Source organism: Lepus europaeus, chromosome 3 (genome assembly GCF_033115175.1).
Source record: "Lepus europaeus isolate LE1 chromosome 3, mLepTim1.pri, whole genome shotgun sequence".
Lineage (NCBI taxonomy): Eukaryota > Metazoa > Chordata > Mammalia > Lagomorpha > Leporidae > Lepus > Lepus europaeus.
This window is the reverse complement of record NC_084829.1, coordinates 24,645,642-24,925,456: the sequence shown is the minus strand read 5'-3', so window position 1 is coordinate 24,925,456 and position 279,815 is coordinate 24,645,642. Positions and strand designations below refer to the sequence as shown.

The 279,815-nt window shown below is 43.0% G+C and overlaps 1 protein-coding gene and 1 pseudogene across 5 annotated transcripts; both read left to right on the top strand.

Moving 5' to 3' along the window:
* Positions 1-26,211: 26,211 nt before the first annotated feature.
* LOC133756439 (RNA transcription, translation and transport factor protein-like) lies at positions 26,212-26,835 on the top strand (annotated as a pseudogene).
* A 33,940-nt stretch (positions 26,836-60,775) lies between these two features.
* On the top strand, positions 60,776-210,625 carry RNF144B (ring finger protein 144B). 5 transcript variants are annotated; one of them, XM_062185380.1, is made up of 8 exons: positions 60,776-60,910; positions 129,094-129,294; positions 168,997-169,101; positions 184,512-184,572; positions 199,190-199,394; positions 201,325-201,469; positions 205,545-205,634; positions 206,761-210,625. In XM_062185380.1, the coding sequence occupies exons 2-8, from the start codon at positions 129,130-129,132 to the stop codon at positions 206,899-206,901; spliced, it is 912 nt and encodes a 303-aa protein (XP_062041364.1). In that variant the 5' UTR covers positions 60,776-60,910; positions 129,094-129,129; the 3' UTR covers positions 206,902-210,625. The 5 variants fall into 5 exon arrangements, with proteins under 5 accessions (XP_062041364.1, XP_062041366.1, XP_062041362.1 ...); XM_062185382.1 differs by lacking the exon at positions 60,776-60,910 and adding an exon at positions 93,675-93,771; XM_062185378.1 differs by lacking the exon at positions 60,776-60,910 and adding an exon at positions 115,122-115,253.
* The last annotated feature ends 69,190 nt before the right edge of the window (positions 210,626-279,815 follow it).

Here is a 279,815-nt window from a genome sequence, read left to right as displayed (position 1 = left end):
TGGCCATTTGGGGTGTGAACCAGTGGATGGAAGATAATCTCTCTCTCTCTCTGTCTCCCTCTCTCTCTGCCTCTCTGTCATTCTTTCAAATAAATAAATAAAGCTTAAAAAAAAAAAAAAAGTGAAACAGCCAGGACTCAAACCAGTGACCATATGGGATACAGGCACTTGCAGGCCAAGGCATTAACCTGCTGCACCACAGCACCAGCTCTTTCTCCTCTTTCTTCTTTTGTTTGCTTCTGGGGCCTGCTGCCCCTCCACTCCCACACAGCAGCCAAGGTGATCTTTTAAAAAAGAGAACTGTCCCGGTTGCCCCTCTTCCAGGCCAGCTCTCTGCTGTGGCCTGGGAGTGCAGTGGAGGATGGCCCAAGTGCTTGGGCCCTGCACCCCATGGGAGACCAGGATAATAAGTACCTGGCTCCTGCCTTCGGATCAGCGCGGTGCGCCGGCCGCGGCAGCCATTGGAGGGTGAACCAACGGCAAAAGGAAAACCTTTCTCTCTGTCTGTCTCTCTCACTATCCACTCTGCCTGTCAAAAAAAAAAAAAAAGAGAGAGAGAGAGAGAGAGAGAACAGATTGGGCACTCTCTTGTTTAAAACTCTCTAATGGCTGTTCTTCATACTCAGAATCAAATCGAAAATCCTTCTGACAATCTGACAGTTTGTTTCAGCCACACAAGCCTCCCTGGTTGTTCCTCCATGAGGCCAAGTTCATTCCCACATTGGGGCTTTGTACTTTACCTTTCTGCTAGGACTGCTCTTCCCTTCCTCTTTAGCTCTCTGCTCAAGAGCTTCTCCCCCAGCTCCATTACTATTTCCATACCATTTTTCCTTCTTTCATTCAAAAACATTAATTAAGCCCTTGGCCTCTACCCATCACTAAGAGCTAGGGCAGGACCAATGGCCTGCCCTCTTGAGGCTTATACTTTAGTTGATATTAGTAAAGCAGGTTAAAGGAGATAGAAAGTACCCACAGGGTGGATGGGACTTTATTTTATATATTCAGTGATTAAGGAAGGTTTTCTTAATAATATTTGGAAAGAGATCTTAAGGAAATGAGCAGTGGAGACGGAGTAGATATAAAGAATTCAGTATAGACTGCGAGATATCAGAGTCAGTGAGAAGCATGAGGACTTGGGGTTTGGAATTCAAGGGTTGCAGGAACAGAGTTAGCTACCTGCTGAGATGAGAAAGTCTTCAGGGGGTGGGGATGGGTACCTCCCCCACCCCAGAATGGTAGGTGTTAGAGACCAAAGCCAGTTCTATTTAGACATGTAAGGTTTGAGATTCCTGTTCACATCTAAATGGAGATTCAGAATAGGCAGTTGAATGAGTCTGACATTCAAGGAGAGAAGCTGTAGCTTGAAATATAAATCAACACATAGATGGTATTTAAAGTCCTGAGACTGGGTGAGACCACTAGCAGTGAATATAGATAGTGATGGGGAGTGGACGTTTCCAGTTGATGTTTAGAAGTTCAGGAGAGGAAGGGGAGCAGCAAAGGAGATGAGAGATGACTAGACAATCCAATGTCCTAGAAGCCAAGTAACAGAGTATCTTCTGAGGGGAGAGGGATGAATTGCTAAAATGCCCTGTGACAGGAGAACTAAGAATTCTTCCTCTGTCTGTAACTCTGCCTCTTATAAATGAATAAATCTTAGGGGAAAGAAAAAAAAAAGAATTGGCCACTGGGTATAACAATGCTGTGTCATCAGTACCACTGAAGAGCCATTTCTGTGTGGTGCTAAGTATAAAGGTGCTAGGAGTGTGGATATGGAGACAGATAGGCAAGGAGTGGATTCAGACACTTTCCAGGAAATTTCTCTGAACAGAAGAGCAAAGCGAGAAGTAGCTCAAAGTGAATGTGGTTTTTAAGAGGGGTTTGTTATTGTGTGTTTGATGAAGGGAGTGAATCCATAGATAAGGGAAGGCTGATGATGCAAGATGGGAGGGGACAGTACCTAGAGCCGACCTAAGGTAGGTATGCCTGGTTGTGTTTTCCATAAGCAAGTGTTGGGACAATTTGGGGCCCCAGATGTTTATTAGGAGTCAAAACCTGTGGAAGGAAAGGAGAGGAAGCAAGACTGAATAGAAGTCGGACTACTGCCTGATGGTTTTATTTTGGCAATTATTAAAATCTTGTCCTTACATTTTCTCTTATTTTGCCTTTCAGAACTAACTTTCTTTCTTTCTCTTCCTTTCTTCCTTCCTTCCTCTTTCTTTTTCTTCCTTCCTTTCTTCCTTCCTTCCTCCCTTCCTTCCTTCCTTCCTTCCTTCCTTCCTTCCTTTCTTCCTCCCTCCCTCCCTTCCTTCCTTCCTTCCTTCCTTCCTTCCTTCCTTCCTTCCTTCCTTCCTTCCTTTCTTCCTTTCTTTCGATTTATTTATTGGAAAGGCAGAGTTAGAGAGAGGCAGAGGCAAACAGAGAGGTCTTCTATTGCCTGGTTCACTCCCCCCATGGCCACAACAGTTGTAGCTGACCTGATCCAAAACCAGGACTCAGGAGTTTGTTCCAGGTCTTCCCACGTAGGTGCAGGGGCCCAAGGACTTGGGCATTCTTCCACTGCTTTCCCAGGCCATTACAGAGAGCTGGATTGGAAGTGGAGCAGCTGGGACTCAAACCGGTGCCCATAAGGGAGATTGGCACTGCAGGTGGCGGCTTTACCCGCTAGGCCACAGCTCCATCCCCTTTGAGAAATTTTTAACATCTGTAGCACATGTGCATTGCTCTTTCTCTTGCAAGGACACTTCAAAAAGTTCATGGAAAATGGAATTAAAGTATAAGTTTATTTTGGTGCCAAAAATGTGAGGGATCTTAAGAAATTTCATGGAAAAAAATTATGCTTGGATTTAAAAAACTTGGACACCAAATAAACATATCAGGGCTGGCACTGTGGCATAGTGGGTGGGGCCACTACCTGTGTCAGCATCCCACATGGGCGTCAATTGGAGTCTCGGCTGCTCCTCTTCTGATCTAGCTCTCTGCTACGGCCTGGGAAAGCAGTGGAGGATAGCCCAAGTCCTTGGGCCCCTGCACCTGCGTGGAAGATCCAAAAGAGGCTCCTGGCTCCTGGCTGCGGATCAGTGCAGCTCCGGCTATTGTGGCCACCTGGGGAGTGAACTAGTGGATGGAAGACTCTCTCTCTGCCTCTGTCTCTCTGTAACTATGCCTTTCAAATAAATAAATACATCTTTAAAAAAATAAATAAAATTATCTTGAAATCCCATTTTCCATTAACTTTTTGAAGTAACCTTGTCTGTAGAGCCCTTTATGTACTCATATCTTTCCCAGACTATAAGTTTCATGAGCATAGACCAGGTCTGTGTTTTTATTATTCTCTCTCTCTCAGTGCTTGGCATGGTGTCTGACACATAGTAAATATTTTTAAAAAATATTTGTTTAATTGAAATGTATCTCCTTTGGGTTCTTAGACAGTGACATGAGTCTGTCGTCTGGATGCTATTTAGAGACAGTCCAGTAATATCAACTCAGTAAATTAACATGGCTTGAATAAGCTGATGGTCAGATTCTTTTTAAAACCTTGTCATAAATATAAATATAGTGGTGCATTTGGTTCTTCTAAAAACAAAGTCTCATGTTCTATTTTTGGCAGAGTTAGCCAGTGTACTTAGTTTGGTAATTTGAGATTAGGTTTGAGAATATCTGAATGTAGCAATATCTAGTTGTTTGATAATAAACTGGGTAGTCCAACTTGACAATGGCAAGGGAGAATTACTTGAGCTAAGCAGAGAAGGGGAGGGGGGAGAATGTTGGTGAGACTTGGAGAATAAAGAAACTATATGGTTACAAACTTCTGCTCCTGGTAACTAATTTTGCTCTAATTTTTTTTAAAGATTTATTTTGAAAGTCAGAATTACAGAGAGAGGGAGAAAGAAAGAGATTGTCCATCTGCTGATTCATGCCCCAGACGACTGCAACAGCCAATGCTGGGCCAGGCCAAAGCTAGGAGCCAGGAGCTTCTTCCATGTTTCCCATGTTTGGGCAGGTACCCAAACACTTGGGCCATCTTCTGGGGCTTTTTTCCGGCCACTAGCAGGGAGCTAGATCAGAAGTGGGGCAGCCAGGACTTGAATCAGCGCCATGTGGGATGCTGGTATTGAAGCTGACAGCTTTACCTGCTACACCACAATGCCATCCCCATTGCTCTAAATTGCAAAGGTTTAATGTGTAACATATTTCAGTAATATATCTTATCAACTATACCATGGAATGAAACCAAAGAAATAGGGAGGCATAGAGGTTTGGTTTTATTTCTTTTGTTTGCTGTAAAATAAGGTGCTCATCTCTGTAGGAGGGAATTTTTCTGCTTGTGGGCCAACAATCAGTGCCTAGGGTATATGCAGTGTCATCAGTATTGGTCACATTTTCATATCAGAGTCAGAAAAATGTTTTCCACTGCAGGTTGGTTAGATACCCTCAACGTCATCACAGGACAGTCAAGTGGAATGGTGTCCTAAAAAATAGATATGTCTGACTCCAAGATACTCCTATAAATCATATTTTGCATCTAAGGTTATACAGATTTTTTTTATTATAATTTATTCTTTATTTAAGTAAACTTGCCCCACAGGTTTTAAAAATTAATTTTAAAATAAACATGTTTTTACATTAGAAAAAGAAGAAAGATTCAAAGTGGATGCTACCTTCTAATAACTTTTTTTTGAAAAATCATTAGTTATGAAAACAGCATGTGAAAGCGATACCTGTACCCCCATGTTGACTGCAGCTCAATTCACAATAGCTAAAATATAGTATCAACCCAGATGTCCATCAGCTGATGACTGAATAAAGAAAATGTGGCAAATGTACATGATGGAATACTACTCAGCCATAAAAAAGAATGAAAACCTGTCTTTTGCAACAAAATGGATGTAATTGGGTACCATTATGAGACCATTATGCTTATGAAATAACCCAGCCCCATAAAGACAAATATCAAATGTTTTTCTGATTTGAGATAACTTATGATTATAAAGCAAATTGAAAGTGTGTCATTGCAGAAATTAAAAGAAAAATAAGAAAGGAAGGAAAGGGGAGGATGAGAGGGAGAGAAGGAGGAAAATATCATTATGTTCTTAAAACTGTGGAGCTGGCTCTGTGGTGCAGGCTCTGTGGTGCAGCTGGTTAACACCCATATGGGCATCTGTTCAAGTCCTGGCTGCTCCACTTCCAATCCAGCTCTCTGCTGTGGCCTGGGAAAGCAGTAGAAGATGGCCCAAGTCCTTGGGCCTCTGCACCTGTGTGGGAGACCCAGAGGAAGCTCTTGGCTCCTGGCTCCTGGCTTTGGATCAGCGTAGCTCTCGCTGTTGCGGCCACCAGGGAAGTGAACCAGTGGATGGAAGACTCTCTCTCTCTCTGCCTCTGCCTCTCTATAACTCTGCCTTTCAAATAAATAACTAAATAAATCTTAAAAAAAAAAAAAAAACAACCCATTCATCTCTCTAGCAAATCTCAGCCTTTGAGGCCATGCAGAGTTTAGTTCCCAAAGTGTTACATTAATAAGAGGGTGTAAACTTAACCCAATTATGGTGTTTAGAGGTAGAACTCTTAGGGAGTGATTACACTGGGTTATGTTAAAGTGGAACCCCCATGAGTGGATCCTGATAGATTTAAAAGGAGAGAGACTTTACAGATATAGACAGACATGAGTGCCCCCTGTCTGTTGCCTTGTGATAACCTGCACCACCTTGGGACTCTGCCAACAAAAACACTTTTACCAAAGATCCAAGCAATGGGACCTACCAGATCACGGACGGTAAACCTCCAAAACTCTGAGCCCAAATCAACCTCTTTTCTTTTTAGAGTAGCCTGCCTCAGGTATTTCATTGCAGAAGTGAAAAGCTGACTAATATCTGATTTGTTTCATGTCTCTGGTGTCCGCTGTGTGCTTCTGAATATTTGAAGCCATTTTTGGCCTCTCCCTATTTTCAGTTCATTACATCAAACATTCTGGGTTCTAAACCTCTAAATGGCTCTCAGACCCACCCCTTTTCCTTTCAGCCATATCTGCTCTCAACTAAACTGTACTTGATCTGAAGCCTCTTTCTTTTCTTACCGAAAAAAAGAGTCCATCAAACAAGAAATAATTTGCAAGTCTTATAGTCTGACTAGTATCTTTGGTAAACACAGACTAATCTATTAAGACTCAAACATTATCTTCTCAATAATGCATTTCTCATGCACCTGAAGACTCCTTCCCATCACCCCTATATTGTGCTCCCTTAGTACTTTGTTCATATCTTTGTTACAGTACTTATGAAATTGTGTTGTAATTACTTATTCATACGTCTGCCCTTAGGGTTTTGTGTCTTCAACGTCCTTTCTGGAGAATCATTTCCCCTCACCTTCCTCAAACACCCTTCTACCCTCATTCCCAACCCTGTTGCCACCATCCATAGTTAAATGAAGAATTATTTATTATTTATGTGTTTATTTATTTTGAAAATGTTAGAGGGGGAGAGAGATCTCCCATCTGTAATGCTGGGCCAGGCCAAAGCCAGGAGCTTCCTCTGGGTCTCCTGCATGGGTGGTAGGGACCCAAACACTTGGGCTATCTTTTGCTGCTTTTCCCAGGCCATTAGCAGGGAGTTGGATTGGAAGTGGAGCAGCTGGAGTCAAATAAGTACCCATATGGCATGCCAGTGTTGCAAGCAAGTTCTGTTATGCTACAATGCTCTTTTTTTTGTTTGTTTTTAAGACTTATTTATTTACTTGAAAGGCAGAGTTACTGAGAGAGAGGGAGAGACAGAGAATTTCCATCTACTGGTTCACACTGCAATGGCCAGGGCTGAGCCAGGCCAAAACCAGGAACCAGGTGAAGCTCTCACATGGGTGCAGGGGCCCAAACATTTGGACCATCCTCCACTGCTTTCCCAGATGTAGGAAGAGCCTTTACGCACTATGCCGCAACACTGGTCCTGTTGAAGGACTCCTATAGGCAGGTTTTCCATGCTAACTCTGGCCCAAGTGAAGCCAGTTAGTCCCTCTCTGGGAAAATGGAATACAGAGACAGAAAACTTGATTGGTAAAATGGGATCTGCAACATATAGTTAGAAACTATAGGGACACATTTCCTGCTGTGTGGACTAGAAAACCTATGGTGTAGAAAGAGAGACAAAAGAGTGAAGATGAAAGAGAATGGATCAAAATAAGGTAATGTAGGTGTTAATGGTTAAGATGATTGCATCCTACACTGGAATTCCTGGGTTTGCCTCCCAGCTTCTGCTCCTGATCCGAGCTTCCTTCTTATGTGTACCCTGGGAAGGAGTAGTGATGGCTCCAATATGTAGGTTCCTGCCCCTAATGTGGCAGATCTGGATCACATTCCTGGTTCCTAGCTTTAGCTCCCAGGGCCTGGGGCTGTTGTGGTCACTTGGGGAGTGAACCAGGGGGAGAGAGCTTTCTCTCTCTCTTAATTAAAAAATAAAATAAGCTAATATGATGGCTAGTTTTATCTGTCAACTTGACTAGGCCATGGGATGCCCAGATAGCTAGTTAAACATTGTTTCTGGGTGTGTCTGTGAGAGTGTTTCTCATGAGATTAGCATTTGAATTGTGGTCCTTTCCGTGGTGGACATACATTACCCATATGTATCTTGAGGACCAGAATAGAGCAAAAATGTCCTTTGCCTGACTGCTTGAATGAGGGCACTGGGCCTCTCCTGTCATCAGTGTTCCTGCTTCTTAGGACTTCAGAAATCCATAGCATCAGCTCTCTGGCTCTCAGGACTTTACATTATACCAAGCTCTCCTGGGTCTTCCACACGTAGAGGACAGGTTGTGGGACTTGTCCAGCTCCATAATCACACTGCCAATACCTTATAGTAGACCTTTGTCTCTCTCTACCTATCTATCTATCTTTTTATATATGTATATATGCACACATATGCACATATACATATGTATATATGTCTACATATGAATCTATGATGTATATCTATGTGTATATATACAAAGTTGGCCCTCTTGTGCCTGCAGGTTACATATCCATGGATAAAAACCAACGAATGAAAATGCAGCCAGGCCTAAGTGGTTGTGTTTGTACTGAACATGGACAGGCTTTTTTCCTTGTCCTTCCCTAAACAATACAGTATAACAGCTATTTAAAAATATTTTATTTGTTTTTTTAAAAGGCAGAGTTATAGAGAGAGGGGGAGAGACAGACAGAAGGAGGGAGAGGGAGATCTTCCATCTACTGGTTCGCTCCCCAAATGGCTGCAATGGTTGGGGCTGAGCCAGGCCAAAGCCAGGAGCCAGGAGCTTCCTCCAGGTTTCCCACATAGGTGCAGGAGCCTAAGTACTTGGTTCATCCTCTGCTACTTTCACAGGCACATTAGCAGGGAGCTGGATCAGAAGTGGAAGAGCCTGGACTCAAAGTGGTACTCATGTAGGATGCTGGAGTTGCAGGCTACACCCCATTGCCAGCCCCTCTTAGTTTTTCAATCCCAGTACCCAGCAGTTTCCCTCTAGCAATAATTCAGTATATCAAGACAGAATGAATAACAAAGCCACTGGGTTCCTGGCCCTGACCGCCTCCTCTCTGCCCCTTCACTTCTTCCTACATTAGCTAAACTGGTCCTCTCAGCTGTGATAACTGTTTGGCCCAACAGAGAAACCTGACAGTTTAGGAAGTGCCCATTGTTTGTTTACTTGAGAGTTACAGAAAGAGAGGGAACAATAGAGAGACAGAGAGAGACCTTCCATCCACTGGTTCACTCCCCAAATGTCCACATCAGCAGGAGCTGGGCTGATCTGAGGACAGGAGCCAGGAGCTTCTTCAGGTTCTCCCACATGAGTTCAGGGGCCCAAGCACTTGGGCCATCTTCCACTGCTTTCTCAGGTCATTGGCAGGGAGCTGGATTGGAAGTGGAGCACCTGGGACTCCAACCGGCACCCATATGGGATGCCAGGCATGGAGGCAGAGGCTTAACTTACTAAGCCACAGTGTTGGCCCCATGGAAGTGTCCATTGCTACTCAACCTCCAAATCAGAAATTTATTTGATAAATTTAGAAAAGATCAGGGATTATTGCAAAGTCTCTCTAATGGACATTTGCATTTTCCAAGGCCCTGTTATTAAACTGGTTGAGAATTTAATTCTTCGAAGCCTTGAAACTATAACATGACTGTCTCTGAATGATGCTCTGCTGCCTTGTTCATGGAATAAGCAAAAGTTAATGTGCATTTTTCTTTTCTTTTCTTTTCTTTTTTAAGATTTATCTATTTATTTGAAAGTCAGAGTTACACAGAGGGGAGAGGCAGAGAGAGAGAGAGAGAGAGAGAGAGAGAGAGAGAGGTCTTCCATCCACTGGTTCACTCCCCAATTGGCTGCAACAGCCAGAGCTGCTCTGATTCGAAGCCAGGAGGCAGGAGCCAGGCGCTTCTTCTGGACCTCCCACGCGGGTGCAGAGGCCCAAGGACTTGGGTCATCTTCTACTGCTTTCCCAGGCCATAGCAGAGAGCTGAATTGGAAGAGGAGCAGCTGGGACTAGAACGTGCACCCATATGGGATGCTGGCGCTTCAGGCTAGGGCGTTAACCCGCTGAGCCACAGCGCCGGGCCCCCAATGTTTTTCCATGTCCTTTTGGAAACTCCTTCACATTCTATTGACAGGTGAATGAACGAATAAATGGAATCCCATTTAACAATCCATGATCTACACTGAAGTAGGGATTATGTCACTCCCCGCTAACGTGTGTTAGTGATACTGGGATGTTGCACGGATCCCTTCCCGTGGATCTTCTCTTCTGTTATTCAGTGAGCTCTGTCCATTGCAAGTGGTTCTCCGTGAGAATTCCCTTTGGATACATCCACCTGCTCCTCCCCAGAACCGGAGCCTGGGTCTCTGCTAGGTGGGCACGAAGGCTCCGGGCATGCTCACCAGTGAGCTGTGCTTGCCCTCGTGCAGGCCCTAGCAGGTGGCAAGCATCCCCCAGGCTGGCGAAGGCGACTTCGTCCTGTCTTGTGCGGCTGAACTTCTGCTTTCCGAGGCCAATCGAACGTCCTGGAAAATGAGGTTTAGACAGGGAGGACGTCTACGTTTTAAAAGCCATACAACGGAAGGCGTTATTTTGGAAAAATGCAAATGTCTGGCAGGAGCTTCTCGGAGCGCAATCTTGGCGTGACTATCAAGGGTTCAGGGACTGGTGTTTATGACCAAAGAGGATGTTCATGGTGCCTTGAACCTCACCGGGCCGATCAAAGCTTTTAAACGTTTTTTTTCGGAAGCTGTCCAGAGCCAGAATTCCAAGGACCACCTTCGCCGCCGGCTTCCTAAACAGAGCGCGAATCTGGGGGCGGTGCGCGCGCCGCGGAGGGCCGGCGGCCGAGCCGGGCCACCGCTCTCCAGAGTCAACAGCAGGGGGAGAGGCTCGGCCGGCGCCGGGCGAGCGGCGAGCGGCGAGCGGCGAGCGGGGCGCACCGCGGCCGGGGGTGGGGAGGCAGGACCGAGGGAGGAGACCTGAGGCGCGCCAGGGGCGGGAGCTGAGAGATCGGACGCCTGTGGTACCCGAGGCCTCAGCCTGAAGCATTGGAGAGCGGAACCGGCAGGCACGAGCCCGGCGCGAGTGCGCCTCGCGGTCTCCGGGCTCCTTTCCCCGCCTCCCTCTCCAGGTAAGGAAAGGCGCGCTCGCGACCCGGACCGACCTGCACGGGGTGCGCGGGAGGCCTCCCCGGCTGTCACCTCCTCCCCTCCTCCTCTCTTCCTTTGCCAGTTCCCGGGGACCCCTCGGTGGCGCGCTGACCCCCCGGTCGGGGTCCCGCGCAGGCTCCCACCTTCCGCGCCCCCCGAATTCCACCCCGCCGCCAGCGGGACCCCCACCTCCTCTTCACGCACCACCCCGCACTTTCTCCCTTTCCCCATGGGCGGCTCCCAAAACCTCGCGCGCGCGATGGGGTAGGGGCGCGGGAGGTCCCCAAGCTCTCCAAGTGCGGAGCGCAAACGCGGACGCGCCGAGCGCCCTTGGGGGCTGTAAGAATTCCCAGGCTGAAATATCGCCACGGTCGCCTTCCTGAACTCACCTTATTTTTCTCTAACGCATCTATCCTAACTTTGGGAAGATTATTGATTCTTGATCAAGGTGAATGTGCCACCTTATCTTTTATATTTGCACAAACCATGGACTGGGGTCCTTCCCTTTACATACTGTGATAAGTTTACAAGGTTTTCCGGAAGACTGCGGTGGTAAAACTTTATCGCGGCTTAAACACTGCTTGAAGCAAAAACCCTGCTCAGGCGCTGGGGGAGAGAAACAGGGGCCCTATCCGGCCCTTGCAGACATTTGGTTAGGGAACCAGTAGATGAAAGATGTCTCTCTCTCTCTATCTCTATCTCTATCTCTCTATCTCTATCTCTCTTCTTTCTCCTTCTCTACCTCTGTAACTTTGTGCCTTTCAAATAAATAAAATAAATAAAATAAATCTTTAGAAAAATGAGAGCACTTGCTCACCAGCTTGTGTATACTTAAAAAAGCAACTTAGGTGGTTGTGGTGGGTCTTGTTGAAGGTATCGGTTTGTTAGGTTTGTTTGGTTTGTTTGGGAGAGGAATAAACATCACTTGGAGATAGCGTGAGATGGAGTGAAATCCGGTTCTGCTCAAGTGGATGAATTTGGCATTGTTGGTTCCGAGAGGCTGTTGTGGGGAACAAGGGCTGCCGTTCATTTGTGACTCAGATATAAGTGGGGAGAAACACCATACTTCTAAGAGACCTGAGTGAAGAGCTAGCATGGTTTTGTTTGTTGTTTTGTTTTTAGATTTATTTATTTATTTATTTAAAAGGGTTACAGCGAGAGAGGAGAGACAGTGAAAGAAACCTTCCATCCGATGGTCCATTCTCCAAATGGCAGCAATGGCTGGGGCTGGACCAGGCAGAATCCAATAGCCTAGAACTCCATCCAGGTCTCCACGTGGGTGGCAGGGGCCCAAGCACTTGGACCATCTTCTGCTGTTTTCCCAGGTGCATTAGCAGGGACTGGATTGGAAGTGGAATCTCTGGCACTCCAACTGGCACTCATATGTGCCTGCAAACTCAGTGCTGGCCCCAAGTGTTAACTTTTAACTTTCAATGTCTACAATATAAGGATTCCTTCAAAAGAACTCTGTGAAAAAGGTCTGAAGCCCATTCTCCTGGGAATCAGAAAGTCTTCTCTTGCTGACTCTGACAAGGACTTAATGCAGGCTACTGGCATTTTTACATGATGTTGCTGTTAAGGCTCCTGACTCAAATGGATGGATTATTATCTGTAGGAACCAGGAGGAGGAGCGATCATGGAAACTGGTGAAGATCCAGTTTATCCTCCTAATCCTTTGAACCAGGCTCAATTGGTTACGGTGTCTGTAAATCATGTTGTATTTGCACAAACACAAAATGTTTCTTCATCGTGCACTTTGTGATAGGTGTACATTGCCAGCTTTTCTTCTTTGTCCACATAAGTACCTGAATCACTCTATGTATGCATTAAACTATTAGGGCGTAATTACCAGGGAAAATAATGTTTTTTGCTTGTTTATGGTTTGCAAAGTTAAGGTGAAGGACTCATTTTCAAAAAACATACTGTAAGGTTGATATCTAGATGTACATTTGTTTTTATGAAATGAGAGGCTGTTAGGAAATAGGTATGAATTTTGATATTCACTTTCAAGGATTTTAAGGACAAGCTGTTGACTGTTTGCAAAGCATTTTCAACTTGTAAGAAAAGAGTCACTGTCCAGTTATTGAGCCAATTGTGATTGTTTTCCTGGCAAACTTTTTCTTCCTTTCTAAAATTAGCATTCCCCCAGGAAAAGTAGTGCAGATGCACATGATTCAGTCAACCACGTCCAAAAAATACTGTTTGAATTTTAAAAGTGACCTTAATTCATCCCTATAGATCTACTGTTCGCAACCTATGCCACAAAATATGCAGAAATATTCATCACTTGCTGATCTTTGCAGAGCATTTGCTTAGGGAGGGTAGTTATGGAAAGACTACAATATTAAGTTACAAATTTTATTGGTTTGGGCAAAACTATTATGGTTATTTTCCTATGGTTTTTGTGTATATGTGTATACACTGGTACTGGAAGTTACATAATATTGTGTGTGTGTGTGTGTGTTTAACACATGTTTTTAATAGGAACAGAAACCCACAATATTTTTCTCTGTGGCAAAACATTGTAAGCATTAGGTTTTCATTACTTTTTCATGGAAACTTTAATATGACAGAACTGAGAGCTTCAAGGAAATAATTCCATAAAAATCTATTTGGAACCAGAAGTCCTTTTCGGAAAAAGATGTTGGAAGCCCCGAGTCGGCTACGTGCCTGGCCTCCGACGCGCAATCCTTTGTGAGTGAGTAAGGGTGGTAGATCCAGTTCTGGCAACCTCAGGCGTGGATGATTAGACCCTGCCATGCTTCTGCAGACCTTTAATTTAGTCTGTAACCTGATGCTTCACTGACCCCACACTCTCTCTGCCACGCTAGCACACAGTGGAATTGCTGGCACTCTGGATTGAATTTTTTTCCCCTCCCATCAATTAGAACGTGTTTGCATAGGTTGCAGGGTACAGTTATATTTTTAGCTCAGTATTCTAAGAAATACCTCTGACCACAGGGAGAGTAGCCTTAGTGAGCCTGCCTCATAAATTGCCTTATTTCATTGTGCTGTGTTAATTTCCCAGTGAGTCAACTGTCTAGAAATAATTGTCACAGAGTATTAAGATTGGAAGGCACTTTAGAAGTCATCCAGATTTTAATCATTTCTTTCTACAGATGAATATCTTAGCACTCATTGCCACAATCCAAACTTTGAGAGCAGAATTTAAACTTTATATTCTTTCCAGTTCTTCTAATAATGAGGATTTCATTCATTGGAAATGAACTTATATATGAGTTCAACAATGTAGCAATGGCAATGAAGTAGAGTGCAAATCTCAGCTCGATTTCCAAGAAAATTCCAAGTCGTGGCACTAGAGGCGACGGAGGTCATTTACGAAGGCAGTGAACTACCCTAGCATGGCATCCTTGGTGTTTCATTGTGTTGGGTGGGTCTGATTCAGCTGGCTGCCAGGAGGGAAAGCGGATTGCAATGAGACAGATGAGATGAGAGGGAGAGTAAGGGGAAGGGCGAGTGAAGGGCATGAATTACGTCGCTCAGGGATGGCTAGTAGACCTTTCCCCAAATAATGGCAATAATCGTTGGAGCTTCTAGCCCCACCAAGGCCCACTGAATTTAAGTCTTGCCCTTTGGAAATCCTGCTTCTTGAGACTTCCATCTTTTAAGATCTTCTGTCTTGAAGATCCACTTTGCCAAGACCCTAGTGCTGAATGTTTTTCTTCTCTCACTAGTTTTAGAAGAATTCGTCCTGATCTATAGACCATGAGAGGATTGAATTCGCTCTCAAGAGACTGTATAGAATAGAGAAGTATTCTTGCTAATACCACAATTTGCATAGTCATGATTTACATTAGCTGGAAGCTGGATTGCAAGCAGAGTTGCTGGGACTTGATTGGTGCTTGGATATGGACTGAGGATGTCCCAAGTGGTGGCTTATCCCACTGCACCACAATGCCTGCCCCAGCAGGGAATTTGTAAGTAGGAGTACATTCTAAAATAATGATAAAAACCTGATATGGTAAATACATAAGCTGGTCATAGTCATTCATCATCATTATCAGGTATTATTGACTCACATAATTGTGTGCTGTATTTTATATGCTGGCAGCACAGTAGATGTGCTTACACCAACATCGCCACACACAAGGTCATGCATTGTGCTGCAACCTTGGTGACAGGAATTTTTCAGCTCCATTGTAATTTCATGGGACCATCATCATTCATGCTTATGGTGACCAAAATGTCATAAGGCAGTGCACGGCTATTCTTTTCACACATTAAGGAAATATCTTCACAGCCCTATGAGATAGCCATTGCTACCCCTTTGTGATTCAGAGAAGTTAGCATCTTGACCAGGGATGTACATGGCTTCTTACACCCACAGTACTTTCTTAACAAGTGCGCCCTGTTGACTCTCCAGTAGGTGGTGTGCTCATTTTGGGATGTCGGAGGTGTTTTCTAATTCTGAAGACTTTATAAAGTCTTTATGTGTTTCTGTATTTCTTTTAGGTGTTTTCAATGTGTGGAACTCAACAATGTCACATAGATTCAATGATTAAAGACAACTATTGAGATTAAAACATGTTTTCCAAGTGGAGTTAATCCTCAACAATCAAAATGTCTTTAAAACTAATGTTCTTTATTATTTTGTGAAATTGTGATGATTCATATTCATAAGATGACTAATTTGTACACATTCCATTGTTCTCAACAACTGATTCTCTGTTGTGTGCTAAAATTTCCTTCAAAGCTTTTAAAATTCTGGCTCTTAGTGTAGATCATCTACTTTAGTGTCATCCTGCTTGTGCAGATATAAATTAGACTGTTAATGAAATTTTAAAATTTATCTATTATTTATTTTTAAATTGACTCACTTTTAAAAGCATTTATTTGAAAGGAAGAGTGACAGAGAGAGGGTTTCCATCCACAGGTTTATTCCTCAAGCGCCTGCAACAACTAGGGCTTGGCCAGACTGTAGTCAAGAGATCAGAAACTCAGTCTGGATCTTCAACATGGCTGGCAGGGGCCAAGTACTTGAGCTCTCACCTTCCTTCTAGGGTGCACATTAGCAGGAAGCTAGAATCAAAAGCAGACCTGGCATTCAAATCTTGGATATGAAATGTGGGCATCCAAGTAACATCTTAACTACTGCACCAAATGCCCACTCCCTAAAATGTTACTTATTACTTTATTAGGATATACTTTGTTTGATGTTTCCTTAATGTCACAGTTGGGAAGGGATAGAATTTGTTTTGTTTTGAAAGTGTGTAAATATTTGGCTATATTTTCTTTTCTTTTTCTTTTGACAGGCCATCATTTCAGGATGGTAGAGAGGTGACTTAGAAAATTATTTTTTGTGAAAATAAGCATTAGTCTGATGAGGTTGAGAGCTATAGCCCTATACAAAATGTTTCTAACTGAATCTGACACAAGTATAACAAGTGTAGCCGTAGTGGAGTTTTTCCTTTAGTTTCAGGAATTTATACATTTTAACGTGCTGCTTTCAGCTTTTGTTTATTCTGCATGATCAGCATGGAGTGCATTTTCTGCTGCCATCACTGAATACCTGAGATGAGATAATTTGTAAAGAGAAAAATTTATTTGGCTCAGCGTTCTAGAAGTTCAAGCGCTTGCCACCACCATCAGCTAGGCTTCTGGTGAGGGCTTGGGGCTGTTTCAGACATGGCACAAGAGCAGAGTGCCAGCAAACATGTGAGGAAGTGAGAAAGCATGAGCGTGAACTTGCTGGGCCTGACTCTCCCTGCTCTCCTGGTCAGTCATCCAGTCCTGAGAGAGTGGGAGAAAGGCTTTCATTCATTCATAATGTCTGTTAAACATCCCAACACCTCGGGACTAAGCTACAACATAAGTTTTGGTAGAAACAAACCATAGCAAGCATTAAGTCTTTTTACATGAATAGCTGTTGTATTGGAATTGAATCTTGAAGCCTCTACCTTGGGGGAAGAGAAATTCTCTTTCTCTTTACCACCATTCTTCCATTGTGCTTATCTTCATATTCCCAAAGGCAGAGTTTATCTCTGATTTAGGAGGCTCATTGAAAACCTTTGAAAGGCACCACTGCCAGGTCCAGAGGGTACAACTGGTCTGGGGTCACACCCTTGGCATGGCCCAGCTCCCAGGCTGCCACTGGGAATGGGGGGGGGCACTGCATCTTGGAGAATATATTATAATTGCCTCATTTTACTTTAACTTTCCAAGTAAGTTCTTGTTACTTAATACTTTTCCCATAATGCTTAATTAGTTCAGTTTTTTTTTCCTGTCAAAAGCCATACTCTGCATTAGCATACTTTAATACTTTATCACTGTTTAAATACTTTATTGCTATTTACGTACTTTATCAGTGTTGGACACTGTTTTCTGGGAAACCACCTGGGCAGAAAGAGGTAAGCGTATTGGAGTATAATATTTAACTTTATTTAGAAACATTATGTTTATAAATAGGCTTATGAAAGGGGTAAAGGAGTATGTCAGGCAATTGCTTTCTTGTATTTTTGCATTGGAAAAATACAGCAGAGTATACATATGAATATCAAAGCGACTTCCAAGCCCATCACTCAGAGACGACCACATCTAACATTTTGGTAGAACTTCTACAGTTTTTAAATATATGTGTAAGTATGTATTTATATGAGTTTTGTTGTTACAGAGCTGAGTTTTTCTATACATTCTGTTTTTTTTTTTTTGAGCCTACTTTTAAAAATTTTACAATGTATCTGGGGCTGGTGCTGTGGTGTAGCAAGTTAATCCTCCACCTTGTTATGCCAGCATTCTGTATGGGCGTCAGCTTGAGTCCTAGCTGTTTCACTTCCCATCCAACTCCCTGCTGATGTGCCTGGGAAGGCAGCAGAGGATGACCCAGGTGCTTGGGCCCCTGGAAGAAGCTCCTGGCTCCTGGTTGCCTGGCCCAACCTTGGCCGTTGCAGGCCATTTGTGGAGTGAACTATTGGATGAAAGATCTCTCTCTCTCTCTTTCTCTCCCTGTCTCCCCCCCCCCCCCAACCTTTCTCTGTAGCTCTGCCTTCAAATAAATTATTTTTTTATTTTTTTAATTTTTGACAGGCAGAGTGGACAGTGAGAGAGAGAGAGAGACAGAGAGAAAGGTCTTCCTTTTTCTGTTGGTTCACCCTCCAATAGCCGCCACGGCCAGCGCACTGCGGCCGGCGCACCACTGTCATCCGAAGGCAGGAGCCAGGTGCTTCTCCTGGTCTCCCATGCGGGTGCAGGGCCCAAGCATTTGGGCCATCCTCCACTGCACTCCCGGGCCATAGCAGAGAGCTGGCCTGGAAGAGGGGCAACCGGGACAGAATCCGGTACCCCAACCGGGACTAGAACCCGGTGTGCCTGCGCCGCAAGGTGGAGGATTAGCCTATTGAGCCACAGCGCCGGCCTCAAATAAAAATTTACCAATGTATCATAAGAATTGCCTGTGCTATTGAGAATTTTTCTTTCACTATCTGAATTATATTTCATGTGTTCACTTTTTTTCTGTGTATACGTTAGTTTATCTTTATTATGATAAAATATCCAAGACAAAGTACTTATGAAGGAAGGAGGTTTATAATGCCTTACAATTTTGGAGGTTCACAGTCCAAGATCAGGTAGGCCCCATTGCTTTGGCCATCTGGTGAGGCTGACAAATGGCAGTGGTGGAGGTGTGCAACTGAGGGATCACTTAGTGAGTCAGGAAGCAGAGAGAGTGGCTGCATCTGACCTTCGGGCTTTAAAAACCAACCCTCTCCTGAGCACTACCTCCTGAGGGCACTCCCTGCCATGACCTAAGGCCCTCTCACTACATCCACCCCCTAAAATCCATAACTGGGCTATGTTTCCCCCTGTCTTAGTACCGTGAACTTACGATTTTGTGGTTTAAATGTTTACATGAGTTCAGGAGACATATTCTATTCAAATCATAGCATTCGGACACATACCATATTAAAAATCAAATGTATCATTACAATCCATTATTGCTATCTTTAGCATTCTTGTTTATTCATTTATATGCTTGTTTTTCCTAATCAGTGGCAGGAGGAAATTTTTTTTTTTTTTTTTTTACCAATCTTCCTCCTGTAAAATGGGAAATTTGGCACATTTATGACCTCACTTTTCTCCAGCTCTCACATTTCCAAGTTTTTGGTTGATATAATCAAGGATTATTAAAAGCAAATTTATCATCACTATTTATAAATTTTTTAAAGTAGGTCATGTATTTTCTAATTATATAATAACTTTTGACATTCTCTTTAAGGCTTCGAGACAAGATTTGGCTAAGTTTCTTTAGACTTAGCTCTGTTTAAATTGCTCCCTGTGGACATCAATTCAGTTATATTTCCTCCTTCCTTAAGCTCAAATCATAACTAACTTTTTAAAGATTTAGTTACTTATTTGAAAGGTAGAGTTTCAGAGAAAAAGAGAGGAGAGAGAGGTAGAGAGTGGGATAGTCTATCTGCTGGTTCATTCCCTAAAGGACCACAACGGCCAAGGCTGGACCAAGCTGAAGCCTGGAAATTCATCTAGGACTCCCACATGGATGGGAGGGGCCCAAGCACCTCCCACTGCCTTTCCAGAGGCATTAGCAGGGAGCTGGATTGAAAGAGGGGCACCGGGGACTTGAAGCAGCGCTCATAGGGAATGTTGGCATGACACTGATCTACCCCATACCTAATTTAAATATTCAAGTAACTGTTAAGCCATGAGTACCTGAGAATTTCATCAAGAATTTTTTCATCTATGCCAATGCATAGATAAGAATGTTTTTTATTTCATGAAAAATGTTTGGGCCACAGTCTTTACCCTCCATGTTCTCTAGGTAGTGCTCCATAGAATTCTAGCATTAGAGCTGAAGAACAGGAGACTGACTGAGGTCTATCTGTTTACTGTTTTTTTGTAGGTGATCTGGCTTCCAGTATGGACATTTAAATCATTGTTTTTTTTTTCTTAAATACTAAGATTTTTATTTTTTAAAAAGATTTTATTTATTTATTTTAGAGGTAGAGTTACAGACAGTGAGAGGGAGAGACAGAGAAAGGTCTTCCTTCCGCTGGTTCATTCCCCAAATACCGCAATGGCTGGAGCTGCGCCGATCCGAAGCCAGGAGACAGGTGCTTCTCCCTGGTCTCCCATGCAGGTGCAGGGGCCCAAGCACTTGGGCCAACTTCTATTGCTTTTCCAGGCCACAGCAGAGAGATGGATTGGAAGAGGAGCAGCCAGGACTAGAACTGGCACCCATATGGGATGCTGGCGCCGCAGGCAGAGGATTAATCTACTGTGCCATGGCACTGGCCCCCAAATACTAAACATTTTAACCTGACCATGCCATTGTGATAGTTTATATTATTAATATATTTTTAGAGGTTTATTTATTTATTTGAAAGGCAGAGTTACAGAGAGGCACAGAGAGAGAGAGAGAGGGAGAGGTCTTCCATCCGATGGTTCACTCCCCAGATGGCCCCAATGGCCAGAGCTGGGCCGATCTAAAGCCAGGAGCCAGGAGATTCTTCCAGGTCTCCCACATGGGTGCAGGGGCCCAAGGACTTGGGTCATCTTCTACTGCTTTCCCAGGCCATAGCAGAGAGCTGGATCAGAAGTGGAGCAGCTGGGACTTGAACTGGCACCCATTCTGGATGCTGTCACTGCAGGTGGTGGTTTTTCCTGCAATGCCACAGTGCTGGCCCCATGTTTTATTAATTTTTGCTGCTACTCTAGGGGCAGTATAGCTTTGAAGACTTAAATCTTTTTTTTTTTCTATTTTCAAAATCTTTTAAAAATTTTTGAGAGGCAGAGAGAGAGAAACAGAGACAGATAGTGATCTTACATCTGCTGGCTCACTCCCCAAATTTCAGTAACAGCCAAGGTTGGGCCAGGCTGAAGCCAGGAGCCTAAAACTCCATCTGGGTCTCCTATGTGAGTGGCAGAGACCCACATGCTGAGTCATCACCTGCTGCCTCCCAGCGAGAAGCCAGAATGCAAAGCAGAGCTGGGACCTTAGCAGAACTCAGGCACCTTAATATGGGATATAGACATTCCAACGGGGCTTAACTGCTGTGCCAAACTCTTACCCTGTAGTGGAATGAGAAGGCCATGCCAAGGTGGCCACTGGCAAGCGAGCGTCAGTTAGTCAGGAATGGCTTTGAAACCCACCTGGCTTTGGAAACTGCCTGGCGACAGGCTGTGATTGGATGGATTTGAAACTGCCTGGCGACAGGCTGTGATTGGATGGCTCTGGAAACTGCCTGGCAACAGGCTGTGATTGGTTGGGGTATAGACCGCCCCTTGACCAGATTGGCTGGTCTTGGCTATATAAGCTGTTGTACCAACTGTAATAAACGAGTCTGCAGGCTGCTCGCCTCAAGCCTGCTCTCACCGGACTCCCGGGGTCTGTGTGTTGACTCCGCGCCTCTTGCCCCCACCACGCTGCTCTTCTCAGAAACGAACCCACTGCTACATTGTAGAGAATTCAACGGCTACATTACCCCAAATCTTTTTTTTTTTTAATTTGTTTGAAAGGCAGAGTTAGAGAGAGAGAGAGAGAGAGAGAGAGAGAGAGACTTTCCATCTACTTATTCACGTCTCAAATGGTTGTAATGATGGGGCCAGGCCAGGCTGTAGCCTGGAACTCCATCCAGATCTCCACTGCTCCACTTCTGATCCAGTTCCCTGCTAATGCACCTGGGAAAACAGTAGAACACAAGGCCCAAGAACCTGGGTCTCTGCCACTCATGTAGGAGACCCAGATGGAGTTCCTGGGTCTTGACTTCAGCCTGGCCCAGCACTGGCCATTGTGTCCAATTGGGGAATGAAACAGTGGATAGAATATCTCTTTCTCTCTCTCTTCCAGTCTATGTACCTGTGCCTTTCAAATAAATAAGTCTTTAAAAAAAGAAAGAAAGATCTCCTTATTTGGAATACAGTTAGCCCTCCACATTCATGCATTGCTCCAACTGAGAATCAAAAATATTAAAAAAAAAAAACAACAAAGGTGCATCTGTACTGAACATTTAAAGAATATTTTTTCTTTTCTTTATTTCCTAAGCTTTACAAAAGTCATCTAGAGATGATTTAAAGTTTATGGATTGGAGCAGGCGTTTGGTCTAACATGCAAGATGCCTGTGTGTCAAATCAGAGTGCCTGGGTTCAATTCCTGGTTCCAGCTTCTCACTCCAGCTTCCTATTTGTGTGGACCTTGGGAGGCAGCGGTGATGGCTCTAGTGACTGGGTTCCTGCTTCCATGTGGGAGACCACATTGAATTCCCAGGTACTGGCCCTGGCAGCCCTGGCCATTCTGGGCATTTGTGAAGTGAACCTGGTAGATGAGAGCTCTCTGTCTCTCAGATAAAAATAAAGAAGTGAGAGGCTGTGTGAGGTTATATGCAAATACTGTGCCATTCTGTATAAGGGATGTGAGCATCCACGTAATTTGTAGCTCTGAGGGGTCCTGGGGTCCCAAGGACAGCTGTTTTTCACATGCCTGGTGCTTGTTGTCTGTTCACATTGCCCTACCGAGGAACTCTCAGCCCAGAACTAGGGGATAAGATGGGTCCCGTCACATAAGGTGTGGGCCCCTGGCTGACTCCATGGTCAGAGGAAAGGAAAAGGAAAAAATTTAAATGTGCTGTGGTTTGCTTTACCTTTTCAGAGAAAAGGGAGGGAGAGAGAGAGAAGAGAGGGAGAGAGAGAGAGAGAGAGAGAGCAAGAGGTAGATGATAATCAGGGAAGGGAAGCTTGACTACAAAATTTTTTTAAAAGATTTATTTATTTTATTTGAGAGGCAGAGTTACAGAGAGAGAGAGAGAGAGAGAGGAGACAGAGCGAAAGGTCTTCCATCCACTGGTTTACTTCCCAAATGGCCACAATGGCTGGAGCTGTGCCAATCTGAAGCCAGGATCCTGGAGCTTCTTCTGGGTCACCTGTGTGGGTGCAGGGACCCAAGCACTTGGGCCATCTTTGGGTGCTTTCCTAGGTGCATTAGCAGGGAGCAGAATTGGAAGTGGAGCAGCCAGAACTCAAACTGGCACCCATATGGGATGCCGGTGCTTAAGGTAGAGGTTTAACCTACTACTACACAGTGCCGGCCTGTCACTAGCACCACTTGTCACGCAGCTTGACAAGGCTAATGCAACATGTGGGAGCACCGGAAAGAATTGCACAGAATCATGATAGTCTTTTCAGTATAATTTATTATTCAATACTCAATACCACTCAATATATATATTCAGTGCACACATCTAAAGGTCAATACCACTCAATATGTCATTAGTCCACAAGTCATAACACGCATCTAGGAGTAAGGCAATTTCCAGAAATATCCAGCCATAGTATAACACATAAAAAGCATAACCAATCTATACTCATGGCTAGGGATGTAATATGAATGCTGCGTTCTCAAGGTTCATATCACGGTCACGAAAAATCAAAGTCCTTGGCCGGTGCCGTGGCTCAACAGGCTAATCCTCCGCCTAGTGGCGCTGGCACATCGGGTTCTAGTCCTGGTTATGGCACCAGATTCTGTCCCAGTTGCCCCTTTTCCAGGCCAGCTCTCTGCTATGGCCCTAGAGTGCAGTGGAGGATGGCCCAAGTGCTTGGGTCCCTGCACCCACATGGGAGACCAGGAGAAGTACCTGGCTCCTGCCTTCGGATCAGTGCGGTGTGCCGGCCACAGCGCGCGGCCGAGGCGGCCATTGGAGGGTGAACCAACGGCAAAGGAAGACCTTTCTCTCTGCCTCTCTCTCTCACTGTCCACTCTGCCTGTCAAAAAAAAAAAAAAAAAAAAAAAAAAAAGAAAGAAAAATCAAAGTCCAAAGTCCAGAGTCCAAAGTCTCCGTTACCGCTCAGAGAGACGGATCTCAATACAGTCACTTACAGGCAGGAGTTGTGGCACTCTGGGCAGTAGGCTTGAAGTTCCAAGATGGACAGCAAGGTGAAGGGTTGGAGAGGTCACCTGATGAGAGGTCCGGTCTGGCTCTGATGTCATCTCGGGCAGCAGCTGGGAGAGGTCACCTGATGAGAGGTCGGCTCCAGCAGGGTGGTGAGCAGAGCTTCAGTCAGTGGAGACTCGGGCAGAGTTTCACTTGCACTGAGCCATGGTCCCCCAGGGGATGCAGAGCAGTTGTGAGGCTTCCTTTTTATCCCCCCTCTGGGGTAGGTGGGCGGTGCATGTGCCCTGGTGTGTCACCAGTCACAAGCTCATCTTTTTAGGTGTCACCAACCAGATGTTGGTGTCTGGGTATGACCAATGGTGTCTTCTGGGTGTGGCCAATTGTGGTGCGGTAGTGAAGGTGAAGTAATGCCGTGGCCAGCTGGTTAGCTTCTTCTTGTGATGTAATGTCCCCCAGTCCTTACCAGGCTCACCACCTGTGTCTGCCCTGGCAGATGGTCTGGGCAGTTCCTGGTGCTTAGTGGCCTTAGCTTAAGTAACTCCATTTTGGTTTTTCTTTTTCTTTTTGGGTTAGGGGTGCCCTGTAACTCTTTTGGGACTCCTGTGGGATTCCCCACATGGCCCCCCACATTTTTTTTATAAAATGCTGAAGCTTCATTAAAATAGAAACTTGTCCCAATGTTCAAACACTTTTATTCATGATCTTATTTTGTTCTTAAAACTAATACAATTTCTGTGATCATTTATTCAGAAGGTTGTGGATGAAATACTTTCCTAACACTAATTCTTTTCTTTCTTTCGTCTTTCTTCTTCTTCTTTTTTTTTTTTTTACTTTAGTTTTCTTAGCCTCCTTTCCTTCACCTAGAAAGCAGGGTTTGAATTTCTGGAATAAGATAGTATTTACCTCATAGAGCTGTAAGGATGACATGAGATAAGTGTAAAGGAATTGTCAGAACACAGATCGATGATAGTGGCCATGCAAAACATGGCCCAGACAGAGTGTGGCTCTAGAATAGGCCTTCAGCAGTGAAACCCTGGGGACACAAAGAAGTCCGTGCCAGGAGTCTGAGGAGGAGTGGCCAGAGTGTCAGAGACAGGCCAGGGGAGGCAGGGGAGTGAAGTCAGGCAATCAGAGGGAATGGAGCAATTTAAGATGAAAAGCACCGTCCTTAGCGTTGTGGTCAGGAGCCTGAAGAAATTACCACTGGGTGTACTGGTCAGGAGCTGAGTGGTCTCAGCTTCAGGCAGGTTCAGGAGAGAGCAGGCAGGAGGCAGGCTGCAGTGGATGATTAGATAGCGAAGTGCAAGCTGCTAGTAAAAAATGTTCTCCCTTGGGATAAAGGGAAAAGGTGTGGGGAGGAGAGATGATAGGCCAGTGGCTAAACAGATACCCAGGATACTTCAGATTGGGAAATAGCATGTGAATTTCACAGGATAATAACGTAATGTTTAAATTGTGCCTCTGTATTTATTTGAGAGGGAGAGACAGCGCTCTCATCTGCTAGTTCACCCCCTAAATGTGTGCAGTGGCTGGGGCTGGGCTAGGGCCAAAGCTTGTGATCTGCCAGCTCCAAGTTGGAGAACCAGGAAAGCTGGCGGTGGACTTCACTGAGTTCAGTTCTGCAGGCCCAAGCACCAGGAATTCTGACGCCTGAGGACAGGAGGAGATGGATGTCTCCACTGAAGCAGAGAGAGTCTGTGCTTCCTCTGCCTATTGGTTCTATCCAAGCCCTCAGCAGGTTGGTTGATGCCCGTCCGTTGGTGAGGATGATCTTCTGCACTCAGTTTACTGATTCAAATGCTAGGCGCACCCACATAGAAATGCCCACAAATGATGTGTTACCTGCTATCTGGATTTCTCTTAGCTCAAGCTGGCACATTAGATTTACCATCAGAAGCAAACAATAAAGAAAATAAAGTGACTTTCTGATTATACGCCATGAGTCCCGCTTGTGCATGGTAAGAGTCACATGTGTAAAACTGTCTATGATTTTTTAGTGATACACAACTGACAGAAGAATTGAAGGAAAGGGCAGAGGTAGTTATTGTGGGAATTGAACTTTTTTCAGAAACGTCACAATAACTATTTTCATTTCTTAAAATGATGCTAGAAGCATTTTAATTAATCAATTTAAATATGCATTAGGTAATTTTAAAACGAAGTTTGCAATCTGTTCCACAGCTGGGGAAATGAGCTGAGATATTGCCTGTGTGTAATAAGCTCAGAAGACAGTTTACTCCTTCTGTTTCCAGAGAATCACAGAAGCAATAAACGGCTAAGATTAATTGTTCACCATTTGTATTCTGTCACTGATCAATTAAAAAAATATGTGTTCCTGTAAAATAGCAAAGATGATGCCCATAAGCCAATAACTCTAGAATAAACAAAAATGCTAATGGATTTCTCCTTTTAGCATTTGGGAATCTTAAAAGGGCTTTAAACTATTAGCTTCCAGATTATCTCCCCAGAATTTGCAGTGTTATTCAATCAGTCTTTTAATGGTGAAGGAGTGACAAGAGGACAATCCAAATAGTGTTTCTATTAATGTGCCCATAAGAGCTGAAAAACAACTTGGAAAACACATGCGTTCCTACTTCTGCTCTGCCAGCCAAGGCCTGGGGGACCAGAGTAAGAAGCGGGGACCATGTTCTTTATGTAATCTGATGGCTCTCGGCTACCACAAACTGTGCTGGCTTCCACTGTAAAGATGAAAGAGATTAGAAACTTTATTGTTTGGCTTGAGGGTCAGAAGATCAGACACTACAAGACTGAAGACAGAGTTAATTTAAGAATCATCCACAGCAGTGACTGACCCAGGTTCTTTGAAAAGAGATGTTAACTGTCCTTTCAAGATTTATCATTGGCAGAAAGCAATGGGCTGGCTTCTTGGTGTAGCTGTTAGACTTAAGTATGGAAATAATGTTGAAAAACACAAGAACTTAGTACCTGATAATGCAAAAAATGCTGACAATGCAACAAAAAATGCAGAGCCTCTGATCAAGTAGGGCGTAAATAATCCTGATTTGAAGGCTGGTGTAATGGCGTTGGCTAACCTTCAGGTTCAATGTCATGATGATTACCTGGTAATGTTTAAGGCAATTCATGTTTTTGATTGAGGAGTGCCTGACACAGGACACAGCTGCTAAAGCAAATCAAACAGAAGAGGGCTCCCTCGTTGCTTAGACAGACATGTCTTTGGTTTTGACACCGCAGATGCAGCTCTTAATGAAGCTGCTCAAATTCTGCGATTGCGGAGTATAGAATTAAGGAAGCCATAGTAGCTGTTCAGGCTATTATTGCCGATCCAAAGACAGACCACAGACTGGGCTAAGTGTGAAGATGAACACTAGAGGCTATCAGCTTCTCTCTGCCTTAGCACATTTGGGAACCACTTCTGGCGTCTGTTTGAAAAATGTTGGGGCTGGCGCTGTGGTGTAGCAGGTAAAGCCACCGCCTGCAGTGCCCACATCCCATATGTGTGCCGGTTTGAGTCCTAGCTGCTCCAATTCCAATCCAGCTTTCTGCTCTGGCCTGGGAAAGCAGTAGAAGATGGCCCAAGTTCTTGGGCCCCTGCACCTGCATGGGAGACCTGTAAGAAGCTCCTGGCTCCTGGCTTCAGATCAGTCCAGCTCCAGCCATAGTGGCCAATTGGGTAGTGAACCAGCGGATGGAAGACCTCTCTCTCTCTCTCTCTCTGTATAATTTTTTCAAGTAAAATAAATAAATCTTTAAAAAAAAGAAAGTAAAATGTTACATTTTCATGGAAGGAATCCCAAGAAATTGACTGTGTTCTGAAGATTTATCACCATTGCTTTTTTTTCTTAAACAAAGTTTGGGAAAGTGGGAGTGGAAAAAGAAAACACTTATGAATCACACCCAAAGTATTTACACTGACAGAGAACAAGTGCAATCTGTTCCATTACAATGGGACTTTGGATTCATAGGTAGGATTTTAGACTGGCCTGAAAGATGGCAGAAAAGCGATGTCTAGGTGTAGAACCAGTCTTCTAGAACCAGTCTTCAGTGGTTCTAGAAGAAGCCCTTGCTGGCTGGCGCTGTGGCATAGTGGGTAAAGCTGCCACCTGTAGTGCCAGCATCCCATGTGGACGCCAGTTTGAGTCCTGGCTGCTCTTCTTCCGATCCAGCTCTCTGCTATGGCCTGGAAAAGCAGTAGAAGATGGCCCAAGTCCTTGGGCCCCTGTACCCATGCGGGAGACTTGGAAGAAGCTCCTGGCTCCTGGCTTTGGGTTGGCACAGCTTCAGCCATTGTGGCCATCTGGGGAGTGAACCAGTGGATGGAAGGCTTCTCTCTCTCTCTCTCTCTCTCTCTCTCTGCTCTCTGTAACTCCGCTTTTCAAATAAATAAATAAATCTTAAAAAAAGAAGCCCTTGCTGTACCCTTTGGATCTGCAGGGCAACGCTGTATTGCTCCAGAGCTGTGTTCAATGCTTTGTGCAATTCCTTTAGTGCTGTGTGAAGAGCAAGAGGGAGTAGAAGTGGGCTATTTCAATAGGTAGTTAGACAACTTAGTAGTTGTGTGGCCTTGGCACATTCTGTGTCCTTCTATTGCGTTTTCCTAGTGGTAAGCAAAATTCTAAGATCTTTCCCAAGATTCCCACCTCTCAGTCAAGTTCCCAACTCCTGGCTTCAGCCTGGCCTAGCTGTGGCCATCATGGACATCTGGGGAGTGATTCCATGTCTCCCACGTGGGTGACAGGAGCTCAAGTACTTGGGCCATTTCACGCTGCTTTTCCAGGTGCATTAGCAGGGAGCTAGATCAGAATTGGAGCAGCCCCTTCTATCAGGTTCTATTTGCCTCTCAATCAGAAAACTTAATTGTAGCTTAGACAGCACCTTTCTTAGCTCCTCTAATAATGACTCTGTCCTTTGTTCTAGGCCCTGTCTAGTGCACTTGGGCCTCATTCCTTTGTAATCATAACCTCTACTCTACCACCAATGGCTCTACTCCCAACCTGTGTGTACTGATGGTCCTCTTCCCCACTTAATGCTGTATAATTGTTCAAACCTGGTAAATGCCACTCTTAGGATCATTGGTTACTATCCTCACTCTGTCTTTTATGACCTTGTCTAAATATGATCAGAGTCGGCAAACTTGGAAGGCTTCCATAGCCTTGGCAACTCATGACGACAGCCTAGGATGGTTACTGGCGCCATAAACTAGAGTGTCAATTTGTTGGGTCAACAACAGGAGCCACTGTGCACTTGCTCCTCATGTGGGATCTCTGTCCTTAATGTGCTGTACATTGTGATTTAATGCTATAACTAGTACTCAAACAGTATGTTTCACTTTGTGTTTCTATGTGGGTGCAAACTGTTGAAATCTTTATACTAAATTGATCTTCTGTATATAAAGAGAATTGAAAATGAATCTTGATGCAAATGGAAGGGGAGAGGGAGCGGGAGAGGGGAGGGTTGCGGGTGGGAGGGAAGTTATGGGGGGGGGAAGCCATTGTAATCCATAAACTGTACACTGGAAATTTATATTCATTAAATAAAAGTTTAAAAAAAAAAAAAAAAGAATTGGAGCAGCCAGGATTTGAACCAGTGCTCATATGAGATGTTGGCATCGCAGGCAGCTTAACCTGCTGTGCCACAACGCCAGCTCCTACGCTTATCTTTGAATTCCATTTTTCCGTGCACTTTTTGAAGTCTCTTTGTATTTATTCAGGGCTTACTTGTGTTACAGTGGAAATGAGGTGAGCTTTCCTAATCAGTTCAGTGTTCTTAATTGACTAGAAGTCCTTAAATTCATTTTGTGATCTTTCTCCCAATAATTCTTAAAATTTTTTTATTGGAATTACATTGAATCTATAGATTAATTTGGAAGAAATTTACATTTTAAAGATTTATTTATTTATTTGAAAATCAGTGTTATACAGAGAGAGAAGGAGAGGCAGAGAGAGAGAGAGAGGTCTTCCATTCGCTGGTTCACTCCCCAGTTGGCTGCCAACGGGCCAGAGCTTTGCCGATCTGAAGCCAGGAGCTAGGAGCTTCTTCTGGGTTTCCCATGTGGGTGCAGGGGCCCAAGGACTAGGGCCATCTTCTATTGCTTTCCCAGGCCATAGCAGAGAGCTGGATTGGAAGTGGAGCAGCCAGGTCTCGAACCGGTGCCCATATGGGATGCGGGCACTGCAGGCGGCGGCCCTACCTGCTACGCCACAGGGCCAGTCCCAGAAATTTACATATTTAAAATGTTGAATTCTATCTATGAGGCTGTTGTATATCTCACTATTCATTATAGACCCCTTTTAATGTCCTACTGAAATTGTGTAATGAAAAGATAGATGTTGTATAATGATTGTTAAATTTAGTGCTATATTTTATACTTTCTTTATTCCTCAGTATCATTCTTGGCTTGTTGAATAACTGTGAGTAAATTCCCTAATCATTCTGTTGAACTGCTTAAGTATTTTTTTTTTTTTTAGATTTCTTTATTGGGGGCTGGCGCCATGGCTCAGCAGGTTAATCCTCCGCCTGCAGTGCTGGCATCTAATATGGGCGCTGGTTCTAGTCTTGGTTGTTCCACTTCCAATCCAGCTCTCTGCTAAGTCCTGGGAAAGCAGTATTAGACGGCCCAAGTCCTTGGGCCCCTGCACCCATGTGAGGGACCAGGAAGAAGCTCCTAGCTCCTGGCTTCGGATCGGCGTAGCTCCGGCCGTTGCAGCCATTTGGGGAGTGATCCAGTGGAAGGAAGAACTTTGTCTCTCCCTCTCACTGTCTGTAACTCTATTTCTCAAATCTTTTTTTAAAGATTTATTTATTTATTTGCAAGGCATAGTTACAGACAGGCAGAAGCAGAGAGAGAGAGGTCTTCCATCCACTGGTTCACTCCCTAGATGGCCGCAACGGTTGGAGGTGCGCTGATCGGAAGCCAGGAGCCAGGAGCTTCTCCCAGGTTTCCCACGTGGGTGCAGGGGCCCAAGGACTTGGGCCATTTTCTTGCTTTCCTAGGCCACAGCAGATCACTGGACTGGAAGTGGAGCAGCCAGGACTCAAACTGGTGTCCATAAGGGATGCTGACACTGCAGGTGCCACAGCACCAGCCCCTAAGTACTATTTTTATATCAGGAAGTCAATTGCTTAGTATAAAGCAACAAACATACTAAATAGTTCAGTTACCATTTTCATTTATAAGTCTAGTTGTAACCTATTGTTCAAGAAGTTTAAAACGTACATATATAAAAATCATTCAAAATACACATAAATCAAACTTTTGAAATATAAGAAAACTGCTAAAATTGCAACTGGTTACACAGTGGTAAACTAAAATTAATATGTAAGGGTAGTTTAAAATGGAATTCAAAGATAAGCCTATTTTGGTGCAAAACAATTTTCAAATCCATGCATAGCTCTTTTCACAATAGACATTTTTCATGAATATTTGAAGATCTCTTATGCCTGAATATCAAAATTTTTTACCAGAATACACATACCTTTTAATTCAATTTTCTATATAATTTTTGAATTACCCTCATGTATGATTTTGTTACTTGATGCAGGCTAGATCAGGATTTGTTTTTTTTTTTAATTTTATTTATTTATTTGACAGGTAGAATTAACAGACAGTGAGAGACAGAGAGAAAGGTCTTCCTTTCATTGGTTCACTTCCCAAATGGCCACCACAGCTGGAGCTACGCCAATTCGAAGCCAGGAACCAGGCGCTTCTTTCTGGTCTCCCATGTGGGTGCAGGGCCCAAGCACTTGGGCCATCCTCCACTGCCTTCCTGGGCCATAGCAAAGAGCTGGACTGGAAGAGGAGCAACTGGGACTAGAACCGGTGTCCATATGGGATGCCAATGCCACAGGTGGAGGATGCCACGATGCTGGCTCCCTAGATCAGGATTTGTAAAACTGTTGGTTGAAAGTAACCTGTAGAATTTTGAGCAGACCGAGATCTCTCTAGCTAGACTCAGAGCTCAGCCTTAGGTAAAGACATTGAGCGAACTGGGTGATCTTCATCTCTAGGCTATGTGGACAGTTGGCTCAGGCATAACAGAGATGCAAATTCCCAAAGAGTCCTCATAGAGGCATCAATGGCCACTCTGAGTTGAAGGCTCCTTTCCACACAGACTGTGAATACAAATCTAAAATAAAGCCTTTTGGCAGCTGTCCAGCAGGATGGAGACTATGTGTGGTTCTTTTTTCACAAGCGCCACGATGTAATCAGTGCATTGCTACTGCATGTAGTGACTTATTGATTCAATGCTGCACCGTTTATATATATATATGTATATATATGTGTATATATGTATGTATATATGTGTATATATATGTATATATATACATATACACACACACATATATATGTATATATATATATATATATATATACACACACACACACACACTTAGGGCTGGAAGGGACCTCAGAGATTCAGGGTTTGTAAACTAAAGGTGTGTATCAGAATCCTTTCGTGGAACATTTGCAAAAATACCCGTGAAACATTCTGATTTAGCAGGTCTGGAATGTGGCTAAGTAGGGGTGTTGGGCAAAGTTTCCTGGATAATCTGATGCATGCTTCTGGTTAAGACTCATTTTTCTGGTCTAACTCTTTACTAGTGTGGATGAGAGAGCTTTCTTGGAAGGAGGAAAATGGCTTTTAATTTAAGATTGCCTTGGTTAGCAGAGGTGGTTAGAAAACTTAAGCCTCAATGATTCCATTTCTCCTGTTCTTTCTGAGCTCATATTTCAGCACCGTTAAGTTGTAATTTAGTTTCTGACTTAATGACTTGGACCTTTATTTTCCAAACAAATCTCTGTTTTTCTATAACGTAGATGAATGAACAATGCTCCACACTGTGTTTTGGGTTCAGAAATTGTGAGAAGCAGTTTAATGATGATAATCCAAGTCAGTTATTAGCAGCTGCAACAGAGAGACAGCATACAGAGCTGCTGGGTCCGATGCTGGAAACCACAGTGAAGTTTATGTTGTCCATGGGACAAAGTAATTTTTCGAAACTCACAAATTTATTTTTCATGCATGTGTATCTGAATTAATGAACAGCATATACAATTTACAAGCTGGGCTCATCTCCCAGTGTGGATATGATTAATACCTTTTCTCATTAGATTTTTGAAACGTAGTTCATATGTCTTCAGGTTTGTACAAATATAAAAGTTTACTTTTTCAGATGGGTGAAGCAGGCTTCTGTAGTTAACTGGAACTCAAAGCATCCTTTCCTTACCTTGAATAGTGGGGAGAAATCCCACAGAAGTGGAGTGGCATTCGGTGCAGTGATTAAAACCCTGCTCCCCATATCAGAGCACCTCAGTTAGAGTCTGGGTTCTGCTCTTGATAATGCACACACTTTTGGAGGTGATGATGAAGGACAAGTAATTGGGTCTCTGCCACTTGTGAGAGGTCTGGATTGAGTTCCTGGCTCCCAGTTGTGGGCTGGCCCAGCCCTGGCTGCTATGGGCACTGGGAAGTGAACCACTGTCTCTCTGTCTTTTAAATAAATAAAAATTTGAAGAAAAAAAAAAAAAGAAACTCCACAGAGAAATCTATCATTTGGGAGAGAGAAAGAGTATAGTTCAGATCATCCACCTTACTTAATTGGTAGCTAACCAGGGCTGCCTTGTCATTCATTGGGTCCCACATTCAGCTTCCCTAGTAGCAGAGAACAAGATGTTAAATAATATAGGATCTGAATAAGTATTTTCGATTTAAGTGACTTGCTTTATAATCTACCTTTTTTAAAAAAGATTTATTTATTTATTTGAAAGTTGGAGTTTCACAGAAAGAGGAGAGGCAGAGGCAGAGGCAGAGAGAGAGAGAGAGAGAGAGAGAGAGAGAGAGGTCTTCCATCCGCTGGTTCATTTCCTAGTTGGCCGCAATGGAGCTGCGCCGATCCGAAGCTAGGAGCCAGGAGCTTCTTCCAGGTCTCCCACACAGGTGCAGGGGTCCAAGGGCTCGGTCCATCGTCTACTGCTTTCCCAGGCCACAGCAGAGAGCTGGATTGGAGGTGAAGTAGCCAGGACTCAAACTGGCACCTATATGGGATGCCGGCACTGCAGGTGGTGGCTTTACTGGCTACGCCACAGTGCCGGCCCCTATAATCTGCTTTTATTAGAACCAATTCACTTTTTAAAGGAAATTATAGCTTTAATTTCACATTTTCCTTTCTCAAAAAGGAACTTAGACTGTTCATTTTTTTTTTTTTAATTTTTGACAGGCAGAGTGGACAGTGAGAGAGAGACAGAGAGAAAGGTCTTCCTTTTGCCGTTGGTTCACCCTCCAATGGCCGCCGTGGTAGCGCGCTGCGGCCCGCGCACCGCACTTCCTCCGATGGCAGGAGCCAGGTGCTTATCCTGGTCTCCCATGGGGTGCAGGGCCCAAGGACTTGGGCCATCCTCCACTGCACTCCCTGGCCACAGCAGAGAGCTGGCCTGGAAGAGGGGCAACCGGGACAGGATCGGTGCCCCGACCGGGACTAGAACCCGGTGTGCCGGCGCCGCAAGGCAGAGGATTAGCCTAGTGAGCCGCGGCGCCGGCCAGACTGTTCACTTTTTAAAATGGTTTATTTATTTTAAAGGAAGAGTAACAGAGAGAGAGATAGAGAAAGAGAGAAAGAGAGAAAGAGAAAGCATGTGTGTGGGAGGGGCCAGCGCTGTGGTGTAGTGGGTAAAGCCGCCGTCTGTAGTGCCAGCATCCCATATGGGCAGCAGTCTGTGTCCTGGCTGCTCCAGTTATCTGCTATGGCCTGAGACAGCAGTGGAGGATGGCCCAAGTCCTTGGGCCCCTGCACCCACATGGAAGACCCAGGAGAAACTTCTGGCTCCTGGCTTTGGATCAGTGCAGCTCCGGCCGTTGTGGCCAACTGGGGAGTGTACCAGCAGATGGAAGATTCTCTCTCTCTCTCTCTCCCCCTCTCCTCTTTCTGTGTAACTCTGACTTTCAAATCAATAAATAGATCTTAAAAAAAAAAAAAAAAAAAAAGAATGGCTGGCCCCGTGGCTTAACAGGCTAATCCTCCGCCTTGCGGCGCCGGCACACCGGGTTCTAGTCCCAGTTGGGGTGCCGGATTCTATCCCGGTTGCCCCTCTTCCAGGCCAGCTCTCTGCTATGGCCCGGGAAGGCAGTGGAGGATGGTCCAAGTGCTTGGGCCCTGCACCCGCATGGGAGACCAGGAGAAGCACCTGGCTCTTGGCTTCGGATCAGCGCGATGCGCTGGCCGCAGTGGCCATTGGAGGGTGAACCAACGGCAAAGGAAGACCTTTCTCTCTGTCTCTCTCTGTCACTATCCACTCCGCCTGTCAAAAAAAAAAAAAAAAAAGAATAAATTTAAAAAAAAAAAGAAAAAACATGTGAGAGAGGCAGGGTGTTGATGGGGGAGGTAAGGAGATATCTTTTTTTTGTTTGTTTTTTGTTTTTTTTTCATTTATTAAACTTTTATTTAATGAATATAAATTTCCAAAGTACAGCTTATGGGTTACAATGGCTTCCCCCCTCCCATAACTTCCCTCCCGCCCGCAACCCTCCCCTTTCCCGCTCCCTCTCCCCTTCCATTCACATCAAGATTCATTTTCAATTCTCTTTATATACAGAAGATCAGTTTAGTATATATTAGGTAAAGATTTCAACAGTTTGCTCCATATAGCAACACAAAGTGAAAAAACTACCGTTGGAGTACTAGTTATAGCATTAAATAACAGTGTACAGCACATTAAAGACAGAGATCCTACATAATATTTTTTTAAAATTAATTAATTTTCTATGCCATTTCCAATTTAACACCAGGTTGTTTTTTTTTTAATTTCCAATTATCTTTATATACAGAAGATCAATTCAGTATATAATTAGTAAAGACCTCATCAGTTTCTACCCACACAGAAACACAAAGTATAAAAATACTGTTTCAGTACTAGTTATAGCATCACTGCACATTAGACAACACATTAAGGACAGATCCCACATGGGGTGTAAGTACACAGTGACTCCTGTTGCTGACTTAACAATTTGACACTCCTGTTCATGGCGTCAGTAATCTCCCTAGTCATGAGTTGTCAGGGCTATGGAAGCCTTTAGAGTTCGCTGACTTTGATCTTATTCAGACAAGGTCATAGTCAAAGTGGAAGTTCTCTCCTCCCTTAGGAGAAAGGTACCTCCTTCTTTGATGGCCCCATTCTTTCCACTGGGATCTCACTCACAGAGATCTTTCATTTAGGTCTTTTTTTTTATTTATTTATTTTTTATTTTTTTTTTATTTTTTATTTTTTTAGACAGGCAGAGTGGACAGTGAGAGAGAGACAGAGAGAAAGGTCTTCCTTTTGCCGTTGGTTCACCCTCCAATGGCCGCCGCGGTTGGCACGCTGCGGCCAGCGCACCGCGCTGATCCGATGGCAGGAGCCAGGTGCTTCTCCTGGTCTCCCATGGGGTGCAGGACCCAAGCACTTGGGCCATCCTCCACTGCACTCCCTAGCCACAGCAGAGAGCTGGCCTGGAAGAGGGGCAACCGGGACAGGATCGGTGCCCCGACCGGGACTAGAACCCGGTGTGCCGGCGCTGCAAGGCGGAGGATTAGCCTAGTGAGCCACAGCGCCGGCCTTAGGTCTTTTTTTTTTTTCCATGGTATCTTGGCTTTCCATGCCTGGAATACTCTCATGGGCTCTTCAGCCAGATCCGAATGCCTTAAGGGCTGATTCTGAGGCCAGAGTGTTGTTTAGGACATCTGCCATTATATGAGTCTGCTGTGTATCCCGCTTCCCATGTTGGATCCTTCTCTCCCTTTTAGATTCTATCAGTTAGTATTAGCAGACACTTGTCTTGTTTGTGTGATCCCTTTGACTCTTAGACCTATCAGAGCCATCAATTGTGAGCTGAAATTGATCACTTGGACTAGTGAGATGGCATTGGTACATGCCACCTTGATGGGATTGTGTTGGAATCCCCTGGCACATTTCTAACTCCACCATTTGCGGCAAGTCCAATTGAACATGTCCCAAATTGTACATCTCCTCCCTCTCTTTTTCCACTCTTAAATTTAACAGGGATCACTTTTCAGTTAAAATTTAAACACCTGAGAATAATTGTGTGTTAATTACAGAGTTCAACCACTAGTACTAGAACAACAACAACAACAACAAATACTAAAAAGGATAAAGTATTACATTGTACATCTAGAGTCAGGACAAGAGCTGATCAGGTCATTGTTTCAGAAATCTACCAACAGCAGATGCTGGAGAGGATGTGGGGAAAAAGGGACACTAACCCACTGTTGGTGGGAATGCAAACTGGTTAAGCCACTATGGAAGTCTGTCTGGAGATTCCTCAGAAACCTGAGCATAACCCTACCATACAACCCAGCCATCCCACTCCTTGGAATTTACCCAAAGGAAATTAATTTGGCAAATAAAAAAGCCATCTGCACATTAATGTTTATTGCAGCTCAATTCACAATAGCTAAGACCTGGAACCAAACCAAATGCCCATCAACAGTAAACTGGATAAAGAAATTATGGGACATGTACTCCATAGAATACTATACAGCAGTCAAAAACAACGAAACTCGGTCATTTGCAACAAGATGGAGCAATCTGGAAAACATCATGCTGAGTGAATTAAGCCAGTCCCAAAGAGACAAATATCACTTGTTTTCCCTGATTGGTGACAACTGAGCACCAAAGGGGAAACCTGTTAAGGAGATATCTTTCATCTGCTGGTTCACTCCGCAGATGGCTGCAATGACTGGGGCTGGACCAGAGTGAAGCCAGGAGCCAGAAATTCCATCTGGGTCTCCCACCTGGGTGGCAGGGGTCCAAGCACTTTGGCTGTCATCCACTGCCTTCCTTGGCATATAAGTAGAGAGTTGGATTGGAAGTGGAGCATCCAAGACTCACACTGGCACTATGGGATGCTGGCATTGCAGGCAGTGGCTTAGCCCACTGTGCCACAATGCTAACCCATCATCCACTGTTTTACAAAGGAGGAAACTTGCTAGGGTTGATTCTTGATTTTTAGTGACATTCCCTTTAGCATTTTTTTAGCTTATGATTAAAAGCATAGATACTTAATAAACTGTTGTGTATTCAACGAGAGAGTCAGTATGGGATTTTGATGTTTCAGAAACACTTGGTTAGGGTTTAGGAGCTTTTTGTGCTGTTCTCCAGTGTTTCTGGCCTTTTTACCTCTGATATTACATTTCCTGAACAACATGTAGTTGGGCATCTTGTGAGCAGAATTATGTCACTGCTGGGGTGGGCACTGTGGTGCAGCGGGTTAAGCTGCTGCTTGGGATACCCGAATCCCGAATCAGATTGAATTGCATCTCTGCTTCAGATCCAGCTTCCTGCTCTTGCTCCTGGGAAGTAGCGGATGACTGCCTAAGTACCTGGATCCCTGTCATCCGTGTGGGAGATCTGGATGGAGTTCCTGACTCCTGGCTTTGTCCTGGTAGCCCTGGCTGTTGCAGCCATTTGGGGAGTGAATCAGCAGATGGAAGATCTCTCTCTCTCTCTCTCTCTCTCTCTCTCATCTCCCTGTCTCTCCCTTTCCCTCTGTCACTCTACCTTTCAAATAAATAAATGTGCTTTAAAAGAAGTGTGTCGCTGCTGAATAGGAGGTTTCAAAAATTCTCAAATGACAAATAACAATCGTATGTATTTATGGTGAAGAATATGATGTTCTCTTATGAATCTGCAGTGTGGAATGGTTAAATCAAGATGGTTAACAAATCCAGAGTAGGGGTTTTTAATCCATGATATGAGACTCTCTGGCATCTCTGTTGGCTGCCTCCTTGGCCCATGTTCCTGAATGGTGATATGTAATAGTTCCTGTTGAACCAGAATGGATGTTTACTATAAGTGAGAAAACCTTTTTGTTTTAAGTCACCCAGATTTTGGAGTTACTGGTAACTTCAGGTTACAGATCTGCTAACTAATGGGTGTTTTCTTGAAAGAAAAATAATGCTTTCAATTTAGTCTATTACATTAAAGGGAAATGAAGAATTTAGTAACACATGTGGCACTTTAGGGTAAAGTGTGATACAGAAAGTTTGCTTACTGAGAATATATTTTTTGGGAAGGGGTTATGTTTCTGTATTGTTATCCAGATTCCCTGTTTTAAAATTGGGCCATGCTGAAGCCAGGAGCCCAGAAGTCCACCCAAGGCTCCCATGTGGGTGACATGGGACCCAGGTACTTGCGCCTCATCTTCCTCCCAAGGTACATATTAGCAAGAAGTTTGATGGGAAGTGGACCTGGGACTTGAACCCAGAGCACTCACACTTTGGGTGTCCCAAAGCAGGATCTTAACCACAGTGCCAAGTGCCCACCCAAGAGCCCTTTTTAATTACGGTCAGGATTCAGCGAAATAAGAGTCAACAGCTTTGGGTCCTGGTCCTTATGTTGCCACTGCACGACCTTCACCTGTCTGGGTCTCAGGACACTCACTCTTCTATAAATAGGCGCTGAGACAAGCTGTCTTGTATGCTTTCTGAGCTCTGCTAATCTGTAATTCCAGGAACCAGGGTAATGTGCTGCTGGCTGTTTTGGGTCAGGGCTCTCAAACACAATTTTAAAGTAGTGTAGGAACCACGTCTATACATATTTTGGTATAATAATTCAAGGAAAAATTGGTGCTGAAGTCACCCAAAGCCTGAATGTCCCAGAATGCCCTATATTGAACTTTCAGAGCCCCGTTTTTTGGTGAGTACAAGCCAGGATTTTAAAAAATGTACTTTCCAGGTTTTTCTAATATTTAAATGGATTATCCTTGTATTTAAGAACTTTTTCTTCTCTAACATTCAGAAAACGTTTCCCAAGGGTGTAGTGGAATTGTACCTTTAAAAAAATTTTTTTTGAACATTTGAAATTCAGAGACAGAGAGAGATCCATAGAGAAATAGACACAAACAGAGAAAGAAACACACACAGAGAGGTAGGGCTCCCATTAACTGGTTCACCCCATAAATGCCCACAAGGGCTGGGCCTGGGCTGGAGCTGAAGATAGGAGCTGTGAATGCAATCCAGGTCTCCCACATAGGTTGCAGGAACCCAATTGCTTGAGCGATCCCTGCAGCTCTCTGGGACCCATGTTGGTGGGAAGCTGGAACTGGGAGCTGGAATTTGGAGCTGGAGCTAGGAACCGAACCCAGACACTCTGATGTGAGGGATGCAAGCATCTTAAATGCTAGGCCAGGGGCCAGCAATGTGGCACAGTGGGTTAAGCCACTGCCTGCAGTGTAGGCATCCCATACAGGCACTGGTTTGGGTCCTGGCTGCTCCACTTCTGATCCAGCTCCCTGCTAATGCACCTGGGAAAGCAGTGGAAGATGGCCCAAGTCCTTGGGCCTCTGCACCCATATGGGAGACCTGAATGAAGTTCCTGACTCCCGGCTTTGGCTTGGCCCAGCCTCAGCTATGGTTGACATTTGGGGAGTAAACCAGCAGATGGAAGATTCTCTCTCTCTCTCTCTCTCTCTCTCTCTCTCTCTCCTTCTCTCTTTCCCTCTCTGTCTGTAACGCTGCCCTTCAAATAAGAAAAAAAATCTTTAAAAAAATCGCTAGGCCACCCGTCTATCCTTTTGCCTGCTTTAAATTTCTTTTTTTAAATTTAATTCTATTTATCTGAATGACACACACTCTCTCTCACAACACAGATGGCTCATATCTGCTGATTCACTCTCAGATGCTTGAATCTGCCAGAACTGGACCAGATTGAAGCCAGAAGATAGGAACTCAATGCAGGTCTCCCACTGAGTGTCAGGAACCCACCTACTTGAGCCATCCCTTGCTGCCTCCTAGGATGCACAGTAGGAAGCTGGACTCTAGAACAGAGCAGGGACTCAAACCCAGTTACCCCAGTGTGGACATTGGTGTCTCAACTGCTGTGCCTAATACCTGTCCTGTGCCTCTGCTTTAGTTTGCTTTTTAAGTGTCTGACATTTCTTGTAGAGATGTGCATGCCAAGGTCTACTGTTTTTCATGAGATTTGTCACTTTCTCTAAATTTTCCTTACTCTTCCTGAGTTCCAAGACCTTGGAAACATATTGCTGGGCTCAGCATGAATTGCCTTCCCCTTCATTTTAAAAAAATATTTATTTATTTATTTCTATTTATTAGAAAAGCAGAATCACACACACACACACACACAGAGAGAGAGAGAGAGAGAGAGAGAGAGAGAATCTTCCATCTGTTGGTTCACTCCCCAAATGGCCACAACAGCTGTGGTTGGGCCAGGTCAAAGCCAGGAGCCAGGAACTCCATCTTGGTCTTCCATATGGGCAGCAGGACCTCAAGCACTTGGGCCATCATCCACTGCTTCCCAGGCTCGTTAGCAGAGAGCAGGATCTGAAGCAGACTAACTGGGACTTCAACTGCCACTCTGGTATGGGATGAAAGTGGCCCAGATGGCAGCTTAACCAACTGTGCCCCTTGCTCTGGCTTTGTGACTTCTGTCTTCTCAGAGCCAGAATAAGCTGCCACAGATCCACAACGATGTAGGCCTTACAGAGTGGTGTCATCTAAGTCACATTAATTTCATTGCTATTCTAGCGTATTGGTGAAGGGACTGAATGAGCCATGAAAGCCTGTCCAGTTGTCTGCTTCTATGTACACACTCTTCAGGATTTTTTTTTTTTTGCTTATTACTTTTCATACTGCAGTTTGCTAATACAGTTAGTATTGTAGCATGATGTTCTATCTTAGGAAGGTTTTAGATGGTGGTGGAAGTTACTGATAATGATTCTTGGTTGTAAAACATACTTTTACAGAATCAGAAACTATCTGAAAATATAAAACCTATTCGATTATACTGAGCTTTCGCGCCTTGTTTTAATTCAATGGCAAATAACATGCTCTTTATGTGAAACTCAATTTTTAAGAAAGCAGAGCTGTGGTATTTTGACTGGTGTTACTTATTTTGCATTCTTAAAATATTATTATCATTTTCTACTTTTGCCTGAATCTTATATATAAAGACAGTTTCAGTTCACTTATCCAAAGAAATAAAAATAACTTCATAAGAGTACAAACAGTTCTCTGTTACAAGAATTCTGATGGAGCTTTTAAAGTTCCATGAACAAAAGAACCATTCAGCGTCATTTTTGGTGATCTTAGAGATAACAATCTTAGCATCTCTGATTAGTCATCCTACCTAATCTTAACTAGTGGCTAGTCCAGTCCAGTCCAGTGCCGTGTTGGACAAGGTGAATCAGTGTCTCCAAATTTCAGTTAACTTTGAGGAATGCACTAGCCCAAGCCCAGGCAATGCACTGTAAGCCTTGTCTGTATTTGTGAACCACAATCTCAGGGTGTCTGGGTAGGTATGACAGGCATGTGGGCTGAGGTATTTACTGATTCCTCTATGCCAGCAGGCTCACAGCGCTCCACTGAGTTAAGCCACATGTCACTACTTGGGTGGCTTCATTGCTGAGGAGTGCGAATGGGGTGGAATGTGGTAATAAAGTGGTCCTGAAAATGTTCAGATTTGGCGGTATGGGGGATAGGGGCATTTTGCATGATTACTTTCAGTAGAATACTTACAATTCTAGACCTTTCTGAGCATTGCAGAAACAAATAGACTTGTTTGCTTGATTTGTTTTCACAGTCATTTCTGCAAGTACAATGGGTAATATTAAGAAAATTCTAATAACTACACTGGGTGCTCTGTTAATGCACCCATAAGATTTCTCTTAGCTCAGTAAAATACTCACAAACGGAATGAGCTGGATTTTTACAGCACTTAGCATTTGAGGTAAGTGCGGTTCTGTTTCATTCACACTTGGAAGGTTTTATAACTCACTGAAGGAAATGTACCCCAGGTTCCCAAAGGAAATGTTGACAACAATAGATCTGATGCTTGGGGAAAATAAAGTCCGAGCTCATCAAAGTAAAAGCAAGTAAAAGAGCGAAGCAACAACAATCCTTGCAGAAGTGTTCTGTGAACCTGCCTCTGTTGGGCTCTGAGGGCACGAGTGAGCCCATTCTCCTGGCTGCGGCTTGGGTGTCAGTTCCTATCAGCTGCTGCCGCTAAGTGCCAGTTATGTGGGGGCCCTGACCCCTTTCCATTTGCAGAACAAGAATAGAACTAATTGTAGCGTTAGGATGCAATGCATTCCAAAATATATTTATTCTGAAGCAGGAATCTCTTCTATATCCCGCAAAGCAACTAGCTGGATGTACTTTTTGTCACTTAGAATATTTTTGACATTGGATTTGAAACTCTAAACCTCAAATGTGCTGAAAAAATATACTTCAAATAATTCAACTTATATATAGTTCAAATATTTTAATAATGAACTGTGTGAGACCATCCGTTGTGAGACCATGGTGGAATTGTGCTGTGTTAAGTTGTGCTTAAAATAAAAACACCAGTTTAGGGAGGATGTTCCAAAAATGACATTTGCCATCATGGCATTGAGTCTGCACCCACATCAGAGCCTCCGCCAAATTATAAACTTGGTGAAGTTTGCATCTCTCTTCTTTGTTCTTCACGTTTCTGCTCTTGCTCAGAAGCCCTTGCCCTCATTCTGATGAATTCCCAGTATTGGACAAAGTCTCCTTAACCACATTTAAAAACAAAATCTGATGTTCAGAAGCACATAAAAAGAACACACAAAGGCATACTTAATCACTAATAGCAGAAATAGGAAACCTCTCAGTTTAGTGCCCCTGGACTGATTTCATGTGATGACAGGGAAGTTGGCATGGTTTCTGCAGGATGGGGAACCACAAGTCCTGCGTCCAAGCCCTCTCAGAGCCTCCTCTGTCTCAGCCTCAGTTTGTGTGTTCCTTGGGAGCAGTGGTGATTCTGTGAGATGCTTTGTTTAGTACTGTCATAAACACTCTTGTTCTATGTTTGTAAAAAAGTGCTTTCAAGCCATGCAGGGCTCTGTAATTGGGAATTCAGAAGCCCTGAGCATCGTCCTGCTTTGCTGCTTCCTACCCTCTGAGACTCAGGGAAATATAACCATGCCAGGCCTGTTGGTACATCATAAAAACCTGCAGTTTGAACCAGAATATCTCTAAGGTACTATTTAATGCAAAGCATTTTACATGAATGAAAATCATTTGCAAAGACAACACCGTGACACCCAGTACTGAGAACATGGAAGGTGACATGTGTTTGAGTTAGGATGTAAGTAGAAGGATAAAGGGGGTGGTGATTATGGGGGAACCAGCATTTATCCTTCCCAGGAAGTGCTGAGGGAAGCTGTAAACCATGAGGTGAATGGGTATGGGTTCAGTGTGGCAGACCCCTAGAGAGTAGGGGCATTACTTTGGATGGGTTCACAGCTTTGGGGTGAAGGTTGAGGGATATTGGTGACTGAAGAACAGGGAGTATTAGAATTGGAGGGGTGCAGTGTTGTTAGGGGACAGGATCTAAGACTGCAGGGGATTTCGGTGGTCAGCAGCTGCAGGGGAGAAGGTGGCAGGAGGAGGAGCAGAAGGAAATGCAAGGACAATGAAGACAATGACTGACAAGGACAGGGGAGTCAATTATGAGTCCTCTGGGCAGTGAGAGTGATCAATTTAACATATAGATGACTTCCCTATGGTTCATGGCTTTCCTTGTGTTGAGGAAATACAAATGCCTTATCTTAAGCTTTCAGGTCCCTGAAAGAATTGGTGCTTGCTTTTAGCCCTTCCCTTCTGTTCCACTCTGGCTTTTTCCCTCTGGATTCCAGCCACTAAATTGCACCTGCACTGGGGCCTTAGCTCACAGCATTTCCCTACCCTTCTTCGTAGGGCGAGCATGGAGTTTAGCTCAAGTATTTCTTCAGACAGGCTAGCTCTTTTTTTTTTTTCCTTTGTCTTTTTAAAGTTTCATTTTATTTATTTGGAAGGTAGAGTTAAAGGGGGGGGGCAGTTCATTCCCCAAATGGCTGCAATGGCTAGGGCAGTGCCAGGCTGAAGCCATGACCCTGGAACTGCATCAAAGTCTGCTACATGGGTGGCAGGGGCCCAAGCACCAGGGCCATCCTCTGTGGTTTTCCCAGGTGTTGGGAAGGCACTGGATCAGAAGTGGGGCAACCAGGACTCATATGGGGTGCTGACATCATAGGCGCAGCTTAAACCGCTTAACCTATTGTGCCACAACCCATGCGAGTCAGGCTTTCTCTGATCACCCTATGTCTAATATTCTCCATCCCTTGTCTAAATTCTTTGTCTTTTCTTAATAACCACCACAATCTATAGTTTTGTGCTTCCATACAGTATCTGATCAAAAGACTCTTTTGTCAAGTGATTGAATAAACGAATGAGCTGACATTCTTTTTATTCCTTTTCTCTGTTCCCATATCTTTCTCTACTTATTTTGTATTTCCTTCTTTTTTTCCAGAGTCATTATAGCTTATGTAATCTTTTTTTCTGATTATAAAGGTAGTACGGAGTGGATGTTGTGGCGCAGCAAGCTGAGCCATTGCTCGGGCACCCACATCCCGTATTGTAGTGCTGGTGTGAGTCCCAGCTGCGCTGCTTCCTGTCCAGCTGCCTGCTGATGGGCCGCAGAAAGGGTTCCTGCCAGGCACGTGGCATACCCAGATGGGCTGCAGGCTACAGGCTTCAGCCTGGCCCAGCTCTGGCTGTTTTGGGCATCTGGGGAGTGAACCAGCAGATAGAAGATCTCTCTCTCTTTCTCTCCCCTCTCTGTCACTCTGCCTTTCAAATAAATAAATAAATAAATAATAAGTCTTTTCTTAAAAAATACATATCAAGGCTAAAAAATTAGATAAGGAAGAAAGGAAGAGAATGAAAATCATGGAAATTTCATCACCCAAAGAAAATCATTTGCAGATAAGAAAAACATGTACAATCTAGATGTGCTTACGATACACATGCTTTTTTTTTTTTTTAAGATTTATTTATTTGCTTGAATGGCAGAGTTACAGAGAGGCAGAGGTAGAGAGAGAGAGAGAGGTCTTCCAGCTGCTGGTTCACTCTCAAATTGGCCACAACAGCCAGAGCTGAGTTGATCCAAAGCCAGGAGCCAGGAGCTTCTTCTGGGTCTGCCACTTGGGTGCGGGGGCCCCCAGGACTTGGGCCATCTTCCACTGCTAAAAGGCCATAGCAGAGAGCTGGATGGGAAGTGGAGCAGTCGGGACTCAAACCAGTGCCCACATGGCATGCTGGCACTGCAGGCGGCGCACTACACCACAGCGCCGGCCCCTACACAGGCTCTTTCATAACTTCCCATGTTGTTAATACGTATGGATCACGATGCTTTCATTCTTTTACCAAAGTCATTCCTTTCCCATAGCAGCTCACAGCATGGAAACAAAGTATGTTTTATTATTCATTGTATCTACTGAAGAATTTTAAAATCCAGTCCTTAATTTTAAAAAGCAGTTGAGATCAGTATTTCTCATTCCAAAATTTAACAAAACCAAGTTGCTTTCCCTTAAAAGGGCTTCAGCCAGTCACCTGTGCCTCCTTCCAGAGGTCTTTGCCGGGGAGTTAGGCTGGCCCCGCCTTCTTTAGGCGAAATCCAGCAGTTCTCTTCGGTATGAAGAGTGGCGGTTATTCTCGTCTTTCACTGCCGGCGTTGCAGATTGTGTATTTGGAGAAGCTAACAGCTGCGTGTGCTATTTCCAATACTCTTTAAGATCCACTCAGGATGTGACCATGGGAATGCTTGCCGTTTGGTTTCTGGGGATGGCAGGGGGTGGGGGTGGGGTAGGAGGGCAAGGAGGGTGAGGCGGGGATATTTGTAAGATTGGTGAGTGTTATGCAGAGGTGAAAACTAGGTGAGAAATTCTTCAATAGACCATAGACTTGCCATCCTGTATCTAGAGAGAACTTATACTCCTTTGAACAGCTCTACCTTGAACCTGGGGCGGCCAGAGAATGACCCTCAAACGACATCGGTAGGCTTCCACAGCAAACAAGCAGATAAACACCCCTATTTGTATATATGATGAGTATCACACCATTGCATAGTATGCTTATTAGTAACCACCAACAGACCAATCAGACGAAAAGCCTTGTTTTTTCTCTTTTGAAAAACAATTAGGGGGCAATAGGCAACCCTTCCCTGCATTGAAGCATTAAGACACACAGCTGAGTTGGGTTTCTGGTTGTTTATGTGCCCCTGGAGGGCAACCAAAAGACCATCCGTTGACATGGTTTGCTGATTGGATTAGGCTGAGAAATCCTTGTTATATTTTACTTGGGTCAATTTAATGGATTTTTCTCAAAATAATTAGCAGCCCAAACCAAATAGAAAATGAAATCTTTATTCCTGTCCTTTTCATATACTAATACTAAATCATTTTATGTTCTGGGGATTTTTGTTTGGAAAGGATGCTTAAAATTACAGCTATTTTTCTTAGCTGTAATTACTGAAAAGCCCTTCGTGGCTAGGCTTTAGCCCTTTCCATGAGGGTTGGGGGGCTTGCAGTTAGCATGTTAGCATTTGTGTAATCACTTGATAACAGATATATTTTAGGCTTGGAAGGATGTGGGAGAAACTGTCTGTGCCCTGCCCACTTCCTTTTAAGACCTTTCCAGGGGCTGGCGCTGTGGCATAGTGGGTAAAGCTGAGGCCTGCAATGCCGGCATCCCGTATGGGCGTCGGTTCAAGTCCTGGCTGCTCTACTTCCCATCCAGCTCTCTGCTATGGCCTGGGAAAGCAGCAGAAGATGTGCTTGAGTCCCTGCACTGGTGTGGGAGACCTGGAAGAAGCTCCTGGCTCCTTGCTTTGGATCGGCCTACCTCTGGTTGTTCTCAGTCATTTGGGTAGTGAACCAGCGGATGGAAGACTTCTGCTTCTCTGTAACTCTTTCAAATAAAAAAATAAAACTTAAAAAAAAAGACCTTTTCATTTCCTTACTCTTCAGATTTCCAACTGCTAGAGTCTGGAGAAACTGAGGAGCACACACCAACTCCCAGGAGCCTCCGTCCCTGGCCGCTGGGAGTTGAGGTGTATTTACTGCACCTCCCTCACCTTTGTCTGCAGAGTTTCCTGCTGGAGTTAAGTTCCAATCATGAGTTGAACAACCCACCCTTAATTAGCAATCTTCCCTTTTCTGCTCCCCTCCAATGCCTTCCTGATAAACTCTTTGCAATCAAATCTTGGTCTCAAATCAAACCACAACCCTGCTTTGGGGTGTTAAATAAAAATTGTAGGTGGCTGTGGGTTTGGATTGGGCACCCATACCAACAACCAAACCAGTATGGAGTTTAATCACATTACCTGAGCTTTGATTGGTTGCAGAAAGCCCTGGAACCAATTAACTAATGAAGCTGTAAAGTTAATTAGTTGAACTGTAACCAATTGGTTGACTAGATTGTAGCCACTTACATTGTTTTCCAATTCTCATCTTCGTTTTTGTATAAATTCTGTCTGATCACATTGTTGGCTGGAGTTCTCAGAACCTTCTAGGATTCTGGATTCTTTAAAAAAATTTTTATTTCTTTGAGGCAGCATTGAGGTATAGCAGGTTAAGCCTCTGCCTGCACCATTGGCATCCCATATGGGTGCCTCTTTGAGTCCTGGCTACTCTACTTCCAAGCCAGCTCCCTGCTAATGGCCTGAGAAAAGCACTGGGAGATGGTCCAAGTGCTTGGGTCCCTGAACCCACATAGGAAACCCAGAAGAAGCTCCTGGCTTTTGGCTTCTGGCTTCAGCCTAGCCTGAAGACGGAAGATCTCTGTCTCTCCTCCTCTCTCTGTAACTCTGCCTTTCAAATAAATAGAAAATAAATCCTAAATAAAAATTTAAAATATTTATTTATTTTCATTTTATTTGAAAGTCAGAGAGAAAGATGGGGCAAGAGAGCTATATCTTCATCCACTGGTTAACTCCCCAAATGCCCAAAACAGCCAAGGCTGGGTCAGGCTGCAGCAATGAACTTGGAACTCAGTCTGGTTCTCCCACATTGGGTGTCAGCGACCCAAGCATTTGAGCCATTAGCTGCTCTCTCCTACATTAGTAGGGAGCTGGATGGGACGTGGAGCAGCCAGGACTTGAACCAGCTACTCTGACGTAGTAATGTGGGTGTCCCAAGTAGTGACTTAACCACTGGGCTACATGCTTGTCCTAGATTCTTGAATCGTGTTTTGTTTCACTTTATTTTGTTCTTTGCTCCAATAAACTCTATTAGATTTAATTGATCTAAGGAATTTTCCTTTTAGGATACCAAATCTAAAACAAACCTCTTGCCATTAGGCAACATGTTACTCTATTATCCTAAGAAAGTAATAATAATAATAAAAAAAACCTCTTGGCTTAATCTACTTAACAGGCACTTTCTACGTTTTCACCATCTGGTAGCCTCTTTTGCTAATTATCTACTAAAAATGTCTTTGTTGTTATTCTTTTTAAAGGGAACACTTTTATACATCTAAAACATGATTGAAGCAATTACAATTCAGAGAAATCATCAGAAAAATAAGTACTCAGGTCAAACAGTCATATTTTAAGAGATCCTGTTAGATAGGAAATTAGAAGTTAGCCTATGTGTGTGTGAGAGCCCTAAGGAAACAAAGCAGAGAGAAAGGCCTGGGAGCACACCTTGAAGCAGCCCAGTATTTTTCAGTGCGGAGTCCTGTCTGTCCCCTGATAACTTCACAGGTGGACCCAGCTTTCCCCTCTAGGAAATCTCCCCAGGAAAATCCTCCCTGCTCAGTGCTGAGGGGTTACCCTGGCCAATAACTTTGTGTAATAAAACCTTCCCAGCCTTCCCCCTTGGAAGGCACCCTAGGGGAAAACTCTGCCAGGTGCCAGGTGGGCTACTCAGCTTGTAGTAAAACGTTGGGAGGAGTTTTACCCAGTTAACACCCAGCAATCCCTCTTCCAGGAGAAGAGGGAGGGGGAATGGGGAAATGGCAGGAAGACCTGGACTCCATTCCGAGTCTGTCCTCTCGTCCGATGCCTGAGATGCCCGGCTGGCCTATCTGGTGTACTCTGTTCATCTGCTGCCTCGCTTACCACGGCTCTCCGTCTTACGTCTGAGCTCTTTCTTTCGTGAAGACAAGAACTCCTGAGCTGCCCATCTCCAGGAACAATCCCAGTCACAGTAGTGATACTTAAAGACATAGAATAGGTGCCAAGTCGGAATTTAGTGGCTAAACTTATACTTTTGTTGTTGCTTTCATGGCATCTTCTGTATTATAGACTAGCCAGAGGCTTATAAAGAATTTGTAATTTTAGTGATACTTAGGTCTGCAAAAGCCATTTAATTCACATCAGTGCAAGAGCTGTACATTGCAGTTTGCTTCTTACATTGGGTGTACATTTTGTAGGCCTGGAGATCACTCCTGCAAAAGTCGCAGGCACTTTGAAAGACACAAGGGCTGATTTGAGTCCCAGCTGCTCCCTTTCCATATGGATCCCAGCTAATGCACCTGGGAAAGCAGCAGAAGATGGCTCAGGCTCCTGGCTTCAGCCTAGCCCAGAGCTGGCCGTTGCAGCCATCTGGGGACTGAGCCAGCTGATGGAAGATCTCTCTCTCTCTCTAACTCTGCTTTTCAAATTAAATTAGTAAATATTAAAAAAGAAAAAGAATTGTGTAAAATGAAGAGTATCTTCTGTTTCATTCATTGTGTAAATAATTGACTTAAATATAATCTTTTTTTTTTTTTTTTTTTTTTTGGCTCCATTCTGGGTACTTTCTTGTATTGATAGTAGAGTAGCCAGGACTTGAACCAGCACTCATATGGGATGTTAGCATTGCAGGCAACAGCTTTACCCATTACACCACAGATCTGGGCTTCCCAATTTTTATTTATGTTATCACTGTGAGAACATGTACTTTATTTTAAATGTTGAACTTCTAAATTAAGTAAACAGTAAGATTCACAATTATGTCAGATATTTCATCCTAAACAGACTAAATTTTGAAAAGCTTTACTTTTATCCTGTGAATTAGACTGAAAAAAATCAAACCCTTATTGGGTTTAGTAGATGAGGCTCTGATGACACTGATGTAAAATTAGCAACAATGAGCTGTCTCAAATCCTCCTGTTGTCAGTATCAACACATTATGGCTTTACTTTACTTTTTGTACATGAACACAAAACTTGAAATAAAAAATTGGCAAAGTCAGTTGAGAAGACTGGATCGAAATGTTATGTAAGCACCTTCTACAGCTGTGATAAATCATAAACTATGGAACAGGCTTCTCCAAATAGCTATGGATGTTTTATGTAGACGATAATACTTCTTCAGCAGATTTTTGTTTGAGGGTTTTCACTTGGTGCTTGATATCAAGATATCTTGATATCTTGCCACAGGGGAGGTGACAAATGATGACATTTTGTTAGTTTCGCATTCATCATCAACTTACTTGAGAATCAGAAGTGCAGTATTTGGGGCTGACATTGTGGTGCAGCAGTTTAATCCAGTGGATGGAAGATTCTCTCTCTCTCTGTCTCTCCCTCTCTCTGGAACTCTGCCTTTCAAATATATAAATAAATCTTTAACAATAAAAAGAAATTCAGTACTTAATATCTTACTAAGTGTACATTTCCATTTTCTGTAAATTTATTTATTTATTTTTGACAGGCAGAGTGGACAGTGAGAGAGAGAAAGACAGAGAGAACGGTCTTCCTTTTTGCCATTGGTTCACCCTCCAATGGCTGCCGCGGCCGGCGCATCGCACTGATCAGGAGCCAGGTGCTTCTCCTGGTCTCCCATGCGGATGACTTGGGCCATCCTCCACTGCACTCCCTGGCCACAGCAGAGAGCTGGCCTGGAAGAGGGGCAACCGGGATAGAATCCGGCGCCCCGACTAGGACTAGAACCCGGGGTGCCGGCGCCACAGGTGGAGGATTAGCCTATTGAGCCACGGTGCCTGCCTGTAAATTTATTTGAAAGGCAGAGTTACAGGAAGAGAGAGGGAGAGAGATCTTCCTTTTCTTTTTTAAAAATATGTATTTATTTATTTGAAAGTCAGGTATGGAAAGAGAGAGAGAGAGAGAGAGAAAACGAGCGAGCGCAAACAAGTGAGCTTCCATCTGCTGGTTCACTCCTCAAATAGCAGTAATGGCCAGGACTGGGAAAGGCTGAAGCCAGGAGTCAGGAGCTCCAGGAGCTTCTTCCGGGTCTTCCATGTGAGTGCAGGGGCCCAAGCACTTGGGACTTGAGCCTGCATCCGTATGGGATGCCGATGTCGCAGGTGGCAGCTTTACTCACTATGCCACAATGCTGTACATGTGCATTTTTGAGCTCATTGCTGTTGAGAGGATTTCTTGCAAAATAAAAAAGCATCACCTAACAATCCGATGCACGTCACAAAAGAGCTAGCTTATTCTGGGAAAGGGGTCAGACTGGCACCTCTGTGTTCTAAGGTAGCACTCTCAGTGGCTTTCCCCCACCAATATGTCAAACATCCCAACTCACAATTTGTCATATTTCCTGCTGACCCCACCAGCTGTGCCTTGGAGCTTCTTGAATGTGCAGGCCTGAACCTGGGCCATGACACACCTGGTTGGTGAATGCTTAGGTCACAGGGCAGCAGCTGTTGGGAGTTCTCTCGCCAATAACAAAGGTACCATGGCACACAGAGCTGTCCTTGAGAAGGAGGTGTGTTGGTTCCCTGCGTGTGGAGAGGCCTGGGGAGAGTCTTCCAGATTTGCTGTGTGCTAAAGCAATGCCTGTGTTCACTGCTCATGTGAATTATGCAGTACAAGACAGGCCATGGTGGAAGCTGACAAAGACTACTGCAAGTTCAAAGTGTGGGGTGGGTGTTTGGCTCAGCCGTTCAGATGCTGTTTGGGACACCGACACCCCACATCAGAGGGCTACCTCTTGCCAATTCCAGTTTCCTGCTGATGGATGATGTGCACTCTGGGAGGCAGCAGGTGGTGACTCAGATATTTCAGACCCTGCTCCCATGTGAGAGACCTGGACTGAGGTCCCAGTTCCAGGCTTTGGCCTGGTTGTGTTGGGCATTTGGGGAATAAACCAGAGGATGGAAGATCGCTCTGTGCATTGGTCGCCTGCATCTCTATCTCCTTGCCTTTTAAATAGATAAATAAATAAAATTTAAAAATTAATAAATATTTAACAAATTAAAAATAGAACTGCTGTGCTCTGGCTCAGGCACACACTCAATGTTTTTTCTTTCTTTCTTTCTTTTTTTTTTTTTTTTGGACAGGCAGAGTGGACAGTGAGAGAGAGAGAGACAGAGAGAAAGGTCTTCCTTTGCTGTTGGTTCACCCTCCAATGGCTGCTGCGGCTGGTGTGTTGCGGCCGGCGCACTGCGCTGATCCGAAGCCAGGAGCCAGGTGCTTCTCCTGGTCTCCCATGGGGTGCAGGGCCCAAGCACTTGGGCCATCCTCCACTGCACTCCCTGGCCACAGCAGAGAGCTGGCCTGGAAGAGGGGCAACCGGGACAGAATCCGGTGCCCCGACCGGGACTAGAACCTGGTGTACCGGCACCGCAAGGCAGAGGATTAGCCTATTGAGCCGCGGCGCCGGCCACTCCATGGTTCTTAAGGTGGGGTTCTGGCCAGGCCTCCCAGGATGTCAGTGGCCTTTGTACCTGCTGAGGGGCAAGAGGCAATGCAGCATCTCTTGGGAGAGAGTGTCCAGCTCATCCACTTTGTCTTGGAGGATCAGAACAAGGGCCAGGCGAAAGAGTATGTCTAGTAGCAGCATATGTTATATAGCAATCTCACTTATCTAGCTACCATAGCACACGCCAGCCAAGCCACTACTTCAAAAGCAGCAGAATGATCTTCCACTTGGCCGTTGTGAAGAGAAATTATAATTAAAAGAGAGTATAGGGGCTGGCACTGTGGAGTAGGGGTAAAGCCACTCTCTGCAGTGCTGGCATCCCCTATGGGTGCCGGTTCTAGTCCCAGCTGCCCCACTTCCAATCCAGCCCTCTGCTATGGCCTGGGAAAGCAGTAGAATTTGGCCCAAGTCCTTGGGCCCCTGCACCCCTGTGGGGACCTGGAAGAAGCTCCTGGCTCCTGGTTTGGGTTTGGCACAGCTCTGGAAGTTGCGGCCATTAGGGGAGTGAACTAGCGGATGTAAAACCTCTCTCTCTCTCTCTCTGCCTCTCTGTAACTTTGAAAGGCAGAGTTATACAGAGAGGAGGAGAGGCAGAGAGAGATAGAGAAGACTTCCATCCGCTGGTGCACTCCCCAGTTGGCCACAATAGCCAGAACTGGACCGATCTCAAGCCAGGAGCCAGGAGCCTCTTCTGAGTCTCCCATGTGGGTGCAGGGGCCCAAGGACTTGTCTCATTTTCTACTGCTTTCCCAGGCTATAGCAGAGAGCTGGATTGGAAATGGAGCAGCTGGGACTTGAACTGGTGCCTATATGGGATGCCGGCACTGCAGGTGGCAGCTTTACCTGCTATGCCACAGAGCCAGAACCAATAAATAAATCTTTAAAAAATTAAATTATAAAGTAATATAATAAATAACATAATAAAATACAATTCATTTCCTACACAGTGGAGACAGGATCTTCACCAATTCAACTGTTCAAAATGTGAATTTGAAAAATGTGAAGAAAGCTACTAACTTAACTGAGCTCTCAGTGTATTTATTTTAATAAAAAAGCCGATCCTTCAACAGATTGGCCCAGTTGTCCTGTTTTCTGTAATGAGAGTGTTTGGACAACAAAGACAGTGGGCATCCTGAAGCTGACATTTTTGTTTCAGTCTGAGAAGTTTCAGCTAAATGTTGGGTGATCTGCAGAAACTGGTAGACTCCTAACTTTGATCTTGCCAAATGGACCTGTGATTGTGTGCCGCCTCCTACTGGTCCAACTGCTTTTTGGGTTGCTCTGAGATAAAACTTGCTTTCCAAAGAAAAGAAAAAAAGAACTGTCTTGATCCAACAATGCCACTACTGGGGCTATATATCCAATGGAAATAATGTCAGTCTGTCAAAGAGACAATTGTGCTCCTATTGCAGTGCTATTCACAGCGGCCAAGAAATGGAAGCCACCCAAGAGTTCATCAACTGATAAAAATGGCTATAGACAATTAAGCACACACACACACACACACGGACTGGAATATTATTCAGCCATGCAAAGGATGAAATCTTGTCAGTTGCAACACTGTGGATGGAACTGGAGGTCGTTATGGCAAGTGAAATAAACAGGCACAAAAGGCAAGTACCAAGTGATTTCACTCAGATGTAGACTGAAAAATTGACCTCAAAAATGTTGAGAGTGGGAATTGTGGTTACAAAGGCTGGGGAGAGTTGTGGGGTAGGGAAAGGTTGATTAATGAGTACCGAGTTATAGCTAGATAGGGATAAGAATTTCTGGAGCTCTATTGCACAAGAAGATGACTATAGATGATGATGCATTGCATATATATACATATATAAATATAAGATTTATTTTATTTATTTGAAAGGCAGAATTACAGAGAGAGAGAGAGAGAGCAAGAGAAAGAGAGAGATCTTCCATCCACTGGTTCAGTCCCCAAATGGCCTCAATGGGCAGGGCTGGGCCAGGCTGAAGCCAGGAACCAGGAGCCAGGATCTTCTTTTGGGTCTCCCACATGGGTGCAAGGGCCCAAGCCCTTGCACCATCCTCTGCTGCTTTCCCAGGTGCATTAGCAGAGAACTGGATCAAAAGTGGAGCAGCTGGGTCTTGAACCAACGCCCATATGGGATGCCAGCACTTCAGGCCAGGGCATTAGCCCACTGTGCCACAGCACCGGCCCCTCAAATCCTTTCTTTCTTTTCAAAAAATATATACAAAAAAAAAACCATTTATATGTATACACACACACAGGGCACACACACACACACACTCAGGGGCCATTGCTGTGGCGTAGCGGGTATAAGCCATGTCTACTATGGCCTGGGAAAGCAGTAGAAGATGGCCCAAGTCGTTGGGCCCCTGTACCCACGTGGGAGACCCAGAAGTAGCTCCTGGCTCCTGGCTTGGGATCGGCACAGCTCTGGCCGTTGTGGCCAACTGGGAAGTGAGAGTGAGAGTGTAACTCTGACTTTCAAAGTAAATAAACAAATCTTTAAAAAAAGAGAAAGTATTTGAATGTCTTACCATTAAAAAATTATAAGTTTTAGGCAATAGATATATTTATGCAGATTGGGACATTATATAATATATACAAGTACTGAAACATCATGTGGTACCCCATCAATAAATGTATCAATTTAAAATAAAAACAGTAGAGGGCGATGAAGCCAATTCTAGCTTATTTTAATGCGAAAATTAATGTTAATCATCCATTACATTAAAAAATCTAGGAAAATGTTAAACCAGATGGGGTGGCAGGGCAATAGGTTAAACCAGGACTGTACAGAGCAAGAATATGGCACATTTCCTTTTTTTGTTTTGGCACATTTTCTTTTTTTTTTTTTTTTAAAGATTTATTTATTTATTTGAAAGGCAGAGTTACAGAGAGAGAGAGAGAGAAGTCTTCCATCCATTGGTTCACTCCCCAAATGGCTGCAATGGCTGGAGCTGAGTCGATCCAAAGCCAAGAACCTGGAGCTTCTTCCGGGTCTCCCACGCAGGTGTAGGGGCCCAAGGACTTGGGCCATCTTCTACTGCTGTCTCAGGCCACAGCAGAGAGCTAGATAAAAAATGAGGCAGCCAGGACTCAAACTGGCGCCCTATGGGATGCTGGCACTGCAGGCCGCAGCTTTACCTGCTACGCCACAGCGCGTGCCCCTTGGCATATTTTCTTAAAAGAAGATTTTACTTGGGAACGCTAGAGGGCGCTTTAGACTATAATAAAAATCCTTTGCTTTATAGGAGCACATGCTCTGTCAGATTAATATAAACTTCAATAATGATAGTTTATAAAAAGTTAGGTAAATCCACATCAAGTTGTTTTGATATTTCTATGATATGTACAAATTCAATACAAATGTTTTGATGCCTCCTGCCCCCCATGCTGGTGTGGAGGTTATAATCCTATTTTTGCTTTAGTTATTATTTTTATTTTTAGAAAAAGATTAATCCATTTATTTGAAAGGCAGAGTGACACACAGAGGGAATAACTCTCTCTCTCTCTCTCTCTCTCTCTCTCTCTCTCACACACACACACACACACACACACAGGTATTTTCCATCCCCTGGTATACTCCCTAAATGGCCACAACAGCTGAGACTGGGTCAGGCTGAAGCCAGGATCCAGGAAGTCCTTCTGGTTTTCCCACATGAGCAGCAGGGGCCTATGTACTAGCGCCATCATCTTCTACTTCCCAGGGCCATTAGCAGGGAGCTGGATGGGAAGTGGAGTAGTAGGGACTCCAGCTGGCGCTCATATGTGATGCCGGCACCCTAATCAGCAGCTGATGCCTGACTCATGGTAGGCTTCTTATTTTAAAAAAATTTTAATAAGCATCTGGAAGTGGGAGACAGGGTTGCAATCTCACTAATTGAGGTTTTGTTGTGTGTGTGCTTAATGCAGAGATTTTAAAAAACTGCAGCATTATTCTTGTTTACAGATGAGCTCAATGATATTGTTGCAGGTACATGTAGCACCTGTTTTTCTTGTTGGGCGCGTTGATAAGTAAGGGCTGGTACATCAGTTTCCAGGGCAGCAGTAGATCCTGTGGGGAACAGTGGTGCTCGACCTGGCTGGGTGCATGCCTCGGTGACGTGGGCGGATCTTACCATCTTGCTGGGGCTTTTCCTAGTAAGGGGGTAGGGCTGAGCCGAGTGATTCCTAAGGACGCTTAGGTGGTTTCCGTGGCTTGGCCATTGTGAATTGTGTGGGGCAGTCAACATGGGAGTGCAGGCGACTCTTCCACAGACTGCTTGTATTGCCTTTGGCTATCTCCCCAGTAGTGGGATTTCACGTTTGGAATTCTCTGATGTGTACACTTTGATTAGTCTTTATTTATATTTGCCTGTGGGTATCATAAGAGCTAGAAATCCTCTCAACTCACATCGTGACGTCTGTGACACTGTGAATATTTGATTCTGGGAAAGTGGGCATGGAGGTGGTTTCCTTCTGGGGGCCCTGGTCAAGTTCTCCATAATGGCTCGTTTTACATTGGAAACATCTCCCTCTCTGCTGCCACACAATGTTAAACAGACCAACTGCCCCACCTCCTTCCCCTGGAGGAAAAATGATGGCCAAGTGTTTGTATTCCGTAGACTTTCTTGATCAGATTCAGACCAGATAAATACTGAGAGGCCAAAATTATTTGTGGTTTCTCAAGTAAGTCTCAATAGTCCATCCAGCCTGCTACCAAAACACGTGAGACAGATGTTTGCCGGATATTATCCTCACCAGCCATGGTATTAATTAAGGTCAGACTTTAGTGGTCTGGTGTTTGATTGGATACTGTTGTTACTCTTCTTCTTGTTGTTGTTCCTGAAGAATGCTCTGGCATTAAAACATTTTTGTTTGTTTACCTTGAAAGGCACAGAGACAGAGAGCTTCCATCTGCCGGTTTACTCCCCAGGTGCCTGCGACAGACTGGGCTGGGCCAGGCTGAAGCTAGGAGCCCAGAACTCAGTCTCAGTCTTCCCTGTGGGTGGCAGGGACCCAAGTACTTGAACTAGCACCTGCTGCCTCCCGAGGTACACAGTAGGAGGAAGCTGGATCAGAAGTGGGAGCAGGAATGGAATGCAGGCACTCCTGCATGGTGTGCAGGCATCCCAAGTGGCATTTCACCACTGCACCGGATGTCTGCCCCACCCTAAACCTTTTAAATTAATTAATTAATTTGAGAGGCAGAGAGATTAAGAAAGAGAGGGCGAGTGAGTTCCCATCCACTGGTTCATTTCCCCACAACAACCAGGGCTGGGCCAGGCTGAAGTTAAGAGCCAGAAACCCAATCCAGGTCTCCCAGGTGAATGGCAGGGACCCACTACTTCAGCCATCACCACCGCCTCCCAGGGTGGGTCTGCTTTAGCAGAAAGCAGGGATTCAGAGCCAGAGGTGGGATCAAACCCAGGTACTGTAATGTGGCCTGCCAGCTTGTTATCTGGTGTCTTAACTGCTGGGCCAGTTGCCCGTCCTGCTTCCCAAGCCTTTTAAGTGTAGCACATTAATTTTTGTCACAGCCTATGAGATAGGCACTCTTATGGTCTCCAGGGTGGATGAGGAGAGACTGTTGAGGTTGTATTTCTGGAGCAAGAAGTTTGTCTTCAGAGCTCTGCCCCTAAGCTTTACGCTGTGCAACACAGTTGTATGGCTTAGCAATTCCTGAATAATATATATATCCACGAGTGAGTAAATGTTGTTACATAGCAGCTAGGCATATGGTAAGCAGGAGAGAAGGGGCCAGCTATGTGGCATCATGGGTTAAGCTGCCTCCTGCAGTGCAGGCATCCCATATGGGTACCAGTTTGAGTCCTGATCCAGCTCCCTGCTAATGCACTTGGGAAAGCAGTGGAAGATGGTTCAAGTACTTGGGCCCCCTGTATCCACATGGGAGACCTAGAAGAAGTTCCTGGCTCCTGGCTTCTGCCTGGCCCAGCTCTGGCTGTTATGGCTATTTGGGGAGTGAACCAGCAGATGGAAGATCTCTCTCTGTCTCTCCATCTCTGTAACTGTGTCTATGTCTTTCAAATAAAATAAAATAAATCTTAAAAAAAAAGGAAGAGAGAAAAGTTTCCATGGTGTTTTTTCCTAGTGGCTGGTTCAGTTACTCCACAAAAGGTGTTAGGTTCCCAGGGACCCATGGAGCCCACTCAGGCTTGGTAATATAAGTACCTGGGTTACATTTAGGCTTGCCTGAAAATAGTGAATAGGGATTCAAGGCCACCCAGTCATCCAACTCTTGGCAGTTTGGCCCTGGGGTTGGAACAGAAAAGCATGGGGAACAAGAATGAGGAATGGGGTCCAATTTTCTAGCAAATAGGAAAAATGCAAGGAGGGGAAATAGCTATAGCTCCCTGGCAGCCCCATCCACTAGCCAAGTCAGGAGCAACGGAGCTTCTCCTGTGTCCCTCTAGAGCTGCTCTGGGAGCCAGGCTCCCCCGGAGTGGCAAGATGTGTCTCCCTGAGTGGACCCAAAGAGGATGGACAGATGCTGAAGTCCCAGGACCACAACTGGTTTCAGTGGGGAATGGGTGAGCTGTGGGCTGGGGACTGTGGTACAGCAGGTTAAGTTGCTGCTGGGAAAACCCACATCCCCTCTCAGAGCACCAGTTTGAACCTGGCTGCTCCACTTCAGATCCCACTTCCTGCTAATGCACCTGGGAGGCAGCAGATGATGGCCCAAGTACTTTGGTCCCTGCCACCCATGTGGGAGACCTGAGTGAAGTTCTAAGTTCCTGGCCTTGACCTGCCCCAGCCCTGGCTATTATGGGCATTTGAAGAGTGAACCAGAGAATGGAAGCTTGCTTTCTCACTCTCTCTTACTCTACATTTCAAGTAAAAGAAATCATAAGCATTTAAAAAGTTCCCTTTGTTGTATTTTTTTATTGTGGTAAAATTTACGTAATGTAAAATTGGCCATTTCCACCATTTTGAAGTGTATCATTTAGTGGCATTAAGGAAAGTTACAATTTTTTTTTTGCAGCTCCACCACCATTTGTTTCCCAGACTTTTTTCATCATTTCAAATAGAAACCCTCCTTTTCCTACTCCCCACAGCAAGCCATAACTGAAACCACCTTTCCACGCCTGTGTCTGAGTCTGATGGCTCCAGGGCCCTCCTAGAAGTGGGAGGGATCAGACAGTATTTGTCCTTTAGTGACTGGCCTATCCCATTTAGCATAACATCTTCAAGATTCATCCTCAAGTCAGCCTGTGTGTCTGAACTTCGTGCCTTCTCGGACTGCAGAAGCCGCCTGGCCTTGCACTTCTTTGGTGGCCATAAGAGAATGTGGAGTAGGAAAGAGCGCCTTTCTCTTGCCTCTCAAGAAATCCTATGTTGTCCCCCAGTGCTAGCAAGTGGTGTGACTGATCAGGCAACAGAAAAACAACCCTTCATACCCCCCAAACCTGATCCCCAGGCACTTTTCCACACTGCCTGGAAGACGGGGACCTGGGGCTGGGTTTGGTCACCCAAGGAGAGAGCGTGGGGGAGTGGAGCTGGGGAGAAGATGCAGTCCATGACCTCACCTTCACGTGGGTTATAGTAATCAAATCGTGTTCCAGCCCTCGCTCCCCCAGCTGTACGGAGTAGGAATTACAAGGCTGGAATGGAGAGTAGAGAAAGGTTGTCCGTCTGGAACACAGGGGGCTTATCTGGGCTCTAGGGGAGCTCCAGGCTTGTGGGGAGAACAGAGGGAAGAGAAGAGGAACCGGACAAGAGAGGGAAGGGCAGAGCAGCCAACTTCGCTCTTGCCAGTCTTAAGCGGGACCAGATGGGATGGGCTCCCTCACCCTCCCAGCACCTGTCATTTAATGCGAGTGACGTCTCTAGGCCACCTGGAGTTCTGAAGGGACTGCGGACGGCTGCCCTGTGCAGCCTCTCTCCTTCCCGTGTAGCTTCTCTGGTGCTGCAGGCGTGGATGAAGTTTCCAATGCCGACGCTGGGCCAAGCAATGCGGACAGGATTTCTTTACGGACAAGCTTTGCGCTCCATTCCGCTGTAAGTGTCTTTGGCCTGGAGTCTGCTTGGGCTGCCGCTCCGTTTGATGTAACTTGACACTCTCATAGTGGGAGGAGCCTCGCTCACCTGAACGTGTGTCTTGCTTAGCTTTTTCTCGTTGGATTGGTTGGAGAAAAAGCAGCTAGCTTATTCTGTGAACTGTGTGTGGAGTCCAGAGACAGGAAGGAGGTTTCTAGGTCTGTGTTGTTGACCTAATTCTGGATTATGTTTTTAGAGTTGCTGACCTAATTCTGCATTATGTTTTCATTGAATGAGTTGATTATTTTTGTATCCTTTTCTGGTAAGTGAATTACCTTCACTACTTTCATATTTTTTCCATGCCCCAACTTCCAGCTCCTCTCCACATTTTGTAAGCACTTGAAAATTCACTCTGTAAGCTATTTTTCATTCTTTAACCCAGTAGGAATAATCTTTGCCTGCTTATCATTTGAATGTCAGCATTGCTTCTGGGCTGGGGCATAAATTGTATGGGGAGTAAGTTGATGTTTGTGGCAAGGCTTTAAAGAGGCTATGTTCTTGGTGTTGCATTTAATATTTAATGTGCCAATGGAATCTTTTTACTTTAATCGCTTCCTTGGGTGATTAAATATGCGTCACCAGACCTGGCTTTCTTTCATCAACCTTGAAAAAAAACCAGTTCCTTGTTAAACAAGTCAGTTACTTGTTCTCTGAAGTTATGTTCGCCGGATACCGTGACTACTGACATTGTTTTTTGTGTTTCCATTTCAGTGCAAGGGATGAAAGCAAATCACTTTAAAGATAAATATTCTCGTATTTTGACACTGTGGTCCATGTGCTATCTTGTGGTTAGCTTGAATATTTGAAATATTCCAAGTTCAAGTTCACAGGCTTCATGGTAGGATTGTTTCTCAAACTTGTGCAATTATGCCCTATTTCCACTGGCATGGTATAATAAAGACTCTTGTCATGTATACATTTGATTTTTTTAAATCACTTCGCTGTTTTTCAGTAAGCTTTAAGATTCTTTTTCAGTCTTAAAAAATTAATTGAAAATAGTAACAAGATTACATGCGCCTTTAAAAATCTTTAGGAAGACAGCATTGCTTGAAGACTCTTTTCTAAAAAGATCAAGACATTCCAAAAGGAATGATTCTGATGGCAATACTGAGGATTGAGACCTTGTTATAGTTTTCTGTGTGGGTGTGAAAACTATTTCAATGTACATAGGTCCATTTGGTAACACGTTAGGGATCGATCATGCTATCTCCCTCAAACACAAATTTATTTTAGAAGATATTATAAAAATATTTTTTAAGAAATATAATTTTAAAGTTATTTGTTGTCACCGTGAACATTAAGTATGCAACTATAGTATTTGTGTTTCCTCTCCCTGTTACTAAACAACTCTAATGGAGAAAGCAGAGAAGCTGTTTCAGTCCCTGTTTCTTTTCCTGTTGTATTCACTTAGGACATTAATCTAATTACATTGTTCAGCTTTGCAGCAGTTTCTACTAATTCAGTTTAAAATCAGATTAAAACAAAACAACTTTCTTCTTCTTGTGTGTTCAAACCCATCATTTGGACTGTTCTGAACTTTTAAAAAGAATGCTTAGGAAGCTGGTGCTGTGGTGTAGTGGGTAAGGCTACCGCCTGCAGTGCCAGCATCCCATGTAGGCACCGGTTCAAGTCCCCGCTGCTTCACTTCTGATCCAGCCCTCTGCTGTGGCCTGGGAGGGCAGTGGAATATGGCCTGGGTCCTTGGGTCCCTGAACCCATATAGGAGACCTGGAGTAAGCTCCTGGCTCCAGCTTCAGATGGGCACAGTTCCGACCATTGCGGCCCGTTGGGGAGTGAACCAGTGGATGGAAGACTTCTCTCTCTCTGCCTCTGCCTCTCTGTAACTCTGCCTTTCAAATAAATAAATAAATTTTAAAAGAAAACAACAACAAAAAAAGAATGCTTAGCCAATTTTTCTCCTCCAACCACAATTTGACGCAATTTCCTAAAACCCAAGAAAACTGTGCCACATTCAAAGATCCTGGAGTTAGTTGTTGAGGTGGTGTTCCTGATGATGGGGAGAAGCTAAGTGGACCACCACGGGGTGTTTTCTTTATGCGTGGTGGAGAGAGCCGGGGCTGGAGAACCAGGGCTAAGTCTTAATTAGTCTTAATTAAGGCTGGGGTTTCCCTCTGATTTCAGCATTTCCATGGGTCCTTGTTTTCATGCGGACTTTGTTCTTCCTCCCCCCGTTGCCTGCCCATTTTTTTCCCTTCATACAGATATTTTTAACAAAATGTGATCATATTTGGATGCCCTCTGAGCTTTGGAAAGATATTTTCTTTGGGTTCAGTCCATTGGGTGCATTTAGTGCTGCTATGAATGCATCAGAGAACTAAGTGGGATAAAGCTTGAAGTATTGAATTATCTGATGTTCCTTCTTGGGTCATATCAGCTGCAAAGTTTTACTTCCTTTTGCTGCTTAGAAAATGTGACCCATTGTCAGCAGGGAATTCCCAAGCCACAGAAGCTCCACCATAGCTCCAAGTCCTGCAAATCAAAGATCTTCCTGCTTCTCCAGGTCACCCCAATGTTTGCTTTATGACTTCATGAATTTGAAAGGAGAGGCTCTGTCTTCAGCAGTTGTGAGAGAATCTCAGCTCCAGATCCATGGCATGGCAAAGCAGAGAGCGTAACCGTGTCAACTTGAAGATTGTGTTAGGTAGAGAAACAAGGCACTGGTTTACTTATTTTTTAAAAATTTTTTAAAAAAGAGTTATTTATTTATTTGAAAGAGTTACAGAGAGAGGGGAGGAGAGGCAGAGAGAGAGGTCTTCTACCTGCTGGTTTACTCACCAGTTGGCCGCAACAACCAGAGCTGTGCCGATCCGAAGCCAGGAGCCAGGAGCTTCCTCTGGGTCTTCCCATGTGGGTGCAGGGGCCTAACGATTTGGGCCATCTTCTACTACTTTCCCAGGCCATAGCAGAGAGCTGGATCGGAAGTGGAGCAGCCGGATCTCAAACTGGCGCCCACATGGGACGCCGGCACTGCAGGCAGTGGCTTTGCCCGCTATGCCACAGTGCCAGCCCCACGGCACTGGTTTAGATGTGAGTAGTTGCCCCTTATCTGTGGTTTTCCTCTCTGTGACTTCAGTGACCTGAGCACTCAACAATGGCCTGAAAAAAGTAGGTGGAAAATTCTAGAAGTTCTTAAATTGTACATCATTGTGTGTGGTGTGGTGAAATTTTTTTTTATTTGACAGGTAGAGTTAGACAGTGAGAGAGAGAGACAGAGAGAAAGGTCTTCCTTCCATTGGTTCACCTCCCAAATGGCTGCTACGGCTGGAACTATGCTGATCCGAAGCCAGGAGCCAGGTGCTTCTCCTGGTCTCCCATGGGGTGCAGGGCCCAAGCACTTGGGCCATCCTCCACTGCACTCCCGGGCCACAGCAGAGAGCTGGACTGGAAGAGGAGCAACTGGGACTAGAACCTGGCGCCAATATGGGATGCCAGTGCCGCAGGCGGAGGATTAACCAAGTGAGCTGTGGCACTGGCCCCTGTGTGGTGAAATCTTACAACATTCTATTCCATCCCATCCAGGATTTGACTCCTCTTTTTGTCCAGAGTAACTTTGCTGTGTGTGCTGCCTGTCCAGTAGTCACTTAATGGCTGTCTTAGAAATCAGACTGGCTGTCCCAGTATCACAGTACTTCTATTCCAGGAGCCCTTATTTTACTTAATATCGGCTCAAAAGCACAAGAGAAGTGATGTTGGCAATTCCAATATGCCGAAGAGAAGCCATAAAATGCTTTAACTGAAAAGGTGAAGGTTTTCCACTCAAGGCAATTTAAAAAACCTGTATGTTGAGGAGCCTAAAATCTAGGGTAAGAATAAATTTTCTTAAGTTGTGAAGAAGGAAAATGAAATTCATGCTAATTTTGCTATTGCACCTCAGACAGCAAAGGTTGTGGCCACAATGTATGATGGCTGCTTAATTAAGATGGGAAAAACATTAAATTTTAGGGCTTGGTACTACCTGTGGTTTTGGGCATTCCTTGGGGGTCTCAGTATATAGCACCCAAAGAGAAGGGGGGATGACTTAGATGATTTATAAAGAAGAGAGTTGGGGTGATGATTTGGGCTAGAACTGATAGCAGAGGTGGCTGGAATAGAGGTTTTTGCCTCCCCCATAGAAAAGAATTTCCGACATGGGGCAGAATAGTAAGCAAGGTAACACAGTTAATGAGGTAGTGCATCCATCAGAACAGACGGCCACCTCTTCGGAGAAATGTGAGTGCACCAGGTTACATTCAGACTGGGGAAGGCAAGGCAGCAGACTTTAATACAGAGACTACATCTGAGACGCATGGGCATCTCAGCACAGATCTGTGAGCCCAGTGTGCATTCAGACTGGGGCTTATTACAGGTAGGGGGCCCAGTTCTTCCCGTGGAGTTTCCTTTTCCTCATCCTCTTCCATCTTCCTACCTAACAGAACCACTGGGCATTAGATAAACCGTTCAAAATCTGTTCAGCCTTTGACTAGACAGGTAAGTCTGATATGTCTAAAAGTTTTTTCATCTGTAAAGATAAAGCATAAGGGGCGGTGTTGTGCCATAGTGGGTTAACCTGCCTCCTGTGGTGCTGGCATCCCATATGGGCAAAAGTTCGAGTCCTGGCTGCTCCACTTCAGATCCAGCTCCCTGCTAATATGCTTGGGAAAGCAGCGGAGGATGGCCTAAGTGGTTGGGCCCCTGCACCCACGTGGGAGATCCAGATGGAGCTCCTGGCTCCTGTCTTCGGATTGGCCCAGCTGTGGCCATTGTGGCCATTTGTGGAGCGAACCAGAAGATGGAAGATCTCTCTGTCTGCCCCCTCCCCCCCCCGCCTTTCAAATAAATAAATCCTAAAACAAAAATGATACTACATAATGTTTAGGGGATATTGTGGGACCAAGATATCTGTTATATCTGGCATAAAATAGGTCCTCAGTAACTGTCTCATTTATTCATAAGTGTATTATCTAATTTTTTCATACAAAGAATAATCATGACACGTTTCTTGGTGACCTTCCTGATGAAATAGAGGTGAGGGATATTGAAGTGCTGACCCCTGCTGGTGAGTTCCTGGTTGCCCTGTGTGGGCCTTTCCCTGAGCCTCTGGAGAGTGAAGCTTTTTCCTCTGTTTTCTTTGTGCTCTGGCCGCCCTTAGGCCGTTACATTTAGCTCAGGGTTCCTGCACTCTCTCCTGGATGGAGAGCATTTCTGTAGACAGGGATCATCTTACACATATTGTCTCCCTCCCTCCAACTGTCTAGTGTAGGGACTGGCATAGACGTCACCATTAGTTGGAATGAAATGGATTGAATTTAATTGGATCAAATACCTGCATAGAAAACAGAACTGGGCTGCCCAAGTCTGTGAGGCACTTCATTTTACAGACTTATTTTTTTAAAAGATTTATTTGAAAGAGTTACACACAGACATACACACACACACACACACAGATCTTCCCTCAGTCCCTAAATGGCCTCATCAGCTGGGGCCAGGCCACACTGAACCAGGAATCAGGAGCTTCATCCGGGTCTCCCATGTGGGTACGGTGGCCTGAGCACTTGGGCCATCTTCTGCTGCTTTCCCGGACACATCAACAGGGCGCTGGATTGGAAGTGGAGCAGCCAGGACTTGAACTGGTGCCCATGTGGGATGCCAGTGCTTCAGGTAGTAGTTTAACCTTCTGTGCCACAGCACAGGCCCCTACAGACTTATCTTTTAAACACATATTTATTTATTTAATTATTTTTATTTATTTAAAAAGCAGAGAGACAGAGATAACACAGGTAGACATGGAGATCTTCCGTCTTCTGCTATACTCCTCAAATGCCAGTGATGGTTGGGGCTGGTCCCAGGGGCTGGTAGCTATCCAGTTTTCCCATGTGGGTGGCACCAAAGCACTTAAATCATCACTTGCTGCCTCCCAAGGTACATATCAGTGAAAGCCAGAGCCAGGATGTGAACACAGGCTCTCCGCTGTGGGATGCAGGTGTCCCAAGTGTATCCAACGCCTACTCATACAGCCCTGTGCTTGATTTCAGGCCCCCAGTCTTGGTTTCACATTGGGCTTCATCTCACCTTTGATGCTGTTCAGAATTCCAGTTGTTGTCGCAGGCAAGCAATGAGCTGATGTCCTGCTGCCAGCAGATGTCAGCTTTTTCGAGGCTTCAGGGTTGGACTTGCCATTCTCCGGGACATGGTTGGGCTGTGATTGGGTCTTCTGGACTACAGGGGTAGGGCAGGTATGAGCTTAGGAATCATGCTTGGATGTCGTGGGTTTCTCTGTGGACTTAGTGACTTTAGCTTGTCAATAGGGGGATGTCTGTAGCTACTGTTGACGCCCAGGTTCACTTTTGTGTCCTCAGGTTTCCTGTTTAAGAAAAAGGGAGTAAGCTATTCCACTTATGGTGGCAGTCAAAAATAACAGTGATATCTTGAAAGACAGAAAAAACCTAGTGCTATTGTTATATATACATTTTTTATATGGTTGCCACATCTGTTACTTAGATTACAGTTGAAGTATAGGCTCCTTTGTAAGACTCTCGTATTCTTGAGGACGAAGCACAATTTAAAAATACATCCTTCTATCTGTTCTAATTCTTTGCTCTCCTTGTAAATTTTTAAGGTGGAGTGAGAGAGAGAGGGAGAGATGGAGAGATGTAGAGAGAGATCTTCCATCCATTGATTCACTCTGCAAATGGCTGCAATGGCCAGGGCTGGGCCAGGCTGAAGCCAGGAGCCAGAAGCTTCATCTGGGTCTCCCATGTGCATGCAGGGTCTCAAGGACTTGGGCCATCTTTCACTGCTTCGCCAGGCACATTAGCAGGAAGCTGGATTGGAACTGGAGCAACCAGGACTTGAATTGGGACCCATATGGGATGCCAGCATTGCAGGCAGCAGCTTAACTCATTCATTGTGGCATAACACCAGCCCTTTTGCTCTCCCTTTATTAAAAAAATATTCATTTGAGAGGCAGGGAGAGAGAGAGAGAGAGAGAGAGAGATTGATTTCATCAGCTGGTTGTCATTCCAAATGTCTGCCACAGCCAGTGCTGGGCTAGGTTGAAGCCCCAAGCAGGAAATTCAATCCAGGTTTCCCACATGCATGGCAGGAACACAATCACTTGAACCAGCACCACTGTCTCCCACGGTCTGCATTGGCAGGAAGCTGGAGCCAAACCCAGGAATTGAACCGGGGCACTTTTGTTGCCAAATGACCCCCCAAGCCTATTGGAGATGTTGCTCTAGAACCCTCAGATCTGGGTCTACTTGCCTGAGGCACCGAAAGCCAATCAGTGACATTGTGGTGGTAGAAGAAAGTAAGAGTTTATTGCAAAGGTTGCAAAGGCAAAGCAAGAAGCTGGACAGCTATTGCTTAATTCTTGGGCTCCCCAAGAATTCTCACAGATTGAAACTGGAGCTGAGAGGTTGTGTTCAGCTCGTTTGGAAGTTCTTGCTTGCTCAGTCATACGCACCACCTTCCTTTGATTTGTCAGTGATACTGTGTTCTTTATGGAATTTTTGTAATGGCCTTGTGGGCTTCAGTTGGCCTGGGGATTATATAAATGGTAGCTAGCTTTTGCCCCAGATCTGGAATATGCTTGCCTGGAGACCTGGAATTCTCCTACACAAACCCTACCAGACAGGACTGCTTACCAAGATTTTATCTGTTGGAGAAGCAAATGACTTCTTGAGTCCAGTAATTAGCACCTTGTAGGGCTAGATACACAGGTCTCTCAGTTCAGTGACTTCCTTTTGGTAAAGGACAGGCATAGATACCTTGGGCTAAGGGAGGCAGGGGAAAGGCTGGGTCCTGCCTTTGCAAGATAGGGGTTTGGTCTCACTTTGATATGGGCATGGGTGTCTTTTCTACTAGGCTAGATGCTTTCCCCACTCTTTTTTTTTTTTTAAATGAGACTATACTTCTTATCTTATTCAAGAATTGACTTAGTTGGATGAAGGAGTGCAGTGTGTGGATCCAATAAGGGTTGTATGATCTGAGGCTGACACTGTGGCATAGCGGGTAAAGCTGCTGCCTGCAGTGCCGGCATCCCATGTGGGCACTGCTTTGAATACTGGCTGCTCCACTTCTGATCTAGCTCTCTTCTATGGCCTGGGAAAGTAGTAGAAGATGGTCCAAGTCCTTGGACCCTTGTATCTGTGAGGGAGACCTTTAAGAAGCTCCTGGCTCCTGTCTCTTGGCTTTGGATCGGCCCAGCTCCATAGCAGCCATTTGGGGAGGGAACCAGTGGATGGAGGACTTTCTCTCTCTCTCTCTCTGCCTTTCAAATAAATAAATAAAAAAAAACTTTAAAAAGTGGTTGTATTGTCTGTATAATTTTATTTATTTAGTTATTTTAAAGATTTATTTATTTGAAAGGTGGAATGACAGAGACAGAGATGGTTCAGCTCTGGTTTATTCTCCAAATGGCTGTAACAGTGAGGTCTGGGCTAGGCTGAAGTCAGAAGCCTAGAACTCCATCTGGGTCTCCCATGCGGGTGGCAGGAGTCCAAGCACTTGGGCCATCTTCCGCTGCGTTCTTGAGTGCATTAGCAGGGAGCTGGATCAGAAATGGAGCAGCCGGGACTCAAATAGGCACTCCAGTATAGGTTGCTGGTGTTTTTTTTTTGGACAGGCAGAGTTAGACAGTGAGAGAGAGAGACAGAGAGAAAGCTCTTCCTTCCGTTGGTTTACCCCCCAAATGGCCACAATGGCCAGTGCGCTGCGCCGATCTGAAGCCAGGAGCCAGGTGCTTCCTTCTGGTTTCCCATGAGGGTGCAGGGCCCAAGCACTTGGGCCATCCTCCACTGCCTTCCCGGGCCTCAGCAGAGGACCGGAAAAGGAGCAACCGGGACAGAATCCAGCGCCCCAACCGAGACTAGAACCTGGGGTGGCGGCGCTGCAGGTGGAGGATTAGCCTGGTGAGCCGTGGCGCCGGCCACGTTGCTGGTGGTTTAAACAGCAGCTTACCCTATTGCCCCACAACACCTGCCCCCATCTGTATAATTTCAAAAAAATAGTAAACCCACCTGAAAGGCAGTTTGCTTTTGATATCGTTATAGGTTAACCATTCTAAACAAATGTTAGTGATAAAATACTCTTCCCTGTGTTTACTGTTGAATTTTAATAATGTAATCATATATGTGATCTGCAAATAAGTCCATGTGCATTTTTTTATAAACTATTTCTATGTGGTTGTTAATTCTGAGAACGCATAATAATTGGCTCATGATCTACGTAAGTGAAGTACTCACATTCACTCTTTGTTTCCATTTTATTTTTTAAGTAATTAACTAAACTGCATTTGAAAAGTAGAGACAAGAGCAGAGACAAATGGACACAGAGGGATATCCCATCAGCTGGTTCACTTCCCAATGCCCACAGCAGCCAGGGCTGAGGCAGTCCAAAGCCAGGAGCTGGGAACTCGGCCTGGGTCTCCCACGTGGGAGGCAAGGATCCCAGCACTTGAGCCATCACTTGCTGCCTCACAGGAGGCACCTGGGCAGGAACCTGGACTCAGCAGCAGAGTCCAGGACTGTGATGTGGGATGCATGGAACAAAGTGGTGCCTTAACTGTTGTGCCAAATGGCTGTCCCTGCTGTTCCCCCCTTGCTAAAAAAATGGATAAGCCTTCATTATTTCACAGTTTCTGGGTCTCTGGTCATCAGTTGCAGTGAAGGTGTGGCTGGGCGTCACCTGGAGGCTGGGCTGCGTGGAGGCTGGAGGCTGGGCAGGAAGATCCGCTTTCCAGGGCAGCCTTGGGTTTCTCGGTTCCTCCCCAGCTGAGCCTCTCCCAGGACAGCTGACTTCCCCTGAAGGGAGGGACCCACATGCATTCATCTCAATAACTTCCTAAGATGTCTGGATTGTTTGAATTCTCTTCAATGGTAGTTGGAGCTCCTGGTCACTGTGCTACTGCGCATGTCTGTGTTTAGACAAATAGATGGGAAATAAGCAGTAATGGCTGTGATCGGACAGATGGGACAGTAATGAGGTCACCTTTCCTTTGCTTCTGTCACTCCTGTGACATTTTGAATTTAAAGTTTGTGTTTACAATTTGGAACAGCATAAAGGGTAATGGGTAAAATTTTAAGATTGCTTTTAGAGGCAGAGGGAGATTTTATTGAATTTGAGTAACATCTTTAAAATGAAAATTTATTTTACTTTTAAGATTCTTGCTGGTCTAATTGATTTTATTAAAATTCTTTAGTTGTTTGAGAGGCGGGGAGAGAGAGCGAGCCAGCCAGCGAGCTACCGTCCGCTGAGTCATTCCCCAAATGCCTGCATTCTCTGGGGTTAGGCCTGGGTCTGGCTGAAGCTAGAAGCAGGGAACTCAATCCAGGTCTCCCCCTTGGGTGGTAGGAATCCAACGACTTGAGCCCCACCGCTGCCACTTGGCATGAGGCTGAAGTCATGAGCTGGAGGCCGGTAGGAAGCCCAGCCAGTCTGACATGGGATGCAGGTGTCTCTACAGCTAAGCCAAACGCCTGCCCCTCTTGCTCGTTTTAAAAGCAAAAGAAGCCCCACCCCCCACCCCACTGTGGCATAGCAGGTAAAGCCATTCCCTGAGGTGCTGCCATCCCATATAGGCATGGGCTCAAAACCCGGCTTCTCCTCTTCTGATCCAGCTCTCTGCCTATGGCCTGGGAAAGCAGTAGAAAATAGCCCAAGCCCTTGGGCTCCTATACCCATGTGTGAGACCCAGAGGAGGCTCCTGGCTCCTGGCTTCGGATCAGAGCAGCTCTGGCCGTTGCGGCCAACTGGAGAGTGAACCAGTAGGTGGAAGACCTCTCTCTCTCTCTCTCTCTGCCTCTCCTTCTCTCTCTGTGTAACTCTTGACTTTCAAATAAATAAGTAAATCTTAAAAAAAAAAGAAGGAATAAGAAAATATATTACATCAGTATGATTTACTAGTTACCAAATTGTAAGTTTCCCAGGCATATCATTTTTATTAAAATTCACTTATTCAGTGATTATAATGTTACTTCTTATATATGGATAAATTCATATTCACCATTATATATATAGATAAGCTAGTAAATATGTGCACATTCTTCCCTCTCTATTCCAAATATACATGAAAGTGGGACCAGTGCTATTGCGCAGCAGGTTAATGCCCTGGCCTGAAGCACTGGCATCCCATGTGGGTACTGGTTCGAGACCCGGCTGCTCCACTTCCAATCCAGCTCTCTGCTTTGGCCTGGGAAAGCAGTAGAGGATGGCCCAAGTGCTTGGGCCTCTGCACCCACATAGGAGACCAAGAAGAAGCACCTGGCTCCTGGCTTCAGATCAGTGCAGCTCTGGCCATTGCAGCCATTCGGGGAGTGAACCAACGGAAGGAAGACCTTTCTCCCTGTCTCCTTCTCTCACTGTCTGTTACTCTACCTCTCAAATAAGTAAATAAATCTTTAAAAAAAAAACCCATGAAAGTGGCTGGCACCGTAGCTCACTAGGCTAATCCTCTGCCTGCGGCACTGGCACCCTGGGTTCTAATCCCTGTTGGGGCGCCAGTTCTGTTCCGGTTGCTCCTCTTCCAGACCAGCTCTCTGCTGTGGCCTGGGAAGGCAGTGGAGGATGGCCCAGGTCCTTGGGCCCTGCACTGCATGGGAGACCAAGAGGAAGCACCTGGCTCCTGGCTTCGGATCGGTGCAGTGCGCTGGCCATTGTGGTCATTTGGGGGGTGAACCAACGGAAGGAAGAGCTTTCTCTCTGTCTTTTTCTCTCTCACTGTCTAACTCTGCCTGTCAAAAAAATTTAAAAAAAAAACATGAAAGTAATAAAGGTATTGTCTTGTTACCTTTTTCCTTTTTGAATGATAGCATTTCTTTTTTATTCTTTATATTTTTTTTTTACATGATCGTATCTTCTAAGTTCTGTGAAAATAAAAGAGCTCCTATTTATGCTGCTTTTCTGGCCATTCTCACCAGGGTATTTGCTTCCTTTTACAAGTATAACTAAAAATAACTTTGTCATTTAGAGAAGGGCGGTGTTAAAAATTGGTTTACTCCAGGTCAAATTTGCTGAGTATGTTACTGCTTCAGGAATAGTTTTCCATGTAAACTTTACCATCTGTAATAACTTTCCTTGTCCTCCTATACATAGTCAAGTAAACACATTCTGCTTTTATCTAGTGACAAGTTCCTGAAAAATTCTATGTCATCTAAGTCTCCTGAAAGCCGAGATTTTAGGGGCCGGCACTGTAGCACAGCAGGTTAATCCTCTGCCTGTGGCGCCAGCATCCCATATAGGTGCTGGTTCTGGTCCTGGCTGCTCCTCTTCCAATCCAGCTCTCTGCTGTGGCCTGGGAAAGCAGCAGAAAATGGCCCAAGTGCTTGGGCCCCTGCACTCTTGTGGGAGACTGGGGAGAAGCACCTGGCTCCTGGCTTTGGATTGGCACAGCTCTGGCAGTTGCAACCATTTAGGGAGTGAACCAATGGAAGGAAGACCTTTCTCTCTGTCTCTCCCTCTCATTGTCTGTAACCCTACCTATCAAATAAATAAATAAAATCTTTAAAAAATAAAAAAATAAAAAACATTCTCTTAAAAAAAAGAAAGCCGAGATTTTAAAATGTATTTTTCTGAGCACACGAGTTATTAATTCTCTTTTCAACATTTTCACACCCATTTACCTTCTATTACCTTTTTATTTTTAAGATTTATTTATTTGAAAGGCAGAGTTACAGAAAGACTGGAAGAGGGAGAGACAGAAATCTTCCATCTGCTGATTCAACTAATGGCTGCAAAGGCCAAGGCTGGGCCAAGCTGAAGCTGGGAGCCAGTAGTTCTCCCACAGGGATGCAGGGACCCAAGAACTTGGGCCATCTTCTGCTGCTTTCCTAGGTACTTCGGCGAGAAGCTGGATTGGAAGTGGAGCAGCTGAGACTGGAACCGGTGCCCAAGTGGGATGCCAGCCCTGCAGGTGGCGACTTAACCCACTATGCCACTGTGCAGGTCCTGCCTTCTATTACCTTTTATCCTTAAAGGAAAATCAGGGAGCATCCACAAGGCCTGTTCGAGTTCCGAGCATTGAATGCTAGGTATTTCTCATGCTCGCATGTTCCTGCACTGATCAGAAAGGCATAGCCCCTTTCAATCCCAAAACTACTTCGTTCCTGCCTTGTGGGTCCTCCCTGGATGGCTTTGGGATGGCAGGCTAGTATGGTTTCCAGGTCATCTGCTTCCTGCAGATTTGAACTCACGAGCTACCTTCTTTCCAGATAGTACCAAAGTAGCAGAGCATTCTCTGCCAAAGACAGAATGGGAACCACTCATTTCAAAGATGAGGACACGGTCACTCTGATGTAGTGTGGAATTCCTGGTCATATTTAGGAACAGGCATGTAGTGCATACTTGAATATGTTGGTTAAATGAATGAGGTCCTGACATTACTGTTAAAAATCAATCAAGAATTTCTGAATGTCCCTTAGACTGTTCTTAAGAAGTAGCATCATGGGAGTGGTGTTGTGCAGCTACTTGCAACACTACTGTCCCATATTGGAGTGTGAGTTCAAGGACTGAGAAAGCAGTGGAAGGTGACCCAAATGTTTGTGCCCCTGCCACCCATGTGGGAGACCAGGAGACAATTCCAGGCTGCTGCTTTTGGCCTGGTCCAGCTTGGCTCTTGCAGTAATTTGGGTGAGTGAATCAGCAGGTGGAAAATTCAATCTCTCTCTCTTTCCCCCCACCTCCGCTTCTTCCCTTCCTCCCTACCTCTTTCTCTGTAACTCTGCCTTTTAAATAACAAATAAATAAATCTAAAAAAAAATTTCTGGCTTTAGCCTTAAAAAGATCAGGGCATAAATCTTGCCCCCTTAAATATGTTATCTGGGTGATCATGGGCAAAGGGCTGATCTCGATGGGACTTTCTTCATCTTTCCAGTTACCAGGGTTGCATGGATTAAGTGGAATAACAGATGGTAGAATGGCCAGAATATCACAGGCTCTGTTGACTGGCAGGTGTAACTGTGGCTTATAGAACCATTTTAGGTTTGTCTTGGCTACGTCTGTAAGAGTGGGCTTCAAACAGTTCATGGAAAATGTGTATTATGAAAAAGCATGTTTGGATTTCCAGTTGGTTTTGTATCAGATTATATTTATGTTTCAATTCCTTTTTCCATGAACTTCGAGAAGCATCCTCATATGTGAGCTTTTGCCTGCAGAATTGATACAAAGCACTGGTTTTCCCTGGAGTTCATAGGAGAACTCCTTCATGTGGAAATAGTACACAAGCACCTGGGGAGTGTGATCTGGGTGCTGCTTTTATTATTTGCTTCATGTAAGTTGTTTTATTGTTCTTAACTCATCTCCCTTTGGATTTATTGGCGTCTGTCCTAGTATATGTGATGCTGATCACAGAGTAATTTGGAGGTTAAAGGGATGATGTATTCCATTGACTGCAGGAGCTTTTCCAGAAAGAGGGTCAATGTTTACCTCTTAAATATGGGATGGCGGGGCTGGCATTGTGGCATAGCATAGCAGGTGAAACCTCCACCTGTGCCATGTGGGTGCCAGTTCCAATCCAGCTCCCTGCTAATATGCCTGGGAAAGCAGCAAAGGGTGGCCCAAGTTCTTTGGCTTCTGCACCCACATGGTAGACCTGGACAAAACTCTTGGCTCCTGGCTTTAGCCTAGGCCAACTCTGGTTGTTATAGCCTTTTGGAGAGTGAACCAGCAGATGGAAAATTTTTCTCTCTTTCTCTGTCCTCTTCTCTCTGTAACTCTTTCAAATAAATGAAAAATAAATCTTTAAAAAAATATGAGGATGTCTTTATATATGGTTACAATAAAGGTTTGGAAATATTTTGGATGAGTCTCTTATATATACAGGGTCTAGAGACTCCCCAGGTGAGGCACACAAGCATAACCTGAATATATGTTAGAATGATAATAGATGACGAAAAAGGCACCTATTGCTTTTTACATGAAAAATCCCAATTGAACTCATAAGGAGCTTTTGGAAACCTCTGATACAGTTTCTGAGAAAGTGATCAGGGCTATTTATTTAAACCATCAACTCAGTGTATGTAATCCCTTTGGGCTAAGAAGGAAAATTATTTTTTTTCTTCAAAAAGTAATTTCCACATCCAATGAAACTCTTAGACTGGTGTCTATTTTTAATGAACAAATATGAGAGCTGGGAAAGTCATTTAATTTGTCTGTGTCAGTTTCTTTTTCCATAAAATGAGGGAGCTGAAGCAGGTGCTCAGACTTCTTGTGCCCTTGCATTCTTGGGTTTGTAATGCAAATCAGAAGGATTGAACGGCTGTTGACATCTGCCAATCATTTTGTGTCCTTCCAGGGAATGTAGTCTGACCTCTAGATTGTACACTCCTAACAAAGGGAAAGAGTCCTTTACATTTGTATAAGTGGCAAAACATGCAGGAGGAGAACTTTGGTTTTTCACTGTTTTTTACCCCCTTTTCACCTAGCAAGGCCTGGCTCTTTCATCTGAAGTTAAGCAGATGCTGGTTTCTGTTGAGTTTTTCCTGGTGGCTTCTCAGGGTTATTGTGCTTTGCTCTGATAGAATGTGCCATGTTAAAACCTTTCTCCCTTTTAAGAAAACTTCTTAACTGTGTCACACCACACTGTTTTTCGTGCACCTTGTTGTAAATTTGCTTCATAAATCTTAAAAATGCAAAGCTCATGTAGCCTGGCATTAATTTTTAAGTGACATTGATGTTCATACTTTGCATCAAATTTGACTTTCTCTTCGGCCCTTTCTCTGTTTCTTTCTTTTCTTTCCTTCCTTCTGTTATGGGGGAGCCTAAGTCAAAATCAATATTTTGGGGTCCTTGCCATTTATATAGAGAAGACTTCTAAATACCAGCTCAAATGAAGCAGACAACATGGTAAGGTTTGAGATTTATTTAGAGAGTGAGAGAAATACACAGGAACGTGAGGGCTTTGTTAAGGGAGAGTGAGTCAGAAAGTTTAAACAGGAAGCTCCAATCCAAAATCTTGGGGGGCAGGTCCGTGGCCACGTGCAGGGCTCTGCAGGCCAGAGGCAAGCAGTTGGGGGGCAGGGGAAGGGCCAAGAGCAGGGGCAAAAAGGACCTCACATGGGTGACAGGGGTCCAAGCAGCTGAGCCCTCACCTGCTGCCTCCCACGATGTGCATCAGCAGGGAGCTGGAGTCAGGAGCCAGAGCCAGGCATTCCAGTATGAGATGTGGGCACCTTGAGTGGAATCTGAAACACGAGGTCAAATACCCACCCTGATCCACTTTACAGCAAAATTTCAAAATGTTCCCCTTAGGGGGATTCAGCTACAGTCGATTTATTTACTGAACAATTAAATGAGTGTTCACTCTTCTGGGTGCTGTGGAAATGGCAGTGAACCAAAGAATAAAAATTCCAGCCCTCACAGAGCTGGAATTCTAAGGAACTGGGCATCAATAAGCACTACCACGTGTAGTGTCATCTGATGGTGGTGCGTGCCATGGAGAAAAATAAAGGGGTTATATTGTCAAGGAACGTGGCTGTAGAGGGTGGCCTTGATGACATTTACCCCTGAGGAGATAGGTGAGGGGAGGGGTCTGGATAAACGAGAGAGGGATACTGGACGGTGCTTTCCTGGCAACTTCATGAAACCCTTATAGGAGGAGCAAAGGCAGCAGCAGGAGGAACCATGCAGTGTGTTAGGGACTTTTGTGTGTATTAACCAGGGACCTGGCTGGCCCTTGGTGTGGCTATAGTTCTTATCCTGCCAGGTGCAGCTTTGGGCTAGAGGTTCAGATGCAGCGTCTCACACTGAAAGGCCTGGCCTGTTCCTGGGTCCAGCTGCGGACTCCAGCTTCCTGCTATTGCAGACCCTGGGTGGCAGCTGTGATGGCTCAAATGATCGGGTTCCTACCATTCATGGGGGAGACCTGGATTGAGTTCCTCCTTCCTGGCTTTGGCCACAGTCCAATCTGGGCTGCTGAGGGCATTTGGAGAGTGAACCAGCAGATGGGAGCTCGTCTCTCTCTTTTTCTCTCTCATATAAAATTTTTTTCCCAGAGGTTTTAATGTTAAATAGAAGTGATATCCCTCACTCAACTCTATTTAAAGGATAGAATTACTGTTAATTTTTGTTGATTCTTATGGCAGTTTCTTTTTCATAAACCCTTTTTTGGTATATTGTTCTTCTGAACATGAATACATTAATCAAATTCTAGGAGGGGCCAGTGTTGTGTAGCAGGTAAAGCCACTGCCAGCGATGCTGGCATCACAGAGGGGCGTGGGTTTGAGTCTGGTGGCCACTGTCAATCCAGCTCTCTGCTAATGACCTAGGCAAAGCAGTGGAAGATAGTCTGAGTGTTTGGGCCCCTGCACCTACATGGGAGACCTGGATAAAGCTCTGGCTCCTGGCTTTGGCCTGACCCAGCCCTGGCTGTTGTGGCCATTTGCAGAGTGACCCAGTGGATGGCGGATCGATACACTCTGTCTCTGTCTCTCTCTCTCTGTAATTCTGCCTTTCCAATAAATAAATCTTTGAAAATAACAAAGTTCAGGGAATATAAGAGGGTGAATGAGTTCAAAGTATTCCTTGTGTAGTGGAGACAGCGAGGGGACTCTTGGGGGGCAAGGATATCATCCCTTTCCCCAGGATCTAGAGATGATCTAGACCCATTGTCATGCACACAGGGTAAAGCTTGGGGCAACATCTTTGGAGTCAGACTGCTTGCATTTTATTTTTATTTATTTATTTATTTATTTTTTGACAGGCAGAGTGGACAGTGAGAGAGAGACAGAGAGAAAGGTCTTCCTTTTGCCGTTGGTTCACCCTCCAATGGCCGCCGCGGTAGCGCGCTGCGGCCGGCGCACCGCGCTGTTCCGATGGCAGGAGCCAGGTGCTTCTCCTGGTCTCCCATGCGGGTGCAGGGCCCAAGCACTTGGGCCATCCTCCACTGCACTCCCTGGCCACAGCAGAGAGCTGGCCTGGAAGAGGGGCAACCGGGACAGGATCGGTGCCCCGACCGGGACTAGAACCCGGTGTGCCAGCGCCGCAAGGCGGAGGATTAGCCTAGTGAGCCGCGGCGCCGGCCCGACTGCTTGCATTTTAGACCCCACTAGTACTCACCCCACTGTGACCTTGGGCAAGAAACTGAAAGTGTAAATGCTTCCATTTCCCCATCTGTAGAATGAAGGAAATACTCATTGTATTGTTCTGAGGCTTAAGTGAGATTCTATGTAATATATGTATAAAAATACAATGGATTTAGCATAATAGTTAGCAAATAAAAAACAGCCAATAAGGGTTAGCTTTTATCAGCATATTTCATTCCCATGGAAAGCTTTTATAAGATTTATTTTATTTATTTGAAAGAGAGTTACATAAAGAGGTAGTGCCAGGGAGAGAGGTCTTCCATCCATCCTCTGGTTCAATCTCCAAAGGGCTGCAATGGCTGAAGCTGAGCCAATCTGAAGCCAGGAGCCAGGAGCTTCTTCTGGGTCTCTCACATTGGTGCAGGGGCCCAAGGACAACGGGCATCCTCTGCTGCTTTCCCAGGCACATTAGCAGGGAGCTGGATCGGAAGTGGAAGAGCCAGGACTCAAACCGGCGCCCATATGGAATGCTGGTGCTGCAGGCTGGGGTTTTAACCTGCTGTGCCACAGCGCTGGTGCCCTGTGGAGAGCTTTTATGGTCATCCCACTCTACAAGTGAGGACAACGAGTCTCAGCAAGGCCAAGCAGGACTGGCATGTGATGCTTGGGAGTCCCTGCAATACGGCACCCCTGGGTTCCCAGGGTAAGAGTAGTAAGGGTAATGGCTCTCTGTCTGCCCATCTTAGATGCATAAATGCCAGATGAATGCCACTGTACAAGGTATGTGGATGTTTGCTGGAGAGCCTAATCGAATTCCTATATTTTCTTTTCTATGGCTTCAGCCAAGGATATTTTACAAATGCCTATAAGTTTTATTGCTTTCTTAGACAACTTCCATTCTTTTCACAGCTGTTTCTTGAGCATTTATTATGTTCCATGCAGTGTATTAGACACTGTGGTGAACACACTAGACCAAGTCCCCCCTCCTGTGATGGCTACAGTGAAGTGAGAGACACAGACAAATCAATCTTTAAGATACTGTGTGCTATTTGCTCTGATAGCGATTTGGCCAATTTAGGGGAGAGGTGGATTTCCTTAAGACAATACGTGTTTTCTAAACATTTAAAAAATTGCCTTTTGGGAGCATTCACCAGGTTTATTGATCATGGACGTACAACAAATAATTCTTAGAAACAATAGGCTTGTTTTTTGTTTGCTTTGCCTGATAATATGCAGAACACTGGGTGTTGCTGCTGTCTTTGAAGGCTCGGGGGTTGCAAGCAGGTACTCTGTTTGCCAACAGAGAACTCATTATCAATGTAACACATGAAGGAGATTGTGACAAAATGGACAGAGGAAAAACAGTAGGTATGGATATTCAGTGGGTTGCATTATGGGTGGGAAATGAGTGTAGTCTGCCTGGAAGCCATGTTAAATTATAAATGCTGTCAGTTATTATTTCTTGGATGGAAGGAGTAAAATAAAACTTGAAGCCATTAATTCTGCTTTGTCTGGTCTACATGGTCTACTCAGCTCTACATGCCTCGGGAAGTAGGAAGTTTGAAAACTAATAAGCTTCAATCAGACTTTTTTTGGGGTAATGCTTGTTTTGTAAATTTGCAGATAAATCGCTGCAGAAATGCAATCAAAAATTATGTATAGAATAATGTTCAATATTTACTGATTATTTATTGCCATCCATGAAAATTGCTGGCTATTTCTTTTAATCCCACCTCCATATTGCCTTTGTGTCTGCCCTCCTCATTCTGTGATGCTGTCACTCACACTTAGCTAACTCATTTGCTCGTGGCCTTGTAAGGGAATGAATGTATGCCTTGGAGAAATTCCAGCATTCTGTCTCTCCTTTGGTTGAGGGTGGGAATCACCTGCAGAATTTTACTCATTCTGCAGTTCCAGTCTCATGCCTTTGGGCCCAGAACTGTCCACAGGTCCACACGGAGAGACTCAATGACCCCTAACTCCAGCATCAGAGCTGTGAGATCCTGACTGCTCATCCTACTACAAGGTCTTTGCCAGTCCACCTGGACTTCCCCATTGTGGTCTCAATGGTTGTTCCCCAGTGTTGGGGAGGGGGCAAATGGTTAGATCACAAGGACAAAACATTCCTGAACAGGATTGGTGCCCACATAACAGAGGCTCAAGAGAGACTCATTCTTTCTACCGAGTGAGTACGCAGTGAGAAGATGCCATCTAAGAACCAGGAAGTCAGCCCCAGTCAGTTCCCGGCTCCCAGAACACTGAGAACTAAGTGTCTGTTGTTGATAAGCCACCCAGGGCATGGAATTGTGTTACAGCAGCCCAAATGGACTAAGACTCCTTATTCTCACCCTCTCTGAACTCATCTTTGTGCCTCCAGTCCTGGCGTCTTTTAGGCCCTTTCTGATTAGCTGTTGGACAGAGTGTTCCGGTACTGCTAATGCCTCACTTTGTGTCCCATGGCAAATAGCACTGCACTTCTGGAACCCTGGAGGCCAGGCCAACTTCCTTGGTGCTGGTTTATAGTGTAGTTCACCTTAGAAGTATTGTTTGGGGTTGGCATTTTGTGATGTCCCTAAGCAGAGACAGAAACAGGTGACATTTAGCAGCCTCTCACCATTGTTTTCCTGAAGACACAGGCAGGCCTCTGGCTAAACACTTAAAGTCCTTGGCATAAAAGCATCGGGCTTGCAACCTGCTTCTCCCTGCTGCATGCTACTCAGGAGAAACCTAAGGCGGGGTGAAAGAATTGTCATTGCGTTCCTCTGCCCCGGTTGGAGCCCCCAGACTTGCTTCAAGGCCGCATCACATCTTGCCATTCCTCATACGGGGTGGACGTCAACCATTTTCCTGATGTGCTAAGATTTGTCCCCAGAAGCTCTGTGTCTGAAGGAAACACCTGCTCTGCTTCCAAGACCTCAGGAAGCCCCATCCTGTCTCTGAGTCAGCCATCTGCACGGCTCCACCTTCTTCAAGAAGCCATCACGGCCGCCCAGCCCAGTCTGTCTCTGCCCAGCCTTGTCTCGCCCTAACTTGCACCCCCCAGCTGGCTGTTTCCTCAGTGCTTGGCCTGCCAAGTCCACCTGGAAGGCTTCTTTGGCTGCGTTCTTTGTTTTTACATAGTGCTCTGCCATGATTTGATTTAATTCTTTCCCTCACTGAGAAAGGCAGCATAGTGTGTCCGTGACAATAGGGATTATATCTGACTCCCAGATGAAGTGAAAGAATACACAGACTCCAAGATCAACACTTGGTACATGTGGTAAGGGTTCTTTAAACACCAGCTGACTGTGTTTTCTTCTGGCAGCAGGTGCTGTGTGGCGTGATCTTCAGCTTTGGCTTGGTGAATAGCACTGTAGCTCTGTGGGTATGAGAATGGACCTAGGTCCTCCACTGTTGGGGTTCAAATTCATTCCCTAGGTGATGCTGGGTGATTTATGCATTTTGCTTCATCTCTGTCCCTCAGTTTCCTTATCTATAGAGACAGCAATAATTATAGTTCGGTTCATAACATTGTTGTGAACATTAAATTAATTAACCTGTTAAGTGCTTAGTAGACCATGTTTCTGGTATAAAGTGTTAGGTATTTTTTTTTTTTTTGTTTTGTTTCATTTTAAATTTTTTTAACTTTTATTTAGTAAATATAAATTTCCAAAGTACAGTTTATGGATTACAGTGTCTTTTCCCCCCCATAACCTCCCTCCCACCTGCAACCCTCCCATCTCCTGCTCCCTCTCCCATTCCATTCGCATGAAGATTCATTTTCAATTATCTTTATATACAGAAGGTCAATTTAGTATATATTAAGTAAAGACTTCAACAGTTTGCACCTACACAGGAACACAAAGTGTGAAGTACTGTTTGAGTACTAGTTATAGCATTAATTCACATTGGACAACACATTAAGGACAGAGATCCTACTTGAGGAATAAATGCATAATGACTCCTGTTGTTGATTTAACAAATCGACACTCTTGTTTATGGCGTCAGTAATCACCCTAGGCTCTTGTCATGAGCTGCCAAGGCTATGGAAATATTTTGAGTTCACTGACTCTAATCTTTTTTAGACAAGGTCCTAGAAAAAGTGGAAGTTCTCTCCTCCCTTCAGAGAAAGGTACCTCCTTTGATGGCCCATTCTTTCCACTGGGATCTCATTCACAGAGATCTTTCATTTAGTTTTTTTTTTTTTTTTGCCAGTGTCTTGGCTTTCCATGCCTAAAATACTCTCATGGACTCTTCAGCCAGATTCGAATGCCTTAAGGGCTGATTCTGAGGCCAGAGTACTGTTTAGGACATCTGCCATTCTATGAGTCTGCTGTGTATCCCGCATCCCATGTTGGATTGTTCTCTCCCTTTTTAATTCTATCAGTATTAGCAGACACTAGTCTTGTTTATGTGATCTCTTTGACTCTTAGACCTATCATTATGGTCAATCGTGAACTGAAATTGATCACTTGGACTAGTGAGATGGCATTGGTACATGCCACCTTGATGGGATTGAATTGGAATCCCCTGTAAAGTGCTAGGTATTAACGACTCCCAGTGTTTAAGTCTGGAAGAGATACCCTGTGACATTAGTCTTGAAAGTGAGCTTTCATTACTAGGCAGCATTAGGTAAGGCAGGTCCCTTCTCTGCTTCTTTGCAAAACTCCAGGTCAGATTGGAACTGAATGTGGAACAGTGGCTGCAAAATAGAGGTCAGAAATCCACTGGAGCAGCCTTGTTGGGCATTGGAGTTTCTGACTCAGCTAAGTAAGGCAGATGTATTTCCCGAACTCATCCTAAGAATCACCTGGGGCACTTGTTAGACACATAGACTCCAGGCCTCTCCCCAGACCAACTGAATCAGAATCTTCAGGGAGGGGCCTTGGAATCTGGTGTCTAACAACCCATACAAATAGTACCACCTAGAAACACTAAACACTCCATCACTGGAGAAGGGTTTAGATGCACTGATGTTGGGTCTCATGCTCTGGGGGTTCTGATTTGATTGTTGTGGGGTTTGGTGTGTGAGCAAACATGTACAATCTGATTTGATTGCCTTTGTGTTTTGGCATATGTTTTAAGCATGTAGGCGTGAAGCCTTTTTTTCTTTTTTAAAAGCAGCTTTTCAGATATTTCTAATGTGAGCAAAGGTTAAAAAACCACTAAAATAGAGAGAATCAGATTTAAGTCAGCACTTTTTTCTGAAGCAGTTGGGATGCATGTTAAAAATACAGTGTTATAAGTCCCAGCCCCAGTCTGCCAAATTGGACTCTGGTCAACTGGGTAGGTAGCGTCAGGTGAGGAGAGAGGACTGAAGCCCTGGAATTTGCATTGCAAACAGACTTTCCCTGTGGTTCTCTTGCGTGCTGTATTTAAAGAGCTACCTACTCAAAGATGATTTCCCTTAGTAGGCATGTGAGAAAGTAGCTGAATGAATGACAATGAATCATTATTTCTTTTCCTTGAAAGGAGTGTGTTAGAAATGTGTTTATTTGTAATTTGTAAATAATGTGTAAATTTGTTACTTGCTCTCCTGTAATTGATGATTAGGGCTTCTGGATAATTGTCCCATTTTTAACCTCCTTTGATTTACCCAGGCAGAAATTTATGGGTGTTCTTTTTTGTGTTTTTGCACAGCCACATGGATATAGCAGGTCAGATGATGAAACAGATAAATATGCTTTGGAACTCAGTTAACTGGTTGAGCAGGTTGAGGCTCAGCATGGGGTGGCTGTGTTCTCCAGGCTGTTAAACCAAGGGTCTGAAACCACTTGGTGCCGGTAATGGATTGATTTCTACAATAGAGGTGAATGCATCAGGCAGCCAAAGCCTGATGGTGTTGAGCACTTACCTGGTCACCTTCTGCTGTGATATAATTCATATTCAGCTCACCAGTGAGCTCTGACACTTCCTCATGTAGCTTACCCACACCTTTGCCATTGAAAATGTGTGCATGGACCAGCAGCATTGGCATCACCTGGGAGCTTTTTAGAGCTGCAGACTCTCTGGCCCCATCCTACCAAGCCCAGTGTGTTGGGTTTGCCTGATAGCGTGTCTGCATCACACGCAGTAATTTCTGTTGGTATGAGTCAGCATCCATGAGTTTGATTAGCTTTAAGATACTAATAAAGTTAATTGCTGGGCCTGTGAGAGCTGCCCCAGAGGTGAATTCATCAAGAAGATGTCACTGAATGAAGGGCTGGTTGGCCTCCTCTCTTGTTCGGTGGTGCCCTTTAATTTCAGCACTGACGCTCTCTTTAAGCTGCTGTAGATAACTGTCTGGGCTCATTTCCATTTTGGCCTGTCGACTCAATGAACTCTCCCATCCAGCCCTTCCCCTGCTTGCCCAGGCTGTTTTTCAGCCAGCCAGGATTTCAGCAGTTTCTGGAGTCTTTGCAGATGGTACAGAAAGGAGATTAAAAAAAAATTCTATGGGATACATCTGTTTATGAATTATTATTAGCCTTTCTTCCATTTTAAAGATTGCTTATTTATAGCAGTTTCAGGTTCATAGCAAAATTGAGAGGAAGTTCAGAGATATCCCATATACCCTCTGCTGCTATACATGCACAGTCTCCCACATGAACAACTCCCACCCAAGTGATATATTTGTCATTATTTTTTTATTTTTTGAGAAGGGGAGGGAGGGAGGGAGAGAGAGAGAAAGCGAGAGCTCATCCTCTAGTCTATACCCCAAACGCCAGAAACAGTTGGGGCCAAAGTTAGAGCTCAATGCAGGTCTCCCAAATGGGTGGCAGGGACCCAAGTACTTGAGCCATCACAGCTGCCTTCCAGAGTCTGCATTGGCAGGAAGCTGGAGTCAGGAGCCAGAGCTGGCCATCAAAGGCAGGCACTCTGACGTGGACCGTGGGTGTCTTCATGTCGAGGCCAAGAGAGTGCTCCTTTATCACTTTTCAATTAACCTAAGTCCCTACCTTATTTAGACGTCCTAAGTTTTTAACCTAATACCCTTTTTCTGTTCCAGGATTCCATCGAGAACACTGCATTCCATTTAGTCATCACGTCTCCTAAGGCTGCTCTTGGCCATGTTTCTTAGACTTTCCTTGCTGTTGATGACCTGGGCAGGTTTGAGGAGTATTTTTGGACTGCTCCTCAATGGGGCCTGGGACAGGTCTGATGGTTTTCTCATGGCTAGGCTGGGGTTGTTAGAGTGCCATTGTCATCACATCCGTCCAGGGGTGCAGATTGTCACCGTGACATTGCTGCAGACAGCAGCCTTGGTCGCCTGGCCGAGGTGGTGCTGGTTGGTTTTTTCCATTGATGTTCCGCTTTCTCCCTTCCCTACAGTAGTCATTAGAAGGAAGTTACTCTGTGTCATCCTCACTCAAGGGGTGGAGACTTAGTCTCTGCTTCCTTGAGGGTAAAGGTCTTTGTACATAAATTATTTGGTATTTTTTTTTTTTGACAGGCAGAGTGGACAGTAAGAGAGAGAGAGACAGAGAGAAAGGTCTTCCTTTTTGCCGTTGGTTCACCCTCCAATGGCTGCCGCGGCCGGCGCACTGCAGTCGGCGCACCGCGCTGATCTGAAGGCAGGAGCCAGGTGCTTCTCCTGGTCTCCCATGCGGGTGCAGGGCCCAAGCACTTGGGCCATCCTCCACTGCACTCCCTGGCCACAGCAGAGAGCTGGCCTGGAAGAGGGGCAACCAGGACAGAATCCGGGGCCCTGACTGGGACTAGAACCCGGTGTGCAGGCGCCACAAGGTGGAGGATTAGCCTATTGAGCCGCGGCACTGGCTTATTTGGTATTTTTAAGATTTATTTATTTACTTGAAAGAGTTACAAAGAGAGGAGAGGCAGAGAGAAAGGTCTTCCATCCTCTGGTTCACTCCCCGACTGACCACAACAGCCAGAGCTGCATCAACTTGAAGCTAGAAGCCAGGAGCTTCTTCCAGGTCTCTCCACATGGGTGCAGGGGCCCAAGGACTTGGGCCATCTTCTACTGCTTTCCCAGGCCATAGCAGATAGCTGGATCAGAAGTGGAGCAGCCGCCTCTCAAACTGTCGCCCCATATAGGATGCTGGCACTGCAGGTGGCAGCTTTACCCGTTATGCCACAGCGCTGGCCCCAATTATTCGATATTTTTCTGCATGAGAGATTGATGGATCCATTCTCTACCATTCAATCAATCTTGTATCAGCGTGGATGCATGAATATTTATTTTATGCTTTGTTCCAGAAGCTAATACTACTTTACTTTGTTGTTCAAATTATAGGTGTATCCTTATTGTTTGTTTTTTGGTGCTCATTAGAAATCTAGGACTTTTGTCACTGACTGGGTATAGACCCACCTGCAGGTAAAGCAGATAATTGCTTACCTGGAATGATTTAGTGGAGGTCTCCCACCAATCTTAAAATTGGTGCTGTTTCAGGGCCGGTGCTGTGGCATAGTGGGTTAAAGCCCTTTAACCTGTCCCTTTATGTGTGTGTCCTAAGTTCCTTGCTTATAAGGACACCACTCAGATTGGGTTAGTGACCACCCATAATGGCCTCATTGTAACCAGTTACCTCTTTTAAAAGTTTATTTAATATATTTGAAAGGCAGAAAGAGAGAGAAAGAGAGATCTCCCATCCACTGGTTCACTCCTCAAATGCCTGCAACACTGGGGGTGGGCCAGGCTGCAGTCAGGAGCCCGGAATGCAGTCTTGGTCTCCCATGTGGGTGGCAGGGACCCAACTACTTGAGCCATGTCTGCCTTTCCTCCCAGGGTCTGCATTAGCAGGAAGCTGGAATCAAGAGCAAGAACTGGGACTCAGTGCCCAGGTGTGGGCATCCCGAGCAGTATCCTAACTGTTATGCCAAATGCCTCTGCTCCATCTCTTCAAAGACTGCATCTTCAAATACAGTCACATTCTAAAGTGCTGGCGGTTGGGACTTCACCTCATGACTTTTGGAGGAACACCATTTAGCCCATAACAATCCTTCAAGAGTCTAGATACAGACACATTTTCCCCACGCATTAACAAAAAGGTGCAATCATTGTTTATGCTCTTTAACTTACCTTACTGACCTGACCCCACGTGGGGCAAGACTGTACTTCCTCTGGGAGAGCCCAAGACACAGTCAATGGGGAAGGGGTTTGGGAATCAACCTCTTTGCAGAGGGACTACTATGACTGGGGAGCCTCAGCTTCGGGCAGGATGAGACCGCTGCCCAAATGCATATGGAGGAAGGGAGAGGAGTTTTAGGACACAGAGCATAATGGATGTATGGGGAATCACATAGGAAGTGTGTAGTAACTTGTACTCTGTGCAAGGTGACTTTGTCTATTATAAAAAATTACCTTTAGCTGCTTGACGGCACACAGACTCCATAAGAATGATCTTGGAGTCAAGTTTATGTAAGATCAGGAGATTTATACTGCAAGGGTGACTACTTTTCTGTATCCTGCCACTCAGCTTGGTGTAGAAAAATCTCTGTCTCTATTCTTAGCTTAAGGTTGTGTTACAAAAGACCTGCAGGCTTGATATGGACCTTGCCCAGAGCAAGGATATTGTGTATAAATGCATATTCTTTGAACCAGAGCCCAATCTTTGAAACCAGCTGAGTTTGTTGTGACCTTAACAAACAACAGATCCTGCTGGTGATTGTGGCTCAGTGCTTTCAACTTTTTCAGCTGTGGAGAAAGTAACGGTGTCGAGTTTTAGTACTTCGTGTTTCAAGTCATACACTTGACTTCTAAGGCCAGTAACAACTGGAGACACCATACAAAAATGAGGTTGATTCAGGGGAGAGAGAGAAAGTTTGAATGGTAAGACCCTGCACTATGTTGCTGGTTTCATCTTCTATGGAAGAGACCAGTCATTGCCTTTTTAATTTTTTTTCTTTTTTTAAAGAATCACTTATTTATTTGAATGGCAGAGTGACAGAGAGAGAGGGAGGGAAAGAGAGATCTTCCATTCATTGGTTCACTCCCCAAACTGCCACAACCGTTGGGTCTGGGTCAGGATTGGGTTGGGTCCTGGCCAAAGCCCATGTACTTGGGCCATCTTCTTCTGCTTTCCCAGGCACATTATCAGGAAGTTGGATTGGAAACCTAGAAGCTGGGACTTGAACTAGCACTCTGATATGGGATACCAGGATCATTAGTGATGGCTTAACCTGCTGTACCACAATGCTGATCCCAGTTGCCTTTTTAAAAATATTTATTGATTTACTTGAAAGGTATGTTAGAAAGAAAAAAACATATCTTAAGACATTACTACTTCTCCTCATCCCTCTTATATTGAGCCAAACCCAATTCTTTTTTTTTTTTTTTTAAGATTTTTATTTATTTATTTGACAGGTAGAGTTACAGACAGTGAGAGAGAGAGACAGAGAGAAAGGTCTTCCTTCCACTGGTTCACTCCCCAAATGGCCGCAATGGCTGGAGCTACGCTGATCCGAAGCCAGGAGCCAGGTGCCTCTTCCTGGTCTCCCATGAGGGTACAGGGGCCCAAGCACTTGGGCCATCCTCCACAGCCTTCCAAAGCCACAGCAGAGAGCTGGACTGGAAGAGGAGTAACCAGGACTAGAACCGGCACCCATGTGGGATGCCGGTGCCGCAGGTGGAGATTAACCTAGTGCACCATGGCGCTGGCCCTGCCAAACCCAATTCTTGATGAACTTTGGCTACATATTAAAATTATCTGGGGACTCTATTTAAAACTACTACTGTTTGGACTCCACCTCCAAAGATTCTGAATTCATTGGTTTGGCATAGGAACCAGGCAAAGGTCGTTCTTTTTTTTTTTTTTTTTTAAGATTTATTTATTTATTTGAAAGTCAGTTACACAGAGAGAGGAGAGGCCTCTCTAGAGAGAGAGAGAGAGAGAGAGGTCTTCCATCTGCTGGTTCACTCCCCAACTGGCTGCAACGGCCGGAGCTGTGCCGGTCTGAAGCCAGGAGCCAGGAGCTTCTTCCGGGTCTCCCATGTGGGTACAGGGCCCAAGGACTTGGACCATCTTCTACTGCTATCCCAGGCCATAGCAGAAAGCTGGATCAGAAGTGGAGCAGCTGGGACTAGAACTGGTGCCCATATGGGATGCCGGCATTGTAGGTGGCAGCTTTACACCCAGTTGCTTTTATCAGAAACCTGGAAGTCCACGTTGAGCCACTGAACGCTCACTTCCAGTACCCAGTGAATTCTGCAGTCCTAGCAACTCTCCTAGGTAATGTATGGAACTGCTCACTTCTCTCTAACTCTGTTGCTGCCACCAGCATTGTCTCTCTCCTGTGCTGCTGTAAACAGTCTCTCACCTAGAAGCACATGCAAGACATTTTGCTTCCCTTCAACCTATTTCAACTCTGCAGCTGGGGTAATTACTTAAAAACATACAGATATGGTAACACCAAGTTGCTTAAAAAGGCTCTATTTGGTCCTTAAATTTAAAGGCAAAGAGAGAGAGAAAGGGTGCCCATCTTCTAATCCATTCCACAAATGCCTGCGATGGCTGGGGCTGGGCCAGGGCCAAGCCAGGAGCCAGGAACTCAATCCAGGTCTCCCATGTGGGTGGCAGGGACCCAGTTACTTGACCCGTCATTGCTGATTTACAGAGTGGACGTTATCAGGAAGCCGAAGTCAAGAGCCAGCGCCAGGAATCAAACCCAAGTATTGTGACGTGGGATGTAGGCTGTGTAACTGGTAGACCAAATGCTCACCCTTAGTTTAATCTTTAAGTTTACAAACCCTATTTCTATCATCTGGCCTTCTTCTACATCTTAATCTCAAAGCAGTTTTCTTCAACCTTCCCACTCCAATGCAGGGCTGTTGAATTCTGTAGATTTCTAAAGCATATTGTGCTTTTCTGTCCTCTGCTCTTTAGGTTTTCTCTGCCTAGCAACTCTTTTTTTTTTTCCCTATGTGTTTTCTGACTCCAGTTCGTGCAGGACTGAGCTGAGCCATCAGTTGCAGAGGGATGCCTTCCTCGCCTTGCGGGTGGGGAGTTCTAAATGTTTGGTTCCACATTACAGTCAGCAGAGGAGGTTTTAAAACAACTCAGTGATCTGATTTCATTCCCTGGGCTGGGGTGTGAATCAGAATCACCTGGTGGGCAGTGCCAGGGCTGCTGGCCTGGGCCCCCGTGCTGTGGAATGATTGTTCTAGATTTGTCTGAGTTCCAGTGAAGTGCTCCTGTCACATATGTGCAGCCCTTCCCATGGCATTTGTCACACTTTGTTACTAATGCTTTTTAAAAATTGTCTTTCCTGAGGGCAGGTGTTTGCCCTAACTGTTAAGACACCTAAATACCACTTCGAAGTACCTGGGTTTGATTCCTGGCTCCACCTCCTGATTCCAGCTTCCTGTGAATGCAGGTTATAGCACAAGTCATTGGGTCCCTATCACCCACATGGGAGAGCTGGATTGAATTCCTGGCTCCTAGCTTCCCAGCCCAGCCCTGGTAATTTGGGGCATTTGCTGAGTGAACCAGCGAATGGGAGCTCACTGCCTGTCTCTTTGCCTCTCACATAAATAGCAATTTTAAAAACCCCTTCATTCCTTCTAGAAAGGAAGAACAATCATTTGTGAGATTGGGTGCTCTGCCTCTTGTCTACCTTTGTATCCCCAGTGTCTAACCCTGTGCCTGGTGCATTATAAGGATTTATTTACTATTTATTGAGTGATTAAATAAAGTACTCCATTTGGGTGAGAAGGAGGTGACCAGACTGTCCTTGCATTAGTTATGGCAGTGATAATTCAGGGGTAGGACTAGGATTTGTCTATGTAGTGATCCTTAACTTGTTTCAAGTGTGTTTGATTTTGGTTTCCCTTGGTTCCAACTCTTGCTGAGGGTAGCATCTGTGCCTCGAGGAACCTCTGCACCTTCATTCTTCTCATATCCAGCACTTCTTCCAACACGCTCATACATAAAGAGCAGCAAGTGAATGTATTTTGGCTGATTGTAGTTCAATACAATCCCATGCAAATCTAGCATTGATTTTTGGTGTGTAGATGTGTGTGCTCATGTGTGTGTGCATCTACGTACATGGCAGCAAATATTTTAACAATATCTTAGAGTTGAAGAGAACGGAAGTGTTTTATAGTGTTCCATTGCCAGAAATGTCATTTTTTATAATTGACCAAGCAGAAACTTCCTTTGGCCCTGTTGGGGTTGTGGTGGATTACATTACATTTTAGGGGGCCTCTCTGAAGCAAATCAGGATGCATTTTTTTTGCATATGCAATATCTTGAATTTTTTATTTGAAAAAAATTGTATATTTATAAACTTCTCTTTGTATAGTTATAAAATCATATTTTATATAAAAATAGTATATACTTATTTATTTACCATTTATACAATGCTTTCTGTATGAAGCATAATCCAAGCAAGAACAGACACATGTTCAGCCTTGCTGCATAGGTCACTGGGAGACAAGCAAGTAAGCTAGCGATTAGAACATAACAGAGTAAGTGCTGTAGTAGAGTACGCAAGAATGACCTTGGGAATATTCCAGTCCCCCTCCCAGACAAATGGGGACCTGCTGCATTGTGTTAGAGCAACACAGGTATTAGCCTGGGTAGGGGTAGAGGTATTAATGCAGGTTGTCTCTTGTGTAGGCGTCGTACTTAAGGGTTCGTTCTTACCCTTAGAGAATGAAAGGGAAGAAATGCCAAGTAAAGGGGTTTATTAGACTGTTCAGTCCTTGGGGACTCATAGATACTTCAGCAGGACTGTGCATGCTGTGGGCATGTGTGAAGCTTCTGCAGCAAGTGCTGGTGGTTTCTTCAGGTTCTTACATGGGCTTGTGATTTTCATAAGGGATGGGATGGCAGCTCATGAAGGAGGAAGATGGATAGATAAGGACTCATTCCTGTGGCTGCAACCGTACTGGGACTTCCCTTGGACTTTCCCCATAAATACAGAAGTAATTTGTGATGTTGCAATACAAATAGTTTAAAGTGAGCTGTACTTTGCATGTCCTGGGATAACGCAGTGTGGAAACTTGGGTTGGGTTATTGTGTGAAGAACTTAAGATAAACATCTTAATGTAGTCATGAGTTCTGGTTTCTGTACATAACCCTTTTGTGAAGATGTTCACAGCAGTATGTTTAAGGGTCCCAAGTACCCAGGTACAGCACCAGAGCAGCTGTCAGCCCAGTCCTAGCAGGGAATGAAGGGAGCTGGATGTGGGTTATTTCATTGTCTTGTTCATGTGTTACTTTTACTTGGCAGACAGCCGGATGCCTAGTTGTCTAACCTGTGACCAGGGGCCCCTCATTCGGGAAACTTGTTTATTCTGGCAGGTGCCCTGTGTCTCTTGTCTGGCCCATGTCCAGTTTGTGCTGCCTGACCATCAGTCTGCCTCTGGGAGGGAGTGAGGGTTTGAACTGGACATTGGCCTATTCAAAAGTCTGCACTCCTTTTGTAGAGTAATCCTAATTTACTTGGAAATGTGGTTTAATCAAGGTGTTTCTAGTTTCAAGCAGCAAATAAGTTTGAACTAATTTTAACAAAAACCATTTTATTGTAAGGATTAGGAGTGTCTTGAGGAAACTAAAAATAGGAATTAGGCAACTTCTAGAAGGAACTGGAACTGAGAACTGGAAAGTCATAATTCTCTTTCTCTGACTCTTACCTCCTCTCTTGCTTATCTGCCTTCCTGTTCTCTTGGCTTTCTGTGCTGCTTGTGTAGATGGTGGACCATGGCTGCTGGAGCTTCAACTGAGCACAGAACTTAGATCTCCCTAAATCCAGGTAGAGAAAACCTGATTGGCTCTGCTTCAGACTGTCATCCTTCCTGGGTCCAATCAGCTTTGTCCAAGGAGATAGAATTGCATCATCAGACATGGCTGCCATGGAATTTGAAGGCAACATCATTTACTGGTAGGAATGTTTGACTCTTTTCTCATGGATCTGGGTTGGCTGCAACTTACTCTGGGGACTCTAACTGTTACATGGGAAAAATCAAAGGGTTTCCTTCTGGGTTTGACCCATGCTTATGTTTCTTTGAAGAGGAAATAAGACCAGAACAGGTTTGGCCAAAATGTTATTGTGTATGATTTTCCTCATTTGATGCACATTCCCACTGTTCCTGCGGTCTCATTCTGTTCAGCCTAGTTGTCTCCATCCACATTCACACAGGAGTACCCTCCCAGTGCAGATGCTCAGAAGATGCAGATGTTCAGAAACAGTCACCCACCTCCTTTGGAGCTTAGCTTTTCCCTTGGTTTTCAGTAGCAACAGCACCCTGGACTCCCTTTGCCTATTTTAAGTGACTAAAACCTAGCCTAACCTATTGTCATTAGTACCTCTTTGTGATAATAGCCGGAGTCTTTTCCCCAATAGACACTACTTATCCGGAGATGATTCCAGTTACCCTCATTGGGCACACTGGAAAGCATAATTCCTTAGGGCTTGTTAGGAACAAATGGTGGTCACCAGGTCCCATCTCAATTGAAGTAGTGCAGTACCCTGTTACTGACGTCCATGCGTACTTTCTGTTTCTTCTGCAGCCGTAAGAAACAAGAAACTCAATAGGGGACCATTTTTGCTGTATGATTTTTGGGAGGTTCCAGAGTTTGATCATAGGTCAGTTGTTTAGAACTTGGAATTTGTTTTACTATGGAAACAAATAGTATAGGTTTCCAGTCAAACTAAATGACCATTGGCCTAGATGGCACCTGAAATGGTAATTGCGACCTTGACATCTTCCTCATCCTTAGAGTCTGAATTCTTGTAGATAGTCCTGAATTCATTAGTTTCCCAAAAACTCCATTACCCTGGCACTGCAACTTTCTGTACTTTGATGGAAGTAGGGAGAATCCACGAGGTAGGTAAGTGGGTGATGAATATAGGCTCTGGGTATTGAAAGAGGCAAGGGTGGTAGGTGCTACAAAAGGAAGGATAAGAAAGAGTAGAGAGTGATGAGTTTTATGTCTCTAGTGGTTCTCATAGGAAAGACAGACGAGGCTGGGGAAGAGGAATAGAGAGCAAAGAACAGCTGGCTGCCACTTTTGATAAATGGAGCTTGTCACTAGTTCATCAATGTGTTTAAAATAATAATTAACTACTTTTTCCTGTATGCAAGTCTTTCAGTTGTTCTTCCCCTCAATTTGCCTTCAGTAAGTGAGGAGTGTCTTTTACAGCAGTCTTCATTTGTTTAGCTAGATCCCTGGACTCACCTCCCTGAGATGAGACCTCATGCCACAGAAGTCCAGCCAGGAAACCGGAAGATGTGAACCAGCCTCTATGGTTATATCATGGCAGCATGACTTTGTGAGGTCCTGCTTATGTGGTGTTAGCTAGTGATTTCATCCCCCTTTCTGACTTGGAACCAGGCAACTTTAGATTCTCAACAGATGGACAACAAGGTTGACACAGGATCTTGTACTGAAATAATCTTTGAGTCATACTCTTTGACTGTTCACTCATGCAGGAAACTTGCTCCATTCTTCGTGCAGAAGGTCAATGCTGAGAATTCAGCATACTCAGAGCTGCTGGGTTCTCTTATCAATGTATGTTTCTATATCCTTCTTCGTGGTCAAGATAGGGATTTTACTAATATAAGAATATTGTCTAGTTTTGGTAAAACACCTGGCGTTTTGCCCTAAGAATATGTTTAAAAATAGAACAAAAAGTTTTACATGAACCTCCTATTTTTGTCCCCTTTCTGAAAAAGAGATTCTGGCATAAGAAAAAGAGGAGTCTGATTTCACCTGTAACTTTATTTCAGGAAAAGTTGCTGTAGAGCTCACCCTACTTGGTTGTTAGGTTCAAGTGCATATGGTGCCAATGACGATCTGAGTAACCCCAGGAACAGCAGTTCATATTTCAGGGTTCAGTTTTCTCCCCTATAAAGTGGGAATGATGAAACCACAACTTGAAGGATCATTGTACTAAATGTGATGATGCTTGTGGAAGTATCCAGATGAGGTAGCATTGCTGTGTTAACGTAGATTTTGATTGATTTTTAGAGATTAAAACTGTCCTTCCTCTATTATAACATCGGTTATAGTGCTCGGGGAGCAATTAGTGCAAGAATAGGGAGAAAAGGACGACTGCCATTTTGATAAGTGGACCTTGTCATTAGTTAGTCAGTGGGTTTAACATAATAATTAACTATTTTTTCCTCACATGTAATTCTTTGAGATTTCCGTATTCTAAACCAAGCATATTGTACTCAATACATTTGACGGAACCTTGCTGGCAAGGGCTATGTAGTAGTAATGCTCGCTCCTTAGCGATTCCTTCCTCTATTTGACTTTTTTTTTAAAATTTTATTTATTTATTTATTTTTTTGACAGACAGAGTGGACAGTGAGAGAGAGAGACAGAGAGAAAGGTCTTCCTTTGCCGTTGGTTCACCCTCCAATGGCCGCCGCGGTAGGCGCGCTGTGGCCGGCGCACCGCGCTGTGGCCAGGGAGTGCAGTGGAGGATGGCCCAAGTGCTTGGGCCCTGCACCCCATGGGAGACCAGGAGAAGCACCTGGCTCCTGCCATCTATTTGACTTTTTAATGCAGTGTACAGTACAGCATAGTCTAATCCAGGGTATGGTGTAGCACAGTTTCTCCTCCTGCTCAGTGGGAGGGTATTTTTGCCACCTTGCTTGCTGGTGAGAGCCGTATGCTGATGTAGCACATCAGGGCATCTGAACTGTTGAACTGCGACAATCAGCATGAGCCGGGCTGGGGCACCCATGTTCACAGCATTCTTTTCAGGCTGAGGGTATCTGATTTCTGCTTCCTTATTTCTCTCCAATTCTGATAGCCGTAAGTATGTAGGTATGTATGTTGTCCAAGGTTCTGTAGAAGTATGTGTAAAGATTGTAAGCTGAAAGATTGCAATTTCTTCCCTTAGGATTAAATAACACTATGTCATACACTGTCCACTTTCAAATATTTGGTCTTTTGGATCACTTCCACGAACAGAAGGTAACATTTTGGAGTGGTGATTGTCATCATCACCACTGAGGAGCAGAGCATCAGCTTGTGTGTGCACCTGTGGAGGTCGTATGAAAGGCAGATATTTGACAAGGGCCCCTAATCTCAGCAGGATAGTCTGGGAGCCTTGTTCCAAAGTCTTTACCATCTGACTTTGTGTATTCTGACCCTTAGGTGGGGAGGTGAATGAGCCTCTCCTCTCACACCTTTTCTCAGTTTGCTGCTTAGATGTCTTACTGGACTGCAGTATTTATTCATCATAAACTACCCCTTGAATCTTTATTTAAAATGTAAGTTTGATGTGCTGTTAATCTATCACTAATGAGCCCCTTTGGGTTTAAGAGACCACTGTATATTCACAAAAAATTTTGGAATAAATTTGAGGGTGATTTTCCATGCTTATCTTTTGCTTTCATTGTAATAGCTTGTCAATGAATAGCTTTAAACTTTAAAAAAATTTTTTTTATTAAAAACTTTTTGTTTAGAGTGGGTGTTGTGGTGCAGTGGGTTAAGTTGCCACTTGGGACACCTGCATCTTATATTGGAGTGCTAGTTTGAGTCCTGGCTTCTCTACTTCCTATCCAACACCCTGCTAACGTGCCTGGGAGGCAGTGGATGATGGCCCAAGTACTTGAGTTCCTGCCACCCATGTGGGAGACTGGGATGGAGTTCCTGGGTCCCAGCTTCAGCTGGGCCTAGAATTGGCTGTTGTAGTCATTTGGGGGAATGAATCAATGAATGAAAGATCTCTCTCTCTCTCTCTTCTTGGCTATGCCTTTCAAATAAATGTCTTAAAACTTTTTAAAAATAACATGTAAGGGGACGGCGCCGTGGCTCACTTGGTTAATCCTCCACTGCAGCGCCGGCATCCCATATGGGCACCGGGTTCTAGTCCCGGTAGCTCCTCTCCCAGTCCAGCTCTCTGCTGTGGCCCGGGAAGGCAGTGGAGGATGGTCCAAGTGCTTGGGCCCTGCACCCACAGGGGAGACCAGGAGGAAGCACCTGGCTCCTGGCTTCGCTTTGGTGTAGCGCCGGCCATAGCGGCCATTTGGGGAGTGAACCAACAGAAGGAAGACCTTTCTCTCTGTCTCTCTCTCTCACTGTCTGTAACTCTACCTGTCAAATAAATAAATAAAATCTTAAAAAAAAACATGTAATACTTGCACTTCATTATGGGGTGTAGTGTGATACCTCAACACATATACATAGTATAAACTTACCAAACCGGACAACTAGACTTGCCATTTTCTTATCAGGAGCTTTAATATCTTCTCTCTCCATTTTTTTTCTTTTTTTTTCTTTTTTTTTTCTTTTTATTTTTTTTGACAGGCAGAGTGGACAGTGGACAGTGAGAGAGAGAGAGAGACAGAGAGAAAGGTCTTCCTTTGCCGTTGGTTCACCCTCCAATGGCCGCAGTGGCCGGCGCACCGCGCTGATCCGAAGCCAGGAGCCAGGTGCTTATCCTGGTCTCCCATAGGGTGCAGGGTCCAAGCACTTGGGCCATCCTCCACTGCACTCCCTGGCCATAGCAGAGAGCTGGCCTGGAAGAGGGGCAACTGGGACAGAATCCGGTACCCCAACCGGGACTAGAACCCGGTGTGCCGGTGCCGTAGGTGGAGGATTAGCCTGTTGAGCCACGGTGCCAGTGTAATTTTTTTTTCTTTTAAGACAGAAAGCTATCCAATCTGCTGATTTGCTCCCCAAATACCTTCAATGACCCTAGCTGGACTGAAACCAGAGCCACAGGAGCTAGGAACACAATCCAGGTATCCCACATGAGAGTCAGGAACCTAATTACTTGAACTGACACCTCTGCCTCCCAGAGTCTGCATTGGCTAGAACCTGGAGCCAGGAGCCAAAACTGAGAATTGAACTTAGGCACTCTGATGTGGAAGACAGACCTGTTAACTGGAAGACTAAATGCCCACTGTCTCTTCTGGTTCTTTATATAGAATATAATTAATTATTGTGAACTAGAGTTGCCCCACTGTGCTGTATTAGAACCTATCACTTAATTTTAAAAACTATTTATTTATTTGAAAGGCATAGTGACAGAGAGAGGGAGAGACAGAGATCTTTGACCTGCTGGTTCACTTTTAAAATGCCTACCATAGCTGAGACTGGGCCAGGCTAACAGCAGGAACCAGGAGCTCCATCTGGGTCCCATACGGGTGGCAGGAGCCCAAGTGTTTGGGCCATAATCTGCTGTCTCCTAGGTACATTAGCAGGCATCTGGATTGAAGGTAGAGGAAGAGGGTACGGTGCTGTGGTGTAGTAGGTAAAGCTACCACTTGCAGTGCTGGCATCCCTTATGGGTGCCGGTTCGAGTTCCAGCTGCTCCACTTCTGATCCAGCTCTCTGCTATGGCCTGGGAAAGCAATAGAAAATGGCCTAAGTCCTTGGACCCCTGCACCTGCATGGGAGACCTGGAAGAAGCTCCTGGCTCCTAGCTTCGGATCAGTGCAGCTCCAGCTGTCGTGGCCATCTGGGGAGTGAACCAGCGGATAGAAGACCTCTCTCTTTGTGCCTCTCTGTAACTCTGTCTTTCAAATAAATAAATAAATAAAATCTTTAAAAAAAGAAAAAGAAAGTAGAGGAAGGACTCAAATCCAAGCAATTTGATATCGGATGCTGGTGTACTGCATGATGGTTTAACCCACTGTGCCACAGTGCCTGCCCCTAGAACCTATGATTTCTATCTGACTATGTTTTGGTACCTATTATTCAACCTTTCTCCCTGCCCTTACACCCTTCCCAACCTCTAGCACTAACTATCCTAAGTTCACATCAACTTTTTTTCTTTTCTTTTTTTTTTTTTTTAAGTTTCTGTTTGCGACAGAACATGTGGTATTTGTCTTGTTGTCTAGCTTAATCCACATAATGATCTTCAATCCCAACCTTTTTAGAAATGTGAATCTGGCCAGCACTGCGGCTCACTTGGTTAATCCTCCGCCTGCGGCGCTGGCACCCCGGGTTCTAGTCCCGGTTGGGACGCCGGATTCTGTCCCGGTTGCTCCTCTTCCAGGCCAGCTCTCTGCTGTGGCCCGGGAAGGCAGTGGACGAGGCCCAAGTGCTTGGGCCCTGCACGCACATGGGAGACCAGGATAAGCACCTGGCTCCTGGCTTCAGATTGGTGTAGTGCGCCGGCCTTAGCGGCCATTTAGGGGGTGAACCAACAGAAGAAAGACCTTTCTCTCTCTCTCTCTCTGTCTAACTCTGCCTGTCAAAAAAAAAAAAAAAAAAAAAAAAAAAGTGAATGCCTTGGTTGGAGAAACTTACCATGTCTAATCTGTCTTTTCTTATACTCCTTGAAATCTTATGCTTTATTTATCTTTGTATTCCCAGTACCTAATAAAGGTTTCTTGAATGCAGCAACAAGGGTAAGAGCATTATATTATGAGAGGAAGCCCAGAAAAGGGTGTCTGACTACACAGGGGAAGGGAAAGTTGCCTGGGGGATACCCAGAAAAGGAGTGACATTTTATGGCACAAAGTAGAAAGAGTAGGAAGAATGACCTTCGTAAATGGAGAACCAGAGGAATGTGACTAAGAAGTTGGGGTACCTAGAAATAGAGTCATATGGCTAGAGCTAAGATGCGAAGTGAAAAACAATGAATCTGAAAGGAAAGCAGGTTATACACAATTTTGAATTTTGTGCCAATTAGAAAGTCTCTTAGGTTCTTAGAATTACCTCTGTGATACACTGATCAGTAGTATAAAAACCAAGTATGGGATTAGATTTCATGAGGTCATTTAAGTAGAAGAGATTAAATATTTATTTAATGTTTACATAATCATTAATTCAAAGTAGATGTATGTATGTAATGGTTTTTGTTTGAAATGAATGGTTGCTAACATCATAAACTGAAATCTTAGCAGCTTAAAGAGCATTATGGCTGATTTAGAGGTAAAAATACTGGAGGCTGATTTCAACACCAAGAGGTTGAATAGTGAATGCTCCACATCGTGGGTTTTATAGCTAAAACTATGTTTTAATGAGGTTTTCCTGCTATATCAGTTACTAACTATTTAAAAGTGTGATACTTATAAAGAGTTTGTAAGCAAGTAAGCTTAGATTATTATGTACGGTGGTTACTTCTGTGAAGATTAAAAAAACATGAGGTATGCAAAATGCTTAGTTCGAACACCATGCCAGGCACACAATGGATAGTCAAATATGACATTTTATCTCCAAACTCCTTACAATGGAGGGAGCACTCACTTTATTATTTTAAACTTCAGAAGACACTTTAAGAAAACAATGCTCTGCCTCCAAGTGTACCCTTGTTAACAAATCTTTTGTAAGAGTTTGGGTTTTCCTTGGTGATGTAAAAACAAGATTTCTTCTCTCACATGTGCTCATTGGTTGAGTTTTAGATCCTCAAGGCTTGTCTAATATGACTGTAGACTCTTCAAGACTCAGTAGGATTGAGTATTTTATCAGCTGCTTGGATTTTAAATAGTTTTGGTCCCTTGCACCTTAAGGTCCCAGGGAATCGTGCTGAGGTCCTCTTGATGCGTGAGGCAAATGCTTTTCTCTTGGATTTGTGGGTGACCAGCAGGCTTGCCTGAGCTACTACTGATGCAAAGGAGTTGACATGTCAAATTTGAAAATGAAAACTTAGACCAGCATTTTCTTGGATACAGTTCAGGAAGGTTGCATGCCTTTGGTTTGTTTTGATTAAATTCCGAGGTGGTAAAATCATCTGACTATTAAAAATGATTAATTGCTTTGTTTTTTACTGAGAAGGTAATGGTTCCAGATTTGCAAGTTTGAATGCATTTTGCAATTGGACAATGAAACATGAGCAATTGTTACTGTGATTTAATCTTTAGGGGAGGAGAGCAGGTTACCTGGTGACATCACTGTGAAATATTTCAGGAAGCATTTCTTTAGAGACGTGCAGTTTTCCAAAACTGAATGACTAGAAAATAGAATTGTTAACCTATATGGCTAAAACAAAGTAAACACTAGAAAATATAAAAAGCAGAGACTTTATACATCCCATTCCTTCATTATAATCCAGTTAAATTAGAAATCAGCACCAAACATGTGACCCAAAGACCCAACTCCTTGGAAATTAAACTTATTATTATAAAATAACCTGAAAGCATGTCATTGTAAAAAATTAAAGAAGGGCCAGTTCTGCGGCGTAGTGGGTAAAGCTGGTGCCTGTGGCACTGGCATCCCATATGGGCGCCAATTTGAGTTCCTGCTGCTCCACTTCTGATCTGGCTCTCTGTTATGACCTGGGAAAGCAGTGGAAGATGGCCCAAGTGCTTGGGCCTCTGCACCTGCATGCGAGAGCTAGAAGAAGCTCAGATCGGCCCAGCTCCGGACGTTGGGGTCATTTGGGGAGTGAACCAGTGGATGGAAGACCTCTTTGTCTCTCTGCTTCTCTGTAACTCTTCCTTTCAAATAAATGTATAAATCTTTAAAAAAAATAAAGAATAAGAAAGGAAGGAGAAAGGAGGATTGGGAGTGTGGGTGGGAAGGAGGGTGGTTTGGGAAGTATCACTATGCTCCTAAATCTGTATATATAAAATACATGAAATTTGATTCACCTTATATAAATAAAAATTATTAAAAAAAACACTCTCCAAGATAAACCTTTGGTTAAACAGAATAATCAAAGATAAATGGTAGATTCTTTGGAGAGCAGTAAGAAAATATACTTCATACGCAAATCTTTGGGGCACAGCATGTATCCAAAACTGTAGACAGAGAAAACTTATGACATAGATATCTCTCTCTCTCTCTCTCTTTTTTTTTTTTTTGGACAGGCAGAGTGGACAGTGGGAGAAAGACAGAGAGAAAGGTCTTCCTTTGCCGTTGGTTCACCCTCCAATGGCCGCTGTGGCTGGTGCGCTGCGGCCGGCGCACCGCGCTGATCCGAGGGCAGGAGCCAGGTGCTTCCTCCTGGTCTCCCATGGGGTGCAGGGCCCAAGCACTTGGGCCATCCTCCACTGCACTCCCTGGCCACAGCAGAGAGCTGGCCTAGAAGAGGAGCGACTGGGACAGAATCCAGCGCCCTTACCGGGACTAGAACCCGGTGTGCTGGTGCTGCAGGCGGAGGATTAGCCTAATGAGCCCCGGCGCTGGCCAACATAAATATCTCTATTCTTCCTGAAGAAAAGACCAAGAAAATGCCCGCTGCCCTCAAATAAAAGACAGACAAAAAAAAAAAAAAAAAAAAGCCAGCTTCCCCACCCACAAACTGATGAAGTTAGAAGTTGGAATTAATACAATAGAAAAAAGTGTCAACAGGCAAAATAAGACAAAATACAGGAAAAAGAGAATAAAAGTATACAATATTAGGAATGAGAAAACAGAAAACCACAGATGAAGGGAAGATGAAAAGAATTACACATGAAGAGCAGATGTAAAATTTCATGAAAATGAATTTTGAAACTTAGAGGAAATAGATAATTAATAATCAAAATAAAAATGACTCAGGAAATTCAAAGAGAAATTATTATAGAAGTCCAATTGGTGACTCTTGTTTTCTTTCTTTCTTTCTTTTTTTAAAGATTTATTTATTTATGTTGCAAGTTGGAGTGATTGAGACAGTGTGTATGTGGGGGGAGAGAGAGAGAGAGAGAGAGAGAGAGAGAGAGAGAGAAAGAGAGAGAGAGGGAGAGAGACAGGGAGAGAGAGAATTTTCCATCTGCTGGTTCACTCTGTAGATTGCTGCAATGGCCAGAGCTGGACCAGGCTGAATTAAGGAGCCAGAGCTTCATCTGGGTCCTTCATGTGGGTGGTAGGAGCCCAAATACTTGGGTCATCTTTCACTGCTTTTTCCAGGTTATTAGCAGGGAGCTGGATGGGAAGTGGAGCAGCTGGAACATGAACCAATACCCATACGGGATGCTGGCATGCCAGGCATCAGCTGTACCTGCTACACCACAAAGCTGGCCTTGGTGCCTCTTCTTTTATTCCATTTGATGTTTACCCTGGGTTTTTTGTTTTGCTTCATTTATTTGTTTACTTTTTTATACTTTTAAAAAAAGATTTAATTATTTGAAAGTCAGAGTTACTCAGAGAGAGAAGGAGAAGCAGACAGAGAGAGGTCTTCCATCCGTTGATGCACTCCCCAGATAGCCACAATAGCCAGAACTGGGCCAATCCAAGCCAGGAACCAGGAATTCTTCCGAGTCTCCCACACGGGTGCAGGGGCTGTAGGACTTGGACCATCTTCCACTGCTTTCCTAGGCCATAGCAGAGAGCTGGATCAGAAGTGGAGCAGCCAGGACTCGATCCACCACCCATATGGGATGACGGCACTGCAGGGGGCGTCTTTACCCATTATGCCACAGTGCTGGCCCCTTGTTTATTTGCTTTTAAGGAAGCAGTATTATTTAACAATGCCTTTACATGAGACAAGGTGGTTTGTATGCCAGATTTTACTGTGGTATTGTCTAATGGTGTGTAAGATGGTATATTGTGAAGAGTGTATTTTACCTGTGTTAAATATGAAAAATGATGAGTATCACCCTGCTTTTGCCCCAGTTCTCTCCAAATGCAAGTAACTTACATCTTCCTTTAAAGAACAGCATGCAACACACTTATTGATAAAATGGACTTTGTTCCTACCTTCTTGGCTAAGGCTAACTCCTCCCAGTCTAGATGATGGTGGGAGAAGTACTTGATGTTGCTATCCTGTTAGCTACCTGGTGTGTCAGTCAGTTGTGCCTTAACCCCCACCTCTGAGACCTGCAAAAAGCTCGCAATTAATTGCGTGGTTGATTGTTGTTGAGGCCAGGTGAATGGGAAATCTGATTGCTATCAGTACAGTTTTTTTTTCTCTATATTTATTTATTTATATTTCATTTAATTTGTTTGTATTGTTTAAGAACTTTAAATTTTAGTTTGTAATCATTCTTTTGGGCAGAAAATGAGCTAAAAGAGAGAAAGGGTAACGAAAAATTAAGCATTAAATTTATTTTTCTCAAGGAAGTTGATGATGCGTGTGTAATATACAGATCTACTAAAATATTATCAGTATCTACTTCAAAGGTTTGTCATTATTTAAGAATACTTTGCCCAAAGACGATGATTTAACACATTCAGCTGCAGTAGGTGTCGTTACATTTTGTTCTGTGAATGTGAGTATTCATTTAGATCAAATGAATCTTCTAAATCTCATTAACCCATTTTCCATTTTGCTTCCTTATGAATATAAGGAAAGTGAAATAATAGTTGTTAATGTGGTGGATTCCATTAGTATAAAAGGAATTTGCATGCAGTTAAATTTTTCTAGTATTATGTCAATATTACCAGATTCTTCAAACAGAAATTCATTTAAATCTATTACCTGATTGTTTTATTTTCACCTAATTTATGGAATAAAAGTAAAACTTTAAGGAAAATTACTCTACCAAAGTTTAAATATTTAATATTCCAGAGATTCTATTATAAATTTGGCTAAAATTTATCATAAAAAATAAAATTGATGTTTTCATTGTGATAAGAGATATAACACAATTTGTGATAAAATTTACATAGCAAAAGATCTCAACCATTTTAAGTGTATAGTTTGATGGCTTTTAGTAGATATATAGGCTTATATAACTATCATTAGCATCCCATTTGAGAATACTTCTATCAGCCAGAAAAATTCTGATGTCCACTTGTAGCCAATCCTCATTTTCACATCTAGCCCTAGGCAACCACTGGAAATGATTTATTTCTCAGTGAAAATGCAAGCAAAGATTTTGGTGGCAAGATGTCAGAATATAAGCATATATATTACATATATATTATGTATGTTAGTATTGTATTAGTGGGTACTTCAACACTTAAAGACACACACACACACACACACACATATATATATGCCTACCAGAAAGAAAATCCATGAAGTGGAAATTTGCACATGCAATTTATTTCTTTTAAACAAATTGTGGTAGAAATAGTCAATGTGGTAGAAATAGTCAATGTTTACAAATATTTTTCTATATACTCCAAGTAATTGAATTGCAATATTTTTGCAATGAAGTTGATATTGAATGTGAAAATCCTCTAACATGCAGAATGTGTTTTTTCTCTTTGCAGACTATTTTTTTTTGTTTATTTATTTGACAGGTAGAGTTATAGACAGTGAGAGAAAGAGACAGAGAGAAAGATCTTCCTTCCATTGATTCACTCCCCAATTGGCCACTACGGCCAGCGCTGCGCGGATCTGAAGCCAGGAGCCAGGTGCTTCCTCCTGGTCTCCCATGCAGGTGCAGGGGCCCAAGCACTTGGGCCATCCTCCACTGCCCTCCCAGGCCACAGCAGAGAGCTGGACTGGAAGAGGAGCAACTGGGACCAGAACCAGCGCCCATATGGGATGCTTGTGCCTCAGGCGGAGGATTAACCAAGTGAGCCATGGTGCCGGCCCCCATCTCTTTGCAGACTATTAACCAATCAGATTTGAGAAATGTTTTGGATCTTTGAACTACTTTGTAAATCAGTGCCCATTGATATTACTAATTTTTTTTTTTTTTTTGCTTTTGAAAAGGAATCCTCTAAATTTTGGTTGTATATTGTTTGAAATAAATTGGAAATTTGTAATCAAGGTAAGCAGGCAGAGTATTCAGCTTTTGAAGAATTATATATTATAGTCATGGAAAGCAAAGTTGGCAAACAAAGCTCTAGAACTTATTCTTACAAATATAAGATAGGACTTTAAATGATAAGCACTTAATAAGCAGGATTTAATGTTAAAATTTTATAGTTGCATTTGGAATATCTATCTGGACTTGCGGAAAGAATCTTTTGATGGACCTACTATTTTAAATATGATATAGCTATCTCTCTCTCTTTTAAGATTTATTTATTAATTTGAAAATAAGTTACAGAGAAAGAGAGAAAGAGACAGAGAAAGATCTTCCATCCACTGGTTCTCTCCCCAAAGGACCATAACAACCAGGACTGGGCCAGGCTGAAGCCAGGACCAGGAACTTCATTTGGGTCTCCCACATAGGTGCTGGGGCTAGCTCTTGGGGCATTTTCTGCTGCTTTTCTAAGGGCATTAGTAGGCAGTTAGATCAGAAGTGGAGCAGCTAGGACTTGAATTTGCACCCATATGGGATGCCAGATCTCTCGAGGCAGCTTAAGCTGCTGTGCCACAATGCCGGTCCTTGCTATCTTCTTCTTCTTTTTTTTAAACCAGATTTCTGTAAGCAAAATATGCTATGTTTTGAAATACTTTGGCTTAAGTATTTATATAGCTCAATACAGAAATAGGAAAATTAGAAATAAACTACATTTAGCCTAGCACTTATGTCGCTGGGTAGGATGTCTGAATCTCACATCAGAGTTTCCGGGTTCAATCCCCAGCTCTAGGTCCTGATTCCCGTTTCCCTCTAATGCAGAACCTGGAAGGCAGTAGTGATGGCTCACATAGCTGGATTCCTGCTCGGGATTGTGTTCCTGGTTCCCATCTTCAGCTGGAGTGTAGTCCTGGCCATACCAGAAATTTTGGAGTGAGCCAGTGAAGGAGAGCTCTGTATGTCTATCTGTTTCTCTCTGTCTCTTTGCCTCTCCAATAAATAAAATTAAAAAAAAAAATTAAAAGATCAATATCAGGTAATCATATCAATAGTTACTGAAAAATCATTTGATCAAGCTCAGTATTATTCCTGATAAAACTCTTAAGGAGTAGCAGAAAGAAATCCTTTAAATGTAATAAAGACCATTTGTTAAAAAATAAACAAGCCCTTCATTATAAATGATGAAATAATATAATCAGCTAAATAAAAATCTAGACCAGAATGCCCATGATCAGAAATTTTGTTCATTTTAATTTATTATCCTTTGTTATTGTTATTTTTCTAGCAGATGCAATAAGACAAGAAGTTATATTGTTGCTATAAATAAAAACATCTTTTCTTGGTTGCTGATATGATTATATACACATCCCCAAACATGAGGCTGAGTCTAAATAAAACCACTCTAGTAAATAATATTTGGGGGAGATGTCTGGATGCAAGATAAATGTAAAAATTGAAATCTTTTATCTATTTTTCCAATAAACACTAAGAAATAGGAGAAAATGTTCCCTTAAGTAATATAATATTCATATGTATAAAAGTGTATGCAATATATACATTTCTTATAGTTCAGAGCTATAGTATCTACTTGGGTTTTCAAAAATTATATTAAATAATCATAAAAATTTATATTAATAAAATATAATATACTGTAATGACAGTATAATAGAGATAGTATTGGTCTAACAATAAACAAATAAATGTTGGAACAGAATAGATTAAAAGATAAATATTTCAGAATGATTACTTCAGAATAGAGATAACTTAATTTTTGATATCTGTTGCAGTCCAATTCAGTGGAAAAATCATGGATTGGTTAATAAATTATTCTAGCATAAGTGGTTCCCTGTTTATAATGCAACTAATTCAGAACTTGATTGACTACTAACAAAATTAAAAACAAAACATTGGACTTTTCAGAAGAAAATCTAGGAAAACATACATATAAAATCTAAAGACTGGGAAAGCTTTCTTAATACCAGAAACCTCAGACAGCCAACTCTCATGAGGAAATTCTGAGGAGGGTGTGGGGGACTTGAAGTCACTGGTGGTAAGGGTAGGAGGTGCTAGACCTTGCCAGTGTAGGGGATTTTTCTCTCTTGTAGGGTACAGGATTGACTTTCTCCCCATGGAGGCACCTGTGTTCCTCCATCCTACATGTCTCTCCTCCACTCCATTTTCTTCATCCAGTCCTGGCTTCTATACTTTATTTTTGGTTCTTCAATATTTTGAAGATGTAGTATCTGTTAGCTCCATCTGGCTCCTGGTTTACTAAGGGACTTGGTGATTGTGCAGGAAGAGGGAGGAGATGGTGGAGAAGGACAAGGCAGGAAAAGAAGGGTATCATCCAGCTACATGGCAGGGAAAACCCAAGTTTTTAGGATACCTTTTAAAAAAAGTCCCACTGGGAAATTACCATCTATACTATACTGTCTCTGAAAGGTGGCTTATTTGCAAGAATAAAATTCCATATCCATCAAGCCAAGAAATGTTTTGCCTTTCAGTGGAAGCCTTGGCATCTATGTTGGATATGGATGCACAGGACTGAGTGTTGGATTTTCTGTAGACCAGTTTGTGTGTTGGTTGGTATGATGACTCTGGGAACACTGGGGATTTTTTTATTTATTGATTGTCTCATGCAGGAATTTGGAGATAAAACATTAGAAGGATTAATAGAAACCTTGCAAACACAAGGATTCTCAAGAGTATTTCATCTGGCTCTCTGGTGCAGAATCTTAATTCAGGGCTAATGCAGAGTCATTTTTTCTGGAATGAGTTAGGTGCTTCTGACCTCCATTTTCTCACTGACCCTACATCCCGGCTTCCTGGAGCTGTCATATGGGATGATAGAGCCTCAGGCACCTGAATCCCCAGGAGACCTGCTCTCTGATCCAGCCCTCTCTCCCAAATCATGTGGGCTTTTCTGTGGCATAATGACAATGGCAACTAGAAGCTCTTTTGGTCAAGGGTTTCTTGTAGGGACCCAACTGGTTTCAACTTGCTCTGAGAAGTGCTGAGATGCCTCTTGTATGTATGAAAGAGAAACAGAATAACATGTCTCCAACTTTGTCAGATTTTGTTATCTGACATAACTGGAGGATGACTTCTGGGTCACACATTGACTTTCCATGCAGTTTGTCTGTTCTTTGCCATGCCACCCAGAATGTATTTTTGACCTAAAATCTATCATATGTTTTATAATATTCATATAAGTCTTATTATTAGTCTTATTTTGAATTGTGTTATACTCTTGGTTGTATGTACAGTGCACTCAATAAATGTTGAAAGGATGAGTAAGATGAACCTCATTAGATGTCACAGAAAACACAAATGAAATTGTAGATGTTTGGAAATGAGAAGTGACCAAACTCTCAGGGTAGAACACTATGACCTTTGCCTTCTATCTTTTCTGGTGCAGCAAGAATTGTACTTTTTGAAGAAGCTGCTTTCCCAATACTTGTGTTCTTCCCTCTGGTTTATCAAAACTGAACAATGCACTTAAAAAGTGCATTTTAAAACCACAGGATGCACTTAAAGTGTCATGTCTATGATATGTGTTACTAACTTACATGCTAAGGGGCCAGCAGTGTAGCATAGTGGGTAAAGCCGCTGCCTGCAGTGTCGGCATCCCATATGGTCACCAGTTCAAGTCCTGGCTGCTCCACTTCTGATCCAGCTCTCTGCTATGGCCTGGGAAAGCAGTAGAAGATGGCCCAAGTCCTTGGGCCCCTGCACCCACGTGGGAGACCCGGAAGAAGCTCTTGGCTCCTGGTTTCGGATCGGTGCAGCTCTGGCTGTTGTGGCCAACTGGGGAGTGATCCAGTGGATAGAAGATCTCTCTCTCTCTGCCTCTCCTCTCCCTCTGTAACTCTGACTTTCAAATAAATAAATAAATCCTTAAAAAAAAAAACTTACATGCTAAGGTAGAACAGAAGAGTAATTTCAAGAATGAATTTTGGCCAGCGCCGCGGCTCGCTAGGCTAATCTTCTGCCTGTGGCACCAGCACCCCAGGTTCTAGTCCCGGTTGGGGAGCTGGATTATGTCCCGGTTGCTCCTCTTCCAGTCCAGCTCTCTGCTGTGGCCCGGAAGGCAGTGGAGGATGGCCCAAGTGCTTCGGCCCTGCACGCACATGGGAGACCAGGAGGAAGCACTTGGCTCCTGGCTTCAGATTGGTGCAGCGCCAGCCGTAGTGGCCATTTGAGGGGTGAACCAACAGAAGGAAGACCTTTGTCTCTCTCGCTCACTGTCTAACTCTGCCTGTCAAAAAAAAAAAAAAAAAAAAAAAGAATGAATTTTGACTTTTCTCTTTATTAAAGAGAATAATTTTCTTTTTTTAAAAAAGATTTTATTTTGAGAAGTAGAGTTACAGACAGTGAGAAAAAGAGAGTCAGAAAGATCTTCTATCCACAGGTTCATTCCCCAAATGGCCACAATGGTTAGAGCTGGGCTGATCCCAAGCCAGTATCCAGGAGCTTCTGCTGGGTCTCCCAAGTGGGTGCAGGGGCCCAAGCACTTGAACCAACTTCCACTGCTTTCCCAGGCCATGGCAGAGTGCTTGCTCAGAAGGGGAGCATCCAGGACATGACTTGGCGCCCACATGGAATGCTGGCGCCACAGGTGGATGCCTAGCCCACCATGCCATAGTGCTGGCCTCAGCAATTCTTTCTGAGGTTTATTTTAGGGTTTCTCTTTTACTTACCCTTTAAATAGTGGTATTCCTTTGGATTCACTTTTCTGACCTTTCCCTTTCTTTTCTCTTCCTTTTCCTTTTGCCCCTTAGTTGAACATTGAGTTCCTACTGTGTGTCAGGCCAGGGTCACAGTGCACAGCTGAGCAGGTTGTACATTGCACAATTCTGAGAGGTGGCATTCACTTCCCCACTTTTAAGACTTGAACAGTGTAGGTATTTCTGTCCAACAGGCATAGCACTAGCTACTTTACAATCTTCTCATGTATGCTCACAACAACCTAAGAGATGAATATCATCATTCCCATTTTTTTAAAAAAAGATTTATTTAATTTATTTGAAAGAGTGATAAAGAGTGGGGGACAGAGAGAGAAAAAAAATCTTTTTTTTTTGACAGGCAGAGTTTAGACAGTGAGAGAGAGAGACAGAGAGAAAGGTCTTCCTTCCATTGGTTCACTCCCCAAATGGCCACTACGGCTTGCATGCTGCGCTGATCCGAAGCCAGGAGCCAGGTGCTTCCTCCTGGTCTTTCATGCAGGTGCAGGGCCCAAGCACTTGGGCCTTCCTCCACTGCCTTCCCAGGCCACAGCAGAGAGCTGGACTGGAAGAGGAGCAACCGGGACAGAACCTGGCGCCCCGGGGTACCGGGCATACCGGCCCCGCAGGTGGAGGATTAGCCAAGTGAGCCATGGTGCTGGCCAAAAAATCTTTCATTTGTTGGTTCACTTCCCAAATGGCTGCAATGGTTGGGTCTGGGCCAAGACAAAGCCAAGAGCCTGAATGCCATCTGGTTCTCCCATGTGGGCAGCAGAGACCCAAGTGCTTGGGCCTCTGTGGCCTTCCCAGTGCATTAGCAGGTAGCTGGCTCAGAAGTGGAGCAGTCAGGACTTGAACTGGAGCTCTGATATGGGATGCCAGTATTGCAAACAGTGGCTTAACTCCCTGCTCCTCAATGCCAGCCCTCATGATTCCCATTTTATGGATGAGAAAGTTGAGTTTTAGTTAAGTACCTTGCTTGAGATTATACAGTCATGAGTGAGTGGTAGCGTTTGTCTGGGTCCAAAGCTCTGGGCTTCCCTCCACAGCACGCTCTCCATTGCGGGTGATCCTGGCTTTCAGTAATTTCATCCATGACCACCCCCTAAATGATGGCCATTCCCAAATGGCCCTCATGTCAGATCTCTCTCTGTTGACTGCCTACTAGACCAGTTTTCCAGTATGCCCCAGAGATACCTCTGTTTCTGCAGGATTTAAATGCAATCACCATCATTTTGCTTGCTTCTGTGTGTCCTTATTTTTCACTCTTAGAGGTGCCAATGGCCTGGGCTTTTCTTTCTCTGTCATCCCTCCCATCCAATTAGATACCAACTCCCATAACTTCTGTTTCTGAAATCTATTTTCATTTGTTCCTTTCCTTTAAAATATTTTATATTATTTACTTTTATTTATTTGAAAGAGAGAGAGAGAGAGAGAGAGAGAGAGAGAGAGAAAGAGAGATCTTTCATCTGCTAGTTCACTCCCAGAAGGTTGAGCTGGGCTGAAGCCAGCAGCCCAGAACACAATCCGTATCTCCCAAGTGAGTGGCAGGGCCCAGACTACTTGAGTCTTTGCTGCTGCCTCCCAGGGTGCACATTAGCAGGAAGCTGGAGCTAGAACTGGAACCCAGGCACTCTGATGTTGGGTGTGGGCATCCCAAGTGGGCCGAATGCCTGCCACTTTATTTGTCTTTAATTTTTTTATCCCTTCCTTTCCATGCCCATGTCACTCAGAGCCTCATTCTTTTATTGTGAACACATCTACTCTGTCTGAATTATGAAAAGCCTCACCTGAACTCTCATATTTGTTTTTGCAGTGATTGTTCTGCCTGTTCACCCTTCTCTACCTTCTCCACTCATTTCCTGGAAAACTCAGATTTATATCACCCTGTAGAGGAAGCCTTCTCTGAATCTGTTCATCAGTTCCCTTCCTTTGGTTAAACTATTTGTCTCTGTGTTCCCATGGCACACCGTGCTTCAGTCTATCCTGTTGCTCATCACAGTACCCTGGTAACTGATGTGCTTGTCTCCCTCCTGCCCTGGACTGGAGGGTCCTTGAGGACAGGGACTGCATGTAAGCTACCTTCACCTTCGTGTTCCAGGGCAGCTTCTATGGAAGGAAATCAATCAATGCTCAAGAGAATGAATATTCATTCACCCCAGGGACAACTTAGGCAGATCAGAAAGATTGTTCCCATAATACTACAGCATTCCCCATGTTGATTTAGTCTTATTAAATTTTGCCTGCAGTTTTTATATGTTTGCATGGTTGGAGATACTCAATGATGCTATTTGCTTATACAAAATATTCGTGACAACAGGTAGCCCGATTGTTGCTTAACTTGTGTTTTCATTCATGTTGGCAGCAGCTTTTTCCCTGTCCTGCTGACAGAGATTATAGCTTAATTGCATGGTAATTTAAAAAGTGGACTCTGTGTTGAACTTTGGTTTAAGGCTCTGAAGATTTACATCCCCACTAATGAATAAACTGACCTCTTCCAAGGTGCTTTATTTATCTTTCCTGGTGCCTGTAGGTCAGCAGTGGCTAGTAGGCCAAGGAAGTTCTTTAAGGTAGGTCATCTCAGAACCTAGGGCATTGCTCAACTTGAAGTTCGGCGTGTTGGGGCGGCGGCTTTCCTTGACATGCACCTTTCTCGAGTTCCGGCTCCTTGTCCAGCTCCTTCGCTCTCTGGTTTGGGCCAATCACTTAAGTCACCCTGGACATCAGTTTCCTCATCTTTAAAATTAGGTGTTTGAACTTAAAAAGCTCAAAGGACTTTTGAAGCTCAAATATCCTTTGATTTTATTACCTTGGGTCCCTGTTGTGTGTTCTCGCTGCCTTCTCTCCCCCACCAGTGGGCTGGTCCTCCAGCGTGCGCTAGCATCACACACATAGTTCCACTCGTGTCTCCCGCCCTTCGCTTTGACCTAGAGGTTTGCCTCCACAAAAGCTGAGAACCAGTTTGCTTGTGTAGTTTGGAAGAGTGCCTGCTGCTACTACTTCACTGGCAGGCACGGATCTCCCCCACAAAGGACTTGTGAATCCTTTCTTTTATAGGAAGCCTGATCCAGACGGTGGACGCAAAAGGAGAGAGAGTGAGTTGCAGGCAGACTCTTTTGTCGGAGAAGGGACATTGGACGTGGCAGCGTTGAACAGATGTGGGCTGTGATTGTGACCTAGGACGGGGTGGGTTGTGAGGAGTGAGTGAGTACGTCATCTGTTAAAAATATCGCGGCGCGTATTAAGTGTTGGAGGTTTTGCAGTGAGGAAGGCATGTGGTAGTATCTCACAGCATCTGGCTTTCTCTTTCTTTAACTGCTGAGCAACCAGTTCAGTTACCGTGCGTTTCCCCACATAATGTGTTGACAAAGCACTCCAGTGGAAATCATTGTTTCCTAAAAAACATGCCCGTGTCTTAGGAGGGAAACAAACACCCTCCCTGACTGGATGGGCTTGCTTTCTAATTTTATCACTAGACGCAAAAGGATGGATCAGGTACCATCTGTTTTTTGCGATGTGCTTGGGAAGTGTTTCTATAATAAACAGTTTTCTGGCGAGGTGGCTAGGCGGGTCTGGAGTGTTATAGAAAGGAGACTTCGGGAGCTGGGAGAAGAAGGTGCCTGGGAAGATGTGTACAGAGAAGCGGCAAGCGCTGGGGACCAAGAGGCTGGGTAGGACGGAGGGCACCAGGGCTGCGGCCCGGGGACCCTGCTCCGGACGCCCCGGGGAGGACTGGATCTCCCGTTGCTGGTGGCGGCTGGGCTCGGACAGGGTTAAGGCCATCACCTGCAGCTGAAGTGCGACCCAGATGGGAAGTAGGAAGTGCGGCGCCCCAGCTTCCTGTATAAATAAACCGCGGCTCCCGGCTCCGGGCTCCCGGCGAGCTGCGCCCCACGCCCGCCCGCTGGCTGTGCCCGGTTCGCGGGCACCGCAGCTGCCCGTCAAGCCGAGGGGGCGGAGAGGGACTCCTCCTCCTCCGACCCGTCGGTCTGGGAGTGGCAGCGCTGGTGCAGCCCCGGCCAAGTGCAGAGCTGTCAGCCCCGAGCCCGGAGCCCCGAAGAGACGGAGACGGCCCCTCCTCCGCGGCGTGCGAGCGGCAGGGGCTGGCGGCGCGCGCGGACCGGGCTGCTGAGCGGCCGCCGGGGACAACGCGGCCCTCCTGCCAGGTAGGCTGCTCGAGCGCTGTGCGCTGCAGGCTGCCAGACCACGACAGGCGGAGGACCCGGGAGACTGGCCCGGCCACCGCCGGGGCCGAGGGCTCTAGCTCTGCCTCCACTGCTCAAGCCATGCAGAACTGAATCCATTCTGAATGCCTCCGACACCTGTTAACTTTTAAAAATAGATGCCTTTGGAAAGGTAAGAAGAAACTCGTTTTGTCTCTAACAAAGCAATAGGTACAGAAGGTATCATGAACTTGAAGATTGGACCAAACCTCCCCGTGTCTTAAGGGGAGACCAGAAGTTGGCATTGTCTAGGATGTCTACCTTCTGTTATTTGGAAATGTATAGCAATATGTTGACACACATGGCTATGAATAAGATGTTATGTTAACCGTGGGATCTGGGCCATACAGTACAGTGATTATTTTATCAGATAATTGCTGATAAAACAGAATGAAACTCTGATCCTATTCTCAAGTTTAAGTTAAAGTGAAACTGACTGGTGTTTCAACAGGGAAAGGGGATCTTTTGCTTAACCCTTCTAGGGTATCCCTTTTGCTTTTCTTACTGGTTTCAGAGATTCTATTGTCAGTCTACTCCTAGTGCGTACAGGGGGGTACCTCCAAAAGTTCATGGAAATGTATATTGTGGAAAATTACATATGAATTTCAAAAACTTTTGCACCAAAATAAAATCTTTTAATTCCATTTTCCACGAGCTTTTTGAAGGACCCTGTACTTCTCACATGTAGATTTTTCAGAAATAAAGTCTGCACTCTGGGAAAATGTTCTCTTTCCTCATGTTTTTCCACTGCAGACTGTCAGTTTCTTATTTCTTTTTTTGTCACATGTATCCTACTCAGACAGTTGCCGGGGCTCCCAATAGAATTTGCAAGTGTTCTTCTGGTTTGATGTATCTGGGTGTTTATTGGAGCATTGAGAGGTATGAGATAAGGGATAATATATCTAACCTTTCTGAAACAGCAAATTAGGGGTGTCCATGCCCAGAAGCAAAATAAGTGAACTTGGGGATGACTCAGTTTTTAGGGTGTGGGTTCAGAGGCAAAAGGAGCCCAGGCAGTCTTAACTGAGTTCCTGACTAATTGAAGTATCTGCTGCTGCGGCTTTCGCCCAGATGAGGCTGCTGGCCTTCCGTCCCTCTCACATCTAATTCCTTTGCAGGTTCCTCTGCCTTCCAGCTCTCTCTCCTTCTCAACTTGAGTCCTTTTCATGGATAGCGGTCTCATAAGTCTCTAAGACTGTCTTGAGGGGAGTGGTGCAGAAAAAGCAAGAAATCCACAGCAGATCCCCAAAACCACTTGGAAATAATTCTCTTATGAAATCCAAGGCTGTGGTTGCACGTAACGCCTGCCCTGCCCTTGCACACCTTTTATTCTTTGTAGTGGGCATAGACCTAGAAAAATGGGATGGAGATTTAAAGAAATCTCTATTTCAAAAGGAGCTTCTGACTAATTGACTGTCTTGATGAGCAAAAAAAAAAGTAAAAATATATAGTGACTGTGAAAAAGATATCAAATGGTAGAATTGGGTTCTTTGGTTTTTGATTCAAATTGAACAAACAAAGCAAAGAAACTCAACCAAAAACTTCCCAAGCTAATCACCCTAGATAACTTGCTCCTCCATTACTGTGCTGGAAGTAGGGTTTGAGTGTGGTCAAACACTGTCCATTTACCCAGGGTTTTACAAATATTTACAGTCACCCATGCCAAATATCTCTGTGCTGAGCCCTGAAGGACATTCTCAGCATTCAAAAGCCCCATTCTCATGAATGGTTTCCGTTCATTGGCAATTTAAAGGCATCTAGGTCTCCAAACTAGGTCAGTTCAAGGCATGGCTTGTTAAAACAATCAGTTTTGGGGTCTCAGATCATGAACCAGGTTTTTGTAGCTAAAATCTACAGTGAAGAGAAAAGTGTGCTCTCTCTAGAAAGAAAAGAAAGCTATCTCTTCCACGGTACAGATGCGTTTAATTTGAGTATATTTAAAATTTCCTTCTTGAAACGTCTTTTCATTATTTTAGATATTTAGAAACATTCCTATGTGAGTCAGAATCGTTTCTGTGCGTTGTTTCTGCTAATCCTGGCTTCTGTGTTTCCCGTGGCCTTGACCTAGGACATTACTTTCTTGTTGAGCCGGGTTGTTAGTGTTTGAAATTTCCAGTTTGAGGTAGAGGTCAGGAATCATGCTGAACCCAGATGTTGAGGGAGGAACAAAGTCCGAACAGTTTTGGGACTAAACCTAACTTTGTGCAACTGATTATTTTGCATGTGTGAAAGGTGCCAAGCTGCTCCACAAGTTTGCTTTCCACTTTGGTCTTTGGGGAGTAAGTTTCTGTAGCCAAAGCTCCTAAGTAATCAGGCATCCCTCTCAGGGATGTCTGCCTCAGCTTATAGAAGCTCCTTTGCTGTACCAGTGTATCAGCATTTTCAGCTTTTGAATCGTTGAAAGTGAACACAGGTGAGAACCTGGCCTTTAACATTTCTCACTTACATGTGTAGTTAGAAAAGTTGGTAGTAGAGAGTAGTTAGAAAATACTATTGAGCATGTATTTGCTAGGCACTGTATTAGATCCTGGGGATATAACATGTGTACGATGTGGTCTCTTTCCTGAAGGAATTTTCCTACTTGTAAGGTTGGAAGTGACTTTGGACTGAAGAGGTAATTTCCTAATTCATGTTGTTTTACCTGAGTATAACAACTACTTTGATGATTGTCATCTCAATCATGTGGGGTTTTTTTTGTGTGTGTAATATTTGGTAATATTTCTCTGATGTCACTTGACCATTAAGTAACTGAAAAGGCATAACAGCATCTAAATTAATTTGTTTTAAATTTCTTAATTTATTTTTTCACCTTTGGGGGAAGCGAGACATCTAGGACAAATGTTTTATTTTTATTAACTTTGACATTTTCTATTTACTTGATTGGTGAGTACTTCTAAACCTGGTGTGTTGTACTGTAGTGGCTATTTCAAAATGGAAAATGTTTGTTAAAGAGAGTAAATTTACTGATGCTTCTGAAATGCAGAATGAGAAACCTCTGTGATTGGATCCCTCTCTTGAAAGCACAGCGAGCTAAGTGAACTACTGTTCTCTAACTCATAGCTGAGTTGATGCTTGTAGTATCCATTAAGAATGTGCTCTGTAGGCTGGCGCCATGGTTCAACATGCTAATCCTCCGCCTAGCGGTGCCGGCACCCCGGGTTCTAGTCCCGGTCGGGGCGCCGGATTCTATCCCAGTTGCCCCTCTTCCAGGCCAGCTCTCTGCTGTGGCCCGGGAGTGCAGTGGAGGATGGCCCAAGTGCTTGGACCCTGCACCGCGTGGGAGACCAGGAGAAGCACCTGGCTCCTGTTTTCGGATCAGCACGGTGCGCTGGCCACAGTGGCCATTGGAGGGTGAACCAACGGCAAAGGAAGACCTTTCTCTCTGTCTCTCTCTCTCTCACTGTCCACTCTGCCTGTCAAAAAAAAAAAAGTGCTTTGAAAGAGATATTCCATTGGTTTCTAATTCCTCCAAAGTCATGTGTTGAGTCCAGGCCCTTGGTTAACTTGATCTTTAGCTTCCTGGGAAGAGATCAAGACAACTCATTTCTCTCTTTGCTATACTCATGGCTGAAGCCATCAATGCACAAATTCTCCTGTGTCGGATTCTATGAAATCAGCTGTTGACTACCTCCTCATCTGGTTTGGCCTTTGTATGTAGCACCTGGATTTAGTCAGCTACATCCCTAGCACTTATTGTGGGATTTGGTTCTTTGTGGGTTGACTTTGTTCCCTGCATTATGGATTCCTGTGATTAGAAAATGATTAAGAAAAGGTGAGCAAAAATACACACCTTGCCTGGCATGGGAGATTCCTCTTCTGAAATGGCTTTAAATTTGATTCTAATTTCAATCTCCATATAAGGCTTTTAGCTTTCATCAGGGGGATAATATTGACACCTGCTTTTATTCATTTGGCGAAAATAATTTTGATGTAGATATTCCTAAACAGTGCCTCTGGTTTCCTGGTCATGTCCTGACCCATGACATCAGTCTGTCTCTTGTGCTATGGGCTTTCTGAAATGCCACTTCTCCGTGATCTGTTAATTGCATCATTGTCTGACCTGCCTTTTAGTGGTGTTCCTTCTTGCTTCTGGGCTTTGTTGTTATGCCAGGCAGGGGGAAGAAAATTATCCAGCAGGGCTGGATGAATAATTGTAGGTGGCAGGGGAACCACTGATTAAAAAAGGAGTGATCAGGGCACAGTGGGGGTATTGAGCAGGGAGCTACCATGATGAATATAAAATTACTGTGCTAGAAGAACCATTGGCTGTTATTCTCATATTCACTCCTGCCTTCTTTGATATGTTTCTATTGTTAGGAAGGCTGGGAACAGATTTCCACCCTTAGGCCTCACCCTGTGGTGTAATGAGAGCATGGAAAGAAGGCAGGAAAGAAAAGAAATGTACTTTTTAGAAAACGGACCAACATTTTGCAAATGCTGAAAGTTGACATCCCAGAAACCCCGTACTCCATAGCATTTAGTTAGGTTATCACAAGGCGCTGTCTCTTCCAAGATGTATTTTGTAGGCAAAAATTACAAAAAAGTAGACCTCATTAAAATCGTTGTATTGGACTTTATTCACAACTTCGTTATAAACAGGAGAGAGGATGGTTAGAAAGCAGTGCTTGCTGATAGTGCAGGTGCTTCTCCTTCTTTATGGGATGTTTGTCTGATTCACTAACAAGCAGGTTAATAGGGATACAGAGTCATGACCGGTTAATGTTTCAGTTAATGTTTCGGTTAGTGACGCACTGCATGTGTGACGGTGGTCCCATTGATGATAATGGAGCTGAAAAATTCCTATTGTATGGTGACACTGTTGCCGTCATATCACAGCATGAAGCATTACTCATGCTTTTGTTTGATGCTGATGTAAACATACCTACTGCGCTACTGGTCATATGAAAGTGTAGCACATAACAATTACATCCAAGTACAATAGATGACTATGTTACTGGTTTATGTATTTACTGTACTTTTTCATCAATATTTTAGAATGACTATTTGTATAAAAAGTGACTGTAAAACAGTCTGTCGTGTGATATGGCAGAGCCTCAGCTCTCTCATGTTTGCTGAGTCTGTTGGTGCAATCACATGGAGTAGTAGCCCCAGACCATCTAGGTTTGTAAAATGCACTCTATGAGGTTCTTACAACAAAATCCTCTAAAATAGCAAAAGCCCCAGATGATACATTTCTCAGGTGTTCTTGTGCTTTAATCCACACATGATTGTCTTTGCTTATCAGTTCCATATTTAGAAGACGATGATCTCCAAGTTACAGAACTTTGATCTTCTTGCCATACTAGAAACTGTTGAGAGAAGATGTCAAAATGAAGGAAGTGGGGCTGGTGCTGTGGTGTAGCGGGTTAAGCTGTCACCTGCAGTACCAACATCACATATGTGAGCTGGTTTGAGATCTGGGTGCTGCACTTCTGATCCAGCTCCCTGCTAATGTGCCTGCGAAAGCAGTGGAGGATGGCTGAAGGCTTGGGCCCCTGCACCGACATGAGGGACCTGGATGAAGCTCCTGGCCCCTGGCTCCTGGGCTGGGCCAGGCCATTGCAGCCATTTGGGGAGTGAACCAGTGGATGGAAGATCTCTCTCTCTTTTTCCTTCCCTCTCTCTGTAATTCTGCCTTTCAAATAAATGAAAAATAATAATAAAACATAAAATGAAGGAAATGTAGACTGAAGTGCTCTTTGTTTCTGATATCCCCTGAATGAAGCTGTGGAGCAACAGATAGAACAGAAGTTCCTTTTTCTAAACCATGTGAGGCTCAGTGAGCAGCAGGCTATGACATTGCCACCTCGCAGAGTGACAGTAGTGAGGAGCAGTGACTGCTTCCATCACTTCTAAGTACCACGTATTTCCTGTGTTTGCTTGTGCTGGAAATTATTTTCTAATTGATTTTGCCTTTAAAACTATGACAAAGTGTGCTGTTTGCAATACCATGAATATACTTCTCGTTTTTAAGCATTATTCTTTTAAGAAGTAATCAAATAGGGGCCGGCACTGTGGCATAGTGGGCTAAGCCTCCATCTGTGGCACCAGCATCCCATATGGGCACTGGTGCATGTCCTGGCTGCTCCACTTCCAATCCAGCTCTCTGCTTGTGGCCTGGGAAAGCAGTGGAAGATGGCCTGAGTTCTTGAGCCCCTGCAATCACATGGGAGACCTGGAAAAGCTCCTGGCTCCTGGCTCCTGGCTTCAGATCAACCCAGCACTGGTGTTGCAGCCATCTGGGTAGTAAAACAGTGTATGGAAAACCTTTCTCTGTCCCTCACTTTCTCTGCCTGTAACTCTACCTCTCAGATAAACAAATAAAACAAATCTTTTAATAAACTAATCAAATAAATACAAAATATACTTGAGTAATTGCAGTTGACTGACTACTATTTGGCCTATGGTCCATTTAGGGTATGTATTTGGACTGTTTTTCCGAGCTTACCAATATGCACTGGTTGATTTTGTCCGTGAATGGCCAGAGACCTTGTCCAAATTGCAGGGATTAGAACCACAAAACTGGACACTGTGGTGCAACCACAAGACCTTGTCTCACTTAACACTAACACTCATTCATTGCTCTTGCTGCTGTTCTTGCTACTGCTACAAGCCAGTGGTTTTAGTTAGCACTTTTCTAGACTCACTCAGTGCCATTTGAGTCACCGTTAGTTTCTATAAAGAACGCAAACCATCAGCTAACTAAAGCACTCTGTTGGGCAGATGGGCCAAGTTCAACAGCATATGGCTTTTCAGATTGTGGTGAATGGTGGAAGCCAACCGCCTGACATGTCATTCTTAGCTGGTCTGGGAGAGCTTTCCTAACAGGCAGAAGTAGGACCTTTGGATGGCTGCCCTGTCGTAGTGTGGGCTTCCTTAGAGAATCTGTCTTTGTTATGCAACACTTCAGCCTTATCCCTCACCTTCCACCCTTCCTGAAAACCCTTTCCTTCGCCAGCTCCCTCCTCTCATCTTGCATTCATGTCCATTATTTCAGCTCTTCACAGCAATGGCTCAATATCTTGCAAGGGTCTATAGACTCTTTAGTCACATCCATTTGTCCTGTCTTCTGTTTTTCCCTTGTTCATGAATAACTGTTATTAGGATTTCATAACACAGACCAGAAGTAAGGTCTCAGCACAGATCAACTAAATTTTTACTTACTTTAATATATTCTGTTTTGTCAGTAATGTCCAGTTGATACATTCTGGTAGCTTTCTGTTTCTCTTAGTTTCTTTAGTTGTACTTTATCAACTTACCTAATTTTAACATTTTTGCAAAATGGTGTAATAATTCTCAAATAACTTGTTGCATATCACAGTAAAACATCATCTTTTCCAATCACGTTATCTTTTTGTGCAAAGGAAAAAATCATTCGACTTTGGATAGTTAAATATGCATTAACTACATCAGTTAAAATACTTTCAAATATTGCCTCTCTCCCTCTCTGCATTTTTGGAGCAGATTGCTTACTCAGACCACAGGCAGAAAATAAAAATTACTTATACATCCAGCTTCTTAAGTATTCCTTTCTTTGTCAATTCTGATGAAAATGCATTAAAGGGAAAGAGACTTTCCTGTCAGATAGTACTTGCTTCTCACGTAACAAGCACTTTTAGAACAAGAAACATGCGGCAGGTAGAACTCCTGGTTCTCCTCTCCTGGTTATTTGGTGCAATCCAATGGTTTAGAATGGCTTCCCTGTGATCTGATTGGGTTTATTGTGGACGTCTGAGACCTGCCACAAGCCTTAGGAAGTTTAAGCGTGAAGACAGCTGTCAGATTTCTCTTTCCAACATGCCCCTTGCATTCCTGGCCAAACTTCTTTCCCTAAGGGGTTCTTGACACCCAATAGCAACTGTAAAAGGAATTAGAATTGTTGCCTTTTATAATCAAGTGATATGGTGGGTGATTCAAGTTACTTTCTTATCTTAGACAAAAATGTGAGGTATGAAGCAGAACAAGTCCAGCGAGCCAGCAAAGAATGAGTTAGCTCTTGGTAGAAGGAAGACTTTGATTGAAACTCCCGGAGATTGCCCATGAACTTGTGAGGGATGAGAGGGACAGGAGGAGGTAGCGAAGGGACTGTTTTCAGCCTTCTTGTGACTACTTCTGAGCTTCCTGCCCTTTACCAGGTAGTTTGGTGGGGTTTGTTGGTGGTTTCATGCTGTGGGACAGAAGAATCTAAGACATAAAGGAAGAAATCCTCAGAAACTTTGGAGCCTTTCATCCACATCTCTAATGTGGGGAAATGGCACCTGAGGACTTCAGGATTCTCTTGTTCACTCCATGAAGGGCTCGATTTCCAGTGAATCAATAGTGAAAGGATTTCTTGTTTGATATTCTTTTTATGAAGTGTTTGCTATGTGTCATTCATTTAAACAGTCATTGTTGATTTTTCCCCAAGTGAAAAATCAAAGATCTGGTTTTCAGCCTGTGCATGGAGAAGCCTTTTTGCTTCTGTGTTGGGGCTTAGTTGGATTCTGAGGGGGTTCCCAGGATTGCTCCTGCATCTGCCACTCTTGAACCTCCAATTGTCTACCTTAATCTCTTTTATAGTATGGCAGTTTGCTTAAGATTGTTGTTTTTTATAAAATTCCATTGCTTAAAAAATGTTTGAAAGCCATCACATTAGGCAACTGGTGTTCTTGTACACAGAAAAATAAATCACTTCCATTTGAAGAGTCATTTTGGATTCTTCACATCTCAAAGAGATAGAATATGTGACTTCTTTCCTCCATCTCCCCAAGCCACAAGTGCTGCCAATTGGGATGCTTGGAATTAAAAGCAAAAAACCCAAAATGAGTCTCTTCTATGTAAAAAGTTTTTATATCATCCAAATATTTTTGTATATAAAACATATTTCTTTGTTTTATACTTATAATTTTGATTTCAAAACCTTATAGGCATGTAATTCATAAACTAATGGATGTAAATACATAGCTGGCAAGTTTCAAGACTGATTGCTGCAGTTTCTAGTTCTGTCTTCATGCAAAGTCTATTTCTTCGAGATTCCTAGTATCTCTTTGATATAACGAATTCATTTCCTTTGGCTGCACACCGAGTAGTGGGATCAGTGCATGAATCTTCTTAAGGAAGTCTTCTGTCCTTTCCTACTCAGGAAACATGTCTTCTTCTTTTTTTTTTTTTTTTTTCACTTGGGATTTCTCTTTCAGAGTGAAAGAGAACTCAAAATATGTTGTATATGCAGTGTTGGGAAAATAGTAATGCGAAGATAGCAGTTGGGAATTAGGTGGGACCATGTGTGCTGTGAACTGGGGAGTCTTGGAGAAGTAAACTGGTGATAGCTGTCTAAGAAAAATCTGGGAGGGAGAAGGGGTAACATCATTCACTTTTACTAGAATGGAGTGATAATTCTCAAATAACTAGTTGAGGGTCATAGTAAAACGTCATACTTTCAAATCACATTATTTTTCTGTGCAAGAGAATAACCTGATTTTTGGATAGGCAAATAGGCATAAACTAAGAGGTTTTCTTCTTCTTTTTTTTAAGTCTCAAAATCTTGAATCTTATGTGCAGGTTTATTTGAATTTAATTTGCTCTTGGTTGATAGCTTGCCAAATAGTAAATTGATGAAGAATATTGTATTTTCTTTCTTATTGGACCTTCGCCAAGGAATATCATGTCTTCCATTTTGGAAGCTAATTGTTAGTTAATTTCTTATTTTATTTATCTTGAATTGAGGCTACTGCTACTACTTAGGGAGTAAGTGGAGAATCTTGAGTTTTCAAGTTACTAGAGTTGGTAACTGTTGACTCTTTCTGCTATGACATTAAGAAAGTTAACAAGGGCAAATGACAAGCAAAAATCTCATTCTACCTTTTTTTTCCATTCACTCCAATCTCTTTCTACCCATGTATTGAGACAGAATCCACTGAGGCCAGGTAGTAAATGCTACACATGTCAAGTAATTTCTTTTGCTCAAACATTGGGAGGAAAAGAGTTTGGTTCTTTTTTTTTTTAAAGATTTATTTTTTTAAATTTATTTGAAAGTCAAAGTTACACAGAGAGAGAAGGAGAGGCAGAGAGAGAGAGAGAGAGAGAGAGAGAGGTGTCTTCCATCCACTGGTTCACTCTCCAATTGGCTGCAACGGCCAGAGCTGCACCAATGCAAAGCCAGGAGCCAGAAGCTTCTTCCGGGTCTCCCACATGGGTGCAGGGGCCCAAGGACTTGGGCCATCTTTTGCTGCTTTCCCAGGCCATAGCAGAGAGCTGGATTGGAAGAGGAGCAGCCGGGACTAGAACCAGCATGCATATGGGATGCTGGCACTGCAGGCCAGGGCATTAACCCACTGAGCCACAGCACCGGCCCCTCTAGAACTTTTTCATCATCTCATGCAGAAACTCTATATCCATTAAATGTTAACATGTCATTTCCTCTTCCCATCAGCCCTTAGTAACCACTGTTGTGTTCTCTGCTGCTACAAATTTGACTATTCTAGCTACTTCATATAAGTACTCACAGAATCATATAACTTCTGCCCTTTTCTGGCTGGCTTGCTTCACTTAGCATAATACCTTCAGGGTTCAGCCACGTTGTGGCATGTGCCAGGATTTCATTCCTTTAGGGCTGTATAAGATTTCATTGTATGGATATACTAGGTTTTGTTTATTCATCTGTTGATGGGTACTTGGGCTATATCTGACCTTTAGTTATTGTGAATACTGATGCTATGATTATGGATGTACAAGCAACTCTTTGAGATCTTGCTTTTAATTCTTTTGCCTATATACCCAGAAGTGGAATTGTTGGATCTTGTGATAATTCTTTAACTTTTGAATGGTACCTTATTATTTTTTTAACTTCACATTTTTTAAAAAACTTAATTAACTTTAAAGAAGCACCCAAGAATGGTACATCTTTTGCAAGCACTTAGATATGACTGTAACTTATGAGACATAAGAATATCCTCCATTTAATACATTAAAAGAAAGTAATCTCTTGAGAAAAAGTTTTATCATTAATTGAGGAAGCACATAAGAAAACAAGCAATGGACTTTGACACTTAGGCATAACTAAAACTTATTAGACTTAAGAATATCCTCCACTTAATACACTAAAATGAAATAAATCTTTGAGAATTGTTAACTCTCATAATACAACTTTTTGTGGACAGAGGTCCTGCATAGGAAATTAGTGCACAGTGACTCTTGTTGTTAATTTACAATTAACACTCTTATGTGTGACGTCAGTGACCACTAAGGCTCTTGACACGAGCTGCCTAGGCTATGGAAGCCTTTTGAATCCACAAACTCCTTCAGTATTTAGACAAGGCCATAAGCAGAATAGAAGTTCTCTTCTCTCTTTAGAAAAAAGTGTACCCTTCTTTCATGACCACTTCTTTTCACTGGGGTCTCACCCACAGAGGTCCTTCATGTAGGACATTTTTTGCTACAGTGTCTTGGCTTTCCATGCCTGAAATGCTCTCATGGGCTTTTCACCTAGACCGGAATACCTTAAGGGCTGATTCTGAGCTCAGAGGTGGCACCTTATTTTTTTAAGAATTTTTTGAAACTGTGTATTGGTGGTAGCAATGAAACTCTTAACTGGTGTGTTTGTTCATAGTGGATGTTTTCCTTCCAGCTTTATTAACTCATAATTGACAAAATTATATATATTTATAGTATACAATGTGATATTTTGCTTTCTGTATACATCCTGAAATGATTAAATGAACCTAATTAACATCATCTCCAATACTTATTATTTTGTGCATGATGAGAACATTTAAAATCTGTCAATACCATCCAAGTATACAATATATTATTTTTTAAAAGATTTATTTTATTTATTTGAAAGACAGAATTACAGAGAGAGGTAGAGCTAGAAAGAGAGAGAGGTCTTTCATCTGCTGGGTCACTCCCCAAATGGCTGCAAAGGCCAGAAATGAGCTGGTCCAAAGCCAAGAGCCAGGAGCTCCTTCTGGGTCTCCCGTGTGGGTGCAGGGGTCCAAAGACTTAGGCCACCTTCTACGACTTTCCCAGGCCATAGCAGAGAGCTGGATCGGAAGTGGAGCAGCCAGGACACAAATCTGTGCCCATATGGGATTCCAGTGCTGCAGGTCAGGGCTTTAACCCACTGTGCCACAGTGCTGGCCCAACATACAGTATATTATTACCAATGATAGCTGTCATGCCGTGCAGCACATCTCCAAACTCACTCATGCGATCTAACTGAAACTCTGCTTTACCAGCATCTTCTCATTGGTTGTTAATCTCCCGTAGTTTATGTGATGCATGTTAGAATAGTGAAGTCAGCTTAAATTTCAAAGTTCCAGGAACACCATGCCAAGAAAGCAAGCTCTACATCATGCTGAGTGAAATAAGCCAGTCCCAGAGGGACAAATATCATATGTTCTCCCCGATTGGTGACAACTAACCGAACACCTAAAAGGAAACCTGTTGAAGTGAAATGACACTATGAGAAACAGTGACTTGATTGGCCCTTGTCCTGACTGTTGATGTACAACTTAATACTTTATCCCTTTTAGTATTTTTTTTTTGTTCTACTTAATACTATTGGTTGAACTCTGTAATTAACACACAATTATTCTCAGGTGTTTAAAGTTAACTGAAAAGTGATCTCTTAAATATAAGAGTGGGAATAAGAAAGGGAGGAGTTGTACAATTTGGGACATGTTCAATCGGACTTGCCCCAAATAGTGGAGTTAGAAATGTGCCAGGGGATTCCAATTCAATCCCATCAAGGTGGCATGTACCAATGCCATCTCACTAGTCCAGGTGATCATCTTCAGTTCACAACTGATCATAGTGATAGGTCTAAGAGTCAAAGAGATCACATAAACAAGACAAGTGTCTGCTAATACTAACTGATAGAATTAAGAAGGAGAGAACTATCCAACATGGGAAGCAGGATACACAGCAGACTCATAGAATGGCAGATGTTCTAAACAGCACTCTGGCCTCAGAATCAGCCCTTAAGGCATTCGGATCTGGCTGAAGAGCCCATGAAAATATTTTAGGCATGGAAAACCAAGACACTGTGGCAAAAACAAACAAACAAACAAACAAACAAACAAAAAACACTTAAATGAAAGATCTCTGTGAGTGAGATCCCAGTGGAAAGAATGGGGCCATCAAAGAATGAGGTACCTTTCTCTGAAGCAAGGAGAGAACTTCCACTTTGACTATGACTTTGCCTAAATAATATCAGAATCGGAAAACTCAAAAGGCTTCCATAGCCTTGGCAACTCATGACAAGAGCCTAGGGAGATTACATAAACAAGAGTGTCAGTTTGTTAAGTCAGCAACAGGAGTCATTGTGCATTTACTCCTCATGTAGGATCTCTGTCCTTCATGTGTAGTTCAATGTAAATTAATGCTATAACTAGTACTCAAACAGTATTTTACACTTTATGTTCTGTGTGGGTGCAAACTGTTGAAATCTTTACATAATATATACTAAATCGATCTTCTGTATATAAAGATAATTGAAAATGAATCTTGATGTGAATGGAATGGGAGAGGGAGTGGGAGATGGGAGGGTTGCGAGTGGGAGGGAAGTTATGGGGGGGAAAAGCCACTGTAATCAATAAGCTGTACTTTGGAAATTTATATTTACTAAATAAAAGTTAAAAAAAAAAGAAAGCAAGTTCTTTGGTCTTTGGTTCCCCGAAATGCATTGGCTATACATTTAGAGATCCCTAAAGGTGAGGATTTGTTCTCTTGGCCCCCAAATGGGGAGGTCAGATGATAATTGAATCAATGGATGTAATATTTTCTGCTTTGGTCCTTTCTGTAGGGATTGAGGAGACTGAAGAAGGCAGAAGAGAGGCTGATGGGCTCAGTCGGCAGACTCCAGTGTCTAACCATGACTGCAGAAAATCCGATGCCTGGAGACCTGGCGTTGGCTCCCCTCGTCACTTGCAAACTCTGCTTGTGCGAACAGTCCCCGGACAAGATGACCACACTCCAGGAATGCCGGTGCATCTTTTGCACAGCTGTAAGTTTTCCTCTGATGCTTTGGTTATGAGAAAATACAAAGGGAAAATTCTTAAAAGTACAGAATGTATTTCTGTGGCTTACTGAGAATCCAAAGTTTGCTGCAAGGAGATCCTGCTTTGGAAGGGAATCCCACATTTGGATCTGAATGCAAGGGCATAGTATATAATTGTTTGACTTTATCAAATCTCCTTGCATTCTATTTTCAAAATATGCTGAAGGCATTTTATTCCACATAATAAAGAGAATGCTTAGATCCCCGGGAGTAGACTTGTCACTAAGTATGATACCTGCTGTCAATGCTCATGAACTTCATTACAAGTGTCATTTAAGGCTAGTTGGATCAGGTATAAGTTGGATCAGGTATAACAATAGGAAATTGACTAATGGGTTCCTGTAAGATTCAGAGATGGAAAAGAAGAATATCATTTACTCATTCATTCATTCATTCAACAAATATCTACTGAGCAGTGACTGTGTTTTGGGAACTATTCTAGGCAACAGAATCCCAACAAATATCATTTTTGTAAAATAAAATAAATTTATTGGGGTGGTTAAGGAGTATCTTTTTCTTTGTCTTTTTAAATTATATATATTTTTGTTTATATAAAGGGAACAGATTTTATGTATTTCATATATATAGTTTTAAAAGCATAATGATACTTCTAACCCTACCCTTCCTATCTTCTTCGACCCAGCAAATATCCTTTTTCTTATGAATTAGGAGTTCTGTCAAAGAGAGTTACCGATGGGGGATGGCATTATGGTACAGTCAATTAAGCTGCCACTTGGGACACTGGCATTGCACATCAGAGTGCTGATTCGAGTCCCAAAAGCTCCACTTATGGCCCAGTTTCCTGCTAATGCACCTGGAAGGCAGTGGATAATGGCCCAAGTATTTGAGTCTCTGCCACCCATTTGAGAGACCCACATGGAGTTCTAGGTTTCTGGCTTTGGCTTGACCTAGCCTTTGCTATTGCAGGCATTTGAAGAATGAACTAGCAGATGGAAGATCTCTGTCTTTCTCTCTCTGTCTCTCTTTTTGTCATTCTGCCTTTCAAACAAATACATCTTTTAATAAAGATGTTAAATGATATAGGAGGGTAACTCAGAAATTCACAGGACAATGGATTTATGATGTTTTTTTTTATGTGCAAAAACTTTTGAAATCCATGCATACAGAGGTCTTCAAAAAAGTTTATGGGAAATGTGTATTATTAAAAAACTATACATGAATTTCAAAAATTTTTGCACCAAATGACCTTATCTTTTACATCCATTGCTCCACGAAGCTTTGACGCACCCTTGTGTGTCCTCAGATAGACCTGAATTGAAGGAGGTTTTATCTATGGCACTTGAGCAGCTGTATCTCTTCTTCATTTCCATAGACTTCCCAGGTATAATCTTTATCCCTATTCTCAAAATGCTGGGTTTTCAGGAATATTTTAGAATTTTCTTTCACAATGGACATTTAGAATCTTAATCCTTTTCCTGTTGCTATAACAAAATACCCAAGACTGGGTTTCTAATAAAGAAAAGAGGTTTATGAAGCTCGTGGTTGAAGGTCGCGAGTCCAAGCAGCATGCCTCTGGCTCCTGTGTGGAAGCCCCTTGCTTTGTTGTCCCCTGGCGAAGGGCATCATCATGGCAGTGTATGAAGGAGGGATAGATCCCCTGGTGACACAGAGTGATTCAGGGGTCGGGTGTGCTAGTTTTTTAGCAGCTGTTTTTGTGGGAACTAACTGGGGTATTGTGACTGCATTAATTCCTTCTAACGGCAGCACCCTACAATAACCTAATTGTCTTGGCCTAAACCCTCACCTCTTTTTGTTTTTAAAAGATTTATTTATTTATTTGAAAGAGTTACACAGAGAGAGGAGAGGCAGATAAGAGAGAGAGAGAGAGAGAGAGAGAGAGAGAGAGGTCTTCCATCCGCTGGTTCACTCCCCAATTGGCTGCAAGGGCTGGAGCTGCTCCCATCTGAAGGCAGGAGCCAGGAACTTCTTCTGGGTCTCCCTTGTGGGTAAAGGGGCCCAAAGTTTTGGGCCATCTTCCACTGCTTTCCCAGGCCAGAGCAGAGAGCTGGATTGGAAGTGGAGCAGCTGGGTATCGAACCGGTATCCACATGGGATGCTGGCGTCCTAGGCCAGGGTGTTAACCCACTGCACCACAGCACCAGCCCCACTCTCACCCCTTAAGTTTCTACCAGCTCCTAGTGTTAGCACACTGAGCCTCCAGGACATGAACTTCCGGGAGACAAGCAATAGCTCATTGTATAGTGTTGGGTGAGGAAGGCTCAGGAAGAGAGTAGGGCCCACTAAGTGGGGGTCAGCATTGCAAGGCCAAGGTCGTGTTGGACAGGAATTGGCTTCCCTGAGGAGCGGCGACTGTGCTGCTGCTGGTTCCCCATCTAATTGGTGTGTGTGCTTCACAGGAAGTGAGGAAATGACCTTGTCATCCCTGAGCAGCTCCTGTTTCCTCAGGTCTTGCTGAATACTGCCCTTCAAAAGTGATTATTTCTCTGACTTTTTCACACATGTTCCAGACCCTTGCTAATCCTTGAAACCAATGAGTCAGAGGCAACATTTAGTAGAAACCAGAATGGAAAATTTTCTCTGAGGGTTACTGATGTTTAAGAGCAGGATCTGGGATTTGTTTTCTGCTGTGAGATTTCATGGTACAGAATTCAAGTTTGTGCGTCAACATACAAGAAAAAGCTGCATGTCATATTCCCAAGGAGCTAACACTTAATAACTGTATTAGCCTTTAGTGTTCCAGTAGTTAGCTGCTAATTAAAAACAGCACCAAGTTTCTGATTTTTCCTTTAGCAATTTGGGGCCTAGGAGTCACTAAATTGCATTGTTCTGTCCTGTAGGATCATACCTCTCTAGGGATGGGGAATACACAAAAGCAGAAAGTCAGATGGCTTTTGCTACTTCTCCAGTTTGGGAATTTGAAGCACCTATCAGCTCCCCTGGTTTTCTTATTTCCCCTTTACCTGTGAATTGCACAAATTGTGAGCTGCACGAGTATGATTACATTAGTGTCTGTAAATTTGCTGTGAGAATCACACTCATTTGAAATATTATAGCTGGTTTTTTTAATTCAAGATTTATTTCTTCTTTTTTAAAAAATGACTTAAACATGTGTCTAATAGCCCCAGACTTTACTTTGCGCTTGAGTTAAAGATATCAATATGTCATGAGGTTTCAAGGCTGACTGAAAAGAAATTTGTAGCATTTTTTGATATGCCACTTACTACTAAATTCCACTTTTAAATAAGATTGGATGACATCTCTGAATTATTGACTGGGAAAGACTTCCTCAGCAATATGCTATTTAATATGATTTTATTGGTTTTGCTAAGACCTCCTCTGCCCCAGGAAATGTCCAAATATAGTGGTTCTCCTGCTATGTTTGGTGCTGTCCTGGTATATTTCCATAGATTTAATAAAGCTTTTTAAACATTCTGCCTGTGTCCTGTCTTCTCCAAGTGACGTCCCTGGCCGCTTTGCTGTGAGCTCCAGTTCTTTTCATTTCCAAGATCAGCGTGCTCCTGTCCTAACTCTACCCCAGCTAACGCCAGTGTGGGACTGGATATCTGATTTCCAATTTTTAGCATGAAGGTGGTAGAGATCTTCACCGTGCTCCAAATGCTGAGCGCGATGTGTCGGGGAATGCGGAATGGGAGGGTGACGAGTGTCTTCCTGGACTACTGCATGTTACCAGATGTTTCCCTCTCTTTAGGGAGGCCTGGCCTTTAAGTGGGTGCTACCTCACCCCAGGTGTGTTCTGTGCTCTCCCCTGCCTCAAGCCCTGAGCGCCACCAATGATTCTTGAATAAAGTATTCCACATTCAAATTAGCTTGACAACGGCCCCATTCTCTGTTCCCATCCTTGGAGGGATGTGAGGCACATTCGCATTTCAGAGGCTCTGAGAAATCTTGTGGCTGAAAAGAAAGCAGAGGGACCCTGTGAACCTCCACTTAGCTGTGCCCCCCCCTTTCAGTGGAACACCTATGACCTTGTCCGTAACTGGTGCTTCGTAGAATGCCGCTTTAAATTATTCCCCAGAGGTAATTCTTGATGTGAATGGCATCCAGAGAAAGGGGTGTGATGGGTGTTCATCCAGTAACCCAGCACTGGGTTACTGATGGAGGGGTTCTGTGTGTGAGAGTGGTTTCCATGAGGCCATTTTCTCAGCTGTCATATGCAGAAGAAAATGTAGTATAAGGCAAGAGAAGCTGCATAGATAAGACACAAATGGGCATGGCTCCCACCAGCACAGCTAAAGTCACAGGTCACTAGGTGTGTCATGCAGACAAAGACGGCGATGTTGGATGGCTACTGAGAGGGGTACTATGTAATCACTTATTCTGTTCTGCAGGTTAAACATCTCAGAGATAGGAGCCTCCCAAGAACATGCGCAGAGTCTGCCTCTCTCTCACTCTCTTTTTTGCCTGCAGATTTAAATAACCCAATTATGAAAATTTGAACTTTCCCTTTCTGGCTTTTGCAATACGCGTAATTTTAATTCAGGTGAAAGGAGAAGGTTTCACAAAAGTCAGTTATCAAAGTAGTGAAAATTTGTGGTTTGCTCCCTGGGTGGGCAATATTTGCTTCTGATTTATTTTGGAGGCTATTTCTGTCAGCCATGAATGCAGGGAGAATGAAAACACAGTTGTTGCTTGTTTTTATAACCTAGATAATTTCACCTAAAAAGAGTTGGTATGTTGGGCCTGGCCTATTTACCTTTCAGATTAAAGTCAGGATGTGCTGAGCAAAAAGAAAATAAAGTCCAGCCATATTCCTGACTCTTTTCCATTACATTTTGTTGGCTGTAGGTAGTTAGAGCTCCTTTTACTATTCATTTCTCTGAGCCAAATGGATTTTCCGATGTTTAAAAAGTGAGAGGAAATAAAAAACTTTTTAGACCAAACCCCTCTTTCCCTTGGGGCCTGTCGGATGACCTTTAAGAAAGCCCACGGCTGGCCTGGGAGACGTTTATAGTTTGGGAAGATTTGCAGTGCGTGTGCTCGTGTGTGTGTTTGTGTGTGCGTGTGCATGCCTGTGTACACGTGGGCTGGTAACTTCCAAATAAGGCAGAGAGCGTGCAAAGCTTCTCTCCTGCGTTCTAACTGATATCTGCATTAGGAGAAAGGAATGTCATTTTCCTACTCCCGCCCCTGTTTCTCCCTTGCAGTCTAGCGTAGTGTCTGAGAAGGCCGTTAGGGAGTCCATGAGAGCCAGACTCAAGCTCAGACTTTTCCATTTAGTGGTGTTTGATTTGGGGTGAGTTCTTTGGCGTCTACAGCACTTAGTGTCCTCACTTGTTTGATGTGAAAGGGAGGAGATGAGATGGTACCACCTATCTTGGAGTGTGGTAGGGGGTGTAATACATGAGCTGTGTACTAAAGCATACGGCACAGTGCCAAGCCTGTTCAGGCTGGCCTTATTAAGATGCCTTTCTTTCCTAAGTTCCATTGGTATTCCGAGCTGCTCAGTTTTTAAAAAAGTGTTTTAGAGGAATGAAGGCCCATAAAAGATATGACTGGCTTCCTCATTAGTCTTTTTGAAAAGGTAGCTATCCAGGTGAGTTCAGCTCCACTACTGTTCTGAGGCATCCAGAGACAAGCAGCAAGGATAGAGAGAGGAATTTCTCTGTTGTACTTTTCCTAAGTGTGGCTTATGGTTCTTGGACTTCTGAAGTTCCAAAAGTAGGACAAGGGAAAAAGCAATATAACTGTGAAAGTTGGGGCTGGTGCTGTGGCATAGTAGGCTAAGCTTCTGCCTGCATCCCCAGCATCCCATATGGACGTCGGTTTGTGTCCCAGCTGCTCCACTTCCAATTCAGCTTCCTGCTAATGGCCTGGGAAAACAGTGGAAGATGATCCAAATACTTAGGCCCTTGCACCCACGTGGGAGATCTGAAAGAAACTCCTGGATCCTGGCTTCATATTGGCCCAACTCCAGTCATTACGTCCAGTTGGGAAGCAAACCAGTGGTTGGAAGACCTCTTGCTCTCTGTCTCTTCTTCCCCCTCCCCCACCCCATAACTCTATCTCTCAAATAAATAAATAAGATTTAAAAGAAAAACAAGTGGGGCCGGCGGCCATGGCACAGTAGGTTAATCCTCCACCTGTGGCGCTGGCATCCCATATGGGTGCTGGTTCTAGTCCCTGCTGCTCCTCTTCTGATCCAGTTCTCTGCCAATGGATGTAAAAAATTCTGATGGATGTACAAGATTCAGATGGAAGAATACCTCATGCTACCATTAAAAAAGTTTTATTTGTTTTCATTTTATTTGAAAAACAGAGAGACAGACATAGGCAGAGAGCCATCTTCCTTCTGCTGGTTCACTACCAAGTACCACAACAGCCATGCTGGACCAGGCCACAGCTGAGCTTGGAACTCAGTTTGAGTCCCTGATATGAGAGTCAGGGACCCAAGCATTTGACGCATCACCTGCTGCCTCCTAGGATGTGCATTAGCAGGAAACTGGATTAGGAAGCAGAGCCAGGACTTGAATCCCAGCACTTCAAAATGGGATGCAGCATCCCAAGCAGCATCTTTAATTCTGCATCAAATACCTGCTCCTTCCATTTGTCTGAGAGCTACTTACCCCTAAGAAGAATATAGTAATATAATTCATTGTTGACTTGCCATATTACTCTAGTATCATTTTAAGGACCTTTCGTTGAAAACTCTCTGGAATTGCAGGAAATAATGAGGCATCTTACAACTGTTGGTCAAATGCCCTTAACAGCACTCTGGCCTCAGAATCAGCCCTTAAGGCATTCGGATCTGGCTAAAAAGCCCATGAGAGTCTCTCAGGCATGGAAAGCCAAGACACTGTGGCAAAAAATGACCTAAATGAAAAATCTCTGTGAGTGAGATCCCAGTGGAAAGAACGGGCCATCAAAGAAGGAGGTACCTTTCTCTGAAGGGAGGAGAGAACTTCCACTTTGATTATGGCCTTGTCTAAATAAGGTCTGAATTTATGAACTCAAGAGGCATCCATAGCCTTGGCAGCTTATGACAAGAGCCTTGGATGATTACTGACATCATAAATAAGAGTGTCAATTGTTAATCAACAACAGGAATCACTGTGCACTTACTCCCCATGTAGGATCTCTGTCCTTAATGTTTTATACTATGTGAATTAATGGTAAAAATAGTCTTCAAACAGTACTTTATGCTTTGTGTGTCTGTGTGGGTGCAAACTGTTGAACTCTTTACTTAGTATATACTAAATTGATCTTATTTATATAAAGATAAATAAAAATGAATCTTAATGAAGAATGGAATGGGAGAGGGAGTAGGAGATGGGATGGTTGTGGATGGGAGGGTGGTTGTGGGGGGAAAAGCCACTATGATCCAAAAGTTGTGCTTTCTAAATTTATATTTATTAAATAAGTTTTCTTAAAAGAAGAAAAAAAAACTGTTAGCCAATGTCACGGAACAATTTTCTTTCACTTCTTCTGGTCACATGACCTGCCAAAACTTTCTAAAGCTTCTGAAGTCTCCATCCCTCGAGATTTCCATGTCTTCTATTGCTGTTAAGTTGACAGGACTAAATTTTAACCATTAAAATCACTCTATTATTCTTTTAGTGTTTGGTATTAAAGTACATTGGATCACAAAGGTAGTTTTATGCTTTCTCTTATTTGCTTGGATGGTCAAGAGTAAGTCAGTGAGTTTATCCTCATCTTTTTAAAAATGTTTTTAAAAGATTTTATTTATGGCCGGTGCCATGGCTCACTAGGCTAATCCTCTACCTGTGGCGCTGGCACCCAGGCTTTAGTCCCAGTTAGGGCGCCGGTTCTGTCCCGGTTGCTCTTCTCCAGGCCAGCTCTCTGCTGTGGCCTGGGAAGGCAGTGGAGGATGGCCCAAGTGCTTGGACCCTGCACCCACATGGGAGACCGGGAGGGAGCACCTGGCTCCTGGCTTCGGATCAGCACAGTGCGCTGGCCGTGGTGGCCATTTGGGGGGTGAACCAATGGAAAAGGAAGACCTTTTTCTCTGTCTCTCTCTTTCTCACTATCCATTCTGCCTGTCAAAAAAAAAAAAGATTTTATTTATATAAGAGGTAGAGTTATAAACAGAGAGAGGTAGAGAGAGAGAGATAGGTGCTCCATTTGCTAGCTCACTCCCCAAATGGCCAGTTTGGCTGATCCAAAGCCAGGAGCCAGGAGCTTCTTCTGGGTCTCCCATGCAGGTGCAAGGGCCATGTACTTGGGCCATACTCCGCCATTTTCCCAGGCCATAGCAGAGAGCTGGGTTGGAAGAAGAACAGCCAGGACTCAAGCTGGTGCCCATATGGGATGCCAGCCCTTTAGGCAGAGGCCCAGCCCACTACACCATAGCGCCAACCCCTATTCTCATCTTTATGAACTGACTTCAACATACTTGCTGCTTATATCTGTTAAGAGTTTTAATGATAGTAATTTTTATTTGTATTGGTTCAGTCACCAGTTTGAAGTGCCAAGTTCAATCTTATATTTTCCACTGACAACAGAGTTGCTGCAGGGTCAGATGGCATCTGCGAATGGGACCAAATAGTAACAGCATGAGAAATGGATTAGAGATGACTCAAGGAGGAGCTGGCTTCCTGGACCTATGATCTCATCCAGGCCTAATGCTTACCACCTACTTATTCAAGGAAAGTAGTAAAATGTGGGCCAGGAGGAAAGAACAGTGAAAGAAATCCATACTACTTAGGCCCTAATGTCTTTGCTATTACATTGTCCTAGAATTGTAATGAATCTTAAGACTTCTAGTACCCCTCATGCTCCTAATGAAAGAAATCCTTTTCCTGGCTGCCAATGCGTTTGGGCATTCCAGAGAAGCATCTGAAGTTTAGTTGCCTGAGCCTCATTTATTGAACAAATATTTACTGTGTCTTGCACAAGTCTGATGATTAGGATATAATGGCAAGCAATTGGGTCAAGGCCTGGTTTTTAAGGAGCTCAACTTCAGTTGCATGACAAACTTGCTAGCAAATAGAAACAGAAGCCAGATGATGATACGTGCTGTCACAAAACAGAGCCAGAGGGTAGAGAGTGTTCTTGGGTAGGGGTTTCTGCTTCATGTTGGATTGTCAGGGAAGTGTAACTGATAAACTGTTATCTGAGCAGAGACCTGAAGGAAATGGGGAGCAAGCCATTTACATCTCTGGGAGATGAGGGTTTTAGACAGAGGGAAGCAGTGTGGAGGCCTCAAGCTGGGAGCATGCTTGGTGTGCCCCTCTGTGTGGTTGGAGAAGGGGTGTGTGTGTGTGTGTGAGTGTGTGTCTAGGGGGAGCCACCAGAAGACAAAGTTAGAGAGGTGATGTTTGTGTGTAGAACGTGTAAGACCTCACAGGCTATGGTAAGGATTTTGACCTCACTCTGATTTAAGAGCAGGGGGTTTTGATTCACAGAGTGGCAAGATCTGATAATGTTTTAAAGATTTGTTTATTTATTCGAAAGGCAGAGTTACAGAGAGGCAGAGCCAGAGAGAGAGAGGTCTTCCATCTACTGGTTCTCTCTGCAAATGGCTGCAAAAGCTAGAGCTGGGCAAACTGATTCATTCTAATTCATTTATTATACATTTCTTTATTTAAAGAAGTCTTCCATGTTTTATAAACATGGCCAATTTCATATATGTATGAAACTGGAAAACAAAACATTAAAATATTCCATTGTAAAAAAAAAAGGCTAGAGCTAGGCCAATCTGAAGCCAGGAGTCAGGAGCTTCTTCCAGGTCTCCCACACAGGTGCTGGGGCCCAAGGACTTGGGCCATGTTCCACTGCTTTCCCAGGCCATCAGCAGAGAGCTGAATCGAAAGAGGAACAGCCAGAACTTGAACCGACGCCCATAAGAGATGCCGGCACTGCAGATGGCAGCTTTACTCGCTACACCACAGTGCCAACCCTCCTGATAGTGTTTTAAATGGATTACTATATTAGTAAGGGTTCTCCAGAGATATATAACTATAGGAAAATATATATATCCCAAAATATATATACAAAATCTTCATGTAAAGTGAATATTATGAAAAAACTATTCATGGATTTCAGATTTCTATGGTGTCAAAAATAAGCTTACTTTTTAATTCCATTTTTCTGTGAACAGTTTGCAGCACCTGCTTGTGTGTGTGTGCGTGCATGTGTAGATATGTATATAGATTTATTACAAGGAATTGGATCTTCCAGCTATGGAGACTGAGTCCTACAGTCTGCCATCTGGAAGACGGAGAACCAGGAGAACTGATGGTGTAGGTTCCAGTCTGAATCCGAAGACCTCCGAACCAAGAAAGCCTGTGTGATAAGGCCTCGTCTGAGAGCAGGAAAAGACTGATGTCCAGCTCAAGCTGTGAGGCACCTTCTTCCTCTTTCCTGTTCTAGCCAAGCCCTCGATGGATTGGATGGTGCCCATCTACAGAAAAAAAGGTCATCTGCTTTACTCAGTCACTGATTCAAATGCTAATCTCATCCAGAAACATCCTCATGAATGTTTGACCAAATATCTGGGCACCCCCTTGGCTCAGTCAAGTTGATGTATAACATCAACTATCCGAATCATTCAGGGCTGCCTTGAGAATCAACTACAGAAGCCAGGATGAAAACACAGCTAGTTAGGAGGCGAATGTAGTAGTCCAGGCCAGAGAGTATACCAGCAGGCGGTAGCTAGTGGTGACTTTGGGCAGTCTAGGACTTCATTTTCTTTTATATAAAATAGGGATAGTAATAAATCCTACCATGAGATTATAGAGAAGATTATAGTAGACTACATAGCACATACTACAGTGCCTGGAATATACTGAGATACAGTATATAAAACCAATGTATATATATATAGCCAATAGAACTAGCATTTGTATCTCTGCTGGTTTTAGTGTGATGTTTAGTTTTTGACTAAAAAGTTACAGGATTGAAACATACTATAACTTTGGCTATTCAGTGGTAGGAAATTCTAATTCTAAACTATCTTTTCTTGCATTAATTTGGAATCTTTTAAAATTTAATTTGTAAGTATTAGTGCTAGTTCTGCTCTTTAAAATATTTTTTTAAAAAATTATTCATGAGAGAGAAACAGATTTTATCCCCTGATTTACTCCTTGAATGCCCACAATAGCTGGAGCTAGGTTGGGCCAGGCCCAAACCAGAAACTGAAAACTTAAACCAGGTTTTCCACTTGGGTGGTAGGCATCCAATCATCTGAGCCATTTTCTGCCATCTCCCACTATCACTGCATTAGCAGGAAGCTAGAGTCAGGAGCAAGAGCTGGAAATCAAAAATAGTTACTGCAATGTGGGATGTGGGTATCCTAACTACTAGGCCACATACTTGCCCTCTAGTTCTGCTCGGTAAGATCAAACTGGATGGAATCCAGTTTTGCTATTATTAGTTGAAATGTGATCCTACTGGCTGACTTTGTATTATTTGAATGAAGTTTATCTTTCTGTTGGAGGACAAGGATGAGGTTACTTATAAAAAAAACTCTGCAGTACTCAGTCCAGCTTGGGAGGGGTGAGCTATGACAGGGAAGTCTTGACAGTTAGTCAAGTCTGGTTCTGGTTCCCATTCTGTCAATGGCTTGTGGCTCTGAGCAAATCATTTCTCTGTTTTGGGATATTTCTATAATAGTTCTTGAGATTCCACCCCCCCCCCCAATAGTGTTTTCTTCTTTCTTTCTTTTTTTTTTTTTTAAAGATTTACTTCATTTATTTGAAAGAGAGAGTTACAGAGAGAGGGGGAGAGAGAAGAAAGAAAAAGAGCTCTCTCCATCCACTGGTTCATTCCCCCTATGGCTGCAACAGCCAGGGCTGGGCCAGACCAAAGCCAGGAGCCAGGAGCTTCTTCTGGGCCTCCCTCAGTGGGTGGAGGGGCCCAAGTACTTGGGCCTTCCTCCATTGCTTTCCCATGTGCATTAGCAGGGAGCTGGATTGGAATTGGAGCAGCCAGGACTTGAGCTATCACCTATATGGGATGCTGGTGCATCAGGCCAGGGCTTTAACCTGCTGAGCTGCAATGCCAGCCCTAACTCATCAGTTATTTTAACCAGCCAGATCATTCATTCTCCTATGGGAGATTTCAGTTTGCTGAGGGAGATACATAATTAAATATATTAATTATTAACATGCATTTAGATCCCATATCAGATTATTACTCTATTTGGCATGGAAATACAACTGGCGCGGACACTGTGTTCTCACCAGATCCCTCCAGAGGGTGATGTATGTCCCGTTCCCCATTCCCCGGGGCTGGCCTGCACATCAGTGGCCACTGCAGGCACGTGAAGGTCTTGGCCCGATGGCCTAGGAAGAGGTCACTTTGTACGGCCATTCCCACCCCTAAACACCTTGTTGGAGGGCACCAACTCAGGCCCCAGTTGCAGCTGCTCTGTTGGGATCTCCTCGTGCCCCATCCTGCCTTACTCAGATATAAGCATTGTGGAAGGGATACCCCGTGAGTCCTTACGGCATTCTCTGTGTTGGAATCCACTTCTAGCAAACACAGTTGAAGACACAAATCCTTCAGTTTTTTTCCTCTATAAGGCCCCTCGCTCCAGAAAAATTTCCCTTTTTTAAGTGAGCGTCTCATAGCCTTTCTGTAGTGTGGGAAAATTCCTTAAAGTGTGTGGTATTCCTGTATTTATTATGTTTGTATATTTACACAACTCTATTGAACCTGAAAACTATGCAGTTTTTGGGTGTATCTTGGAATGTCTCACCTTAGAGAGGGTATGTTCACAAATGGTGCTTTATTTCCTCCTTGGATTGACAGAATTCTTTTGAAACAAGTACCATTTGCACAACACTCTTGATTTTGATCAGAGGTTGAACGAATACTTCAGGCTTTTCTGCACTGAGAAAGCACATGGTAGCAGACTGGGAGTGAGGGTGCTGTACGATGGAACACAATTTTATTGTTTTTGCACAAAGAAATTCTGAGAAGATGGGAAGTTGGTAATCTGCTTGTATGCTGGGTGGTTTCTTTTCTAAAAAGCAGACCTTTGCCAACATTTAATTCTGCAAACCACATATCAGAAGGTGATAGGCTTATTGCCAAACATGCAAACCATGCTACAATGAGAGAACTTTCCCCTAACAAGTCACCACAGTTTATTTATTCTTTTGAAATTGTGCCCTTATTGTAATTTCCTCTAAGTCTCTTCCCATCTTAGTTCAAGCTCTACCCAGCCACCTGATGCCCTGTGTACCAGGCACTGTGCTAATTGTAGAGCAAATGGCAGTGCATCATACCTCACACATAACCCACTCGGCCCTTGTGCGGGAAGCAGAGCCTCTGACTGAGGAAGCAGTGTGTCGTGGGAGCATGCAGAAACTCACTGGTACTCGACTTGAGCTTAGCAAAGACTTCCTGAGGAGCTGAGGCTGAAAAGATGACTAGGAGGTTGCTTGGCAGCTGTATGAATGGGGCCCTGGGAGGGAACAGTGCTCCAGAGAGGAGGGACCAACCAGCACAGAATCAGAGGGTGGCTTGCTGCAGAGCCCTGGCTCTGCTCTTGATTTCAGCTTCCTGCCAGTGTGCATCCTGGGGGAGGCAGTGGTGATGTCACATAGTAGTTGAGTCTCTGCCACCTGTGTAGGAGACCGAGATTAAATTCCTGGCTGCTAGCTTTGGCCCTGGCTGTTACTCGACCAGCTTGATTCCTAATGACATTTCATTGCTGGATCAAGGCACATCTCCATCCATTATTCAATTATTATTGAATAATAATTATTCAATAATAATATTATTGAATAATAATCTCCACCATTATTCAATTACTAGGTGATGGGGAATTTATTGGTGGCATTGAGTAGGGCTAATGTAAAATAGGCTTTTCTGAAGGCATTTAACATTGAACCAAAAAGAAGATTTTCTAGAAATATTTGTATTGCCTTATATTCTAGCTGTTTAACATTGGTTCATTTTATCTTTCCACTTAGATTTGAAGCTCACTAAGGGGAGAAGCTAGGAAAAAACCATCATCATGGTTGGTACAGTAATAGTAGCTAGCGTTTATTGAACACCGTCTCAGTCCAAGGCATTGTTCTAAGTGCTCTGACTCATTACATTTATAAAAGTATCTGAGTTGAGCATTAAAAAGTATCCCTAATTTCAAGATCATGAAGTTGGTATGTAGTAGTGACTTGTTTACTAATGTAATGATATATTGTATTTGTGAATATGTTTTGAGGCCTATTTGGCCATCCCAAGCAAACCATTCATTAGTTGCCACTTTCTAAAAGTATTTGGGTCAGGAGTGGGCTTTTAGCATAGCAGTTAAGGCACCGCATGCGATGCCTGCTTCCCATATCTGAATGCCTGTGTTCACGTCCTGGCTCATCTTCGTCTTCCAGCTTCCTGCTAATGTGTGCTCCTGGGAGGCAGCAGGTAAGGGCTCAAGTGCTTAGGTCTCTGCTACCTATGTGGAAAACCCAGACTGGCTTTGGCCTGTCCCAGCCCTGGCTGTTGTGGACATTTGGAGAGTGAATTAATAGAAGAGTTCTGTCTATCTCCCTGCCTTTCAAGTAAAATGAAATATATATATATGTAAAATACTTGAGTCAGGCACGGGATGTTGTGCCATCACTAGAGATTTACCTCACCCAACTTCAACTATTTCTACAAAGTTTACAGAAGTTTAAGGGTGGGATGCATAGGATTTTAGTTCCTCTGTTTCTGTAGAACTAGGAAGCCAACAGGCAAATCAAGAACCACCCACCCCCTCAATGGAAGAATCTACAGGAAAGACCTTATAGTTGAATTCTCTCTTCCCTTCAATTGCTAACCCACAACAGTTTTCAGTTCTAGATGAAACTTGAGGTAAATGCAAAGCTTTTGGTGGCCAATTTCATGTACCCATGTGGGTAGAGAATTTAACTAGAAATATAGTGAAATCTCAGGTGCTGGTTTCCTCCCTCCTATCCCATTTTTAACTTGTTCACTTCTTTTTAAATTGGAGCTAATTTTAAATTATATATGTAAATACATGCTTATCTTAAAATAAAACAGAAGCTTTGAAAAGTGTTGAACATATGAACAATTCACCTGTACTCCCTCTTCCAGATACTTTCCCTGTGTATAAAGCAACAGACATACATATGGATGGGTGCATATTCATTTGCATCACTTAATGGAGACAAGGGATCATTATGGACACTTTTCTTTAGCTCAAGTTTTACAAATTTAACTCGGTATACTGCAGACACATTTTTATATAAGCTATACAGACTTACTTTTCTTATTAAGAGTTACATAATGTTTTATGGTATGCATGTATCAAAATTTGTTTTACCAGGCCCCTCCTAATACTGGATTTTAAGGTTGTTTCTGGTTTTTGCTTTTATAAATGAAAATTCCTGTATTTATGTAAATGTGAAAATATCTGCCCCATGAGACATTTTCAGAACTAGAATTGCTTCATCAAAAGGTATGCACATTTAAAAGCAATGTCAAATGACCTTTCCACAATGTTCTGCCAATGTAGCAATCCCCTCAGTAGCATAGGAAAGTCCCTTCTTTTGACACCCAGGGTATTTTCAAACTTTTCACCTTCTCTAATCTGATATGTGAGAAGAGCATTTCTCAGTGTTTAATCCATGCTTCCTTCTCAAAGGAGGAAGAAGATTGTATAAAAACAAGCTGATCTCCTAATTTCATCTATCTTTAAAAAAAAAAAAAAGACAATCTGATCAGTGCATGTACAGTTGTGGCTGATTTTATGCTGTGGTATTCCCAGTATTGTCAAGGTAGCAGAAATGGACTATATCTAGAAAAGTCTATTCCACATAGGGGAGATAAATGAATGAAAAAATACTTTTTATAGCAGTGGTCCTAAGGCAACAGGAGAAAGAAAGTCACAAAAAATATTTATGTAGAGTGGCAAGATGTTACTAAGAGATAGAAATTTTACAAACATAAGCAGCTAAGAAACAAAAAAAAAAATCTATTTCTTTCCATCCTTCCTCCCTCCCTCCCTTCCTTCCTTCTTTCTTTTTTAAAGATTTGCTTATTTATTTTGAAAGGCAGGTGATAGAGAGGAAGAGACACACACAGAGAGATCTTTCCTCATCGGTTTACTCAACCACCAGGGCTGGGCCAGACCAAAGCCAGGAGCCAGGAACTCCATCCAAGTCTCCCACAGGGTGGCAGGGACCCAAGCCCTTGTGCCATCTTTTGCTTTAGCAGGTATGTTACTAGGGAGCTGGATCCAAAGCAGAAAAACTGGGACTGGAACTGGCACTCCTTTATGGGATGCTGGCATTGCAGGCAATGGCTTAACCCACTGTGTCATAATACCAATCCCAAGAATCCTGTTTTCTGAACAATTCAGTTCATCCACTATTGGTTAGGTCAGGTTGTGTTGTGGATTCCAGTATACCTCTTGGAATCAGGTGAGTTATAGCCAGCTCTGCTAACAGGAAGCCTCGATGGTTCTGAACCTTTCCATCCTTGAGTAAGGATGTCCTCTTGGTGTGAATTCTGAGACGTGTGTGTGGAGAGAGTGTTTATTCACTCTCTTTGAATTTCCATTTAGTAATCTTGGGTGAAGAAATCAAGGAAGGAGGAAAAACAAGGGCACGTGAGGACTTGCCAGATAATGTGTATTATGCAAGGGTACTTTAAAGAAAAATTTATTTACATTTAGCCTCCAGTTTATAGATGAAGAAACCAACGCAGAATTTAGTAACTTGCCTATGATTCATGCTCTTAATGCTTGGATAACAGCATTGTTTGGCTGGAAGAACTGTGAAAATACATAGTGTGCTGCCTAGCATGCAGTGTGTGCTCCCCCATTTTAGTTTGTTAACATGGTTCATATAAGGTTTTAGTGATCCTACCTGTAGTTTCTAAGGCTTATTGAATCCCAAACTGACAACTGGTTACTGATTTTACATGAAGGTACTTCAGAAAGTTCATGGAAAAATAGAGCTGAAGATAAGCTTATTTTGGTGCAAAAATTTTTTGAAATCCATGCATAGTTTTTTCATGGTATATATTTTCAATGAACTTTTTAAATGAACTCATTTGTATATATTTCAAAATATTTTTCCATCAAGATAAATTTTATCTTTTAATTCCATATTCCATGAACTTTAAAAAAAGATTTATTTATTTATTTGAAAGTCACAGAGAGAGAAGGAGAGGCAGAGAGAGAGAGGTCTTCCATCTGCTGGTTCACTCCCCAATTGGCCACAATGGCCGGAGCTGTGCTGATCCAAAGCCAGGAGCCAGGAGCTTCTTCCAGGTCTCCCACACAGGTGCAGGGGCCCCAAGGACTTGGGCCATCTTGTACTGCTTTCCCAGGCCATAGCAGAGAGCTGGATCGGAAGTGTAGCAGCTGGAACTTGAACCAGTGCTCATATGGGATGCTGGCACTGCAGGTAGAGGCTTTACCTACAATTGCCACAGTGCCAGGCCCATTCCATGAACTTTTTAAAAAGATTTATTTATTTGTTTGAAAGGCAGAGGGAGTGAGTGGGAAAGAGACAGAGAGAGATTGATCTTCCATTTGTTAATTCACTTCCCAAAGGCTGCAACACAGGTGGCTGAGCCAGGCTAGATCCAGGAGCCAAGAACCCTATCTGGTTCTCCCACATGGGTGAGCAGGAACTCAAGTATTTGAGCCATCATCTGCTACTTTCTAAGAGGGGCTGGATCAAAAGTAGAGTAGCGAGGACTCCAAACCAGCGCTTTGGTATGGGATGCAGGTGTCCCAAGTGGCTGCTTAACCTGCTGAACTACACCATCTGGCCTCCAGGAACTTTTTGAAGCATTCTCATCTATATAAAGGTTTAGTTGGTACCAATGGTTGTAGGGCACAACTGATTTAAAAGACCCAAAAGAGCTTTCCAGAGAACAGAAGTGAGTGTATAACTTTTTTTTTTAAAAAAAGTTATTTTATTTATTTGAATGGCAAAGCTGGTCCAGGACAAAGCCAAGAAGAACCCAGAATTCCATCTGGGTTTCTCACGTGGTGACAGGAGCCCAGGGACATGGGCCATCATTCATTTCTTTCCAAGGCGTGTTAGCAGGGAGCTGGACTAGAAGCAGAGCATCTGGGACTGAAATCAGTGCTCTGATATGGGCTGCCAGAGGCACAAGCGGTAACTCAATGATATGTGGTAACAGCAGCCCCTAGAAAGCAACATTGTTGAGCCCCACTTTAGGCTTACTGAATCAGAAACTGTGGGAATGGGGCCCAACTCTGTATTTTGATTCAACCTCCAGGTGATACTGATGCACTGGTTTAGGGTACTTGGAGACCACTTTATTGGTGAAGCCTATTAATTGCTCACTAATAATGTGTTTTGAAATACATATGCGCTTCTGTGACCATGGACACACATTCCTGAAACAAAATCATAAAGTTTTTTTGCCAGGATAGTCTGATTTGCTGGAATATATATCAGCTTCATGTATTTGGAAAGTAGCAGTTCAAGGATAGCAATTGGGTTAGATTTTAACAACAGTCAAAAGTAACCTCATAGGGGCCGGTGCTGTGGCATAGCTAGTAAAGCCGCTGCCTTCAGTGCCAGAATCCCATATGGGTGCTGGTTCGAGTCCCAGCTGTTCTACTTCTGATCCAGCTCTCTGCTGAGGCCTGAGAAGGCAGTAGAAGATGGCCCAAGTCCTCGGACCCTTGCACCCATGTGAGAGATCCAGAGGAAGCTCCTGGCTCCTGGCTTCGGATCGACGCAGTTGTGGCCGTTGTGGCCAGTTGGTGAGTGAACCAGCAGTTGGAAGACCTCTACCTCTCCTTCTCTCTCTGTAACTCTGACTTTCAAATAAATAAATAAAATAACTTTTTTAAAAAACGTAGCCTCATGTCTGTAACATATGGTTTACTAAGAGAAAGAAAAGGAAGACTGGTTCAAATTATGGCAATTACATTGGAAAAAATTGCCAAATATAAAGACCAGTGATTTCTAGAAACTTACTTTTTACAGAATGTAAAAAAAAACTTAGAGTTTTGCAGAATTAAACTTTTTGGGGTATATTATAAGGCAAGGAATAGTTGTAGTTTTGATGCTATTTAAATTATAATTAAGAAGTTACTCTGATTATACCATGGAGTAACCAAATAAAATTATTTCAAATTAATTTTGAATAAAGTAAGTTTCCTAATAGCTAACCTAGTCACGGCCCAACCTTTCAGAGCTCATGTTTCTTGCATCTAGGAGATTGTGTCTTGTAACTAGCCAGGGAGGCAGTTGGTTTAGGGCTTAGGTCTATTCTCAACCAATAGTGCCTACTCCTAATCATCATTCACACAAAGAAACAATGGCCTCTCCAGGCAGCTGTGACAGCATCACTGTCATTCAACTTCTGGGTCATTAATGTGAGCTATTTTACATGTTAACTTTATAAGGTATATACTGTAGGAAAACACAACAGATGGCATATTAGCTCCCATGTATACAATGTAAATATTCTTTTAAAATTTCAAAAATCTAGATAGTCACAAATTAGTATTTGTACCATTAGTTTTAATTCGTAAGATGTTCTTTCACTATAATTTGTTCTAACTCTGGTTTAAGTACTGAAACAGATACTGGTGTTTTATTTAAAATATAGTAGAGATGATGTGTGCTTTAAGGAATGTTGAAATATGAGATTTGATGATTGATGTCAGTTTTTTTTTCTTTTGAATTTAGTTTAAAAAATTGTACAACAGTTTGCTATGAAGGTTTTCAAACATTCAAAGAAGGTGAAAGAATTTTGCAATGAATATGCCTGCTGCCTCTTGGATTCTGTCTTAGTCCATTTGTGTTACTGTAATAAAAAACTCGAGATGAAGTAACTTGTGAGCAATAGAAATTTATTTGGGGGCCAGCTCTGTGGCACAGCGGGATAAGCCTCTGCAGTGCCGACGTCTCATTTGGGTGCCAGTTTGAGTCCTGGTCACTCTGCTGCCAATCCAGCTCGCTGCTGACATGGGAAAAGCAGTCAAAGATGGCCCAAGTGCTTGGGCCCCTGCACCCACGTGGGAGACCCAGAAGTTGCTCCTGGTTCCTGGTTTCAGCCTGGCCCAGTCCCAGCTGTTACAGCCATTTGGGGAGTGAAGCAGCAGATGGAAGATGTCACTCTCTGTCTCTTCTCTCTCTCTCTCTCTCTCTCTCTCTCTCTCTCTCCCTCTCTCTCTCTTTCTGTAACTCTGACTTTCAAATAAATCTTAGAAAGGAGAAAAAAATTACTACTCTCAGTTCTGAAGACTGGGAAGCCCAAGGTGAAGGTGGCAGCAGGATGGAAGTCTGATGAGGGCTGCTGTCTTCCAGGGTGGTGCTTTGTGTCTTCACAGAAAAGCAGGAGAGCTCTCCCTCAACTTCAAGCCCCTATAGAAGGATGTCCTCCCATTCAGAGGATGGTTTAATCATCTCCCACCTCTTAATATGATTGCAATGGGGATCAAGTTTCAACATGAATTCTGGAGGAAACATCTTTATTTATTTAAGATTTATTTGTTTATTTGAGAGGTAAAGTTACAGACAGAGAGATGGAGAGACAGAGAGAGAGGTCTTCCATCCACTGGTTCATTCCCCAAATGGCTGCAACGTCCAGAGCTGAGCCAATCTGAAGCCAGGAGCCAGGATCTTCCCCTGGGCCCCCCATGTGGGTGCAGGGGTCCAAGTACTTGGGCCATCCTCCTCTGCCATTCAAGGTCATTAGCAGGGAGCTGGACCAGATGAGGAGCAGTTGGGACATGCACTGGCACCCATATAGGATGCTGGCACCACAGGTGGAGGCTTAACCTACTACACCACAGTGCCAGCCCCGCAAACATCATCATTCAAACCACAGCAGCTTCTAACACATATTTTCACTTGCTTTATTACATAACTAGCCATTGCATCTTTTTTGTAGGGTATAGTTTTATTACTGACTCTGATTTCTCCAGGAAAATTTTAGTACCTAATATGTTTCTTTAGATTGGGTTACATCGTTGTATTTTTTTTTGACAGGCAGAGTGGACAGTGAGAGAGAGAGACAGAGAGAAAGGTCTTCCTTTGCCGTTGGTTCACCCTCCAATGGCCGCTGTGGCCGGTGCACCGCGCTGATCCGAAGCCAGGAGCCAGGTGCTTCTCCTGGTCTCCCATGCGGGTGCAGGGCCCAAGCACTTGGGCCATCCTCCACTGCCTTCCCGGGCCACAGCAGAGAGCTGGCCTGGAAGAGGAGCAACTGGGATAGAATCCAGCGCCCCGACCGGGACTAGAACCCGGTGTGCCGGCGCCGCTAGGCGGAGGATTAGCCTGTTGAGCCACGGTGCCGGCCCACATCGTTGTATTTTCTTCAGATAACTTGGGTGGCCCTAAGTGGCTAGGGGAGATTTCTTCACCTTGTATTAATTTACGTTTTGTTTCTCTCTGTTGCTCAGACCCTCTGTGCATTCTGAGAGATTAAAAGCACTGCCTAGGAGTTCAAGCAGGGATTCTTATAGGAGGAAGAAGAAGAAGGTGACAAATGAGTTCAATGGAGTCTGCCTGTGCCGAATCCGGGGTGTGCTTATTCTCACTGCTTGTGCTGGGCCTGTTTGCTGGAACCTTGGTGCCAGCTGAGGGATTACAGCTCCGAGAGCTAATGTTTCTTTGGAGGAAATAGAAGGATGTAAACTTGGCAAGCTTTCTTGTTTTCTTTCTCCTGGAGCCATTGGTTGCTTTTCTGGGCATACTGTGTCATAAGATAGCACTTGGCCCAGATTCATCTCTTTGGGAATAGTTTAAGAATTGAGGCCTCCTTCTGCTAAGGAAGGCAATACAGGTGGGCAAAAGAAAAACTTCTGGAAGGTCGTTTGAAGAGTTATGGAATTACTCATATTGGGATGTGTTAGTTTAACAGATTGAATTGGCTTCCTTGTGGGCACTGGACTAGGTTGAAGCATTTGCAGGGGATTTCTCTTCAAAGCTATTTCAATCACTGAGTTTCTTATTTTAGATATTTCATGATCACTTGAGATAAAGATAGAAATGTTTGTTGACTATTGCTTGATGGAAACTGGAGGTACTTTTCACCAAAGCCCATATCGAATGGAAGTTCAATCTCCCATGTTGAATGACTGTTCTCATACTTACAAGGTAGACTGTCATGCACTTTTCAGGAAAAGTAACATCGCTATTAAACCATTTAAGTTAACTATTTAAAGTTTCTCCATCAGAGTTTTATCTTTTACCAATAAAATCGTCTCCTTGAGCCTTCTTTGCTACTTCTTCTGGATCTAGCTGAATACATGCAGTCTCCATGGAGATGCTGGAGAGGAGAGAGTCCTTCCTTCCCTGGAGTCCATGTTGCTCAGCATTATTGAATGACTTGGAAGCAGTGATGACGGATGTAGAAGTATCTTCTCTGATTAGAATTGAGGGCTTGGAGCCGGCGCCGCGGCTCACTAGGCTAATCCTCCGCCTTGCGGCGCCGGCACACCGGGTTCTAGTCCCGGTTGGGGCACCGATCCTGTCCCGGTTGCCCCTCTTCCAGGCCAGCTCTCTGCTGTGGCCAGGGAGTGCAGTGGAGGATGGCCCAAGTGCTTGGGCCCTGCACCCCATGGGAGACCAGGATAAGTACCTGGCTCCTGCCATCGGATCAGCGCGGTGCGCCGGCCGCAGCACGCCTACCACGGCGGCCATTGGAGGGTGAACCAACGGCAAAAGGAAGACCTTTCTCTCTGTCTCTCTCTCACTGTCCACTCTGCCTGTCAAAAATAAAAATTAAAAAAAAAAAAGAATTGAGGGCTTGGATGGTTCTCAGAGTTGGTTGCACATTATAATCTCAAGAGTTTAAAAATACTGTTCCACAAGTAATACAAGGTCAATATACAAAGATCAATTGTGTTTTTGTGTACAAACATGATATTATAATGGCATTAAAAAACAGTTCCACTTACAAAAGCAGCAAAAGGGTTAAAATCCTTAGAAATAATTTAATAAAAAGTACAAAACATAGATTCTACATGCTCTACAACATTATTGAAAGAAATTAAAAACACTGAAGAAATGGAAAGATGTCCATTTTCATGGATTGGAAGCCTTAATATTGTTAAGATGGCAATATTCCCCAAATAGATCTACAGGTTCAACGCAGTCCCTACAAATATACCAATTGTTCTTTGCAGAAATTTACAAACTGATACTAAAATTCAAATGGAAAGATTGGTATTATACCACAGCGAGTTAAACCGCCACTTGCAACTCTGGCATCTCATATCGAGTGCTGATTTGAGTCTTGGCTGCTCAGCTACCAATCCAGCTCCCTGCTAAAATGCCTGGGAAGATGGCAAAAGATTACCCATATACTTGGGTCTTTGCCACCTGGATGGAGTTCCTGGCTCTTGACTTCAGCTTGGCCCAGACCTGGTGTTGTGAACATCTGGGGAGTGAACCAGCAGATGGAAGATTTCTCTGTATGTGTCACTCTGCCTTTCAAATCAATCAGTCTTAAAAAGTGAAATTAAAATGGAAATATGAGGGACCTAGAATAGTCAAAACAACTTTTTTTTTTTTTTTTGACAGGCAGAGTGGACAGTGAGAGAGAGAGCGAGACAGAGAAAGGTCTTCCTTTGCCATTGGTTCATCCCCCAATGGCGCTGATCCGAAGCCAGGAGCCAGGTGCTTCTCCTGGTCTCCCATGCAGGTGCAGAGCCCAAGCACTTGGGCCATCCTCCACTGCACTCCCGGCCACAGCAGAGAGCTGGACTGGAAGAGGAGCAACCGGGACAGAATCTGGCGCCCTGACCGGGGCTAGAACCTGGTGTGCTGAAGCCGCTAGGCAGAGGATTAGCCTACTGAGCCGCGGCGCCGACCAGTCAAAACAATTTTAAAAACAAGAGTTGGAGAACTTCCTTCTTGATTTCAAAACTTACTACAGAGTGATCATAATAAAAACAGTCTGATAACTCTCATGAGGGTAGAAAGATCATTGGAATAGAATTGAGAGTCCAGAAGCAAATCCTCATATTCAATGTCGATTGGTAAAAAATTTTTAATACATTAAAGAAAAAGAAAGAGTGTGTGCTCCTATCTGCTGATTCACTCCTGCGTGCTTGCAATAGTTGAGACTGGGCTGGGCTAAAGTTGGGAGCCAGGAAGGCAATGTACTTTTCACACATGGGTAACAGGAACCCAAATACTCGAGCCATCACTACTACCTCCCAGGTTTGCATTAGCAGGAAGCTGGAATTGGGAGCCGAAGGCGGTCATCAAACTCAGGCCCTCCAATGTGGAATGGGGGCATCTTAACTGGTGGCTTAACCACTAGACCAAACATCATCCTCTTCAATTAGTTTTCAACAAGGGTGCCAAGACAACTCAAGGAAGGAAGAAAAAGAAAAAATTTTCAACAAATGGTATTGGGACAACTGGATATCCATTCATAAAAGAATGAAGTTAGAGCACTTCCTCATACCAAAATAAATCATACACCTAAATAGAAGAGCTAGGAAAATAGAAACATCCTTGTGACCATGGGTTAAATAGAGTATTCTAATATATGGCACCAAAAGTATCAGCACAGAAAGGAAAAACAGATAAATTGGACTTCTATAAAATTTAAAACTTTCATGAACAGTGAATATCATCCAAAAAGTTAAGCAATAACCTACAGAATGGGAGAAAATAGTTGCAAATCATACCTCATAAGGGATATATCTAGAATATATAAGGAGCTCTGGAAACCCAATAATAAAAATACAAATAATCCAGTTAAAAGTGGCCAGAGGAGTAGACAGTTCTGAGTGGACAGCCTCCACATAATGTGTACAAATTATCAATAAGCTAAAAATCTCCAGCCACAGAGAAATGCATATCAAACCCACAATGAGGTACCACTTCTCCATATTAGGAAGGTTATAATTTAAAAAACAAACATAGAAAATAGTAAAATTTTGTGAGGATTTGAAGGAATTGGAACCCCTATACACTGTTGATGGGAAGGCAAAGTGATGAAGGTGCTTTGGGAAATAGCATAGCAGGTCCTCAGAAGGTAAAAATAGAGGTGCCACATGCCATAATCCCTGATATATATATATATATATACACACCCAAAGGAAATGAAAATGTTTGTTTGGGGTGCTGTGGGTAGTGGGTAAAGCCACTGCCTGAAGCGCGAGCATCCCATTTGGGCGCTGGTTCGAGTCCTGGCTGCTCCACTTCTGATCCAGCATCTCTGCTGTGGCCTGGGAAAGCAGGAGAGGACGATCCATGTCCTTGGGCCCCTGCACCCGCGTGGGAGACCCGGAGGGAGCTCCTGGCTTCTGGCTTTGGATCAGCGCAGCTCCAGCCGTTGTGGCCATCTAGGGGAGTGAACAAGCGGATGGACGACACCTCTCTCTCTCTCTGACTCTGCCTCTCTGTAACTCTCCTTTCAAACAAGTAAATCTTCAAGAAAAAAAAAAAAAAGAAAATGTATGTTCATGCAAAAACTTGCTCATAGCTGCATATTTCAGAATAGACGTAAAGTGGTAACTGCCCAAATATTGAATGGATAAATGGATGAATATAAGGGCATCTCACAAAGTTCATGGAAAAAGGGATTTAAGTGTCATTTATTTTGGTGCAAAAAAGCCCCCTTTGGAATCCATGCATACTATTTTCATAATACACATTTTCTACGAACTTGTATGGACTTTGTAAGCATCATGCTAGGTGGATGAAGTCAGTCATAAAGGTCACATTGTATGATTTAAGTTATATGAATTGTGCAGAATAGGCAAATCGATAGAAGTATGTCAGTGTTTGCCCAGGACTGGGACATGGAGGATTTGAGGGAGAAGTGACGAGGAAGTACTAACAGGCATAGAGTTTCTTTGGGAATTATGAAATACTCTAAAATTGAATCTGGTGATAGTTGTACACTGTGAAGATACCAGAAAATACTGTATCATATATTTTAGATGGGTGAATTGCATAGTATGTGAGGTATATCTTAATAAAACTGTATTTAAATTGATGCCAGCATCATTTCCTTAGAGGATCTGGGCATTGGACTTTGAAAATCTCCCCAGTAAGAGCTGGTGCTGTGGTGCAGTGGGTTAAAGCCCCAGCCTGCAGCACCAGCATCCCATATGGGCGCCAGTTCGAGTCCCGGCTGCTCCTCTTCTGATCCAGCTCTCTGCTATGGCCTGGAAAGGCAGTGGAAGACGGCCCAAGTCCTTGGGCTCTTGCACCCGTGTGGGAGACCTCGAAGAAGCGCCTGGCTGCTGGCTTCGCATCAGCTCAGCTCTTGCTGTTGTGGTCCTTTGAGGAGTGAACCAGTGGAATGGAAGACCTCTCTCTCTCTGGCTCTGCCTCTCTCTGTAACTCTGTCTTTCAAATAAATAAAAATAATTCTTCAAAAAGGAAAGAAAATCTCCCCAGTAGTGTGGAGATTTTCAAGACCCACTTGTACACCCAGCCCATTTGAATGTTTGGGTTTGAGTTGGCTTCTGCTGATGCACACACTGGGAAGCAGCAGTGAAGGTTCAAGTACTTGGGTCCCTGCCTCCCATGTGGGAGACCTGGGTTGAGCTCCAGGTCCTGGTTTTGGCTAGCACAGCCCTGGCTATTGTGGGCATTTGGCGAATGAGCCAGTGGGTGGAAGATTTCTGTGTCTTTATATATATCTATCTCTCAGCCTTTCAGATAAATTTAAAAAGAAAAGAAATCTCCTTAGATGATTCTGTTAAACAGCTAAGTAGATCTTGGTACTCAGATGTGATCTGTCTGTCAACAGCATCAACAAGATCTGGGAACTAGAAAAGACACAGAATCTCAGGCCCTGACCTGGAGCTACTGAATCACAACTGTATTTTTAATAAATCCTCAAGTGACTTTCATGGATATTAACATTTGAGCAGCATTGTCTGTAAGATAGTTGAGTAGGAAGGCAGATAAATGCTTCTTTGGAGTTCACTACCCTCCTCTTGATATGCCTCTCTTTGCCTGAGCTTTCCCAATAGTGTCCCATAGTTTCCAGTGTTTCTTGTCTATAAAAACAGGTCTGGCATAAGTCTTTTTCTTGAAGGTATTACTCTCTGCTAGGGAGCCTCTGTTCTATTGGACTAATCTGTAGTAATATTTTCTGCCATCATTAAGAGCGTTCTGGAGGTGAAATTCTAACCAAAAAAAATGTAATCATTGAAATTTCTGCTAATGTCGACAGGTAGAGTGAGAGGTAAGAGTGGATTTTTTGGGAATACATAATTATATATACCTAATTATTTAATCTCAGTTATAGTAAGTATTATAAGGAAGAAAAGAAGAGTGGTCATAGTCGTGGAAGGATCTTAAGCTGCTCAGGGAAAGAATCACACTTAGATTTATTTAAAATTCCTTTTCTCTGCATTGGGGAGAATTAATAGAAAGAAGCAAAAGCAGATGCAGAAGTCCAGTGAGTGGGCTAAAGAGAAGCCAAGGCCCTAGATAACTGCACCTGGGTATGGGTTACTGGCAGAAGAGCCTGAGAAAGGATATTTATGAAATGGACGTTTATGAAAAGAGATACAGGATTGGGGTATTAACAACACGTTCTGCAGTACCTTCTACATATTTTCCAAGGATCCTTCCAAGAACAAGACAAAATGCCTGTTCTTATAACTGACCTTCTAGTGGGGCAGCAAACAGGGCACAAGTTGGGAGGGCTATGAAGAAAAATAAAGCCACGTAGAGGGACCCATCGGGGCAGGGCAGGCTGGCCTTTAGAGTTAGGGGGAAGGCATGTCTTCTGTGGTAACATGGAGTGGAGCTCCTCATGGATAACCACAAGGTGTCTGGAGAAGGCACCTTGCAAGGAGAGGGAATGGCAAGTGCCAGGAAGGACCCAATGGCAGAACAAGTCTGGCTGCTGATGAACTGGCAGGAGGGCCCATTTTCCCAGAGCTAGGTGGAGGTGGAGTGTGGTAGAAATGAGGTGTGGGTAGTAGCCAAGAGCTAAGGCATATGGGAGCTTGAGAGCCATGGTCAGGAGTTAGAGAGATACTCCAACTAAATACAAATTCATTGGAGGGTTTGGGGCAAGAAAATAAAAAATATAAAAATGTCTAAAAATCACTGTGGAGTAGAAGCCCAGAGACTAGTGAGGAAGCTATTGCAGGGACCACAAAAGAGGAGATGGTGACCGGCAGTGGAAGTGGGGATTTGTGATTGGATTTGGGGCACATGAGGGGTCTTTAAAGAGTTGATGGAAAATGAACATTATGAAAAAACTAAAAAAAAAAAAAACTATGCCTGGATTTCAAAAATTTTTTTACACCCAAATTATCTTTTAGTTCAATTTTTTTCATGAACTTTTTGAAGTACTCAGGTATTTTGGTCATGGAGTTTGAGGAAAAGAGGAATCCAGGGTGATGGGTTTTTATCTCTGGTACCATTTACCTAAAAGAGGACGCTGGGAGACAGGAGAACAGTTTCGTTGGTAAGTTGGGAAAGGTGGAATAAAAACCTTCTAAGTTGGATTGGTTTGAGGAGGTGACAGACATGTAGAGCTGTCCAGCAGGCATCTGTTGGGAAGCAGAGTAAGAGAAGGAGGAGCACTGTGAATGACTGCCAGGCTCTGGGTTGTACAACTGCCAAGGATGGAAATGCCAGACACAGAGAGAAAGGAGCAGGATTTAGGAGGAAAGGTCATGCATACAGCCTTGTGTCTGTTGGATTTGGAGTTCCTGTGATCCATCCTGGGGTCACTACAATTCCAGCATTTAAAGCTTGAGTTGAAAAATGTTTCAGAGAGGGAAAGGGGTGCCAGAGGGCAAGACTGTCAATCAGGAGAGAGTGGAGTCCTGGAGGCAGTGAGGAGGAGGTTGCGGAGAGGTGGGAGTGGAGAACCTGAGTCTGCTGAGAGGTCTGGAGGGAGGGAGCGGGCCCTGCATTGAGTGACGTGCAGGTCCCCAGCCACTGCATTTCAAGGTGGCAGGAGGACCGGGGTTGGGGGTTGGTGAGGGAGTGAGGACAGGTCTTTCAGACATGTCACTGTGAAGAGGAGAGGAGTAAAGAAGGCAGTAGACAGCCAAGAGGAAGAGTAAGGGAGGAATGATTTTCTTTGCCTTTTTATTATTATTTTTTTAAAGATTTATTTATTTGAAAGTCAGAGTTATACAGAGAGAGGGAGAGAGAAGATCTGCCATCTGCTTCACTCCCAGATGGCTGCAACAGCCAGGGCTGGGCCAGGCCAAAGCCAGAACTTCTTCCAGGTCTCCCACATGGGTTGCAAGAGCCCCAATACTTGGGCCATCTTCTGCTGCTTTTCTCAGGCCATTAGTAGGGAGCTGGATCAGAAGTGGAGCAGCTAGGACATGAACCGGTGACCATTTGTGCTGCTGGCATTGTATCTGCAGCTTTACCCACTATAGCACAATGCTGGCCCCTGTTATGTTTCTTTGATTAGGATATTTTTGCTCATGCTTAATCACTGAATAAGAATCTGCTACATAGGAAAAAATTTCAAGACATAGGAAAAGGGGTGAGCATTTGGTGTAGCAGTTAAGATACTACTTGGGATACCTGTATCCCCAATCAGAGTGCCTGGCTTCATCCTGGCTCAGCTTCCAATTCCGGCTTCCTGCTAATATGTACCATTGGAAGCAGCGAGTGATGGCTAAAGTACCTGGGCCCCTGGTACCACATGGGAGACCTGGATTGAGTTGTCATATCCTGGCTTTGGCCTGGCCCAGCCCTACCTGTTGTGGGCACCTGGGGGAGATGGAAAATTTATGTCTCTGTCTCTCCTTGTACTCTGCCTTTCAAATTAAAAAAAAAAACCTGAAAATAAAAATTAAGAAAGCAAATATATAAGACAGAAACTGGATCATCAATAGGTTAATTTCCTGATATCAGGAGGGAATAGGAAACAGAAAATAATGGAGTTGACTTCTAGGTGTCCAGGAGGGAGGGGGAAAGGATACATGTGTGGGTGGGTTTGTATTTTAGTGATTAGAACTGAAGTTTTGCCATCAGCTCCCATAAAAGCCTGAGGGGTCTATCATGTGCCAGATCCTGGGGGAGGTGCCCATGGGAACAATAAACAGGTGATCTTGGACCCTCAAGGAAATTCTGGGCTGTTGGAAACAGGCAAGTTCATGGTCATTTTCAAAGCAGGGGACTAAGGGCTGCTTTGTTTGCCTGTACAGTCTTCATTCACTGTTAGTATCTGGGGTTACCTAAGGTGGTGCTAGGTAGTTTGCAAGCAGGGAGGAAAAGTCAAGTCTTCTGAATGATTGAGGAAGCTGGCGGGGGTGGGCGTGGGTAGGAGTTGGGAGGCTGAGTAGTTTATATAATTCCCTTTGGCGTTGTGGTGAAATGGGTTAAGCCCCAACCTGTGATGCTGGCAACCCACATCCAACAAATGGTTCTGGTACCGGCTGCTCTGCTTCGGATTCAGCTCCCTGCTAATGTGCCAGGAAGGCAGCAAGATGCTCGAAGTACCTGAGCTCCTGCCACTCATGTGGGAGACCCAGATGGAGTTCCAGGCTCCTGGCTTTGATCTGGCCCTTCTCAGCTTTTGTGACCATTTAGGGAGTGAACCAGTGGGCTGAAGATTCTCATTCTCTCATTCTCTCTCTCTCTCTCTCTCTCTCTCCCTCTCATCCTCTCATCTCCATCTCCATCTCCATCTCTATCTCTGTCACTCTACCTTTCAAATAAATGACATAAGTCTTTTTTAAAAATTGCCTTTGGATACTCTGCTATTCTGATACATCCCCGAAGGAAAATGTACTACCTCAGACCCTCTGCCAGTGGGAATCATGGTGTTCTCCCACTTTGGATGGGTTTATATGGTTTCCTTTTCAGAGTGAAATAATTAGAACCCCAATATTCAGTTATTTAAAATACTTCTATTGGAGTCTTACTAACACTTATACAAATATGAAATACAAGGTTTAGCACAGTTAGGCATATGTCTCTTAAACAAGAACACCAGAATAAATGGGCAAGCCAAACATGGACTAGAATTACAGACCAATAAAATGTGAGCATACATGTGTGTGATGGGTGATGTTTAGCTCAGCTGAATCACCTTCTGTAGTCAGGCTCTGAGTTTGGAGTGTTCCAGTGAGCATGTGGTAATTCAGTGATCCCACCACTTTCCTCTTCTGGAATCACTAAAAATCCTGATGTGTGCATCTGCTCCTGGCTCTAGATTCTTTCTTTCTCTTTGCATCTGCCTGTGACAATGGAGGCCTTTTTACCTGGCAAAACAGTCCTGCACACACACACACACACAGGTGAGCATTGAGATTTGGTGGAAATAGGGAGTTTCCTGAGATGGAAATGCTTTTATTTAGATGTTTAATTGAGATCGTTGAGTCAACATAAAATGGGAGAAGTCTTGCCTTGAAGAACTCCTGGGCTCCCAAGAATACTTGCTTGCGCCTGGTATAAGAGGGGCAGTGCTAGCTGAGCATCTGGGTACTGTGATAGCACATGGGCTGGGATGCCCGCCACACTTGGGGCAAGGCAGGGAAGGGTTCTGGAGTAAGAGAAGCTTGAGGAGGAGAGCTGTGAAAACTAGGGTTTCTTTTAACTGTCCTCACAGCTTGTACTTTGACTTAGGGCTTCTCCTGTTTAATTACTTGGCGCCAGGTTTTCCCATAGGTTCTCTGATATCCTTTGTGGTTGACAAACACCCATGATGGAGAAGTTGATCTCCATCAGTAGGATCATATTGGTTAACAGCCTAGATCTCTGAAAGAGGTTTTGCCAGAAAACATTTTAAGATCATACCATATTAGGACCCAACATCTTGCCTTGTTGTAAATTGTTGGTTTATCTGATTTTTTTAAACCAAGGTGATTTTGGTGTGTTAATAGGCTTTTGAATTGCAAGAGATACCATCTTGAGCTTTACTAACACTTTAACTCAATTACAATTCAACAAAGAAGGCTTTATTCTCAAATCATGTGGAGAGCTCAGAGTCTAAACTAGAATAAGCCGAATATTGGCCTCAGTGTAAGATGCTGCTTAGAACACACTGGAGATATTATGATGTAATTGTGTATGGAGGCAGAGAAATATTAGTCTATTTTTTATAGACTATTGACTTTAATGTACACATTGTGCCTGGAATAATAAAATTCAGAACAGACACTCAGGAGCCTGTGTGGGTTTTGGCCCTGAGGTATTATCCTCCTCATCACCTTTCTTTCCAGCCAGGGATGAGAGAGAGATGAGAAACCCTAGGTCAGTAGTTCACCAACTCAGCTTCCAGTGGATGACTCTCCTTTATAGACCTCAGGACCACAGCACCTGCATCCCATAGCAGCCAAGATTCTGGGGAAGGGAGGGGGTGTCATCTAAATATTCAACTAATGTAACGATTATTACTTCCTTCCTCCCAACTATACGTATTCTCTTCCTGCATTCCCTCCCCACCCCATGAGGCTTATCTTCACGAATCACATCTGCTTGGGGACCTTGATTTCTCCTTGCCTGCCTACCATTCAGAAACATCTATTCCATTCTCCATTTTTCACTTTTCAGAATATTTTCTTGTATTCTCTAATGGAAGACTCTCTCCATTTCCTGAGAATATGCTAGGCAGGCAGTATTGTCCTATTTTATTTTAGATTTTATTTATTTGAGAGGTAAAGTTACAACAGTGAGAGGGAGGGACAGAGAGAGAGCCATTCACTCCCCGATTGGCTGTAATGGCGGGAACTGGTCAATCCGAAGCTAGGAGCCAGGAGCTTCTTCTGGGTCTCCCACATGGGTGCAGGGGCCCAAATGCTTGGGCCATCTTCCACTGGTTTCCCAGGACATAGCAAAGAGTTGAATTGGAAGAGGAACAGCTGGGACTAGAATCGGCTCTGATATGGGATGCTGGCTCTGCAAGTGGAGGATTAGCCTAGTGCACCACAGAGCTGGCCCCTATTGTCTCATTTTATGTAAATGGTATCTCTCCCCCTGTAGCCTGAGAGGTTAATAACTTGCCCAAGACAGCAGAGGAGACCTTAGGGCTTGTCCTTCAACCTCCATCACTGGAATCCAGTTCCATACACTACTCATTGTAATGTTTTATTTTCCCTAGGAAAAAACCTTGAAGAAAAGTATGATCTAGTGGATAGTCCCTTCCACCCCATAGCTTGTTCTTTCAGTGAGAGGGAACATGGGCCCTTCATCCTGGGGACCCTTTGCGCACTATAACACATGGGAAGAGTGCCTTATCCTTTAATACACTGGAAACCCACACCCTTGAAGGGGATCTTGGAGAAGCCCCTTTCCGGGAAGATCCCATTGGAGATAATTCAAAGATTTTCAGGGCTGGAACAGACAATAGGAGTCCTCGGGTTCACCAGGTATTTGAAGGTTAAATTCTTGGTTAGATCCCCTCTGAATCCTTGAGGGTGGTGGAGGGAGTTTGAGGAGCAGTTCTTGTCATGATATTCATAGATTACCCTTCATGGCCTAAAAATACTAACTCTACCAAATTAAGTAAAATGTTGACTGTTCAAATAAAAAAGTTGTGTGGAAGGTTGCCCTGGGGCACAGGGAAAGTCTCAAAGTGCAGTTTTCCCAACTCTGCCCAGAAATGCAAATCACCGACCTGGGAAAACCTGTTGTGTCATGGGGAAAACTCACCCTATCTCAGCAGGGACTGCTGCTGTAAGTATATACCTCAGCCTGGTCCATGCTGCAGCAGTAGTCAGCGTCTAGCTGTCCTGCCTACCTGCTGCTCACCTGCAGCGTGTTCAATCTATATCTGCTCACTCTCTAACTGCTCTGGTGAATTCCTTTACCACCTGCGACACTGGCCTCAATAGGTCACTTCCAGTGACAAGGGTTTTCTTTCTTCTCTGGGTTTTTGAAATATTCTGTTTGAAGGATTTCTCTTGGAATGTGTTAGCTGTTAAGAAAATTGCATATTCGCCAGGGAAATGCAATTCAAAACCGCAATGAGGTTTCACCTCACCCCAGTAAGAATGGCTTTCATACAGAAATCAACAAATAATAAATGCTGGCGAGGATGTGGGAAAAATGTACTCTAATCCACTGTTGGTGGGAATGTAAACTGGTAAACCCACTATGGAACACAATGTGGAGATACCTCAGAAATCTGAATATAGACTTACCATATGACCCAGCCATTCCACTCCTGGGAATTTACCCAAGGGAAATGAAATCAGTAAATAAAAGAGTTATCTGTACCCCCATGTTTATTGCAGCTCAATTCACAATAGCTAAAACAGAATCAACCTAAATTCCCATCAATCGAAGACTGGATAAAAAAAAATATGGGATATGTACACTATGGAATACCACGCAGTGGTAAAAAAAAAAAAAAAGAAATCCGGTCATTTGCAACAAAATGGGTGGATCTGGAAAACATTATACTTAGTGAAATAAGCCAGTCCCAAAGGGACAAATACCACATGTTCTCCCTGATCTATGAGAACTAATAGAGCACCTAAAAAACAAAAGCTGTACAAGTAAAATTGATACTTCGAGAAGGGATGACTTGAGCTGCCGTGTCTTGACTGTCAAGGAACAGTTTCATGTTTTTTTGTGTCTTTGGTTTTTTTTTTTTCCTTTGTACTATTTGTTGAACTCTTTACTTAACATAGTTAATCATATGTGTATAAAGTCAATTGAGGATGGATCTCAGTAAAAATTAAGAGTGGGAATAAGAGAGGGAGGAGGAAGTTTGTAACTGTAAAGCTGTATAGTTCTGCATACATTCTTACAGACTTACTTCTAAGGGCAAAATATAAAAACTTGTCATGGGACTCCAAATCCCATTAAGCTGGGTGGTAAAAAATGCCATCTTATGTGTTAAAATGAACGTATTAAGTGTTATAGTGAACATATAGATAGGATCAAGTGTCTGGTAATAAATAGAATTAAAAAGGAGATAATATTCCAACATGGGAAGCAGTCCACACAGCAGACTCATAGAATGACAATTGCTTTAAGTAACACTCTGACCTCAGAATCAGCTCTTAAGTCTTCCTGGTCTGGCTGAAAAGCCCATGAGAACATTTCAGGCATGGAAAGCCAAGACACTGTGGCAAAAAATGTCCTACATGAAGGATCTAAGGATCTTTGTGAGTGAGACCCCAGCAGAATTAGTGGCCATCAAAGAAGAATGTACTTTTCTCTAAAGGGAGAAGAGAACTTCCACTTTGCTTATGGCCTTGTCTAGATACTGATGGAGTTTGTGGATTCAAAAAGCTTCCATAGCCTAGGCAGCTCATGTCAAGATTCTCAGGTGGTCACTGATGTCATGCATAAGAGTGTTAATTGTTAAATTGACAACAGGAGTCACTGTACACTAACTCCCCATGCAGGACCTCAGTCCTCAATGAGTTGTATTATGAGAGTTAAATGTAAAACTAATTCTCATTTTTTTTGTCTATGTACATGTGTGTGCAAATTGTTGAAATCTTTACTTAATATAGAGTTGGTCTTCTGTGTACAAAGTTAATTGAAAATGAATCTTAATAGAGAATAGGACTGGGAAGGGGAGAGAGAGGAAGAGAAGAGGTGGGAATGTGGGTAGGAGGGCAGGTAAGGTTGGAAGAATAACTATATTCCTAAAGTTGTACTTATGAAATTTGTATTCCTTAAAAATAAATAAATAAAAAGTAAAATCATGTGTTTGGGTATCTGTTTAATGCTGTTGTTTAATGGAATGTAATTGTTAACATGTGATGAGATAGTGATAGTTTTTTCTATTTCTGCCTTTCTTTATATTTATATACTAGATGCCAGTTTCCCCCCAGAATTGTTAACCATTTACCTATGTTTGCTTTGTGAAACATGTACAGGCAGGGGTTCATGTGAAGGTTTTTTTTTTTTTTTTTTTTTTTTTTTTCCTTTTGTGTCTTATTAGCCAGAGGTAATGAAAAAGAGAGGGAAGGTTTGTGGGTAAATTTCCTAGTCAAGGTGAATCGAAGGCATGTAATGAACCCATGGTACTTGAAAATACAGTAAGAAGGAAAACAACCAAGAGTAGTTATTGTTCTCTGTCTGCCTTTGAATAGAAGTGCATATCTGGAGGGCTGGAGTGTCAGTGTGACACTTTACAACCTGCAGTTACCAATCTCTATCTTGAACCAGTGTTTCTTACACTAAAAACAAAGGGTATTCCAAGTGTGTACTTAAACCCAACGTGTAGAGTGAAGAGCTCTTCCTCCCTCAAAATCATGGGTCATTTGCAGCCAGGAGAGTGCTTATGAAAAGTTTCAGAACTTGCTGTATTGTGGTTTGCAATGTACCTAAGAATATTGCATTAGTGGATGAAACATCTATTATAAACTCTTGGGGAAACTTTTATTTCAATTTTACAGACTTGCAGTGTAAGTTGAAATAAATTTTGATAACGACTCTCATAGCCTCTTTAGTTCCTACTTAACATTAAGGTTTTTATATAGACCCTAGTAGTTCCAAGCAGAGACTTGCCTAGAGCCATGCAAAATGCTGTGTTATAAATAATCTGTTCTGTCTTCCATAGCTTCTCTTTAAGCTGTTTAACTGGTCCCCTTCAGGGAGCAGAGAAAAGATGGCTCAGAAGGAGGCAGGATTAACGTTTTAAACTAGATAAAGTCTAAGACCAGGTGAAGAGGACAGAACCCACGATATTCTGCAGTTTGCAGTTTTACAAAGGAAGGGCTTTTATATACAAATTTCAGGTTTGTGTGTCTGTGATTTTTAAGGCTGTTAGGTCATTGAAATAAGTATCACTACACCCATCTCAAAGATTAAGGGAAGCAAGTCTGGGTCATAGATTAAATCACTTTCCCATTGTCATCTTACAGAGTGGAGCTAGGCTAGATCTCTGATGTTAAGGTCGAAGTTTATAGTGTTGTTTGCTTTGTTTTTCTCTGATGCTGTCCCTCCAATCCTGGAATCTGTGTGACATGGTGGCTGGAGAGATGAAGAGGGTAACACTGGGACAGTGTGTCCCATGGACGCTAGAGAGGTCCTCAGAAGCAAAGTGGGGTGGGCAGGCCTGCCCACCACTGACTCTTTTATTCCCTTGGTGTACGCTTCTTTTATGAGCCACCTTTCTTGTTCCTCCTGGGTTTTGCTGCCCATTGAACTTCTTCTCGTATGTCCTTGCTGCTGCCTCGTCCATGTATCACTGTTCCTGGCGCTGGACAGTGTTTACCACAGTCAGACCCATACCAAGTGATTATCCACTCTCCTCTTGAATAAGAAAGTGGCAGTTAAAGTAAAGTATTTGGGTTGGGATTTACCTACCAGTTAAGCTATCTCTTCAAATGCCTACATCTGATTTCAGAGTGCTTGGGTTCCACTCCTGGCTCCGCTCCTGATTCTGTCTTCCTGCTGATAGACACCCTGGAGGTGGGGGTGATGGCTCAAGTATTTGGATCCCTGCCACCCACATGGAAAATCCTGATTGAGTTCCCAGTTCCTGAATTTGGCCTGGTCCAGTCCTGGCTGCTTGCAGGCATTTGAGAAATAATCCAGCAGATGGGAGCACCCTCCCACACCCTTCCCCGCCCTCTCTCTCTCTTTTTTTCCCCCTCTCTGTCTCTTTCTCTCTGCCTCTCAAAAATAAATAAATAAAAATTTTAATAGTGCATATTGTCTGGATTAGGTAAATCATAATGCAAGAATGATTTAAGAGGTCCTTACTCCTAGATATCTTTTTATTCCTCAGTTTATGTCAGATCATGAGCACTTCTCACATCTTTAAATACTACTGAAAACATTTTCTGTCATTCTGCAGCGTTCCACTGTTTGAATGTAGCGAAATTTATGTATGTGTTCTTCTATTTTGGATATTTAGGTGGTTTTTTAGTTGTGGTTATGACTACTTGAAGAGATACAAGTCTGGTTTACTTGGTGTGCCCTAGTCATCAACTCATTTGTACATTGTAACAGGAGTTTCCATCAGATAAATGCAGGATTATTTTTCTGAATTAATATAGTAATGATATTAATTTGACTTTCAGATGGAGAAATGAAAAATGGTGGTCTGTGAAAGGAATAGATATCACAATATGTCTTTGGTATCTGACCATAGAGTTTTGTTTAATGGTTTGTAGTTTTATAAAACTTGGTGCAATTGCCATATTTTTAGTGTAGCAGATTGATACATAATGTATATATTTGAAAATATCTAAACTGAATACTTAAATAATCACCATTTTGTAAGACTCTATACTTCACTGAGTAGCTTAGGTATTTTTGGTGGAGTATTTTATGTGTATTTTGAGCTTGACTTTTTTGGTTATCCACGGGCTCAACAATTATGAACAAATTAGTAGAGGATCCGATTTCGAGATTTGTTATAGTTATTTGCTGAAACTATATTTGTCCCTCTTTCTATGAGGCAGTTTGTTCTAGGAACTCCATAGACACCAAAATTCACAGATGCTTAAGCCCCTTCTATAAAGTAACATAATATTTGCATAGAACCTACCACATCCTCAGGTATATTTTAAATCATTTCTAGATTACTTACAATATACCTGACAAATGTAAATGCTATATAAATAGTTATTATCTTCTATTTTTTTGGAAATAATGACAAGGAAAAAAGCCTGTACATTTTTTTAAAAAGATTTTATGTGTTTATTTGACAGAGTTACAGAGAGTGAGAGGGAAAGAGAGAGAAAGGTCTTCCATCCACTGGTTCACTCCCTAGATGGCTGCAATGGCCAGAGCTGCACTGATCTGAAGCCAGGAGCCAGGAGCTTCTTCCAGGTCTCCCACGTGGGTGCAGGGGCCTAAGTGCCTGAGCCATCTTCTACTGCTTTGCCCAGCCCATAGCAGCGAGCTGGATGGGAAGTGGAGCAGCCGGGACTAGAACAAAGCCTGTACATTTTAAGTCCATAGTCATTTTTCTTGGGCCAGGCCAGTGACAATATAACTTTTTTTTTTTTTCAAATATTTTGGATCTGTGAAAGTACTTGTTGAATCCACAAGGGCTGTCTTCAGTTTCCTGTGGCTGTGTGAGGTGGGGTGGGAGGGGAAAAGGGAGGGATGACGCTGGTAGTCCCATAATGCTCTCTGTCCTCTGCTGCCTTCTCACCTCTCCACCCACTGCCTAAGGTCCAGGCACAATTGGCAACCATAGGCCAAGATTGTTCTTAGTCTTCTCCTCTTGCATTTCTTCTTCTCTATCCAGTTTCTTACTGTAGGTGAGTAGTGCCTTTTTTCTACCCAAACCTTTCCAACATGGCATCCACCAAGGCATATAGTTTTGGGAAGGTCTCATCCTCTGCAATTGTCTTTGCTATTCTGAGTTAGCAGGAGGTCTTGGACTTTCCCAAACCCTGTCACTGCGTTTTCCAGGTGCACGTACTGATATGAGTGACCCTCGATAAGTCATTGCCTTCATCTTACTTTGTTTTTTTTTGGCTAGTTAAGCACAGGACACAGAGTTCTAGTCTCCCTCTGGGTGTACTTTGAGGGAGGGGATCATCAGAGAAAAATGGAATTGGAATGTCACATAAGTTAAAAAAAAAATTTAAAAAAGGCCCTTGCCCTGAATGCAAAAGGTGTTTTTTCTTTTCCCAATCTGTGGTGAATGAAATGTGTGAGCATACGGGAATTTGACTTGAATAAACTCTTAAGATGAAGTCATACTTAATGAATTGCCTGTCTCTACATTCTTTCCGAAGTGATGGCTCTTAGTACTTGCACTTGTGATAACTTATGTCTCCTGAGTACAGGAGCCCCAGGACGGCCAATTAAGGAAGAAGAGGCAGTGGCTGCTTCATTACGTAACTGTGCTACTGTAATAGGGTGAATAATTGTCTTTTTTCTTTTTAACTTCTAGTGCCTGAAACAGTATATGCAGTTGGCAATCCGAGAAGGATGTGGGTCTCCTATCACTTGTCCTGACGTGGTGTGCCTGAACCAGGGGACCCTGCAGGAAGCTGAGGTATGCATGAGTGCCACAGCCTACCCCTCTTCCTGTTGATGTAACTTTACTAGGATCTTGACTCTACACACCTCGCTGCCAAGGAGTTTAGCAACAGAATACAGAGGGCAACTTGGTAAAGGAGTTCTTTATTGCTACATACCTTTGGATTCTTTATACACACTGTTAACACGGTCCCTGACCTCAGTTCTATTTATATCTGCCAACTTGAGTGCTGAAACAGGTCTAGAATAGGCAAAGGTGCTAGAAATCCAACTGATCCAACTAGAAAGGTGCTAGAAATCCAACTGGAAATGGAATAATGCATGGTCTTTAAAGATAAATAGACCATAGAATAGCCACAGTTCTCAAAAATATAAACTACTGTGATTCTACAGTGGTAGCCTGGGTTGAACCATTTCCCAAGAGCAGAGAGAGAGGCTTTTCATTCAAAACATGTCAGGCTTCAGAACATCAGAAACTTTTTTTTTTTAGTTTTTCTCTCATTTTCTTATGACTGTGATTTATCTCTTTCCTTTGTTTGTTCAGTCCTTGATCATTGGCTTGCCATAAATCTACCTTCTAATCTTTGGACCCTGTTCACTGTTAATCAGAATATAACAAGCTTTTGTCCATTCTTAAGGAGTTTGTAAGCCTCTGAAAGAGGTTCCAAGAAATCAATGGAATAAGTTACCATTCAGCAATCACTGAACACCTGCTTTGTACCAGGAACTCCTACAGTTGCTCTTGTGGCCACTATACTACTATCTAATCCTCTCAACAAAATTCATAATATTGGGTTACTTCCCAATGAAGAAATTGAGGCCATGTAATTATGTGCAGAAATAATTCGGTTAGAATTCTATCTCTTTACTTTCTTGATATGTGGTTTTGTGTAATTTTTTAACCCTTACAGGGTTCAATGATGTTTCAAGTACTTGGATTCCTGCCACCCATGTGGGAGACCCAGATGGAGTTCATAGTTCCTTGCTTCAGCCTGCCTAACTCCTGGCTGTTGCAGGCATTTTGGGAATGAACCACTCGCTCTGTCACTTTTCCTTTCAAATAAGTAAATAAACAAATTATTTTCAAAAGCATGTTGTACCCAGGTTAGAATTTTTTTTTTTTTAAAGTTAGAGTAATTGGGACTGGTGCTGCGGCACGGTGAGTTAAGCTGGTTCAAGTCCCAGCTGCTCCACTTCCGATCCAGCACCCTGCTAATGGCCTGGGAAAAGCAGCAGAAGATGGCCCAAATGTTTGGGCTCTTGACACCCACATGGGAGACCTGGAAGACGTTCTGACTCCTGGCTTTGGTCTGACTAAGCCCCAGCCATTGTGGCCATTTGGGGAGTGAACCAGTGGATGGAAATGTTTCTCTCTGTCTCTCCACCACTCTCTGTAGTTCTGCCTTTCAAATAAATAAGTAAATAAATATTTTTTAAGTTATTGATTAAAATTAAATATAATTTAAAGTTCAGCTTTTAAATTGTGCTTGTCAGTAACTTTTTTGTTTAATTAATTATGTATTTGGAAGGCAGAAAGAGATAGAGAGAGAGAATGAACAGATAGTTCTCTTCCATCTGTGGATTCTCTCCCAGGCTTGCAACAGCCAGGTCCGGGCCAGGTCAAAGCCAGGAGCCCAGAACTCTATTGAAGTCTCCCACATAGGTGGCAGCGACCCAAGCACTTCGAGCCATCACTTGCTGCCTCCCAGGATATGCATTAGCAGGAAGCTGGATTGGAAGCAGAGCTGAGTTTCCACCCCAGGCACTCTGATATGGGATGTGGGTATCTCAAGTGACAACTTAAGTACTGTACCAAATGCCCACTCCAATAACTGTTTTTAAGTGTTCAACAGCACATGTAGCAAATGGCTGCCTGATTGGACAGCACGGGGTAGGACACTCACATGAATGCAGAACGTTCAGTGGCATAGTGTGGCTCTGTCCTTTCAGGAAGTGCTAACCATCAGGCAGTGACACTCCAGGTGTGCAGTGTTAGGGCTCAGTGTTAGACAAGTGGGTGAGGACTGGCTGCAGTTTGTCTTACCCCTTCTGATTTTCCTTGTGTAGCTTTTTGTGCTTCCCCTCCTCTTGCCCTTTTCCCAGTAGGTCCACCCTTCCTGCTTCTGGTTCTGTTCATCCAGATTTACTTTAAAAGCAATTTTACTTTGAGGTTGTATTAAAATCAAACAAACCTATAATAGCCCTTTAAAGATTACCAAACTCTCTTTCTCCCTCCCTCTTTCTCTCCCTCCCTCTCTCTCTCTAAAAGGGAGAGTTACAGAGAAAGAGGTAAAGCCCTAGGGAGATATCTTCCATGTTTAGTTCACTGTCCAGATAGCCATAGTGGCCAGGGCAGGGCCAGGCCAAAGCCAGGAGCCTGGAACTCCATCCAAGCCTCTCACTTGATGGCAGGGATCTTCTACTGCTTTTCCAGATGCATTGGCAGGGAGCTCAATTGGAAATAGAGCAGCTGGGACTCAAATCAGTGTCCATATGAGGTGCCAGTGTCACAGGCTCCACCAGATGATATTTTAAAAAGCAGAACAAGGGCCAGGGGTCTGTTGTGGTACAGTGGGTTAAGCTGGGACCTGCAAAAGATTTGAAATCCTTATATAGGGAGAGTCTTCAAAAAAAGTTCATGGAAAATGTACATTATGAAAAAAACTATGCATGGATTGCAAAAATTTTTACACCAAAATAAATTTATCTTTTAACTCCATTTTCCATGAACTTTTAAAAGATATTTAATTATTTGAAAAGGTAGGGGGAGAAATCTTCCAGCTACTGGTTTAATCCCCAGCTGACTACAAGAGCAGGGGCTAGGCCAGGGTGGAGCCTGGAGCCAGGAACTTCATCTGGGTCTCCCACGTGAGTAGCAGAGACTCAAGTACTTGAGCCATCATCCATTGTCTCCCAGGCACATTACCAAGCAGTTGCCTAGGAAATGGAGTAATTGGGACTTGAAGTAATTGGGTGCTCAAGATACAGGATGCAGGTCCCAAGTAGCAGCTTAAGCTGCTGTGCCAAAACACCTGCCCTTCCATGAGCTTTTTGAAGTGCCCTCATATATAATTCACTATCTGTACATTATTGAGTAGATGCCAGTGGAGTTCTAGTTGAGGCTGGTTCCCTTTGTCTTGCTGCTATTTATATGAGGGTATAGAATTTTTCATCACTCATTGTCTTGTGCAATGCATTAAGTACAACATTTCTTCAACTTCAGAGGACACTAGGAATTCTTTAAGCTCTTTCCTGAGTGAGCCCAGCTCACAACATGGGCTCTGCTCCCTGTGTCTGCCTTCTCGATTCCTTCAAATTGGCTCAGCTCTTGGCTTAGCCTCTTTCTCTGTCAGGAGAGCCTCCTTATTGAAGCATTTAGTGCCCAGCCCAAGCACTGCTTGCTTACGTATTAACTGTCAGCTTGTGTCCGTGTCACAGAAGAAGGGGGCGAGATAGGAACCAGAGGACCCATGCTAGAGGTGAGCCCACGTGAGCCTGGGATGTGCTGAACTTCCCTTCGTTGCATCCTCTGGTACTTTCAGCTGTTGCTCAGCAGGGTTTTCCAAAGTACTTGATCCAGGGACCTTGTCCAATATGGAATTATGAAGACAGGACACAGATTGTTCTGATGGCATTACTTTGGGCCAAGTCCTTGCTTGAGAGCTTAAGGAGCTTTGTTAAAAAAGGTGGTGTCTACTTTGAGCAGTTCCGTACCTCTGGGATTAATGCGCCGTCCTTCCTGGGAGAGTCTGAGCTATGCATCTGGGCTGCATCGTCCTTGAGTGGCACGTGCATAACGTATTTGAATGGGGCTGCCTGAGTTGAACTTCTTCCAACTGCCAGCTGGCTGGGAAGCACACAGAAGAGCTTCTCACCCACTGATCCTCCTTCCAAGTGCTGGGGCCCTGAATCCGCCAGCCTGCCTTTTACTGCCAGTGCCATAGCACGCAGCAGAGGAAGGGTGGGGGCCTCTGCTGCTGCCAGGAATAGGGGATCCTGGGGCTGGCATTGTGGCACAGTGGGTTAAGCCACTGCCTGTGACACCAGCATCCCAGATGTGCACTGGTTCAAGTCCTGGCTGCTCTACTTCTGATGCAGCTCTCTCTTAATGTGCCTGGGAAAACAGCAGAAGGTGGCCCAAGTGTTTGAGTCCATGCCACCCACATGGGAGACCCAAATGGAATCCCTGGTTGCTTACTTCAGCCTGGCCGAGCCCCAGCTGTTGCAGCCACCTGGGGAATGGACCAGTGTTGCAGTTGATTTCTCAACAATATTGCAGTGGATTCATTTCTGAGAGGAGGAGCGTGGTGGGGGCAAAAAACGTGGAGTCACCACACAGACCCTGGGAGTTGGGTGAAAGTGGGCTTGAGGCAAGCAGCCCGCAAACTCCTTTATTTCAGTTGGTACAACATCTTATATAGCCAAGACCAGCCAATCCGGTCAAGGGGCAGTCTATGCCCCAACCAATCACAGCCTGTTGCCAGGCAGTTTCCAAAGCCATCCAATCACAGCCTGTTGCCAGGCAGGCTCCATTGCCAGGTGGGTTTCAAAGCCATTCCTGAGTAACTGACGCTCACTTGCCAGTGGCCACCTTGGCATGGCCTTCTCATTCCACCACATTTCCCCCTTTTCGTTTATTTTTGAGCAACAGGAGGCATGATTCTTGGCCATACCATTGTTGACACCGTTTCCTTGTGGTCTCCGTACGCAGCTGTGCCTGTCTTAGGTTATCTCCCAGGGGATCTTACCCATCATTGGCTAGCCAGCGCTCAAATCGAGGATTGCTTGCTCAGATAGGGGTAGGAATGAGGAATAATGGTTATCAGGAATGGCATGACCGCACACAGGCTGTGGGCCATTTGAGTGGCTGACCAGAGCTAGTGGGGTATAAAACAGTGACAGATATGGCTATGGGCAGTTTCTCAGGGTAGGATGATAGGGCAGGTGCGTCTGCTAGCAAGGCGGATTCTCAATCTTGTTCAGCTGATTCTGATTGGCTGTCAGTTGCAGGCTTGATGTTTCTGGCTGGTACCCAAATGGGTTGTTCCACATTCTCTGGAAAGACACAAGCATATCCTCGACCCTTGGTTAATAGAAGCCTTTTTACAGGCGTTGGAATCCAGGGCCTGAATTTTGCATACAATTCAACATTAACGGCAAACGTGTGGGTGGCATGGGGTCTAGCAGCTGCCCTGAGAGCTTGGGGTGTCCAAGTACTGCCACAAATGTGGGGATCCTCACTGGGTGCAGATGGGATGACCTCGCATGAATTATTGTCTAGAGGTCCTCTAAGTTCATCCCACGGGTATGTGGGGGGTGGCTGGCTAGGCATTGCTACCTTGTTTGCTACGTTGTTTGCTACCTTGTATGCTACATTGTCATTTTCACTGTCTGAGCTCTCTCTCCCTAAGTCATCAACTGTTGTCTATGAGACAGACCCCTGGAGTGACAGGCTCTTATCACTCACAGATTCACTATGTTTGGTAATCTGTGTGCGTGTCTGAGAGAGGGGTATCTTTCCTATGTCTGAGCATTTAAGAGTGGCACGGCATGCCAACTCTAGCCAAAGGAAAGACACGCACAGCACTGCTGCCATAACAAAGCAAATTCCTAGCACCTCAGCTGTTGATGGCACTTTGTAGGAGGTTTCCCTACGTTAGACATACAGATAGTGGTGTATCAGATCGTAAGTATGCTTAGTGGGGGACTTCCTTGATTCGTTAGGTCAAGGCCGTATGCCCACATGGTGTCTCCGGAGCGTCACCTCTCTCGAGTGAAGGAAGATGACTTGGTTCTGAATTCTGGGATGATCAGTCCCTTACGTGAATTCGCCGGGCGAACCAAAAGTAAAAGGAGGAGCCGAGAAGCGACGTACGCTACTGGGTGTGGGTGGTGTGTGCCTAACCTGGGGTCACTTAGACCGAGGACAAGGACAAGGAAAGGGGCATAGGAGGGGATTCTGTGCTCACCCTCACAGAACCAAACAGCACACAAAACACCAAGGGGCCTTCTTGCCAAAATCCAGGGGGAACTTGCCAAGTCCAACACACTGTCTCTTTCTCAGTCAGAATTATTTTATTTATTTGAAAGTCAGAGTTACACAGAGAGAGAAGGAGAGAGAGACAGACAGACAGACAGAGAGGTCTTCCATTCTGCTGATTCACTCCCCAAATGACCACAAAGGCCAGAGCTGAGCTGATCCGAAGCCAGGAGCCAGGAGCTTCTTTCAGGTCTCCCATGAAGGTGCAGGGGCCCAAGGACTTAGGCCATCTTCTACTGCTTTCCCAGGCCATAGCAGAGAGCTTGTAACAAGCTCTTTTTTTATCTTTTAAATATTTTATTTATCTATTTGAAAGGCAGAGTTACAGAGAGAACGAGAGAGAAATCTTCCATCAGCTGGTTCACTCCCAAATGGCTACAATGGCTGGGACTGGGCAAGTAGCTTGGCTGAAGCCAATTGCTTGAACACCACCCAGATCTCCCACATAGGTGGCAGAGCCCTAAGTACTTGGGCCAGCCTCTGCTGCATTCCTAGGAGCATTAGCAGAGAGCTGGATCAGAAGTGGAGCAGTTGGGACTGTGGGCACTCCTGTATGGGATAATGGCATTGCAGGTGGCTTAACCTACTGCGCTTCAATCCAGCCCTGGCTCTTCTAACATTCATCCTCCTGTGATCACAGGAAGCTGGGCCAGACCAAGGATTAGGATGCCAAGTAAATGTTGTAGTACTGTCCCTGGGGTTGAAAAACATAAACTGGAAGGGATTGGGCCCGTGTGTGCTACACTTAGGCTGCCATTTATGTTGGCTGGAGAGAAGGTAAACTTTGGGTATGGCAGGGAATAGAGGAATCTGCCAGAGTTAAATAGATATTTTTGAGATTCCCAGCTGAAGTTTGTTTGGTTTAGAAAATATATAGAGCTTTCTTTTAAAATGTATTTTAAACTGCAGATAAATGGGAAATAATATTTCCAAGCTTCTGCTTTCACTGAAGGGAACCAAGCAGCAATGGTTGACTGTGTCACATGGAGGCACACCTGGGCAAGTGCCTTTTACCCACAGATGAGAGTTCTTTGAACAGTTCATGGAAAATGCATATCATGAAAATACTATGCATGGATTTCAATCTTTTTCACCAAAATTAACTTATCTTTTAATTGCATTCTCTACAGACTCTCTGAGGCACCCTCATGGGAGTCGAGGGAGGAAGTCGGTGGGTGATGGGGGGACTTGACCTTGGTTGTGCCGGGGGCTGAGGCATCGGCAGAGCACATGATGAACGAACAGCCTGTGCACATGTGTACAGACACCTCTGAGGGTCACTGGCCCGGGAATCCTCCCACCCTTCACTTCTATGGTGGGACCCAGCTTCTGGTTGATGCCCTCCTGGTTTTTTCAATCAGGATTTGAGGTCTAGAGTTTAGGAAAGGAGGCTTTGGCTGGTCTGCTGCACCGAGGTGAAAGGGTCAATATACCGCTTTTCTTCTCTGTTAGAAAAAGCAGTTCTTTCTGGGTTGGGATGGAAAACATTTCTTCACTCCTGTGCCAGTGTGATTAGACATTGATCCAGAAGGCAAGTCCAGTTTCTCCTGCCTTTACTTTTGCAAGTCATAGTCCTCAAGCATTGCCAAAACCTTGACAGGTCATATGATCTAGTGGTTAATTCCATCTCCAGATGTATTGATTTGTTGTACTCTCTGTTCAACCTGTTTCTTTAATTTTTAAAAGCACTTGTAGCAGAAGTCTGATTGATTAAACACATTTTTAAAAATTTTATTTGAGAGGCAGAGAAACAAGGAAAAATAGGGAGAGTGACAGAGCAAGCTCCCATCTACTGGTTTGCTCCTCAAATATCTCCAAAAACCACAGATGCGCTGGGACTGATACAAACCCATCCAAATCTCCCATGTAGGTGGTAGGGATCCACTTATTTAAGTCACCACTACTGCCTCCTACAGTCTGTTTTAGCAGGAAACTCAAATCAGGAGTTGGAGCCTGAAATTGAACCTAGGCACTCTGACATAGAACCCAGAGCATCTTAACTGCCAGCCGAGATGCCTACTTCCAGGGCCAAACCTGGGGGAGGGGGAGGCATTTGGCACAGCACTAAGCAGCTGCCTGGGACACCCACATTACGTATGACTGGGTTCCAGTCCCAGCTCAGCTCTGATCCAGCTCCCTGCTAGCGTGCACCCTGGGAGGCAGAAGGTGATGACTCAAGTCACTCACAAGGGTGATCCAGGTGCAGCTCCTGGCTTCTAACTTCTGCGGGACCCAGCTCTAGTTCTTGTGTGTATTTGTGGACTGAACCAGTAGACGGGTTCTCTCTCTCTCTCTCTCTCTCTCTCCCTCCTTCTCTCTCTCCCTCCCTCTCTTCCTCCCTCTCTCTTTCTCCCTCTCCCTTTCTCTCCCTCCTCTCTCTGTCTCTCCTGCCCTCCCATCTTCCATCTTTTTCTTCCTTTCAAATAAAATAGATTACAAAAGTAATAAAGGGCCAAACCTAAATAAAGTCTTAACTTCTCTCTTCTTCTGTCCTGCTTTGCAGACTCTGATGGGCAATATTTACTGAAGCCTGTCTGATCTTTAATCATTGAGTTTTAATCACTTCATTTTCTTAACCCAGAATCAATTTCCCAACTAGAAAGCAGAATGCATTGTGTTTACCAACATTTCTCACGGGAACACATACCACTCTGTCCATGCATGATTTTGCAGTAAGCAGGCTCTACCATCTGCTCCTTTCTTTTCCTTTGCTTTGCTTTTCAGTTTTTTTGTAAGGTTGGTGTTAATGTAGGTTGATGTTAATGCAGGTGGTGATGCCTTCAAGTATTATGGTCATAGTTAATAGTGATTTAAAAAGGGTGTGGCTCAATTTTCATCTTTCTCCAAAGTGCATGTTAGAGATATCCAGTTAACTGCCAGGTCTAAGTGCTACTGCACCCCTCGTGTAGGCATGCTCTGACTTCCTGAGTGTGGGCCTGCTCTGGGTGGAAGGGAAAACCAAAGCCTTCCAGCAGAGGAAGAGTCAGATATTTAGTAAGTATCCCCAGCTCCATTTTTTTTGACAGGCAGAGTGGACAGTGAGAGAGAGAGACAGAGAGAAAGGTCTTCCTTTGCTGTTGGTTCACCTTTCAATGGCCACCGTGGCTGGCACACTGCGCTGATCCAAAGGCAGGAGCCAGGTGCTTCTCCTGGTCTCCCATGGGGTGCAGGGCCCAAGCACTTGGGCCATCCTCCACTGCACTCCCGGGCCACAGCAGAGAGCTGGCCTGGAAGAGGGGCAACCAGGACAGAATCCGGCACCCCGACCGGGACTAGAACCCGGTGTGCCGGCGCCACAAGGCGGAGGATTAGCCTATTGAGCCGCGGTGCCGCCTCCCCCCCCCCCAGCTCCATTTTTACCAGAATAATAACCAAAAGAAAAATACAACAAATAGTGCATTTAAAAAAAAATATTTGAAACGCAGAGCGAATGAGCAAGTTAGCGAGAGAGATCAGTTTTCTATCCCCTGGATCCTCTCTAAATGGCTATAATGGTGGAGACTGGGCCAGGCTGAAACCAGGAGCCTGGAACTCCGTCAAGTCTCCCATGTGGGTTGCAGGGGCCCAAGCACTTGGGGCCATCTTCCATTGCTTCCCCAGGCACACTAGGAGGGATCTGGATTGGAAATGGAGCAGCTGAGACTTGAACCCCCACTCATATGGGATTCTGGCATTGCAAGTGCTACACCACAACACCAGCCCCACAAATAGCTTTTCTGTTGTTATTGTTTTGGTATTATTGCTCTAGTTCTGTTCAAACTAAACAGTATATTTTCTCCGAATTAAAATTGTTTTCCTTTTAGAAAGAATTTCAAGAATGATGATGAGGAAAAATAATCTATTGAGCTTGGATTGGAGGAGATTTAATAGGTTTAACCTGTTTAATAGGTAAAGTAGCACACATTTCAAAGGAAAAACTAACTTTAAATCAAATTAAGGACTTTTTAGTAGGTGATCTGAGGGACGTGGTCTTTTTTTTTTAAAGATTTACTTATTTGCTTGAAAGTCAGAGTTACACACAGAGAGAAGGAGAAGCAGAGAGAGAGAGAAAGAGAGAGAGAGAGAAAGGTCTTCCACTTGTTGGTTCACAGTGGCCGGAGCCACGCTGGTCTGAAGCCAGGAGCCAGGAGCTTCTTCTGGATCTCCCACACAGGTGCAGGGGCCCAAGGACTTGGGCCATCTTCTACTGCTTTCCCAGGCCATAGCAGAGAGTTGGATTGGAAGTGGAACAGCTGGTACACAAACTGGTGCCCATATGGGATGCCAGCACTGCAGGTCATGGCTTCACTCACTACAGCACAGCGCCGGCCCCAGGACATGTTGCTTTGATAGCCAAGGAAATATTTAGAGAGCTTTGCTTCTACTGCTTGACAATGGATTAGAATCCAGTGAATAAAACAAATATTAGTAGTCTATATACTGATCTAAATAAGAGGAAAAAACACATATTTAGGGGAGAAGGGACAAAAGGTGGGAATAGAAAAGTCATTAAGCAAATACCACAATAATATAATTTTTAAAATTTTTATTTGATAGGAAGAGAGAAAGAGAGAGAGAGAGAGAGAAATCTCCCAACTGCTGGTTCACTTCCCAAATGCCTTCAGCAGCTGGGGCTGGATCAGGCCAAAGCCAGGAGCAAAGAACTCAATCCAAGTCTCCTCCATGGGAACCCAGTCACTCGAACCATCACTGCTGCCTCCCAGGGTCCTCATTAACAGGAAGCTGGAATTGGGAACCCAGAGATGGGAATTGAATTCATGCATTCTGATATGGGACAAGGCATCCATTCATTAATGGGTAGCACAAATACCCCCACAGTGATATTTTTGGCAAGAACTGTAAATGGATACCAAAATTACTGGGCAAATAAGTGTATGATCAGAAGCTGGAGTTTGCATGGGCTCAAAGTGTCTTCCTATAGGGAAATCTTAAAACTGTATGTTGTCTGGGTATCTGTTTTGAATTTAAGTTGGAACCTTGCATACCAGAAACAGGGCTTAGTCACCTTTGAGACAGTTTCCAGTTCCATCAGGTATCTGCCTCACGCAACTTCCTCTTGATGAATGCCTCCCGTATGCTCCCTGCCCTCTGTGTGCGGCCTCCAGAGATGCCATGCCATCCCCAGGGCTGTAAATAATAAAACTTTACTTCTAACTTATGTTCTTCCCAATCATTGCAGGGGTACTCTGCATCTTAAAGATTCTAAATTAAAATACCGCCTACCCCTGCAAGATACTTGTTGATCACAAAGTTTGGAGAAACCTGACAGACACCACCTAACTAGCTCAGAAAGTTAAACACCATTGGTAATAAGATGTATTGTCCCCATGTACCTCCTGATAACCCCAAGATTGCACCTGTGATATTTTTGCCAAAAATGTACACTCTTAGTCTAATCAGACAAATCCAAATCGGGGAATTTTATGCAAACAAGTGACATGGATTCTTAAAAAATGTCAAGGTCATGAAAGAGCAAAATAAGCTGAAGAACTGTCATGGGTTAGAAAAGGCCAAGGAGACACTGATGCAAAGTATAGCCTGGATCCAGTCTTGGATTACAAAAGACAGAGAGACAACTTGTGCAATTATATAAGACCTCCTGTAGATGGTTTAGTTGTGTTGAATCAGTCAGTGTGAATTTCCCATTTTTCCATAATTGACTGTGGTTATATGAGGGCACTTTGAAAAGTTCATGGGTAATTGGAATTAAAAGATAAATGTACTTGGAAATTTTTAAAAGCAAACCAGACTTATGCTACAACTGCTTTGAAAAATTAAGGGAGCAGGTTGAACAGAGAGTACAACAGATCAGTACATCTGGAGATGGAATTTACCACTGGATCATACGACCTGTCAAGGCTTTGGCAATGCTTGAGGATTACTATTTACAAAAGTAAAGGCAGGAGAAACTGGACTTGCCTTCTGGATCAATGTCTAATCACACTGGCACAGAACTGAAGAAATGTTTTCCATCCCAACCCAGAAAGAACTGCTTTTTCTAACAGAGAAGAAAAGCGGTATATTGACCCTTTCACCTCAGTGCAGCAGACCAGCCAAAGCCTCCTTTCCTAAACTCTAGACCTCAAATCCTGATTGAAAAAACCAGGAGGACCTCAACCAGAAGCTGGGTCCCACCATAGAAGTGAAGGGTGGGATGGAACTGGGTTCCAGGGCCAGTGACCCTCAGAGGTGTCTGCACACAGCTGCCCTGGCCGTTCATTTGTCTTGTGTTCTGCAGATGCCTTAGTCTACCAGGCAACCAAAGTCATGCACCCAACTCATCCCCTGACTCCTCCCTCAACTCACGAGAAGGTGCTTCAAAAAGTTCATGGAAAAGTGGAATTTAAATAGAAATTAATTTTAGTGCAAAAAAAAAGTTGAAATCCATGCATGGTTTTTTCACTATATATATTTTCTTTCAACTTTTTAAAGACATCTCAAATAGGGCTTTATCATTAAGAGTAGGTAAGGGGAATGGAGTTTAGGAAATTTGCAAATTTTCATAAATATAAAATTGTTTCAAAAAAATAAAAAGGTAAAGAATGTTCCAGTGTGGTTTTTGAATGATAGAAATTTCTTTCTTGGCAGAGAAAAGATGAATGTGTATCACAAGATACTTCCAAGTGGTCTCTTAGTATTCTCTAGAATTGTTAGTCTAGCATTCAATGTTAAAATTCTTTCGGTCAAAAAATTGTCTATAGCTCTTTTAGCTGCATCATGATTGAGTTTTCCAATAATCATCCTAATACAATAATTTCAATTTTGTAATAGTAGAAATGTTAGTCTTGATCAATAGTCACTTAGTGGCAAATGGCATCAGAACCAAGAATTTAATAATTTGGATCATTTTTTTTTAACTAGCTCCAGCTTTATCTCATCTAAAACCAAAAATGTGATAGACATATTTGAGAAAATTAGTTTTTATCTGAAGAATCCAACATACAACAAGATAAACAAATAGATCTTTTTTGAATCTTACATATACAAACATACTTCAGAAGGTTTGTAGAAAATAGATTTAAAACATAAGTTAGGAGCAGGTGTTTAGCCAACAGATAAGATACTCCCCACATTACAAATTCAATTCTGGGCTCTGACTCCTGACTCCAGATTCCTGCAAATTTAGACCCTGGTGGGCAGCAGTGATAGCTCAAATATGCCCCCAAGTAGGAGACTTGGATTGTGTTTCAGGCTCCTGGCCCCTCTCCCTTCTCCTGGCCACTTCCCCTCCTCACTTTAACCCCGGAGTTGTAGTAACAACAGGGTGGTTGTCCTCCACTCACAACACACCACTGGCAAATGTGGGAATTGGACTCTGATTCCTTAATGTCACCGCTCACTTCATTTGCGTGGACCTTTTGTCTCCAACTCTGATTTTATTTGAGATACCTTTGTTTTCCGGGAAAGATTTTTGGGTAGTGTTATAATAGATGTCCAGAGTTGTCTTTCAATAGAATAAAAGTCTAACCATATTTATAAAACGAACTGTGGCAAAGTACATTTCATATGAAATTGACCTTAATTTGTTATAAGGATTGCTAAGGTACTAGATCAAAATAAAATATTGTCTCCCCAATTGGAGAAAGAAAATTTTGAAAAAAGAATGCATTTATAATTAAATTTGTTTTTGTATATTTCACTTGAATTGGGAAGATCAAACTTGCTTGTTTTGTGGCCCTTCATACATTCTAGCTACCTTAGTTTGGTTCATTTACAAAGTAAACAAATTGAGATTACTTTTGTAGCAGGGATGATTAGATTTTTGAATACGTTCTTAAATGTATTATATTTGTTAACTGCAATTTTAGCTGCGTTGCTTTCTTACTTGAGTTTTTTCTCAAAGTGGACTTCCTTTCATTAGTTGTAGAACTTCCATTTGGATATGTTTTACAGCCAACCCCCTCCTCCCCTCTGCCCCGCCACCAAAAATAGTAGTTTAGAGAGGGAATTGTCAAGGCTAAGGCTGTGTTCTGGATCATGTTGCTGAGTATCTAGAAAGCTAATATCAAATCCTTTGATTTTTCCCAGTTGTAAATCTTTTAAGCAACGTCAATATACTTACATTTTGACGTCAATGGGATTAATATTTTTAGAATGCTAGCTTAAGAGCAGTTAGCTTTTCCTGCATCTGCCTTTGAAATGCAATTTAAAAATGACGAATCTGAAATGTCACTTGGTTGGCTATGAATCACTGCTGTTTACTAATAAACCTTTGGGTCATGTGGCCATCTGAGAGGGAAATGTCTAAGGCATTTCTTTTCCACCAGGGTCTGAGCTGTCAATGCGATAACTGAGGGCTCCATGAAGTGATTTTTGTCAAAAGAAATTATTTTTGAATTATTCAAAAGATACAATTTCCTGGGCAACAAAATAAGCCCATAATTGCTGAGATACAGAGATCCTTCACAAAAAGTTTATGGAAAGTGGAATTGAAAGATAAGATTATTTAGTGAAGAAAAACATTTGAACCCCATGAATAGTTTTTGCATGATATCCATTTCTCTTGAATTTTTAAAGACCTCTCATATACATGCATTTAAAATCTTTTTTCGCACTGAAATAAACTTACTTTGTAAGTCCATTTTCTGTGAACTTTTTGAAGTACCATTGAGCCATCTACTTGACCTTGGTTTTTCAGGGTTCTAGAGGCAGAACAACACTATTTTTAAAATTTCTTAATCAGATGTAGAGAGAAAAGGAGAATCTTGGAACCACTGTTGTGGTATAGTGGATTAAGCTACCACCTGCAAGGTTGGTATCCCATGTGGGTTGCCAGTTCATGTCCTGGTTTCCCTACTTCCGATCCAGTTTGCTGCTAATGTGCCTGGAAAAGCAGTGGAGGATGGCCCAAGTGCTTGGCCTTTGTACCCACGTGGGCGACCTGAATGAAGCTTCTGGCTCCCAGCTTCAGCTGGCTCTGCCCCAGCTGTTGTGGCCATTTGGGGAATGAATCAATGGATGGAAGACCTACCTTTCTCTCTTGGTCTCTCCTTCTTTCTCTCTGTAACCCTGCCTTTCAAATAAGTAAATAAATTCTTTTAAGAAAAATAAATGAAGAAAAGGAGCATCTTTCATATATATTCACAAGTAATTGGGAAATCCAGGTAATAAAATTTGGCTGTGTGGTCTCAGTAGGCATTGATCAAACAACGCAGGGCTATCAGTGTTTTTGTAACTGGAGCCTTGAACAGTGATTCCTAGCCATATGGCTGATTTGAGACTGTCTGCACGTGTTAGTGCGTGAACAGTGCAGTGAAAAGAAGTTTGCAAACAGCTGTGATAGAGAGCATAGAGGGAGCCAAACAAGAAAGAGAAATCCTAAAAGGCTGCTAACTCAGGACCCTGTGGTGACTGAAATCTCATCTTTCTGACGTCTCTGCTTTCAGATTGCCTGTTTGGTGCCCGTGGATCAGTTTCAGCTTTATCAGCGGTTAAAATTTGAACGAGGTATGCACTCTTTTCTTGTCCTATGGTGAATGTGATTCACATGTGTCATCTTTACACCAACCCACATGGAAGATGAACACAGCTGCAGGCTGACAGCAGAGCTGCAAGGGGACTAGGAAAGGGAAAAACTGTAATTGCAACATAAAATTTCAACTCTCGTCCACAGCCAGAAGAAAGTGCAGACTCTCAGGAAATAGGGTTTTCCATATGTGGATGGTTTTGTTTTGAATTTGGCTCATGTAAGAAAGGTTTTGCAAAAGTTGGATGATTTTGTAATAACACTAATAGTACAAAAAAAATTGATTCAAAATACGTTTTCTCACCCATTTTTTTTCCACTCTAGAAGATTACATCAAAGCATTAACTTGCCCAGGCATTTTTACTACTCCTTATGATATTCACTGTTTTTTAAAACCTATTTATTTATATTTATTTGAAATCATGGGGTGGCGGGGAGGTAGAGAGAAAGAGAGAGAGATAACTTCCATTCTCTGTTTCACTCCCCAAATGGCCAAAAGAGCCAGAGCTGGGCCAGGGCAAACCCAGTAGCCAGGAGCTCCATCTCTGTCTCCCATGCCCAGCTCCCAAGCTGGGCACTCAGTCCCAGTGTCTGTTGTGGTGACAGAAGCCCAAACTGTGTTATCTGCCATCTTCCCAGGTGCACACTAGCAGAAAGCTGAGTCAGGAGACAGAATAGAAGTCAAACCCAGGCACTCGGCACTCTGATATGGGCATCTTTTTTTTTTGACAGGCAGAGTTAGACAGTAAGAGAGAGAGACAGAGAGAAAGGTCTTTCTTTTTCCGTTGGTTCACCTCCCAAGTGGCCACTACGGCCGGCGCGTTGCACCAATCCGAAGCCAGGAGCCAGGTGCTTCTCCTGGTCTCCCATGCAGGTGCAGGGCCCAAGGACCTGGGCCATCCTCCACTGCCTTCCTGGGCCACAGCAGAGAACTGGATTGGAAGAGGAGCAACCAGGACAGAATCCGGTGCCCCAACCAGGACTAGAACCCCAGGGTGCTGGCGCTGCAAGCAGAGGATTAGCCTAGTGAGCCGTGGTGCCAGCCAGGATGGGGGCATCTTAACAACCAGCCAAATACTCATCCCCACACTCTTCATTTTGAGTCTTCACATTTGTGACATTGCTCCTTGAGTTTTGTCTTGCTCTTTTATTGCCCCTGGTTAAATGCTCCCACATTGTCTTTTGTATCTGATCATTAAGGTTTTATTTCATCAGAGCCCTGTGTCATCATTTTGTTTCTTGTAGTCTGTTAAAGTCAGTGATACTTAATGACTTCATCATCTGCTCAGCTTTATTTTTAATTCCTATCTCTTGTTAGTCATTTTCCTTCTCATGGTCTCTGATCACAAGCCCATTCCTATCATCTGTGTGTGTGTGTGTGTGTGTTTTCTTTTTGAGTCTACTTTTCTGGAGCTTTGTGGTAAATGTATGACTAAGTCCAGGGCTTCCTTCCTAAGCTATGCTTTTTAATGATAACACTTTCTCCTCAGCTTAAGCTTCCTCTGTTTGCCAGCCAATTCTCTCTTGTGGATCTCTTTTAAGTATAAAATAGTAGTTTCTAGATGTTTCAACTTCCCATCAAAAGACTAAAGTACCCGTGAAACAAAACTTGCACTGATCATCAGGTGGGGTAAGGTTTCTAAAGAGGACCTGAATGAGGGACACAGTTAAATGTTGGCTTCTCCCTGGGTGGGCTTCCATTTCCTCATCTATAAAATGGGCATGACAATTGAATTATCATCCTACAGTTGTTGTAAAGAATGAGTGAATGAATATTGTGTGTCTTTCACAGTGCATTTAATAAATTATTAGTGGCATTTAAAAAATTATTGTTGGGGCCTGTACTGTAGTACAGCAGGTTAAAGCCCTGGCCTGCAGCACCGGTGCCCCTTATGGGCACTGGTCCGAGTCCTGGCTGCTCTACTTCCAATCCAGCTCTTTGCTTTGGCCTGGGAAAGCAGAAGAAAATGGCCCAAGTCCTTGGGCCTCTGTACCCACGTGGGAGGTGTGGAGGAAGATCCTGGCTCCTGGCTTTGGATCAGCACAGCTCCAGCCATTGTGGCCATTTGGGGAGTGAACCAGGAGATGGAAGGACCCCCCCTCCCCACTTCTAGCTCTACCTCTCTCTGTAACTCTCTTTCAAATAAATAAAATAAATCTTAAAAAAATTATTGTTATACATAATCACCACCAAATCTTACCTTTTCCCCCAGTTTTCCAAACTGAACTGAGAATCTTGCAGAAGCTTCTCCAATCATCCCTTGGATTGAATGTATAAAATAATAACTTCATGTGTTCATCACCATCTAAATCTTCTTCAGCCCATTTCTACCCTATTGTCCTAGATTCTAGAGAATTGTGAAGAACCTTAATAATCAGGACTAACTCCTTAAATCACTTATCATATTATCAGTTTAACACAGGTTGCCCTTAGTCTAAGCAGGAATCTACCTTCTCTTACCACCTGGAATAGATCATGACTTGCTGAGATGGAACATCCAAGGTGGCTACTTCAAAGAGAAAACATTCTTATAGTGATAGTGGCAATTAAGATTTATTTAGTAATGTTGTGTTTCTTTATATGCAGTGGTATTCTAGGAAGAAAACAGACTCACCAAGCATAAGTTATGCAAACTTCTAACTTCTGTGGGCCAGGATATAATTGGGTCACATTAGATAACCTCAAAGATTTTTTCCAAGTTTGAAATTCTGTGGTTCTTTTCAATTGTCTTGAGAATAATCCCTCCAATGATGGCTACTTCTGTTTGGGTGTATGTACTGTAGCAGATGTTAATTCTAATCAGTGTGGTTTCATTGCATTTTCATTATCTGCAGAAGACCTTTGTTCTTTGAGATATCAGAAAGCAAATTAACTTTGGCATAATTAAAAATGCAATGGGTCATAAAAGCTAAAACAGTTTGATTTATTTCAGCAGATAATTAAATTAGCTTGGTTGCATTGTGTTTCCCATAATCATAAAAATTCATGGGATGTCTTTTTTGGCACAGCTTCCTTTTCTGGAGAAAGACAAAAAAAAAAAAAAAAAAGAAAGAAAGAAATAAAAGAAAAGAAAAAAAGACCCATTCCTGTTAGTTAAGAATGAAAACCCCACATATCTAATGCTGTGGCACTGGGGGAAAACCAAGGATCTTGCATTCTTTTTGACAAGAACAATAATTTGAGTCAGATATGGTCCTTAAGTCTCATGGCTATTTTAATTCCCCAGAATATTTCTATTTGCTGGTAATTGTCAGAATACAGAAGTAAAAGAGTTCTGTGTTATTTTACATCTTAGATTTTTTTTTATTTGAGTGGCAGAGATAGAGAGAGACAGAGGGAAAGAGAGCTTGCATGTGCTAGATTACTTCCCAAAGGCCCACAAGAGCTAAGGCTGGCCTAGGCCAAGGCCAGGAATAAGGAACTCCATCTGGGTTTCCCATGTAGGTGGCAGGAGCACCACTGGTCCCGCCCATGGTCTGCATTAGAAGGAAGCTGAAGTGAGGAGCTAGAGCCAAGGTATCCTTCCCAGGTCTTCTGATGTGGCACATGGGTGTCTTAACCACTAGGCTGAATGCCTGCTGCAAAAAATAGTTTTAGATAGCACTTCCTGCCTTGCTTAATTTACATGAACAAGCACAGCCTTAAGATCAAATAGCCATGAGGTTTTACTTCAGTAATCAATTCTACTTTCCTTGAGTAAATTGCAATTCAAACCTTTTAATTTTTCCATCTCCAATGTAAATTTGTCATAGCTAATCACTTCTAAGTCATGTTCATATTAAAGATTCAGGGTCCCTATTGTGTGGGAGCTGACTTCCAGGTTCCTGGTTTCTCCTTGTTGAGATTTTTGAAGCTCCCAATCTCAGAGCTACATGATACTTTCATCAGTGCTCATGTAGAGGAAATCAACTGAACCAGCCTCAACTCACTTTCTACACGCTTTGGAATAAAAATTTGAAGGGGGAGGCAGCTAAACCTTAAACTTTGTGGATAATTGTGCTATTTTATTTTTATAACAGCTATGTTTCCTAGGCCAAAAGCCAGGAAACAGAATTGAATTCACAACTAAAGAAGTAAAAAATATTTTTTAAAAGATTTATTTATTTTTATTTGAATGTCAGAGTTAGAGAGAAAGAGAGAGAGAGAGAATGTCTTCCATCCACTGGTTTACTCCCCAGATGGCCACAATGACCAGGGCTGGGCTAGGCTGAAGCCAGGAGCCAGGAGCTCCATCTAGGTCTTCCATGTGGGTGGCCAGAGCCCAAGAACTGGGGCCATCTTCTGCTGCTGTTCTCAGGCCCATTAGCAGAGAGCTGGATCAGAACTGGAGCAACCAGGACAAGCCTGCACTCATATGGGATGCTGGCTTTGCAGCCATCTTTATCTGCTACAACACAACAGTAGCCCCCAGAAAGGTATTTTTATAAATATCCTATCCACCCTATTTGGGGCTCCACTTCATCTCAAATTCCTCTCGGATCAGTGTTTGGAGGAGAGTGGGAGGGACAGTTCTTCACACGACAGTGGGTTGACTCCACCTGGTGTCCCTCAGTTTGTTGGGTTCCGCACAGTCCTCTCCAATGCCAGAGCTCCAAGTGTCTGATGCTCCTTACGCATGTCTTCCTTTTCTACTGATCTTGCCTCTAGGCCCCACTTACGTACACTCTGTTTCATGAGGTCTATAAAGAGAAATTGTGCAGTTAAGGGCTTGTTGGATAACAGTCATTTAAACAGAAAACAGTTCTGTTGCCTTCTGTTGATTTCTACTTGTAGCTGCAGTTGTAAGAGCTGCGCTGACTGAAGAGTTGGCATCCTGAAGAGTAGATGCTGGGCTCTGGCTATGAAGTCTGGCTAGATTTGTATGTCCTGGCCCCTGTTCCTTAGATAGGGGCAAACACTCCTGTATTAGTGCCTAAACACGTCTCTCCCTGTGTTGTTCCTGTTTTCTGAAAGTGTCTGAATGCAGGGCAGGTCAGTATAGAACCTTGTCATACATGCTGCCATTGTACTACTTACTGTGGGGAATTGCTCTACTGGTACTATTTCTTATGCTTGTGTTGCAGTGTTTTATCATTCATTAACAGAATGTGCAAGGCAGCTGGCTAGGTCAGTGGTTGTCAACCTGGACTGAATTTGACCCCTGAAGGACATTTGGTATCGTCTGAAGACATTTTTGATTGTTGTGACTCTGGAGTGGGATGCTCTTGGCATCTGGAGAGTAGAGGCCAGTGATACTGCTAAACATTTAATGCATAGGATAGCCACCCCCCCCCCACAAAGAATGATCTCATCCAGATTGTCAGTAGTGTTGGTGTTGCAAAACCCTGTCCTAGATGATGGAGATACAATGATCATCAAGACAAAATCCCTGCTCAAAAAGGATTCTGATGTATGTCAGGAGAGAGGGTTAGATCATAAATAAGTAATATTAGATAGTGGTATGTACCATTTATATAAATAAAGAAAGGTAAGAAGTGGGGAAGGGGTGAATGGGGAGACTTTTATGGAAGACCTCCCTGAGGAGGTTGTGTCTGAGTAGACCTTTGATTTGAAGTGAGTATGTCATGCGAATACACACAGAAAGAGCATACCAGGCAGAGAGAAGGGTAAGTGCAGAGGTACTGGGGCAGGAGTAAGCCAAGTTTCTGTTTGGGAGACAGTAAAGCAGAGCTAAGTAAGTAGAAGAGAGAGTTGTGGGGCATAATATAGTTGTCAAGGGCCTGATCATATGATTAAGATGATGAAGCCTCTGTGACGTGAAGTCATTGGAGGACTATGACCAGGGTAGTGTCCTGATGTGACTTCCATTTTTAGAAAATTGGTCTGGCTGCTGCAGGAAAAGTTGATCATAGTGGAATGAAGTGGTAGCAAAGAGATCTTATAGGAGGCTCTGTGGCAATCTAACCTAAGATGATACTGCATCATGTTATAGGTAGAACTACTGAAAAATCTCCAGATTTGAAGGGTATTTTGAAGGTAGAACTGTCAGGATTTTCTTGAAGAAGTATAGTTGGATAATATGAACCTGGAGGTAAGAGAAGAGGTCGGGACCAACATTATATATTTTGGAGTTGTTGGCATAGAGGTCAGGTTTATAGCTGTGGCATTGAATGAGCTCAGCGAGGAATGGAGTGTGGATAGACAGTCTTAGGACTGAGACCTGGGGCACTGTGACTTACAGATGGGGAAGAAGAGGTGGAGCCAGTGAAGAAGATTGGCAAAGGAAGCCCAGAAATACCTGCCCAGAAGTGTCTGTATTTATAGAGAGAGGGTCAGCTGGGTCGGATGTTGGAGAGATTAGGAAAGGGAAGGACCCAGAGTTGGTAACACAGAGGTCTTTGGTGACCTTGACAAGTGGGGTAATGGGGAAGAACCTGCTTGGAGAGGGTTCAAAATATTCTGAAAAGTGGGTGTGGTGAATATATTAAGCAAAACACTTTCTGGGAGGTTTTTTTCTTAAACAAAACTCCTGCTGCAGTAGGGAGGGATGATACAGGAGAGGGAGAGAATATTACAGAAACAGTCCTCAGGCTGTGAGGGTGTGGAGGGATTGACTGTCAGGAGAAGGTGGAGAGGACCTGGGTGTGGCTGCAGGTGGACTAGCAGGTTTGGCATGCCCTGGGATCTCTTCTAATTGCTTCTGTGTCCTGGTGAAAGAATAAGAAAGGCAAGCAGGTGAGAGTGACAAGGGAAATATCTTCTGGAGATCTGAAACAATAGGAGGAACTTTAGGTCACAAGAAAATAGAGTGAATCGGAAAACAACACAAATTTTACAAAATACCTCCCAAGTTGCAGACATTTGTAAATCATTCAGCAAATGTTTATAGAGCCCCAGCTTTGTGGAGGCCGCTATGTTTTTCAAGTTATTTGTATCCAGAATAAGAAATACATTTTCCCTTGAAAGCCAGCACATATACACGCATACCCCCCAAGACAGAACTAACAGCACTTTCATAAATCTATACGTACTAGTGAAATACACTCTATTTTCTTTCCTAATGTGTTCGGTTTTTAGAAATGACTGTTCACAACGAATTAAATGAATTTCTCAATCTCCATTGTTTGGAAAACACCACAGTGAAAGAATACAGATTTGTGTGTCCCTCTTCAAAGAGTTTAAAGTTACACCTTTAGGTTGAGAATTAGAAATAAAGGAAAGATTTTCACTAATTTTTCTTGGAGAATCTGCTCATTGGTGGACGCTGGGTTGTATAGGCAGTGTCTTTCTAATCTTGACTTTTCCATTTTACACTGAGGGAAGTATTGGATTAGGAGGAGCTACATATCCCCTATATTGTGACAGCCCTAGCTGAGTTTAGTGAAAATTAAGGGCTGTTTCCATTCCTTGTTTGTTTTCTGTTTTTGTAAAATCAGACTGCTATGTTATATGTGTAACTCTTTACTTTTGCATTATTTGAATAAAATTTGCAAATTCAGACTCTGTGTAGATTGACTGCTCACGGTTTTAATCTATAGGCATAAATGTGATTTTTAAAAAAGTACCACGGTAAATAAGTCTCAAAAGCAGGACTTGATGTTTGCACAGTATCCTCTGGTTCTCATAAATGTCACACTATCTAGTCATTCTAAGTAAATTAGTAGCTACCCAGTTAAAATTGAGAGCAGAAAATGCGCATTGGAGCTGAGGGGTCTTGACCATGAATCAAAATTAGATGAGGCGCCGGCGCGCCGTGGCTTAACAGGCTAATCCTCCGCCTTGCGGCGCCGGCACACCGGGTTCTAGTCCCGGTCGGGGCGCCGGATTCTATCCCGGTTGCCCCTCTTCCAGGCCAGCTCTCTGCTATGGCCCGGGAAGGCAGTGCAGGATGGCCCAGGTCCTTGGGCCCTGCACCCGCATGGGAGACCAGGAGAAGCACCTGGCTCCTGACTTCGGATCAGTGCGATGAGCCGGCCGCAGTGGCCATTGGAGGGTGAACCAATGGCAAAAAGGAAGACCTTTCTCTCTGTCTCTCTCTCTCACTGTCCACTCTGCCTGTCAAAAAAAAAAAAAAAAATTAGACGAGGAAGATAGAAAAATTATGTAAGTATTCTTTATGCCTTTAGGCCCAGAGACAGCACTGTACCTTTTCTTCTCATTCAAAAATGCCTTTCATGAATTTCTCTGAAAGGTTTGTGTGTGGCTGGTTGAGGGAAGGAATAAATCTCTTTAGTTCTGTCTCTCTTCCAATAAGAGAAATTGAGTCCTTACTCCTTTGGATATTGTTTCCATAATTCCTTGGTAACTTACATGGCTCCATTCTTTAACGCAGAAATATAAACTTTTGGGAGTTTGGTTAGATTTCTCTCTTTCCCTCAAAATAGTTATTTACTCTGCTTTTAATGACTTATCAAGAAGATAATGCCACAAGTCCTTTGGAGAGTATATTTTCTATAACCAGAGCCTTAGGATAAACCACAAGTAATTATGTGAGAAAAAAGATCTACGTCCTAAATCAAACCTTGACAAACAAAATCATAGCAGGTTACTATCGTAGGTACAATTCTGAACCAATGGACATTTCTTCAGGCTTCGGTCATGAAAGACTCTAAAAGGGGGCTTGATAATGGGAGGGGGACCCTGAGAGTAGCCTTTGGTTTGAATTGACAGCTGTCTTGCCTCTGTTTTCTCTTTTGTCCCCTTGTGTGTAGAAGAGAGATAATTTAGATCCACTGGGGTTGACAGGAAAGTACTGAGTATGTCCCCTCTGAATGGTGGTGTGAGGGGTGCTGAAAAACCTGGAAGGGAGTTCATCTTTTTTGGATATTCCCTGATTCTTAGTGGAAGAAACATTATTCTAGGGTATTCTCTGGAGTTGAAGACTGGGACAGATGTACAAGAAACCATTAGTGAGCAATACATTGGAGTTACTGTCAGAAAATGTGTACATCTGTGAGTTTTCTTCAGGTGTATGTATCTGTCTTTCTATAGGGTGTTCAAGGAGTAGAAAAGGTTGATCAGCAAATATGACTAAAAGAGCCCATCACTGTTGTGATTTTGGTTTCTCTTTTGGGCTGTATGTATTCTGCCACTCACTCTTCCACTCCCTGCGTTGATGTAGGTTTTATGCATAAATTATTCATACATTTTGTGTTTAATCTCAACTTGGTCTGTGGTCAATGATGTGTTAGATAACAGTCTTTGTGGGGGACAGAACATAACTCTTATCTATAGTATTTGCCAATTTCTAAGGTATAAGTACTTCCACCATGGTTAATTTCAAGCTACCCATGTGCTGTCACTGAACTTGGAGTTGGAGACAGACGTATTTGGTTCTTGTAAGCCAACAAGAGTCCACTTCAGGACATGACTGCCGGTATCCTTGCTTCATGTTTCTTTTATGTACAGAATATTATTTCTAATATCTGGAAGAGACTACTCTCTTCCTTCTACACCTTGCAAATGCTGGCTGCCTGCAGAGTGACTGCCCTACGGATTTGTTTTTTAATCTCTGTTTATGTGGTTCTGTGGCTCTTTCTAGCTTAATCTTTTTGTGTTCCATTTCAGTGTGTGTTATAGGTTTTGTTCTATGATTAGGGGGGCCTAGTTTTACCTTATGATTTTAGAGTTGATTTAAAGGGGGAAATTTCACTGTGGCTACTTGGATTAAAAATAAGCATAAAATATTTTTGCATGTAATTATTAAATATTCCTTATCTCCACCCCCCAGAGAGCTCCTTACATGTATTTGTTGGTAATTTTACTTTGTTATCTTGTGGGATGCACTATCATTTATTTGTATTGTGTGGTTTTATGTTTTTGTTTTGACACTGTCTTTGTTTTAAACACTACTTTTCCTTTTCACACTGCATTATTTCTGAGGAGGAATGTCTATTTTCCAACTTCATGTGTGCAGGGACTTTAAATAGTGCTTGAAATCATGCATGTGTTGAATGAACAATGAGTCATAGACATTTGCCTAATTTGCAGTCTTCTAATCACAAGAGGTCATGCCTGAAGAAGACATTTGGAAGAATCCAAATTAAAGTGAAAGTGGAGGCTTAGTTATGGCATGAGTCGTATAAATAAGATGTGGGAGAAATGTAGGATTAGGTCTTGGAAATCACCCATGGATGGGAGCCAAAGAAGCAGTGTTGATGGTACAGGAGAAAGAAGGATTGTGGGAAGGAGAGAAGTCAGGATTTTGCACAGGGAAAACAGAGTGAGAAGAAGAGTATCAGGCATACAATGATTTGAAAACATTTGCTGCAAGCACCTAGAGGGATGTCACTTACAACTTTTAGAGAGAAGTTCATTATTGAGAGTAAAAGCTGATTTCAGAGTGGATAGGATGAGAATGAATGAATGTGAGTTTTCATCCAAGATTAAGATGGTAGAGTTCTCAAAGGGATGATTATTATTCATCTTAATCTTGGAAAATACTTTCATTGTAGCTCTTATAAGTAATACTTTATAAAGGAGGTTGACAGTTGTGCTATATGTAAAATTCCATGTTTTGTGAAGTGGAAATCGATCCATATTTGAGACTCTTAATTGAGGTGAGTAGAGATCTATGGTCTAATGTAGAGCTTAACATGCTCCCAATGCTGCCACTGATATGGGGTGATTTCAGTGTGCCATGCACATTGTTGATGAGAGGATCTGTTGATGCAAAGCATTTCAGAATCATATTATTAGTGTGTGTACTGGGAGTCACTTGTTTGCACAAGAGTACATTTATACTTTTGAAAAAAACAGAAATTACTGCTTTAAATCAATAATAACATCCCATCACCGTGTCAGGTAAATTGAAATACACAAAGAAAATAAGAAACAGCCATTACCTACAATCTAAAGAGAAAGTCCATTTCCCTGAAATGAGTAAAGAACAGTAATTAACAAGAGGCTGATTATGTGATGCCCCCTCCTAATTAAGGCAAGGAAATAATAGAAATGGCTTCTTTAAGAAATGGTTAGTCTCAGACTTGGTAAAGGAGAGGGAATTTTTAAGGGAAAGGATAAGCATAGAATGAGAATTGTCTTTAAGGGGAAGAATGTGAAACAAAGGGAAAATCTGAATATGCCTCAATGTTATAAAAAGTAAGTGATTTTCCAGGACTCAGCTTAGTTTCAGAATTATTTTCTGTTTGTTGTTCATACATTGGGTTGAAATAAAATTATAAAAATAGTATTTGTGCCTATTAAAAAACTGAAATTTACAAGTAATCATAAAGTAAAGTAAATCTGCCTGCTTCCCCAATCCCTGTCCTTTACTTAATGATAACTGTCTTTGATATTCTTCTGGAAATGTTATGACATATTTCTGTATACATATATTTGTATATATATGTTATAAATATAGTCCATATATACTCTTTTTGCCATCTGCTTTTTTTTCATTTAATAATATATCTTTGAGGTCTTTCCATGTTACTATATTGATATATCTTATTTTTTTAAGCTACCCAGTGATGAACTATATGGGGCTTTACATTATTGTGTGCTCAACCTGCATAAAAATCTTATAGATCTGGCACAGTATATGAACTTTAAAAAAAATATATACAAGATGAACATTTGTTATGGCAATTGAGATGCCACTTGGGATACCTGCATTCCATACTGGGATGCCTGAGTTTGAGTCCTGGCTTTGCTTCTGATTCCAGCTTCCTACGAATGTGCACCCTGGGAGGTGACATGTGATGGCTCAAATATCTGTGTCCCTGCCAACCATGTGGGAGATTTCAATGGAGTTTCCTATTCTTGGCATCTTCTTGGGCCAGCCCTGGCTGTTGTGGGCATTTGGGGAGTGAACTGGTGGACAAAAAATATTGGTCTATATTTCTCTATCTCTCTGTTTCAAATAAATACATAAAAATTTAATATATATATTTAAGATTTATTTATTTGAAATTCAGAGTTGCAGAGAGAGGGAGAGGCAGAGAGAAAGAGAGGTCTTCCATCTGCTGGTTCCCTCCCCAGATATGCGCAATGGCTAGGACTGTACCAGGCCGAAGCCAGGAGCCAAGAGCTTCATCTAGGTCTCCCATGTGGGTGGCAGGGGCCCAAGCACTTTGGTCAGTTTCTACTGCTTTTCCCAGGCCATTAGCAGGGAGTTAGATTGGAAGTAGAGTTGCTGGGACATGAACCAGTGCCCATACAAGGGGCAGCTTTTCCTGCTATGTCACAACATGGCCCCAAAAGTATATACACTTGATTATGCTACAAGAGGCTTAGTACAAGATAGTAGATGTAATCTTACTTCTATTTACCTACATATGTTCGCATGTGCTTCACATATAGAATGATAAAATCATTGGTTTGGAAGGCTTTAAAGGCCGTCTTGGGCATGGCACTTTAATCCCTTTGATAAAATACCTACTGCCTCGGAGAAACAGCTTTTGTTTGAACGGGTTGCTTGCTTATGCATAAGCTGCAAGGAACAGAAGACCTGACCAACAAAAGGCTTAAACAGGAAGTGCATTTCTCTGAGACACTTAGCTTTTCCTCAGAGTTCCTAGATTGTTGTGGTAATTCAAGCATCATCACTTCACACAATCATGTTCCCAGGCAGACATAAACAATGGAGGATCCTGCCCCAGAAGCCCCTTGGTGAACCTCCCCTTGCTTCCCATTGGCCAGAATCATGTCACATACCCAAGACTTAGCTGCATGGGATCCTGGGAAAGCCAGTCTCTGGAATATTTAGACTGTAGTGATTGACAGGTATTCTCAGCAAGGAAAGTTGAAAGGGGTTGGGATGAAAGATCTGTGTCCTAGCAACTCCACTGTGGGCCATAATTAAGCTCTATAAGCCATCTCTAAAGAACAAGACTTCTGATGAAGAAAATGTGTAGAAAGCTATCATGTCTCCTTTCCTCCCATTCCTCTGCACTCCTTTGCATGGTCCTTTATGGACGATCATAATGGTGAAAAGTACAGATCCCTGTTTTCTGTAACCCGGACTCTGCTCTCCCCTTTGCAGTTAACTCGACTGTGTGTCACAGCTATATTGCACACTGAGATTCTTTATACCAATTTATCAAAATTCGTAGTCATTTCTTTATGGTTTCTTCAGTTGTGCCACTGCAGATACCTGACATAATAGGCTGAGAGTAACAAGTCAGAATCTCTACTCAATAATTTTAATTGACTAGAGTTATAAGGACAAGTACATTCTTGTATCTTTTCATTCCCTTTGATCACTAAGGATGTTATAAATTTTAGCTATGTCTTCACTTCTCTTCTCCTCTTTCTTCTTTTTTTTTTCCATCAAACTTCTAAAAGATGTCTGATGGGTGGTAAGTTATAGTGGATATGGGAGTCCTTAGCTCTAAGTTACGTACCAGCGTTTGCTTTTTTGGGCTTAGTATTGTGAAACAATGTAAGTGTTTAGAAGAAAGTATTAAATAGTGTAGAAACAAAAGGCCAGGACTTTAGAGCCTATGTGTGTCACTATCCTCTTGACTTAAGTTTTAGGGATCCTTGAGGGTTTATCTCTCTTGGAGTCTAAGGATTATGAATCCTAAGATTCCTCCTTCTTTTTGTTATATTTGTGTCAAGGGCCCATCCTATTCCAACTGCACTCTTCAGAATTATTAGATAACATACTTCAGTGTGCTATTTTTTGAATGGAAAATTATAATAAGGAAAGATCCAATTACTTCATATTCTGCATCAGACATGAATGGAGATAGTGTTTACTGGAATGTTCAGATTTTCCCCCCAACACTGAATTTGTGAAATTATTAACTTTAAAAACCTAGCTCTTACTTAATACCTTGATTTCTTTAATGCAATGACCTTTGGATTTGTTTGCCTCCTTTATATAAATTTCTAGGAATCATGACCATAGGAGGTTTAAAACTATAATCTTATCAGTTCAAAATATGCAAAATACATTGGTTCAATTTTAAAAATGGTGTCTGCAGCCTTGAAATAACAGTTTTTCACCTGTATGTTCACTTACAGGTAATATTATATGCAAGGAACATGGAGTCTATTGTTGAGTAGAAAACTAAGCAAGATTTTTAAACAACTGAATAGGTAGCTGTCCACCCTCCAACCTAATCTTCCTTCCTGGGTGCCATTTGGACCAGTGTGGTGTGACTGGCTAGTTATCATTTTATGGTTCATGAAAGTTACAAACTGTCTCTCACTGTTTATTAGTAGGACAGCATAATACCCAAATTGAGGGGTAATCTGGCTTCTTGGCTAAGCCACGCCAGAGACGGTTTGTTCCCTAATTTATCTGATTCATGTGCTTCAGTTTTCTGCTATCCAGTGAAAGAAATCTCACTACCCATGTCTTCATAACCAGTTTTCTTCCAAGAGAGTTTCCAGATAATTGTAGAGGAGACTTAAGATTATTTTTGCCCATTTTGAGTGCTCAAAGATTCCAAAAGAATTGCAAATTTTGTTTTCTTACCTGTTCATAAAAGTAATGGTGACCCATTCGTGCTTTGAGAAAGTGACAGGGCTGAGTGACCTTGTGGATTGGAGATTCATATTCATTCTATTATGAAACCTAGTAGTAGAAATCTTGGCCTATGGTTGTAATATACTTCCATAAATATTAGTCTAAACAACAGAGTAAATGAAGAGGAGAAAGCCTCAAACTGGAATGAAAGACCACATTTTTGTTCTTTATGCTTTAGAAGTTCACCTGGACCCCTACCGGACATGGTGCCCTGTTGCGGACTGCCAGACCGTGTGTTCCATTGCATCAGGTGACCCAGGACAGCCTGTGCTGGTGGAATGCCCCTCTTGCCACCTGAAATTCTGCTCATGTTGCAAGGATGCTTGGCATGCAGATGTCGCCTGTAGAGACAGTCAACCTATTGTCCTGCCAACAGAGCATGGGTAAGGAATGGAACTTTGTCCCTGGGATTATTCACTAATGGACTTGGAAACTTGAAATGTGTTGCTTGGGGAAGGAGTTACATTGTGATGGTGTTTGGAGATTGGTTATTTTGCTGTGAAAATTCCCAGAGAAGTGCCTCAGAATCAGCAAACTGCTAACAAAGAATAACCCCAAAAATGCATTTCTAAAAAGGATTTTAGTTGTCAACTCCAGAAGAATCTTCCAGATCCAACTGTAGGAGTTTTGTTTGCTCTTTGCTCTTTTAGGGAGAGAGGCCCCATGCTCCGCTGGTTCTCAGGAGCATGTTAGGGCTTGTCCACAGCTCTTTATTGCATTGGTATGCAAAGGTATGTCAAAGAGGTCATGCAAAATGGAATTAAAGGTAGTTATTCTGGTGCAGAAAAAATTTAGAAAATATGCATAATTTTGTCATATTACATATTCTCCATGAACTTTTTGAATGCCTTTCATATGCATGGATTTCAACCTTTTTTTTTTTTGGCATCCTAATACACTTATGTTTTAATTTCATTTTTTGGGAGTTCTAGAGATAGCCTTGTATTTTGTTCTCCCTGCTTGAAAAATGAAACCTGACTTATTTTCTTCCTTGACTAAATTGCCAGCCCGTGAGATATACCCATTATAGCAATAGAAACAAGTGGACAGTAATAGAAATCAGAGGCTTCACGCCTTAGGAGAGAGAGGTTCTCTTGTCCTTGTCTGTGCTCTGAAATTATGGTGCCAAGGTTGAGATTTGTTATGAAGAGAAGCAATTAAATCTGTGTCTTTCAGTACCCAGTGTTTTTATGGCAGCAGTAGGGCCCAGAGTGAGGGACCTTTGTGTTCGGTCCCTTGCTTTGCTTGAGGCGATGGCTGTCCTGCATCAGCGGGAACAGAATTCCAGTGTCATGGTCCAGTTGGCTCAATCACTTTGTGCCCTTAGAGTGTGCAGAGCAGTCTCCAGAAATAGTAATGCTACCTGGCTTAGACACCGAGCTTGAATCTCTCGCCAAACAAAAGGAAAAAAAGATCCAATACACATAGCAGGCCTTAGCCAGGCTCAAACCAGCGCCTTTGGCATTTTCACTGCTACAACAGCCAGCAACCTGGGTGTTGCAGGGCAATATGAAGAACTCAGAGGGAAGGAAGAGTTGAGTTCTGACGTTGTCCCTCGGTGTCTGGGTCTCCTCATACAAGTCATTCAGTGTCTGCGAAACTGTTTCCCCATTGAAGAAAAAAGCACTGGAATAGTAACTGTCCCACCACTATTTAGGGTTAGTGTCTATGAAGTCCAGGCATGGATTTGATACTTTGAGAACCAAGTGTTGCTGTGTGCTGGGTGGGGGTTTTGATACACAGTGGCTAATGTGTAATCCAGTGCTGTGGCTTCCCTGTCCCTCCCCCCCATCTCAATGTATGCTACTTTTTTGTTTTCTTATGTCCCTTTTGGGGTGAGTCTGTACTGGCTGCTCACCTGCAGTTCTTCTCAACAATATTGGACATTTATAGTATTGCTTACTGAGACCATTCTCTCACTTGTTTAATGAGCAGATCATTAGATACATGATCTATGCCCAATTTGGATCCTAAGCTTGTATCCCTGCCGTGAAGTTGACTCCTTGCACTTCTTATCCAGACAATGTATGCTTAGGAAATGAAATATTAATTTGGCAATGGAATGAGTTAAATCAGCTGTGGAAAGTATAATGATGTAATTTTTCTCACAGCCAGAATAAATACATTTTCTTTCCTGCTTTGAGTTATCTGGACAGCGGATAATCTACGTCTTCCCTATTTTTACCCTCAACCCTTGCTTTGGAAGTGACGTAAGCACTGATAACTGAGGGTTCATTTGTTACTATCAGGAGCCCTGGGGATTCAGCTGATGATTGTCAATTGCATGCAGTTTCTCACCCGGTTTGTTTCTAGAGCCCTCTTTGGGACAGACGCAGAAGCCCCCATTAAGCAATGCCCAGTCTGCCGGGTTTATATCGAACGCAACGAAGGCTGTGCTCAGATGATGTGCAAGAACTGCAAGCACACATTCTGCTGGTATTGTCTCCAGAACCTGGACGTAAGTTCCACCTGTAAGGGGTTTCGCACCTGGCTTTCCTTGACTGTATCTGCACCACAGCCACTATCCCACAGGTTTTCCTTTTAAAACGATCTGCTTATTTGTGTCCTGCAAAAGGAATTTTTTTTTCTTTGCCAGACCTTGTGAGTCTGCTACTTGATTGGTTTTAATTATTTTATTAAGAATTGTAGGTACTTATGGACTACTGTGTGACATTTCAGTACAGGAATACAATGTGTACTGATCCAATCAGGGTAATCAACGTTTCTCCTTCTTTAAGGTACTTTATGACTAGGGGCTTGGAGTTCCTTTCTTCTACTACTTTAGGTTTTTACAAACACTCTTTTTAATTAGCTTAGGTATATCACCTTGGCTTTAAAGGCAAGACTTTATTTCAGGGGGCATTTCCTGTTTTGGGGGGTATTGTCCCATACCTTTATGTAAAGCAATATTAGTGTATGAGTTTTATATTGCTGTTGTAACAAATGATCACGGACTCCACGGCTCAACACAGATCTGTTACCCTACAGTTCTGTGCACGGCAAGTCTGACAGGAGTCCCACGCTGCTGGGCAGCACTGCATTTGTTTGTGGAGGCCCTGGGGAGAATCTGTTTCCTTGCCTTTTCCATCTTTTCTAGGCTGCCCACCACCCTTCTTGGCTGTGGCTCCTTCCTCCACCTCAGTGCCAACAACATTGTATCTCGCTGACTGACACTTTTTCTGAGTCTCTGCCTTTGAACACCCTTATAAGGAGATGGCACCATTTAGATAGTATAGCATAGTCTTCCCCATCTCAAGGCCTTTAATTTATCTTCACACTTTCAAAATGTCTTTTGCTAATGTAAGGTAACCAATTTTCAGGTTCCGGGGACTAGTTCTTAGGCATGGGGATTGGGTACGATTATTCTGCCTCCCACAGTTAGGTTGTTTTCCTCTTTTATAATTTAAGGAAAACACCTGTTCAAATCAATAGTTTATTTTATTTTATTATTTTATTTTATTTTATTTATTTATTTTTTTTTGACAGGCAGAGTGGACAGTGAGAGAGAGACAGAGAGAAAGGTCTTCCTTTTGCCGTTGGTTCACCCTCCAATGGCCGCCGCGGTAGCGCGCTGCAGCCAGCGCACCGCGCTGTTCCGATGGCAGGAGCCAGGTGCTTCTCCTGGTCTCCCCTGGGGTGCAGAGAGAGACAGAGAGAAAGGTCTTCCTTTGCCATTGGTTCACCCTCCAATGGCTGCTGTGGCCGGCGCGCTGCTGTCTGCGCAATGCGGCTGGTGCGCCACACTGATCCGAAGGCAGGAGCCAGGTGCTTCTCCTGGTCTCCCATGGGGTGCAGGACCCAAGCACTTGGGCCATCCTCCACTGCACTCCCGGGCCATAGCAGAGAGCTGGCCTGAAAGACGGACAACCGTGACAGAATTCAGCGCTCCGACCGGGACTAGAACCCGGTGTGCTGGTGCTGCAAGGCGGCGGATTAGCCTGTTGAGCCACGGCGCCAGCCAAATCAATAATGTTTCTTAACTAAATCTCATTTACTGGCATAACACAGTACTGCTACTGTTTGGTCAATGTTCCCTTAGAAAATAAAGGGAGTTAGCCAAATTATTTTTCCCTATTTTACCCCTCATCATGGAGGTTTAGGATGATATCTATGAATAAGAATCTTTGTAAAACATTTTTTACTTTTTAAGATTTTTGATTGACATGTTAATATTTGAGTATTTTATGGGGCATAGTGCAATATTTCAACATAGATATCAGCATAAATTGATCAAATTGGGCCACTAGCATCCCCACTTCTTATTTTTTTCTTTGTAATTGGAGCTCCTTTCTCCCACTTTGTTACATAGTATATAGTACATTATTAGAATAAGAATTTTAATCAGGAGGAGATGTTTGGTGTAGCAGTTAAGATCTACCCAGGACACCTGCATCCTATATTGTAGTACCTGGATTCAACTCCTAGATCTGCTCCTAATTCCAGCTGCCTGCTAATGTGCACCCTGGAAGGCAGCAGGTGATGGCTCAAGTGTTGAGTCCCTGCCACCCAAGTGGGAGACCTGGATTGAGTTCCAGGCTCCTGGGTTCAGCCTAGCCCAACTCCATCTGTTGCTGGCATTTGGGGAGTGAACCAATGGATGGGAAATTCTCTTTCATTTAAATACATAAAACAGCAAATAAAAATTAAGAATTTTGATGATAGTCTTTCAAGAAGAAATATCAAGTGAGGAGAAGAAGATGGTCATTTTGCATGCTAGAAGTATAGCAACTCACATTGAAAGAAATATTTTCCTTTACATTTTTGTTTTGGATTTATCATAGCCTCTTGTGTAATAGTTATATTTGATGTTTAAGGCCTATTATAATTCTAAATCAGCAATAGTATGGATAAGGCTTTCAGAGTGTATGGCATACATGCATTATGAAAAAAGAAATCTTTGTTGTTTTCCTTCAGATTTATTTAACCAGAGTGTTAATTGGATTCATATCCACATGGAGGCCAAACCCACGAAGTTCTCTTTAGAAGGCAAGAATATAAGGACTAAATGTGTGCACCAGATCTACATCCCATAGCTGAAGTATGTTTGGAGGCCAGTGCTGCCGAGAACACGCTGTTCTCTTGCTGTGCTGCTCTGGTTCTCCAAATGAAATGGTGCAGATGTTCAGTGGCTGGAGACACAGATTTCAAACGCTGAAGCATCTTTCTCTCCTCACTGTTTAATGAGATCCCATTCTGTCTGTTTTCTCCAGGCCTAATGACTTGTTGGTAATGATCTTGTTCTGTAGACAAATGTTCTATGGTGCAGAGTGGCACTGATCTCTGTTTTTAGGGATGTGGAGAGGACTTGGGCCATCCTCCACTGCACTCCCGGGCCACAGCAGAGAGCTGGCCTGGAAGAGGGGCAACCGGGACAGAGTCCGGCACCCTGACCGGGACTAGAACCTGGTGTGCCGGCACCGCAGGCGGAGGATTAGCCTAGTGAGCCGCAGTGCCGGCCCTCACCTATTCTTAAACTTTGAAAGATTCTCGGCTTCTCAGTCTACACCTCTTCCTGGATAATCTCATTTGCCTCCGTGGTTTCTTCTGCCTCTGGGACACGAAAGCTCAAGTTTTTCCCCAACATCCAGATCTGTAAAATCTGTATAAAGAGTTACCTTTTGAAAAGTGCTGCTGCTTGCAGATACCAGCTGTCCCAAGTTCAGCTTGTCCAAGCAAAACCCATCTCCGTGTTGTCATTCTCTTGACAAAGCCACCACCTTCTTTCTGCCCAGCAACTTGCCTCTCAGCTGTGCTTTCTTCTCTTTGTTTCTCCATCTAGTTACCCTCTCATCTCATGACTGTGCTGTCTTCCTCTCCATCCTTCCTTCAGCCACTCTCACTTGATTTGCTACCACAGCCTTTTGCTCAAAGTCTTTCTATCCTGTGTTATACCTCTGCTAGGGCCCATGATTACCTTTCTAGAAAATCAATCAGTTCATCAATGTCTTGAGTAGAATCCATCAAGAGTCTTATTGAGGGGTTGGCTTTGTGATGTAGCAAGTGAAGCCCCTGCTTGTGACTCCGGCATCCCATATGGATATTGGTTTGAGTCCCTGCTGCTCTACTTCTGATCCAACTCTCTGCTGATGTACCTAGGAAAAGCAGTAGAAGATGGCTCTAGTGTTTTTGCCCTGCCACCCATGTGGGAGACCCAGATGAGGCTCCTGGCTCCTAGCTTCAACATGCCTCAGCTCTGGCTGTTCCAGCCATCTGGAGGAGTGAACCAGCAGATGGAAGATTTCTCTCTGTCTCTTTCTCTCTCTCTCCCTCTCTCTGTAACTCTGACTTTAAATAAATAAATAATAATAGATAAATATTTAAAAGAGAGTCTTATTATTATCTGTTTTCATTCAGTGATGCACAACACTATATTCTAAAGATTATATATTCTAAAGATTATGGGCTTAGAATTCCTGGAGAGAGCTATTAACATCCCCAGAGAGAGACTTTGTTTCCATTAGGTGGTATGATGTGGCTTGTATCCATCTGTCGATCCAAAACCACACATTTACTGAAATCTTTCTGTTTTTCAGAATGACATTTTCCTCAGACATTATGACAAAGGGCCATGCAGGAATAAACTCGGTCACTCGAGAGCATCGGTGATGTGGAACCGAACACAGGTAATCCTGACCTTGAAGGGAGCATGAGACAAACAAGGAGCCCACCCATTCATCCTCCTCACTCTCTTCCCTACCTACCCATGCCTGTCTGGGATGTTCTGGGATACGATAGGGAGAAGTAATGGGGCAACTGCCAAAGTCTCCATGCAAATAACAGTGACCTACAGAATCACAGCAGACCTCTTTCCCCTTGACATTGGATGGAATGACCCCTAAATCGCTGTAAGGCTTATTACCTATCAGAGGCAGTGCTGGATAATCCCATGAGCCCCTGCTGGGACTTAGAACCCTCTGTACCTATCATTGTGTGTTTGTGTGGTAGGTTCAAAGGGAGTCATGGTTTATTTTTATATTTATCAAAGGCCACAGTTCTTTTGAGGGAGTCAGTGCTAATATCCCAGCAATCATTAACATCCCTGTGAGACTATAGAGGAAACTCAGGTAGAGAAAGTGCCAATAGCAATGGTTTATGAGTAGATTGAGCTTGGGACAGAGCTAGAGTTAGCATTTGGTTTGCTCTCACCCTCGATTTTGATTTTTTTGTGTCTCCCTGGCTTGTATCCATTTTGGTCCAGTGCTGGGGTGCTAGTGAAAAGATCCCATAGATATAACTTTTATATGCCCCAAATGATATCTTATTTATTCAGGCTGCTTGAATGATTTAAACAGCAGAAATTCAAGGGCTCTCTTCAAAGATATCCATTTTTTGTTGTGTCCTCGCTTGATGAAGAACAGGGAGAAAGCAAACGAGCTCTCTCACATCTCTTCTTCCTCTTCTTCTTCTTCTTTTTTTTTTTTTTTGATATAAGGAAATGTTTATTGGAGCTATTTGATTGTGTCCAGGTTCAAGGCTACATAGCTGATTCCCAGGAGTCACAATTCACATGGAAAACAATGTGGTATCCTTCAAGGCTCATCTCTTCTATAGGACCACTAATCACATCATGAGGACCCTACCCTTATAACTTAATTCATCTCCAAAGACCTTATCTCCGAAATCACACTGGGGATTTGGTTTTGGTGTATGAATTTGGAGGGCACAATCCATAGCAGATGGTGCAGTTAGAATGAATACACATGTAGGAAGATTTAACTGTTCAAACATGCTTTTCTTTTCAATTTCTAGGTGGTGGGGATTCTCGTAGGATTGGGCATCATTGCCTTGGTGACTTCACCCTTGTTACTCCTGGCCTCCCCCTGCATCATCTGTTGCGTCTGCAAGTCATGTCGGGGCAAGAAGAAAAAGCACGACCTGTCCACAACCTAAGGATCTCTATTTATGTCCATGTGCCACAGATGTCTGGGTTATATGACACAGCACACAGTGATAAAGCCCTACGTAGTGACCTTGTCTCCTTGCCAAACTTTGGAAGTGCCTCTGTGTCCAGACTTTGAACTTGCCTGCCAGCCTTCGGCATTGACAAAGGCCAAGTCCTGGGTGCAAGTGTTCCCGTGTAACAAGAACTAGGCTCTACAGTTCAGGCTGTGTCTGTGGAGCATGTTGGGCACTTTGGGGAGATTGGGAAGAACACACATATCATTTTCTCATCTAAAGGATCCCACTGAACTGTTCAACTTCCAGCTAATTCAAGGAGCCTGCCATTCAATGTAATAAAAGAGTTGTGATTGGTAACATGTATGATAACAGAAACCCCAGTCTCTTCTATGTTGATTTGACCACCGTGAGACACCTGAGGGAAGCCTGGTATAGGAGGGGAAGGATGGACTGCAGAACAGAGAATTTTCATGAGAGCTGGAAGCAGGCTGCTTATCCTAGGAGTCAATGGCTTTGTGCTACTGGCCGTGCCGTTCCCAGCGTTCCCGCAGTGACCTGGCAGAAGCACAATAGCTTTCTCCTTGTCTGATCTCAGCTTCAAGCAGGAGAAACTGCTGTGCAAGAGGGTGTTGTCTTTTCCTCAGTAAACAGGTTGCAGCATGTGAAACAGCATGGTCTAATTTAGGGTCTCTCCCTCAGCGAAAAAAGAACTTTCCTAGGACCAACTTGTCTCTTACAGCCTGAACTTGTGGTCTACAAAATTGCTTTATATGAAATGTGGATCTCGTGATAAAGACTCAAAATCTCCCTGATAGATACCAGGGGTCTTTCTCAGGCTCTGTGTTCCCAACAGATCTGAAATTAGACTTAAAAGTGTACCACGAAAATAAATGTTAAAGTCCATCTGGAATCCATATGACTTGCAGCCTATCTAGAATTTCTACCAATTGGACCTGCATGGATATACTCAATAATAAACATAAATTCATTCTATCCTGTGACTAAAATAGCTTAATATAAATCAAGCTTAAAATATTTTGCATATTATATATGTGAATTTTGGTTGCAAGTTCATATCTTACCCAAGGGTATAGACTCAGAAATATTAATCTTTTAAAATAGTACCTAGAACAATATCATAGTATGTCTATTTATAAAAATATTCATTGGTAATCAAGTTATTTACATGTTTTCATACATAAGTCAGAGCAGCTCTCTTCTTGATAATTTAGTGCTGCATGTACAGCACTGATAAAACAACAAAAATGTTTAACAAATAAAATGAAAATGTTTTATATCTCTTAAGCAGTTTCGATTTATATCACCTCATTTGTGACTTATTTTTCCCATTAGACCATAGTCAGACTTGAATAAATGGGTGTTGAAGAGGCAAAACCTTTTTCTCCAATAACAGGATTGTATAATGGTCATTAGCATTGTGCCCGGTGCTTCATGAGAACTATACTAAATGTTAACAGGGAGCTTTGTTTGAAGCCAGGCTATCCTATCAGGAATCTTCAGGATCTATGATATTGTCTGAGATAACTGGGTAACTGGATTACTCAAATGCTGCTATCCCTGTACCTGTTATTAAAGGGTGATGCTATGCCTCTGTAATGGGATGTTTCCCAAGTGAGGATATGTCTATTTATGGAACTTCCATTCACACGTATTCACTGATATCTGATGTATGTGAACCTAGATGAGAACTCTGGGAAAACTTTTGAATGACAGCCAACCCAAATCGTTTTTAATCATTTATTAGAAATTTCTCAATAATTGTCTGTTTTTAAAATTCTAAACACTTCAGAAAAAGAAACCCTTGCTTCTATCAGAGTATTTCATATTGGTATACACATAAATGTAAATATATTTAAAGAGTTAATTTGTTTTGTCTTACACGTAGCCTACTGCCTTAGTATAGGTAAAAGGCGTTGATAATTGCTCAGGGGATCACAGGAACTCAACTGAAATTGAATTTTTATAACAAGAATGTCCATAGTGGCAATGTCCTCTTCTGTTAGTAAAATCTCTCTCGTGCACTAAGAATTTTTAAATGGGAACTGATTTCAAGTCACTAAAAATGCTGTGTGCTCAGTGGAAGAGCTCCTAAAGTTGGATTAAAAGGTGGAAGAAAATATCTGTGCTATTTCCTTGGTAAAACTGAAGGAATTTGTCTTCTCACAGAAATATTACAACAGAATGAGCTACTTTTTTAGCCAGGGCTCAAGAGCGGGGTTTGTTTGTCAAACTGATTTGAAATAACTGGATTTGATTTTTTTTCAATGTTGAAAAATGCCTGAAAAATAGAGACTTCTTCCTTAAATAGCTAAGTGTGTGTGAGGTTTTCAGAAGCAACAGGCACAGTTTGGTAGGTTAAACACAGACATCTCTGGTGCATCAAAGGGGGTGATACAAGCCAATCTGGAGACTTTGTTTACCAAGGAGTGAACTGACATCTTGGTTAGCAGGGGCTGGTGTTTTCCTGTTAGGTAACTGACCAGTGAAAGAGTTTGACCTTGACTCCTTCCTCTGTCTGCCAGCTTTATCCTTTCCTAGTGATTTTCTTTCTGTCTAAGAAAGAAATATGGACTTACCTAAGAATGTTAGATGCTGTGACACAGCCTTTTTTTGTGTGTTTAGAGTAGTACAGTCCATTTGAGATAGAAATTAAAAAAAAATTTCTTCACTAAAATGTAATCCGGATGTAATAACCTACCATCCAGAAAAATCACAGGATATAATGGCATAACATTTAGCCAGTGCCCCTTCTAGGAATTCTTCTCTTGTCATTAGATAGGGGAGTGGGAAGGCGCGCCATGTGGAAGCGTATGTTAGAATCTCCGGCATTCTATTTGTACATGCTCTGGGTATTTGCTTTGGACTTGAAATCTGTACTTTGAAAGAGGCCTTTGAGAAACAAGTAGTCCACAGTGTGAATTTTCTTGTAGCCTGCATCACAAAAATCTTAGCTATCCAGGTTGGAAAATCTACATGTTTATTTGATTGTAAATCACTATTTCTTCAACCCCCAAAGTTTCTTTTACAAATCATTCTGAACCTAAATCTGTATTACCTTTTTGCCTCCCCTACATGGTTCTTCTAGAATATTTTTCTTTTTGTTCACGAATGGATGCCTTCATGTGTGTAGAATTATGTGTATGTGTATAGTAGCTTCAAGGATAATTTCAGAATGCCTTCAATGAATGACATTTTATAAAGATGTCACAATTGAGATCCATAGACTGTTACATCTCATGTTGATTCATGATCCAGGAAGTTTTGTTATGTTATTAAGAAATTGCTATTGTATTTTTTTTTTTCAATTTTTTTTGGGGGGAAGATACCTGTTTTAGTCTCTCTGGCCCCAATAAATGTGAGCAGGAAATCATGTGTGTGAACCTTTGTTGTGCTGCACAATTCTAGACACTTTGAATTTTGTCCTCTAAGTATCAACCAAATTCCAAATTTAAACTGTAAATTGCAATGCCGTCTATGGGAATAACTCTTGTTACTTCATTTCCTAAAAGAAACTGGGGCAATGCGTTTACTTGTTGCAGACTTTCTTATTGTGTGTCTGATATTCCACGCTGCCAGGGTACAGCAATTGATCGCTATCCAGAGAAATAACCAACTCTACAGATCTTTGATCATTCTAATAAGAAATGCTGCCAGATGTCAAAGCCATTAGTTCTGTAAAATGAGGGTTGGATTAGATGTTCTCTAAGGCCAGTCCTTTTCTTCCAGAAGTCTCTTAGAAGAATGTGTTTCCTTGGTATGATTTTAAAAGAAAAGATTTACGTTACAGTTTTAACTTAAGGTCGTTTCCATTTGATTAGTATTCAAGGCAGTACTCCCTAGAGTTGAGTGCCAGAAGTCTAGTTAACAACCAGAACTTGTGTTACAGCAAAACCAAAGACTCACTTTCCTATACTGGTGTTGATGGCTTTTTATTGAGTGTTGTATGTTTCTAAAGTGACACCTGAGTATGAAGGCTTACAACTGACTTACAATTCAAATTTAATTTTCTAATGATTCAGTTTTGAAGCAATCAAAGGATCACTTTAAAACATTTTGGGTTTGTGGTTTTTAATTTTCTTAATCCTGTCCTAGAATGTCAACATTATTTCATTTTCAAAATGTGTTTATTGTTTGTTAAACTTAAATTTGCATTCCCAAAGAAATATTGAATGAACCATTTTCTAAAGCAGTGATTTTAATCAGTACCCTCACCAGCGAGCTCAGTGCAATGTAAATTATGAATCTAGTGAATCTGGAGGAGAATGATAATTAAGTTTTACTGTAATTCAATTATTTTCATTTACTAGATAATATATCTGGTTTTTCCTTGGATCCTAAAGGTAATGTTCAAATGTACATCATGAGAAAGAAAGAAAATTATTTCTTCAAATAATTTGTTAATAGCAATTACGTTTTATTTGTATATTTTTATATAAATAATGTTTGAGAACAATTCCTGTGAGATGAATGGAACAGATATTAGATCCGTTCCATAGGAAAATACAAGCAACGGTTTAGTGTTCATCCTATCGATGAATGTTAGCCAGAAAAGGAGTTCACACCTCCTTGGAAGTGCACCCATAATCTTTCACCATGAAAGCAATCATTCCAAACCTTCCTTTACCTCCAAATCTGAGTACCAAGAGAACTATGCCCCCCTCCATTATCTTCCTCCATGAAGGTGTATATAAGAAAACAGTTTATTATTTCAAATCATCATTTAGAGTCTGTGTTCCTAATTTAGAGTAGACATTCCTAGGACACATAGGCCACCCCTGAGGTCACTGCCATCGCTCTGGGGTTCAGCAAGAGAAAGGCAGGATGGAGGGATATTCATTAAAGAACAAGGCCACATGCATTTGACTTGTTAACATTGGAACCACATTTAAAAATGATGCATGAGGGTATTTCAAAAAGTTCATGGAAAATGGAATTAAATGTTTATTTTTATGCAAAACAACTTTGAAATACTGCTTAGTTTTTCATAATATTCATTCTCCATGAACTTTCTGTTTTGTTTTGTTTATTTTATTTTTATTTTTATTTTTGAGAAACAGAGAGCTGCCATCTTGTGATTGACTTGCTAAATGTCCACAGAGCCAGGGCTGGGCTGAGGCTGCAATCCAGGTCTCCCACAGGGATGGCAGGAATCTAATCACTGAGTCATCACTGCTGCCTCCCAGGGCGCATCGATAGGGATCCGGAAGCTGAAGTCCAGTGCTGTGATTCAGGATTTCGACATACAAACCTCTAGTGTAAACACCCATTCCTCCATGAACTTTTTGAAGATCACTCATACACTGGGATTTCAAATGTTTGTACCAAAATAAATGTATCTTTTAATTCCATTTTCCATGAACTTTTTGAAGTGCGTTCATACTGTATTTACTCCAGTGCCAAAATTTTTGCCTCTCCCTCACAAATACAATGTGTATTATTATTATCACAGATGCCTTTTTTTGTTTACTATCAAGACACCAAGTGATTGCTAACTCATATCCAAGCCCTTTTCTAATAACATTACCAACTTCTTGAATGTGTATTTGTGGCCTATCATTAAAAAAGTCAACTGATTGTTGTCTCAAAAGCCAGAAATGGGGCTCTAAATAATGAATTTCTGATGTGTGTAAAGAAGTAGTGCTTTGAATTGATTCCATTTTATGCTTTTAGGATTTGCAGTGTTAGTGTCATATTTCTGTTTTGATTTTTTAATATATTAGATCTGGAATTCAGCTCTTAATGAAAAGAAAATTAGTCTTTCAAACGTTAGATATTTTTCTACTCGTTCCTTATTAGCTTGGCATGATTCAGATATGTAAATTTTGTTTTGGGGGAGTAGATGAGTGGTTAACATTAACAACATGGGACACTTTGAAGTAAGATGAACTTGAAGGCTTCGTGGAGGAAATTGTGAGATTTCTGATTATCAGTCAGCCTGGACTTAATGTTTTGAAGCCAAGCCAACTTAACTAAAAGCAAGCAAGTCCAATACCTCTGCATGGTGTGCCCTGATTCCAGACTGATCCAGGGACTTTGGCACCAGAAGAACACATGAATGGGGCATGCTGAGAGAGGCTGGAAACGCTGGTGTCACCCCGGGCACAGAACAACTGTGCACTGACCTCTGCCAATCAATGTGGTGTGGATTTAGGGACAGACACCCAATGTGCAATTAGTAGGCTTCAGTTCCAGGCTTGGTTCTGTTCCTACTGAAGGTGGGACAAGCCAAGTGCAGCACAGTGTCATGTCAGCTGTGTCCCAGGTTAGGCTCTGGAGGAGTGAATGAAATCCAAAATGTCAAAATGCTTCTAAGAATTGTGTATTAGGAGGGTGAGAGAAGAAGGGACAACTGTGCCACGTGTGCTTGTGGCTGTGAGTGTGGGGGTTGAGTTTTCAGATAGACAAGGTTCTGAAAAGATAAGGCTGGAGGGACTGGTTATGAAATACATCTCAAGGGGCTGGCACTGTGGCATAGCAGGTAGTCATTGCCTGCAGTGCAGGCATCCCATATGGGTGCTGGTTTGAGTCCCAGCTGCTCCACTTCTGACCCAGCTCTCTACTATGGTCTGGGAAAGGAGTGGAGGATGGCCCAGGTCCTTGGGCCCCTGTATCCATGTGGGAGACCTGGAAGAAGCCCCAGGCTCCTGGTTTCGGATAGGCCCAGCTCTGGCTGTTGCGGCCAACTGGGGCATGAACCAGCAGGTGGAAGACTCTCTCTCTGCTTCTGCTTCTCTCTCTGTGTAACTCTGACTTTCAAATAAATAAATAAATATTTTTTTAAAAAAGAAATATATTTCAAGTTTGTGACTGTTTGTTGAGAGAGGTATGATCTACTCCCCTCAGTGAATGTATTCTTTGTAGTTTTTAAGTAAAAATTCTTGTATTCCATCTTTTTACAAAGAAATATTTCACAAAATAATTAGTTATCTGACTTTATGCTTAGTGAAAATGAGGGATATGTGAGAGAAAAATACCAAATGTGTATCAACATACTGATTTATGGGGGAAGGGGAGGGCTTACTATACAAACTTGCATGCCTATATGATGGCTTAGGATGGAAAATGCTTTCAAACCTATTGTCTTTTGCTCTTCATGCTACTAGGAAATAGACATTGTTATGTTTATTACTAGTAGATAGTAGTAGATATTATTGTTGCACACACCTTCCATTTATAGATGGGACATAAGACTTGGTCTGGGTGAACCAGTACAAGGTGGTATGGCAGGTGGGTGGTACAAGTGAGAATCAGTCTTCCCAGGTTAAAAACCAAAGTGTTGGGGCTGGCACTGTGGTGTATCAGGTAAAGCTGCTGCCTGTAGTGCCGGCATTCCATATGGGTGCTGGTTCAAGTCCCGGCTGAGCCACTTCCAATCCAGCTCTCTGCTATGGCCTGGGAAAGCAGTAGAAGATGGCCCAAGTCCTTGGGCTCCTGCACCCGGGTGGAATACCCAGAAGAAATTCCTGGCTCCTGACTTCGGATTGGCAAAGCCAGGGCCATTGTGGTCATCTGGGGAGTGAACCAGTGGATGGAAGACTCTCTCTCTTTTTCTCTCTTCTCTTTCTCTGCCTTTGCCTCTCTCCAACTCTGCCTTTCAAATAAATAAAAAACAAAACAAACAAACAAACAAAAACACCTAAGGTGTTGGATTGCTTTATGGCCCGCTCTGGGACTCAGGTCTCCTAAACTCAGTGGGTGTTGTCAGCATTCATTTTATTCTCATAGCTTCCATGAGGTCCCTCCATCTTCATACCTACAAGGGCTCTTCGTCTTTCTCAAAATTTAATTTCTTTGACTTCCTCTTCTGATGCATCTTTCTCATTTCCGTTATTTTACATTTTAAAATGGCCATGTAAGCAAGTTGATGCTTGTCATTTTCAAAGGGAAATAGAACTTAAAAAATTCTGTAAAGGCAAATAATTTGCAGATGATTATCTTGAGAACATCAGAAACTTGTAGAAAGCTTAAAAGCAATCTCTCATTTCCTACAGAAAACTACTGATTGAAAGTTGTGACTGAGCCTTCTACATATGGCCAAGGTGTCCACAGCAACCCTGCTTCTGGCTGTATCCCTGGACAGTCCAGATGGTCTTGACATGGGACAGATTTTTCCAAATGGGCTTAGAAAATGTGATCTCATTTTTGTAAACAAACCTGTTTAGGTTTGAAGGTTGGATGGAATCTTCTGTTGGATTCAATCACTGGCTTAAAACACAGGTTGATGTTGCCACTCACATTAGCCCAATAAAGCACATGGATTTGAGTCCATCAGTTGCTGCTTACTGGAGGCCTGCAACAAAAGTCAAGGTCATGCTCTCTTCCCGAGCATCCCCCAGTGCAGGGATGCTTCAAATGATGATTTAAACTAGACTTACCATCCTTCTCAATAGAGATGAAGACTGGAGGGAGATGTGAGATTTTCCCTAGTCCTCTGTGACCTTGGACAAGTTACAATTTCTCCTGTATCCTTATCTAGAAATTTAGGAAGTCATTGTTTTTTAAAACAAATGTAATGTGACTAAGATGGAAAAAATGTCTGGCTCCCACTTGGTGTCCTATGTACATAAGAGTAGTTAGCAAATGGGATATTCTCCTTACTAAACAAGAAACTGGAAATACTCAGAAGAAGCTAAATTATGGATAATTCTGGGAGCATGTGAAATATATTACTAATTCTCTTAAAATGAGAAAATTCAAATGGCAACAGTGGAACTTCATGGTTTAGCTACTGCTGTTGGAGGCTGAAAAGACCTATGATAAAAGTTGCTTGGAGAATTCCCAAGGACATATTCCTTCTAATATTAGAAGATAGTAAAAATTTCAGTACCTCAGTATTCTTATCTGAAGCACATCAAGGTCTACTCTGAGGGTGTCAATTTAAGTCACTTGTTATTCATTGATTTTTCTCTACATTTCCAGTATACATCCCATAGTCTGTGAATTGGATTAAATTTAGAGTCCACTTGTATATATGTTAATGATAGTATATAGGGTACTGTAGATACACACATCCCATTCCCTATGCATAACATAGGGTAATATATACATATGTGTGTGTGTGTGTGTGTAGTATATGTGTGAATGAGTAGGCTATAGGTAGTAGATAGATGGAAAGGCAATCTACTTGGACACAAAGAATTTTTTATTAAAGCTTTAAATAATGTATTTTATTTTCTGAAGTAGAATGCAAAACTGCTTTTGAATTTCAAAAACAGTGAATTAAGAAATAAAAATTCACAAAATGATTTTTAAACATTTTGAGGGGGCAGTGTTTGGCACCAGCACCCTGTATTGGAGTTCCTGGGTTTGAATCCTGGCTCTGCTTCTGATTTTGAGTCTCTGCTAGTGCATGCCATCAGCAGGTGATGGCTCAAGTATCTGGCTCCCTGTCAACCACCTAGAAGACCTGGATTGAGTTCTCAGTTCCTGGCTTCAGCCCTGGCTATTGTTGGAGTGAACCAGCTGGTGGAAGAATCTCTGTTTCTCTGATTTTCAAAAAATTAAAATTAAAAAAAATTTTGAACTAAAATGCACTTACTTTTCCATGCATTATTTGAAACCCATAATAAGCTGTTTGAGTTGTTTGCTCCCATCTGTGGCTAAATGTTCATACCTAGGTTTGTAACATTTGAGCAAGGTTAAGGGTCACACTAAACCCATTTCTAGGATTTCCATCTGACCTCACAAGTGTTCTGCAACCATGAAAGCAAAATGAAGACTTCAAAACAATCTTCAGACATAATTTCTGTTAACTATTTTAATGAAAAAAATGTGTGGAATACATCTTACAGTGGGTATGATGGAAAAAATGGAAATGATTGTGTTATTTTCCCATTCCGTATCTACTGGGTATTTCTCACACATTTCCACATAAATAGCCTTAGCTGATAGACTTGAATTTACTGCTGGAGGCAGTAGAAGATGACCTGGAAGCATTGTCTCAAGCAACTACTGCCAGCATGCACACAGACCAACACCTGGCAAAGGGCTTGTAGGAAGATTTTTTTTTTCCCTTGGTGAGAACAGGACAAAGAGAATTCGGGGTGGTGGGGCGAGAAGAGGGTGGAGGGCAGCAACTACCCCTGCTGCCCCTGGTAAGAGGGAAGGGGGGGGGATATATTACCGATTTGTTTATTAATAATCTGAAATATTAATAAGCTGTGTGGGCTCTTGCCACATATTCAGAGAAGAATTCTGAATACTGGCACAAATAGACCAGGCAGCATGATAAGTTTTTAAGCTTTTTATTCAGTGAGAGAAATGCATAGGTGAGGGCTCTATCTAAAAGAGAAAGGGAAATCTGGATTCAAACAGAGCAGAGACTAGGCCAGGAGCCAGCCACGTGGAGGAAGCATGCATGCCCAAAGGCCACGCGCCCTGAGGCATGGGGCAACAAGGGGATCAAAGGCAGGGAGGGAAAAAACAGCAAAGGGAAAAAAGGGCCAGGCCCACCATGTTTAGGCCTTTAATCCATTTCCAAAAGGGAGTGGTTAATTAGTCTGTTTGGCAGGTGGGTGCACAGGTGTGCTCAGGTAGGGGCTTGAGATCACACAGGGGGCGTGGTGTGATCCAGCTCACAAACGTAATTGAATTTTATCCTATATGCCTGCCTACAACAGATGGAGTGAGGCAACGGCTGTGTCCCTAAGAACTTGACATCTCCTTTTTTATTTTTTAATTTTGTTTTTATAATTCATTTAAAAGCTGTAATTTCTATATTATTTTGATTTCATTTGAAAGAGAACATTTTAAATTCCTGAAAAGTAGTTTCTTAAAGATGCTTCTTTATCTTGTATCTGCCGGTGATTCCAGTGTACTCTTGTGGTGCACAGACACTTGTATGAGAAGTGATGATTTGGGGTAGGTATGGTGACCCAGTGGGTTAAGTTGCTGTTTAGGAAGCCAGAATCCTGTATTAGGGTGCTGTTTTAAGCCCTGCCTGCTCCACTTCTGATCCAGCCTTTTGGTAATGCATGTACGAGGCAGCAGATAATGGTTCAAGTAGTTCAGTTCCTGCCACCCGTGTGGGAGCTATCAATGGAGTTTCTGGCTCTGTTAGGTAGGAGGTCAGAAATTCGTCTATGGTGTGTGAGAGGGGCCTGAGGAAACTTGCATCTACACAAACTCACTTTGGAAGCAGTCCAGCATCTACACTTCAAAATCCTGCCCAGACCCTGATAACCTTCTAGGTGGTCCCAGCCCTTCCCCCAAGGAAAGCTCGAAGGAAAATTCTCTCTTCAGGACCTGGCCTGGTAACACTGAGCAATAAAACTTTACGTTCTTCCTCCAGGGCAGGCACCCTAGGCCCAGCACCAGGTGGGCTCCCCAGCCTAATTACAAACCGGGGAAGGAATTTTCTAATTTACACTCAGCAAACCCTTTGTCCTGGAGGAGAAAGGGGAGGAGGTAAAGAGAAATGGCAGGAACGAACTGGACTCTTCCCTTATAAGCCTTGGGCTGAACAAAGACTGCAGGCACTTAGCTCTCTCAGCTCTCTGCTGAGCTGCCTGCCTGTCCTGCCAGGTGTATCGTCTCCATTTAATCATGTAACCTTGCTTTCCCCGTCTCAGTGACTGGGCACTCTCTCTCCCCCTTCTGACTGACAGATGCCCTGTTCCCAATAAAACCTTGCTACTTTGCTCTCTCTCTCACACCTGAATTCTTTCTTACGTGAAGACAAGAACCCCATGGCTTCTTTCCAGTGAGAGCTCCTGGTTTCCACCTGGCCAACCCTGGAACCCTGGCTGTTGCAGGCATTTGGCGAGTGAACCGGCAGATGGAAATCTCTCTCTCTCTCTCTCTCTCTCTCTCTCTCTTGCTCTCTCTGTCATTCGGACTTTTAAATCAATCAATCTTAAATAACAGAAAAGCAGGGGCCTATAGCTAAACTCAGCTGAAGAAAACAAGTCTATTGATTACCATTCTAACCACTAAGCACTGATCTGTACCTTCTTTGTACAAACAATTGTGTGGTAATTGGTTGCCTCAAGCAGCTTTGCCTGGTCTAGGAAATAAGAACACATTGGTGCACAGAAGATGAATAACACTGTTAGGCCATGCCTGGAAGATGCCAGGGGCCGTGAGAATGCATAGGAGGAAGGACAAGGTTGAAACTTCCTGATTAGGAATTCATGGTGGTTTGGCACTGGGTCATGTCCCTATAGACTGATAGGAATATGATCAGCAAGGGCCTTACAGACACCTTGCATGGTGAGAGCAAGGTGATTTGGAAAGTCATGCAATTTAGCTGAAATGAATAGAAACAGATCACTTGTCACACAGAGGAGAGTGAGGAAAGGATGAAGAGAAAGAAGGCCACGAGTGCCAGGCTCCTGCCCTCGTTCTGTGCTGGGAGCCATTGCAGGGTTCTGAGCTTGAAGGGTGACATGGGCAAAGCTGCATTTTAGCAGGTTCATCTGACAGCAGTATGTCTGCTGAACTGTGTATGTGTATGTGGGGGGGGGGGTAGGGGAGTGCTACAAGTAGCAGGACCAGAGTACTACTTCCATAGTGCAAGCATCATTTCATGAGGACTTGGTCCAGAGTGGTGTCTGCAGGGAATGGGAAAAAAACAAAAGAAGCAAATGAGAGAGATGTTACATACAACAAAGAAAACACAACAAAACCGTGGCATTTTGGCATTTGGGGAACTATGTCTTCTACAGAATAGTGCCTTTTAAAAATTTTCCATTATGGGAGCCGGCGCCATGGCTCACTTGGTTAATCCTCTGCCTTGTGGTGCCGGCATACCATATGGGCGCCAGGTTCTAGTCCCGGTTGCTCCTCTTCCAGTCCAGCTCTGTGCTGTGGCCCAGGAAGGCAGTGGAGGATGGCCCAAGTCCTTGGGCTCTGCACCCATGTGGGAGACCAGGAGGAAGCACCTGGATCCTGGCTTCAGATCAGTGCAGCGCGCCAGCCATAGTGGCCATTTGGGGAGTGAACCAATGGAAGGAAGACCTTTCTCTCTGTCTCTCTTTCTCTCTAACTCTATCTGTCAAATTAAAAAAAAAAAAAATTCCATTATGATGTTGTTTTCTTACTTGAACATGTTACTGAACTGAAACAACCTTTACACAATTGCTATCAATCTTTACCCAGAGGCTGCTTAGAATAGGTTTTGTTAACGTGAGGGTTACTCACAGGACTCACCCTGAAATCATTTTTGGAACAAGGCAGGGAATAAATAAAATTACTCATAGGGCATGATGAAGGAGCAGCCAGATTGAAAGCATAAAAGTGAGTGGGAGCTGCAGTTCTACTTGGTTTTAGAAGTTCAGCTGATTCCTATGAAAGTAGGGGGCAGAGGAGAATTTCCTGCGTTCATGAATTAATTCATGTTCAAGAAGTGGGTTCGACCCAACTACCCTCTCCCTTTTAGGGAAAAGCCAGGAACACTGAATACTAGCTTGACAAAGGCCGGAAATGGAGTTCTGAAACCGCTCTGAGGAAGTTAATTGACCATGTTGTTTTCATTTACTTGGAAAGGAATTCCCTTTGAAAGTGTGTGAGGTGTGTCTTTTCCCTTAAGGCCACCCTGCGGGCTGTAAGATGAACTGATGTCATCTGACTTCCACACTTCCTCCTTGAATGCAAAGAACCAGGGTTTGCAGGAATACAGCTTAACTCAACCATTCTGTAATTGATGATGAGTTCATCTTTATTGGAATATTCTTTTGCCCTAGGCCATGGAAACCATTTGCACATCTGACAGAGTAGCTGTTGGAGCCCTGCTTAATGTGGTTGAACACAGAAAACAGGGATGAGAGGAGAGGAACGCTGTGTTCTGGCCAAATTGGCCTTCTGTTAATCAATATCCATTATTTTAGGAGAGAAGAAAAAAGGAAAGCTGCATTTAAGCATCAGAGACCAGCATGGCTTTCACTGTAACAAATAGTGTAAAACAATGTTGAGTCTCTCCAGGGTTATTGTTTTATTTATTCTTTGTAAGATTTATTTATTTATTTGAAAGTCAAAGTTACAGTGAGAAAAAGTCAGAGTTTCAGAGACAATGTGCGTGCACAAAAAGAGAGAGAGAGAGAGAGCACTTCCATCTGCTGGTTCACTTCCTGGGGGTCCCAATGGCCAGGGCTCTTCCAGGCTAAAGCCAGGAGCCAGAAGCTTCATCTGGGTCTCCCACATGAGTGGCAAGAGCCCAAACACTTGGGCTATCCTCCATTGCTTTTCCCAGGCCATTATCAGTGAGTTTGATTGGAAGTGGAGGAGTGGGGACATGAATAGGCACCCATATGGGATGCTGGTGTTGCAGGTGACGACTTTACCACTCAGCTGCAACACCAGCTCTCCCCAGGGTTGTTGTGTGCAGACCAGCTCATGCTCAGGAAAGCAGAGTAAAACTGGGAGAAATGCTTAGGCAGTTTCCCTAGGCTGTCCCATAGGTACTGACAATGCAAATACTCCTCTGACAACTCTGGCAACATGTTTGTTGTACTGAGAAGGTGAACATTCTAGAACTGAGTGACATAAAGTCTTTTCTAATTTTAATTTTTATTAATTTTTCTCCCCCTGCTTTTTTCTTTTTAAAAGTTTATTTATTTATTTTCATCTATTTGAAAGGTACAGCAAGAGAGAAAGAGATCTTCCATCTACAGTTCACCCCCCAAATACCAGCAATAACCAGGCAGAAGCCAGCATTCCAGAACTTTAGCTGGGTCTCCCACATGGGTGGCAGGGGTCAAGTTCTTATGGCCTCACCTGCTGCCTACCTAGAAGCATTAGCAGGATGGATTGGAAGAGGAGCAGCCAGGATTTGAACTACACTCTGATGTGGAATGTGGGGTTCCAATGGTGGTTTAATTGCTGTGGCACAACACCTATACACCCACATTTAATTGCTTCTTTTTTTTTTAATTTTATTTAGTGAATATAAATAATTGCTTCTTTTTTAACCTGTCCGCAGCTCAACAAGGCTAATACAATATGTCAGAGTATGGGGAAGAATCACACTGAATCGTGATAGCCTTTTCAGTATAATTTATTATTCAATATTCAATACCACAATACATATATTCAATGCACACATCTAAAGGTCAATACCACTCAATATGTCATTAGTCCACAAGTAATAACGCACATCTAGGAGTAAGGCCACTTCTAGAAATATCCAGCAATAGTAATAAGTATAACACATACAAAACATAAAAAGCATAATCAATCTAAACACTCATGGCTAAGGATGTAATATGAATGCTGCCTTCTCAAGGTTCATATATTGGCCACGCCAATGTTTATCATCAACCTATCTATCTATAAAATTTATTTATTTGAAAAGCAGAGTGACAGAAAGGGAAGAAACAGAGATAGATAAAGAGAGAGAGAGAGAGAGAGAGAGATCTTTCATCTCCTGGTTCCCTCCTCAAATGGCCACAATGGCCCTGGCCAAAGGCAGGAGCCAGGAACTCCATCTGGGTCTTCCATGTGGATGGCAGCGGTCCAAGTACTTGGACATTCTTACATGTGAATACTTCCCACTACCTTCTTTTTTATCATTTCATATTAAAATTAGTTAAGAGTTTAGACCCTGGCCTTCCTACTTCTTGTATAGTGGTTATTCCAAGGGATTCTATGAGTAGGAAGACGTGTTCTGTGATGAGCTGGAGGTCCGTGTAGAAAGGGTAGTTGGCAATGCTTAAGAGGAACACTTTTCTTTAAATTCTTGTGGCTAGGTATTTCTGAATAGTGTTGAAATTAGAAAGAAGCATTTTGTTGGCTTTTTAGTAAAAGGAGAAATTTTATTTTACTTTGCAAATTTTGGATTTAAAAGTGTTTTCAGGGGCCGGAAATGTGGTTATAGCAAGTAAAACCATCACCTGGAATGCCAGCATCACATATGAGTGCCATTTCCTGTCCTGGACGCTCGACTTTGGATCTGACTCCCTGCTAATGGCCTGGGAAAAGAAGCAGAGGATGGCCCTAGAGTTTGGGTCCTTGTCACCAATGTGGGAGACCCAGATGAAGTTCCTGGCTCCTGGTTTCAGGCTGGCTCAGTGCTGGCTGTTGTGGCTACCTAGGGAAGTGAATCAGTGGATGGAAGAGTCTCTGTCTCTGTCTCTCTCTCTGTAACCCTGAATTCCATAATAAATAAATAAATCTTTTTAAAAAGTGTTTTCATGAATTAATAAGTTGGTCTTTCCTTCTGACCTCTCAAACTGCCAGCTGCCCTGGATGCTTTTGCTTGTTCCTTCATGCTTATATCCCAATCGGTCAAAATAGTATCTTTGGGAGGTTTTTCTCTAAATCAGTTAGCAAGCGTTTACCTGTTTCTAAGCAAAACTCATAGGACCTCCTGTCCAATTTTGGCGATCAGAGCTGCGTGGCTGCTAGCAAGCTTGCCTCTATTTTGATCCATGGTGTGTATGACACTATATTTTTTGGCTGCTCCAAAGCAGACAGCCAATTAGATCCAAATGTGTCAGACAGACTTGGAGAGGGGACTGGTGGCCAAGTTTCCATTAGCGGTTACTACAGATCTCAGCCTGCAGCATTCTGTTCACTTAGAAATAGAATCCTGTTCTCATCTTTAATCTTTGAGTTGAGAATGAAGGTGGAGGAGGGCAGAACCCAATTAAGCCTCCTTGTATTTCTCAACTATTAACTTTTGTTTCCCCTCTGACACAGGAAAGACTCAGCATATTGAGGAGGTGGTGACCCTCTTGTTCAGATGGGGACACATTTTTCACTTTCTCAGGATGAAGGGAGAAGGAAAGAGAGCCACAATTACTGAATAGCAGCTTTGTACCTGCAACTGTGTTAGATGCTTTCAACGTGCCTTGTCCCATTCATAGACAAACTCTAGAAAACAGGGGATATTTAGTGTAAGGTTGAAGACACCGCAGTTCCGAGGAGGAAAAATACATCATACTATTTTGTTCACATCATACATGGCAAAATAAGTTCAAGCAGGCATCTGTTGGAGTCAGCAGCCAACGTTATTTCTACTCCCCTGTGCAAAAGGAAGTGATTGTGGTGCACAACAGAGTGAGCAATTGTGATTATGGTGTTAATCCCTCCCGTACCAGAAAGTTGTATGAAAACCTGAAGTGCACAATGGAAATGAGAATCAAACTAGTCTGCACACATTAACATTTAGACTAGAAACTTACCTGTGACTCACTGAAGGCCAACATAGAAAAAATAACACCAAAGACCTGACTTGTAGATTTCAACTTTTGCATTAATACTTAGAAGTGGACTGATGTTTATTTTTTCTTTCTTAGTCCTGGGCTGTAGGTTTCTTGATATCAGAGCCTACTTCTGAGAATCAAATTGTGCTAAAGGAAAGCAAACGTCTCTTCTTCGTCACAAGTCAGTGTCTGCTCTTGGTTTCCATCAACACCAGTGGGGATGGTTTATTGCCATCTTTCTTTTTTTCTTTTAAAATATTTATTTATTTATTTATTTGAAATGTGGGGTTACAGAGAAAGAGAGAGGCCTTCTATCTGCTGGTTCATTCCACAAATGGCTGTGAACTTCAGGGTTGGGCCAGGCTGCAACCAGGAGCCTGGAGCTCCATCAGGGTCTCCCAGGTGGGTGGCAAGGACCCAATTATATGCCAGTGCTTTCCCAGGCACATTAGCAGGCAGCTGGACTGGAAGCAGACCAGCTGGTGCTCAAATATGAGATGCTGGAATCACAGGCAGCAGCTTAAGCAACCGTGCCACAACCCAGCCCCTACCTTTGCCTTTCAGGGAGGTTTGTTGTAACCAGAAGTTTTAGTTGTGATGAACAGCCTGGGGTAGAGGTTGGTAAACTTTCTGTGAATTGCCAGTTAGTAAATTCTTTTTTTTTTTTTAAGATTTATTTATTTATTTGAAAGGCAGAGTTACAGAGAGGCAGAGGCAGAGAGAGAGAGAGAGAGAGAGAGAGAACCAAATGGCTGCAACAACCAGAGCTGGGCTCTAATCCAAAGCCAGGAGCTTCCTCTGGGTCTCCCACATGGGTGCAGGGGCCCACACACTTGGGCCATCTTCCACTGCTTTCCCAGGCCATAGCAGAGATCTGGTTCCGAAGGTAAAATGGCTGGCTTTACCTGCTACACCACAGCACCGGCCCCCAAGATAGTAAGTATTTTGAACTTTGTGGGCTACTGAACTTTGCTGTTGTAGTGTGAAGGCAGGCATAGGCAGTATGTAAATAAATGAGTGCAGTTGTACCCAATAAAACTTTATTTACAAGAACAAGGGGCAGGCCAGATTTGGCCTGTGTGCTGTAGTTTGCCAAACTTTGGCCTAGATGATGTCTCAGATTTTTTCTATGCATATGACACTCATTGATAAACACATACTAAGTGTACAATACATTTTAAAAAATGACTGGATGCATGTATGAAGGAACGGCAAAATAATGCCCAAGCTATCAACTGTGTTATAAATTAAGAAAGGAGTCCATAGGAATAGATCCACTTTATAGATAGAAGACTAAAACATGACAAACCATGGCCCTAAGAATTTACAGGCAAATTTTCATGTAGGATTCAAGCTGCCAGATTCTATTCTGTGCTGCATTTACTGAGCTTTCATGGTTCATGCAAGTTTATACAATTTTAGCAATTATTCTAAGGAAAGCTTCTTCTTTCAAAGAAAATAATATTGATTTCTGATGCACCAGATAAGGTTCTCTGTGTTGCAAGAAATACAAAACCCAATTCAAACAGGCCTTAATGATACAGGAAATTTGTTGGAAATTATGAAAAAGTCTGGATACAGAGTAAGGTCCAGGCAAGCATGACTGTCACTCAGAGTTAGCAACAATCCAAGTGCCCTTTACCTCCTTGTTTTTTGTTTTTGTTTTTGACAGGCAGAGTGGACAGTGAGAGAGAGAGAGAGAGACAGAGAGAAAGGTCTTCCTTCCACTGGTTCACCCCCCAAATGGCCGCTACGGCCAGTGCACTGCCCGATCTGAAGCCAGGAGCCAGGTGCTTCCTCCTGGTCTCCCATGCGGGTGCAGGGCCCAAGCACTTGGGCCATCCTCCACTGCCTTCCAGGGTCACAGCAGAGAGCTGGACTGGAAGAGGGGCAACCGGGACAGAATCCGGCGCCCCAACCGGGACTAGAACCCTGGGTGCTGGCGCTGCAGGCGGAGGATTAGCCTAGTGAGCCGCGGCGCCGGCCTTTACCTCCCTGTTTTGCCTGTGCATTGTCAGACCCCACCTTAAGGTTTTCTTGTTTGGGGTTGGTGAATCTGGGGAACACAAACTCCTCCTTTAACTTCTGCTGAATTTGGCCAGTTAAAGCAATGGAGCACAGATAAAAGTTGGGGGTAGGATGGAGTTCTGTAAGTCAGTGGAGTATTTGCCAGTCTTGGAAACTGGGAACAAACCTGAGAGCAGGTACACTCTGGAGAGAGGAACATCTTTAGAGGTGGGAAGAGCCTAGCAGATGGACAGTTAGGGAAGGACCATGTGCCGAAGCCAGCTGAGGGTTATCAGCTTTTCTCTCTAAGATGAACAGAAAAATTGCTGAAAATTCTGAACAAGCAAGGATGGACTTAAGTGTTAGAAAAATTATCCTAACAACTTTGTGGAAAGAGATTCATAGAGAAAAGCAACGGACCTGGTACAGTTATCCGAATGTGGCATGGTGACAGCAGGTGTGGAGAAGAGCAGAGTCAATGAGAGAGAAAGAGAGAGAGAGAGAGAGAGAGAGAGAGAGAGAGAGAGAGAACTCACTGGGTGTGGGGTAAGTGAAGCAGCCAGGATGGCTTCTGGGCTTGGCAGCTGGGTGTCTGGAGAGACCATCAACCATGAAGGTTAAACAAACACATTCTTTGCCTTTGCTTTTGAGGGCACTCACATGGCAGTCTGGGGGATTCTTGTTATTTTTGGATGTGGATGAGGAGAACCCAAATAAAGGTGACTGCTCCCCAGATGGTATCCTCCTTGCTCAAGCCAGGATGGTGTCTACAAAGAGGTCTGTTAGTGGTTTACACTGTGGTCTGGTGGTTTCTGAGGAGGGAAGAACCCTGGCCAGACTGAATTCAGAGGCAGCCACAAAGCCCCTGGGCTACACAACCTTTTCAAATACCACTGTGGAGGGCACTGTCTTCCCTGCCTCATCTCCTTGGGCTTCTCTCTTTAAGGGAACATACTCTAAATGTCAGAGTCACTGTCAGCCCTGAAGGGGAGCATTGCCTCTGTTTTGCTTTTGTGAAGATCCTGGCAGGGGAAGTCACCATATGCAAATGCCTGGAGGTGTCCTGGCTGTAGTGAGGGCCCAGAGCGCTGTGTCCATCTGTGAGTTAGCCAAGCCCACAAAGAGCATTTGCCAAAAGCTGCCCAGGGAAGAAAGAATTGGAAGGAGCCTCACCATTGTTCAGGCCGTGGGAACATATGTCAGCAACATTGTTCCAGCCACTGCAAAAAGGCTCCCAGGCTGCTTCCCCAGGCAGCATCGTGCATGAAATTGGTGGCTACAGCAGCTGCTGGTCCAGCCTGCATGTGACCATGGGAAGAGTGCATGAATGCTCAGAGATAGCAGCCTGGCAGTGACAGCATTGTGGGTGCTCCGTCCCCTCCACAGCATCTCCGTGGCCTCCAAAGGCCTGAATGGGAAGAACTGTGGTGGGAGGCAAATGGAACATATGATTTAATAAAGAGAGGTGCTTTAGTTAGAAAATGCTTAGGGATTATGTTAAAAAGCATTTTAAATTGAAATGCAGTGTCCTTCTTAAAGATCCAGGGAGTCTATGAAAGCACAAGCCTGACTGAGTTGCATTTTGGGTAAAGCCAGTCCCCAAGTCATAGCTGAATAGGTTAGTACAGCTTTAGGAAAACGGGTAGATATGTGTCGTGAGTGCTTTCTGTCATGCAGCTCAAATAACCCTGCAGCTCATGGTGAAGATTCACTGTGGGCCAGGCATTGTATGGATGAAGGCCAGAGAGAGTATTAGCCAACAAGACACGGTCCGTGCTGTCCAGGTGCCTATGGTCGTGGCCGCAGAAGGAATGGGCATCTTTCAATAACCTGGACACACACCTGACTGTAGTAAGTGCTCTCGGGCAGATATAAGGAAGATAGCAATTTAGGCACAAGTATCCTGACCAGGGATGGTTTCAAGATAGAACTGACCTGGAGAGAGCCAGCAGGAAGACAGGGATGGTGAGAGATAAAGGAGGAATCAGTGTTGTGTGAGGGACTGTCCCACACGAACTGTCAGGGAGGTGACCCAGCAGACAGCCGCCTAGAACTAGTCTGCTTCCCTCAGGGTGCTGGAATGTGGGCTGGGATTTAGTAGACAAGTTTAACACCTGGCTGAATCTAAGCAGGTTGAACCAACCTGGCTGCTTCTCACCAGGGGTGAAAACAGGAATCCACAGAATCAGACAAAACACAAAGGCCTCTGACCTTTCATAGTTAAATGTCTAAGCCAGGAAAGGAAAGGAGCGGAGTTTTTTCCTGGTCTGTTTCTTTAGTTAATATTTATTGAGCCCCTCCTGGGCTCCTTGGAAACCCCCGATCACAAGGAATGTGCAGTCAGATGGAGGAGATACAGAAGATGTTTTTATTGCTTAAAATATAAAACTGGTGTTTTCCAGAGGCCCTTAAGGTATTGAAGTAATTCGTCAATTAAAGTGTTTCTCTGAGGTCTCCATTCTGTACAAGCTAAAGAACAGGCTTTTATGAGCCCTTGTTTGATATGCTTTTTGGAGACATGCATTTCTGAAAACTTGAGTATATTATACACTCATTCGGACTGAATGACTGCCTCTGGAGATGATGGAGTTGGAGCCTTAGTAATCAGAGTCAATAAAGCCCATCCGAAGAAAAGGGAGGAGATGCAGAGGTAATCCTACAAGCCCTACAGAAGGGTAGGATGGAGTGTGAATGGGGGAGGAAGTTACATTTATTGAATGAACTTATCTATCAGGCATGAGACTTTATAGGTATTTTAATATTTAAAAAATTTTAATATTTTAATCTTCAAGACATCTTGAATGAGATTGGTTGTACCTCTATATAATGATAAAGAAATTGATACTCAGAGAGACTGAGCAGTGATGCAGCCACGGTTCAGAGGCTGCAGTCCTGGGCTTATGCCACCTGCTGTGCAGCTCCTGGAGAGGACTTCTGTATCAGAAAACAAACAATGCTGTTCTTTCATGGAGCTAATACCAGGAAAGGGGAAAGTGCAAACAGTGTTAACCCCCCAGTAACCTTGCTGCTGCTAGGGCAAAACTTTTCAAATAAGCTTTATAGGAAGACCCAGTACAGATTTATATGTGTATAAAATTCCAAAGTTTCATGGAACAATTCTTAGATTTACTAAGTGGGACTTCTGCTGAAGTCCTTAGACTTCTTGTGAAGTAATACGCTTATTAAATTGAAAAACACTACTGATCCTGGTCCCCCAAATTGGGGGTGGCCTGCATTATGAAAGCACTCTTAGGGTCTAATAAACTGAAGATTTATTTGGAGTTTTGGAGAAAAGAATCTGAACACCTCTTTTGCTTATACTCCCAGTGTCACCCTCTTATGACTCCTCTCCCCCAATAAAGGCCATTTGGTTCTATTGTCCATAAAAAAAAAAAAAAAGGGTAAAACTAGAGGATCTCCAAGATCACTCTACTTGTAAGTAGGGATGCATCCTATATTAGATCCTGTATCTTGCACCCTCCCATGGACCAAGAACAGCAATCTAGCTCTAATCAATAGGGAGTTTTGAATATGAAGGAGCTGATCATGTCAGCTTTGTAAAAATCTTCCTGTTGTCTATGTCCAGTGGAGAGGTTCCCTCTTAGGGTTCATGTGTGTGAGTCATTGGAGCTCTTACAGCAGCCCTCTTTTACTTCAATTGTGGAAATTTTTGCTAGAGTTGGTGGTCCCTTGTGCCATCTGTGTGATGTTCATGGGGATTGGAAGGAGGTGAGTTTGATGAGCTGAACTTTACACTGAGAGGCTCCTATCTGAATATCACACCACCCAGACTTGTGGGAAGGAACCTGCAGGAACACCTGTTGAAGTATTTCATGTACTATGGAGTATTAGACAGAATAATGAGCAACTTGCTATGAATTGTGGTGCTGGGTAAGAGAAAGCTGTTTCTTCTGATTGCACAAGATGGCAGACCTTTCTTCCACACAAGCTGGCACTGTAACAAATTGTTGCTGTTTACCTGACCCATAAATGAAATAGTTTCTGACTTCCTATTGTGTGCAAATATTGTGCCAGGCTTTCCTAGATGCTGGCAACAAAGGAGATCTGCTCTGAGTGCTTTAAGTAATTGTAATTGATTTTCAGGGAGACTAGAAACAAAAGTGAAAAGTCTATGATGGTGTGTGATTCAGTGCTAAATGGAGGATTGCAGATCACGAGAGAAAACCTAAATGGTTCCACTGGTGAGAGGTCCTAAGACCCACCCCACGGTCAGTGAAGGGATTTCTGGATTAAAAATTTGAGAAAGGAATGAGGATCTAGCATAGATGGTTTATCTGGAAAACTACTCAGTAACAATCAACTCTTGGAATTTATTTAAACTTCTTCATGGTGCTGATTAAACTCAGGGCTCAAGATATCTTGGACACTATAGCACCCACTAAAGGGATTGGTAAAGAACTTAACTGAAGGACCGTGGCTTGTCTGTCTTGGTGTCTTTACCAGCTCAGGCTGCCATGACAATAGAGTTAAAACAATAGAAGTTTTATTTCTTTCAGTTCTGAAAGCTGGAAAGTCCAAGGTCAAGGGGTCAGCATTGTAGGCTTTATTCTGCTTTTCATGGATGGCAGCAGCTGACCTCTCACTGTGTGCTCACATGACCTCTTTGAGAGAGAGAGCTCTGGTTTCACCTCCTTTTCATCAGACGTATCCTACGCATAGGACCTCATTTAAAACTCCAAAAGAACTCTATCTCCAAATACCATCACATTGGGAGCCAGAGCTTCAAAAAAGGAATTTTTGGAGGACACAAACATTCATTCCACAGAAGTTGGTATGCTCAAGTTCTATGATGAGAAGGAAAAAGGAACAAGCATACCGGAGCAGCCACTTCCTCAGCCTGCTTTGAATTTTTCTGTAGAGAGAATGCATTCTAGAAAAGTCTACCCCGTCATTTCACCTGTTCAGTTCCTATACAGAGAGGCAGAGAGAGAGAGAGAGAGAGAGAGAGGTCTTCCATCTGCTGGTTCACTTCCCAGATGGCCACAATGGCCGGAACTATGCCTGGAGCAGCCAGGACATGAACCAGCGCCCATATGGGATGCTGGCACTACAGGCGGTGGCTTTATTCGCTACTTACTGGCCCCCAAAGTCATATTGATTTCAGTATCTTCACAATATTTGAAATTGAGGCTCTGAATGTTACATTGGAAGGTGTTGTAGTGTCATCCATCAACTTAGGCATCAGTTTTTGTGTTGAGGCCTCTTTAATTCATGCATTTGAGAAATGTATACTCTGTTATCAGAATCATACAACTTAATAATCAATTTCCATAACTTCTTTAACCATCTAATTCCCTACTCAGTTTCTCCACAACTCACTACTTTCATGATACTATTTTTCCCTCTTTGATTCTTTTAATTAGTCTTTCCAGTGTCATCCTCCTCCAGTTTGATTCATCTCCTATACCTCTTCTTTCTTGCTCAGAAAGACAAATAAATTAGCAGTGAGTTATTTGTTTCTTTATTTTTTTTGCCTCTGTACAAGGAGGAGTCAGACCTGATACATTCATGTAAGATAAGCAGGGCTGGGCTGCAGTTGAGTTTGTAGATAATGTGCCAAAGAAAACAGGGTGTGGGGTGTGGATAGGGTGAGCGCCCTCTGAGTTAGTATCAGAAGAGGGCCTTATTGTGGTGCTGGCAAGGTGGTGTTTGGGCTGTAGAAAAAGAATCCCACAACCTTAATAACAACCCCAGGCCATCAGACTTCTGAAGCTTTTCTTCCTAGAAAAGCAGGCTGCTGAGCACATTCCAACTTGGGTGACCCCATTTTTTCAATTCACAGTTTGCATAGCAATAGTGAGTTTCATAAAGTGGTTTGCCAGAGCGGCCAATTGAAATGCTTCTGGATAAACCAACCTGAGTCACATCACTGTAGGTATCAACAAGGATATCCCCGTGATTACGTGAGTCATAGAAACTTGTGGATAGAGGGACCTTAGGGATTATCCACTCCAACCTTCTTGATTTCAGGAAAAGAAGGCAAGGGCCACTGGGTGGTATCTTTTGTCAGTTGGCACACCTGTTGGGACTGTGTCTGGGATTCCAGACTTCCATCTATGGCTCTATTGACTGTGCCCCAGCTTAGAAAGTCTATGCATTTCTTTTGTGGTGGGGATAGGCTTCCTTTGAGGGTTACCTGGTGTTTTAGCAAAATGCTGGGAATTTGATAAGCTCGTTACATAATAATCCAGGCTGGCATTGATTTCACCTTTTTAACAGAGCTAGTAGCAGATCTAGAAGTGATAAATAAGGGTTAGAAAATGCGCTGTGATAAAATCTCGTAAGTCAACAAAACCCAGGCCATGTTTTGTTCAGGGCTCTGGATTTGGTTAGTGATTATTCTGGGAAATATTGACTTTCTCTGGGAAGTTTCCATGGGTATGAAGAGATACTCTGTCTTCAGGCGTTGTGATATAAGAAGGAGAGGAGAGTGTGGTGTTAGGGAGAAAGGGAAAAGAAGTTGGCAGAACAGCCAGAAAGGAAACAGCACTGACAACTTGTGTCAGGAAACATACATCTTCTTTTTCACGGTTTTGTTATTTAAGCTGTTTCACATCATAAGGCTTCTTCTGATAATAAGGCAATTGATTAGTCTAGGGTATTTAAAAATTATTTATGGGGGGATGAGCACTTCCATCTGCAATTTCACATCCTAAAAGCCTGCAATAGCCAGGGCTGGGCTAGGCCAAATCTGGGATCATGGATCTCAGTCTAGGTCTCCCATATAGATGGCAGGAACCAACCCCTGGATCCATCACATCACTACTGCCTCCCAGAGTCTGCATTAGCCAGAAGCTGGAGTTGGGCGCTAGAGCTGGGTGTTGGACCCAGGCACTCTGATGTGGGACACAGGCATCTTAACTGTGAGGCTAAACACTCACCCCTAATTTAGGGTATGCTGTATGACAAGCTATGGGTTCCAAAGGCCATTGGTAGGTGACTGAGTAGCCTTCACTGTGCTACAAGTCAAGAGCATCAAGCAAATCATTTCTAACTGTTGAATCTCAGTTTATCAGTGTCACCAAGAGGTTCTCATCTAGCTGAAAAGTTCTAGATCATTCCTTGTGACAAGGTATCCTGTTCCTGAACTCATTCTAATTTAATCGTACACTCTGCCAACTGGAATTAGTGGAGGATGCTGGTAGGAGTAGAGTCCAGAATTGCTGGGTGTGTTAGCTAACCCTTGACTCCCTGAGGATCTTCAATAGGAGGCTGCCTTTCTTCTACCAGAAACTGGTTAAGAGAATTTTGCAGATTGGGGTGTATGGGATGTCCTGAATACATCTTGCCCAAATGTTCTTTCATTCCCCATCTTGAAGTCTCATGCTGCAAGTAGCCAGCTCAGTAGCTGGCACTGTACAGCTGCCCTAGGAGTGTAGACTCCCTCCCTCTCACAGAATATCTCACCAGGTCAAGGTCTTGGGAAATATTTTTGATTGAGGCAAGATCTTTGGTTTCCTGGAAACAAAATGGCCTTGGGACTTCATATATTGGCTCAGCGCTCCTTCCTTCCTTTCTTTCTTCTTTTTAAAATGACTTATTTATTTATTTGAAAGTCAGAGTTACACAGAGAGAGGAGAGGCAGAGAGAGAAAGAGAGGTCTTCCATCTGATGGTTTACTCCGCAATTGGTCTCAATGGCCGCAGCTGTGCCTATCCAAAGCCAGGAGCCAAGAGCTTCTTCTGGGTCTCCCACATGGGTGCACGGGCCCAAGGACTTGGGCCATCTTCTACTGCTTTCCCAGGCCATAGCAGAGAGCTGGATCAGAAGTGGAGCCGCCGGGTTTTGATCTGGCTCTTGTATGGAATGCTGCACTTCAGGCCAAGGCATTAATTTGCTGCGCCACAGTGCCAGCCCCTCCATCACTTCTTTTTTGATCCATCAACTGGCTTTTTCTGGCTGTTCTTCATACTTGCCATTCCCTCAGGGTGCTTCCTCATGCTTTAGGGCTATTTCGTCTTTCCCATCTCTAAAACTGTGTAAACAGGGAGGACATCAGACTCGCGTGGATCAAGACTTGCTGCCAGGACAGAGCTCCTATTCAGTGCAAGTTAAAATCCAGCCCCCAAACACCAGTGGGACACCCTGTGAGGTACTGAAGCACAACAACACAGCAGCGAGTCTTCTTGCACAAACAAAAGTGCATTGAGCTTCAAAAATTCCTTTCAGGGCTGCAAATTAACCAATTTGCAGGCTACCATGGTTCAGTGCCATACCAATTCTTTACCTTTGAACTCCACTCTGCAACTTGATAATAGTCTTCCAGAACATTCAATGGACAGTGATATTAAAATGTATGTGGACCCTGTCAGTGTTGTTTTGAACAAATGCACACTTGCGCTGGCATCATAAAAACTGAGAGAGTAAGACTACGATGTCCTGATGAGTGTGGAGGGCAGCATCCAGAATAGCCTCCGTAGAAGTCTCACAGGCAACAGTGAGGGGCACGTGAGGAGTCAAAGAGCTTATCTAGCTTACTGCAAAAGGTAGCCTACCCGCCCTACCCAGACAACAGCGATGCTGGCAGTACACTTCCCAAAAGTGGCACAAACTTTGAAAAGCCCGTTTCAACCAGTAGTAAAATGGATGCATTGAGGAAGCCAACTGTAGTGGAACTTGAAAGTCAACAGAAGTCATATGGCCTCAACTTGGCCACTCAGAATGGACCAATGAGAAGCAGTGGGCAGGATGGGCCCTTTCACAGTACCAATAGCACTGGCAATGTCAGGACTGGGTTGTGGAAACATGAGAGCACTGTGTGGTGCTCCTGGGTTTCCTAGGCAGAAATTTATATGAACTGTGATATTCACATTCCTTTAAGCTATGAACATTTCAAAACAGACTGTTTACAGCCACCTTAGGAATCCAAAGCCATTTTGAATAAACTTCTAAGTAGTGGATTTCATTTGTTTTGTATCCCCAAATTGTTGCCTTATTTTCCTCCCTTAGGGAATTTGCAGAAAACCTTGAAAGCCTTATTTTAGTTGCAAAGCCCCAAAAGGACATTTTGGGAATCTGAAATGTAATTAATTAGACTCTGTAATATCTACTTAACATTTCAAGCTTGCATTTAATATAATAAATAGACATTTGTCAATGAAAAAAAAAGTAGTTAGGGTTCTAATTACTCTTCACATCACAGCCAGTGACTGTCTGCTTCTAAAGAATATGTTTAAAATAGTGAGGAGTGCGATCATAGCATACAAACTCAGTATGACAAGTCAAAGAAAAAGAGTAACTTTAAAGCTTCTTCCAGATACCAAGAATGATGAATTTTTTGCTTAGGTAAATACTGGATGGAGTATTTTTACTGGGTGGAATGATCTAGGAGAGAAGATGGAGATAAAATTATCAGATTGTTGAGGATTCTAAGATGGCAGAATAGGGAAAAGAGCTTACCGCTCTAGGCTAGAGGAAAATAGTAAAAAAAAAAAAAAAAAAAAAAAAAAAAAGTGGAGGAAGTACATTTTTAGGGGAGAGTTAGAGAAAAAACAGCAGTGGAAATTCTACAGAAGTAAGATGAACAGTGTGGATCTGTGTGAAAGGTGTGGACGCAACAACAGGCATGGTGTGAGTCTGGACTATGCCCTAAGGGAGACACAGTACCTGCTAACCCAGTAAAAAAAAGGGGCACATTTCTCTCTCTCCATTCCCCCAAAATGGCACCTGGCAACTGGCTGAAAGATGGCGGGTGCTACTTTGGACAAAAGTAGAAGCTGAGGCAGTTCTTGTGTGCTTGCCCAGTAACTGGCTGGGACAAGATGCCATCTTGTCAGCAGTAGTGGTGGCAGCAGCTTGATGAGTGCACTCAGCAACGGGAGGAGAGAAGGTACCATTATGAAACAAGTAGGGGCTTCGGCTTGGTGGCTTTTGTGCTTGTGTGTGATCCAGGAATTTCACCAGAGGGAAAATCTGTGTTCCCTGCTGACTTTCAGTCTGGCTGAGAGGATGGCCAGGGGGCTGGGCACTGATATAGGACTGTGCGATGCTCCCAGCCTTTCAACATATCACAGGCTCCAAGGCTCAAACTACCAAGGTGGAGCACCCAGATGTAGCTGGCTCTGGGAATGACTCTGCCTCTCTGTGGATGGGATAGGCCAGAGGGGATGGAGTGGATCCTCTGCACCTGTGACTGTGGGAGTCTTGTGCTGAGACTGTGGGAACTCAGGGAGTGTGTGAGAGGGCACAGGGTATAGTTGGGTCTCTGGGCAATAACTGTGAGTGGCTCCACATGCTTAGAGATCCCTGATTGCCTGGGGTGGGTCATTGCAGCTGGATCCGTGCTCACACTGAGGACTGCATAGATCCTTTGTGCAGTTCATCCAGCAGTGCAGGTGAGTATTACACGCACTGTGGGCTAACACCCAGGCATTGATCACCTTGGAAGAGAGGAGGTGAGGGTGTGATGATGCTAACAGAGGTGATCATACCCACTTTTCTGCTAACAAAAGGAGATCTACCACACCCAACTTGGGTGTCACCCTGGATACTTGCCCCACCCCAGAGCACTGACCAGAGCTTCCTGGCCACACCCAGCACAAACCTCTAGGTATTCACTGAAAAAGCAGACCCTCCACTAAGCTACAGAGGTATAGTTCAAAGATAAAACCATTACAGGAAAAAAAACTAGTAAGTATTTCCACAAATAAATAAAAATAAATGCAGAAATTCCACAAAACAAGAATAAGGAAGACAACATGCCCTCCCCCCCACCCCAAGGACCACAACAAAACTTTAATATTAGAATGTGAAGTTGAAGAGATTGATGGCATGTCTGAAACAGAATTCAAAAGATTTATCATAGGATTACCCAGAAGCACATTCACAAATTAAAGAAATCCATACATAACATGAATGAAAAATTTTCCTATGAAATTAAGATTTTTGAAGAAAAATAAAAATAAAACATTAGAAATGAAGAATTCAATAAGTCAAATAAAAAATGCAGTAGAAAGCCTTAACAACAGACGTGTGAGGCAGAAGAAAGAATATCTGAGCTAGAAAAAACTCTTTGGAAAATTTTCAGTCAACTGACAGAATGGGAGAATATATTTGCAAACTCTGAAACTGATAAAGGATTAACAGCCAGAATTTATAAAGAGCTCAAGAAACTCAACAACAAAACAAACAATCTAATTAAGAAATGGGAAAGGGACTAAATAGGCATTTTTCAAAGGAGGAAATTAAAATGACCAACAGATAAAGGAAAAAATGTTCAGAATTACTAGCCATCAGGGAAATGCAAATCAAAACCACAATGAGGTTTCACCTCAGCCCAGTTAGAATGGCTTTCACACAGAAATCAACAAATAAATGCTGGCAAGGATGTGGGGAAAAGTTACCCTAGTCCATTGTTAATGAGAATATAAACTGGTGCAGACATTGTGGAAGACAGTATGGAGATACCTCATAAATCTGAAAATAGATCTATCATATGACCCAGCCATCCTACCCTGGGAAATTCCCCAAATGAAATGAAGTCAGTATATGAAAGAATTATCTATACCCCAATGTTTATTGCAGCTCAGTTGACAATAGCTACAGTATGGAGTCAGCCTAGATGTCCATAAACTGATGACTGGATAATGAAATTATGGTGTGTATATATATATATATATATATACACACACACACACTATGGAATATGACTCAGCAGTAAAAAAAAAATGAAATCCTGTTTTTTGCAACAAAATGGATGAAACTGGAAACTATTATACTTAGTGAAATAAGCCAGTCCCCAAAATACAAATATATATATATATATATACATATATATATATACACACACATATATATGTTTTCCCTGATCTGTGTTAACTAATAGAGTACCTAAAATGTAATGTATAGCAGTGAAATTGATGTTTTGATATTCCATGATTGTTTACAGCCCTTGTATCTACTGTTTAGGAGTAGTGTCTTTTCTTCAAACTATGTGTTGAACTCTTTACCTAGTGTAGGGTTAATCTTATGAGAATAAAGTACACTGAAAATAGAACTTTGAAAAATTGAGAGTAGGAATAGGAGAGGGAGGTGGAAGAAGGGTGGGAGCATGGGCAGGAGGGAGGGTAGGGTAGGGAGTATCACTGTGTTCCTAAATCTGTATATATAAAATACATGAAATCTGTATACCTTAAAAAATTAAAAAAAAAATTTACCAGATTATTTGCACAATAAAATTTGAATGTGAGCTTTTTTGGGTCATAGTTTGGTAGGGAGGTTGTGCGAATCCCTGGGACTATGAGAGGAAGAAATATGGTGGAAAAATTTAGATGGATACTGAAACATAGCAAATTAGTGATGACAAAAGAGAAGAAACCAACCAGTGGCAGTCCTCTGTAGCAGATATGAGGAACTTCAAGAACAGGGTTGCCTAACTTCTTTTTTTTTTTTTTTTTTTGGACATGCAGAGTGGACAGTGAGAGAGAGAGACAGAGAGAAAGGTCTTCCTTTTCTGTTGGTTCACCCCTCAATGGCTGCTGAGACCAGCGTGGATCTGAAGCCAGGGGCCAGGTGCTTCTCCTGGTCTCCCATGTGGGTGCAGGGCCCAAGGACTTAGGCCATCCTCTGAAGTAGCACCTTGACAGTAGGAACTCCATTTTGGAGAACCTGAGACTCCATTCTGGGAAGGTGCGCCGCCCCCCCCCCCCCCCCAGTGAGACTCTGGTCTGAAACTATGATCTAAAACAGTTAAACAATAGCAGTCCACTACATCACACTTGGCAGAGCATAGAAACCCCCAGCATGATTGCTCAAGCTTGGAAGTGGATAGGCTACACCTGGGTTAATGATAAAAATGTAATTTGTCTATGTCCTACATATGATTAAAACCACTACCTGGATTAATGTCAAGATTATAATTGGAATTGTTAAGATTGTAACTGGTATTGTCAAGATTATAATTAATACTAGTTTCGCATAGGTTTTAGGTCAGCTTGACCCAAGTAACCATGTATTCCCCCCGATCCTAGCAACCATGTATTCCCCTCCCGATTTTGTGGTTTTTGCCTTTATAAACCTTGTTGCTCTGGGCTTCAGGGTTGAGAGTTCTTTAGGGCATGAGCCCACTCTCCACTGCCGGCAATAAAGGACCATCAAATTTTATCAATGTGTGGAGCTCCTTTGTTTGCACTCGCTCAGGTACAACACCTCCGCTGCACTCCCTGGCCACAGCAGAGAGCTGGACTGGAAGAGGAGCAACCGGGACAGAATCTGGTGCCCCAACCAGGACTAGAAACCAGTGTGCCGGTGCCACAGGCAGAGGATTAGCCTATTGAGCCATGGCGCTGGCTGCCTAGCTTATTTCTTAGAAGCTGCTGTCTACTTCTATTAGATCTAAGTTTTTAGTAAAAGTTTGTTTCATGAAGTAGTAGCGACATCGTTGCTTTGGATGTGGTGTGAGGAGGCGGGAAGCTGGTGGCCACAGTTGTGGTGAGGGATGAGGAAGCAGTTAATTATCTGCAGGATACAAGATGGGAAGTGGGACTGAGAGGTTAGCAGCAGCAGGAATTTGGAGTGAGATGAACCAGGAGAATATGCCTCCTGGACTCCTTAGGTATTGGGATGGGTATTAGAAGTAGGGTGATATATAATGGTGAAAAGAGTAACATTTGTAGACCTGGGTGCATTCGGATTATATAAATGGAACAACCACACACACAGCCATATGCAAAATGATGCAGTATCATATGGTACATTGAATGAGGTTGTATACTCCTGAATCACTTAAGTCACTGGTAGCATTTTAAAACCCCATGTTGAACTTTAAAAAATATTTTATTCTATCCACGTCCAAATGATATGGTTTATTTGGTCAGAGGTGAAGCCCAGACACTGATATTTTTTAAAAGATCCTCAGCTGATTCCTAATTTGAGGAAAATAGATCAAATTGTGATTTTTCAGGTGAGTTGCATCCAAACGATCTTTTTCATTTCTATTTTTACTTAATTATAGAGATTCTTGATCTAAGAGATATTTTCAGATAATTTCCAATATAGGTTTATGTGATGCGGGCCAGCCGCACCTGTCGAACGGAACCTGAAGGAGGGAGTGGGAATGAAAAGAGGGACAAGGGCGCAGAGAATGGAGCCAAGACAAAAGTCTGATCAAGGCTCGTTTATTCCAGCGTCTCAGTGATATTTTATACATAACCAGCTGCAGCTCAAGGCAACAAAGAAGTGAACAACACAGGCAAGCAAGTTATCAGGCTTTCTGCAACACAATCATAACATAGTTAATTTTAGCGGAGTGTTCTTGTTTGATCATTCTCCTAGAGCATGGGAATAGGTAACTTTTTTTCATCCCAGGAATTCCACAAGCCAAGAATGACCTTGACTTGTCTATGACTTGTTTATGGGCTGCCTACATTTATGAAACATTGGAAGTTTATATCTCAAGCTGTATGACTTTTTAAGCAGTGTGTGTTGGGACAAGATGGTATGACTAAGGCATTAAATCTGAAATCTAGTTTTGATTCAGACCAGTACAATGTATTGAAAGCTTAATTTCCTCATCCTTTAAATAGGGCTAATAATAATATTTTTCCAATCTACCTCACAATTTTGTAAATAAACAACATAGTAATAGATACAAGTGTATTTGATAAAGGTAGAAGATTTTATAGAAGTGTGTTTTTTTTGTAGTTTCATAGTGTTATTCATGAAGGATTATATATGTGTATATCTATATATTATTTATACACTGTATATATGACTATAATATTTACATATATACAGATTATATATGGATAAGTATATAAGAAATATGTAGTATACAGGTGTTTCATAATATTCATGAAAAATGAGTTAAAAGGTACACTTATTTTGATGCAAAATTTCAGCAACCTATGCAGTTTTTTTAGTATGCATTTTAATGAATGGATTAAAGAACTTTTTATACCCAAATAAACATCTATTAATTCCATTTTCCATGAACTTTCTATAGCACTCTTATATATGTATACACATGTATGTATATATAATAACCATTGGGTACTGGAAGCAAGAATGTGCTACAGAGCATGGTGCATTGGTAAAGTCACAGGTGCTGATAAGTCTTATGGCAGCAGTGACCCATAACCTCACCTTTGTGCTGACAAATCTTCCTGATAGGATAACCAAATGGGCTTCATGACTTGTTTCTGTTTCAGCCTTTTGGACATCTGTGGAGATAATCTCTAGCTAAGGGACATAGCTGAGAGGCTAGCATGGGGTATGGAGTGTCCTAGAGAGTCAGGTCACTTTCCCAACTCTCAGACCAAAGCATTTCATGTGAATGTTTAGAAGAGTTTTTTAGAGGAGCCAGTGCCAGCAATGCCCAAGTGGTCCTTCCCTGTGCTTCTTATGAGTTCTTCTCAATCCCAGTTTACTTCCTCCATAGCATTGAAGCTCTCAAGGATAGAAAGGAATTCTGGGCTCCCTGTTTTGGAGCAGGGGATCTCTCCGGTGGCCTTGGGCTCTCCCCAGTGGGAAAGAGGTGTCGGCTCTACCAAGGAGGGGGCTGACCCAGAAAGTACATACCAGCTCTACTTTCAGCTCAAGGAAAGTTTTATAAGAATGGCTTAATGGGCAGAATGGGTATTAGTGGGTGTGCAGTTAAGTCCTAATAGAGGATTTCTGTAAAATTCCAGAAGTATGCAGAGCTCACCTTTTAGTCTAGGATGCACTTTCCACACAGAACCTCAGGGAGGATTAGGAAATTCAGAATCAAGAACTTGGCTTTACTGCCCTGAGTGCTGTGCTTTTGTGGAGCTTCTCTTTCCTCCCCTTTCTTGGGGGCTTCTAAGGTATTTAAAACCCAAGGTTGAACTCAGGACAGGGGCAGATGACTCTAGGTCTTGACCGACTCAGGGGAGAATTTGTGTTAAGTGTTTTAAGGAACTCCGAGAGAGAGAATGCAGTGGCTAGGGACTGAGATAGAACTTCCATCTTTGTTCTCCTCATCCCTAACAGCGAGGTGGCAAATGCTGGCTGCAAATATGACTTACCTGTGGTTCCAATGGCAGTCTGTGTGTCTGGATATACAGGTATGGGTCTCAGGAGTGTTTCCATGGCAACATCACTCTTCCTCAGGCAGCTCATCCACAGCTTACAGAAGACACCCAGAATCAGAGGGGAACCGTCCTTGGGCTGCTGGGGGATGAGAATCTGCGTTCCAGTCTGAATCCTGCTTCCGGCTAGCCCTGGACCTCAGGCCATTTACTAAAAATTTTTTCTTTTAACTTGTTGAATGGAAATACTGTCAATTATAAAGTGTGGCTGCTGAAGGGGAGTAGAGAGAAGGAAAGAGTACAGTGGGTACCTTCCACAGAGTGTGGTCAGTTGCACAGGCCAGAGGGAAGATGTTGAGGGACAGAAAGAGGGACACATTGGCTGGAATGTATGTTAAGACCCATGAGAGATGGCTTTTCTGGTGGAAGGAGATAGTAATACATTTTTAAAAAAGATTTATTTATTTATTGGAAAGAGTTACATACAGAGAAGGAGAGGCAGAGAGAGAGCTGAGCCAATCTGAAGCCAGGAGCCAGGAACTTCTTCTGGATCTCCCACACAGGTGCAGGGGCCCAAGGACTTGGGCCATCTTCCACTGCTTTCCCAGGCCCATAGCAGAGAGCTGGACTGGAAGAGGAGCAACCAGGACTGGAACTGGTGCCCATATGGGATGCCAGCACTGCAGACTGGGGCTTTAACCCACTACGCAACAGCGCTGGTCCCAGGAGATAGCAGTCTAAAATCTCCCTTCCACGTCGCCTCACATTTGATCATTTGAAATTTTTTCCTTTGGATGAAGTATTGTCCTTCCACCACAGTTACTACTTAAAATGTAGATGCTTCTAGAATATGTTAAGCCATCTATTCATTTTATTTTTTTAAAGATTTATTTATTTACTTGAAAGGAAGAGTTACAGAGGGAGAGAGAGAGTGAGACAGGGAGAGACCGAGAGGTCTTCCACTTGCTGGTTCACTGTCCACATGGCTGCAACAGCCAGAGCTGGGCCAGGCTGAAGCCAGGAGCCAGGAGCATCTTCCCCCTACCACCGCATGGGTGCACGGCCCCATCTTCCGCTGCTTTCCCAGGCACGGAGCTGAATCGGAAGTGGAGCAGCCCCGACTGGAACTAGCACCCATATGGGACGCCAGCGTAGATGGCCTGCTATGCTACAGCCTTGACTCCCATCTATTTCTTTTCCTGTCCATTTTCCTTCCTGACAGGGATAGTTGAAATCGAGATATGGAAGAAAACACAGATTTTAGAAAGTCTTCTCTCTCTCTCTCTCTCTTTTTTTTTTTTTGCTTAGTTTCATGGGGAGTTTCCAGTGAGGACCAGGAATGAGTCCTCCAGGGCACGTACCCGAGACAGGCATGGAGTCAGGGGAGCTAAGTTCCTCACGGAGGTGAGAGGCCAAAGCCCTGGTACCCAGGCACTGAATACCGCCTCTGTTTCCTCCCCGTATACCACCGGGTACGTGGGCCAAGCACGTCGGAAACACCGAGTTCCCGGCAGACACCTCAGGCTGCAGCGTGAGTCACCGGGACGCTCTCCGTGTGCTGTGGCCGCTCCTAAACAACCCGCCTGGTGACAGACGCCTTCCAGCGGCAGGTGGCAGTCGGCCCTCAGACTCCGGGGCTCCGCGCGGTGTCGCCGGAACCTGAGGTGAGGACGAAGCCAGGTTTGGGGGCGCGGGAGGTCACCCGCCTGGAAAAGCACCGAGGGGCCCCTCGCTCGAGACCCATTCTCGGTGCTGAGAATGCGGGGTGCTGAAACGGCCAGAACCGGGGTTTGTTTGGATTTTTCCTGCTTTTCTGTGAGAAAAATGAGCCCTCGGAGGGCACATCTGAGGCGCAGTCCGGGAAGCAGCCAGGAGCCGAGCGGCAGTTTTCTGGCGCCATCTGCTGCTTGGCCGCAGGACTGGAGTAGTGGCGGCGTCCTTCAGGTGACAGACCGGTTTTTCTCCAGCCGGGGTCCATGGGTTACTGTCCACTTGTGTGTGTGTGTGTGTGTGTGTGTGGGTGGGTGGGTGGGTGGTTGTGAGGTTTTTTTCTTTCTTTAAAACTTGCCTTTTCCCACAGAAAAGATCTGAGGCACAAATTCATAATGTGCTACGTCCATCAGTAAGATAACAGAAGTGAATAACAAAGGAGGGACCCCTTGCAGGGGGGGACCAGCTTCGTTATCGGAGTATCAGCCTGTCAACCCCCTGCCACATAGTAGGCACCCACGAAAACCTGTTCAGTGCATCACCGAGGGGGCAATTTCAGGCCCTTGTCATTTAGTTGAAGAAATGTACCCCAATTCTGGCCACCCATCTTTTCAGGTGGTGAGTGATGGGATTCTTTTGTTCCCATGGAAACAGACATCCCTGGGCATGGGAGAAACACACTTTTAACAGCCAAATACCAGCCTGGTCCTTTTCTAGAGGTAGGCTTGAATTTTCTTTTTTAAAAGTTAGTTAAGGAATATGAAAAGATGAGAGCATTTAAGATGTGGGACGGAATGTTAAGAAATCCATGTCTGGTTCCTATCTGTAATACCCAGAATTGGAATTAGAGGCAGAGACTCTTGTTGAGCAATGGAAGAGTAATAGACCCTAATTTTATCAGTTTGGCTAGGGCAGAGTTCCTGAGATCCACCACTAGGCCTCTGTAACTACAGAATCAGCACCAGCTGGTTTGACTCTGTCAGTAACAGGATGTCAAATTGTCTTGCGGATAACAGCAGCTGCAAGTCATGTAACCTGGCCACGTGCAGAGGAGGAAGATCAATGTTCTCTCCTTGTGGAAAAAGGAGACTAGGGCCCCTTTAGAAACGAGAGATCCATTGACCAGGAAGATCTGGTAATAAAACCATAAAAACTTGCCCCAGATGCCAGATTGACAGAACAGATTTGAGCCTTCCCTCCTGTCTCCTGGCTGGTTGACCTCACAACCAACCACTTCAAAAACGTGTGTGACAGTAATTGGTTCCCACGTATCTTTGGCAGTGGGCCCTTGCTCTGTATCCCCTCTAAGGCTGACCTACAAAAGAGACACTTGGAAACACATACTCCTGTTTTTTCTTGTTCTTGCTAGCCCTATGGCTAAGACATCACCTGGTGTCCCTCATACTAAATTTCACCTGGCTGCTTGCTGTGGGCTGTGGTCAGAGCATGCACTCTGAGCCTTTCTGTTGGGAAAGGGGAGTCAATCTAATGAAGCAGTCTACAGAGCTGAAATAAGAGTGATACTATTTCCCCTTTATTTCTACTCTATTTTTACACTGACTTCTAGCAACACTTATGTGCACAAAAATGTATCTAAGTCAAAATATGGTTTACCATGGGACTATTTAAAGGCATCTATAGATAATTGTTTTGAAAAGCAAAGATTTCTTTTTTTTTGCAAAGTAAGTCATCATAGTTCAATTGATAATCTGAGGTAGGATATGTTCCTTATAGGGCTTTGTTGTTAAATATATATATGTTTAATGGGATAGTTCTTGATCAAGACATGGATTGGCTGGTGTTTACTGAGGCAAAATGTACATTCCTTATATAAAATTATCAATCATGAATGGTTTCCAGATCAGCTCTTCAAAATAAATTAAATCCACAAAATAGATGAAATAATAAATTAATAACTGAAGTGAGTAAGAATACTGATCTGATATTATAAATTACCAAGGAGACACAATATTCAATAGAAACATTCTTTTCATAATCATTAAGATGCTTGAGTAAATGCATTGTTAGTGAAACATAAAGTAGGAACTTGTAAAGCTTGAAGGAGTCCAAAAATTTGAGACTTGGCACTGTTTCTTGAGTCTAATTCAATATAAAATGTAACTTTGCTCTGAGTAGATGTACATAGTTACTTTCTCTTACTAGTTAGGCAACAAAGGGAATAAGGAGAGATTTTCCTGGCCTAAGTGGGTGAGATCTAAAAGATAAGGATGGAGAAATAGAGATGAAAACATATGTACGAGGCCGGCGCTGCGGCTTAATAGGCTAATCCTCCGCCTTGCGGCGCTGGCAAACCGGGTTCTAGTCCCAGTTGGGGCATCGGATTCTGTCCTGGTTGCCCCTCTTCCAGACCAGCTCTCTGCTGTGGCCAGGGAGTGCAGTGGAGGATGGCCCAAGTGCTTGGGCCCTGCACCCGCATGGGAGATCAGGAGAAGCACCTGGCTCCTGGCTTCGGATCAGCGCGGTGCGCTGGCCGCAGCGGCCATTGGAGGGTGAACCAACAGTAAAAGGAAGACCTTTCTCTCTGTCTCTCTCTCTCTCTCACTGTCCACTCTGCCTGTCAAAAATTAAAAAAAATAAAAAATAGAGAAAATATGTACGAGTATGAAAAAGAGATATATTGGCCTGTCATTAGATTATTGACCTGAAACTAGACAAATTAAGAAAATCAGCTTACCTGATTCTTGAAGGAAGAGAATCTATATCCACTGGATTTTCCATGTTGCCTGACAGTTATTTTTTTTAAATTTTTTATTTCATAAATGTGAATTTACAAAGTGCAACTTTTGTATTGTTGTGGCTTCCCCCCCAACCTCCCTCCCGTGGCCCTCCCCTCTCCCTCTCCCATCCCACCCTTTATCGAGTTTCATTTTCAATTACCTTCATATACTAAAGATCAACTTAGTATATACTAAGCAAGGATTTCAACAGGCTGCATTCACACAACCGCCAAGGTATAGGGTATTGTTCCACTAGTAGTGTTTTCAAGTTTCATAGTAAAACACATTAAGGACAGAGATCCTACGTGGGGAGCATGTACCCAGTGACTCCCGTTGTTGATTTAACAATTGGCACTCTTATTTATGACGTCAGCAATCACCCGAGACTCTTGCTATGAGATGTCTAGGTTATGGAAGTCCCTTGAATTCACCGACTCTGAACTTGTTTAGTCAAGGCTGTGTCACAGTGGAGGTTCCTTCCTCCCTTCTGAGAAAGGCGCCTCTCTCCTTGATGGCCTGTTCCTTGAATCAACCCTTGGGACATTCGGATCTGGCTAACAGGTCCATGAGAGTCTCACAGGCATGGAAAGCCATGACACGGTGGCAAAAAACAATCTAAATGAAAGATTCTAGTGAACAAGACCCCAGCAGAAGGAACAGGCTTGAAGTTATATATGTTAAAAGGTGAATAACTGTTTGCATTTCTACTGACTTTTGAAAAATCATATGAAAAGGTTTTTTTCCATGCAGTAACATGATAAAGGTGGTTGGGAAAGGAATTTTAATTCAGGAATTTTATTTAAAATCAAAATTCAGACCGATTCCACACCCACCTCTGAAGTTAACCTTTTTGATTATTTTAGCAGTGAAGCACCTGACTTGGGCTTTGCAGGATGACATCCCATACAATCCCATGGCAACGAGCTCTTCATGGCAAGGACTCAGCTGGCTCTTACTCTCTCTGTGTGGAACAGGCAGGCAGCTGTGAGTCATCAAACGCACAGTGGGGTCATTTGGAGATGCTCTTCACGGGGATGAAAAATGCACTTAAGTGTTTATTGATTTCTTCACTTCAGTGAGAGATAAAGAAGCACCATCAAGTGATGGGGTGGCCCTTAGAGCTAGTCCAAGGACCACCAGCATGAATACCCCTCAGAAACTTGTCAGCTCCTCCCCGGACCCACTAGATCAGAACCTCTGGAAGGAGGGCTCAGGAATCAGGCTTTGTGGTGTAAGCTCAAGTTGGAGAGCTACTGAGCAATGTGTGGATGAGGTCAGGAGAACAGAGAAGGAGCCTATGGAAAGGAGCCGGGGCAGGCCGACTCTCTCCAAGGCACTGGTTTTATTGTATGGTTGAAGACAATCTGATAGGAGCATGAAGGACCATCTTCCTTAGGGTTAGGAGACAAACTAAGTGCAGTCTTGGGGTAGTGAAAAGGATGGGAGATTACTATAGACTTTCACTTGGGGTTGAAACTGAAAGGGTTAATTGGCCCTGCAGTCCTTGCACAAAATATAAACATCACCCAGGAGAGCTCTGAAAACCAAGAATTTCTATTGTAAGTTTGGCATCAGAAATTATCAGAGTCAAAACCTATCTGGATTTCACTTCAGCCTATTTATACCCATTATATTTATTGCACTTAGAATGAACATTCATTTTTGCTTTGAGAGTAATATATTTGGGTCCCAGACCCTGTTAGAACTCTTTTTATTTTAAAAATTTAAAAAGACACTTATTTATCTCATTAATTCTAAAGTTAATGTGATATTAGCACACAGAGAACATGTTCAGTGTGCTTCATAGACACAATTCTAAAAATACAAGGATACTTACTTCCCTTCCTCCCATGCGTCCTCCTCCTTTCCCCCCTCCTTTCTCTCTCTTTCTTTCTCTCATTTCTTTTCTTGTTAATTTTGAGGTAACTTTTTAAAAAAGATTATTTATTTATTTGAAAGGCAGAGTTACAGAAAGGCAGAGGTGGAGAGAGAAAGAGGACTTCCATCCGCTGGTTCACTCTCCAAATGGCTGCAACAGCCAGAGCTGGGCGAATCCGAAGCCAGGAGCCAGGAGCTTCTTCTGGGTCTTCCACACAGGCACAAGGACCCAAGGACCTGGGCCATCTTCTACTGCTTTCACAGGCCATAGCAGAGAGCTGGATCTGAAGTGGAGCAGCCGGCACTAGAACTGGTGCCCATATGCAATGCTGGCACTGCAGGCAGTGGCCTTACCTGCTACATCACAGCACCGGCCTCAAGGCAACATTTTAAATTTACATTATAGTGAAAGACTTAATGCTTCACCAAATAAAGAGTTCGGCAAGTGAAAAGTAAAATTATAGGTTAGTAGGAATATAGGCAAGGGGTATAAATAATAACCAAATGAAAGTCAACAGAGTGCCTTCCCCTAGGAGGTTCACACCTCCCTTAGGATATACCCCATGTGAAGAGATAGATAGGTCTGGGCCTCTTAACTTACAAGGCCTAAAGCCCACCAGATTATTATCAAGCCCCTTCTATCAGGTTCTATTTGCCTCTCAATCAGAAAACTTAATTGTAGCTTAGACAGCACCTTTCTTAGCTCCTCTAATAATGACTCTGTCCTTTGTTCTAGGCCCTGTCTAGTGCACTTGGGCCTCATTCCTTTGTAATTATAACCTCTACTCTACCACCAATGGCTCTACTCCCAACCTGTGTGTACTGATGATCCTCTTCCCCACTTAATGCTGTATAATTGTTCAGACCTGGTAAATGCCACTCTTAGGATCATTGGTTACTATCCTCACTCTGTCTTTTATGACCTTGTCTAAATATGATCAGAGTCGGTAAACTTGGAAGGCTTCCATAGCCTTGGCAACTCATGACGAGCCTAGGGGGGTTACTGGCGCCATAAACTAGAGTGTCAGTGTGTTGGGTCAACAACAGGAGCCACTGTGCACTTGCTCCTCATGTGGGATCTCTGTCCTTAATGTGCTGTACATTGTGATTTAATGCTATAACTAGTACTCAAACAGTATGTTTCACTTTGTGTTTCTATGTGGGTGCAAACTGTTGAAATCTTTATACTAAATTGATCTTATGTATATAAAGAGAATTGAAAATGAATCTTGATGCGAATGGAAGGGGAGAGGGAGCGGGAGAGGGGAGGATTGAGGGTGGGAGTGAAGTTATGGGAGGGGGAAGCCATTGTAATCCATAAGCTGTACACTGGAAATTTATATTCATTAAATAAAAGTTAAAAAAAAATACAAAAAAAAAAAAAAAAGAAGTCACTGCCTAGGCCAATGTCTTACAGTGATTCTCCTATATTTTCCTCTGATAATTTGGTGGTTTCAGGTCTTAGGTTTAGATTTTTGATCACCTGTGAGTTGATTTTTTTAAAAGATTTTATTTATGTATTTGACAGTAGAGTTACGACAGTGAGAGAGAGAGAGAGAGAGAGAGACAGAGAGAGAGAGAGAGAAAGATCTTCCTTCTGTTGGTTCATTCCCCAAATGGCTGCAATGGCTGTAGCTGTGCCTATCCGAAGCCAGGAGCCAGGAATTTCTTCTGGGTCTCCCATGTGGGTGCAGGGGCCCTAGCACTTGGGTCATCTTCTACTACTTTCCCAGGCCATAGCAGAGAGCTGGACTTGAAGAGGAGCAACTGGGACTAGAACCAGCGCCCATATGGGATGCTGGTGCCGCAGATGGAGGATTAATCTAGTGCGCCATGGCACTGGCCCCTGTGAGTTGATTTTTGTATAGAGTGCAAGGTAGGGTTTTTTAAAACTTTTGTTTGTGGAAATCCAATTTTTCCAACACCATTTGTTGAAGAGACCTTCTTTTCTCTAGGGAGCAATTTTAGGTCCTATGTCAAAAATTAGTTGATTATAGATACATAGATCCATTCCTGGGGTTTCTAATTTGATCCATTGGTCCACATGACCATTTTTTTTTTTCTAGTACCAGGCTGTTATCATTATAACATCCCTGTAGTATGTCCTTAAATCTGATATTGTGATGCTTCTGATTTTGTTTTTATTCTTTAAGATTGCTTTACCTATTTGGGATCTTCTGTGTTTCCATATAAATTTCAGGATTGTTTTTTCTAGATCTGTGAAGAATGTCCTTGATGTTTGATTGGGATTGCATTGAATCTGTAAATTGCTTTGGATAATATGGACATTTTGATGATATTAATTCATTTTAATTAATTTCATGAACATGGAAGATTGCTCTGTATTTTGTGTCATTTTCTCTTTTTTTAATCAATGTTTTCTAATTTTAGGGATTTTCACATCCTTGCTTAAATTATTTCAAAGTATTTAGATTTTTTTTGTAGCTGTTATGAACAGGACTGATCGTACACATTCTTTCTCAGCCAGAGCATTATTGATGTATGAGGATGCTATTGATTTTTTGTGTGTTGATTTTGTATCCTGAAATTTTGCCAAATTTTCTTATGAGTTATAATATTCTCTAAATGGAGTCTTTTGGTTCCATTATATAAAGGAGCATGTCATCTGCAAACAGGGGTAATTTGACTTCTACCTTTCCAGTTTGTATCCCTTTGATTTCTTTTTCTTGCCAAGTGGCCCTGGCTAAAACTTCCATAACTGTATTGAATAATAATGGTGAGAGTGGGCATCCTTGTGTGGGTCCAGATTTTAGCTGGAATGTTTCCAGCTTTTCTCCATTCAGTATGATGTTGGCTGTGGGTTTGTCATATATTGCCTTAACTGTGTTGAGGTATGTTCCTTTTATATCTTTTTTAAAGTTTCTTTTAATCATGAAAAGATATTTTATTAGATGTTTTCTCTGCATCTATTGAACTAGTCATATGTTTTTTATCATTCATTTGTGAATGATGTATCACATTTATGTTGACCTTCTCTGCATCCCTGGGACAAATCTCACTTGGCTTGGGTAGATGAACTTTTTGATGTGTTGTTGCATTTGACTTTCTAGTTTCTTGTTTTTTTTTTTGTTGAGGATTTTTACGTCTGTCTTTACCAGGGATATTGATCTGTAGCTCTCTGTTTTTGTTGTATCTGTCAGGTTTTGGAATTAAGGTAATACTAGCCTTATTGAATGAGTTTAGAAGGGTTCCCTCCATTTCAATGGTTTTGAATAACTTAAGAAGAATTGAGATTAGTTTTTCCTTAAAAGTTTGGTAGAATTCAGCTGTGAAGTCATCCTCTACTGGGCTTTTCTTTGTTGAGAGGCTCTTCATTTCTGTTTCAATCTCAAGTTTGATTATTGGTCTATTCAGATTTTTATATCTTTGTGATTCAATTGTGGTAAATTGTATGTGTCCTGAAATCTATCCATTTATATATAGCTAGCTATATGCCAACAAATTGGAAAATTTATTTCTGTGGTATCAGTTATAACATCTCCTTTTTTCATTCTGATTTTGTTAATTTTGGTCTTCTCTCCCCCTTTTTTGGTTAGTTGGGCCAATGGGTTTTCAATTTTGTATAATTTTTTTTTTCAAAGAACCAGATCTGCATTTCACTAATCTTTTGTGTAGCTTATTTTTTTTTCTATTTTGTTATTTTTCTCTAATTTTTATTATTTCTTTCCTCCTATGAATTTTGGGTTTGGTTTATTCTTGTTTTACTAGGTCCTTGAGCTGCATTGTTAGATCATTTATTTAGTACCTTTCTAATTTTTTTATGTTGGCACTCACTGCTGTAAACTTTCCTCTTAACACTGCCTTTACTGTGTTCTATAAGTTTTGATATGTGTGTTTTCACATATAGTCTGCCGATTATGTGATCATAAGATTAAATACAAATTTCTTAAATCTGTGCTTGACAAATTGGAAGTTTAAGAAAATTAGCTTTTTGCATTTTTATTGATATTAGCATAAGGAATTTTCTCTCCCTCTTTTTCTTGAAGTATTCTACCATAAACATTCTGCTGGACTGAAAGTCCTCCTCTAGAAATTAAAGGAATTTGGAGGTTCTGCAAGCCTCAATGGGAAGAACTGGTGCCTACCTGAAGGACAGACAGCCATAGACGAATGTGGTTGTCCTGGGGCCGGCCCTGTGGCTCGGTGGGTTAAAGCCCTGGCTGGAAGCGCCAGCATCCCTTATAGGCTCTAGTTCTAGTCCCAGCTGCTCCTCTTCCAGTCTAGCTCTCTGTTGTGGCCTGGGAAAGCAGTAGAAAATGGCCCAAGTCCTTGGGCCTCTGTACCTGCAAGGAAGACCCAGAGGAAGCTCCTGGCTCCTGGCTTCAGATCAGCTCCTGCCGTTGTGGCCATCTGGGGAGTGAACCAGTGGATGGAAGACCTTTCTCTCTCTATCTCTACCTCTTTCTGTAACTTTGTCTTTCAAATAAATAAAATAAATCTTTAAAAAATGTGGTTGTCCTGGGAGAGAAGGAGGAAAATCAAAGAGGTGAGGGAATTTGCAGGTAGATACTTGAAATGGATGAGGTACTGAAAACCTCTGGGTACATATTTGATTACATATTTCATACTATATTTCTAAAAAGAAAATTGTTGGATCACAGAGTATCAATCATTTTAGAGCACTGATTTTTTTAGAAAGTTTTTGTTTAATATATATAAATTTCATAGGTACAGCTTTTGGATTATGGTGGTTTTCCCCCATACCCATCCTCCCTCCCCCATTCCCGTACCCCCTCCTACTCCCTCTCCCATTCCATTCTTCATTAAGATTCATTTTTAATTATCTTTATATACAGAAGAGCAACTCTATACTAAGTAAAGATTTCAATAGTTTGTACCCACACAGACACACAAAGTATAAAGTACTGTTTGAATAATAGTTTACTGTTAATTCTCATAGTGCAACTCATTAAAGACAGAGGTCCTAGATGGGGAGCAAGTACACAGTGACTCCTGTTGTTGATTTAACAATTGACACTCTTATTTATGACATCAGTGATCACCCAAGGCTCCTGAATAGAGCATTAATTTTCTCAAATCATCTTTGGGCCACACTCTCAAACCATGTTTGGAACTACGCTGAAAAATTGAAAATGTATGAAGGGTGCCTTGCTATGAGGTTACAAGATCATGACTCTTTCATCTGTATCATGTACCACACCCCCATTTAGTATAAAGTAACATTAAAAAGTTCAATGAAGAGAAATCCTCCTATTTATACTCCTTGCTTTTAAAAGATATCTTATAAAAATAACAGATTATATAAACTAAAAGCTTCCAGGCTATTCTCCATGGTTCCACAAAGGCACTGAGAAATTTCAATACATAACGCACAAGCATGCAAGTGTTTGACATGTGATGAGACTAAGGTTTGCTTACGGTCAAAGCAAAGACTTTGCAACATCTCTCTATAAGTTCTCAGGCTAAAATGATAGCAATTTGGCCTTTAATCAAGTTTTTTTAAGTGTGAGAACTTCTTGAACATCAAAATGCAATTTTGCAAATTTCCCACAAGCCAAAGTTCTGTTCTGAGTATCCATTTATTTAAAAGATTTGACACTCTTTAGCAGAAGTTATGCCAAAGACATAGATGGTGCTCAGAAAATATTATTGAATGAATTAAAAATAACAGAATAAATTTAAGATACAAAGATTTTTTAAAGTTCAAAGAAAATGGAATTAAAACAAGTTTATTTTAATGCAAAAAATATTTGAAATCAATGTATAGTTTTTTAATAAAAACAATTCCCATGAATTTTTTTTTCCTAAGATTTATTTATGTATTTAAAAGTCAGAGTTACAGAAAGAGAAAGCAAGACAGAGAGAGAGAGAGATCTTCCATCTTCTGGTTCATTCCCTAGATGGCTACAACAGCCATAGATGGGCCAGGATAAAACCAGGAGCCAGAAGCTGCATCCGCGTCTCCCATGTGGGTGACAGTGGCCCAGTTATTTAGGCCATCTTCCACTGCTTTTCCCAGGCCATTAACAGGGAGTAGGATTGGAAGTGGAGCAGCTGAGACACAAACTGTCACCTACATGGGATGCTGGTTTTGCAGGCAGCAACTTTACCCACTATACCATACCAGCCCCACAATAAACTTTTCGAAGACCTTTCTATGCATGGATTTCAAAAATTTTTGCACAAAAATAAAATTATCTTTTAATTCCATTATCCGTGAATTTTTTGAAGTACTCTTATATTAATTTAATCTATAGGCAGAGCTTGTAGGGATCTACTCCCTGTCTACAGATCAGGCTGTTTTCCACAGAGTAGAAATTGAAGGCTTCCTCTCCCATTTGTCTATATGTTAGAGAAAAACTGAAGCTATTAGTCAAAAAGTGTCTCAGTCTTTCCTGGACTCTAAATGGAAATTGGGGAGCTTTCCATGTGGCATGTGTCCTATTAGATGCCTCAGCTTTCACACACTGTCAAACCCACTTGCTGCTTAGCGAACTGTTAAGCATGTGCGTCTGCCCTTGGCCAGGAACCCAGCTCACCTGCTCTTCAGCTGTTACTGAAAGGATTACCTTGAAGTCACTGCTGTTTAATATTATCTATGCCTAGTTTAAAAATTTAATGTTTAAAAATATTATCTATGCCTAGTTTAAAAATTTAATGAGGACTACTGGGAAATCTCTTCTTCCCTCCAGATACAAGACGCATGCTCAGAGCCATCTGTTTTGTCAAAGTTCTGTTCATGTGGATATCACCATTTGATTCCCTTCTCCCAGTAAGATATTTTCACCAAACTGCATTTTAAGTCTACACCACTATCTCACCTTGTGGAATGTAAAAGTGACACATTGTTTTGAAGAAATGTTGAAGACATTGTTCATTGCAGTACACAGTGTTCTGTCTCTAAGAGCCAAACCAGTAGTTTACCTCAGCGCCAGGAAAATTTTACTGCTCCTAAACAATTGGATTTTTTTCTGGAAGCTTAGTGATGAGCTCCACTTCTTTGTCCCAGATTCGTTGGATTCATTGAATGTCCACAGTGTCATCCTCAGTGGACTCTTTGGCTTATTTATCACTCTATTGCCAAGAGGACTTATGTTAGACATTGGGTAGGAAAGTCTTCTAGGTTTTGTTCTACAGTTGCCCATTGTCTTTTCTTCTTCAATTTGCCACTTACTTCTTGAGAAAGAAATTCTTGGTTTCAGGAGGATCAGCAGGCCTCATACTTGCCTTTCTCTCAGCAGAAGACCCAAGCAATCTTATGGTCATATTCCTTGGTTACACAGGTTTCCTAATCAGCGTTTTCCAGCATTGGAGAGTAGTAAAAGGAGAGAATGGATATTAGAACTTCTGCAAACCATTTATTCTCCAGGATAATAGAGTTTCTTTTTTTTTAAGCTTTTTTAAAAAATGTATTTGAAAGTCAGAGTTACACACAGAGAGAAGGAGAGGCAGAGTGAGAGAGAGGGAGAGGGTGATAGGGGGAGAGAGAGAGAAAGAGAGGTCTTCCATCTGCTGGTGCACTCTGCAGTTGGCTGCAACAGCCTGAGCTGTGCTGATCCTAAGCCAGAAGTGTCTTCCGGGTCTCCCTCATGGGTGCAGGGGCCCAAGGACTTGGACCATCTTCTACTGCTTTCCCAGGCCATAGCAGAGAGCTAGATAGGAAGTGGAGCAGCTGGGACTCGAACTGGCACCCATATGGGATGCTGGCACTGCAGGTAGTGGTTTTATCCACTATGCCACAGTGCCGGCCCCTAGAGTTTCAAAAATAAAGGATCAATCATAATAATTTCTGTAGTTAATAATAAAGGAAAAAATCTCATGCGCAGATAATCAATATATTGACTCTCAGCTCCAAACCAACCCTTTTTTGTTGTGCTTGGTGATACTGGACTTGGACCCTGTTAACATTTCTCCTTTCCTAGCTAACACTAGGTTCAGGTTTTCATTAGAGGGCAGTGGATGGAATAAAGGGCCTCTGGTATGCTTTCTCCTGTTTAATTCTTACAGAGCGACTGCCAGTGACATCCAGAACATTGACTGGCCCTCAAACTCCAGGAAGGTTTGTTAACTCCCTGGCTGGCAGTTTTCCATTTGCCTGTTTCAGCCCATGCTTTCCAGCTTGCCAGATGTGGAACAGCTCACACCTGGGGGCAAACTAGTAAACTTTTCTGCCATCCAATTGCTTCCTGATCTTCCCTTTCACCTGCTGTCACCCCAGAAGGAGGTTTTCTCATGGCCAGTCCTGATCCATAGTTTCTTGCTCAATGGCCTTGGACTCTTGGCTATAGGACTGACCTGCTGTGTACCATCAAACTTCTTTATTAGCCAGCTGGCCATAGCCATACCCTTTTATTATAGGATCTGGGTCTCAGCCTGGGAGAGAGGGCCCCCTTTCAAGTTTGGTTTCTGTAATCTCAGTTCCAGTTTTTTCACTAGATTCCTCTTTAATCCCCTCATAATTTTGTTACTAATTAATAATGCTTTATATTAAACTTTCTCTATTTAAAACTATTCATGTGTATTCTGTCTCCTGACAGGACTCACACAGATACAGACTTGACAATGGGAGTGGATCTAGGAGACATAGATGATCAAGGATTAGATTTGGGGGCTGGTTTGGTTATGTCTCTTGAAAGTACTGTAGTTCTCAGTGGGAAGTTCAATACTGCCCCGTGCCCTTTAGATCCCAATTAATCAACCTATCTGTGAACGACTACAATGAAATACAACGGAGGCAAGTGCCATTGAAGCCTGAATGGCTGTGACAGTTGATCAATATGGAAACAGTACTGACAGCAAAGACTATCATGGGACAGATTTTCTTGGAATAATTGAAGAAAGAAAAGCACAAGCTTAGTTTTTTTTTAAACTGTCATCTCAAGTCATGGTCTGAGTAACAGAGAGCGTCTATGATGGACTTAACAGAACTTTTTATTTCTTGTGGTCACAGGTCTGATATTGTCTGATATTGCAGAAAACCAAACACAAAATTTAGTTGCATGAGTTGCTGAGCTTAATGTCAGTTGACTTTAGAAGATGACAGTTTCTCATGTAATGATGAAGACATTGATTGGGAAAGACTGGAATCCTAAAATTTAGAAGGATCAAACATCTTTTTGGATGCAGATGGGATTGACAGTCTCACACTGTGACGTCACTCTGATCTCCCATGCCAGTGGGAGTGGTTTGCTCTTCTGAGTCTGAGAACACTAACCTTCCCCTGCTTTAAAAATCTCATGAAAGCCTCACCAGAAACAGAAGTCTTCATCTGCCCTGCTAAACACAACTGTTGGCAGTAGGGTCAAATCGCATATGCTTCAAGTGGCTGGCACACATTATGACTGAAAAGGAAACAGCCTGCACATTGAAACTCCCTGGCTGGCAGTTTTCCATTTACTAACATATGTTGGCAGAAAACTGAGGAAGTTTCTGGGAGTGGATTCTAAGGATATTAGAACTACAAAGGTAGAATATAACTCTCCATGTTCATTGGCAGTGAGTCCTGATTTAACAGGTTAACTTGAGCAACCAGAGGTAGCTCTAACTACTTAATGTGATTGATTAAAATGGAACTCAGTTGCGGCCTAGTAGTTGCGATGCCAAACCTTTCCTGACATGAAGTAGAGGAGGAAATCCCGAGGCTTAGGGAAGCAGGAATATTGGAAGGGATTTGTTTTTATACCTGCACACTATACCTCGGGTACACCACAAGAGAGCTCAGATGAGATTTCCTCAGCTAAGGTATTGAGAAGCACATCAGTGAGGGGGATGCTTTTGTTCTTGCAAAGCTTCCTGCGTATAGTGGGTTTCACCTTGGAGGATGTCACCAGAACACTGGCTTTCTGATTTCAGTGAAGGTGATGGGACCACATGGGAAGTATCTCATTAGAAGTTACATGATTTCAGTTTTAGATATGTAGATAAAAGACTACAAGTAAATAATTGTAATATAACATGTAGACTTTTGTTTTTATTATTTTAAAAAATTACTTTAGAGAGAGAGTGAACACACTTTTATTTGCTTATTTGTTCCCCAGTTGACTGTAACGGCCTGGTCTCAGGCAGGAATGAGGCCAGAAGTCAGGAACTCAATTCAGGTCTCCCACAGAGGTGGCGGGAGCCCAGTTGCATGAGCTATCACCATTGCCTCCCAGTGTCTGCATTAGCAGGAAGCTGGAGTCAGGAGCCAGACATCAAACATAGGTACTCTGATATGATACATGGACTTCTTAACCAATATCTTAACTGTTTGACTAAATGCCTGCTCTAGATTTTTAAGTGTTGTTAATGTGTTTAAGGTATATATGTACCAGGTCTAATATTTCACTGGTAAAAGCAAAAATAAGATAGAAAGTTGTGTGTGCTAAGAATAACAAAAGGTTCTGAACCTTATTTACAGGTTGAAAATCCCTATTGGTTAGACATTTTGAAGATAAGTTAACAGCCACAGGTAGGATTTGCTACTAATTTGTCTTTTACCCAGTACACAGGAGTTAAAATCTTCATTCCATAATCACTTCATCAGATAGTTAAGACATCTCACCTATGGAATATGAAGATAATAAATGAGAGTTTACACTTACCTTCAAAGAATTCATGATCAAAATTTGTGTCTCTGAATTTGTGTGCATGAGAGAGATAAGACTAGGTAATTATGATGTAACACAATAACTGATAGAATAGAAACATAAACATTTTGCTTGATCTGTAACAGATCAGATCCAAAATCCCAGTGCCCTGATTTTCCCCATTATTCCGTACTCTTAATATAGATAACATTGAGGCAGGTGTTATGGTACAGCATGTTAAGCCCCTGCTTGGGTTGCCCACATCCCATATCGGAGTGTTGGTTCAAAATCCAGCTACTCTCTACTTCCAATCCAGTTTCTTGCTAATGTCCTTGGGAGGCTGTGTTTGATAACCCAAGTACTTGGATTACTGCCACCTAGGTGGAGACCAAGATTGAGTTCCTGACTCCTGGCTTCAGCCTGGCCTAGCCCTGGCTTTTATGGGTATTTGGAAGGTGAGTCAGTGGATGGAAGACCTTTCTCTCTTGTTTTCTCTGTCAGTCTGCCTTTCAAATAAAAACAAACAGATCATAAAAATGATTAGATCAAAACAAGCAAAGAAATAGACAAAAACATTGAAAAAGAACACTTACAGGTACAATGGGCATATTTACTTAGATAAGTATTTGCATCCTATGTTCTGTAGCATGTTGTGCATTCCATATGTGTAGGATTAATTTCTCTATCTCCCTGAGACACACTGACACACTGCCACAACTATCTTCCATAGTGTGAGTTTCTCTCAATTTTTCAGATTTTAAGGATAACAAGCCAGAAAACCTTGAAAACTTAAGTCATTTGAAACTGCTATATTTAGGAGATACAGGGTTAGCCATGAACTGCTGTCTCTTAGCCCTTCGGAAAGATGAGGGCCACCAGCAGGACTATCTTTAATGTTACTGTTTGGATGTCTCTGTTCCAATCAGTGGTCCTCATGGAACACAGCTGTTGTCTATTGTACCTTGTGAGGGAGCTTAGCTAATCAACCCTTATTAATTAGTCGCTAAAATGTACATTGTACCAACAAATGTTTTTGTTAAGTGATGGCAGCACTAATTGATGGGGCATAAAGAACCCCTCCCTAATTACAAAGAAACACTGCTCCTTACCCTCAGTAGATGATCCCTTGTAGAAAAGGGCCTCTGAGGGAAGGCTGGGACAGGCATACGATGGCAGGGTCTAATTTGTTTTTAACCTGCTTTTAAGGAGTTGTTTAATTAATATGAGATCAGCACATTTGAAGGTTTGAACAGGTGCAAATACACAGTTGTAACCAGCTGTGTAATTGAATGCAGTGGAACAAGGGCTGAGCATACAGAAGTCAGTAATCGCATGCTCACTGCCTACCTGTGGCTGTAAAAGGGCTTCATCTTTTTTGTGCAGGATTCCCTGAATCTTTCTGGAAGGCTGTGTTGTGTTGGGATGAGTTTTTGCATAAATATTTCTCAAGCATTTCATCTCTACTCATTGCACACCAGAAACATTGGTGCTCCCTTTTTTGTTTTTGTAGCCTTCCTAAAAACCATGGAATCATGTGGATGTTGTATGTAGTTGTGGTAAATCGGTTTCCTTGTTCAGATTTCAGATTTTCAGAGTTCTGGTAGCCTTTTAGAGTAGCTGTCTAGCCCAGGAGTCCTCAAGCTGCAGTGTGGAGCCTGTCTAGTCTGTGACCTGTTTTTGTAAATAAAGTTTTAATGGCACCCAGCCACGCTCATTTGTCTATGCTTCTTTCATGTCACAATGACAGAGGTGAATAATAGCACCAGAGACTTTATGATATGCAGAGCTGGAATTACTGGCTATCTGACTCCATGTAGGAAAAGTTTGCTGATGTTTCAGATCAAGGGTCCAATCCCTACTATGTTGTTTGCTTAGCATTAGAGAAGTTGTCCTTTTAAGAATTATTTTCAAAGAGTCCACATTCTGGTGGAAGGGATGCATTCCTAAAATGTGTGTAAATTCCTTCTAAGTTGCAATTTCTCCTTATGTGATATCTAATTTTTCAAAAAAACTGCTTGTGAATACTTTTTATCCAGTAGATTGGGATCTAGGCTTAAATCTACGTCCTGTTCAGTCTCTAGCACATTACTTGACTTCAGTGTGCCACATAATTGTTCATTTATTTATTATCTATGTATCCCACCATCATGAGAGCTCCATAAGTGACAAACTTTACATTTCTTGTTCACATATCCTTGAGGTTTAGAGTGGCGGTCTTGAATCTATGAGATGTGCCATTAATTTTGTGCTTTCTGTACTCTAAGAAGCCACCAGTTATAAGCTGTGCTGTTGTTTATAGACCACTTGGCAGTCAATGTAAAACACATGCTGAGAATCATTGCTTAAAAGATGCATCCCTGTTTTGGAGATTTGTAATGATTTATTTATTTTGTATATGGGTGAGGAGGGAGGGAGGGAGGGAGGGAGAGAGAGAGAGAGAGAGAGAGAGAGAGAGAGAGAAAGAGAGAGAGAGAGAGAGAGAGAGAGAGAGAGAGAATCTTTTCCATTCTCTAGTTCACTCTCCAAGAGATTGCAATGGCCAGGGCTGGGCCAGGCTGGAACCAGGGACCAGGAACTTAATCTGTGTCTCCCACATGGGTGGCAGAGGCCCAAGCACTTGTGTCATTTTCAGTTGTTTTTCTCAGGATATTATCAGGAATTGGAAGTAGAGCAGATTGGACATAAACTGGCACCCATTTGGGATGCTAGCATCCCAGATAGCTGCTTTATCTGTTATGCCACAATGATAGCCACTCAGTGATGTTAAAATGTGAAACAATATGCACCTTAGAACCATGTGTGAAGGTCCTTGTCAAATAGGTGGGAAAATGGACAATCTTATGCTATTGAGATTTTTAAAAATTATTTATTTATTTATTTGAAAAGTAGAGTTACAGAGGGAGAGAGAGAGACAGACAGAGAGAGACAGAGAGAGACAGAGAGAGAGAGAGAAAGGTCTTCCATCCACCGGTTCACTCCCCAAATGGCTGCAGTGGCTGGAGCTGTGCCAATCCAAAATCAGGAGCCAGGGGCTTCTTCTGGGTCTCCCACACGGGTGCAGGGGCCCAAGGACTTGGCTATCTTCTACTGCTTTCCCAGGCCATAGCAGAGAGCTGGATCAGAAGAGGAGCAGCTAGGACTAGAACCAGTGCCCACATTGCCTTTCAATAGAGCATGTAGCCTCTAATTATGAGAGGTTGATGGTTATATGCATTCCCATGAGGAATCTTGAAAAAAAAAAACATGGACAATGCATATTATGAAAAAACTATGCATGGATTTCAATTTTTTTGCATCAAAATAAACTTACCTATTAATTTCATTTTCCATGAACTTTTAAAAAATATTTATTTTAAATTTTTATTTGAAAGAGTCAGAGAGAGAGGAGGAGAGACAGAGAAAACTTCCATTCCCTGGTTCACTCCCCAAATGGTTGCAATGGCTGTGACTGGACTAGGTTGATGCTGGGAACATGGAGCCTCCAGTAGGTCTCCCACGTGGGTGCAGGGGCCCAAGCACCTGGGCCATCTTCCAATGCCTTTCTCAGGCCTCCAGCAGGGAGTTGGATCGGAAATGGAACAGCCAGGACTCAAACTGGTGTCCATATGGGATGTTGATGTCACAGGTGGAGATTCAACCCATCATGCCACAATGCCAGCTCCTCCATGAACTTTTTAAAGTATCTTTGCATATTCCTAGATATATTTTTTCAACGCTTAAAGAGAATTTTGTAATATAGAGTACACTTAAAAAAGATATATATATATATATATATATATATATATATATATAGAGAGAGAGAGAGAGAGAGAGAGAGAGAGAAAGGATCTTCCACTGCTGGTTCATTTCCCAGATGGCCCCAATGGCAGAGCTGGGCGATCCGAAGCCAGGAGCCTGTAGCTTCTTCTGGTCTCCCATGTGGGTGCAGGGACCGGAGCACTCGAGCCATCCTTTGCTGCTTTCCCAGATGCATTACCAGGGAGCTGGATGCTTTCGCTGCTTTCCCAGATGTATTAACAGGGAGCTGGGAGGAACTGGAGCAACCGGAACTCGAACTGGCACCCATATGGGATGCTGGCACTGCAGGCCATGGCTTTAACTTTCTGAGCCACAGTGCTGGCCCCAATAGTACATTTTAACATGTTTCATTGCACAAATAATACATATTCATAGATACAAATGGAAATTAGTGATAACTAAAATGAAGAAAATAGAAGATTGTATACCATCCTATGTGCCATGACTTCTATTAACCATTAAGATGAGAAAACGATCATTTTTAATGACTCAAAAAAGTACTTTTGAATAAGAATATAGTCATAAGATGCACACTCAAATTAATAGCCTAGCCTTTCATTCCCAGACCAAAGTATTAGTCTGGGGCCTTCTTGTGTGGGAAATGTGGTTTGTTTGATTTTCTTTCCTAATGAGCAATTGGACTAAAGGACCAGGTTTAATTATAATGAGAGTTCCTTTCTGTTTGTACATCAGTGCAGACCTAATTGTAGGCTGGCATCCCGCTGTGGCCTGAGTGGTCATTAGCTTGCTGATAACGGACTGTTCTTGTCAACAAGGCCTCATTAACCATTGTGTTTGCAGTGAAATGGTAGGAAGGGTTTGAACTTGTGATTAAGGGTGCGCTGGCCCATGGTGCTCAGGGAAACTTTGCTTGTGCAGTTTTATGGCCAGAATCAAGGACTTCGGGCTCAGAAAAGTGAGGATATCGAAGGAAAACCTGCATCTATGCAGCAGAGTCTGCAATGAGACGTTTCAGGGGAATGCCTGACCCCAAGTTCACAGTCTGAGATTCCAGTCTCAGCTCTGCAGCTGTGTAGCCATGTGACTTGGGGCTAATCATTTCTCTTTCTGTTCCTTGCTTTCCTCACTTGAAAATGAGAAGGTTTTATTCAGTGATTGGTGAGATAACATTTTGCCAATAAAAATAATTTGCATGATGCTTGTGCAATTTTCTTGTTTTTCAGGTTTTTTTTGTACCTTTTAAAAAATCTTCTTAGGTTATGCACTAGAGGGCAGTGGTACATTAGTATTATAAAGTGCGAATACGCTTGGTACTGCATTCAGTTGAAAGTCATTGATGTTTGGATTAAGAAGGGGTCTGATATATTCCTCATTCACAAATTTGGAAAGCTGCTCTTTGGTATCCCCAATTTATATTCATCCTACCCTTTTTGAGTATTTCTAGTGCTGGGGATCTTGCTACCTCACAAGACAGCTTTGAGTCTTATTCATTTGAGTTTCTAGAAGTTCTTTCTTAGATCAGTGTACCTATACCTTACCAAGTAGTCCCTGCAGAAAACTCTGTTGCTGTTTCTCATATAGGCACTCCCAATACTCTATAGAATAATATTGCTAAATAATTATACTTACTATTTTTTGGTGATTTATAATTCAATATTCAAAATTTATTACTGACTGTGTCAGGTACTGTATCAAGCATCTTATTTGCATTATTTTATTTAATTCTCACCATAAGTGCTGACAGTTTTCATCTTTATTTATTATTATTTTACCAAGGCTCAGATCTAAATCCCATAACTAGTAAGCAGTGAGGGTGGGGGATTTGAACCTAGGTCTTTCTCATAAAAACTCCCTCAAGTGTCCTTAACACAACAGCTCCTTTTGTAGCTTATGATTTAAGGCCCAGAGAAGGTAAGCAACTTGCTCAAGATCATATAGCTAAGTAGGAAAGAAGGGGAACCAGGGCCCAGATCGTTGGAGAGAGAGCACATTCAGTTTTTCTTTATGCTACAAGATAGTACACTAAAGACTGCTGCCATTGATTTCCCAAGTCCTATTTCCTATGTGATCAATGTTCCCATTTCCCTCCATTGTTATTCTGATGGATTCTTTGCTATCCTGTCATGTTCTTTGGGCATGTTTTTAACCTGTCACACCCTTTCTAAATTATAAAACTCAGAATTCAAACCAGGGCTTTGTCTGGACAGGACGGAAGGCACTGAGACTGTCATTTGGATTTTATTTTTCATTAGCATTGTCTAATTTTGCATTAATATTTTAATATACTGTCAGCTTATTTCAAGCATAATGTCAACGATATATATTATTCTTTTAAAAAAGATTTATTTAATTTTTTGAGAGATAGAGTTACATAAAGAGAGAGAGAGAGAGAGAGAGATGGAGAGACAGAGAGAAAGGTTTTTCCATCCTCTGGTTCACTCTCCTAATGGCTGCAGTGGCCAGAGCTGGGCCGATCTGAAGCCAGGAACCAGGAGCTTCTTCCGGGTCACCCATGTGGGTGCAGGAGCCCAAACACTTGGGCTATCTTTCACCGTTTTCCTAGGCCATAAGCAGATAACTGGATTAGAAGAGCAGCTAGGACTAGAAGTGGTGCCCATATGGGATGCTGGTGCTGTAGGCAGAGGCTTGGCCTACCATGCCACAGCACAGGCCCTCCCCTGGTTCTTTTAATTTTTTTATGAAATGTAAGAACAAAGCAGAGTGACTCTTATATTTCTTACTGATCGGGAAAAGGTCCTCCTGATCCGACCAGAGATTTTGAATGGGTAATTGGTAAATTCCTGCTTTTTCAGATATTCAAGGGGTGTGAATGTGACAGTATTGGCGTTTCTGGGATGATGACCGGTTTCATGTTAAACATCAGTGCCTGTGTTTGCTATTGCTTCCTTGTTGAGAAATGCGTGCATACTGTGTGTGGCAGGCACTTGCTTTCTTGCTGCCTATTACCTTTTGTCACAGCATACATAGCCCCGACATCTCTTTAAGGAGGGTGTGCATAGCATGGGAGGGGAGCCAGCTCTTCTCTAGCTGAGAGAGAAGCATAGGAAATAGTGTTTTCTGCTGTGGGAGTGGGTCTCTTGATTCATGTTGTACAGGATGGACAATGGTGAGGCCTGATTCATGCTGATGACACCAGTGTCTATGAGCAGACTTCCTTTGGATCCTGCTCAACTTGTTTGCATTTCCTTTGATCTGAGATCCACTTAATGTATCATTCCCATTATAGATACACATATGTGTGTATATACACATGCCTATGTATATAGTTTGCAAGTCAGACTCAGTTTCTGATCATTGCAGCCAAAACAATCTTCACTGATGTTTTCACCTTTGGAATATTTAACTTTTCTTGAACTAGCCTTATTAGGAAGTTCTACTGTTTCATGGCATAACAGAATATCTTATCTCTCTGACAGAGTTTTGTTAATTTAATTTAATAGCTATTCTAGAAGCACTATTTTCTGACACTTTTCTGGGATTAAAGTTTTTAAAATATTTGCCAAATCTAATGCAATGGTTGTGTTCTGAAAAAGATTTATTGATTAACAAGGACCCTTAGGGAAGTCAATTTATCAGTATTGACATCCAATATTGAATTTTTTAGAATGGTAAATTTTTTAGAACATTTATTTGTTTTACAATTTTAAAAGTAGATGCATTTTTTCCAAAAAGGAAATGTTTTCATGTTTTTACTTAAATTCTAACCATATCTGCAACCTATTAACATTTAATCTTAGCATCAACATTGTATATTTCTCCAGGCGGTGTTTTCTATACCATAGGCATAATAAATTCTCACACACAACAGGACCTTTTTAAGGAAAAAAATATTTATTTATTATTTATTTACTTACTTACTAGAAAGAGAGATTGCACTCTCATCTGCTGGTTCGCTCCCCAAATCCCCAAATGCCTGCAATGGCCAGACTTCTGGGGCTGAAACCAGGAGTTGGAAATGGAATCCAGGTCTCCCACATGGGTGACAAGGACCCAGGTACTTGAGACATCATTGCTGCCTCCCAGTGTCTGCATTAGCAGGAAGTTTGAGTCAGAAGCCAGAGCTGGGAATTGATTCTAGGCACTCTGATGCAGGGAAAAGAGCATTTAACCACTAAACACTGTGCCTCAGTAGGACCTTTTCAATCTATTTCTGTTATTATGTTCTCATCAACACACAGGCCATCTCTTTCTCATGGTAAAATTCCTAATTCACTACCAGTTTTCTTTCTGACTTACTGAACTTCAGAAATTTCCTATTTCTAGACACTGCAGGAAATATTCACTGAATTGTTCCAAGGCATATACAATTTGATGAGACATTCTCAAACTAAATTATCTCAGAGAACGTTAATGGGAACTTTGTTCAACATCTTATAAGTCTCCTTTTTGATGCTCGAAGGTGGCAAGTTCTCCTTGTTTTCAGGACACAGAAGAAACAGGCTTTTTCTAAGTCACTGATTTGCTCTGCTGTCAAAGACCCTGTGACTCTTTTGAGGTTGTGATTAACAAGGAGGCTTCAAGCCAAAATCTTGGCCCTCCCTGGATCACTCATGGCCTCGTCTTACTTTCTACCTTTACTTTTCTTTGGCCTCATTATTTTCTTTTTAAAATATTATCTTGCTGTGTTACCTTACAGTATCATATGTATTTTTTAAGACTTCTGCAAATCCCTTTTTCCTGGACTGTGATGTAAGCAAGTTACAATGAGACATGTGGCTTCATCCCACATTCCCAATGCTGTCCCCTCTGGCTTTTCTCATTATCTCTCTGTTAAAGTCTGCTCTATACTGTCTGCCTCTGAGACTTAGAACTTGGAGTTTTTTTTTTTTAAACTTTCTCTTAATCTCTCATTTTCTGTAATTAGTTAAACTAGTTAGTCCTCAGGTGTACATCTTAACCTCTTACAGACTAAAAAAGAGAAGGGGAAAGGTAGTCATCTGTCAGGGGAAGTTGAGGACAGAATTTGAATGGATATTGTAATCTATGTCCTTCAGATATTGATATTTAGATAAAAATCAGCTTCTCCCATCTTTTACCTTTTATCATGATTATTTTACCTGGATTAACTCTGAATTACTAGTTATCTATGTGATGAAAATGGTTATAGAATTGATTTCCTCGTCTTTGGACCAGTGGTTCTGAAACTTGAGCATGTATAGAATCTCCCAAAGGACTTGTTAAAAATACAGATTTCTGGGGCTGCTTCCACAGTTTCCAACTCAGTGAGACTGGGTTGGGGCCTGAGAATGTGCATTTTAAAAAGATTTATTTATTTATTTAACAAACAGATTTAAAGGAAGAGAGGAAGAGACAGAGAGATATTCCACCTACTGGGTCACTCCCCAAGTGGCTGAAAAGCCAGAGCTGGACCAGGCTGAAGCCAGGAATCTAGAACTCCATCCAGGTCTCCTGCATGGGTGGCAGTTTGGGCCATTTTCCACTGCTTTCCCAGGCACGAGAATGTGCATCTCTGATATGGTCTCAGGTGCAGCCGCAACCTGCGGACCACACTTTGAGAATTACTTCTCTACACTCTTACCCATGCTGTATGCTGTTCCCAGGGAGAAGCTCTTTCAAGGGGTGACTCTTTTCTCAAAGGTCTTTACAGGCCTTGTTTATTTATTTAAAAAATATTTTAGTTACCTATTTGAAAGGCAGAGTGATAGAGAGAGAGGGAGGGAGAGAAAGAAAGAAAGAGTGAGACATCTCTTCCATCTGTCAGGGCTGGGCCAGGCTGAAGCTAGGAGTCAGGGACTCCATCTGTGTCTCCTACATGAGTGGCAGGGGCCAAATGCTTGAGCCATTATCTGCTGCCTTCCCAGGTGTGTTAGCAGGAAGCTGGATCAGAAGAGGAGCAGCCAGGACTTAAACTGGTACTCCAGTGTTGATACTGGAGTCACAAACAATAGCTTCGCCAGCTGTGTCACACTATCAGTCCTTTCATTGATTGGCCTTTTGATGTTTTATGAATTATTTTCATGTTTCAAATGACCCAGCTAGTATTCAAGACCCTGAATAATCTAAATGCAACATCTCTTTCATCTCCTGGTGTTCGCCACCCTGCCACCCACCCAGTTCTGTAATATTTTTCTCTTCCTTCCTTCATGTCTACTTGTTGATGATCAGCTCATTTTCCAAGTCTCAACTCAAGTAACACCCACTTCATGAAACCTTGCATGATATTGCCAGCTGCAAGTGAGACCTAGCTCTCTTTAATTCTCATAGAGTATCTGCAACTTTATGCTTTTAATGATTAGCATAGTTATCTTTTCTCTCCTACTGAGTTTAAGAAACTCCAAACCTAAAAGCAGGGACCTCAGGCTTTGTTGCATGTAGTTTACATGGAAATCCTTTGAAAAATTCATATGACCAGCTACTATATAAGGATTTGAGGTTTGGGGCATACAACGTGCATGTTATTTTGAATCCCTTATAGAATTTCTTTGAGATCATATTCTTTGTGGCAAAAATCATAATATTGCTCCCTTTCATTAACACAAATGAAATATTTCATAAAACAAAAAATAAACAATTAAGACCTAAAGACCCCAGATTATCTCGTCATAGCACAGGATGTTAATTGAATAGTAATTTTTGTCTCATTTTGACTATGCCAAGGTTTATTAATTAAATGTTATGACCAGTTTATAGACCAAATTAGATAGATGACAATCTGTCATAGAAGTACACCCTACATTTGCCAATTTGTAAATAACAAACTGTTTCATTTTTTCATAAAAATGAATAATTGTTTGAAAATAGACTGGCCATAAAACACTTTCTGCTTTTTTAAAAAATAGGTGCTGCATATATAAAGGAGTTTTCTATTAAATACATTTAGAGAATTCTAGGTTAGCTATAGTAAATCTTACTGACCAGCAGGACTCCTCAGAGTCCCGATGTGCTAATCTGTTTCAGGAATCTTTATAAAGGCGCATATAACACTTAGTATTTTTGAAGCCATTTTTGCCTTAATTGTTTATTTGTTTACAGTGTGGTTTACAGTGATAACTCCCCTCGAATCACTCTCTGGGAAGCAGACTCCTGAGTGTGTGTTTGGAAAAGAGCAGTGACCTGAAGCAAATGTGCAAGAAGCAACACTAAGCACCCAATATACACATACATTCACCTAGGGATAAAAGTGATACCTAGGGTAACAACTCTATGTGCATAGTTGCTGGATTTCTTTGGCGATTTTTCTGATTCTTCTAAGTCACTGGGCAAGAGTTTTGTTGAGGATGGGCCAGGAGGTTGCTGGACAAAAGACTCAGCTGGTTCCTTCATTTGGTTGCAATTAGTGCCTGCTGCCAAGGCAGGATTCTACTCAACCTCATTGTCTGAGCCGGATCCAGACCCTTGACAGAACGCCAGCAAGACATCTTTGACAAATTATTGCATTCAGATGTCCTGATAGCAACCGAAAGTCAACTACTAAGGTTACTGGGTTATAAGAGGTTCCATCAAGGACTTCGATAACTAAGGATTTCCATGATATGCTGTTTATTTGTGAGGCCTGAGAGTATGTTGTTCTTGATGTCATTCCTTGCATTCATTTGGGGGTGGGGATGGTAAGGATGTAGATGTGAGGTTTGGTGTTAATACAGTAACACACCTGTCTGTAGGTGGCCTTTTTCTACTGATTTTCTGGGTTGTTATCAACTCTACACCTCATCTTATTCTGTTTCTGACTCAGTGAGAAGAGAGATGCTTCTGCTTGCTCTCTGAAGTGTTTATTAAAATGGCAGAAACAGAGTCAAAGCTCTTCAATGTCTGCTCCTCCCACCAGTCCCATTTGCAGCATCTTTTGCATCTCAGTAAAGTCTTCTGCCTCTTCAATCTGTCAAGATCCTCTTATATCTTCTAGTTTGGGTCTGGGAATTTATTTTACCATAGTCTTTAAATAAAATCCAATACTTTACAACTATCTGTGATCTGAATGCCCAGGAATGATACATTATCTCTTTCCAAGAATACTGATTCCTAGTTTTGCCAATTTATTATCCTGTATTCCATTATTATTAATTTTGTGTTTTGCTTGACTTAAAGGTTTTTTTTTTTCTGAATCCTACAGTCAATGTTCGGAGGACTATCATGATGCATCTGTTTCCCTTAGTCTCTGGGGTAAGGGGCATTTACTGAAGTCTTGTAATTACTTCTAATTTAGATGCGAGGTTCTCTTTCATTTATGTCTGGCTGCTTTTATTTACTTTTGGGGCACTGTTATCTCACTGATATTAGAAACTTTAGGGATTAAATATCTAGAGTGGACACTGTTCTAGGTTGATGGAAAATGGCCAGCTATCCTACTCATAATTCAATGTCATAGCCATGGTATGGGTTTTTTAAAAAATGGAGATTAAAAAAATCATCAGATTCTCATTTTCAGTTAGATCATTTTGTAAGGTTCAAATGATCTATTTAATGTCGACACATCTTTGGATATCACATTGTTTTCTCCAGTTTTCTAGGTCTCGTTTAATCAGCCTTTGTTCTTTAGTCACTGCCATGGGGGTGCTTAACTTTGTAACCTAACAACTAGTCCCTAAGTAAATCTGCCTCAGGCTCTATTTCCCAGAAGTGATAAAATAATGGATGGGCATCAATAGCTACAGATGTTCCTTTTCAAAATAGGAAAAAAGAGTGAATGTATCAAAGTGTGGCTAGAGTAGCCTTGTTTTCATGCTATACGGGTGGGAGGAGGAGATGCCAGCATCCAGTGCTCAGTGGGTGGGCCCGCACCTGCTGCTGTCCGCAAGGACAGCACTCTTGCTGCTGCATTAAGGAAGGTTGAAGAAGCCAGGCAGGAAAAACCCTGTTGGGACACAGGAGGCTATTTTCTTTCGTATTGAGCTCTAGGATTGCTATGTAAGAGTAAGAAATGGACAAACTGTTCTCCCGTCTATAGTTTTCCTAGAAACCTCTCCCTGTCACCACCAAGGGAATAAAAAGATGATCCACAGAAGCTGTTGGCAAGTGTAGGTTTTTTGTTTGTTTGTTTGTTTTCATCTTTCCTAGGGAAGTCTCTATCTTTCCCTGTTTTCTTTCTGATTACCCTCCGCTTCTCCTGGAGAAGGCAGTACTGCCCAGGGCCTTTCCTGAGTTTAAGTCCATTTGCTCAGAGGGAAACATCCAGGATGGCTATTGTGGAGGAAGTTTTAGGAATGTGGTGGACAGGTGAAATCCTTTAAAACTTAAGTTGGCCAAGAGTGAGACACTCACTCTCCAGAAACTTGGGTCATAACCATCCATCTTAGATAGTTCTCTGCTGATGTCATGTGGTGTGGAAATGTTATTCCCGTGGCTGCAAACAATCCTAAAGACAGTCAGCACCATTGGGGGCAGGGGATGGAGGAGAACAGGAGGAATGTCCCTGGCCAGGAGGCCGGAGGTGCCCCAGGAAGCTGCTTCCTCTGAATAGTTAAATGGCTGCCTCTCAACTTGCACAATGTCACATTGAATTTGAAACAGGGAACTTTTTATATTTTTCCCCTGATTGTGCTGGCACCTGGCAGATGCCTATTTACCACAGGCATCAATACACATAGTAATCAAAGGAAATCAGAGGCACAGATTAGCAGCAGCTGCAAGTCATTAGTGACAGACACGGGAAAGCACAATTCTGCACCCAACTTTGAAATAACCAATATGAGTGTTTCAGAGCACGAGGGTTACCGCAGGGCACTCGCTAGCATGAGAGCAGCCAAACAATAGCTGGGCTTGTCTCTCAAGAGAGCCCTCTTCCCAAAGGCAGTCCCACACACTCTGGATTACAAACTAATCAATCACATGATCTCTGGGAGTTGGACGTTAGCCCTTTGCAGAGCACTTGCGTGGATTTACTCTCTTCATCAAAGGTGGTCTGAACTTAGAAGTAACCTCTGTCTGGTAGAAAACTCATTGTTGCCTTATATAATTTTAGTGGTGGGAGTTTGCATGTATTTCTGATGACTTAATTATATTGTTGACCTAGTTGGAAAGGGACACCTAGAGGGGATAGATAAGACAGTCCCCTTTCCCATTTAATTCCCCAACCCCCATTTCTATTTGAAAATCAGCCATGATTGATAGCTGTTCTCTTGGTGGTTATATATTTTCATTGGCAGCACTAACCTCAGTCTACTCCAAAAAATACTATTCAATTTTTAGCTTTCCCCTAATCAATTCATTCAGTGCCTTGGTGGAATACAAGTTGGTCATTTAAAAATTTTTAGCTGTTGCCTGATATGTCCCAAAACAAATTTAGCCAGCATGGGTTTCTATTTTAGACCATTTCTGGAAATGCAGATTTACTGTACAACTGGGTAATGGCTTAGAGATAAACAGACACAGTGAGCTGCTGTCTGATGAGTAGGACTGGGCAAAATTTAGCATTATATATATACTGCAATAATTGGGCCATTGGACCATAGGATGTGTATTAAATTGGTCTCATCCCCACATGTGGTCTCTTCTCCCTTTACTTGCTATTAAGGTTGGGTTATTTTGTTTTAGAAATTGCTGCTTCCCCCTGTTTGCCTTCCACCAAAATATCTTCTGATTTTTTTTTCTAAAAATTCTTATAATAATAAGTAATTTGTTTTTGAGATTAGGAAAAAAAAAGGGGGAAAATGCTCTAATACAGAGCCAGACATTAAATATCAGCTCTTTTTTAAAGATTTTATTTATTATATTTGAGAGGTAAAGTTGCAGACAATGAGAGGGAGAGACAGAGAGAAAGGTCTTCCTTCCATTGGTTCACTCTCCAAATGGCCACAACGGCCAGAATTGCGCCGACTCAAAGCCAGGAGCCAGGCGCTTCTTCCCAGTCTCCTACATGGGTGTGGGTACCCGAGGACTTGGGCCATCTTCTACTGCTCTCCCAGGCCATAGCAGAAAGCTGGATTGGAAGTGGAGCAACCAGGACTAGAACTGGCACCCATATGGGATGCCATTGCCACAGGTGGAGGATTTAACCCACTGTGCCACGGTGCCAGCCCCATAAATATCAGCTTTTTAATGATAAGCAATATGCCATTATTTTAGAAGGATGCTTCCAGAGAACATGGATTCTACCTGGCACATCACAGGAATTCAGATGCATGTTGTGACAGAGCTATGTGTTGTTTTAACAATTTTCTGAGAAGAAATTATTTCATGTTTGAGTAAATACTCTTAGATTTAGAGAGATTGGATTTCTTAGGGTCATTTTATAAGGAAGCTAAGACATGATATTAACTCATTATTTTATTTTCTAATTAAGCCATCACATAGTTATTGTATACATATTATGTCTTTTGGAATGTTTTAGGCACTGTGAATACAGCTGTGAAATGACCTGGCTGTAATGTTCTCAATGGATGCTGAGGATTTGGGCAGCTTCCATCTGATGTGGCAGTTTGACTACAATTCTTCACCGCATTTATTTCTCCCCTCCCCTTCCCTTCTTTTTTCCCGTCCACTCTCTTTCCTTCTCTCTCCTTTATCAGATACTTGTGGATTTAGACCTTAGAAGGATAAGAACAAGTGTTGTTGTTTACATAGGATTATTTAATTAAATATAGTATATAGTTTTTGCAAATTAATCTGTACTAATTAGGATAAAATTCCTGTAGCAAATATAGCTCAAATTTCAGTAGCCTAACATAGTAAAAATTCATTTCCTGTTCACCTAGCAGTCTGATGAGGGCTTTCCCTGTTTGGGAGAGGCTTTGGTCCATGCCAAAGGACTGAAGGGCTCAGGCCCCTATCAGCTTGTGACCCTTACAGACATTGGAATCTTCTGCTACTGGTGGATACAAAGGGACACTGAAGGTTCGAAAGGCACAGCTATTTCTTTTTTTTTTTTTAAAGATTTATTTATTTATTTGAAATTCAGAGTTACACAGAGAGACAGAGGCAGAGAGAGAGAGAGAGAGAGAGAGAGAGAGAAGAGGTCTTCCATCTGAAAGGTTCACTCCCCAGTTGGCTGCAACAGCCAGGAGCTTCTTCCGGGTCTCCCACATGGATGCAGAGGCCCAAGGACTTGGGCCATCCTCTACTGCTTTCCTTGGCCATAGCAGAGAGAGCTGGATCGGAAGTGGAGCTGCTGGGTCTCGAACCAGCGCCCATATGGGATGCTGGCACTTCAGGCCAGGGTGTTAACCCACTGTGCCACAGCGCTGGCCCCAAGGCACAGCTATTTCTTAACTAGCGTGGCCTGAAAAGGGCAAACCTCCCTTCTGCTCTTATGTCTTGGGAAGAGCTGCGTACAAGGCCCCTTCTCAATGAAAGGGGGCTTGGGAAATTCTAAGTCTTGGGCTGAGCAGACACTTTGAGGCAACAGTTCCACATCATGGAAGTGGTGGACAAATATTGATAGATACAATTATGTATCAGACACCATGATAATTTCTGGAGAAAAAAGATGAGTGAAACATCATCCTTTAGTGTGACAAGAGCCATATAGGCATCCCACTAACCAAAAATGACGTGTAAGTGCTACCTAGAGTTATATGTGAGCCCAGATGCAGGGATAAAAACTCGCCCAGGGCTGGGCTCAGGGGAGATGCATAAAGGGTTTCATCTAGCAAAGGGAAAGAAGAGCATCAGAGGGCTGGCACTGTGGCGCAGTGGGTTAAAGCTCCAGCCTGCAGTGCAGGCATCCCATATGTGTGCTGGTTCTAGTCCTGGCTGCTCCTCTTCTGATCCAGCTCTCTGCTATGGCCCAGGAAAGCAGTAGAAGATGGCCCAAGTCTTTGGGCTGGAAGAAGCTCCTGGCTCCTGGCTTCGGATCAGCTCAGCTCTGGCCATTGTGGTCATTTGGGGAGTGAACCAGAGGAATGGAAGACCTCTCTCACTCTCTCTGGCTTTACCTCTCTCTGTGACTCTGTGTTTCAAATAAATAAAATAATTCTTTAAAAATAAAAGAAGAGCATTAGAGCCAAGGAAAGGCGTAGAGAGGGCGTCTGATATTTTCAGAGGTTGGTGAATTGCTCAGCGTGTGAGGTACTCAGGAATGTGGGGATTATGAGCCAATTAGAGAGGGCCTCACAGACTGCGCCTTGAGCAAGAACTAGAAGAGTAGTGTGACGTGTGCTGTGAGTGCAAGGCATCAGATGCAGGGCTTCAGATCCCACTCCTTCGCTGGACATTCATCACATCTGTAAAGGAAACCAATCTGTAAAAATTGAAAAATACTGTGTGACTTTTTAAGATGAAAGGTGTTCAATTTCTTAGCAGCCATGTTTTTTATTGGGTAGAAACGTGTTCTCTCACAGAAGAGGCATGTTAGGAAGTATTAATCCCCACATCTGACATCCAGGTTGGTATTTTTCACATACTTTTAAGTTCCTTTTCCTTCCCCTCATTCTTGTAGTGGTATTTTATTATGTAGTGTTTTATTATGGCATTAAAGAATGTTTAGAGTTGGGACAACTTGGATTTCTGTCTTCATCTAATAGAAAAGGTAGAGCTAAAAGTGAGTAACTTTTTTAAAGGGTTTGTTTTATTTATTTGAAAGCAGAGTTAGAAGAGAGAGGGGAGAGAGAGAGAGAGAGAGAGAGAGAGAGAGAGAGAGAGAGAGAGAGAGAGAGATCCTCTACCTGGTGGTTCACTCCCCAGATGGCCACAATGGGGCTGGGGCTGTGCAAGGCCAAAGCGAGGACCAGGACCCAGGACCCAGGAGCTTCTTCCAGGTCTCTCACATGGGTGTAGGGGCCCAAGCACTTGGATCATCTGCTGCTGCTTTCCCAGGTGCGTTATCAGGAGTTGGATCAGAAGTGGAGCAGCCAGGACACAAACTGGCACCCACATGGCCTGCAATAGGTGGCAGCTTTACTCATTATGCCACAACACTTGCCTCTGTAAGTAACTCTCATACCTCAAAGAATGTGAAACACTCTATAAGGAAGGAATGTATAGGAGGGAAAATAATTTGTTACTGGAGGAAATCAGGAAAGGCTTGATGGAGTAGGTGGTTTGGGAACTGGGTCTGAGTTTTATGGGTAGAAGGAAGTCCATCTAGAAAGAGAAGTTGGAGCTGAGACATAGATATGAGTAAGAACAGGAAATATATTTGGGGTCAGAAGTCAGAGATGCATATATGGGGAGGAGGAAGAAGGAGAGGGAAAGGGTCTCAGAAATATTCCCAGGGGCCGGCGCCGTGGCTCGCTTGGTTAATCCTCCGCCTATGGCGCCGGCATCCCATATGGGTGCTGGGTTCTAGTCCCGGCTGTTCCTCTTCCAGTCCAGCTCTCTGCTGTGGCCTGGGAAGGCAGTGGAAGATGGCACAAGTGCTTGGGCCCCTGCACCCACATGGGAGACCAGGAGGAAGCACCTGGCTCCTGGCTTCGGATCGGTGCAGTGCCAGCCGTGGCAGCCATTTAGGGAGTAAACCAGCGGAAGGAAGACCTTTCTCTGTCTCTCTCTCTAACAGTCTTTAACTCTACCTGTCAACATAAAAAGAAATATTCCCTTTAGGGCCAGCCTGAATAGGGTCTTGAATACATAATTAAGGAGCTTGGATATAAACTGAGAAGAATTGATTCCCAAACTTTCAGGCAGAGAAGATATTACTCAGATTTAATTGACAAGGACTCCGAAGCTCAGAGGAGTTACCAAAGTTTTTGTTTTTGTTTTTTGTTTGTTTTTTGACAGGCAGAGTGGACAGTGAGAGAGAGAGACAGAGGGAAAGGTCTTCCTTTTGCCGTTGGTTCACCCTCCAATGGCCGTGGCGGCGGGCGCGCTACGGCTGGCGCACCGCGCTGATCCGAAGGCAGGAGCCAGGTGCTTCTCCTGGTCTCCCATGGGGTGCAGGGCCCAAGCACTTGGACCATCCTCCACTGCACTCCCTGGCCACAGCAGAGAGCTGGCCTGGAAGAGGGACAACCGGGACAGAATCCAGCGCCCCGACCGGGACTAGAACTTGGTGTGCCAGCACCACAAGGCGGAAGATTAGCCTATTGAGCCGTGGCGCCGGCCTGAGTTACCAAAGTTTTGTCCAAGATCACATGACCAGGTACTGCATGAGGACTAGGAAGCTCTGGGTCCTCCAAGCAGAGCTCATGACATCAGGTCAGAGAGGGGGGTCTGAGGCCAGAGTACATGAGCCGTTGGCTTTGTGCAACAGTATGGCACATTTAAAAATATACTTATTTATTTACTTGAGAGGCAGAGTTACAGACACAGAGAGGGAGAGGCAAAGAGATAGGTCTTTCATTCATTGGTTCACTCCGCTAAATGGCCACAACATCTGGAGCTGGGCTGATCTGAAGCCAGGAGCCAGGAACTTGCTCCAGGTTTCCCATGTGGGTGCAGGGGCCCAAGCACTTGCGTAATAATCTTCCACTGCTTTCCTAGGCCATCAGCAGGGAGCTGGATTGGCAGAGGAGCAGCCAAGACTTGAACTGATGCCCATATGTTATGTTGGTGCCCACCGCAGGTGGATGCTTAACCTACTGGCCCTGACACATTATTCTCAGTTGATATCAGCAAGTGAACACATTTAGGGCTCTTTTAAAAAAAAGATAGTTGCTGTATCCCCCTAACCTGAAGCCTTGGTTTCTGTTTTTTTGTTTTGTTTTGTTTTTATTCTGCTAGTGAATGTCTGGTGATCCTTATTACTTTGTGAGTAAGAGAGAGTCCCATGGGTTAGAAGGATAGATTAGAAAAAACAAATGATGACTATGAGGAAAAAACCTTTGAGAGAATGAAGAGATGAAATTTCCTATAACTTGAAATGTATAAGTGCTGTCCAATTGGGTTTCTTTTTTTTTAACTGTAAAATATAGAATAAAGAGTGCTAAAAGATTTCGTTTTTAGAACTTGGTAAAAATGAACACAGATGAACATTAGGCAAAATCAAGGGTGGTTTTTGCTCAGATATGAAAGTATAAGAAATCTAGTTGAGTCTGGTTTCAGTATTTGCTGAAGCTGGTGGCTGTGTCAACAAAGATGGGTTAAAGTAAGCATATTTTAGACCCTAAACAGAACAGCCTCATATTCTGGAATAGAGAGTAGCTTTAAAATGCTTTAAAATGGGTTTCCTTTTCTTTCTCTCCAGCTGTGCTGAGTGTTAGGGGAAGATGAACCAGCTTGTTCTTTGCAACACAGCAATGCACCCACCCAAGGAAGTGAAGCATATTAGCTGTTCAGAACCACAAGTCCTTTCAATCACTTGATAGAGGAACTGGTGAAAGTAGATTGGGAGAAGCTGCATGGCCATTCAACATGGCACTTCCACACCTGGAACATTGTGGCCAAATGTCTTCCAAGTGGAACTGATGGTCTCACTGGTTAAAATGGAGCCACGATTAAAATAATCCGGAACAGGCATTTGTCCTACATCTTTGGACCTCTGTTGACTACTGCTATTTCTCTGCTACTATAGTGGCTTAATTTGAATAGTGTGGAGAGGGGCATTACTATTTAGGTAAACTGATTTTATAAAAGATTTTTTTATTTAATTTATTTTGAGAGGCAGAGACAGGAGATGGTGGGGGAAGAGAGAGAGAGAGAGAGAGAGAGAGAGAGAGAGAGAGAGAGAGAGAAATGAAACTAGAGTTCTGCCATCTGCTGGTTCATTCCCAAATGTCCAGGCAGCTAGGACTGGGAGAGGCTGAAGCCAGGAGCCCGGAACTCAATCTGGGTCTCCCGTTAAGATGGTATGGACACAACTACTTGAATCATCACCTACGGCTTCCCATTAGCAGGAAGCTGGAACCAAAAGCAGAATTGGGGCTTGAATGCAGGCACTCTGATATTGGAAGTTGACATCCCAAAACATGTCATAGCTGGTATGCCATATGCTTGTCCCCTGGTGAGCTTCTTAGTTTCTCTTTTATACCTTCTTGACTTTATCTATAACTCTCCTCACTGTTAAATGTTATCTTTATCTATTAGTCTTCTGAGGACCTAGAACTAAGTGGTACTTCAGTAACTTAATATTCCTTTCTTATATAGTTATTTCTCCTGATGCAAATTCCATTTTCTAAAGATTGGGTAGGAATTTTGATCTTCTTCACTTTGTAGAAATGATCTGAATTCATAGTGAGTCATAATTCTTATAGTACTCACGTTTTATAAACCTGAATCTAATATTGACATTTAAAAATGTTT

Coding starts and splice junctions, on each gene's coding strand:
- RNF144B (XM_062185380.1), top strand. CDS start 129,130: ATGGGCTCAGTCGGCAGACTCCAGTGTCTAACCATGACTGCAGAAAAT. Junction 169,102..184,511: donor GGACCCTGCAGGAAGCTGAG/GTATGCATGAGT, acceptor CTCTGCTTTCAG/ATTGCCTGTTTGGTGCCCGT. Junction 184,573..199,189: donor GCGGTTAAAATTTGAACGAG/GTATGCACTCTT, acceptor TTTATGCTTTAG/AAGTTCACCTGGACCCCTAC.